The sequence below is a fragment of the Phyllopteryx taeniolatus genome, chromosome 6 (genome assembly GCF_024500385.1).
Source record: "Phyllopteryx taeniolatus isolate TA_2022b chromosome 6, UOR_Ptae_1.2, whole genome shotgun sequence".
In the NCBI taxonomy this organism is placed as follows: Eukaryota; Metazoa; Chordata; class Actinopteri; order Syngnathiformes; family Syngnathidae; genus Phyllopteryx; species Phyllopteryx taeniolatus.
In genome coordinates this window covers 27371877-27660234 of record NC_084507.1, presented here as the reverse complement: position 1 = coordinate 27660234, position 288358 = coordinate 27371877, and the positions used below count along the sequence as shown (strand labels likewise).

At 41.5% G+C, this 288358-nt stretch overlaps 12 protein-coding genes and 2 long non-coding RNA genes across 36 annotated transcripts in view; 5 read left to right on the top strand and 9 right to left on the bottom strand.

The window, feature by feature from the left end:
• Positions 1–26658: 26658 nt before the first annotated feature.
• On the bottom strand, positions 26659–30157 carry LOC133479811 (uncharacterized). The gene is made up of 4 exons (XR_009789077.1): positions 29525–30157; positions 29162–29289; positions 27719–27787; positions 26659–27052 (listed from the first exon to the last, which is right to left on the bottom strand). It is a non-coding gene; the product is annotated as an uncharacterized LOC133479811 (long non-coding RNA).
• A 9343-nt stretch (positions 30158–39500) lies between these two features.
• paqr7b (progestin and adipoQ receptor family member VII, b) lies at positions 39501–46498 on the bottom strand. The gene is made up of 2 exons (XM_061777248.1): positions 46166–46498; positions 39501–43188 (listed from the first exon to the last, which is right to left on the bottom strand). The coding sequence occupies exon 2, from the start codon at positions 43180–43182 to the stop codon at positions 42124–42126; it is 1059 nt and encodes a 352-aa protein (XP_061633232.1). The 5' UTR covers positions 43183–43188; positions 46166–46498; the 3' UTR covers positions 39501–42123.
• Positions 46499–49606: 3108 nt separating this feature from the next.
• LOC133480006 (stathmin-like) lies at positions 49607–54499 on the bottom strand. The gene is made up of 7 exons (XM_061777626.1): positions 54361–54499; positions 53540–53585; positions 52693–52865; positions 50894–51046; positions 50627–50779; positions 50357–50548; positions 49607–50271 (listed from the first exon to the last, which is right to left on the bottom strand). Exons 2-7 carry the CDS (start codon positions 53553–53555, stop codon positions 50233–50235), a joined length of 726 nt encoding a protein of 241 aa, XP_061633610.1. The 5' UTR covers positions 53556–53585; positions 54361–54499; the 3' UTR covers positions 49607–50232.
• Positions 54500–57455: 2956 nt separating this feature from the next.
• On the top strand, positions 57456–65647 carry serinc2l (serine incorporator 2, like). The gene is given in 11 exon segments (XM_061777075.1): positions 57456–57612; positions 58345–58506; positions 58626–58813; positions 58983–59062; positions 59179–59316; positions 59413–59582; positions 60107–60197; positions 62005–62062; positions 62064–62156; positions 62242–62451; positions 63797–65647. Coding segments are annotated over 11 exon segments (1368 nt in total). The 5' UTR covers positions 57456–57573; the 3' UTR covers positions 63936–65647.
• Positions 65648–72862: 7215 nt separating this feature from the next.
• LOC133480146 (transcription factor HIVEP3) lies at positions 72863–126462 on the top strand. Of its 4 annotated transcripts, XM_061777839.1 has the most exons (11): positions 72863–73140; positions 81559–81629; positions 104414–104459; positions 109902–112227; positions 112934–113223; positions 113309–115201; positions 115621–115763; positions 120795–120970; positions 121165–121266; positions 122608–123248; positions 125062–126462. In XM_061777839.1, the coding sequence occupies exons 4-11, from the start codon at positions 110250–110252 to the stop codon at positions 125689–125691; spliced, it is 5853 nt and encodes a 1950-aa protein (XP_061633823.1). In that variant the 5' UTR covers positions 72863–73140; positions 81559–81629; positions 104414–104459; positions 109902–110249; the 3' UTR covers positions 125692–126462. The 4 variants fall into 4 exon arrangements, with proteins under 4 accessions (XP_061633823.1, XP_061633825.1, XP_061633822.1 ...); XM_061777841.1 differs by lacking the exon at positions 81559–81629 and having other exon boundaries at positions 122611–123248; XM_061777838.1 differs by lacking the exon at positions 81559–81629.
• A 4520-nt stretch (positions 126463–130982) lies between these two features.
• On the top strand, positions 130983–134343 carry LOC133480147 (endothelin-2). Its single transcript, XM_061777842.1, has 4 exons — positions 130983–131107; positions 131852–132070; positions 132219–132332; positions 133129–134343. Exons 2-4 carry the CDS (start codon positions 131931–131933, stop codon positions 133172–133174), a joined length of 300 nt encoding a protein of 99 aa, XP_061633826.1. The 5' UTR covers positions 130983–131107; positions 131852–131930; the 3' UTR covers positions 133175–134343.
• Positions 134344–138008: 3665 nt separating this feature from the next.
• Positions 138009–164753, top strand: phactr4b (phosphatase and actin regulator 4b). 8 transcript variants are annotated; one of them, XM_061775872.1, is made up of 16 exons: positions 138010–138272; positions 139214–139322; positions 145121–145231; positions 145334–145378; positions 152524–152691; positions 153223–153303; positions 154651–155154; positions 156285–156629; positions 158848–159370; positions 159589–159890; positions 160260–160434; positions 160619–160674; positions 161085–161146; positions 161237–161374; positions 161490–161566; positions 163241–164753. In XM_061775872.1, the coding sequence occupies exons 4-16, from the start codon at positions 145366–145368 to the stop codon at positions 163254–163256; spliced, it is 2460 nt and encodes an 819-aa protein (XP_061631856.1). In that variant the 5' UTR covers positions 138010–138272; positions 139214–139322; positions 145121–145231; positions 145334–145365; the 3' UTR covers positions 163257–164753. The 8 variants fall into 8 exon arrangements, with proteins under 8 accessions (XP_061631858.1, XP_061631856.1, XP_061631857.1 ...); XM_061775871.1 differs by lacking the exon at positions 138010–138272 and adding an exon at positions 138283–138424; XM_061775874.1 differs by lacking the exon at positions 145121–145231 and having other exon boundaries at positions 138009–138272.
• LOC133479225 (uncharacterized) lies at positions 145846–147544 on the bottom strand. The gene is made up of 3 exons (XR_009788875.1): positions 147423–147544; positions 147226–147344; positions 145846–146020 (listed from the first exon to the last, which is right to left on the bottom strand). It is a non-coding gene; the product is annotated as an uncharacterized LOC133479225 (long non-coding RNA).
• Positions 164754–164983: 230 nt separating the features above from the next.
• rcc1 (regulator of chromosome condensation 1) lies at positions 164984–173394 on the top strand. 3 transcript variants are annotated; one of them, XM_061775879.1, is made up of 10 exons: positions 164984–165120; positions 166756–166849; positions 167899–168086; positions 168243–168422; positions 171018–171114; positions 171210–171332; positions 171420–171560; positions 172227–172346; positions 172434–172586; positions 172700–173394. In XM_061775879.1, the coding sequence occupies exons 2-10, from the start codon at positions 166774–166776 to the stop codon at positions 172873–172875; spliced, it is 1254 nt and encodes a 417-aa protein (XP_061631863.1). In that variant the 5' UTR covers positions 164984–165120; positions 166756–166773; the 3' UTR covers positions 172876–173394. The 3 variants fall into 3 exon arrangements, with proteins under 3 accessions (XP_061631863.1, XP_061631862.1, XP_061631861.1); XM_061775878.1 differs by lacking the exon at positions 164984–165120 and adding an exon at positions 165691–165807; XM_061775877.1 differs by lacking the exon at positions 164984–165120 and adding an exon at positions 165822–166603.
• Positions 173395–190932: 17538 nt separating this feature from the next.
• On the bottom strand, positions 190933–200018 carry oprd1b (opioid receptor, delta 1b). Its single transcript, XM_061777701.1, has 3 exons — positions 199626–200018; positions 197347–197702; positions 190933–195628 (listed from the first exon to the last, which is right to left on the bottom strand). The coding sequence occupies exons 1-3, from the start codon at positions 199898–199900 to the stop codon at positions 195099–195101; spliced, it is 1161 nt and encodes a 386-aa protein (XP_061633685.1). The 5' UTR covers positions 199901–200018; the 3' UTR covers positions 190933–195098.
• Positions 200019–222587: 22569 nt separating this feature from the next.
• tcea3 (transcription elongation factor A (SII), 3) lies at positions 222588–233273 on the bottom strand. 2 transcript variants are annotated; one of them, XM_061777392.1, is made up of 20 exons: positions 232650–233273; positions 231064–231126; positions 229253–229358; positions 229076–229166; positions 227939–228337; positions 226836–226952; positions 226552–226647; positions 226391–226459; positions 226227–226328; positions 226085–226147; positions 225741–225800; positions 225412–225480; positions 225282–225341; positions 225101–225175; positions 224369–224529; positions 224219–224274; positions 223972–224127; positions 223530–223676; positions 222920–222991; positions 222588–222839 (listed from the first exon to the last, which is right to left on the bottom strand). In XM_061777392.1, the coding sequence occupies exons 1-20, from the start codon at positions 232896–232898 to the stop codon at positions 222831–222833; spliced, it is 2220 nt and encodes a 739-aa protein (XP_061633376.1). In that variant the 5' UTR covers positions 232899–233273; the 3' UTR covers positions 222588–222830. The 2 variants fall into 2 exon arrangements, with proteins under 2 accessions (XP_061633376.1, XP_061633377.1); XM_061777393.1 differs by lacking the exons at positions 226391–226459; positions 226552–226647 and having other exon boundaries at positions 232650–233269.
• A 24289-nt stretch (positions 233274–257562) lies between these two features.
• Positions 257563–261429, bottom strand: tent5ba (terminal nucleotidyltransferase 5ba). The gene is made up of 2 exons (XM_061776165.1): positions 261124–261429; positions 257563–259160 (listed from the first exon to the last, which is right to left on the bottom strand). The coding sequence occupies exons 1-2, from the start codon at positions 261289–261291 to the stop codon at positions 258132–258134; spliced, it is 1197 nt and encodes a 398-aa protein (XP_061632149.1). The 5' UTR covers positions 261292–261429; the 3' UTR covers positions 257563–258131.
• A 10-nt stretch (positions 261430–261439) lies between these two features.
• zdhhc18a (zinc finger DHHC-type palmitoyltransferase 18a) lies at positions 261440–284857 on the bottom strand. Of its 10 annotated transcripts, XR_009788919.1 has the most exons (13): positions 284209–284857; positions 283965–284125; positions 283658–283807; positions 283363–283500; positions 283230–283281; positions 282557–282659; positions 282342–282454; positions 281749–281854; positions 279974–280125; positions 279100–279200; positions 277812–277967; positions 268855–268984; positions 266598–268762 (listed from the first exon to the last, which is right to left on the bottom strand). XR_009788919.1 is itself a non-coding variant. In XM_061776161.1 (11 exons), the coding sequence occupies exons 1-10, from the start codon at positions 284442–284444 to the stop codon at positions 279113–279115; spliced, it is 1299 nt and encodes a 432-aa protein (XP_061632145.1). In that variant the 5' UTR covers positions 284445–284857; the 3' UTR covers positions 277005–277967; positions 279100–279112. The 10 variants fall into 10 exon arrangements, 5 of the variants coding, with proteins under 5 accessions (XP_061632145.1, XP_061632146.1, XP_061632144.1 ...); XR_009788920.1 differs by lacking the exons at positions 266598–268762; positions 268855–268984; positions 279100–279200 and adding an exon at positions 261440–261578 and having other exon boundaries at positions 284209–284856; XR_009788921.1 differs by lacking the exons at positions 268855–268984; positions 279100–279200 and having other exon boundaries at positions 266600–268762; positions 284209–284856.
• Positions 284858–285263: 406 nt separating this feature from the next.
• The window catches only part of pigv (phosphatidylinositol glycan anchor biosynthesis, class V), a 5255-nt gene continuing 2160 nt past the window's right edge, over positions 285264–288358 (bottom strand). The window contains exons 2-3 of the mRNA XM_061776158.1: positions 287098–288264; positions 285264–286325 (exon numbers count right to left, since the gene is read on the bottom strand). Of these exons, the coding sequence (XP_061632142.1) occupies positions 286038–286325; positions 287098–288264 (1455 nt within the window). The 3' untranslated portion in view covers positions 285264–286037. The remainder of the gene's footprint in view (positions 286326–287097; positions 288265–288358) is intronic.

Genomic DNA, 288358 nt, shown 5'->3' with positions numbered 1-288358 from the left:
GTTACCAATTTACACAATAACAGTGAAAGTATTATAAAAACCATAACTATAATAATGAAAACGTGAATAAAATCACTTGAACTAATCTAAAAACAATGCCTACCTTAAAGTAAGTTTAAAGTGAAAAGAGAAATGTCTTACAAATTTGACACACCACAGAGAAGAGAGTTGTTAACAAGCCTGCCAAATATAAAAGACAAAAACAGTCAAGTGTATGAAATCAGGCTTCAAAATTATGAAAAATCGTGACGTTCTCTCAGCTGTCAGACATTGCGGGCGTGTCCCCTGAATGTGCCGAAAACACGGCCCACTAAACTTTCAGCTCTACGTTCATAAGTCTAGCATATGCCTTCATATCCCTTCATGTTTGAGCTGCAAAAAATATAGATAGATAGATAGATAGATAGATAGATAGATAGATAGATAGATAGATAGATAGATAGATAGATAGATAGATAGATAGATAGATAGATAGATAGATAGATAGATAGATAGATAGATAGATAGATAGATAGATAGATAGATAGAGATCATTTTTAAAATTATTTTGTTTAATGATTAAACAGTAATCTTTATGCCACCGTGATTTTGTACTGGTTGACATTTATCCACTCCTTCCTCGTAGGCCAACTTCACAGAGAACACACTATTTGGCAGAGTTAGGAAAATTATTTCATTTAGAAAATCTAATTTGATCATAAACGTGTGGAACAGCGCAAACGCTAATTAAATGAGAGAGACAGGCAGTCCATAAATGGCTGAAGTTCTGCATTTTCTTTCACTTTGACATACTGTATGCCAAAGCAAAGAAATTCCCAAGGAATATACTGTATCACTGCTGTCGGGCTGAATCCTCACATCACATCTCCAAAACCATCGCTTTACAGGAAACGTTTGTTGAGGCATTAGCGTTGTATCGTCAAAGAGGGCAAGCCCTTTTCAACACTTTAGATTTTACTTTTTGATTTGTTTTAGACCTCCTCCTGCAAACTGGACCGTATCCCATGGATCCTCATCTAAGACTGTCTTCCAGCACTCACCCCACTCATCCTCAACATCATCAACTCCCCCCTCGGCTCTGGTTCAGAAAATACCTGGACTCAACCCCAACACCCTGAGCAACTTCCGGCCCATTTCCAATTTCCCCTTCCTGTCCAAAATACTCGAACGTGCAGTTGCCCACCAGCTCAAATCCCACTTGTACTCCAATAACCTATTTGAGAAATTTCAATCTGACATCTGACCTCAACACAGCACGGAAACAGCCCTCCTCAAAATCTCCAATGACCGCCTCCTCTCCTCAGACTCTGGACACCATAGCATCCTCATCCTCCTTAACCTCACTGCAGCCTTTGAAACCATAAACCCTCACTATCCTCCTGTCCCGTCTCAAAACCTCTCTAAGCATCACTGGTGCCAGCCTCTTCTGGCTCATATCATATGTCTCCGACCATCAACGATTTATCAATATTAACAACTGCACCTCATCTCCTGCCCTTCTGTCACAAGGCGTCCCCCAGGGCTCGGTGCATACTCCTCTTCTCTTCATCTTTTAGGTACTCCACCTCAGAAGTAGTAGTCTCATCACTCTGCACAATTTGCATTCCTGTCGTTGATCAATATTGGCCACTCATGTTCTTGAGAACTATCTGCACCATTTGCACAATTGTCACTGTTCAGGATTATCGCACTACGAGCCACTTTAAACTGCTTAAATTTCCTGAGGACTCCTGAGGATTCCTAAGGATGTGTGAGACAGAGACCCTGTGGTGTCTTTTGAAGGATGAGCCATCTTCAGCTCATCTCATTTAACAGTAATCATTTCTGTCTGACCAAGCACATTTGCCTGGGTAATACGTATTGTGCATTTAAAATACAGTATCTGTTTCCGTCTGCGGTGGTGTCGCAAAATGTCCTTCATCCTTTTCTTGCCAACCCACCTCAGTGTCCTGTCCCCAGCAGTCACGCAGCTTTACAGTCAAGTAGGTTTAGCAGTTTTCCACCATGTGATTTTTCTTTCTTTCCTTCCTTCTGTTTGTTTCCACGAATATACAAGCCACTAAAAGAAGCATTGAACATGCTATCTTACATTTACCTTTGTGGAAAGGAGTTTTGCGAAAATCGTTCCCTGTACAGTTATTAAAGGTCACAATATATGATGGCAAGAGGTTGAGTCTGAAGCTACATAAAGTAAATAATTGCCTTTCTTCAATTGTCTATTCTAGTTAACCCAACAGGCATGTTTCTAGAGGAGACAGCAACTCCCGACAGAGTTCTTCCAACTGGGATTGAAACCGGGATATCTTTAACTGGGAGGCAGACGTGCTTAACACTTTAACACCGTGCGACCAATATGGAAAAAAAAATTTGACTTTAGAACAACCGGTGGAGCCTAGATTGTATGCGATTTGTCTGAGATCAAGATCAAGATAATGGCGGTAATTAAGACAATATAAAACTTGATGCGCTCACTTGTACTTGCATCCCAAATGTAATTGCGGTACTATTGATATTTGTGCTGCAAATGTGCTTGCACTCTACAAAATATTCAGCCACCAACAAATGGCGACCAAAATATAACCTCGTCTTCGATTTATGCATGATGGACGAAACAGTGTTTTTTTTTTTTCAGTCTTATGGGGTGCTTAATAGCATTTCAACATTTGAAGTATTCGTAGAAAACTACCTAAAGTAGAAAGTTGTGATTAGAAATTCAACTTCCGCAGGCCGGAAGGAAATTAACTGCGCCTTGGAGCTGGATTATTTATGAACGTAAATACTGCTTCCTCTGCATGTCAGTCATTTAAAAGTGCACTTCAATAAGCGGGGCTAATTAGTATTTATCATGTTTATGTTTTTACTACCCCCTCTCTCTCGTTCACTCTTAAAGTGTTCTGGCCTTGAGTTTGCTGGCAGTTAAAATGCATGCAGATGAGAATTCTGCCTGTGCCATTACTCCCTTTTTAATTAATGATGTGCTCTGATTTAATATTTAAATGAGCCTTCTTTGAAGTATGGGAGAGCCGTTATGCTTATCTTATTCTGCTCTTGAAGCAACAAGGGGCCAATCTACTGTTGATACAAAAGTTTTATTGGAGAACTTGTCAGATTTAATTTTATGCAGGACAACACCCTGATAAGAAACCTTAACCTCAGAAATTGCTCCATCTTAACTCACCCGTATGGAGTTTGCATGTTCTCCCCGTGCCTGCGTGGGTTTTCTCCAGGTACTCCGGTTTCCTCCCACATCCCAAAAACATGTGTGGTAGGTTGATTGAAGACTTTAAATCGCTAGTCGGTGTGAATGTTAGTGGGAATGGTTCTTTGTTTCTATGTGCCTTGCGATTGGCTGGCGACCGGTTTAGGGTGTACCCCGCCATGGAAAAAGGATGGATGGATGGTTGGATGTTTGACAACCCAGTTGCAATGTTTGCTAATTCTACACTTCTATTGTCTTTAAGCAGTTATGTAGAGATATTTTGGTTTGTTTTGTTTTTACATCACTAATCAGTGTAATATACTGTATAACCCCATTAAAGTAGGATTTTGGCACACATTGTTTAATTGTCACTTGAAGTGAATTTCCCACCATTTGTTAAAAATGTGCAATACTTAATTTATAGGGATTAGTTTGAAATATCTTGTTCGTGTTTGTTTGGCTGTGTTCCTGAATGCTGCTATCTGCTTTCTAATAGGCAGCCCTGTTTATTTATGAAACAACAAATACATCAGGCGAATGCAGAGTTTTGCTACACTGCCTTGTCTCTACGAATATTCATGGTTCCAGAACATAATTCTGTGTGTTGCTTCTGAACTGCTTAACATAGCAGGCATACACAAACTGAAAACACAGAAGAAAGGCTTGTTTTAGTGGAAGAAAAGTTTGTACATTTGTGTAATTTGCCTTGTTTATTTCACCCATATGTCAACACAAGATAGTTTAGCAAAACACTATCATGTGAGCCTGAAACCCTTAAATATTTCTCTAAAGCAGCATTTCTCAATGTTTATTGAGCCAAAGTACATATTTTACATGAGAGAAATCTGAGAGCACACCAAACAAAGTTCTTGCAAAAAGTATATACTGTATATTATACTGTCCTGAAATAATACTGTCTCCAATTACTCCCAAATTTACTTAATCGGTGTGAAATCTTACAATGTTTCGGTTGGATGGTCCGTTACCGCATCCTCTCAAGCAGTCCAAGTCAAGACTTGATGCAGCTGACGTTATTTTTTGCCCACATTCTTAAGCTAATCGGTGACTTGAACCAGGGTCCCCACGGCGGCCATATGAAAGGAGGTGTGTATATTTAATTTGCAGAGTGATTTACAGTATGCTTCCCTATATTTTCTGCTAGTACTGTTCTACTTGCTATGTTCTACAGATCAATCTGCGGGATCTGCTTTGTCGTTCCACCAGATGGCCCCAATGACAAAAGTTTAAATAATTTGAACATTATTTTCTGTATCCACATCTTTATTTGGATGAAATGGTTTTTTGTTTACCGTTCCTTTATAAAGTTTTCACGGAAATTAGATCCTACTAAAAAAAACAAAGGAACCCATGTGTGAAATGCCACTATACGAACAATTTCCCAGCTGAGCTAGCAATGTGAAGATTAAGCTAACCCTGCATTGTTCTGATCCTCTTCTAGTACTCATGCAATCATTCATCAAAGCTGAAACCCTGATTCTGGCCTTTGTACAATAATTATTTGCTCTGGCTGATTGAGATTTTGCATATCGCACCGCCAACACCAAACAAAAATTGGTCAGCCTCATATCGGCGCTGCTAATGTCTCTCTAAAAGGGCAAATCAGAGAGATAAAATCAGACCCCTGCTGAGTGGACATGATGTGATCAGCATGGTGGTTTCCGTGGTCGGTCTTTTTACAGGCAACGTGGTGGGTAAACACAACCTGCTGGGTCACTGTAGTCCAAATGCCAGCTTCTGGTTTAAAACCTGTCAGTAATTCACTTTTAGGTCTTTTCTTTCTAACCTGAGATTTGCCGAGGTTGTGTGGGGTGGGTTGGTTTGTTTGCATCTTGCTGGGATAAATTTATCACAGGCCCAAAAATAAAGAAATTGCCGCATCCCCCGTTGCCTTGAGCTTGGAGAAATAAACAGTCAATATTTGCTCCCGGGGACCTGCATACGGAGGCCACATAAATCACCCAGCGTGCACCTGTCCAAAGAATCAGACGCAGAGTCCCGTGTCATCGCGTTTAAGATCACGCTGAGGCTGAGGCTCTCCTTCATATCCGAATCAATATGCTAGGGCGCACTTAGAGTGATATGTGTAGGGACACAAGATGAAAATTTACGTTTTCCTCATTTCCCATCGGGCTTCCAACAGCTTGGGTACCAACTGTTGTGAGGAAGTTGGCAAACTGCTGGCCTCATGCTGATACCATCAGTGCATAGGTCTTCCTCTCGTTGGACTCTAATTAAAGTTTATTTAATTATACTCACTTGTCCATTTAGCAGCCAAGATAAAACCAATGTTGTGTGATATAACCATGCTGCAATTACTTTCATTTTTCATTTTTCATACCTGTCGGAAATGTTTCTGATGTTTTGAAAGGACTTTCTTCAGCTTTCACTTCAGCTTTTTCTTCATTCTTTTATAGCAACACAAAACTCAGTGATGCTCAAACAACATATGTCATACTCAGATTCAATGCTGTATCGTGCTGTTCTTCTTTCACAACATTACAGTGTTTATGTCAGGGTCATAAAACAGCTCATGATAGCAAATAAGGCCCAATGTGTTAATGATTCATTCTTTTTTTTTTTTGCGTGCATGTCATTTTCATTAGGAGAATGGACATCGAAGAGGAAAAATGAGCATGGATGTATCATTGGTTGGGCAGTTTGTGATGCCCTTTTCAAGACAAATAGGAGCTGTCCAGAAATGCAACAGAAGTCTTGTATCACATCCTCTGTCATCTGGTGTGAAAGAGCCTGAAACTGCAGCCATTAGGAGGCTTCGGACCTTTGTGTCCAGCCCCGGAAGATTAAATTCCATTGAATTTGTCAAATTAACATAAGCTTTAGGTGCCACTGGTTGAGTTTGTATTCATGGGTGCAAGCATCAATGTTAAACAGTTTTAATTTTAGTGTTAACATACCATCGTGTTTTGTGGTAAAGTTTCCCAACACCCAGGCCGTGGCCGAGTAATGGTTCTCAAAACACAGGGAAATTAAAGCAAAGCAAAGCAAAGCAAATTTATAAATATAGCGCATTTCATACACAAAGTAACTCAATGTGCTTTACATAATTAAAAACATTTATAACAAAGAGAAAAAATAAAAATACAATTAAAACAGCGTACAGTGTAAGAAATATCATTTAAAAGTGGAAATGCTCTAAAAAGCATGGGGAAATAGTTTTTAACCTGGACTTAAAAACATGCACACTTGGGGCTGATGTCACTTCTGTTGGCAACTTATTCCATTTGTGTGCAGCATAATAGCTAGATATAACTGTGTGTCATCTGCATAGCTATGATAGTCAAAATTAAAGTTCTGAAGAATTTGACCCTAGGGTAGCATATACAGGTTGAACAGGAGGGGTCCAAGAAGTGACCCTTGAGGGACCCCATAGGTCATTGCCATTCAATGAGATTGAACACTTCCAATGGTTACAAAATAGCTCATTTCCTCCAAGTAGGACCTGAACCATTTACGGACTGTTCCATTTAGTCCTACCCACGTTTCCAACCTGTTGAGCAGTGTATTATGATCTACTGTATCAAAAGCCACGCTGAGGTCCAACAAGAGTCAGCATTCAACCTTATATCATTTAGCACTTTGATAAGAGCAGACTCTGTCCTGTGATGTGTTCGGAAACCTGATTGAAATTTGTCCATTTAAGTTCAAGAAATTGCTGACTTGAATAAAAATAACTTTCTCAACAATCTTGGCTATGAAAGGGAGATTTGAGATGGGTCTATAGCTTGCTAACATGGAAGCTATTTTTTGGCAGAGGCTTAATGGCAGCTACTTTTAGAGATTTAGGAAACTCACCTGACTGAAGTGAGCAATTGATTATTTGCTGCAAATCAGCTAGTACAGACTTTGCAATAGCCTTGAAAAAGTCAGATGGTATAAAGTGACAAATGGTAACCAGTTAGCAGGCCAAAATAGCCCATCAAGTCACTTGGTTTATAATATTCTTAACATTATCTATATGTACTGTCATCTGTGTTGTGGAAATTACTTTCTAAAGAGGCAATTTGCTTCCCTAAAGAGTATTTGAATTGGATACTGATTTACTACTTCATAAATCTAATTAGTTACCTGGGAAAGTAATTATCGCATTACTTTTTAAAAAATTAAAAAACCTTCAAATATGCAGCACATGTCGATGAAGCTCAATCGCTTCGTGTGCGGCGAAGAGTCGCCAAATGTAATTTTTTTTTGCGATGCTCCACTTTAGTTGATTTCGCTCAGTGTGCAGCGGGCCTTAGAGACAAAAAACTTACAACGAATAGATCATAAGGCACATTTTCTTCACTGCAATGAGCAATTTTACTTACATTACAAACTAATTGTTGTTGTATGCATACTAGTAACGCCAAAGTATACTTTGGCAACTGTAGGAAGCAAACAAAATCATTATTTCCTATTGGTGCGTTAAGTACATAATGAAAGATTTGGCTATTAGAACGAGTGAAACTGCATATAAATGCTAGTGCCAAACATGAGTCATGTCTTTGAATACACTGTTTTGTCCCTTTATGTAATTGTTTTCTGAGTAGGAAATTCATCAGTGTGGAAGATAGAAAGGAGGCTGTCAGGAGGAAAATGGAGATTCATAGTGGATAATGAATTTCTTGTTCATTTCTTTTTCTGTCTGTCTCTCTTACACACACCAAACACACGCACGCACACACACACACACCTCTCTGATGTCACAAACGCGTTCCTCATTATCTGCTGCACCATTTCTTTTGCAGGTCTTTATACGACTCTCTTAGCTCTAATTATCAGTGACAGATGACTTTGGCCGTTTAAACAAACGACAGGACGTAAAAAAAAAAACTTTCCTCCTTCACCTCGGAAAGAGCTGGAGTTTAATGTGTAAGCTGTTTATAGTTTGTCAGTTAAGAGGAGAAAGAAATCATTGCTGGCCTTGAAGTGATAAACAGGTAGGAAGGAGGTTGATGATGAGATGAATGCGTCTTAATGTTTCGTGACACTATTTTAATTCGAGAAAAATCACAGAATGTCCACAAGTCAAGCGGCTGAAGAACGATGGTAACAGAAAAACTGCTTTTTGTAATATTTCGTTTTTTATAATGTTGAATCTTTCATGTCCCAATTTTTATTGAATCTATTTGTTAAAAATGTCATTGGCTATAATCCAGAAATATATGGCTTTAAGAAATGAAATAAAAAATCCTGCAACACTATATTTTTTTTTTTAACATTTACATTGACTGCCAACCAATCCAGTAAATTGATGGATAGGGTAATACAATTAAACAAAATATTCATTGCAGTAAATAAAATTAAATACAATTACAAATGCCATTGGTTGGTGACCACAGAGGAATATAATAAATAACATAATACAGTATATAAAACATGTAGCAATAAATTACGTTTTTATATCATTGACTGATGATGAATCAATACATTTTGAATAGGATAATATAATATAGTGCATGTATACATGTATAATACAGTAAAATAGAATAGAATAAAATATCCAGTAGCAGTAAATTGCATTAGATTTAAGAAATGCTAAGGAGCTCTGAGATCTGCAGACTCAGATCAGATAGTGGAGCCCAGAGTTGAAAGCAAACATGCTGAAGCAGCATTTAGGTGTTATGCTGCAAATTGCCAACAGATATGAAGCCAGACCCGTTTGGGAATGTTTTTAAGTCCATGTTAAAAACTATTCTTTTTTTTTGTAAATGCTTACGATTGAGCTCTTTTAAAGTATTTTAAAAATCAGTTTTAAATGTTTTACTTGCCCTGCACCTTCTTTTAAAAAAATTTTAGTCAGCTGTCTTTTATTTCTGTACTTTGTTTTTTTTTTGTTTTTTCACTATTTAATCATACAAAGCACATTGAGTTCCCTTGTGTATGAAATGTGCTATATAAATAAAGCTGCCTTGCCTTAGATGGTTAGTAAATAGAACATCCATCCATCCATTTTCCGTGCCGCTTATCCTCACGAGAGTCGCAAAGACTAACAAATGATTGTGCGAATTGAAGTTTGAATCAACTCAAATAACCTGTAGAAATGAAAGAAAATAAATTGTGTAAAGACAAGAATAAAATGCCATTAATGGTGTCTGATAATGGTAGTCCATCTCCCAACATTTGGGGTAGGGGTGTTTACATTTAGACATCTTTGATTGGGCAAGTTTAAGGCAATAGTTAGTCTGCATCAGTAAAATATGACGATTCCTTATTGCATTCTTAGTTGTTTCTTTATTGTAGAATGACTCCCAGGACAAGAGGCGTATTTGAATGTCTGCTTTTACATCTGCCATTTAAAAGAACCAAACAAGGAGAATAATAGACATCTTTGGAAAGCCTAAATCTACTTTGAAGTACACAACAGAGCGAAACCAAGATGGGACAACGAGTGATCGAAGTCTATTTCACAAAGCTCCGCTCTTCAGTTTCTCTTCCTCTGTGCTGCTTTGCGATACCAATTCTAATTTATTCACGCGCCGCCGCTTTTGAAGCATGGCAGAATTAGGAAGACGGGTAGTTGTGAGTCACATTTATCAGCTGTAGGAGTTAACAACATACCGGGCGGGACGATAAGAGAGGCTTGCTTCAGCCGTAGAAGTGGGAATATGAAGTTAATCTAAACGCAGCGGTGAGTGCGCATCTGAGCGCATGATAGTGTAAGGGAGGCACAATATTCCATTCAAAGCATTGTGATTTTTCTGCATGGATCTAAATGAAATCCTGGTGTGAACTTTGTCGCCTCTGATGGTCCCATTGGGCTTTGCTGCCTTTCCTTTGACAACACATGCAAGATCTCTAGTTAGATGCATTTGAACTTCAAGATGCTGGTGTACACTAATACAGTCACCCTGGCAAAATCGGCTATTACAATTCCATATTGAACACTGAGCACCCTATCAATGATATATATATTTTTTCTATTGTCTTCCCTCGGAGTGTGATCGCAAGCTATCTCCAAATTATGCATTTTTGGTGTTTGAATAAGAGAGACATATTTCCTATACTCTGCAGTCAGCAGTGTGATCTGCGCTTGGGACTGAGGAAGCCCAATGCTAGGTAGAAATTCTGTTCAATTTACATAAAAGCTCATGCTTTTTATTATGTTTGATGAATGTTAAAGTTATCAACTAACAGGGACTTTTGCACATTTTAGCTTATTCCCTTCCTTACCATTTATTTACATTCATTATCCCTCATGGAAATTTGCCAACTTTTGCATCCTTATGTGTGACACTAGATTTTGTGTAGTCATGGTAATTAACAAATTAAGAAAAAATGATCACTATACTTTATGACCTCCTGCCTTGGTAGAGGTAACAAATTTTATAACAAATGGCATTAGCTCAATAGGATAGACAGAAAGGTTATGGTAATGTTATGTGGATGTGGTGTGCACATGGCTTAACAGATTTAACATTGTCGAGCATATGGAGTGTGAAAGCAGACACTAAGTGGCGTGAAGATGAGTGTTGCTTTTGCTTTTGTTACTGACACTCTTGATTGGTGCTGGGCTGCACAACTGTCAACACAATGAAAAGTACGATCGCACCAGAACTAATTGAGGTGCAGTTCAGAATCTAAATATTAAATGTTACACCTACATTTTAAATCTAAAGTTAATTCATCTAAATGGATGGATGCTTGTGTTTTGGTGCTAGACAAGCTGATGTCTGTTGTTAAGTCCATCAAAGTTATGAACAGAATCCGTGACGAAGGGCAGCCTTGGCAGAGTCCAACCCTCAGAGTCTGACTTACTGCCGGCAACGCGTACCGGTCATAACGGTGATACCGGTTGTACAGTGACCGAACAGCCCGTATCAGGGGGTTCAGTACCCCATACTCCTGAAGCACCCCCCACAGCACTCCATGAGGGACACGGTCGAACGCCTTCTCCAAGTCCACAAAACACATGCACCCTCGAGGACCCTGCCGAGGATGAAGAGCTCGTACACTGTTCCACGGCCAGGACCGAAACCACACCGCTCCTCCTGAATCTGAGATTCGACTTCCCGACTGACCCTCCTCTCCAGCACCCCTGAATAGACCTTACCAAGGAGGCTGAAGAGTGTGATCCCCCTGTAGTTGGAAGGCGCCCTCTGGTCCCGCTTCTTCAATAGACCTCTACCCCAGAGATAGGAGAGCCCGCCTCAGAGAACCCAGACTCTGCTTCCTCATAGGAATGCGTGTCGATTGACAGCGCCGCCCCTCTCTTCACCCGAGTGTCCAAGACATGCGGCCGCAAGTCCGATGACACGACCACAAAGTCAATCATCAAACGGCAACCTAGGGTGTCCTGGTGCCCATTGCACGTGTGGACACCCTTATGCTTGAACATGGTGTTCGTGATGGACAATCTATGGTGAGCACAGAAGTCTAATAACTGAACACCACTCGGGTTCTGATCGGGGGAGCCGTTCTCCTCCCAATAACCTCCTTCCAAGTCTCACTGTCATTGACCACATGAGCATTGAAGTCCCCCAGCAGAACGGTGGAGTCCCCAGCGGGAGCGCTCTCCAGCACCCCCTCTAAGGAATCCAAAAAGGGTGGGTACTCTGAACTGCTGTTTGGTGCATAGGCACAAATAACAGTCAGAACCCGTCCCCCCACCTGAAGGGAGGCTACCCTCTCGTCCACAGGGGTGAATATGCGGGGGTCCACTGCTTTTTTTTTTTATACAAAACAAAAGTTACATCCATCCATTATCTATAAACTTGGTCCCCATCAGGGTCGAGGGGTCAAATTCTTCAGAACTTTAATTTTGACTATCATAGCTATGCAGTAGACACTCAGTTATATCTAGCAGTGTCTCCAGATGACTACAGTTCAATTGAGGTGTTGTGTCACTGTCTAAACCAGATAAATAACTGGATGAGCCAAAATGTTGTTCATTTAAACCACAACAAAATAGATAATTGTTTTTGGCAATAAAGAAAAGAGGATTGCTCTTTACCAAAGATCAAGTCCGAAACCTTGGTGTTCTGATATATTCCGACCTGACTTTCAATAGTCATATCAAATCAATTACTAAAACTGCCTTCTACCATTTGAAGAACATATCCATAATGAAGGCTTGCATGTGTCAAGCAGACCAGGAGAAGCTCATCCATGCTTTTATCTCAGGTAGACTTGACTATTGTAATTGTCTTCTGACTGGACTCCTCAAAAAAGAGCAAAAACAGCTCCAGCTCATTCAGAATGCTGCAGCTTGGGTTCTGACCAGAACAAAGAGGTCAGAGCATATTACTTCAATTCTAAAGTCTTTACACTGGCTTCCAGCCAGATTTAGAATAGATTTTAAAAGTTCTGCCACTGGTCTATAAGTCACTAAATGGTTTAGGTCCTGAATACATGAAAGAAATGCTCATGCAATATAAGCTGTGTTTTTTTTTCTTTGTTTTTAAATGCTTTTAATCGTGTGAAGCACATTGAGTTACCTTGTGGATGTAATGCACTATATAAATAAATTTGCGTTGCTTTGCTTTGCTTTGCTGGTGAACTGGAGCCTGTCCTATCTGACTTTGGGCGAGAGTTTGGGTACCCTGTGGACTGTCAATCTCACGTAGACAAACAGCTATTACACCTACGGACAATTTAGAGTCTTCAATTAACCTAACATGCATGTTTTTAGAATGTTGAAATAAGTTGGAATACACGTGTTGCCACCTTTATTAACTGTACAGGGCCTAAGGTTATTCCTGTTCCATCTCACAAATCTTTTGTTTGGTCATAAAAAAAGTGTAAAAAAGGAAAAAAATCTATAGTCTATAGTAAAACATAAAACGTAAAACTTGGACGCATATGGTGACAGAATTTGCAGCTCCAACGACGGCATAGAGAAGACTAAGAGTTACAAAATCAAGGAAACACATTGTTTTTCAGTTTGGACTGAATTCTTATTTGCATTATCCTGTCAAACAGCATGCAATTCCATTCATGCTATCAGTGTAATATTATGCTCACAGTTGGAAGGAAATTTCAATTGGTGACTTGGGGCATCTTTCCGATTGCTTTTGCAGCCTTCCCCATGTCATCCTTTATCTTTGTTCTCCAAAAAACATGCCCCTTCCATGTTAAAGGCAGTTCATTTTCTGACAGAATAAACACCAAATAAAACAAAAAAACAAAAAAAAAAGTGCTTTTATATGATTAAGTTCAACAATGTGTCGGACTGTTTTCCCAATGTCAGTCACTGTTTGTTGGTCATGTAGAGTAGCTATGACATATTTATATCATAATTGGAATTAATTGGAGCCTAACTGTTGTGGAAAGTAGTACAATGTCATGGAGTCATGCAACATATGGTGGATTTCGCAAAAGACGCTTTCGACTGCGCTCTGAGAGTGCGTTGTTCAGAGAGGCAGCGCGCGCTCCATTTTCTACGAATGTACGAACAAGCGTGTGGCAGAGATATGTCAGATATATTCGCACAGGCTATTTTTTTTTTCTAAAAAAAAAAAAATAATTTTTAATGAACTTGTGGTCTATTAAAATAATTTGATGACTTAAGAAAAGCTACATTTATGAGAGGAGAACGATCACCACATCTGTAGCTATAATAGATTGTTTAGTTGTGTGAATAACACAGTGCTGTCACTGCAAAGTACATTCTCCAAAGATGTTTTAAATTGTTCATTTATACCCCAATAGGGCAATTACATAATTTTAAAATGTAGTTTTTCTTTTACAGGCTCCACTCAACTGAAGTCGCTTTGAAGTGGTTGACCTACTTTTGTCATTATTATTTTTGCTTAGCTACCTAAGTTTCTCTGGTGGGTAGCTTTCATGTAGTTAAGCTACATTTAATGTACAATAGATTTTATCTTAGCTCACTATGTCTTCCAAGTAGCTTGCTCAACGCCGCTGAAATGCGTGCAGATGTTTCACACGTTAACTGTCGCTATTGTTCTGGCAAGACACACTGGAAATCACTCTTCCGTAATCTAATAAACCCAAATGTTAGGATTCATTATTGATTGCCCAGGAACACACTGAAATAAGTTATACTTTAACAAATAGAACATTTTCCATTTCATAATGTTATGTGATTTAATACACTGAGATATGTTATTAATATAAATGATATTTTCAACACCCAAGGTGAAGATGTGACCACACTATTACTCCCCTTGCTCCCTGTGAACGCGATCGCAATCTTTCCACTGACTCAAGAATTTACATTTCATTGTACAAAATGCATAACTCATTATTCAGTGTTCTATTGGATTTAATCTCCATTGTGACATTTTCTGTGTTACTTTATTTCAGAATGTAGTAATTATATTCTGTGGCTACAGAAGTGATGGCAAGCTGTTTAAAAATGTGTCAATGAAAATGAAATTGAAAGGGTATTTTTGTTAGGTTGATGCATCTCTTTGGCAAAGAATAGATGGATAACACTGGGCAGGAAATTCTTTCTAGCCTTGGCCAGGCTTCTGTGCCAGTCTAGTTTAGATTAGTCACAGTTGAATAAAATGTATAATTGTAATAAATGTGAAATTAACATTGATAGTATTTAACTGTGAGAAGCTAGCAACTGATGTGCTATGTATGTTTTTTTTTCATGTAATTTCAGAAAAATACTATTTTGGCATACATATTGTTATCGGGATATAAAATTTTGTCCATTTAGCACAATATTACTCATAGGTGTTGATTGATGATGTAAGTTCTGACAGAAGTCAAAGATGAATTGCGAGGTGTCTGGACTCAGTTGCTGCACAACTGAGAGGATGGTGTTTCACACTGCAGACTGATAATTAGCAAACATACTGCAAAAGGCAAGTCCGACATTCAATGTCATTTACAATGCATACCAGGTATTTATTAATTGTTTAAATCATTGCTGATACCCCTGTGTACTGTCAACACTGCATATCTTTATTTCAATTTTTAAAAAAGTTTATTTCTTTGCTTCACATAAAAGAAAAAAAAATGCTAATTGGGCATATCATTTCATCAGACTATACTGCATCTTTATGGAAATATTATCAGTCAAATGTTACATTTTTGTATGCATGTGCAAGAATATTTCCTTTTTCAGTAACAAACTGTAGATTTTGAGATGAATACCAAATGGTTTTCAATCCAATATATTGAGGAGTGATTAATATGCCATCTAGTGTACATTACTCTTGGTACGCGTTCCTTGAGGAGGACGGACTTTGATGCCCAAGACGTCAGACAAAGGACAGGAAAAGGAAAAGCACTATAAAGACTAAGACATGTATACATATTTGAATTACTTATGAGTCACCGATGGTGTAGTGGTAGACTCACCTGGCTTCAGTGCCCAATGATATTACTGGTGACCAGTCCGGGGTGTTACTTCGCCTTTCACCTGAAGTCAGGTGGGATAGGCTCCAAAGACCTTGAATGTAAGGATAAGCGGAAAAGAAAAGTAATAACTCGATGGATGAATTACTACTCTGTATTATATATTAAATAAATGTTAGGACAAATGTGTTGTTGTTGTTTTTTCCAAACACAAAACCATATGCGAGAGCTGGTGGGGCACTACCACAATTGCCCTTAATGCAGGATTGAGATTAAATTTAGATGAATTGTTATGCTGATTTGCCGCTTAATTAATCAAGTCTGTTTCAAAGTATTGCAGTACATTTTAAAGCACTGCCGTCAATTTGATAAACAGTTCTGAGAGGGAAATTTTTTTTAAAGACTTGCCACCCACAGAACATTACCACCAATGCAATAAGCAGACACCTGTGCAGACTTGTGAGTGGGTTTACGTCTGTAAGAAAGAAAGAAAGTGTATGAGACTCTAAAATTGCTAATGCGTCATCTATGGAAGCTCCAATTTCCTTGTCCCCTCCGTCCTTTTACTCTCTCTGCCGAGCTGGATTGATGCAGCGCAAAACAATTCCTCCATAATCCTATGCATTTTTAAAGAAGTAGTGCAACGTACGCTTGGAACTCATTTCCAGTGGCTCTAAACACATTGAAATGGGGCAGATAGTGCTGACGGTGACGCTTTGCGTTAAATCATGGCGGCACACCGCTGTGGTTCATTACAAATCCCAGTAAAGCAAAATAAAGAACACTATTAACGTTTTCTCCCCACATGCCCTTTAAGGATTTGTGTTCTTGTTGCTAGTTTTCCACTTCTTGAAAAATCAATTTTGGAATAAGCAAATGGGAAAATAATAGCATTTCATGCAAATACATAATATGTGAGCATGGCATATGCCTTTGTCACCAGTTGGTGCATTTTTGAGAGCACAGTAACCCAAGGAGAAGAGCGTTTGCGGGCTATGCTGAATATTTTAGCACGCCCTGCATATTGTTCTCGCGCCAAATTTGTTGTTCATCTTAAAACGCCTGTAGCAGCTTCATCTTTCAAATTGCTCTCCCCGTCGTGAGGACCAGCTTCACTTGGAATCATTTACATATGGCAATCGCTGCATTATTAAAGCCACGCCAGACGCGAAGCCACAATAACACGCGTTTCCCTTTGCGCTCGCTAATGTTAGAAGACACGAGGCTTAGGTGGAGCGACTCAGCTTACTCGCTTGCCGGAGAAAGCACTCAAACCGTCATGCCGCACAACACTACAGGCTGAAAACACGACAATGTCTGCAGTGTAGTGGTGGCCCTTTGACAACAGTTCCTTGAGCAAATATGGCACGGGTGTCAATCTCGAGGCACGCGGGCCAATTCCGGCCCACCACATTTTACGTGGCCCGCTAAAGCAAATCATACGTCTAGTTTATGTTTTTTGCTAAAATCGCTACCACAATTGCACCTTTTTTTTTTTTTTTTTTTTTTACCAAACGCCTTTTTGAAATAAACTGTAGTACAAACTTTTACGTACTTTCTTTCACTTTGGGTATTGGACAATCACGACAAAAAAAAAAAGTCGGCAAGAGACCCTCGCACCTCCCAACACCGAAACAAATCACCGCAGCAAAAAAATCTGACAACTGGCATTCGTATCGGTAAATAACTTTTTGAAATGCCACCTATTTATTGAATCACACACAAAATTGTGCAAATGTCAAGAAAAAAAGCAAGTAACCCTGGCCTCTGTCGGTATGTTTCTTCATCCACAGAGAATGTGAACAGGAAAGGGTGTGAAGAGACATTTTTATGCTGATAAATGTTTTTTTTGGGTTTTTTTTTATCTTGTCACCAGGTTGCAAGATGGTGATCCTGCATCCTTTGCAAATCTCTCCAGAATGCATCATCCCAAGATACTAGAGAGACCACTTGCAATTATAACCCCATTCATTCAGCTTAAATGAGATCAACCGTGCCTCTCCTTTACGGCTGTCACTTTCTAATCTTTTTAGAATCGATTCTCCTATTGATTAATTAATTTAATAGTAATCCCCCACCCAATCTTACTTAAAAATATCTATATTTACCACAAACAAGCATTTTATTCTCATTTACTAGCGATGGACTTCAATCCATGAGACAGCAAAATGCTAAACGGTTAGCGATAGCGTCTAGCATTAGGGCGCTAGTGATTATCATTTTAGCTAAAAAGACGCAAAGTACCATTCAGCGCACTCATACTTATCATGTTACATTACACATCTAACAGTCTATTAAAAATCTCTTACAGATGCTCATTTGTTGTTTTTGGCAAAGTTTATTATGGCCCAACATGGTGTCCATGTGCAATGAATGTCCATGTGAAACACGGGTTCCGGCAACGCAAACACGGTTCCGGGCGGAGTTATTTTGAAGTCGACTTAGCCGAGTTATTACATTTTTTTTTAACCCAGCCCTACTCTCCTTATTTTATCTAAGTATTGCCCTACATTTTGCTTCAAGAAATAATTCTTGAACAGTCAATTTCACATTGACTGAATTATTAACAATTGTCCATCCCTACTGCAGTGTCCTCCACTTCAAATGTTTCTCTTCAGTTTATCATCGTTTCAGGTCATTACTGATATAACACAGTAGCTTTTTCCCGCCTCTATTTTGTGACTTAATTAGCATGCCCAGCTTCTATTTTCCAATTATCTTGAATTATTGCAACATAATAAACTGCTAAAATGCCCTTTATGAGAATAAACCTGGCTCCTCATGTACCTGATTATAAAAGAAAAATGTGCCAATCTACCAACACAATGCAATGCATGGATTACTTCATACAAGAGGGGGAAAAAAAAAAAAAAAGTTCACACACAAGGCAAGAAACCAATTATTGAAGCTTTCCGAGGGTGCGTCTGTCTTCATTTGGCTGACAGGTGTGTCATGCGAGTTCAGATGAAAAGTGTATCAGAACAAATCGTCTAATGAGAACAGGGAGTAGATGTTACAGCTTTAATATGAGACACAGCAAAAAGCAGATGTGTTAGAAAATGCCTCACTATACTGCCATGACTGACAGTTGCAATTGATATGAATGTTTTTCTACAGCGGGCAAACAAACGGATGTTTTCCTTTCAAGAAAGAAAATTAGTGAGATACATTGTAGCACTGAATCATTGTCCTGTCAGTGTCGTGCATACTACGTGCTATCTTGGCTGGTTAACCAAGCCAGTGTGTCGCTGCCTGCAGGACATGCTTGATAATTGCATGGAAGGAATGTTTGACTGCTTTACAAACCAACAAACGAAAAACACCCCCTTCCGGCAGTGTCCTTACATACAATACTCTGTCCCGCCTGTTTTTTTTGTGTTTCCTCCATCCCTCATCCTTTTCTTCCTCTCTTGTCCTCCCTGCATTTTTACACAAGGAAACAGGCAATTTCATCTCATGTGTAGGTGTTTGCTTATGTCTGCATCACTGACGGACGCATGAAAGCGCCTCAGAGTCAAATCCCGATGTGTTTTAATAGCGCAAAGGCGCACAATGGCCGGGCTTGAGTTTTTACATCATAAAATGACGGGTTAAAACTCATTAGTGCACAGTTATCATGGACGGACACTTGATTTACTCTTATTACATTTAGATTTTACCTCTTTTCTGCATTTACCACACAGCATTGATGGCACTTAGGATATCTCAAGCAATGTTCTCAAGCTCTGACAAATACAAGAAGAGTAGGAGCTATTTTAGAGGACAAAATGAGACACTTTTTGCACAAAATGTCACACTAATCTTGAGATAAAGCTGCAAAGTATCTGGCGGTGTGGATAAAAGGTTTCGCTTTTACAGAAGATGACAATGGTTGTTTTTAATTTGCACTATCAGACATGAATTATGCTTATTTTTATAGTAGTAGTTGGCTGTGAGAACTGTATCATATCGATAGCTGTTTCTAGCTATTTTGTTACTTCACTAAGCTCGCAATAGTCAATATCATGCCAATTCACAACAGGAGTTATGTCAAGGGACTTTACACATCGAGCATGTCTACAGCCACACTTCTCATACGTTATACTGAATATATACAGTATGTATATAAGAAAACCAACTTAACCTTACATGAGCAAGCACTTTGTGACAGAGCCGAGGAAAAACCTCCCCTAAGGAACAAAACCCAGGAGGTAGTAAGACAAAACAGGATAGAAGGGTTGCGCGACTAAAAGTGGAGCGAGAGAACAATGGGCATAACAACAAACATATTAATAATTGTACAGTACTCCTTCATTTAGCACGGGGGTTACGTTCCAGACTACCCCCGCAATAGACAAAATATGCAAAGTAGCCACCAATTATTTATTCCTCCAGGTTACTAAAGCATTAACTAATTTTTCGGGATCAGCAAGCTGTGAAAAAGTGTGTGGAGTGAAAAAACACTGTTCTTGACTTCTTTTATTTTTAAGGCTTGACTTTTGAAAGAATGTCTTGCCGATGTTGCCCCAATGTGCTGCCGAGCAGACCGAGACGCTTGTTATTACCTTGCGTTGTTAATAAAAGCTTGCATTGTGGAATGCACCTTGTTGTACGTTGAACGCTTTTATACAATACGACAGAAAGTTCAGAGTGCTGGCCATTTGAGAAAGAAGGCCAGAAACGCTATGAATGGCTCCCCTCGCTCCCTTTCTCGCCATCAAGAGTCTTCAATAATGGTAAAAGTGATAAAAGTTAAATATTCATTCATGAACTTCATTAGTTATTTGCATTTATTTCACAGTGTTTTGGAGTAAATGTACAGTTATTCTGAATAAAACTGAACATTTGTAAATAGTTTTATTATGGGAAGCATTGCTTTGGATTTCATCCAGTTTTGTTTGAGTCTTACTTTCTAGAAGGGATTAATCAGGAAAACCATGATTCCACTGTATATCATTATCATTAGCTACAAGAGCAGTTAAAAAAATTCCTATGTCAATATAAAATTATACCTCTCTGACAGTGACGATCAAAACTTGCGTCCTATAATGACACAAATTGTTTTTGTGTCTTAAAATGACAAGCTCCAGTATTTTGTGTACGACGACGCCCTACCGGGCAGCGGACAACAAGCAGGAAAAAAGGTACTTATCGTGACAACACTAGATTAGCATTGGGGCTACCATTGGGGAACAGTGGGGAACCACTTGTCAATAGAAAGGTTGTGCACAGCAATCTGCAATATTGCTACTAATCCAAACACCTCTGTGGGATAAAATATTTAGTTATACCTACTGTCATGGTCAAATATATTTAGCCAAAATAAGCAGCAGCCTTTGATAATAATTTTTTTTTTTTTTTGCCTTCTATATTGACTGATTCAGAAAGTAATTATGAGCAGATATGGACAGGGTCATGAATGTACCGAGGCTAGAAATTGGTGAACCTATAAAATTCCAATATTTTCACGGAAAAGCACTCCATCCATATTAAATAGGGCAGTGTGGCGACCCCTCACAAAAACCTGACAGTAACACTGAGCCATAATGGAAGCATGGCTAAACATGTGAGTGAAACAATGGTGTCTACGGGAGGATTATGTGCCATCATCCAGCCTCCATTCCTGTTCTCATGGATAAGAAATGTTGACTCACTCGTTCCTTTTGTTCTGTTTGCAGTTGAATTACAGCCCTGGATTGCTGGAGAATTTCCCAGAGTAAATATTCTCATCTTTTTTCAAAAGGGTACGTTATGCATATAAGTCCTTTTTAAATGAGAAGTTTCATTCCTCGTTATGTTCATCTCACATTATGTTCTCCTCAGTAAAGAAGTTTGTCTCAAGTTATGAGCATGAGTTCGATGCATATTTAGATTTTATGTGCACACTTGTGTTGCTCTTACAAAGTAAAATGTATGGGAGTCAATCACGAAGTATCCCATAAAACCTCATATCGAGGCACAGCGGGAAGGAAAAGAGAACATATCCCTTTTCCTTCGTTAATATGCTGTCTGTCTTCTCCTTCCTGGCCAGCTGAAAGACGAGAAAAGTGAAGACAATTTAGTGTGAAGTTAAGTGAAGCTGAAGCTGAGATAACAATCAGGGCCGAACATGCCTGCAGAGGCATCCCAGCTTTGGCATTAAAGATCAGCCATTAGCCCCCTTTTAATGATGTGCTCCTCATTATGATACCTTTTCACAGTCATGACAAGAAAGGCGCAAACTGCCTGGCTCATAAAGCTGCTCGTCTCAGGTGTGTCTGCCTGTGTGTTTGTGTGTGCGCGTGGAGGCATGACAATGCTTAAGATCCAGACACAACCCAAACCCAAATTGCATTCTAAATCAGCATTTGGATACAATTATACAGCTCCTTTTCACGGCTAGAAAACTTGCTTTCGCATCCCGAAAAAAGTATTCTACGATAAAGGCAAAATGTAATTTACTCTATAGCTTACAAGCGCATTCTTTAGCTCACAAGTTTCGTCTTGACATACGAGTTGAATTTGTTCTGTGACCACGTGCGTAACCCAAAACAACAAAATGAAAGTAAATGCAAATAATCCATTCCCGTCTACCCCAAAAAAGAAAAACAGCACGATTATAACGTACTTTATAAATACATAAAGTAATGACATCATTGATTAGAATGTAAAGAAATTAAACAGTTTTGCCCCATTGTTTGCTTCAGTTCTATGGACATTGTGCTGCTTCTTCTGGTGTCAGGGGCTTGGCCACCTGGGGGCAGCATAATACAGTTATACGGTGCACGAAAGAGATAGTCACAATTGTTCATTAAGTCGCAATAATATTAGTCGTTCCTCACAGAGGATATAGAAAATATGTCACTGTTTTTGTTCAAGTATCCGTTGAATTATAACACAGCGACACCTATGCTAATCGCTAGCATTTTAGCCAGTGAGAATGCCCAATTTTTACACTTCTTGGACCCGATGAACTCTCGTGCTGTTTTCGCAATGTGTTTTATGGGTAATTAGCTCGCTGCATGGTAAAGGATCTCCCAAAGAAGAGTTTGGTTGCATTTTTTTTTAACTTTGCAGGCAAAATGTGTCTGTAGACTTGCTGCTGCCATCATGTGTCGCTTCAATGAAGTTTAACGAGCTCATCCCGGAAGAATCCATGCAAGCCCCTGCCAGACATTGTCACATACTAGTTTCTTTTCCTTTGCATCACTTTGCTAAAGGTTCATTTTTGTCTCAGCGGTACCTACATTATTCCCCAGGCTTTTTTTTTCCCCTTTTTTTTGGCTCGTCTTTTCAGCCACTTGCAGCGTATTTTTCATGCTAATGAGTGCCATTCAACATCTGGTGTCGCCGCTATACCACCGGTGTCAAACCCAAGGCCCGGGGGCCAGATCCGGCCCACCACAACACTTTATGAGGCCCCCGAAAGCAAATCATCTGCGTTGATAATGTTGAGATATGGCAACCATATTATGTTACCAATCCTTCTATTACAAGAAATTGAACAGTAGTTGAACAATCAATTTGTTAGCCTCTGGTTTCAAAACTAGTTATCCATCCATTTGTTGTGAATTTGTTACAATATGAGACAATTATGTATATATTTATATGGTTTCACAGTCATAACGGCCCTCTGATGGAAATCATAACTCCGATGTGGCCCGTGATGAAAATGAGGTTGACACCCCCGCTGTATACTTTTGTTCATGAAGTCTGCAAACAATATATTGTGATACCTTCACTCCTGCCCTCTGGAGGTTATTGCTGATGTTACAAACAGTTATTTCTTTGCATATCTGAAAATGTTTCTGTGAATTGCTTTTGTTTTACTCAGTCTACCTGCTTGACATCTATTACTTAGTTGTAGTACACAGTTTTCTTTCTTCTTGGTCATGGTTGGACTGGCTTTGGCCAATGTTTGGGCAAAGTCTATGATTGATTTGCTTGTTTTTTGTTTGTTTGTTTGTTTGTTTTTTACAGCCAAAACCCAAATCTGAAACCGAAACTTGTTTAAATAATCAATGTAATAGCATAAAGCATACTAACCCTCTGCAGTGTTGATCTCTGTATAAGTTACGGCATTTTCTCTATTGTCTATTCGAACCTTTTCATACAGTGATACGTCACTTGGGATCAGTTAAGATAAGATGAGCCTCTTTGTTACACATATTAAGATGCTGATCTTGTGGAACAATAATATGTACATAACATGCAAAAGCCCTTCTGTTGGCTGTTTCTTCAAAGTCAACACATTATACGCGACACATCATTCATATAATCATTGAACTTCTCAAGGAGATATCTTGAGAGAGAGAAAAGGAATGGTGAACACAGAAGCCTGAAGGTGAAAGAGTTCAGAAAGCACCAACCCTAACCCTAACCCTAAGCAAATCAGATGTTGTTCCATTCGGTATTAAATGATTTAGCATGAACTTTTAACAATAGTGGACGCACACCTATTCCTGGTTCAGTTTGGGGACATTCAGTATTAGCGGTAGAGGAATATTTTTCCTCCTACCAAACGGTGGCCCACTTCAGACTGCACTCGGAAACGGACTTGGCGGCTATCAGAAAAAAATAATTCACAGGCTTGTGACAGCAACTGCATAACAGACGTTCAGTCGGTGTTGTGATTTCAGTATTCACTCTTTGTCTCATCCTCTGTGTGTGTTTTCAGAGAGGGGAGACGGGTTGGAGACCAGCACATTTGCGGATGATAACCTCAGCTTCTCCTCTCTGTGGGGACAACCAAGTGCCTTCCTTTCTGGCCTACTAGCGCCCCCTGCTGCCTGAGAGTGAATAGAGTCGCGTCAAGACAGCTGTCAGACACTCACAGCAGGTGTAATTACTCTGCCATGATTTGGCAGATTTGGGGAGGAGAAATAATTCATCTACTGACATGTAATACTGTATTTATCAGAACACTCCGGTCCTGAGTCCTTAAAGTACAATTCAAGTAATAATTGTGTTTCATGTCTGTCTTTTCATGTCTTTTATTCATGCACAAGTGACATTTTTGATATCTGTCCACGTTGGCAGGCAAGGCTACTACACAAATACACAAGGACCATTTATATTTAAGGAATGGCTGTTTTTAAAGCAATGCCATATGAACTCATAGAGATTAAAAATTGATAAGACGGGCATCTGAAATATGTTCAATTCTGAATCTATGTGACCTTGGCGAGACAAGAAGCCTGATGGATGTATTAGCAATTCTCTGCTGACTGACTGAGGCATATTAAATGAGAAGCAGTCCAGAGCCTTGGGTAGGATGCGACTCCCTCAGCAGCAGCAGTGCTGTGTGCCAAGTAACACAAGAAGGTCCTCACTAAGACAATAGAAGACCATAATTAACGTTTTTGTATGCAAGAAGTCGTCCACGCTGAGTTTTTGGCAAGTGGCTTTTGAGTCCTGTGTTGTGCTTGCTGAGCACCCGCCGGTGGCAATTCACATGTTATGAAATATGTAAATTCCATAAGAGCCGCCCACTACGGCTGCTTGTACTCCACCCACCCACTGGCCTTGTATGTAGCATATGTGACTATACAGCAGCGTGTGACATTTCTGGATGTGTGGGCGCTCATTTTGGCAGTGTTTGAAAGTACTTTACCCCTTTTCATTTTGTTTGCTTCATGTTTGTGTCGTCGAAGGTAAAGCTGCTCCCAAAAAAAAGAGGAGGGTAAGTGTGACTAAGAAAAGTGTAATGTTATGCATGGTAGTGATAATGGCATCTAAATGGAAATGTGGCTATGGAGCCAATTTTTAATGTTGCTGAATGGGGTGGGGGAAAGTATTATTGAGAGGTTGAGAGATTTGAAGAAACATTCTTCATCTAACCAAGACATTTTGTACAATTCTATATTCCCAATTGTGCGGTAATGTTTTTCAGAAGGCCCTTTACTTTCCCAACTCGACTCCATAAAGACATTCATGGGCCGACCAGGTATTCCAATCTCTTTGCCAACATAGTGAACCTATAAGGCCCTTGGTTCTTTCAGGGCTGAGCAGATTTGGAGGCCATAATGAAATGTGCTGTTCATTAGGCCCTTAATTCAATTGGGGGACTTGTGGGGGGGAAACAATATATTGCTCTGGCTTCCATGGCAACAGTGCCTGGGAGTCTGAGTCCAGTGTTTGGAAGGATTTTGAAACAGATTTGTTGAGCTTAAGGGGAGAAATGTCATTGTGGGGTTTCAGGTAGTTCCCTTTGCTTGTTGAAAATCTAACATTTATTTAGGCTTCTAACTTCTTGCAGGGGAAATATATATGATAAATTGTCGCTGTTGGTCGGAATCCTCGCATCTCCAAAATCAATACTTTTCAGGATACCAAAAAAAAAAAAAAAAAAAAAAACTCACTTGAGTTACCAAACACCATTGTTCAAGTTGGTATTATATATTGTTATCATATATTGTTGCGCACCAACAACAGCACAACACCACGCCAAAATCATTTATTTCGCTTTCAATAATTTAAATGGTATTGAGACACCAGCCGTGCCCGTAAAATTCTGCGCTCATGCTCGCCCCTTAACCAGACTAAGCCTGTAATACTTAACAAAAGCAAACAACCGTGGTAACATCATCTTCCTAAGTTTGTTGTTTCTTTTTCGAAGGCGAGCCATTAGTGATGCAATAAATTAAACAAGAAGCTGACTAAGCAGTGCAACAAGCAGAAATGAATATACACGCAAACTTACCTTCGTGGCTGACTCGCTACCCTTTGCACTGTAGCATTTACAGCTATTCATTTTAACAAAGCAGACATACTCGAATGTATCTAGCTCAACTATTTTCACTAAGTCTAAAAAAAACAACAAAAAAAACACTAACTTTCAATCTTGAGGCGACATAATGCCGCACGGCTCCTGCGAAGCAAAGAAGAGGCAGTTTTACGACACTTCTCAGACGGTTCAAGTGTACAAAAGAATTAAAAGATTTGTTCTCAAACTATTTTCAAAACTTTAGGTTGGTTAATAATATGTAAAAATAACAGTGTGAGGACAGACCAATCATATCAATTTGTGAAAAAGTGTGAAATTGACCATATTTGGACTTACTGGGTTTCCGATCAACAGTGACATTACGCTACTTGTTCCTAAGGCAGAATTCATAGGGCTCAATCATAACTGCCCCATAGATGAAATAACATAATATTAATGACAAAGGAATGTTTGATGAATTTCCTAATAAGCAATTGCCCTTTATTAATATTAGTAAGAATAAAAAATAGTAACATCTGTTGGAAGACTGTTGCCCCTGCCCCTAACACAGACTGGCCATAATGTGTATATATTCATTTGGAATTGCAGTGATTAACGTTTAGTATTTTGTTCTTGTTCGGGGAGCCCACAATAACACAGTTAAAAGCAGCACTGATGTTTACACAGTATTTCCTCTAGTCCTCGCCAGGCGATTGAGCGCCCCGCCACAGTCATAGTTCAGTCATATTGTGGCCCTGTAACCGCCTCATCACAGACAAAATGAATGCTGTCACCCACAAGTGTGACAGGTGAAAGATGAATCCTCGTGCGGGCATGTGCAGCTTTATTAGACGCTATCACGACGTGATGATCACAGCCGCTGCCTGGAACGCTCTCTGACACAAAGAGTGAGAACAACACAAAATTCAGATAAGAGATCCTGCAGAAACCCCATCCTGTCAACATTATCACACGTGTGCAAAGCGCAGATATTTTCCCATTATGTTTCAGGGTCAAGCTCTCAGCATCATGAAACTTTTATAAACTGAAAAGGCAATTGTTTTAGTAACATGTTCACATTCTTAAATGTCTTAAGTGTAAAAAGAAGTAATAATATAGTTGAAATCAGATGTTTACATAGACTATATTAAAAGACATGCGCTTTTTAGCTCACTGTCTGACATGAAATTAGACTACACTCTTCCCGTTTTAGGTCAATTAGGATTATTTATTTTAAAATTATTATTTCTATTTGCTAAATGCCAGAATTATGCGCAAATTATTTTTGGGGAGGCAATTTTTTTATTATTACATTCTTTAAAGTCAGACGTTTATATACAGTAAGATTACTATGCCTTTAAACAACTTGGGAAGACCCAGATGACGATGTCATTTCTTTGGAAGCTTCTGATAGCGTTCGTCACAACATTTGAGTAAATTAGAGACACACCTGTGGATGTATTTGAACGAGGCACACCAGAAACACACAGCTTCTTTCTGAAACATCATGGGAAAGTCAAAAGGAATCAGCCAAGATACCAGGAAGAGAATTGTGGACTTACATAAGTCTGGTTCATCCTCGGGTGCAATTTCCAGATGCCTGAAGGTCCCACATTCATCTGTTCATTTCACTGTCAAGTCAGATAGTGAGGGGAAAAAAAGAATTTTTATATGTGTAAACATCTGGTTTCAACTGTATATACAATACATAGTGCACAGTAAATAGTGCAATTAGCTTTAGAAGAGTCGAAGCAGCGGGTGTGGGCATTGTTCCTTATACAACGATGTCCTTCCACTCAACTTGTACACGTTCAGGCTATGTTTCTCAAAAACCAGCTGAACCAAATTGGCCTTTTGGAGCATTGTGCGCCTGTGGTCTAACAAAAATAATAATGTAATAAAAAATCTCAGAGTAGAGAATTAATTTTTACACATTGCCTTGGAGGCGTCAAATTTTAGGCCAAGTTTGAAAGTGGTGTTAAGTAGCTCACTTAACATTGCCGTGGCCCTCAGATGCGTGTATGCAGTACTTTGACAGGATGCGGCGTGACCATATACAATTGATCAACAGAGTTTTCCTTTTTTTTATTTTGTTTCCATTATTTTGTATCTTCATCTCAATGTTATTTGCTTCAATAGATATAGATTAGATATATAAAGTTTGGCACAGTAACATATTTGCGGGGAATTGCCCACAATTGGTGCCCCACCATGACGCCGACACTTCATTGACGCCATGGCATCACCTTAACGAGGACACATTATGGAAGATTGTTTTTTTAATTGTTTGTGTAAAAATTGTTTGGCCTCTGTGGTGCCTGTGTTTCTGTTTCTCCGCCCATGACTGAAGATCCGCCATTTTCAGGCAGCAGTCGAAGTGCGCTCTTCGGGGATCCACTGCATGCGCCACATGTACTGATTGCTGAGTGCTAGACAGATTGAATAAGGACAGTTCGGTGGCTACGTGATGAAGTGCTGTGAAATTACAATCAAATCTTTACCGGCGCTAGCTTATGGGGGACTGTGTTTATAGTTAAATTAGCCAGTGGGGGCTGCATACAATGTGTAAAGTGGTTATGTCATCGGAATCCTTTTCACAGTACCTAGAACGCAGACTGCATGTGTACATTTGTATCTGGGGATTGATACGGTATGAGATAGCAGCATCCTCAATTAATTTCTTCAGCATTTCAACTCAGCACAAATAAATAGCCTTGATGGCAAGGTCCTGGATTTCTGTTTTAACTTTTGGTCACAATAAAAGGGGAAATCTGAGTGCAAGTGTGTGCATGTGTGAGCACACAGAGCAGATGATGTACCAACACCAGCGCAGACACAAAGTAAATATAAATTATGCATGCAGTGTGAATAAGCAGAACACTTGAATGTTGTTTTGACCCTTTTGTCTGCAAGCAGCTGTTAAAGAATTCAATATAGCGAGTTGCTGATCTGATAAACAACATACACTCCCCCATCTCTTACCTTTGCCCCTCCCCTCTACATACTTGTGCGTGTGCCTACTTGACTTCATGGCAGGAAATCAAGTGTCATCATCCGCTCATCTTGCTGTTGCCTGTTGCTGTCAAGAAGCTCTACAGCTCAGGTGCAAGCTCCGTTTTTGCCAGTTGTTATTCTGATGCAGAACAAGGCAGAAGGATGGAGCCGCATTAGCATTACCAAACGTTTTTTTCAATATGTGGCATTGACGTGGAGGGCCCAACAGTGATTTTTTTTTCTGTCCATATCAAGGGTTACCTTCCCAATTTCCAAAGACAGCAATTATGTCTCTTATATAACGAACATGAATGCTCAAACGATTCTGCCCAACATGAAAATAACCGAAAATTGGAAAATAAGTGGCAATTTACCTTCCTGAAATCCGAATGGAAGCAAATTATTTTGCCCATGAACTATGCAGACGGTGAAAATGTCCAATGGAGCTTGCAGTGATTCAGTTCTTATCTTCGGCATCACCTTTATTATGAGCGATAGAGTCCAGTAAACTTTTCCACACACAAAAGTTGTTTGCGCCTCTCATCCTGAAAGTAAGGTTTTGCTTTTGTCGCAGGGAATACATAAGTGTCTGTCAACAACTTTTCAACTTTTTTTCCTATTCTTTCTCTTCCTTGGTGCATGACCATCTCTCTGATCCCTCGTCATTTTTTTCACGAGCCTTCTTGTACTATTGAGCAAACACTCAAGTATTTACAGTGTGCGATAAGCAGTGCTTCAGTGATTTGAGTGATTGTGACCTTCCTCCTGTGTAGTATCAAACTGAAACAAAAAAGACTTTGCAGGAGCAGAGAGGCTTTTTTCCCTTGTAAACTGTTTTTAATCAGTGCCTTTTCAGATATACAACTTGTAATTGAGAGACGCACAACGAAATTCTGATGATTTCAAAATTCTTTTTCGGGTTGAGAATCTCTGGTCAATGTTTCACTGTAGATTCAAGATGAGCCGAGTCCCTGATGAGTTTGTGAGTCTCTTTTCTACTAACCACACTCGTCACAGAACGCAGATGACATTAGATACTCTAGTAGATCATGTATGTTGCACAGGTTTAATATGTTGTAATTTGAATGTGTAATTTCCTTTTCAGTGAGCCATTAATGATTAAAAGGCTGTTTTGCAGTTTGTCTGTATCCCTGATATTTCAATAATCATAGTTGTCGCTGGGCTAAATGTGTACTGTCAGAACAATAGTAATACAGAACGTTGGGAATCCTGAGCTTAGTTATTGTTACCTCAATTGGAAGAAACCGATAAGTTGGATGTGTATTTGATCGTTGCATGAGCCTGAATAACAAACAACAACAAAAACTAATCCTCAAAAGCTGATCTTGTGAAGTGAGAAAGAACATTAAAAGGATTAACTCCACAAGTCTTTTTTTATGGTTGATTTTGTGATTCCACCGCACTACAGCACCAATAATGGCAAAGAGGAACAATGTGACTGTAACGGAAATGTAGCGTGCGGAAGATTTAAACACGTGTCTTTGTTGCTTAGTACAATAAGTAACATCGACCATATGAGAGGTACAGAATGTGAACCGACTCAATTGCCCCCTGCCTGATTTGTCACCACGTCATCGGAGTTAGCTTCCTTTTACACTTTATACTTTGTATGACAGTTAATAAGAATGTTTTTTTAAAAAGTATGCTTGGCTTCGGCAAGCAACCTTTTCCAGTTCTTTAAACTCTGCGTGATACGGCATCAAAGAACAAGTCGTTTTATTTTATTTTAGTTTTATTGTACAGCAGTTAATTTTTTTCATGGCAGTTAAGAATGTTAAAAGTATTACTTAAAACAATCTCTGTACAGTTCTTGAAAAAGCAGTACATACGATTACTACAGAACGTACTGTATATGATGGTCAACCTCAAAGGTTCCGCTCTGTCTTCCCGTTTGTTTGTTGGGGTTGTGATGTGTTACACTTACTAAATGTTCTTTGTTATTATTTATTGTTTTCAGTCAGGTTGCTTGGATCCATTTTATAATTCACTTTAGCTTTGTTCATTCCTATTTTCAGGTAACGTTAATCATCTCTCACTGGAGTTAAAAAATAAATAAATAAATGAATAAAGGGATATATTTATTTTCACTGACCCATTGACCTGGAAAATGAGAATAAGGGGGGGGGTAAAGGTTTATGCATAAATGATGGTTGAATGTTGTTTTTGTGATTATTGACTAACTCACGCAATAAAAGCAGCTGCCAGTTGGTTTAAAAAATTAAATATATAACCCAAGCTGAAGCTTTCAATACAAGTTCATCTGACTTTTGTACGAGACTATGTTCATGTGATATAAAAAGCAGGACTGAATTCTGTACTTCTATTTGACTTGCTCCTGCTTTGTTGCGCTTCAACATTTGACTCCCTTTTCACAGTCTGGATTCTGAAATCAGTGAGATGTTGGACTGAATCATACAGCAATATATATATTTATATGTATATATATATATATAAACAGTTTACAAGGGGAGCAAGATGATGCAGATGTGTTTTTATTTGAGGGCAAAAAAATAGAGATATCAAAGAAAGTCCGATAATGCCCCAATGAGTTAGATGGCCTTTCCTCAAACTCTCGGGGGAGTTGAATGTGGATAAGAGGAAGGGGAGAAAAGAAAGGGCGAAACAAAGAGGTAAACCCAATTTAGTCCGCTGAAAATGAATTTTAAAACCGCTGACTCATTAAAGCTGGTTCAAACACAGCAAGTCTCATCGGTTGATTGGTTTGTGATTTTTATCTGCTTTATTTCCAGCTGTGCAGCATTTTGCAATGGTGCCAGTTTCTAAAGGCGAACGGGTGTGAATCTAGCCGCTACTATTTTTATGAACGTTGAAATGTATCGTTCCAAAAAACTGTCAATCACCAATGCTTTAATTCACAGTCACGTCTGATCTGATAGCCTCCGCCGTTCCCTTAACTCCCTCCGCCATCTGTCTCAAGAGGGCTCGAGGTGCCGAGATTCGAAAGCTCACGTTCTCAACAGCCTCTTAGCGAAACTAACACTGGACTGATACTAGAGGCGCATGGACCGGATTTTGGCTCTGATTCAAGAGTAAAGGCTCGAAAGAACCTCTAATCTGTACAAACAATCGTAAACTGGAAGCGGTTTAAGGATGTAATCGCAATGCCAACACCAAATCTGACACGTTTGACGAATTTCGACTAAAACCGTAATGTGTGACTCCATCGGAAATGTTTTTGTTTTTTTCCCCCCAAAATGACAATGGCCATCCGCTTCCACGTCATAGGTGCATTGGAAAACAATAACATCATAAACATATTGGTCATACAGACATCAGACACCAAATTCACAAGCAGAAAAGGAATGGGGGGGGGGGTCTACATGCGAAAATAGAAAAAGTGTAATAGTCAATAGAGCTATTGCACACATTGTACCGTATACGAATATATGAATATTACTATCATCCATCCATCCATCCATTTTCAGAGCCGTTTCTCCTCACTAGGGTCGCGGGCGTGCTGGAGCCTATCCCAGCTGTCATCGGGCAGGAGGCGGGGTACACCCTGAACTGGTTGCCAGCCAATCGCAGGGCACATAGAAACAAACAACCATTCGCACTCACAGTCATGCCTGCGGGCAATTTAGAGTCTCCAATTAATGCATTTTTTTGGGATGTGGGAGGAAACCGGAGTGCCCGGAGAAAACCCACGCAGGCACGGGGAGAACATGCAAACTCCACACAGGCGGGGCCGGGGATTGAACCCGGGTCCTCAGAACTGTGAGGCTGACGCTCTAACCAGTCGTCCACCGTGCCGCTATTACTATCATAATAAATTATAATAAAGGAACATGTCTCACAGAAGTGTTTCCAGGTTGAGATTTTGATGGGGGATTTACAGACTGTGGTTCACAGGTGAACAAGATAAAAAAATCAATCAATCAATCACGGCAGTCGAGCATCCTTATTGCATATTTACATTTACAAAATAAAAACATAAATTTGAGCATCTGTACCTCTAACTCAATACTGAACGATTCAATACAAAAGGCAGTTAGTTCATCTTCAGTACTGTACAGTAATCAACTCGCTATATGTGCCTATACATTCCTATATGCTTGAGGTACTGTATTTCTTTTTTTTTAATTATCACATTTTTATCTTTTCTGTATGATTATGCTGTTGTTGTTTTTTTAGGGCGTGTACATGAGAGACGGGGTCTCTTTCTGGATTTTTAAAGGGGTCCGTGGCTTCAAATGTTTATTTTACCAACTGTACTAAAGGATAATGGAGATCTAGTCACTACATAACAGAGTTTCTTTCGTGGTAAGTTACAAGATGTAAACATATCAAAATAAGACATTTTAACAATCAGGAGATTGCATACACCGGACATCACATAGGATGCTCAGTTGGGAGCATAAACCAAACTCAACGACAGTTTAAAAAAAAAAAAAAAAAAAGACTTCAAAGAAGGTCAATATACACAAAATACAACAGCTCAACATGTTTTTCTTGTAATATCTTTTTAAAACCCTGTATTGTCGGTAAATTCCCCATGTTTTAAGTAATTATTACACCAACAGCTCAATGGTGAGTAAACATTTGTGATTCCTCTCCTGCCTGCACGCAAAAGGCTTTGGCTTAGGTCTTTTATATTCTTTGAAATATTTCATTTCCAGATGTACAAACTCTACTGTTTGATTAAATATTCTGTCTGAATTCCACTGCGTTATCATAAATGGAGCCATATTCCTTATCACCAAATGCCAGTCTCCTGCATAAATATTTAGCACAGAGAGTTGCGCCCACAGAAGAATACCAATACTTTGTCAGCAGACCTTCATGCCAAAGGCGAGCAGTTTGTGGCCTGCCGCTGAGGAGAAGATTGGATTAATAGAAAGCAAATTAAATCAGCATCTGTAGACTTGGCTTGAAAAATGTATATATATACTTTCTTAAAGGTACATCATGAGTATTCCCCATCTGTGCTGATCCACATCATTTTTTTCCCCCCCTCTCAGGCAATAACTTCCAGTTTCCCCAAAATCCGACAAAAAAAAATCAGAAACTACTGTATTTGCCTGTCATCTTTAACAGAGTGCTGTGAAGTAGTAGTTTTTCAATATAACTATAATATACTTTACTGTATAATGATGGACTGGTTTTAGCGTCAGAGAATGTTAAAGTGGCCCTTCTATCCGTATATTTTTCACTGTATGGCTCTCGGAGAAAAAAGCTTGGACACTAAACGGTTAATTGGGGCACAGCATCTATTTGAGTACAGGCCACTATTAGAGGAAATATATTTTATTTTCACTGCCAAAATGTATTCTGTGACATATTTTTACAAGTTGGCAACATCTCCAGTGCTTATGTGAAAGCAAAAAATTAAAAAAAAATTTTTTTTTAAATGCTTTCCTAAATGTTGAATTTTTTAACCTTTTTTGATCTTTCAGGATGTGAGTAGGGAGTACTGTGAAAACATATCTTAACTTAAATATATGAAATCAAAAACGCTTTGGTCTGAAAGCAGTGTAGTAGGCGCTTGAGTAATTAAATAGTGCGTATCAAGGAAGAGAAATGAGCCAAGAAGGTGTCGAGAGACTTCAACAAAAGAATACAGAGCCATCTGGTGTCTTTTGAGAAAACTCTTAGTGAGGCACAAAGAGGAGGAAGACTCTTCACAGGTGACTAGTTTTTGGAATCGGAGCCTAAAAAAGGTTTCGTGTTAGACAGCTTGAACGAGGGGGATTCTACACTACATGGACAAATGTTGTGCGTCGTACTTAGAGCACATAAGGAATGAATTGATAAATTAATCAAAGGTGGGCAAGTCCCCTTTTGTTGCTCTTGGATTTTTAATAGTTATCTGAGAAAGACATTTTGGACAATTGTATCCTTTAATTTTCGTGGGAAGTGCCCCAAAATTTCAATTATTCCCAAAGACACATTCAAGAAGCTTATAGAAACTCTTACCAAAGTAGGCTACAGCATGTCCGCGACCCTCGTGAGGATAAGCGGTAATGAAAATGGATGGATGGATTAAAATTATTCTATACACACATATACATATATATATATATATATATATATATATATATATATATATATATATATATATATATATATATATACAATTCCAATGGCGTAGGGACGTTGTGTTAAACATAAATAAAAACAGAATACAATGATTTGCAAATCATGTTCGACCTATATTTAATTGAATACACTACAAAGACAAGATATGTAATGTTCAAACTGATAAACGTTATTGTTTTTAGCAAATAATCATTTTAAAATTTTATGGCTGCAACACGTTCCAAAAAAGCTGGGACAGGGTCATGTTTACCACTGTGTCATCACCTTTTCTTTTAACAACATTCAAAAAACGTTTGGGAACTGAGGACACTAGGTTTTGAAGCTTTGTAGGTGGAATTCTTTCCCATTCTTGCTTGATGTACAGCTTCAGCTGTTCAACAGTCAGGGGTCTCAGTTGTCGTATTTTAGCTTCATAATGCGACACACATTTTCAATGGGAGACAGGTCTGGACTGCAGGCAGGATAGTCTAGTACCCGCACTCTTTTACTACGAAGCCACGCTGTTGTAACACGTTCAGAATGTGGTTTGGCATTGTCTTGCTGAAATAAGCAGGGGCATCCATGAAAAAGACATTGCTTGGAAGGCAGCATATGGTTCTCCAAAACCTGTATGTACCTTTCAGCATTAATGGTGCCTTCACAGATGTGTAATTTACCCATGCCATTGGCATTTAATGTTGTTTTTTGGCCTTGCGGCTTATATGCAGTGATTTCTCCAGATTCTCTGAACCTTTTGATGATATTATGGACCGTAGATAATGAAATTCCTAAATTTCTTGCAATTGTACGTTGAGGAACATTGTCAAACTGTTCAACTATTTTCTCACGCACTTGTTCACAAAGAGGTGAACCTCGCCTATCTTTGCTTGTGAATGACTGAGCAATTCAGGGAAGCTCCTTTTCTACCCAATCATGGCACCATTGCATTGCATTCTTTTTTTCATTTATGTTTAACACAACATCCCAACTTCATTGGAATTGGGGTTGTATAATATATATATATCTTGCGCTGTACTTTCTTTTAGGAATTTTAGTAAACCTTTATCTTTCTGTACTTTGTTCATATAAATGTCTTTTGCTCTTTGTTTTTAAATGCTCGTAATCTTGTAAAGCACCTTGTGTTATCTTGTGTATGAAATGCGCTGTATAAATAAATTTGCCTTCCCTTGCCAATCTTTTCAGTGTCAACTTCATTTGCTGCAAGTGTCAGGTGGCCTTATAATCTTTCTGCGCTACATCAAATAATCATGTTTTCACTCAGCGTTCACTCAGATACCCAATTCTGGAAGTTTCTCTCTTTGTGGTTATCAAAGAATGTTGCGAGACTGACCCCTTTTCTCTGAGAAGAGGTTAAAGGACAGGAAAAGGGAATTCATTATCCTTGAGCAGGTCCAGGTTTTGGCAAGAGAGACACATTGAGATAGGGTCTACGTGCGCCCTCCTCACCTCCACCTTCCTCCAGTATCTCCTCTACGAGCTTGTGATAAATGGACTCGACTGGCGGGTGCGCTGATTGGTGAAGCTAGTAGCACAGGGGCAGAGATGAAAAAGGAGATATTCTTTTAGTAATTTCAGACTTTAAGAAAATATGCTATAGTACAGTATATAAAGTATATATATATATATATATATATATATATATATATATACTTTTTTAAAGGCTGTAAAGCGAGGGAGAGTCAGTCTTATAGTTAGACTGAACATCATCCATGCATCTTAACCAGTAACCGAAAACCCGTAGCATAAACCCGCATCTTAACCCTAAGAACGGAAACCCACCACAATCCAACCATAACCTAAACCACAGGTGTCAAAATCAAGGCCGGGGGGGCCACATCTGGCCAGCCGCATCATTTAATGTGACCCGCGAAAGCAAATCATGTGTGTCGACTTCATGTTTCTTGCTAAAATACTAAAACGGAAATTGTCTTCACTTTTAATAACATTACGATATTGCAAGCACTTTTTGTTACCAATCCCCCTTTTAAAATTAATTGATTACTATTAAAAAAAAAAGCAATGTTTTACTGGCTTCTGATTTCAAAATAAGTTTTCCATCAATTTGTATGTATGTGTAATAAATATGAGGTCATCATATATTTATATGGGTTCACAGTCCTCAACGGCCCTGCGAGGGAAACCATAAACTCAATGTGGCCCTCGACAAAAATGACTTTGACACCGCTGACCTAAACTCTTTTAAAATGACCAAATTCTCTACCTGCATTAAAAATTATTGATATATTTATTCATAGGCGGAAAAGAGCACCTGTGGTTAGCGAATCGGTCTCACGGTCAAAGTTCATGGTTTGAATTTTGGCTCAGGCAACGGAATTTGTATGTTTTTTGATACAGTACTCCAGATTACCTTTTGATTGGCTAGCATACAATGTATGTCGGCATACCTTGCATATCTTATGGTCACGACCGCATGTTTTGCACTACACGGAGATTGACAGTAGGTGGTCATCAGTCATGATGTGTATTACTATGTGGACTGTCCTTCAGCCCTATTCGATTTCTTTTGCAAGTATATGTAAAATTGGCTAAATCTCGCCTGAGGAGCCAACTTGCCTAAGGCCAGCTCTGGACAGTAGACCAGACCTACCAATATTACCCTGGAAATGTTGAAAAAAGGCATCCTGCAGAGCAAAAAGATAGCGGAACACAAGAGGAGCAACAGCTTTGCTCGCAGAAAGGAGAGAGAAGGTCTGCGGGGGAGGACTGAAGCTGAGTGGAGCTATAAGACGAGCGGACGTAAGAAAATTGATGCAGTCTGATGGAAGCAATTGAGAGAGGACAGGAAACAGGTTGTAAGGCAATTATCACTATCTCTGCCATTAGAGTTAGGCCTGTCTGAGTGTGGAATATTGTAAACGAATCACATTCAATGGGGATACATTAGGAGCCCATCTTCTAAGCCTTCAATTGCAGTGGCTCTTAATGGTGAGATTAGAGCTGTTCAAATCTGCATAGCATATGATTTGGCACCTACTGAGGGTCAGGGATGCCGTGTGGAGGTGGGCAACAGCCGACATTTCCAACCGGCTTACATTACAAAAATGATATCCCAATAAAGCTCCTTCCGTATAAAAATAAAGAGCAATGATGTATTGGAAGCCCACACTAACCTACACATCGGAACACAAAGATAAGAATGTAGCAGAATTCTGCGCGTGTTCCCTTTGCAGACATCTGCTCTAAACACATTCAATCTGATGTTCTTGATTTAAATATGTAATGCACAGTATGTCAGCATGAACAAGATGCTGGAGCCAGGAGTTCCCTTTGCAGATATCTGTTCTAAACACATTCAATCTGATGTTCTTGATTTATATATGTAATGCACAGTGTGTCAACATGAACAAGATGCTGGAGCCAGGAGTTAAGTGCGGTGCTAAATCAGTGTTGAATATAACTGTAGAGACGATAATCCGGTAGCTTGACAGCTCAACTTTAGTTTTCATTGCATCTGGGCAATTAATAAACATCTCTGTTCTTTTTATTTGCTATTGTTTGTCAAGGAAGATGATTAGCGTCCCTCAAATTTTGATCACGCTGCAAATGCTGCTGGTCATATATCATTTCAAGTGCTGATGGTTTATCTCCATTGGAATCAATGACAAAATTATCTTTGTTCAAAATGAATAATGACGACTACCAACAATTACCTGCAAGCACTAATTTGAAGATTTTTTTAAAAACATTACAGCTAGTTCATCATCATAACATAGTTGTACCACATTACAAGGCTGCCCTCTACTGGTCGTGAGGCAAATGACCACATAAGATTCACAAACTAATAGTCTTTATAAAACAATTTCACCAACTAATAAGTCTTTGTAAAACAATCTCGATTATAGCGCTTCTTTTAAACGTGCGTTTTTTAATTCAAAAATAACCCGGTAGGAGTGAAAAAGTCATAATGTATTGAGACATGAAAGCAATTAGTACATAGTTTGACAATTGATGTTCTTACCTGAAAAGTAATATTTATGATAGTTTGAATTTTAGTTTTTGTCTTTGAGAACCTAGTATAGTACAGTACTTATTTTCTTTCGTATTGACTTCCTATTTGTGCCATGTTTTTTCAGCCAATCAGCTTTCTGCTTTCACTAATGTGCTTCCCACCTGTACAATGTTTCCATATTTTTATTCAACCGTTATCTCGTTTTAATTTTCTTTATCTTCCGTCACCAAGATAGTCCCCGGTTTTTTATTTATTCTTATTTTAATTTTTGAAGCCAAAATCAGACAAGACTGGGAATATTTAAGTTAATGCAATGCACTTTACTTCTCTTAAACATTAGTACAGTCAATCACACAGTCAAGAGGAAGAAGACATTCTGGTCCCGCTCACCCTGCTTTCTATAATGAAGGCAAACCTGGGTGGCATCATTAGAGGCTTTGTTCACACATTCACTTTTACAGAGTACTGCCCATATTCCAGTTGTTATTTTCACAACATGCAATTTAGATAATAGGTGACAATGTGGCTGGCAACTGCAGCAAAAAATACTGCTCATTACTCAAAACACTAAAAAAAAATTTTTTTTTAAAATGAAAAAATGACCTGTGGTACTTTTTTATTTGGTCATTTGTGGATAGAATACCTTAACTTTAAATTAATAATTGTTTCAAACATATTTAATATTCCCATGTATGACAGATGGACCAAAAGAGAAATTTCTGGTAGTTTTTTTTTTCTTTTCTGAACCCTCCCACATTACTCTAAGGGCTCTATTTTCATAGACGACGCATCTGCGGCATAATTTTTGTGCAGGCTGAAGGCTCGCTACACGTTTGCCAATTTGGCGGACGGGTCTGCGACAAGCTGGATGTTGCGGCGCGACGAGGGTGTGTCCTTTGACATGCTCCCGGCGTTGTGACAATTTGGTTGCAGAAAGTCGGTCTAAATTTACGCCTGCTCTGACCAACGTCCAAGTCTGGCGCAGAAGGTAGACCGTTGGTCTATTGTGATTTTGGTGAGTTTGATCAGGATACACGCAAAAAGAAACATGAGCTCCGCGGGGGAGGCACACAAACGATTGGGCATAGGGATAGATATGAGGTCCGCAGACATATTTAGGTCGCCAATAGTTATCACCAGCCCATTCTGTATTTAATAAGGGTACCCGCTCACATTGTATGTTGCCACACATGTGACGATTACGCATTGTCCTCTTCCACACAGAGTTGTGTCCATGCAAGACTGTCATTGTGCCATATTTGAAGGGAATGAGATCCCTGAAATCAGTCGTGATCACGCCCAGAGCGAGGCAGACCTCCCTCTTTAAATAGGTCGGCTTGCATTCGTCTGCGGAATTACCAACAAATTACTAAATCGCCTCTGTGCAGATTTGCGCCGCACACCACGCCGAATTTACGCCTGTCACGAAAATAGAGCCGTATGTGTTAAAATGTCAACACAAATAACAGTATACCCACAATAACAGTATAAAAACATCATGCATGTAAACATAGCCAATGTGGTCAGCAACAGTATGTACAGTGTTGAATCGGGAAGTGCACTACAAGTCATCTGATTCTCAATTCAAGCCACCATGGGCGCTTCTGTCAAGAAATCCTTTAACTCCTCTCTGCAATTATCTTTCAGTAGTGCCATCAGTGTTGAGAAAAAAAACACATTCATTAAACACCATCAAGAACAGAGAGTGCTGCGATAAATGAAACTCATTCTTGGGAATTACATTTAACATTTTGAAAGCTAAAACATTATCAGTGAACCATATCTGCGGCAAGAGCCAAAATTAATGGATGCTTCGGAGCAACAGCACACCAATAGGAAAAAATAACGATCCCTCTATATGCTGGTTATCATGAAGACATTGAAACATGAAATGTTTGAACGCACGCAGCAAAATAGAAAAGCACTGACGTACTTCAGAAAAATATGCATTCATCATCTGAGTGCTATTAGGTGAACAGCAAAATGATAAATGGCAGATTTTCAGGAGTAATACTTGATGCTTACAGTGCTGTGGAAGCTGTCACACCGTAACATCGGCATTAAATAGACATGCTTAGAGGCACGTACAATTTCATCTTACAAAAACAAAATCATAACAAAATTAAGAGGTGGGATGTCAAAAGGCCAAAGCTGAACTTCCAGGCCATTGAGTGGAAATAACAGTACTGTTAGGATAAAACGAGGTTGGTAATCTCGCGACCCAAACAATCTCACTTAAAATGTAGCTTTTAAAGAGGAACAATAGTTTTTTTTTTATTTATTTTTTTTATGAGTTTTCAACTTTCTTGCGTTTGTTTGGCCTGATGTAATAGAAATGAAAAGAAGCCTACTTCAAGGACACACATCAAATAAGATAGTAATAAGAAAAAAAAAATATTGTCAATTTAATTGTGTAAATAAACTTAAAAGTATTAATTTAAAATACAGGGGGGTCAATTCATTTTTGGTTTTCAATAAACTGTTATGATAAAACTGATTGTTAGTTTTCTGTACAGGTTAAGAAAACATGCATTATTGGATGGAGAAGTAAAAAAAACATTCTTTTAACTGAAGACAAGGACAACCAACATTACCCTTACTCCATTTTGTTTATGATACATTATAGGGGCCTTGAGACTTCCTAAGCCAAACTATCATGTGCCTTTGATCTGTTTCTTGAATGACATTGAATCTCTGAGGGAAACAAATGTCATAAGCGCATGTTGAGATATCATTTCAAAAAGTGTTTTAAGCGCAAAAAAAGTGAACGTGACCTATGGGATTGAACTACACTCTTGCCGACAAATAGTTCACACTGTTAACTGTAGTTTGGCAGATTACACAAGGAAGAAGTCACTGTTCAAAAATGATCAAATTAAAATTACTGGTCACTGTAGAGCAACCTGAGATGTAACATTGCATTTAAGTGTGTTTTTCATGGAGCGAAGCTTGCACACGTTTGCGTACGTAAAAAGCAGTGAGGGCACTGCAGCAGGTCGTGAAGATAAAAAGCGCGACGGCGTCGTGAGCGAGATCGCCGTGCAGTCGCTCATAGAGCGGCCGCCGCTCGCTGAAGTCAATTCGCAGCGCTTCTATCTGCACCAGGGTGCTAACCATGACGAACACGTGGAAGATCTGGTGGCCCTGCCCGATGAAGTCACACTTCCCCGGGAACCAGCTCTCCGGGTGGGGGCAGGAAAAAAAGTAGGCGCCGATGAGGAAAAGGAGCACTTGGTAAAGGTGGTACACCACGACCAGGTCGGAGCAGCCTTCCTGGTAGCACGCGTAGATGCGGTGCACCACGGGACTGATGTCCAAACAGTAAGCCAAGGCTGAGGGCACCACTTGGAAAAGCTTGTGCGAAAGCTTGGGAAGCGTGGGACTGGCGTATTTGCCATAGCAGCAGCCAAAGCATGTGAGCCAGGCCAAGAAAGCAGCGGCGGGTAAAAAAAACCCTTGCACTCTGGCGTGCCAAGACTCCTCGATGGCGTAGTAGTAGTGAGTCAGCGCACTGCCGTACTGGTAGACGGCCACCCCCACGTAGTCGAAGAAGTAGAAGGTGTAGTGAGAGAGCTCGGATTTGGCAGACAAGAGATGAGCGAGGGCACTGAAAGAGAGGTAGGTGAAGGCGGCGAGGAGGACGATGAAGAGGGGCTGAGCGTGAGGGTCTCGCAAAAAATCGACAGTCTGTGAGATCTCCTGCCACTTCACCAAGATGATGAGGGCGGCCAGCAGATGGGTCCATACGTTAATGGTCTCGTTGTGCCGTTGGAAGAGGGTGAGGAAGTAGTAGCGCCAGCTATGGTCCGGCTGTCTGTAGCCGGTGAGGATGTGACGCTCTTGGAACACCCAGGGAACGTCGGACACCTTGACGGTGCAAGGCAGCGTGGGGAAGGCCGACTCCAGCAGCTGGGGGATTTGACGCAGCTGCTGGGCGTTGATAAACAGGCGGCCGATCTGCTCCATCACTACCGTCGCCATGGCAAACTACAAGCGGGGAGGGAAGGGGGCAGAGGAAGGGCACAGCGGTTAATGGGGTGTCAAACTCTTTCATCGAGGGCCACATCAAAGTTATGTTTTCCCTCAGAGGGCCGTTAGGACGGTGAAAATCAAATAGACATTCGCACATTTGTTTCTAGTTCATTTGTAGTTCACTCGCGAGTGTGGCAAAAAAAACACCGATGATAATCTCGGCGGAACGAGGCGTCTGTTGGCCGTGGCCGGAGAGCTGCACGGATACGGCGACTGCGGCGGAATGAATGGGAGAAAGTTGTGCAAGATTCGTTCAGCACATCTTGGCATATAATTGCTAGCAGCTAACTAGCAGCTAATGTTCTGAGCCAGCATGGATTTACGCATTTTACGGCACAGCGACCATGCAAAACAGACCACGACTGCGAACGGCAAGGGATCCTGGTTAAAGTAAGACATTTTAAACTAAAAAGAAGTGTTTTGGCCACGTCTTTTGGCGGTTGACAAAATGCGTCAGCTACCTTCTTTCTGGTGTTGTGACAAATTCTGCGACCCCCCAAAAAAGCTGCCAGGACGTAACTATGGGATTAGAGATCAGATTCATTTGTAGGACAATGACATGTCTTTATTTCGGAATACAGTACAGGGAGTAAAGATTCAATTGTGATCCGCTCGTCATTCATTACTGTCAATGCAAATAGCGATTCGTGATTTAGACGGCGAGTCCGACCTCTAATCTTTACCCAAAAGTATCTCCACACAACTACATGGCCCCTACCTCACCTGCCTGGATGTGATACGTCAGCCTGGTAGTACAATTACAAGTGCAGATGTACAGTATCAGCACTGATACAGGACCGGTGCATCCCTAAATAAAATGTAATGTTCAGTTTTGATTGACACTGTCAGAAAGGTATTAATTTAACAAAAGGTTTAACTGGTCACAATGCCCTTAAGGGATCCAGCACTTCTATCCAGCAGCGCCCGGATGGAATGCAGAACCCACGTGATCACAATAACAGTTTGCTAACATCATATCAAGGAGGAAAAGTGAATGTTGCTTGCTTAAAGTTGTTTATTGACACTCCAGTTCAAGTTCACTGTAAAACTAAACAGACATAACAAAATAATTGCACTTATTGAATGTTCAAATACATCACAGACTTAGTTTCTTCATTTTTATTTACAAAAAAATGGCTAGCTCAAAGCTAACACCCAATGAATGAGAAACTCCATTGACGAGCTAAGGAAAGTTGTGGCACATATCTCTCTCAAAATAATGAATAGTGGTACACAAACACCATGTAAACACATACAAACAGGCAATATATAACAGTTCTCTCTGGCATACATTCTTCCAACTCTGTGAAAACGAGTTATAGTAACAATATTCGATCGTGACTTCTACTTTCTTTGTTACTGCACGTGTGTATCTCATTGTGTGCACCACACTGCCCTTCAGAGGTCAAGACGTGCACAGCAGTTACTTTATGTAACCCATTTGTTAATAATAAATGAGTCAATTTTTCTCATACCTAGTCTTGCTGATTATTGTTCTCAGAGTTATATAAACTTGATCAAACCTTTTCTAACATTCCATACTGCAAAATAAGTAAATACATATGATTATGGCTGAAATTGGATCGGACCGATCTTGGTAACGGCCATAATTCAAGGCTGCAATATCGGTATCGGATCGCAAGTGAAAAAGTTGGATCGGGCTATCCTTACTGTTTATGGAAGTAAATATGGCCCCTCATACTGATGCATTTGTGGCAATTTCAAAGGTTTTGATTTTGAACTGACCGCCCCCCCCCCATATATTTAGCACTTCTAAAGCATCATCTTTTCACCACTGTTTTTCACTCCTTCGTCTGCCATTGTTTTTCACGCCTGTCCGTTTTATCGAGCATTTGACGGTTATTGTCACCATTTGATGACATATAGGTCGGATGAGCGCAACCTGAGTGTCCAGACTGCAGTCGCATCGGATACATATCCGACCTATATCCACATACGAGACAGGTCTGGGTAGGATTCGTAGAAAAAAATTCATAAATTGGAATTGACCTGCAGTGTGAATGTAGTCTAAGTTTGCTGCATGTTAGCCATTTAAAGCAGGGCAATCAATAAACCCAGAAAACATTATTTTGTCACTTTTTTCAGATATTTTTCTCAAGTTCTTGTATAGTGTGAGAGATGGAACTCATTCCGGTCGCCCAACCATGTCACTGGGCCGCCGTTTTTGTCAAGCGACAAAAATCAGGAACACAGAAATTGTGAAAAACAGTTTAATGCATATGTAGTATATGCATGTATAGCATATTTAGTACTAGAGTACTTTGCTCTCTCAGTCTTTTCACGTTTTTCAACAATTATCTTCAAACGTCTATAAATTTACTTTACAGGTTCTTTAACATAAACTCAATTCTTCTCTTCTTTTTTTCTGATAGAGCGATCTCATTAGATAAAGGGTGGTTTAATGCTAATTGAAGAGCTGTTAATCAGACACTGTCTCGGGAATTTCCCGTTTGCGTGTTTGTGTAGGAAGCGCGCACAGTAGTGAATGGGGAGATGATTACGTAACAAAGCATCCGACGTCCACACCCTTTTCCCCCGCAAGAAAGGTTGTGTACGTGCATGTATATGATTTATAATAAGGGAGGGGGGGGAAAAGGCTGGATAATAGTCAGGAATGATGCAAACATCAGTGTTGCACTGTACGACGAGGCGGCCCTGTTGCACTCATTCTCCTTCTATCCGGCAAATCGTGCACCTGATACACGCCTGTATAAATTCAAAATCCGTTCTTTAAAAAAAAAATAATAATAAATAAATCTATATTTTATCACAGCTGGGAGGTTTTATTCAAGGCAATGTGGGCGTTTAGCCTGGAATTACTGAGCTAACCCTTCACATGGCTTTAAGGCGGAAACCTCCCTTAATTGTACCTTCTGAACCCGTAAAAGGGAACCCACAAAGACTCACGTACCTGTAGATGGTGGTATCAGTCCACAGTCTTTGAATTTGCACACGACGAACGACAAACAGCCTTGTAAATTATTAAAAACATTGTGCGACGAGTTAGACGGATGGAGGCTGGGACAGTGGCTCCCTTGCTTGCTCGCTCGCTCGCTTGCTTGGCGGTAGGGCGCAGACTCCGAGAGGATGTCAAGGTCTTTTGACGGACGGCCCGTACAACCAATCAGAAGACATGCTTTGGCTTCTTTTTCGCGACATGCTTCATTTCAGCCAATGAGAGCTGTTGTCCGGCTAATAAGCCCGCCTGCACCACAGGGACTTCTGACCACACTCAAAATGATTTGTAGCACTTCGATGACACATTTCCATCATATGAGAATAGTCCCTAAAAGTCCCTGATTTGACATGTTGTACCAGGGGTCTCTAGGCTTTTGTAAATTATGAAGATTTCTTTTTCATTTTTTTTTACATTCTTAAAAAAAAATTAAAACATAAATAAGGGATGAGTATAATAAATTACATTTTGATCAGTAAGTAGAAAGATAGCAAGCTTCTTTGTAGGAAGTTAATTGTTTGATGAGGACTTACCAATAGGTGAAAATAACATAATACTGGAAAAAAATCTTAATTATAATTAAAAGTAACTTACTTTAAATTAGCTAAGGACTTATCCCTGTGGAATTCAACTTGAGCTTTAATTTTAGCGTCAAAAGTTCCTAGGCCTCTTAAAAGTACTACCTGCCAGCAGGGTCTTTTTTTAGTGCCCAAAAATTTACCAGCAACTTTACTTTCAGAACTTCCTGCCAAAGTTCCTAGTTCTGGAGTTAAGTTAATGTGGTGAGAAAGGGCCTAAATATAAATACATGCAAATTCCCCAAAGGTTTTCCAAATGAGGTTTCAATATGACCTGTCATAAAATTGTAATTATTGAAAATAAATGCAAACCTAAAAGCTGGGGATCGTAATGTTCTGTACTCGACAAGATATGAAACAAGCATGTAGAGCAGTTTGCTCTCTTGGTGACGTTGGGCACCAACAAGATCTCATTTTGTTATCAAATGAATCTGTCATTCAGTAACAACGTCTCTATTGTTTGTGGCAGTCAGAGATCTTCATTGTGTCCTCGCTCAAGTCAGGGAAACTGTTTTTCTGTTGACAGTGTGGATTTCTAAGTGACTTCACCAAGAAAATAACGCACGCAGTATGAGTCGTATGCAACATGGCAAGTGGAGTGGAGGCTGCTGATGCTTCCAGTGATGGACACGAGCAAGAGTCCAGTGCAGACTAAAATGAGGCCTTCGAAGCTGAGCCAGTCTGGCCCCGTGTGCTAAAGGACAGCATGATGGGAATCAAGTAGCTCCATGCAAAGGCAACACAGGGACTGTCAAACAGTGAAGTGGAACCAGCTTTGCAAAAGAAAAGTTGATTACATGAATATGGGTTAATATCATTATAAGGTGCCTTTGGTGTTATCATCAGAATCACTTAGTTATCATGCAAATATAGCAGAATTATTAAAGTGAGGTCACATTGTAAGTGGCCAAATATTTGCACACACACTAGTACAACAACTCTCTCAAAATGTTTCCTTCATGTTATACCATATTTTTATAATTGGATGTACATTATATTGGTTTGTCTCACAGTTTTCTGCTTACTAAAGTGCATGTGGTTAAATGATACTAAATTATTTTCTTTCCATGTTTTTTTCTGTCCACAACAACTTAATTGACAAGTCATTTTTATCATGTTTCCATGATTCCATTTTCATAATCATATTGGACATTTTGCATGTCCCTAAAATTGCTGTCCATCCATTCACTATGGGTTAACTACCCCTTTAAATATAAATCTCATTCACTGCCAGCCTTCCCAGTTAACATATATTTGACTTCTAAAGCCGTCAATGGCAGTGAATGTGTTTTAAGAAACCCTCTGATTATTTCAGTGACATTACAACCAGCATCGTCTTTTTTCAGTGGAGCCTGAAAAAGAGTGCATAGTTTGATGCTGTCAAGCTTAACATGTCCACTCTATCATAATGAAATATTAATTGATATAAAACAAAACTTTCAGAAAACCGAAATATATTTATGAAACTAGTCAGCTTGCTATCTGAATCATGATGCTAAGGTTCCCATGTGCTAATTTAATGCTAACTTTCACCAAAAATGTCCACCCTGTCAGCAAGCTCATATATTTTGCTTGCATGTACATTGTGTGCTTGCTTAATATATATATATAGCATGACCAATATACATTCTAACAATTGTTAATAACACCATAACATATACTTAGAACACCATAACATCTACTTAATACAATGAATATGAAGTTCAATGGAATTTTTTATTTTTTTGGAATGGAATGGAAAAATATTAGACACCTAATGGAAATTTTTATTCATACTGTACACTGTGCTCATAGTCTTAAGTAGAGACATGCATTCTTATTTTTAGCTCTGAGTGAGATAATTTAACTGACAGTTACAGTTGCCCTGAGACAATTAGTTAACAAGTCTACATTCCTTCAACTTGCAAGGACTTGTCAAGATGTAACTACTGAACAGTGTTTCGGTTGACAGGCTAAGTGTCAACCGTTTTGGTCGCTGTCAGATTTCTCAATGAGCACATGGCAAACAGATGGATTGGTCATGCTGGACAAGGTGATCAGGTATTCTACAACTTGCCCACAACGTCACTAGAACTAACCATTTCTGACTTCTTCCTTTCAGGCTACATTAAGAGCAAAGTTAAGGTGCCCCCACTTCCTACAATCCGAAAAGAGGTGAAACATTGTACCAAATTGAACCACTAAACCAGTACGCACGATCAGATCTGGACAGACCTAGACGATCGCGTCAATGTTTGCCGAGTAACTAGATAGGAGGACACCGAGCATCTGTTTTGCTACCCTGGGGGTGCTGGTCGGGACCTCGAATAGCAAAAACCCACAGAAAATTGTCCATTATAATTGCATTGGGGAAAAAATAATAATAAATCAATCTGCAAATGCGTATACTTGCATGACATCATATTACCTACTGTGAAAGAATATTTCAACGAGTTACACATGATTTGTTTGAAATCAGGGAATTGTGGACACTGTGGTGTAGCTAGGAACAGTTGCCCATAAAATACCAGCCAGGTATCATTTTACAGAGAGTGCTAATTTATTTATCATTTTTGCATGATATCTTATGTGTGCACACATTTGGACATTTTCTTCGCAACATAATCGGAATGAGTGCCCCAATCACTCTTAGCCTGCACTAATTTTCCTTCCTCCATCATTACAGAAAAAAATCTAATGATTTTATTATTCATTCATTCATCTTCCATTCCGCTTATCCTCACTAGGGTCGCGGGTGTCCTGGAGCCTATCCCAGCCATCATCCGGCAAGAGGTGGGGTACACCCTGAACTGGTCGCCAGCCAATCACAGGGCACATATAAACAAACATGATTTTATTATGTAATACATATTTGCCATAGTCTTAGGTAAACATATAATCATGGTAAATGCCAAATAAAAAAGTACTGAAAATATGGGTCACAAAAAAATATATATCCAATGCATTATTTTTCTTTAAATTCACTGCCATTGACAGCTTTAGAAGTCAAATATCCATGTTAACTGGGAAGACTGGCAGTGAATGAGTAAAAAGGGAAGTAAAGCCAGACCCTTGCCAGATTGATTCTGCCACTAGGTGTCAACAGGAAAAATAGCCAGGAGCTCAAATAAATGTGCCACAATAATATCCATTTATCCACCTCAAGTTTACTTGTCATACTGCATGAATACAAACAGGGTCACTAAAGGCAGAGAAGGATCAGGAAAAGAACAGTACCTGCAACTTTAAACAAACATGTCAGAAGTGCTGACTATTTGGACCATTATACCAATTGGAATGCCCTCCGATAGAAAAACAGTTACCACCACAAACACTACAGTGTAATCAGCTGCCAACGGGAATCTCTCAGAAAGAGGCACTAAATCTTATGCTGGAACTAGCACAGTAAATGTAATGCAACGATTATCTTGGAGCTGCATGAATACATTGTTTCTCTTTCCATCTTCAGGCCCTTGTCTTCTTCAATTCTTCAATCTTCTTATCCTGTTTGAAAGGAAAAGGATTACAAAGTTGTGTTTTTGTAACAGTTTGTTTCCAACTTTCAAGACTGACGTCACCAGCACTGTACCTTATCCTTAAGTTTCTTATCGAGAGCAGCCAATCGCGCTTCGCGGTTGTCTCTCTTTGCTTCCATCTTCTGATTAAGCTTCTCCTGAGTGGTCTTCATGAAGTTGCAACATTCGTCAAAGACCCTCTGGAGCACTTCTCTCTCGTGCTCTCGTTTCTCAGCCAACTGCTTCAGCACTTCAGCCTCATGGCTCTGACAAGACAAAAGTCAGTGTTTCACCTTGGTAAAGAGTTTTGTTATTTTATCAGTTTGTGTTGTTTCTGAACTTACCTTGTATCGCTCTTCCGCAGCCAGCAGCTTCTGAGTGAGCTTCTCCTGAGTGGACTTGCTGAAGTTGCAGCCTTCGTCAATGGCCCTCTGGAGCACTTCCTTATCACGCTCTCTTTTCTCCTTCAGATTTTTCAGCACTTCAGCTTCATGGATCTCACAAAAAGACAACATTGTATTTTTGTTTAACTTGTCCAGTATTTGACTAATGTAGCAATGTGTGTTTGTGGCTTGCATTACTCCATCAATTCATGTTGTTTCTGAACTTACCTTGTGTCTCTCTTCTGCAGCCAGCATTTTCTGAGTAAGCTTCTCCTGTGTATTCTTGGTAAAGTTGCAGCATTCGTCTATGGCTCTCTGGATCACGTCCTTCTCGTGCTCTCGTTTCTCCGCTAGGTTTTTCAGTAATTCAGCCTCATGGTTCTTAAAGAAAACAACAACAACAAGGTGCTGTTGATTGTTAAGTACAAGACAGGCGATTGCGCTTTTGCCTACATTTATGCATTTGGATTTCTACAATTCTACAGGCATTGTGGATGAGTGTGATAGGGTAAGAAACTCTTACATTGAACCAATCAGATTTTGTATTTATGTACAGCGGACCCCCGTGGATTCACCTATCTGCTAACCGCCCCCCAATTAAAAAAAATAATAATAAAATAATTTTTCCTTTTTGTTTTAATTTTTTGGGGCGAAACCAACTCAAAAAACAGTTGTCTATTCTTGCTTATTCAAGAATTTTTTGGGCTACATTTTTTTTTCCTTCTCTCGACGCAATTACAAAGGGCGTCAATTACCTGCAGATTTCCGCAAACAGTAGGGGTCCAGCGTACTGGAGTAGGCTTTTTCTTTTTGTTAACCGCTTTGTTAAGTGCATTACCACCACCTACAGGACTGGAGTGAAACACTTAACTGTGCGACTTTTTTTTAAGTTAGTACTAATCTCTCTTATTGACCAAAGAACAACTTGATCAACACTATTCCTCTCATGTACAGCATTACATTATTGCAGCTAAGATAGCTAAGCTCGTGCTCTCGTTTCTCAGCCCTCCTAGCTTAGTCTGGCATGGTTGTTTTTTAACCTTGGCAGGAATCTGCGGTCTATCGAGAGCTCTGGCTTAAGATGTTAGTTCCAAGGATGGACATAACATTTGAAGGAGTTGATTTCTTTTTGTTTTGTTTTTTTTGCAATTATATGCATTTTGTAGCAATTGAAGCAAAATAGAGTGCACTATTTGTCTCAAATTAGTTGTGGCCTGAAGGAGAACGTTGTCAGCTAAGGCAGACATCCACGCAGACTGTCACTATAGTTGAACTCCAGGTACCACAATATGCTCAATATGACACTGTAATAGAAACAGTTGAGAACATTGTGAAATTAGATTGTTAAAGTACTCGACTGAGAAGCTAAACAGTGACAGAAAGAACATTTTATCCAGGTTCATCAAGTTAGCGCACAGCTAGCAAAGTTAGCATCTCTGCATTACTGTACTTCATCTGTGCTTACAACTGCAGGACATCTCCTAAACAATCACTTTTCAGGAACCCCCAAAAACATTTGTTGCGCCATAAATATTGCATCGTCAAGGAGAGCAAGCTATTTTCAACATTTAAGGTTAGTCAGTATTTTTTTTTATTTATTTTAAACAGACCCATGTTGGGATTTGTGAAAAAATATGAAATTTGACCAAATATGCACATACACCCAACGCCAGCGATATCAAGACTTGTTGAACCTCAGTTTTTTTTTGCACTTATTTAATTCATGTCTTTTAAAAAAGGAAAAACTATTTATTTTGGCAAAATCAGCGTGAATAAACATTTTGGAGCATGTTCTGTTCTCGAAAATTAACAGAAATACCGCTTATCCTCACTAGAGTTGTGGGTGTGCTGGAGCCTATCCCATCTGATTTTAGGTGAGAGACGATGTACACTCTGAACTGGTATTTAGGGCAACTAACAAGCTGTAAATAATTAACCTATTCATGATCCTTTTACCCAGAGTTGATCAGGGAAATGTCGTCAAATGTCCATCCCTTAGCTCTTTAAACAACTCATTTTGTAGATACCTTGCGTCTCTCATCAGCAGCCTCCAGCTTCTTCATAATCTCATCCAGCGATGTTGCCTTCTTTTTGACAGGGGACTGTGGAAATGGCACTTTTGCGTCAGGAGAGGTGGGTCTCAGGATGAGCTCAAACGCGTGACCCGACGCACGTTTGTTCAGCTCCTTGACTTGGATATCTGCAAAACGACACATGTAGGAGCTGACTACTTAAGCTACGTTAAGATCAATACAAGGGTGACTCCTTGTGATATTTCATTCCGTGTAATCAGACGCCTTGACATTTACTTGATAAACAACTGGCTGAATTCAATTTAAGCCTCTCTCTCGATTGACCAGTTAAATTAACCACCCTGCTTCTATATTGCTGGAGAAGACAAGAGCGACCATGGAATCTGACTGACCAACTTGCTGCAATCAGGGGGTTAACCTGGCTTTCGGCTATCATTCAGGGTCACTGCTTTGTCAGAGGTCAAAAGAAAACAATTTACTAAGCTGGGCCAAGACAACTTGGTTTTCTTGTCCCAAGAAAATTGCAAAGCCCTAATTTCTACCAAGGAGTAAAGTTTGTTTTGTATTGTAATTTTTTTTACATGTCCAAACCATAACAGATCCACAAGTGACTCAGTGCTGCAGTATATCACCCCAAACACATTAAAAGGACTTCAGGGTACCGTTTATTTTATAAATTAAATACATCAAATTAACTTTGCATTACTTATTTAGGGGGAAAGCGTTCAAATAAGTAATTCAAACCTGCTGTAGTTTTTTGCCACTAAATATTTGTTAAGTCTAACTCTTCTTCAAACATTCTCACATGGCAGCACAGTACAAACCATTGCGTTGCACTCACCTGTAATGTTTGCCATTTCAGCTGAGAGGTTGCCCGTATGAAATCACTAGTGGAAAGAACAAACAAACACTGTAAATTAAAACAAGTAATATATAATTTTCTATTCAAACCACAAGCGGTCTGTGGTTCTCCATTGCCTTTCTGCAGAAGCAGCAAATGTGCTCAAACTAACAGCAAAGATCTCGTGTTTTGACAGACCATCGGTCAAGCATGCGAGTATACCTTCAAACGGATTCTCAAAGTGCGGTACTAGTACCAATCGAATTATACACAAAAAAAACTCCAAGTACAGTTGCGTAGTATTCAACAATTAAGTTAAAAACATTTGCATTTAATCTAAAACAACTGTTTGCTTTTTAAACCTTTAGGTGCAATATATTTGAATTGAATCACGACTTAAAGTCAAAACATAGTGCTCAGGTTCACCGACGTCTTCGCAGGTTTGAGACAAACAATGGCTGCTTGCAATTTTTTTATTATTTTTTTTTGTGGGGGGGATTACAAACATGGCGGGGGGCAAGTGATAGAATTACAAAAAAGGCCAAATTTTCACAAACGCATGTGAAGAATATCCGATTAAAGAGTGAAAACCAAAGTTAGACCGATATATTTGTATAGTACGACGGTGAAATGAAAAGTCGCGCCTCGCTCCAGGTGTAACGTTCCATTGTCGTGTCGAGCACAGCACAGCGACCATGTCAACGTTCCATTTACCTCAAATTGACTTTTTGAGATGTTTCAAAAGCCTCCGAGGCTTATCTACACAATGCGTGAGCCGTCTGAATGCCTATTTAAACGGTCGCGCAAAGCATTGTTCTCACCCAGCAGTGTTTGAAGAACTCAAATGGTGGTTGTGCTCTCAAGTCTCAAGTTGTTTTCTTGCACTCAAACCGCCAAGTGAGCAGTCTCGCGCACAAAATCGGACCCGTGACGTCGTGTCAGCTCTTGGCGCTCATTGGTCCGACTCCACCAATCCGGGGGTGACGCTGCGATAAACAACCATGTTGGTCAACAGACGTCACAACAGAAACCTCACCTCTAAACTTTTAACTGACATCACCTGTTAAACAAAACCGTGTTAAAAAGGTGATGCTAAATATCTTACTAGTGTGCACAGTACTGTGTTGATATTCACGAGCAGATATTACTACAGGTGACAATGCAAAATCTCTTACATTTACAACCTAAATTCAAACATTTGTTTCATGAAATTATACCCATTTCGTCTATTCGCTGCACTTCGGAGCGTTTGTTTTTGCTGAACTGCTTCCACTCAATGTATGTTAGATTGTTTTGGGTGCAAAAAGATTTGTCATGAATTGCCATGACAATCTAACCTTTTTAATCATCCATCCATCCGTTTTCTGAGCAGCTTCTCCTCACTAGGCTCGCGGGCGTGCTGGAGCCTATCCCAGCTGTCATCGGGCAGGAGGCGGGGTACACCCTGAACTGGTTGCCAGCCAATCGCAGGGCACATAGAAACAAACAACCATTCGCACTCACATTCACACCTACGGGCAATTTTGAGTCTCCAATTAATGCATGTTTTTGGGATTTGGGAGGAAACCGTAGTGCCCGGAGAAAACCCACGCAGGCACGGGGAGAACATGCAAACTCCACACAGGCGGGACCGGGGATTGAACCCGGGTCCTCAGAACTGTGAGGCTGATGCTCTAACCAGTCGTCCACCATGTCCTTTTTCTCGACCCACTTTCATAGAAGTTAAAAACAATAAAAAAAAATTTTTTTCAAATATCGTCTGAAAACATGTACATTGTACAGTGTATTTTATATGTTTCAAATGAGTGCTGTATCTCCAAAAGTGTATTGCTTGCCATGATGTCCACTAGCCAAAGACTGAGCTGTACTGTATTTGTTTACAGAGTAAACTCGAGGCTAGAGAACTAGTAACATTTCTTGTCACTTTCCTACAATGTAACGCGTGGGAACTTAGTACATCTCTGTACTGTGGCGGAAAAATCAGGATAGGAATAGATGTATTTTTTTTATTTTACTAGCTTTCTGCGACACACCCAAAATGGGTCTGTATCCCACTTTTGGGTCCTGACGCACCAGTTGAGAAGCACTGACTTAACGTATATTAGCCATGGGACTGTTTCTTTAATCAATACGATTTCAAATTCAGGGCCAGAGCACTGACCCTCGATGACTTCAGAATTTTTCATTCCTCTGATAGGTTGATCAGAGAAAGCCAAGTTCAACGAGAAAAACAGGTCTGTAGCAATCTGTACGCATGAATACATTTAATAACCAGCATCTCTGGTGAGTATTATATTTTATTATATTTGTAGTGTTTTCTTTTTTGTCATCTTATACTTATCTGAGATGATATTTGTGGAACAGTTGTGTGCTGTTATATTGCGTTTTAAGACAGTATTGTAGTGTCCCGTATATACTTCGAGGCCGACACAGTTACCGATGCACTTCAGTCGCTTTATTATACGCGTGGTAACAGAATGCACAATTCTTACAAAAAGCTGCTATTGGGTACAATTCACAGCGAGGCATTCCACACTGACTGACATTCAAGCTGAAATGTCCCTTTGCTCTTTAATTTCTGCTGACGTCACAGAGAAGCGGTGTAGAAAATGGATGGTTTGTTTTTGAAATTTAGGAGGCATGTCATGTGAGACAACAGAAGGTAGCCATCTTGAGACAGACTGCAACCAAATCAGGGTACCCACGTATCCACAACCACTCCATCTTTGTGCATTTTGCCTCCCTTGCTATTAAAGTTAGCAAAGGCCCAATTCTCTGGTGTGTCTGAAAGATTACCCTCAGCGATTATTCTATGGTGTGGGTTGTATAAAGAGATTTTTGCTGCACGATCTGCTCAGAAAATGGTCGGATCAACAATTGTAAATATTTAACCTGTAAAATATTGTAACTTCAAGCAAGCGAATGACCAATTCGTATGCAGTACAGTCATTTGTTAACAAAAACACACTTGTGACCACCCCGAGGAGACACCCACCAAAACATAAATAGGGAGATTGCACTCCTAAAATTCGTAACTGAAGAAGCTTTTCGGATTCAAGGTGAAACGTCTTTAACAAACAAGAAAGGTCAAATTTCCTTAATTCAACTTTTGTGGATTACCACACCAGACCAAAATCCCGATTGTCGGGGGAGTTATCGTTATATCATTGAGTGTTTGGTGTGAGCGTTGGTCATCTCAAATACACAACACACTTATTTCTTTCCTCATGATGTGTGATAAATCATTTTTAGAATATTTTCACATGTATGAGTTAATTTGAATAAAATAGTTATACTAGGGCAGCATGGTGTCCTTGTGGTAAGCACGTCTATCTCACAGTTCCGGGGGGTTTGAATTTCAGTTCTGGCCTTCTGGTGTAAAGTTTGCATACTCTTCTTGTGCTTGGGCAGTTTTTTCCTGGGTACTCCTGCTTTCACCCAGGCTGCAAAAACATGCATATTGGGTAAATTCTAAATGATCTATGGGCGTGAATGTGATTGTGAAGGCTTGTTAGTCTATTTTTACCCTGCGATTGACTGATGACCAGACCAGGGCGTACCCCACATTTCACCCAGAGAGTCAGCTGGAATAGGCTCCAGCTCAACCACCACCCTAAATGGGAAGAAGCACAATAGAACATGGATGAACAGTTATATGGATACTCACTGTAGTTGAACAGAAAATTGCATTATATATGGGTGAGCAAACATGGTGACATCATTACAAAACTCAATGGGAACGGAAATAACTCGTAAAATTAGCACACAAGTGAGTATACTCCTATTGCAGTATTTTATACAGTATAGCGAGGTCAGTTTTAATGTGATGCATTCAAAGATTTTCATTGCTGGTGTACTACTAGTCATTCAACCTCCACGCCAGTAGGTGGGGAGGTTTAGCTCAAGACTAGCTGCCATCCTCCAGGAACAAAACAAATTAAAAAAAAGGAAATTTACCCTGTGTGTCATCTGACAGTTTCACACGGAAGAAGACGGCGAGAATATCCAGCTAATATCAACATTTTGATGTCATCATGGGGGCCTGTTTGGCACTGTGTTCTTTAGCCAGCTGTGTAAGTAGTTCGTGTCAATTTTGTAGACTTTCTTGAATGTTTTAGCCAAAACTCAGTGTAGGTGTCTGAACAACACCAGCAGGTAAGTCGCCGACGCCACCGAAGAATGACTACGTGAGCAGTGAGTTATGACACAATGTGTACGCGTCTAGCACGATAATAAACGTGGAATACTTGCCGGTATATTTGTATATATCTATAACAAACAAAAAAAAGACGCAAGTGTAATGTCATGTTTTCCAGGAAGTTAGTTTAGCAAGCTAACTGTCGTCGATGAATATGTAAAGCCTTATGGGTTCATTTTGAACCGCTTATAATATCTGTTTTAACCGGCAATATCATATAATATTTGAGCTAAAGTTCCCCGCCTCTCTCGTGTACGTTTTAAAAACTCCTTGCTTTGCGTAAACGGCGAAAATAATTGGGCAACCCTTAACTTGAAAAACGCCCTTCTGTCCAATGACCAACAGGTGGCGCTATCAGTTGTTGTGAAAGGAAGTCCTTGTTCAGTCATGGGTAAATTACTCATCACATTAATCTGTCAGTCAAATTAGCTCTAAGGGTACACCCTGGTTTTACAGAAACTACCAGCACCTTCTATCTCAATACTAATATAATTGTTTCTATGCAAGCCAAGCATTGCTATATTTTGATTCGCAATTGAACTGAAGTGTCAAATTAAAGCTAAAAGTGTTGTTGTCTGCCATTTGGTGTCTTTTTCAATCCCTTCAGGCTTCCTGTCTATGTGGCTCAGCACCATGTCTGCTGTGTGGATGCTGTCCCTCCTCAAATAACTCCACTGTCACACGACTGGTTTTCAGCTTCTTTTTGCTGCTGGGGACCCTTGTGTCGGTCATCATGATCCTTCCCGGCATGGAAGTGCAGCTTCGCAAAGTGAGAGCTCTTGTTCAAGCACAATTGTTCTTGGCTTTTAAGTAATAATTCTGACAAGGTCTGGGTGTTTTGCGCATTGAGGTTGAGTGTTGGCTGGATTTCTTTATTGGGTCTTTCAGATCCCAGGATTTTGCCAGGGTGGAAGTTCTATACCTGGCATCGAAAACCAGGTTGACTGTGATGTCATCGTGGGCTACAAATCTGTGTATCGCATGTGCTTTGCCATGACCTGCTTCTTCTTTGTCTTCTTCGTCATCATGATTCGTGTACGGAGCAGTAAAGACCCGCGTGCAGCTCTTCAAAATGGGTAAAAGTTAGAGCTGTGTTTCACTTGTATCACATGTTTTAGAAAATAATATTTGTACTGTATGAAATATTTACAGTAGATTAGTTGGGTGGTGAAACATGAGTTTGCATGGTTTGCTTTTGTCCATCTGCTTGTACTGAATGCTTGTTTTTAACGGTTTATTTTTCAGTTTCTGGTTCTTTAAATTTCTGATCCTAGTTGGGATTACAGTGGGAGCCTTTTTCATCTCTGATCCGTCATTCAATACTGGTATGAACAAAATGTATTTATAATTAACAGTCTACTTTTTGCAAGGCTTTTTTTTAAATTTTTTTAAGTTAAATCTTAAGTTAATCACCTGTGTCTGTTTCGTTTTTGCTTCACAGTGTGGTACTATTTTGGACTAGTGGGCTCCCTCTTCTTCATTATTATCCAACTCATTCTCCTCATTGACTTTGCTCACTCCTGGAACCAAGCATGGGTAGAAAATGCTGAAAATAATGACAACAAGTGCTGGTATGCAGGTACAGCAATTTAATATGCTTTCTTCGATAACTTGAGTCAAACTCTGTAAATGTGTCATTACTGTTTACTGACATGCAACGTCGTGTGATTCCCAGGCCTGCTGACTTTCACCTTCTTTAACTACGCCATGGCTTTCACCGCAGTCGTGCTGTTTTATGTTTACTACACACAACCGGATGACTGCACAGAGCACAAGGTTGTCATCAGCCTCAACCTTATCTTCTGTATCATCGTCTCTATTGTCTCCATCCTGCCAAAAGTTCAGGTAACTATCTTCTTAAAACATATCCTCATGTCTCGGTTGTATTCTGACCATATCTAGCTAAATCTTTCTCTCTAAAAGCACAACCTAAAATGCCTGTGCCCTTGTTAATCAGAACACATGAAAAAGGAAAAAGCTGTGTTCACAAAGTAAATCACCACCAGTCACTATTAATTCCAGGCTGTTTGATGAGCTAAGTCTTTTCTATGTCGTCCATCTATTGGCTGTTGGTGGGCTGTGTTTACTCCTCTTGGATGTGCTGCAGCTGTGTTGATCAACGTTGAGAACAGAGTGAATTGTTATTTAGGCCATTTAGGGTCACCACTACTTAGTTTTGCTGTTTTTGGTCCTGATGTGACATCACATTGTCTCACCTTAATCCCACTCTTTTCATTTGTGTAAAAGCAGGTTTATGGTTAATCTACTGAAGATGCTTTTCCATAGAGTAAAATGAATGTGGCTTTTAAAATGTTGTGCTGTATATCCTGAAGCACCTTTTTTATGTATATTTGTCATGTTGCTTGCAGAAAGCCCAACCTTACTCTGGCCTACTGCAAGCTTCTCTCATCTCCCTCTACACTATGTACGTCACTTGGTCCGCAATGACCAACAATCCAAGTGAGTCTTGCCGTGTCTGTTTCACAGTTGCAGCTTTCATAAGCAGAGTCATTTGTGATTAATATTACCCAAACAGTTCCTGTAGTGCTGACTTCAGTTCAGTGGATTCCTGGTCATGGCTGATATTCAAGTGCAGTCTTTTTTGGCCAATTGGTTTCGCTAATCTGAGCTCCATTTGAATTTCAAATGGCTAACAAATTTCACTATAAAATGCAAAACATCACTTTCACCTGTTGCCGCTCACTCTCATATGTAATGTTTTTATGTTTGTATACCTCTGGAAATTGTTCAGTAAAATGAGATTGAAAACCCAACAGCAGTGATTCTCAGTGGGTGGGCCTATTGTCATTAAGTTATGACACATAGTAAGTCAAACCAAGCGAATACATTTTACAAAAATATCATTGGAAAAGATGCGTTAAAAAAACACAAATACTTATATTTGGATTTGCAAAGTGCATTTCAAAGCTCATTTATAAAAGTGTATGAAATGAATTTCAAAACTGCCAAAATTCCTTAGTGTTTATCATACATTTGGGGTTTGTCTGTACCTTTTATCATGAATGTCTGAAAATCCACATTTTAAATACCCTAAGTCACCTTAAGTCTCATATTTTGGCTATTTAGACCTCCATAGTGTAAATTCTATTTAAAATAAAAAAAATTAAAAAACACCTTGGTTTTGTCATACGAGTGTCCAGAAAAGGCCCCTCTGACAGCTACTTCTGTTTGACCCAGTTTTGTATCCACTTTGTCCATATTTGGCTAAGACCGCCCCCTTTCCTCTGACTGGTTGCCTCCGTGTAGAAAACCCACTTGTGAGAGCACACGTGTTTGTTATGTTGACAGTGGTAGATGGAGAGCTTCGCTAGTGATGTAAGTAAGCTAGAGAAATTCAAATGACTGGACTTCAGGCAGAAAAAAGTCTGGAACTCAGGAATTCATTCAATTTGAATTCATATTTCACATAATGGCTGAGACACCATAGAGCCAATATTGCACCCCAAATATTAGAAAAAGTTGATTTGGTAAACCCTAACCTAAATAGGGTGAGAAGCTCGGTCATCCGGGAGGATCTCAGAGTAGAGCCGCTGCTCCTCCGCATTGAGAGGAGCCAGATGAGGTGGCTGGGGCATCTGATTCGGATGCCTCCCGGACGCCTCCCTGGTGAGGTGTTCCGGGCATGTCCCACCGGGAGGGGACCCCGGGGACGACCCAGGACACGCTGGAGAGACTACATCCTTCGGCTGGCCTGGGAACGCCTCGGGATCCCCCCGGAAGAGCTGGATGAAGTGGCTGGGGAGAGGGAAGTCTGGGCGTCCCTGCTGAAGCTACTGCCCCCGCGACCCGACCCGGATAAGCGGTAGAGAATGGATGGATGGATGGATGGATGATTTGGTAAAATACGGGACCTTAAATTCTTTGCCAACAACACAAAGTTGTTGTAATGTCAATCATATTTTCCGGTGTAAGGAATAGGACTCCTACACATTTCCAAAGCAAATCTTTTTGTTTTTATACGTCATGCTCAAGACCAGAAACACCAGAATTTGAGGCCCTGACTGATTTAATAATGTTGATAATCACTGCTTTGCTGATTTAAATCAGGTATGGCATTTCTAGCTTTGCAGACTTGTCCCTTCTTAGTTTAGTTAATATCCATACTTGATCTGGAGGTCATTATAAAGCCAAAAAAATGCAGCGCTGCAGTTTCAGAAGGTAGCACACAGCAGGTTTGTCACAATCCTCTAATCCATTGTTTGTACGTTTCTTTGTATGTGTGTTTGTTTGTGGGCTGCTGTCTTAGATCACAAGTGTAACCCTAGCCTGTTGAGTCTCGTGTCGAATGTCAGCACCCCTGTCACACTCTGGTGAACACACGCCAGGCCAGTTCCAGTGGTGGAATGCTCAGAGCGTCGTTGGCTTGCTCATCTTCTTCTTCTGCACCCTCTACGCCAGGTGAGCTTTGCGAGTCTGGCATCTCCACAAATTCTGTATTACATATTGTTATATTTGATCCTACTTATGCTTCCTTGTGTCCCAGTATTCGGTCATCCAGCAACACCCAGGTCAATAAGCTGCTGCAAACGGAGGAGGGCGGAAAAGAGAGTGGAGCAGCTGTGGTGGGAGAGGATGGCGTGCGCAGGGCCGTGGACAACGAGGAGGACGGGGTGACTTACAACTACTCGGCCTTCCACTTTCACCTGGCTCTGGCCTCGCTGTACATCATGATGACCCTCACCAACTGGTACCTGTAAGTATGACTCCCCAACAGTGGGCTATTTGTGGGGAAGACCTACTGAGAATTGTGGGGGAATATGTAATTGGGAGACTCCCAGGTTTATCATTGCCTGCATCAATAGGTTAAAGCGTAAATGTACCACAAACTGATCCGTGATTCATTTCAAATGCAGTGAAACACTCACGTGGTATGTTGATATTAGTGCTGTGCGATATGGACAAAATGTTACATCCCATTACAGGTAATTTTATATATAGTATTTTCCTAAAAAATAAATGGAATGGCAATTTTCTCTCATCTTTTCTCCTTTTTTTAACACAATAAAACGAATAAAACATTCATAAAAATAAAACGAACCTTCAGTGACCAAATACATATTGTTCAAAATATTTAGTAGTTCAACCAGTATTAAACAAATGCAATAACGTGCAAAAATAAAATACATACAACAGCATAAAGTGCTTTAAGTAAAATTAAAATGTGCTAACCATTTAACCTTAAAAGTGCTAATAAATGAGCTTTCAAACTTTCTCAAAACACTATAAGCACCGTGTAAAAGGAGAACGTAGACAAGCTATTGAGCTATCAAAATCATAAATTATGTTATTATTAATAATGAATAATATTCATTTACACTACCAGTCAAAAGATTAGACTGTTTCACTTTGGAGAGATACTGCCACACAACTTCTCAAAATAGCTTCATTTTCAGAGGATAACTCCCAAGTCCTCAGCTAGGCGTTTAGCTCCATGTTCGGTCAATATGTTTACCTCTTACTATTACTTTCTGTTTACTTCTACAACTTGCAAATTAAAGTGCAGCAGGAAAAAGTGGACTAATTGGCTTTTATGCACATTTCCGCCAGGTTTCATCGAGTAAATATCTGAAATTTATCGCGATCATATAATTGCCCAGCCGTAATCTTAACTAAACGGATTAAAAGAAACTGTAGTATTCCCTCAGTCACGATATAACAAGGTTATAGTCTATGGTTATATCACACTATGATATATATTGTTATATCACACAGCTCTATGTTGGTATTATTATTACAGAAATGTCAAATAATAAATGACACATACGCCACAAAAATCAAAAATTTAGACCAATTTTGCAAGGCTGCAGAAAACTGCAAATAGGGCAAATTGCTTTCGGCGGGGATTACTTAATGTACCTAAGTTGCTGTTAAAGTCTAGGTGAAGCACTTACGTTTGTCCACCAGAGGGTATACGAAAAGCTTGTTTTTTTTTTTTTTTTTTTTAAACCCCCCCCTAAATCTGACACTATGCCTATAGATGTGCTTATGCATGAATTTTTGAACTTGTTTCACTTAAAGGTGCTTTTGCCTTCTCACAGACCCGACACCAGCACCCAAGCTATGCAGAGAAGCAAGCCGGCTGTGTGGGTGAAGGTGTGCTCCAGCTGGCTGGGTCTCAGCTTGTATCTGTGGACTCTCGTCGCCCCTCTCATCTTACCCGACAGAGATTTCAACTGAGCAGCAGGTCTTTTATTTTCAGTTGGTTTTGTTTTCACGGCTGGCTTTAGTGATTTAATGGCCCGCGTACCACAAATGGGTTGGAAATGATACAGGACATGCATTGGAATGTTGTTTTTGCCTTTGCCATTGTGCTTACTGTTTGAAGACTCAGTGTGATAATTAACTGCAGATATTAATTGGCCAAGTTAATGGCAGCTTGAGCCACAAGAAGTTATTGTATTTACCCGTGATTCACCTTGATGGGCTTCTTCCTGCCACCTGATATGACGTGACTGTGTGAGCTATTATCTTTATGCTGAACTTTAGTTACCAGACGATCACACAGGCTCAGCGACTAGGCACTTTCGCAACACCACAAATGTTTTGTTTTTATACGTCATGCTCAAGACCAGAAACACCAGACTTCCTATTAGCCACTTCTGGATTCCCCCCCTTTGATATTTCGAGGACCATTTTAGTGCTGGGGGCAATGTGGTGAAACCTCCTTTCAAGCCCCTGCAAGAGAGGAGTGCAAGAGTGAGATAAGAATAAAATGGCACACCCCACAGATAGTGACGAGGGTTCCCATTTGCAACTAGACTGTACACACAAGCACATTATTGCGCAGTCAGTGTGCTAAGATACCAACTGGTTAATCTCAGAGCTTTCCGGTCTGGTCAAGGTCATATATACCTGATGCAACACCTTCTCCATGTGTGACTGTGTTTGGCCTTGTTCAGCCGTGCTCAACCATCTGTACCTGTATAGCAGCAGGCAGGGAAACATATTGATCTTTGGCAACATGCCTTCCTCACATGATCTGCACGGGGCTCCCCGTGTTCACGCATATGTCATCATTTCCACAGAATTCAGAATTCAAGCTGCAATGTGCAAAACAATCAAATGAGTTGGAAAACCTGTCATTGGTGTTATGTGTGTTGCTGGTGTTTTTTAAGTAATTGGTGTCATTATCTTGTGGTTAAGTACATTTCAGTATGATTGAAATAGGTGTTTTCCTCTAAACCTGAACATGCAGTCTAGTGCAGTGTTTCCCAACCTTTATCGAGCCAAGGCACATATTTTACATTAGAAAAATCTCACAGCACACCTCCAAACTAAAATGTCAATTCAGTTGGGTTAATTTTATGTTCTGCCAAATGGAAGAGCATTTCACTTTTTTTGAGTACCAGACATCGCTAGCATGAATGAAAAAATTATCCATTATTTGTGTAAATACATAAATTCCCTACCACAGTTTGCATAATTTCCCACAGCGCACCTGATGATCTCTCATGGCACTAATGTGCTGCAACACGGTGGTTGAGAATCGCTGGTCTAGTGTATTTGAAATTAGTTTATTCCATCAGTTATTTCAACGCCCACTCAAAGGAATCAAGTGTCTTGTTTTAAGAAATAAAGTGCTGCGCATAACCCTTTTTGTATCACTTTTGTTTTATATTAAGCATTTTCAAAGTTTTGTACAGTTTTAAAATCATCACTTGACTTAGGTGAAGCCTTAAGCCGAATTGCCAGTTTTATTTTGGGATGGAACATTTTAAAAACGCTATCAAGTGTCGTCTTGTTCTCATTTCATTAAAGAATTGTGAATGCTGATGCGTGCTTGTCGTGCTCTACGCATGGTGAGTCCAGCTATTAGATATAACACAAAACCTTATGCATTGTGTATGTACGTTGGTTTTAATACAAATTAAACACTCTGACTCACTCTCTGATGTGGTGGTGTAACATTCATTATAGAAGAACACTGGGTGTAGCTTGTGTTTACATCCAGTTCTGGTCTGCCAGTGATTCACCACTGGCTGCTAACTGATTGTACTTAAGCTTCCTTATCTGGGCTGTCAAGGTGATACAAATGTGTTTGCTTTTAGATCTACATTATGGTCAGGCGGTACAAAGTTTGGGACACGTGGCAGTTACATGTGACTTGCATGTTCTGGCTGATACTCAGGCAGATTGTATGGTGCTATGGTTTTAGACCTATAAATTGTCTTACATTGCAATTCCTCAGTTTATTGTTGAAATGCCACTTTTCTAGCAGAATACTGCTTATGTTCAGTGTATACACCTTAAATGTGTATTAACTGGACTACTATATTTGTATTTACTTTTTGACGACGTTTCCCTGTAATCTTAACTATAAATGGGCATTACTCTTTCTTTGCTTTGTTAATTACTGTCCCCTAAAGCAGTACTGTCTGCTTCCATTGCGTTATTTCCTTTTTGCTTGGCTGGGATGAAGTTTCCTGTTGTTTCTGGCTGCCATGCTAGTGGCCCACTGCACTTGGCAATGTCTGGAGCTGCACATGACACACTCCCCTCTGCAGGCTGACTTCCCAGCAATTCTCAGCAGCACCACCCTCCGCCGCTCAACCTAATCCACATACTGTATCTACTGAATAGCGATACTGTCACACGCCTAACTAATTTTCCTCATAGGTGACGAAGACAACTGAGGGATGGCAGCGTACAGTTGGGTTAAATAACATAGCCACACCAAATAACTAGTTTTATCATAAAGATAATGCTCACTTTTGACTGACACTGTCAAAGAGGTTTTAATTCATTATTATTGTAGGTGTTGTTTGCAGTGGTGTAGAACTTAACTGTACCGTGCTGTGAAGTATTTCAAAATATTTTGGTAACTTCCCAGGTAACATGTCTATTTGACTACTAAAGCCGTCAATGGCAGTAAATGTGTTAACTTCGTGATAGTCAAAATATTTGATACAATTGAATTGGTCCTAAAGGACCTAAATTGTCAAAACTCATTTCAACCATTGATTTATTAAAAAAATAGTACATCATGCTGCAACTTTCAGGATGAATAGTTGTACGTCTGCTGATTGTGGTTGAACTCTTCATCCCCTCCATGTCCTTGCATTGCCTGGCTCTGAAGCATGAACAATCAGTGTTTTTCAGACTGGAAATCCTTTGAACAGTGCGCTTCATTCAAATTGGCATGACACGCGGCTCCGGGACCGTGGGTCAGACACTGTCGACTCTTGTGCAGTCATAGCGGAAAAACGCGCAGGCATTCCGAATGAGTTTTTAGAGCTTCAGTAATTCTTTGCACATTCCTAAATGTAAGAACTTCTGCACACAACCAACGGCATCCAGAACAAATTAGCTCAACGTCGTAAATTAGACTTTTATTTCCACTGTTATCGCCACATCTACAAATGTGAGCTCAGTCTTTCGCCGAGGAAAGATTGAAGTCATTTGCTTTGGCTGATGACTCTGCTGTCATAAATCCCACCTTCATTTTCTCTATCATCTGATGCAATTTGTCGCTGTAATATGAGATCAGAAGCTGCAATGTGCTGATTATGGACCACTTAGTGCAGCACTGCAGTCATGCTTGGTTAGGTATCCTGGGATTTTTACTCATACAACCACTTTATGCTTGGGTTTACCCTGACCTCAATATTCGCTTGTTATACCACGACGAAAATGTCAGGCACTGTTGTTTCTGCTTGTGCTTTTAGAATTGTCCTACTAAAAAAAGATTGTTGGGTATCCCTGCCCTGATGTACTGTATGTCCGTACAAGTGCATATGAGGTGTAACTGGTTAAAAGTTAAAATTTTATGCCGCATGCAGGCGTGGTAACTGATTTGGGGCCTGACTGTCTCCCTTGCAGGCTTAAGGACAAACTGGACTACTACCCTGAGAGATCTTGTCTCACCTTGGAAGCGAAGTAGATTCGGGCCATGTTTGGACTTTGGTTGGAAATCCCCCGATAGAAAATCCCCTTGACTGCACAAAATAGGCGGTATAGAAAAAAGACGGATGGAAAGACAATGACTGAAAGATTGCTCCACAGAACGGTTGATGGATAAATGGATATGGATGACACTGGAAGTTTTTGTTTTTTTTAACCAAACATCCCTTAATGCTTAAATTTAAGCACAAGTAGTATTCCTGTGTTGAGTTGTTTTCCCTGTGCTTGTATTGTTTTTTCCTCCCATATTCCAAAAACTTCCATGTTAGGTTCTTTCAAGACAAATATCCATGGTTGGGAATATGAGCGTGAATGGTTATTTGTCTCTATGTGCCATGCAATTGGCTGGCAACCAGTCTAAGCTTCTTGCCCACAGTCAACTGGGATCAGCTCCAGCTCACCCGTGACGCAATTGAGAACGAGCGGGACGGAAAATGAAAGTATGAACCTTCAAGTTGAAGCTGAAGAAAATGTAAAAACCTGATTGAATTGAATTCTGACCTACAGGTGATTCAGCAATGGGTCCAACTGATTGTACTCAATGTCTTATCATTTGTGGTCATATGATCATTCAAAATTTGGGGCTTCTGACAATACAAATTGCCGGACTCTCAGCAAGTGTCTTGGAAGGTTTTACCGAACATTAAGCTAAAATCTAACAATGGTAAACTTACTGTTTACTGTGAATCAGTTAATCCTTAAAATGACGCACTGGCTAATATCATGGACAATCCAATGGACAAAAACGTGGACGGGTGTATAGATGGCGCCCTGCATGTGCTCTGGAAGCTTTTACCAAACGTTACTCCACAATCTAACAATTGCTGATGGGAGATGAACCCTTACTGACCAGTTTTCCTCAGTTATTTTGGTTCAATTTGGCAATCCCTGATTGCAGTGGAAGCACTCAGTGTGTGCTTGCAGGACTCTCCAGTATGCATGCTTGCCCCCGACCCCACCCCAACCCCCTACGCAGCTCAGAGGCGCAGCTGATGCAGTTATATAAGTCAGTGCAGCCGGCGTCTGCTGAGAGCCAAATGCCAGGCCAGTCTGCTTACATAAGCCTGTCAGAGTCATATTGTAGCATGCAGTAGGGAACGCTCACGTCGCTGCTTCTTCCTGCACACCTCCCGTTGCCTCCTCTTGTCTCTCACTCACTCCCACACATCTCTCCTCTTTGCTCACTTGTTTTTCTTTAAAAAAAAAAAAACAAACAAAAAGACAGCAGTCCCCAGCCATCGCACTTTTTCTTTCCCTTCTTGCCATGGTGCTCTTCTCTACACCGTCGTTGGCAATATGAGAAGTGTGGCTGTTTTAATATTTACAGTACATGCTGTACTGTAAGCTCGTGACATGGTGGTTAACCCATTATTGGACAAGGTGCTATATTTGGTAATTTATGTGGTTGTGAAAAAAAAGGGCCCTCAGTGTGAAGCAGTCGAACTGTGAGACTTGCCCTCAGCCAATCACCAAATAAAAACAATGGATGTCATTAGAATAATCTTTTGGAGTGCAATGATATAGGCTATATTTTCAATGGAATTGCATCACATTTTGAAAAGAAACACCAAAATTCTAGCATATCCTCAAGTAATGGAGGTTTGAATTTTCAAGCATTTCAGGGGTCGTCTGAGGTAAACAAAATCTAGATGCAGTTCTCCAAAATGTGACAGGGGGGCTCCACACGGGCACAAAAGATGTTTACAAAGCACATAATGATAACTTGGATTTTTTTATATCAACAGGAAACAATGCAGCTAGGACAGGTAATGTTTGTTGGTTTCAGTTTTTCATCACATGAATAGCTCCTGGGAGACCCTAACGTGTGTCACCATTCTCCCGCTTGCTGCAGTATTCAATGCACAAAAGGTTTGAGACACATCTTTTAATAAATTATTTCCAGTAGGTTTAATGGCCTGAGGTCCATACTGTATAACTACCCGCAACGCTACCTATTTAATAGTACATTACCGACCTTGCATTAGGATGGAGGCACTGTTCTGTCAGTGCAGCTCGGGCTACGTACGTCTGTGATTCATGATAAGGAAAAGGTATGGAAAGTATTTCACTCTGTTATATTGCAGCCATTTGCTAAAATAATTTAAGTAATATTTTCCCCTCGTTAATGTACACACAGCCCCCCATATAGACAGAAAAAAAAGGAATTGTTGAAATTTTTGCAGATTTATTAAAAAGAAAAACTGAAATATCAGAGAGTCATAAGTATTCAGACCCTTTGCTCAGTATTTAGTAGAAAAACCCTTTTGAGCTATTAAACCAATGAATCTTTTTGGAAATGATACAACAGGTTTTTCACACCTGGATTTGGGGATCATCTGCCATTCCTCCTTGCAGATCCTCTCCAGTTCATTCAGCTCTGATAGTGAATGTTGGGGGACAGGCATTTTCAGGTCTCTCCAGAGATGCTCAATTGGGTTTAAGTCAGGGCTCTGCCTGGGCCATTCAAGAACAGTCACAGAGTTGTTCTGAAGCCACTCCTTTGTTATTTTAGCTCTGTGCTTAGGGTGATTGATTTGTTGGAAGGTGAACCTTCGGACAAGTCTGAGGTGCCGAGTACTCTGGAGGAGGTTTTCGTCCAGGATACCCCTGTACTTGGCCACTTTCATCTTTCCTTTGATTGCAACCAGTCGTCCTGTCCCTACAGCTGAAAAACACCCCCAAAGCATGATGCTGCCACCAACATGCTTCACAGTCGGGACTGTATTGGACAGGTGATGAGCAGTGCCTGGTTTTCTCCACACATCCCGCTTAGAATTAAGGCCTAAAAATTCTATCTTGGTCGCATCAGACCAGAAAATCTTATTTCTCACCATCTTGGAGTCCGTCAAGTGTTTTTTTAGCAAACTACATGCGGGCTTTCATGTGTCTTGCACTGAGGAGAGGCTTCCGTCGGGCCACTCTGCCATAAAGTCCCGACTGTTGGAGGGCTGCAGTGATGGTTGACTTTCTAGAAGTTTCTCCCATCTCCCGACTGCATCTCTGGAGCTCAGCCACCGCTATCTTTGGGTTCTTCTTTAGCTCTCTCACCGAGGCTCTTCTCCACCGATTGCTCAGTTTGGCCGGACGGCCAGTTCTAGGAAGGGTTCTGTTCGCCCCAAACGTCTTCCATTTAAGGATTATGGAGGCCATTGCGCTCTTAGGAACCTTAAGTGCAGCAGAATTTTTTTTTGTAACCTTGGCCAGATCTGTGCCTTGCCACAATTCTGTCTCTGAGCTCTTCAGGCAGTTCCTTTGACCTCATGATTCTCATTTGCGCTGACATGCACTGTGAGGTGTAAGGTCTTATATAGACAGGTGTGTGGCTTTCCTAATCAAGTCCAATCAAACACAGATGGACTCCAATGAAGGTGTAGAACCATCTCAAGGATGATCAGAAGAAATGGACAGCACCCAAGTAAAATATATGAGTGTCACAGCAAAGGGTCTGAATACTTATGGCTGTGTGATATTTCAGTTTTTCTTTTTTTTAATAAATCTGCAAAATTTTCAACAATTCTGCTTTTTTTTCTGTCACTATGGGGTGCTGTGTGTACATTAATGAGAAAAAAATAACTTAAATGGTTTTAGCAAATGGCTGCAATATAAAAAAGAGTGAAAAATCTTAGGGGGTCTGAATACTTTCCGTACCCACTGTATGCACATGCAGTCAAAATGGCGGCCGACGTACACAAAGAAAGTTATGCAGCTTTGTAGCTTGGCATTTCTTGTCAGAATATAGTGCATAGTATGTTATTCTTTGATTCTTTTTTATGCTAATCTGAAAATTCTGATACCGGATTTGTTTTTTTCCAGCTCATTCGCGGGTCTAATTTGACTTACCGCCAACTCGATCGTAGCTCTAATACATAGGTGTCAAACTCAAGGCCCTGGGAGCCACATCATTTTATGTGGCCCCCGAAAGAAAATCATGTGCGTCGACTTAAATGATTCTTGCTAAAATCACATATTGTCATATGTACAGTAATAAATAATAATGTTGTAATTTTGTCAGTATTTGTTGCTACAACCCCCCCTATTACAGTAATTTCAACAATAAACTATTATCCCCGACTTCTGGTTCCAAAACTAGTTAGCCATCAATTTGTTGTATATATGTAATAATGTGTTGAGGTGATTAAACCTTTATGGTTTCACAGTCATAACCGGCCTCTTTCCGGCTCGATAAATTGTCATTGCTGTGATGAGCCAGCGTGCAGATCACACAGTGAAAGCTAACGGCGAATTGGACAGTGTCATTAGCCGCTAGTGGGCTCGTGGAACGCCGGCGGATGGGTGTTGGCTGCGTCCAATCCTCCAAAGCCTTGCTCCATGTGCAGCGCGTAGCACACAACAGAGCCACTTAATAGAAAGTTTAATGTTTATTACGTCCGCTAGCATGTAAGGTAATGAGCTAGCCCGCAGGCTAGCGAACTAAGATTGCTCGACAGCGGTGGGGCCGTTTAATACATCAGCGCCTCGCTTGGAGTTGTATGTGGTTCTTCACACATAAGAGAAAGATTGGAAGTTAACTGTTTTATTACGTTTGCTAGCCCGGAAACTAACAAGCTAGCAAGCTAAGGAGCTAAACAGCTCACTCCTCCGCGGTGACGTCATTTAATACACCAGTGCCTCGCTCCGAGTTGTTGTGTGTGTTAGTCCCCAATTAACAAACACACGAGAAAAGTTAAGTTTAGCAAGCATAACCTCAGCGACACGTTATTCAGCCTGTAGTCGACTACAACAAATATGTTTGATTGACAGGTGAGGGGCTCGTTTGTAGCATCTTCAACCACACGGTACTTAAACTCGAGGGCGCGCCTTCGTTTTCATGATTTCAGAAGCATAAAAAAAACAAAAACAATATTATTAAATTTATCGTGATAGTTTATAAAATATATCGTCCTAAAAAATTTTTTTATCCTGACTGGCCTACCCACGACAAAAATTTGATGATAGATAGATGGATGGATGGGTGGGTGGGTGGGAAGTCATGTGATACACGCTTCACATCAACCTTGCTGTGCTCCATCTGCTTGATAATTGGAATTAACAGTGCAATACAGTCGAGTATTCTCGGGCAAAGTGCTCCTCCCGACTGCCGGCGGCTGCTGTGTCCCGCTCATGACTATTCATAAGGTGGGCGGGACCGGGCCAGCCCACTGGAGGAGGCTGCGAGGGGGGTGGCGCCCACCGAACCTGCCGTGCGGGTTGGTGCGGAGCCGCGGAGTGCGTTCTGCCGTAATGTTGTTTTGTTGTGGCCTCAGCTGAATGCGGAGCCGCCGTCCTCTCTGACACCGCGCCGGGAAGCCCCCTGACCCCCCCCCCCCCACCCCCGCCCCCCCTCGACCCTCCCTCCCTCCCCAGGACCCGCGGGGGCTCGGAGAGAGCGGCTCCATCCGACGCATCGCAATCCAGGAAATGCGGACCTCTGGCCCGTTCCCCACCGGATAAATGGCCGCAGCGCTCGTACAGTAGCAAGCAGGTAAACATCAACCCCGCTAACACGGCTCGTGTGTGGCTTTTGTTGTGATTATGGCAGCGGGTTGTCACGCTGGGTGTGAAGTTGCTGGCAGAATGGCGTTGACGCTTCCACATGTGGGCACTGACGTGAAGTTGGCTCGGTCGTTGTCTTGTACATGAAACGCCGTGTAAAAGAATAATAATAATAATAATGAATGATTATATCGTTTTTGACGAGGGGAACCGGCAAAATGGGCACCGCAGAGCAGTCAATTGAGGATTTTGACGAGGCGGTCCAAACTGCTTCCACCCTTATGTTTGCGCCATAGTGGAGCCCTCGTGCAATATTGAATAATCCCGAATTGACCAGAGAGCATCAGAGCATGCAGGATTGCTATCAAATGTAGACCTGTGAACTTGTTTGTTGTGAACTACACCTACCTACACATGGCACATTTTTACTGGATGACATCATACTTTGCTGCCCAGCTGATTCTGTGCCAGCCTTTGCTGAGTGCTCGCAGGATTATGTTAATAGACTTAAATGAGATGTGTGCCATGTGAGGGGCTTGCCTTAAAACATGAGCTCATATTTGTGAGGAACATCTGTCCAGATAACAGGTGGATTACTGATGGGGTCGCCTCAGGGCAAGCCGACTTTTTTTTAATTTTTTTGTTGTTGCTGCAACTACTCAAGCAACAATATGTATTAATTGTGTATCGTTAAATGACAGCATAGTTCAAATGCCACACTGGTTTGTTTATTTTCATCACCACCTAAAGCATCAATGTGTACTATATATATATATATATTTTTACATTGCAAAAATGTCACAAAAAGTATATAAACAGTAATAACTATATGTGGTGTTAGTAGAAGAACATTTCATTGTTCTGCCTGTCACTATATGTTGTTGGCATAGTTAGATGAAAAAATATATATATTTTTTTGCAGTGAATACATTTTTAAAATTAGTGGTTGGGAATCACTACTCCAAAACAGATGTCACAATTTGTATTTTTTAAAGAAAACACAGCGCACGAGGATGAACAGCCTATCAGAGACAGAAGTCAAGACCGATGTGGAGTCAATCATTTGCTGTGCACTTGCGGGCACACTCGTAGCCGGTCTTTGCTGAAACTATTTAGGATTATCAACCACTGGAAAAGCAAACAAAAAAAACACCCGCTTGTCTGCTTACAAGTTGGGCATAAAACTAGCAAACACAAGCAGAGCAAAGGGACTTCAAAGCAGCTGTGAGGATTCAGAAGCAATGCGGAAGTAGAAACTTTTCTGCACAAAAGGTACGTTTATCACCTCTTTTTGATTTTTCAATTGATTGTACATTCCAAAAATTAATACTTCAAACCAATACTATTTAGTGCGATAGTAACACTGCATTACGAATAACTCATTCTACCAACGTAACAGGTGTGGCTAATATAGGCTTGTCTTCAGTACTAATGCTAGCTTAGTATTGCTAGCGCTGCTATTTTATTGAAGCCGAACATCGTTCTCTATGACTATTTATCACAACGTTGCACATTTAGAATTGCATGCCTTTTTGTATGACTGTGGTGGGGTAGAGAGGGTGGGGTGGAGGGACAATTAGTGAAGTGAGACTACATTGAAATCTTGGTAGCGGTTTTAAAACTGCAAGCTTCCCCTTTAATTACCGGCTCCACTAAAATATGTAAATACCTACCCTCAAACACTTTATTTTTAATAGGAACCAACAATAAAATGACACACAAAAAGTATTGCTAATAAACCATTCCATTCCCGTTTTAAAAATACTTAACGTCCATCATAGTAAATATTTGGTACTCTCTGCAGTTTAGTATATAAACACTCCCTGCCACTGTTTCTCTCATTTGCAATGGCAACCAAATTTAGTGGTCTATAATATCGGTGGCCTAGCTGTTGCAGTGAGTGAATGATGAAATACCTGCTAATTTATAGCAATAAATAAGGCTGGGGGGCGTCCAAATGCCAGAAAAGTATTTAAACATCTATTTAAACCAACTGGCCATATGGCATCTTATCATGAGCTGTTTAGAATTCAAATCTGAGGCCATCGTCCTCAGTCGGAAAAATGTGGAGTGCCTTCTCCAGGTCAAGGAGGAGATCCTTCCTCAAGATGAGGAAGTCCATTATGACAGAGTCTTTTTCATGAGTGAGGGAAGAATGGAGCAGGAGATCAACAGGCGGAACCCTGAATCAGTCTGTCGTGGTGAAGAATGAGCTGGGCCCAAAGGCAAAGCTCTCGATTTACCGGTCGATCTACGTTCCAAACCTCATCTATAGGTCACAGGCTGTTGGCCATGACCAAAAGAAAAAGATCGCCGACACAAGCGGCTGAAATTTGTTTCCTCCGCAGGGTGTCCGGACTCTCCCTTCGAGATAGGGTGAGAAGCTCGCTCATCTGGGAGGGCCTCAGAGTCGAGCCGCTGCTCCTCCGCATTGAGAGTAGCCAGATGAGTTGGCTCGAGCATCTGGTGAGGTGTTCCGGGCACGTCCCACCGGGAAGAGACCCCGGGGACGATCCAGGACACGCCGGAGAGACGATGTCTCCCGGCTGGCCTGGGAACTCCTCAGGATCCTCCCAAAAGAGCTGGACAAGGGAAGTCTGGGCTTACCTGCTTAAGCTGCTGCCCCTGCGACCCGACCCTGGATAATTGAAAGAAAATGGATGGATAGATGTTTAGAATCAAATAAAATACATATTTACCACTGTATTTGTATATGCACATATGTATGCTAGTGTCTTAGAAATCCACGCTGGTGGCTTACAAATAAATTATACTAACAAATCTACAGTGTCTCCCTAACAATTGTAGGACTAGTTCAAGAACTGAAAAAACATTTTTTCCCAACTTAAATTATTTAAATGTATTTCCTTGCTTAAGTACTTCATTGCTTGAATTGCTTTCATTGTAATGGTTTTAATTGGGCTATTATTTTGTTGATGCCTACATTTAAGAAATGAGGGATTTTAACATAAAAAAATAACCCTCCTTGAGCCGTCACCTTATCGTGGTGGAGGTCTTTGTGTGTCCCGATGATCCTCGGAGCTCTGTTGTCTGGGGCTTTATGCCCTTGGCAGGGTCACCCATGGCAAACAGGTCCTAGGTGAGGGACCAGACAAAGCACGGGCCAAAGACCCCTTATGATGACGACAAAAAATGGACTCAGGTTTCCCTTGCCCGGATGCGGGTCACCAGGGTCCCCTTCTGAAGCCAGGCCTGCAGGTGGGGCTCGAAGGAGAGTGCCTGGTGGCCAGGCCTGCACCCATGGGGCCCGGCCAGGCACAGCCCAAATGGGTAACGTGGGTCCCCCTTCCCATGGGCTCACCACCTGTGGGAGGGGCCAGAGGGGTCGGGTGCAGTGCGAGCTGGGCGGTGGCCAAAGACGGGGACCTTGGCCATCCGACCCCCGGCTACAGAAGCTGGCTCTAGGGACGTGGAATGTCACCTCTCTGGCAGGAAGGAGCCCGAGCTGGTGTGTGAGGTCGAGAAGTTCCGACTAGATATAGTCGGACTCGCCTCCACACACAGCTTGGGCTCTGGTACCAGTCCTCTTGAGAGGCGTTGGACTTCCACTCTGGAGTTGCCCACGGTGAGAGGTGCCGAGCAGGTGTGGGTATATTTATTGCTCGCCGGCTCGGCGCCTGTACGTTGGGGTTCCCCCCGGTGGACGAGATGGTAGCCTTCCTCCGCCGAGTGTGGGGACGGGTCCTGACCGTTGTTCTGGAGAGCGCTCCCGCTGGGAACTCCATCATTCTGCTGGGGGACTTCAATGTTCACGTGGTCAATGACAGTGAGACCTGGAGGGGCGTGATTGGAAGGAACGGCCCCCCCGATCAGAACCCGAGCGGTGTCCTGTTATTGGACTTCTGTGCTCATCACGGAGTGTCCATAACGAACACCATGTTCAAGCATGCACTTGGCACCAGGACACCCTAGGTCGCAGTTTGATGATCGACTTTGTGGTCGTGTCATCGGACTTGCGGCCGGATGTCTTGGACACTCGGGTGTCAACTGATCACCACCTGGTAGTGACTTGGCTCCGATGGTGGGGGAAGATGCCGGTCCGACATGGCAGGCCCAAATGTATTGTGAGGGTCTGGGAATGTCTGGACATCGGGAACAGTGCCTCTGGATTGGCAGACTGGGGTGGTGGTCCCCCTTTTTAAGAAGGGGGACCGGAGGGTGTGCTCCAACTACAGGGGGATCACACTCCTCAGCCCCCCTGGTAAGGTCTATTCAGGGGTGCTGGAGAGGAGTGTCCGTTGGGAAGTTAAATCTCAGATTCAGGAGGAGCAGTTTGGTTTTCGTCCTGGCCGTGGAACATTGGACCAGCTCTACACCCTTGGCAGGGTCCTCGAGGGTGCATGGGAGTTCGCCCAACCAGTCTACATGTGTTTTGTCGACTTGAAGAAGGCGTTCGACCATGTCCCTCGGGGGGTACTGTAGGGGATGCTTCGGGATTATGGGGTACCGAACACCCTGATACGGGCTGTTCGGTCCCTGTACGACCGGAGTCAGAGTTTGGTCCGCATATCCGGCAGTAAGTCGGACTCGTTTTCGGTGAGGGTTGGACTCCGCCAAGGCTGCCCTTTGTCACCGATTCTGTTCATAACTTTTATGGACAGAATTTCTAGGTCGATCTACGTTCCTACCCTCACCTATGGTCACGAGCTGTGGGTCGTGACCGAAAGAACAAGATCCCGGATACAAGCGGCCGAAATAAGTTTCCTCCGCAGGGTGTCCGGGCTCTCCCTTAGAGATAGGGTGAGAAGCTCGGTCATCCGGGAGAATCTCAGAGTAGACCCGCTGCTCCTCCACATCGAGAGGAGCCAGATGAGGTGGCTGGGACATCTGATTAGGATGCCTCCCGGACGTCTCCCCGGTGAGGTGTTCCGGGCACGTCCCACCGGGAGGAGACCCCGGGGACGATCCAGGACATGCTGGAGAGGCTACATCCTTCGGCTGGCCTGGGAATGCCTCGGGATCCCCCCTGGAAGAACTGGATGAAGTGGCTGGGGAGAGGGAAGTCTGGGCGTCCCTGCTAAAGCTACTGCCCCCGCGACCCGACCTCGGATAAGCGGTAGAAGATGGATGGATGGATGGATGGATTTTAAAATAGGTTTCCAAGTCCAACATGAGATGTTTAAGTTGTCCAATACCTAAAGTTTACTCTCCTCTAGGAGGAAAATAAATCACCAAAATACATTTGATTAAGGTCGACAAACTATTTGAATCCATCTAATTGATCAATTATCTAATTGTCATTATTTAAAAAGGTCAGAATTAATTACGTCATTTTTGCAGTTGGTAGTTAAGTCACCAAGCTAAACTACTTGTGAGAAATAGGGCTTCTGACTATTTGGGTATGTAATCTGCAAAAAAAATAAATAAAAAAAGCCAGATACAACCACCATGTGTTCTGTTTGTTTTATGTATGTTGAACGCAGACCATCTGCCTTCAAATCACAGTAATGTCAACTAAGTTAGACTAACTAAGTTAGTCAAGAGAATATTGTGAAGATTTTACAAAACGCAATGACATGAGTAGGAAAAGTTTGCTCCTCAGAAAAGTACCATAAATAACTAGAAACTGATGAAACAAGAATTTGCCTAAATGCATATTGACAAGCCACATAGCTTCAGAGGGAATGTTCTTTGGACAGATACTTTGTCATGACTGACACATTTTGGCAAGTCACATCAGCTCAATGCTTGCAGACACAAAAACGAAACATGGCAAGATAAGAACACTGTCTCTCCTGTGAAACGCGGTGGCGGTCCCGTTCTGTTCTTGGGCTGCTTTGCTACATCTGGCACAGTGTCTTGAATCTTTATTCTTGATTATATCAAGGCATTTTGGAATGTTAAAGAAAACATGCCGGACTATTGAAGAAGAAGAATTTTTTTATTTACCATTACTTTTGTCAGGTTCAGGTTATTTCAGTGACCATTGCAGGTTATCCTTTTGTTTAATGGAAGCATACCAATAATTTTGTCCATGTGTGTATGAGCAGATACACATGCAGTCCCACGCATTTTTGGGTTAAAGTCAGTCATCGGGGCACTCCTGCGGCATACCTCCTCAGCTCTGTTCTGTAAATGACTGCATAGAAATACAGTACAGTATCAGGCCACAGTGGTGAAGGGGGATGAGTGGAGACAGGCCAATATGCAATTATTTCTTATTGAATCAGCACAAAGCGGCAGGCTCATGGTGCGCCGCTCTTGTCTGGATGGAGACCACTTGTAGTGCTGGCTAAAGAAAGGCGCTAACTCAGCAGGCGCCCAAGGAGTGCGCCGCTCTGTGTCCTTTTTTTTTTTTTTTGGGACAAAAATTTGGATCATAATGCAGTAGATCCTTGAAACATCCAGGAGGTACTGTAGCCATTATTGCCACATATGGTTTCAACATTGTCCACAATAACATGGGTAGTTTCAAAAACAGATTTGGCCTTTTGCCCACACAGAATTTGGTGGCTGAAGTAGTTAAGTGAAACCGTATGGACTGACAAGCTCAACAGAGTCCCTTCCACAAGCTCAACACTCCCTTCCAGGATGTTGGTCGACATCATTTGTTCATATTTGGAAACACTAATTATTTTATATTTGGGGAGCAATAATGGAAAAGGGATTGTTTTTCAAAGTAACATTCCTAACAGTCATACAAACATAAAAATATGTGAACCACTGTAATAATGAAAAAGTAAATTCGTTGTTGTCCTGCAAGTGTAAAAATAAGTTTGGCACTCTTGAATGCGAGCGCTTTCCCTCCCATACTGTATGCATTGTGCATATTTGTCTTTGTCTTTTTATGTTCATCTCTTAACACTTTTTAAAAACTGTTCGTTCTTTTGAAAGATTTTGTAAAAAGGGCAAAGAAAACAAAAGGGCAAAGTTGAATCTGTGATGCTTGCGGCACTGAGTTCACGTGAGGTAACCTGAAGTATTACACAATAGGTTGATGTCTGTGACACGTTTGACTTAAGGAGATTGCAAATGGTTGCTAGTCTCCTGAGCACTGTCTAGGTGCACTTCTGTGTGGCATCAATTCCCCCAAATCACTTTAGGGGCTGGACAAGTTTGAGTCTCCCTTGTGTAAATACACAGAGGTGATAAAAGTACTCGCACTATCTACTTAAGTAGAAGTACGGTAAAAGTAGAAATCCTCATTCAATTCCTGTACTGATGGGAAAAGTAAAAAAAAAAAGTACACACTTTGAAATGTAGCTAAGTACAAAAGTAAAAAAAAACTAAAAAAAAACATGTTCCTATAGGTTTGATAATGTTGTGAGCTAATGATAACTGCAAAAAATACAGCCTACTTGTGTGTTTTTTTTTTTTTTTTTTAAATCAGATGAAAAGTTTTGAATGCAAGAAACTCTGGTTTTTAGGCAGGCACAAGATGCAACACATTCGCCACGAGTCATTAATGTAGCTGACCACATCAAATATTTATTTTAAGGGAATGCATGGGGAATATCTTCGCTTCTCTGAATCTGTTGCCATTGTCGTTAACATGCCTCCGTGTTGCTGCTGTTTCTGTTTATTCCACCCCATAAGACCCCGAGATCTCAATCAATCAAGATCTCATCTCCGTTTAACTTGAACTGTCTCTATTTGTTTTTTTGTTTTGTTTGTTTTTTTACGTCATCATCTGCAGAGATTGAAAAATGCAACAAGCCTGTTGTGACAAAGGACTAGAAAGTACAGCTGTCTGTTTTCAACAGTAAAAGTAAAAAGTTGTCAGAAAAATAAATAAGTAGCGGAAGTACAAATACAAGTACAAAATCTATTTAAGTAGGTCTATTTGTTACTTGCCACCACTGATAATACAGTACATTGCATTTTAGCTTGCTGAAAGTTAACTTTTTGAGACACTGTCACAGTGTGTCCTGTTATCTTTCCCCTTTTTATTATTTACCTACAAAAGCTTACATCAGGTGATTTGTCTGTAGCGATAAAATGTTTTCACCAGTTTGAGAGTTTTTATCATGTGTCTGCATATATGCCCATCTACTCTACCACTTTGTTGTGAGAGACTAAAATAGCACTTGGCAGCCTATAAATGTGTTTACATGTGGTCCAGACATTTGTTTGGTGTGGAAAGAGTTTTTTTCTTTTTTTTAAACCCTGGAATGGGCAAAATATACATTCTTTTAAATACTCCTATACAAGTGGACTTATAAATAAAAGCTGTGGGTCAGACATACGTTTCATATTTTTACACCAGAAATATACATAAATGTGTTTTTTTTAGGAATGGATGGATAGGTTTTAAAGCTGGATCTGACTTATTGGTGTGGGACCTGTTTGCTAGTGCTCTACTTTGCCCGTTTATGACAAAGTTTTTGAATTAAGTATTTGGTAGACTTGTGCAATAAAAGTGAAATGCACCTCCTTCTGATTACAGGAGACTTGTGTGAGTGTGTGCGGCCGGCCTGCGTGTGTTCTTCCATGCCTCCCACTGGCGCAACACTTACAGTAAGATGGAAAAGGGCACTTTTTCTGCCAATTAACACAGCAACACTTTGTGCGCTCTATTCCTTCTTTCACCTGGCATCTGCTCGCTACTCCACCGCGCTGACTCAGCCTTGCAGGTGGCAACGTGTTGATATAAGTGCACCCGATGCCAACGGTAGAGTGGTCGTGTGGAGTTGCTGCCGCCTCAGACCTCCCCTTCTCGTACAGATAATCCGCTGTGATAACCACTGATGGAAAGATCAGGAGCTAATGTGCAGGTTTTGTTTTCTTTTAGACATGGAGACGGTTTGGTTTTAATGTCTTTTTTTTTTTTTTTTACGGGGTGTTGAACAGATGGCGTCGTGTTTGTGGTACGGAAGAAAAATTGAGCACGTGTGTTCGGTGAAGGTCTAGCCCGCTTGACTGATTACTCGAAGCACTGAATGTGCTTGCGTGTGTGAGCATGCTAGACATTTTTGTTTTCTTTCAGACAACATGCAGCAACTATGTCACTTGTCTGCTACAAGAAAAATAAAAGTCAGGCAATAAAATACTGGTGACTGGACTCTTTTTAATGTATCTACAAGGTACTACGAGTGGTTAGCATGTCTGTCGTATAGTTCTGAGGTTCGGGATTAGAATCTCAGCCGATTTATGGAGTTTGCATGTTCTCCCGGTTCTTGCATTGCTTTTGTCGGGCAGTCCGGCTTTCTCCCACATAGCCATGTTCCCCGTTAGCCAGAGGCTGAGCTGCACTGTTTTTGTTTACGCAGTCGAAGAGAGCACTAGTGAGTAATATTTCCCATCACTTACCTAATATGTCCCATATGGGAATTTTGTACGCCTGTGTACTGTAACGGAAAAAAATCAGAACACGATTAGGACCAATATAATTTTCTACGAGTTGTCCACGACCCACCCAAAATGGGTCAGTGACCCATTTTTGGGTCCCGACCCACCAGTTTAGAATCACTGGTCTAGGGTGTACCCCGCCTCTCGCTCACTTGCGACCCAAAAAGAAAATGGATGGATATACATTTTATATAATATGAGCATATTAACATGAACACAGTCTACAGTCTAAAGACTTGGCTTACCACTTTATTCTCTTTCTGCATCATTGCGTAGGGTTGCAATGGAGGAATTTGGACATCCGATTCTTAATGTTCTGAACGCCTGTTTCCATGCCAGCGTTGTGTTGAGAAGATTACGGCTGCCTGCCTGGAGGAATTGTGCCATCTTGAAAGTCTACATTGGATGCAGATCCTAAATGTTGCCATGTTCTTCTTCTTTAGGACACAAACTAGTTCAGCCTGAATTGACAGCTGCCAAGTAAGGCCTTCCATTTTGCCTCCAAAATTCCACAAAATTGTCAGTTTTATGTTTTTTTTTGTGTGTGTGCGTGTATAATGTTACTATTAATGAAATAGTGAGAGTATTGTTAAGATCGTATTTTTGTCTTTTAATGCGATGTGTGTGCGAAGTTTATTTTAGTGATTAGATCCCTCTTGTATACAGTAATGATTTAGTTGCAGCCATTGGCATTTATACTCACGTACATTTTGAACACATTCTGTTAATTCTTTTTGACCCACATATACATTAGTCCTACATATGCATGATTGGGGTCAGTGTATTTTTGACCTGACCTCATGGCAACCTCTCACAATTGAAACCCGGGACAAGAATATAAAGTATGTGTGTGGCTGCCCGGCCCTTTCCTCGTATGTGTTATGTAATGTGTGGACAAGCAGACCGGCAGCAGTGACTCATTGAAAACGTCGCTTTAGGAGGGTTAATCATTACTTGCATCTACCTGTACTGTTGCAAATTTGAAGGTTTACTTTTGTCCACTGCTCCATTTCATTTGATCAGACAGTGTTATGTTTTAGTGACTCTGAGTCTTGTCTGAGTCTCACAATGTGTCTGGCTTCTCCTCTTTACACTTTGTTATAATCATCATTGTGTATCAGCAGTGGGCATATTTTGTGCGTGTGTTGATTTTCCATGGTAGCGAGTGTTGTGTAATAGTGTGATTATAAGATTTTGTGCTTGTACACCGCAGGTATGTAAGAGTAGGGCTTGGTCCGAATGTCATTGTTGATAGTGGGGAGGCTATGATCATGTAAGACAGTAAAAAAGTGTTGTCACATGGCCAATACATACACATGTGGAAGTGAAAACGGAAGGAAATATGCTTGTTTCATCTCGTCTCATCGTCTGAACATGGTAAATCCACTTAACATTTTTTTTCTTCAGCAGGTCTAGACCAACCCTTGATTAGCCGCAGCATTTAAGTACATGTTTTGTATCTTTACAGTGTTGAAATTTTGACATGAACAGAGGAGTAAAACACCCTTTCCCATGGAGGGTCTGTGATGAAAAATGTGTGTTTTTATTTTTGTGTGTATTGATCAGTGATGCAGCGGCGGGATTGTATTTCATCGCCAGCTTACCCGCACTTTTCTCTGCTTTGTTACATCGGGTTTGCAGTCACAGTTTTACTAATTGCAGCTGCGCGCAGCATGTCCATGTGCGTAGTTGCATGGAAATTGTACGGCAGCCTATGACCATGCACACGGAGGAGTGAGCGTGGGCGACTCGGCACCCGCCCTCACCTCTTTCTTTGTCCTCGCGTATACTGTCAGGCGTCCCTGCAGTAACAAGACGTGAAGATTGCAAGGGGATTTCTCCTGTGCGGGAGTCTAAGAGGGGGCTTTTGGGAAAGTCCTTTCAGGCGTGCTGTGCTTCTGATGAGCACATCTTGCTCATATCCCCAAATATTCCCCTCTCGGCTTGTGACTGAAGCACACGATGTTTAAACAAACCCTTCTTAGCTTGGGGAGATCACAACAGGATTTGGTAGAACCAAGAGTTATTTTGTCTTGCCTGATTCATTAGAGATGGGTATTTCTTTGTACAACTATGGTGATTTTATTTTTCTAGCATGTGACAGTCTCTCTGAATGTACTGAACTTCTGTTTCCAGGCCAGTGTCACATTGAGGAGAATAATGCTTCCTGAAAGAGGCCAACATGGATGTAGCTCAACTTTCCAAAGCTGACATCGTGTTGTCCTTCTTTAGACAGCAATTTAGTTGAGACCGTATCAACAGCACCTATGCTTGTTGCAGCCTCATTTGCTGCAAGACACAATTAACTAACAATCAATTCCACAAAAAAAAAAAAAAAAAAAAAAAATCTGAATTCTTCACCAATACCTTCCTTTTGTCTACGGTCCTCTGTGACCGTGCAGTTAATTAAAATGTTATGGCTTTAGTGTCTTGGTCATACTGTACATTTTGTGTTATGTAAACAAAAATAATCCAAATATAAAATGTGTGAAAGGCATTATGAAACCCATAAGGAGGCCGGCGTGTGAGTGTGGGTGGCGCACACGTATTGTGTTTGTTACTTACCGCAGTGTCTCTGTTGGCAAGCTGCACCTTACTTTGTCAGGTAAGGTCATTTGAAGAACGCCTCACTTTAGAAGCTTTTAATTATGCACAAGCATGGTTGACCGTCGTCACTTGGGAAGGTTGTTTGCTCTTCACCGTACTAAAGGTCAAAACCCAACAGATTTCTGTCAGATTTATCCTTTTTCTTGTGGTCTTGGGGATTCTTGTGACACTGGAGTGATTTTCATGGCTATACAGTTAAGAGATATAGTGTTCTTTTCACTTCACACCATGAGGTGTATTTACTTGTGTTTATGTACACTGCAGAGGTATGCCCCTACATGTTTATATACATTAAATGCATATGATATTTTTGCTGATGCGTCCATATTGCTGCCCCAAAGCGAGGGCGGGTGTTTCAAGTAATTAAAGGTCAATATTTGCCCGAGTGTTCCCTCAAACAACTTTCCTGGCTTGGTCCAGATAGAACACAAGTTCTCTCTGTGTTTCAGTAAAATCAGAGGGCCTGTCATATTCTTGGTCTCGCGGTGCCAGACCTATCTGACTTCCCTAAGTTTACACCATGAAAAAGCAGTGGTTATTCCGAGAGATATGGAAACTCCCTTTTTTTTGGGTCAGATTCACCACAAAGGATTAAAGTTTGCAAATCCCCTCGCATCCGTCCCGGAACCTGTGTATGTGGCTAATTAAATTCAGCCGGCGTAGAGGTTTTCCTTTAGCATTAGGATTTTATTCATTAGTTGGTAGAGGAAAGATGCAGAAGCGGTAGTCGAGAAAAAGGGGCCTTATTTCAGTAATAGTTGTCTGTTGAACTTTGTAATTTTGAGCATGTGCTGGTGTCCATCCAAATGTACTGTTCATTCTGTCACAACAGATAAAAAAGACAAATGGCTAGTGAAAGTCCTAATAGTTGTTTTTTAGCCAATTTTTTTGGTGGGTTTATACCCTCATGATCACAGTCAACAAAATAATTGTTTGTTGACTTTTGTTCAGTTTAATTGTTTTTTTTGTTTGTTTGGGTTTTTTTGCTATGGATTTTAGGCTTACATTGATTATACTAATCAATTTTGTAAATTATTGGCTGCCCTATCGGCTTGACCACAATTCTAAATATACAGGAGTAGCACGACTTAGTAATGACCCGACTGAACAGCCTTTCGAGATATGAACCCTTGCTCGGACGATTTTTGTGTCCTCCATTGGGAGCAAACATTTTAAATTACGGGCGCTAGATGGTGACAGCTAATTTCACAACAAGCAACAGTTTGAACAATTCTTGAAAAAAGTGGTCAAGTGCTTGCTTCAAACTTTTTATATCCACACCCAATTGAAGTTTACAGGAAAACTAAACATTAAACAAAAGAAATTTACACGTTTTGTATTTAACTAAACACAACATAAATTTGTCCGATGAAAGTCCGCTAGCTTACTGTTCACACACAACGCCAGATGAGCTAACAAAATTAGCATTGAAGTTGTGGTGTTATAACCCTTCAAGCAATGAATACTTGAACACAAATAGTGCACCAACACAGACTAATAACTAATATTTCTACAGCTCACCGAGTAGTTGTGACCACCACCCGAGTCTGCCAATCCAGAGGCACTGTCCCCGATGTCCATGTGATTTTGCAGAGGCGTATCAACCAGGACAGCCCCACAACATCCAGAGACTTGAGGAACTCCGGGCGAATCTCATCCACCCCCGGGGCCTTGCCATCGAGGAGCTTTTTAACCACCTCGGTGACCTCAACCCCAGAGATAGGAGAGCCCGCATCAGAGAACCCAGACTCTGCTTCCTCATGGGAAGGCGTGTCGGTGGAATTGACAAGGTCTTCGAAGTATTCTCCCCACCTACTCACAAGGCCTCGTGTTGAGGTCAGCAGCGCCCCATCCCCACTATACACAGTGTTGATGGTGCACTGCTTCCCCCTCAAAGCCGTCCGGAGGTCTTTCTCCATGGCCTCACCAAACTCCTCCCATACTCGAGTTTTTGCTTCAGCGACCACCAAAGCTGCATTCTGCTTGGCCAGCCGGTACGCATCAGGTGCCTCAGGGGTTCCGTAGGCCAAAATGGCCCGACAGGACTCCTTCTTCAGTTTGACGGCATCCCTCACTGTTGGTGTCCACCAACGGGTTCGGGGATTGCCGCCACGACAGGCACCGACCACCTTACTCCCACAGCTCCGGTGGGCTGCCTCAGCAACTCTAACTCTATATCTCAACAATTGTGTACTTAATTGTTCTCAGTCTTGGCACGTTTCCAGCATTTCCATTCAAATAGATTTAATGTATTTAGACAAAATAACTTTACTGGGTCTTTATGAATTAAGAAATGTAGACATTTTTATCAAGACACAGCTTCAGTACTATTATTTCCTCTTTGGTTCAGATAAAACTGTAATCCATACTAAATAATTTTTGGGGGCCACCTCTGTAAAACGTTTTCAGTTTTGCTTTCAATATTGCATCATATTACCGACTCCACCTAACTGCCGCCTCTAAGGATCCCAGTAGTATTTTTTGTGTCTGTGTTTTACGCTGTTTCAAAATAGATTTGTGAGATTTCATACCCATTGTCTTGCAATGCCTGGAAATTGTTAGTTCAACAGCCGAACAAAGGGCCACTCATATTAACGCATGTGTAACTGTCACAAGTTTGTTCTCATAATCAGAGTTAGACAGCAGCATGCAGCAGTGAATCACTACAACATCAGTGAATAATCCTCTGTCACATTGGTCACAATCTCCTGGTGGAATAACCTCTGAAGATGAATCAGGTGCAGTTCCTTCCGAGCATGAGTCTCTGTGAATAGTCAACTTGTCGCCCATATATTGCCCCATCGACCAAGATGATTACAGAGGCGTCTCTCAGTGGCATGGAGACACAATATTGCCCCTCCACCCCGTCCTCCTCGTCCTCTTCCTCCTCCCTTTTTCCAGAGCAAAACCCCAGAGTTGCTGACACAGACTCACCCATTGTGTAATTGAGAAAATAAACAGATGATGGGGGGAAGAAAAGCATGTGGTGCCCGTCATAGGACTATGTGTTTATCCTTGGCTGTGGGACATCGAAGTCAGTTTTCATCACTGTTTGGAGAGCGAGAATGGATGAGGTGGGAGAGATTCTAGGTGAGTGGGTGTCTAGAGAGTCAATGTGGGCAAACAGTTGAGGCTGACTCCAACATATCCATAAGCCTGTGTACATCTTCTGCACTGACTTTATTTAAACATGCGTTAGGTGTTATAAATTAACTTGGTTGATCACGTGGAATTTGATTGGTCAAAGATTTTGTAGAGATGATGTTATGTTGTTTAATTGCTAGCCTATGTCTTGAACAAATTGGGAAATAATCGATTTCACTGTTTGGAAGCAGCCAAGAAAGGGTGCAACTAATTAAAATGTTCTACCTAATTGGGCAAATTTGGTACCTTTGGAGCTCGTGTTCAGCTGCTCGCCTAACATTGTTCACTGGGCTGTGCCTGTATTGATTGTTATATTGTTGTACTTTTGTCCAGCGCAAGTCATTCTTTTCATTCACAAAGAGGGAACTTTTCGTCTTTGCCTCTAAAATCAATATTGAAGTGGGGTACTTTGGAAACGTGACTATCAGGTCTGCCTCACAGTTGACTGTTCTGGGCTCGAATCTCAGCTCTGGCCTTCTGGTTTCTTCCCACATTCCTAAAGCATGCACCTTAGGTTAATTGAAGATTCCAAATTGCCCGTATGTCTGAATGTGAGTGTGAATGTTTGTCTGTATATTTCTACGAACATTGTGTACCTTGTCATCTCTGTGCTCCTGCTTCAAAACCAATTTCCCTTTAAGGGACAAATAAAGAATATTCTGATTCTGATTCTGAATGGCTGGCAACCAATCTAGCGTGTACAATTCTTCTTGCCCAAAGTCAGTTGGGATAGGATCCAGCTCACCTGTGATCCTGGACAGGATAAGCGGTGAAAGATTGATGAATCCATCTGTCTTGGGATCTCCTTTATACGTATGATCCTTGTGTAACAAAGTTAACGACATTAAACAATAATAAAAAATTTAACTTAATCTTTCAAAAGTAGGGCTTCATGTAAAAACATTGAATTACATTGTGAAAGTGGGCTTTGTCCTTTTCTGGGAAAAGGACAAAGAATGCTAAAGGAAACTGTACTTCGATCTAAGGTGTTTTCAATTATATACAACAACCAGCAGTCAGCAGCCCTGTTTTTTGCATCCAGGTTGTCCCAGAGTTTTGCACCGTCAGCAACAACGAGGAGCGACCCCAGCTAGGTCACTGCAGAGTTTGAATATTCATCATTTGTGCTGGTGCCATGTTTGTACTCTGAGGAAACGTTTGCCCTGGCCGTTCGCCATAGATGAGAAGTAAAGACGTTCTGGTTTATCTTTGGATGAATTTGACTGGGACTAAAGTATCCTCAGACAAATTAGGAGCTGCTTGAGTGTTAGCAGGTGGCCAGCAGTGGAGGGTTCAGCTCCCTTGACTCCTCTCCGCCTTGTGCTCTCGGGTTCGGTTTCTGCCAAACAGATTCCTAACTAGGTGCTATCTGTGTAGCTAATGGGCATTCTTGAAGAATACACCAGCTGAAGCAGCAGGGCTGGTTTGCCGCTCACGGCCACTGAGTAGGTGTCCATTACTGCAGGAGTGCCTAAATTACACAGAAGAGGGTGAAGAAGAGAAATACCAGTGAAAGCTTGTGTGTTAAAAGAGATGGGTTGTGGCAGTGTTTCTCAACCAGGGGTCTGTAGAGAGCCACCGGGTTGGGGTGTCCGAATCAATCTTCATTGGAAGAATGTGAGAAAGTTGCCCAGTTTTCCGTTAGAATTTTAAAGTGTTTCTAGCAGTCAGTACAGAGTGAGGAGAAATGTAAGGAGAGCTGTTGCGCCAGTGGTTGCAACTGTGCCTTACAGCAAGAGGGCCTCGGGTTGGAGTCTTTGTCACCTCAAGTCATTCTATGTAGCGTTTGCGTGTTTTTTCCCACTCTGGTTGTGTGTTTGGTTTATACGGCTTCGCTAGTGCAACAACATTTATGGTAGGTTCATTGAATGAAATATTTGTCTGTTGCAACTCTATTTGTCTTGGTTAGAGGCAGTCGGTTTTTCACTTTCTCAGTAGCCACGGGGTACTGCGAAAACCATGCAACATTGAATGTATCAGTCGAAATGAAGACACGCTAACAAACAACAACACAAGATTCTCCTGTATTTTCTTCTTGGCATGTGACTGCTGGGAAGGAGACAAACTTAATCGAGAGGAGACGGACAGCTAGAAAAAGGACTAGAGGAGATTTTGGTGTATGCAGCAGCAATTGGCAACCAGCAGTTGCTTATGTCACCTATGCGGGATTGGATAGGCAGATCCAGTAAAACCCCGCTTTTGACAGAGGATAGAGACCAATCCCTACCGCGAAATGTTAATAATTACATAGTTTCAACCGTAAATATACCTCAAACTCTGATCACAAAACACTTTAATATGATTTGAATCTCCTTTTACAACATTAACCTTAAAAATAAATGGCTTACACATGATTTGATTTGGGACAAAATGCACTGGAAGTGTGTGCGTGTATTGAAAGAAGAAGAAGAAGAAAAAGAATGAATACCACCAAAATACCACTTGATGTTAGAACAGTCAAATTGTATCACTTCAACAGACTTCCTTGACTCTAATTGCTACTTTCCTATTAGGCAGAGTTTTAGCGCCATTTTATGGCATCATAGGGTGTAATAGAAAAAGCATCAAAAATGTGAATAGTTGAGGATAAGTTCCATGAACAAACAAACAAAACAAATCTAATAGGTGAATTTATGAAGAGTGAACTGCGAATAGGTGGGGGGTTCACTGTACTAAAAATAGTAAAAATGTACCTTGGTAGTACTAAAAGGCAGTAGAGCCGAGTAGATGTAATTCAGTGGCAAAGGGGGTAGGTCAACTGGTGCAGGCTTCCCGTAACCCTACAAAGAAGATGCTACTTTATATACTGTAGAAAATTGACAAATAGTTTGGTGGTGATTGAGTTTGGGGTTCTGTTTGATCCGGAAATTGCAGTTACATTGTCGCATTTTCTTCCTTAGACGTAGATGTGCCGATCTGGGTAGGAATTTATGAGACAAGCGAGAGGGCAGGTTCCTCCTGAAGTGCAGCCCTAGTTTTCAGAAACTGCACTTTTCTATGCTGAAAATATCTCTGGATAATGTTTCCTCCCGCCAACCTTTGTAATTCACACTTTATTGCTTTTCTGTGCAACAACAGTGTGATATGATTATCCTCAGAGTGTGTGTGTGTGTGTTTTTTTTCCCACAGTGTGCATTGTGTTGCATTGGTTTCAGCGCCGTCATCTCTACAGTCGAGATGGTGTTGTCAAACATGCCTTTATGACTATTCACCAATGTGCCTCTCCTCTGAAGCAACATTGGAATTCAAAGAGGAGGGCAGCTATTTATGCATCCAACACCAGTCATCTTTTAAGTATTCCCACTTTGACTGTCAGTCATTTTCAGCCGCGGCTGCTTCCAAATGACTTCAGTGTGTTTTGTTAGGTTTTCGGTGACGTACTGTAGGAAATATTTAATAATTATTCGATGAGGTTTTCCTTACAGAGGAAAAGAGATCGGCCGGTCACACATTAGTACTTCATACCATCAAGTGTGACTAAGCTTTGCATTCAAGTTAACACAAGTGACACAATTCCCTCATGTCTGAATGATCATTTGAGATTTACAGTAAATCCTTTTTCTCACAATAAACTATAGATAGTGACGCCATATCAATAATGGACTTCATCCATCCATCCATCCATCCATTTTCTTTACAGCTTATCCTGACTAGGGTCGCGGGCTGCTGGAGCCTATCCCAGCTATCTTTGGGCGGGAGGCGGGGTACATCCTGAACCGGTCGCCAGCCAATCGCAGGGCACAGAGAAACAAACAACCATTCGCACTCACATTCACACCTACGAGCAATTTAGAGTCTTCAATTAACCTGCCATGCATGTTTTTGGAATGTGGGAGGAAACCGGAGTGCTCGGAGAAAACCCACCCAGGCACGGGGAGAACATGCAAACTCCACACAGGCGTGCCCAGGATTTGAACCCCGGTCACCAGAACTGTGACAAAGATGTGCTAACCAGACGACCACCGTGCCGGCCAATAGTGGACTCTTGTATCATATTTCCGAGATGGGAAAGTTAACGATCAAAGAGTGACTCATTGGTAATTTCTAGTTTTATGTTGATATGGGATGGCTGGATCTAAAAGAAAGATGTTTTTTGATGATGATGAAAATTGTATTCTTGGTGTTTTCTAAAACATTTCCGTCTTTATGCCACTTATGTCAGTTTTTGAAATGAAAATGGATAAGAGCTGTTGTTCCACAACACCAGAGTTTGGAAAAGTACTGAAAATGCTTGTACGGGATGTTAAGTGTTTTGTGTTGGCGCATGTGAACCCAAAACAACAATGGTGGACCACAAGGCTCTCTGAGTTTGGAAAAAAGAAATCAAAACAAAACAAAATAAAACTCTACAGCTAAGTATATATTTACGGTGCAAATACTATGTGTCGCATCGATGCATTTTTAACATCATGAGATTCTCTTCTTGTACTGTTCAAACTTTGTATTGGATATAATTTTTTGAGCAGATGATTTACGATAAATGTATGTTTTGCTGAAGCAAGACTGATACAAGTACAGCGGACCCCTGCATACTCACAGTTTGGCACCCATAGATTCACTTATCTTATTGTTTTTCTTTTCTTTTGATTTTTTTTCAATTTTCTTTTTTTAACCCCTTCAACATGCTTACTGATGGTGTAGCCCCACTTACCCCCCTGCCAAAAAAAAAAAAATCTATATGTATATATATTTTTGTTTTTCAAATGCAATTACAATGGGCATTATTATTATTATTATTTTTTTAAATCTGTGGATAATTAATCGTAATAATAATAATTATTATTATTATTAATTACCCACAGATTTTCGCTATTCGTGGTTTGACCTGAGTTTAAATTTTTTTTTCAATGTGAAAATGCAATGCAAAGCTTGAAGACGTGTGCTTTGTGGAAGCATGTCGGATTACAGTATCTTTCTGCACTTCATTACAAGCTGAGAGAAGCATAAACAGATCGTAAATCAATGTTAACCATTTTATGTTCAGTTATAGCATGTACTCATTTGAACACAGACATTCCAGACAAGATCACTTTCACCTTTGAAAACGTTAAACATACACTTACAACACGCAATTATGGTTTTGTTACGTTTATTTTTATGAAATATTTTGCTGCATTTTTTGTTGTTGTTCCTGGTAAAAACAAAACAAAATATGAAATTGGACAGCAATGACATATACAAACGAAAGGTGTTCAATACACCAGCAGGGCAAACACTCGGTGCCCGCCAACCACTGGCCTGGCATGCACATTTCAGGTTCGTAAGAATGGGGACCATTTTGACAATGTTATCTCTGTACATGAATGTTTTCCGTTTTTACTAGGTCATGTAAACGTACTCGCACAGATCTTCCATTTGCGTGATCACATTTTAATGTACATAATGGCAATGGGCTTCCAGGAAATATTTTTGCTTGCACTGTTTGTTCTAGATTCCGGCTTTATTGACATGTACTCTTTCCATAAACAGCATGTGATTTAATGGCAAGATGTTAACATTTGCCAGACCACAATGAGCAAAGTTAAAACTGCTGGCAGGTAAAAGTGAGTTTATTTGCTTGTACTGTATATTGGACTATTTGTGTTTCTGCTTGGTATCAGTGTAAGTGTTCATATATTAATATATGTGTCAAACTTTAGGAGCTGTAACATCCAGATAGTGTTCTCTGTGAGTCTTGGCTCACTTCTCAAGTGCAAACATTTGCAAGCTTGCTTTTTACTGTACCTCAGTCACTTTGTTGGGGTTATTTCCACTGCATTTTCCCTTCCTATAGCAGCACATTATTTGCAGGATACTCAGAAATTAAGTTTTTTTTTAAAGTAGCAAAAAAAAAAAAAAAAAATGAATGAGTAGTATTTTCCTCATGGGGTTTTCCTACAGTTGGGAATGTACTTTGGTAAATGTGATTTTTGTAAAGCTAAAGAGGACACCCTAATGAAACTGTAGTGTGTTCTATATTGTAAGATTATGTCTCGAAATAATAATTATTAAATAATTGCTGTGTTTGCCATAGATAATGGGTCTCCTGGCTGGTTCACCATTATTATCGAACACTCAAACAGGTCAACTGTTGTTGTCATGGAAATGACAGAGATGCTATTGTTCTAATGACAAGTCAATGTACCATCGAAATAATTTGGAGGCATGTTGTTTTAATGTCGAATCATGACATAGTGATACTTTGTGATACTTTGAGATGTGCCCTGCGACTGAGATCTGGAGGAGGTCTGACAGGAACTGGAGGGGCAAGTGCATGGAGAGATCTGTAGGTGAGGAGCAGGATTTTGAATGCAATGCGGGACCTAACCGGGAGTCAGCGGTGATGGATGAGTGTAATTACCGTCCATTGCTATTGTGTTTGTGGCCATATATGTCCAAATTTAGGCGTGACTCAAAAACAGTTTGATTTACATAGTTGCATCACTTTATTATCTATAAAGGACCTTGCTGACTTGGCCTTAGATAGTTCATATAGCAGTACAGTGAGCCAAATTAATGTTTCCCAAACTTCACGTTGGATTTACCAGACAAATTCTGCTGACCAGAAAAAAAGTCTGCTGACTTAATTTCCCTCTAGCTCATGTGATTACATTAACAAGCTACATTTCAGCCACATTTGGATTCAATTGCTAATTATATTGTCAGGATAAACCTTGTCAAGGAAGTTAACACCAATTCTTTTGAAGTGAACTGAATTTGGCTTTTTACCTGGCAGAGATGAAGTGAGATTAACTCATTGAAAATGATCAGGTAGTGTTAAATGAGAAGGTATTTTTTGTTCTCTCTTGATCATTTGGTCTCTCTGCTGTATGGAGGTCAGTTTACCTCATCTTGGGATGTGTGAGGAGGAAGCAAATTGCTTCCCAGCGTGAACAATGCGACTGCTGGACTATCAAATAACCAATTGCTCAGATGCAATGATTGTATATGTGTGTGCGTGTGTCCTTACAGTAACGCTGGTGACGGTGCATTTCACAGACATAAAGCATCCATAGCCGGCCGGGCAAAGTGGAACAGGAAATCAATAACCCTCGCCACCTATACGACATCAATGCACTGTTTCACATTCTCTATTGTCCTCACTTGTCTTCCCACTGCATTCTTGCACTTTGCGTCTTTGAACGCCATCCCTATTTTAAGGAGATCTTTGCTTAGAAATGATCAGATGGAACTGGGAGGTGGGATGATGCTGCTGTTCAGAGGGGGTGTGCCCACAGGGAGCGTTGATAGCTGGACGAGTGGTGGGAGGGGAGTCGGGTATCTCCTCACCGTGTCTTTATGTTGTGACCACAGCTGCAGGAATGTACCGCTAATTCCCCTAACTGAGGTTATTCGGCCCTCGGGGCCTGCTGGCTCGATTACCGTCCCCGGAGGTTTTGACAATGTCTGATTATTGTGTCATTCATGTTTTTGCACAATGGGATTGTGGCTGCGTGTGTTTTCAAAACGGTGCTGTCGTCTCAAGCGGCGTGTCGTCTGCGGCTCCCACCAATGGGCACACCCAGCGGTTTATTTCTGCCTGTCTAGTAACCCAAAAGTGGGCCAGTTGGTTAGCACTAGAGTGGGTCATGTCCGAAATAAAATTAAAAGCCACGAATCTGTGCTGTTATTTTATATGTGACTATTTTAAGTCAGCTAAAAAAAACTTGCTGTTCGGTGGATTTTATTTTGTTTACCCCAGTTACCAAGCAGCAGATACCAATCATGATCGTAATCCAGCTGCACCTTGTTTTTACAGTGTGATTTGTTTGGTACTCTGTCGTTACTGTAAAGATTAGCAGGATGCTTTTACATGTTCGGTCTCATCCATCCTTCAGCGGATTGATCGTTAATCTGAGAGGGCGAGGTATTTTGGAACGCAGTCTCTCTAGTCAAACTCATTTTTGTCACAGACTACATTGTAGTTATAGTTTCTCTGAAAGGGCTGTTATGACATATAAATGCGTAATTGTCTCATCATATTATTATATATTCACAATAAATGAAGGAATAAGGATTTTGAAAACAGAAATCACGGAAAATTGGTGGTTCAGTTATTTTGTTCCAATTCAATCCAAATGTATTTATAGAGCACATTTAAAATTCACTGGAGTTAAGCGAATGTACCACAACACCATTAGTTATTCCCATTTATAATGTTCAATTTGAAAAAAAAAAAAAAAAAAAAGGTATCAAAATGCTTACAATAACATTAGAAGTGAAGACATAAATTGATACGAGGGGCCGGATCTGGCCCCCAGGCCTTGAGTTTGATACCTAGTCGAACACCCCTGAGGTCATATAATTCATAGATGTGGCATGTGGTCATATTGCATGAGAACACACTTCAGTGAGCATCAGGGAATTAATTCTGTGATTGATTTATTTTTTCTTAGGCTTTATGTGGCATTTTTGTGACACTTATTCAGAGACGCTTGTTCAGAGAAGAAAGACCGGCCGGATACCCCGCAAATTAGAGGAATTCAAAACTGTAAAACTGCAGCCTCTCCATATGACATCAAACCATATGTTATCAAAGTTAAAAATGTCATTCACACATGACATGGGTCAATATTGAGGCATTTTATGGCTTCGCTCACATTTCACCCACCTATTGCACCTGTCATATTGTTTAATTTTGCAAACACCAATGGTTAACATCTCATTTGTTTAAAAATAAGAACCGTGTGGCCCCTCTGCGACACGAGTCACCTTCGCTTTTTAAAACTGAAGTTGCTATGTATTTTATTGACCATTAAAATATTACTATAGACCAAAAAAATATATGATCGCATCAGTGAATTGGAAATCAATTTATTGTAAAAAAAAATACGATTATTGCTTATTTAGGAGAAAATAATAATAAAAAAAAAAAAAACATTTTTGCCCAACCGTGAGCATGAGAAATACAGTTTGTTAGTACTGAAGACAGGAGAGCTGTCACTGTTTTCTGATCCCATGCAGTATTTTCACCCATCCTGTTATTTTCAAGCATGCTTTCCAAGTCTCAAATATTACCACGCACCTCCACATTAGGTTTTGCCCACAGTGTCGGTATATGTGCACAGAGCTTATGTGCGGTGTCCTGTCGAGCAGAAAGGCCAGTGGGGGCAAACGTAGGCGACGTGAGAGTAAACTGTAAACTGACATGTAGGCTGAATGGAGTGGTTTGTAACAGAGGGTAAGCCATTACTCGGGCGGACTTGGCCTTGAGGAAATCAGAAGGGGAGCCCCTCCTCCTCCTCCTCCGGCCAGGGCGGGGGTAGTGTTGATACATTCTGTGGCCTGGCCCACGTGTTTGAACGTAGCTCGGCCAAGCTTCCACCTGTTGACGCTTTCCTGCGTCTGTGTTTGTGTGGGCGCCGCTAAAAGCACCGGCAACCCTGACTTGACAGGACTAATTAACGTGGTCGCGGGTTAGATAAGGCAATGCGGCGGGGTCATCCAAAGTGCTGCGGCAGTGCACGTGTTTCCTCCTGTACCTTTGCACAGCTGCACAAAAGAGGAAGTCGCGCTGAGGAAAAAGTCATGTATTTCAAATCACTTGTTTTCATTGTTGAACTTGAATAGTACGGAGTAGAACGCAGACCTCTGCCAAGACCAAACTGTAATGCCAGATCGTCACAGAATCCCTCCTCTAACAGAAGCAGCTAGTGTAATTCAATAATAACTAAATACGAAAAAAACAACATTATTTTTAACGGGATGGGAGAATCTTTCGTTGAATCTTCTGTCGTCTTGCTTCCATTCTAGCATTTCTTTGAGCAGAATAGTCTGCCCGGAGGAGTTTCCGTAGGGGAAACCTACATGGATGTAACTCAACTTTTAATAGCTAAAGTCATGTTCCTCCATATCTTTAGACAGCAAAGTAGTTGAGAATGACTCGACAGCGCCTCTGTCATGTAGTGCACTCCATTTTGCCTGAATTTTCCACACAATCTACTGTAAACTTAACAAAAAATGTATTATGTCCAACTCTAATACTATTGTAAACAAGTGAAATAGAGCAGGAAACAACTGCAATCATAGCAGATGGCCAAGTTGTTTTGTAAAATTGTTCTGCAGTGACTCAGTAATGCACTTTACAAACTGTTTGCCAGCAGACTAATAAACAAGACTGGAAAGTATCTCATCTTATCTTCTTTGGAATTGGACTTTTCACAATCAAACAATTCCTGTTGCCCAATGTAATGTGTTCTTTTTACGCACACATAAACACTGACAGAAACAAACCAGTCAAGAACTTCCAACAGAGGTAATCTGCATGACCCCAACCACCTGAAACAATTGAGTGTCAGAAGGTATCTAGTTTCACCTAATAGGTGGCAAGAGTTTATTTTATCTTCTTTTTGTATTATATAAAGGCATACCTTCATTATCACCACCATGACTGAGAGAATGAATTTAAAACAGCCGACTGTCGGCCACAGTGAACTGTGTGGGAGACGTTGCTCTTTTAAGCTTCACATTCACTTCCATCAGTGAGACTTGTGGGCGCAGTCAGGACAGTTTATGACAAATCTCTTTTTAAATCGTCTCATTTAGGGTTTCGTCATCATTCCAAGATGACGTTGCTCGAATTGTTTTGATATAACAATCAAGGACTTTTCTATAGGAGAGCAGGATTTATTTCCATTATGTTTGCAAGTCAAGGAAGTACTGCTTTTCCTTCAGTGTATCAGTAAAGAGGCGCAGTTTGAAATCATCATGTACTGTAAATGGGTAGAAGCGACTGAAATAGTAAAACAGAGGGTAGTTACGCTCTCAATGTTTTGCAATATCAGGTATCACATCTGCTGAGGACACAAAAATCGATCTGCATTAACAAAAGAGGACTCGGCTCCGCTCCATTATCTGGCAGCTTGGTTGCATGTGTAAGGCTTCTTCTCTCAAGCCCCACCAAACACTACATCTCCAATCTGGTGCAGTATATCGTGTTTGGGTTTCCGTTCTCATAACACAGTCTGTTCTGGGACGTTGATCGACCTCTGTTTGGTTTGGATATGCTACTTGTACACTCATGCATGTATTTTAACCACTGATGATTTATTTTACTTAATTTTCAGGCAAAACTGAATGTTACGACTGATGTATGATATGCTTGTTCCACTGTACGACTTTTTCTTGGGGTACCAACCGCAGTTGTTAATACTTTTCTCTGAATGGGACCACCAAATGTGACTTTTCTAGCTATGTCATCACACCTTCAAGCAGCATTCCCTTGTTCATTAATGGCAACTTACTTTGTATGCTTGGCTATCATATGTGATTCTGATGGTGGAATAGAAAAGCTCAAATATTAAAACCTTGCACAAAGATTTAGGGGGATTTGGAGGTTTAGGTGGGTTTTCTGTCATGTCACAATTAAAACTGTAACATTTTTGAGTGTACCTGTACTATAATGAGTACCTCTTATTTGTGGCCACAATGTGTCCATAGCGCAACATACTTTCAAAAGTACTGCAAAGGTTGACACAGATTTTTAACAATTTTTTGACATTGTGAACGATTAGAGCTTTTATTCACCGTACTTCAACAGGAAAAGCTCTCTCATGATGGATGTAGGATAAATTCCACTTCGCATTTTTAACTGAAAGTTTTTTTTTTGTTTTTCGTATGACAACAACATTGTGGAGCCTGAAAATGAAAATTTTGAAAATAGGTATCAAAGCTGAAGTTCTTGAAAAGGGCAGCAGATATGATATGATATGGTAAGAACGTTTGTTTGTGAAAAAGCGAGGACATGTGCTATGTTTTTAGTTGAGGCATGCGCGGCGTACATCATATAATCTTACCAAAGTCTTCATTCAAATACTGTATAGCATGATGAAGGTTTTTCAAAAGATGGTTTTGTCCAAGAATAGGTGGCACACATGAGTGTAGTGTTTCTTTACAGTCTCACTGTCAGCTATTGGCCCGGCATGCAGATTACAGCGTTTTTCACTGTTTTTCAGGGAAACATGTTGACAGCTTTGTCATCAAACTTTTAAAAACGCCAAGACTTAAAACTTCAAGTAAAAGTAGCCTGACATTGATGAATGATGAAAAGCTGCTTGATATACAAATGTCTTCTTCTTCCTCTGATATTTACCAAATGCAAGCAGTTTGAGTAATAGTGCGCCACAGTGGCTTTTGTACACTGGGTGGGCTCCCTCTTTAAATAGGATAATCTTTAAATATGGACACAGCACGTCAATTTACTGGAATACCGCACATCTGAAATAATCTGCCCTCAGAACCGAACAGAGGCACCCCTCTATGAGCCCTCCCATATTTGCACATTATACTGCCTGTGTCTGCAATTTATGGCACAAACGTCCCAAAATATATCATTTGTGTGACTACCTGTAAATGAGTCAAACACATATACAGTAACGTGAGAATACCCACAAAGAGCTGCAGTAGGCAAAATCTCGTACCCAGACGCTTACACACAAACTAACCGGCCTAGTTGGCCCAACCCAACTCTAGCTCCTGAAGTCCCCCGCTAGGCCACGGCCCTTAAAGCTGCCGCACACCGATGTGGCCGAACCCGACTGAACTCTCAGACAGTGTGCAATTTTCACGGGTGGCCGAAATGGTGCATTGAAGTGAAGCGAGCCTCTTTTAAAATGTCCACACTCTAATTGATAGTCCCACCTCATCTCTCGTCAGCAACCTGCTTCTTCCTTAACTATTAGTCTAACTTTTTATGGTTTAATAAATGTGATAAAGTACAATATACTGTATGTGCCTATCCAGACTTGTTCTTCAGGGCATCCGTATAGCCATTCGCTCAATGTGCGCGGAAACTCTCTTTTTTTTGTAATGGTCCAGTCCAATCGGTTTCGACCGCATCGCGCAGAGTGTGGCGGATCTTAAAGGCACAGATCCAAAAACACAAAAACTATAGTAGGTACAATAATTACACATTATAAAACCAGTTTATTTTTTTTTACAGTCTCTGTAATTATGTGTTCTTAAAAAAAAAAAAAAAAAAAAAAATTCTATTTTCCTCTAATAAAAACATGTAACATAAAAATGATGTTTTTTTTTTTTTTTGGGGGGGGGGCGGCTGGAACGGATTAATGGGCTTTAGATTCATTCCCATTGGGAAAATTGATTTGATATATGATTAGTTTGAGTTGCCAGCTTAATTGGCGGAATGATTTAAACTTGTAAGTCAAGTGTATTTTGCATTTTGTTCCTTTGCCGTATCGAATGCCAACCGAACCGTAACCTTAACAACGAGATACGTACCGAACTGGGATTTCTACCCTTACACCCCGAGCTATTATTCTACAGTAATGTGGTTTCACCATTATAATGGGCCACCTGAGGGTAACCATGACGATGACGTGGTCCGCAATGAAAACAAGTTTGATACCCGTGTTCTCGGACAAAGGGACAGTACGACGACAGATGGGCGAAGGTCCCTCACTGGAGGCTACTGTATTGAAGGTGTGCTGCTGCAAAGGATGACAATGAGGACATTCACTCCGATACAATACGATGCCTCGTCCGGCCAAGTATCGCATCGGGGCAGCACGAGGGCCGAAACAACGCTCCTATTGACTCCGGCCGGACCAAATGAGAGGAAGCAAAAGCGTGAAACCAAAGAAAAGGGCGGACGATCAAGAGAAAATGTCACGTAGAGCAATACATATTTTGATGGAGCAAGCATGCAAAAGAACTGTCATGAAGCAGCTCAATATTGAAGCAGCTTGTGACTCATCCCGTCATCCCACCAGGCGATCATGTGTTGCTGGCCTGTGTAGTGCGCCTCTGCGTTCCCTCCCACTTCCATTCTGATAAGCCCCGTTCAATGTGGCGGCTCGTCGCTCTGTGTGTGTGTTTATTTTAGAGCGTGTGAGTCACACTTCCTGTACTCTGCCAGTGAGGCGACGCTCTACGGAACAGTAGGAGCTGCGTTCATTCTCAATTCTCGCTTTCTGTTCCCCCACCTCTCTCTCTCTCTCTCTCTCTCTCTCTCTCTCTCTCTCTCTCTCTCTCTCTCTCTCTCTCTCTCTCTCTCTCTCTCTCGCTTGCTGGCTTTCTCTCCCGTGTTGTGCAGTTGATAGGCCCAGCCTCGCTGCTGCGTAATGCGGGGGCTCGCTTGAATGGATGACACTTTGGAATACATTTACAGATGCAACTGGAAGATGTACGTAAATAAGACATGCAGGCATACGCGTAGTCCATCACTCACGCAGACCTTTTTTTAAATTGTATTATTATTATTTTTTTTTTTTTTACCATCGACTTATATGATAAGATGTAGCCCATTGTTGCCTTGTTTTTCACAACAGGAAACCTTGATCTGACTTTGTGTATGTGGGATGGTGATGGCTGCGTCAGCTATGTCAATCGTGTGACATCATCATGAACACAACTTGCCGCTTACAACATGCAGCGCTCCCCTCTGTAATCGAATGACGGCGTTCCCCTGCTATATCTACCAACCGTGGCCCGGCTACGTTGCAGATTTTTTGATGTGGAACACGTCTACTTGTCTATTGCGGCAAGCCCTACTATATGGCAGAAATCTGTAATTGCCCTCGCATGTGGAAAAGGAAAGCCACGTTCGCCGATCCGTTACAGTATAAAACTTAAACACTCATGCAGGAGCGGCTGTCGGCCACAGCTCACGCCAAGACACTCACGCAGACTCGCCGTAGTTTGAGCCAACCCTGCGTTCAAACTTCGTCTACGTCACATGCCACCACACCAGGCCCCACCTCATGAAGGCACATGTCTAACACACAGATACTACAATATGTATTATGTATTTAAAAAAAAAACATTTGCATGTACTGTATGTACGTACGTATGTATGTATGTAACGCGATGTAATGAAGACGTTTGTTGACTAGTGTTAATTTTGAATTTTTATTGGACTAAAGAAATGAACAAACATGTTGTTAAAACAAGCACATTTGATACATGACTATCCGGATTTACTCAGTCATATGTCCCAGTTTAAAACGGAAGATTCATGTATGTTCAGACACTTTATAAATGTGTTTTCCTTGTATCTAATTTTTTAAAAATATTGATGCTCTCCACACACACAAAAAAACTGGTCTTAAAAACAAGAAAAAAAGTAATACATTGGAATATATTACTTAATTTACGCAAAATGATCTGTCAAAGAACAGAAAAAAATGTCTTGTCCAAATTCTTAAAACACGTACCATAGCTAGCCTTCAAAAAAACCTGCCCATGTCTTGAACTACTTAACTAGTGTATTCCCATTGTTAATATGAATTATGTTATTTTATTTTAAGATAGATTTACCTGTAATAAAATCTCAATAACAAATTAGAAACTTAAGGTTTTTAAGGGAAAGCATGCTTGTAGCAAGAAAAAACAAAAGCAGCCTTTTAAGGAAAAAAATATCATGGCTGACAAAGAACAAGTGCATGTTGCCTTGATTTGATGTGTTTAATCTTGGTTGGATTTGAGTTTTTGCAGTGCACACATTTCGCCTTCTTCTCTTGTGCTTTAAATGTTGTTACGGTCAACCACGGAGACAGGAGCAGGCCCAGAACGTCGGTTCCAAACGTAATCTGGGTGTGTTCATCTCACTTTGAAGGAGTCAAACAATGTCAGGTGGAGTTGTTTACAGTCCTTTTAAAAGTCTGGATTCAATCAAATCAAGTTTGGTTTTCTTAAGTGCGTATAAACGTAACGCTCACTTGCTCAAGATCACTTGTCCACTCGTGTAGCCAATCGTATGTCAGCAAACCAGATTGCATATTTCGGATCCATTTACAGTGGAAATGGGAGCAGATGCGTCCTGTACGGAACACAACAGAACCGTATTGTTTGTTAGAAACTCTGCTTTTTGTCATCAGGCGACTGAATGTTTGTGCAAGTTTGAGAAAGAACGACAGACATTCATGTCGTCAACGTGGTGTGCTTTTTGGTTCACTTTCCTGGTATGCCACCCAAAAAAAAAAAAAAAAAGTGTTTTGAAGCGATAATGACGATTATGAATATGTAAGAATATCAATCGCTCTCGATTTCCTACCACGCCTTTCCCCCTCCTCTCCTAACGTTTATACAGTACAGTGGAAACATTCATTTGGTGTGTGTCCCCCCCCCCCCCCCTCCCATCTCCCCCCCTCTCTCCATCACTCTGTTTTTACCTCACCCCCACCCTCTCTGCCTCTCTCGGCAGCACACCCACTCAAGCAGTCATATCCGCTCTCACTCTCTGGCTCTCCATGCTTGTCTCACAGAGCCTGTGAAGCGTCTCTGAGGGGGAAGACCAGACTGCTCTGTCAGGTAATCGCAACTCGGTCTGTCTGTCTGCCTGTCTGTCTGTCTGTCTGTTGCAGAGACACCCTCCCATTTCGCTCGGTCTTATTTCAATCCATCTTTGTCTTCCTTAGAGTGCTCAGACTCACATGACTTTTTCTTGTTTTTCTTCATCACTCCCTGTCAGATAAGTTAAATGACAAATTTTCCTAAGTGCATTGCAACTGTTGGAAACTGGTAACATTTCTTGGTAATTTCTTTTTTTTTTTTTTTTTTTTTTACCTCTGCTAAATGGAAAGTTTTTTATTTGTGTTTGTGTTTCTGTTTGTGTGTGTATGTGTGCGCGCCGGATTACACGACATCCATTTAACTGAATTTCATGAAATTTAGCAGAGGAGTGTGATGTTGACCGAGGTAGAGCCCATAAAATGTTGATGCACATGCTAAATTTTTCATTTCATTTATCATAGTGGACATTCACATCTTGCTTTAGTTTAGGAAACCAATATGGAAAGTACATTACTGCCACCAACAGGACCGGAGGGCAATAGCCTCAACCAAAACTGAACACTTGTCCATTTTCTCATCAGTTGTAGAAAAATATTCAGACTGTTTCCTGCTCACTTTCTTTTATCTACAATATTACACTAACCACAAGGCCAGTGACTCACAACCAGTGTTTGCGGCACTTTAGTGTTTCTTTAGAGATGAGGTGTTCTGCAAATGTAAATTGTTATTTATTTAAATTTTTTTTTTATCTTTGTTCATCTGTCTATGCCAGTGATGTATAGTGATAGGCGGAACAATGAAATGCTCTTCCATTAGACTAGATTAGGCAGAAGTTACATAATTAACCTGTGTATCCAATTTTTGTGACTTATGAGTGTGCCACTAGATTTCCTGATGTAAAACGTGCCTTGGCTCAATAAATGTTAGGAAACACTGTACTAAGAAATTAGAGAAAACTCCCAAAATTTGGTATTATTAGGGTGGAAGTTTGTGTTTTGACGTCCCCCCCCCCCCCCCCCCCCCATTCTTGTTATCAAATGTTTTATTTCGCACAGATGAGTCAGCTTCTTTGTGTAGGTTGAGGTTAATATTCTCTTGGGTGGAGGAAAACACTGAGTCATTTTCATTCAAAAAAGAAATATTATTGGTGTCTTTTACATCCATTGAGTGTCTACCGTTGATAGACTATAATGTTCTTATGTATAAATTAAAAAGGAAATACTAAAAAAAACAGGAACACTAAAAAATAAATCATATTTAATATTAAGAATTTATTTCAAATATGTAATAGTTTGACACTTAATAATGTCACCAAAGTAGCATTTTGTCAACCTTCAGTGTTTTTACAAAAACAATCATGCAAAGGTGACCAGTGTCATAAAGTTTAACTTTCTCTCTCATCAAAGCCTTGGGAAATCCTTCTCTAATGCTTCTGTGATCCCAAAGCATCCTGTGCCGAGCGTACAGAGACTGACTGAGGGCTCCGGTATGTTGTGTTTCCCCAGCTGGTGTCCGCCGAGACCTGGTGACTTAAGTGGCAACCCCGAGCGAGTGCGAGTCTTTACGCTCACATCTGACATCTGCTTTCGTCTTTTCAAATTTCTCTTCAACCCAAACATGCTTTTCTTGATTTACTGACAAGGATGTGGGGCTTGTCTCGGATTAAAAACTTCAAGGTTTGGCATTTGTCCAGACAGTACTATACGTACTGTTCTTCATTGGCATCAACCGGCTGTCACTCAAAGACAGCGTTGATGTCAAAGGTCATGCCAGCTTGTCAATTCAAGCAGAGGGCACACATTCCTCCCTCCTCCTACTTCCTGCTCCCAGTGTGTGTTTGTAGTCAGAGAGGATGCTGGGAGATAAATTTAGACCTCCAGCTCCCTCTCCATCTGCCATTGCTCAGAGTAGGTTTGTTTCCATGGGAACCAGCACCAGGCTAGCACCAGTGAGAGAGAACGGGGAGAAAGAGGCATGAGTGTGAGTGTGTGTGTGCGTGTGTGTGTGCGCGAGTTTCGGGAGGTGAAGGGGGTGACAAGAGCTTTTTAAAAAGCACTTAAGAGAGTTTTAGCTGTCCTCAGGGTGCAACCTTATTTATTGGTTAGCCCATATTGGTATCCATCATTACCAGCTGCGTGACTACATGTGGGTATTGATGAGGAAATATACGTGCACTGAGCTAAGTGTTTATTTTCTTGAACAGGCAGCTCTAGAAGTAGAAAGCCTGGACTTGACGTAGCGATGACTGCGTGCGTGTGCGTGTGTGTGTGTGCGTTCACATTTGCACACACACAAGAGCTCTTTCGTGTGCCAGGGCTCCCCAGAATACCTGAATCTCACATTCTGTAAATTGCTCACTCATTCGCTCTCCTACTCACAGAGGGACCAAATGTTCATCACAAGAGATGGGCATTTGCTTACATTTCCTTGATCAAGTCATGATTAATTAATCATTATTATTATTTATGGGATGAGCGCAAACTATGGCAATTCTGAATTATTGTTTCGATGCCACTGCTGTATTGAGAAGAATAATGCTTCCCAAAAGAGTTTTGGTGTCGCAGAGGCTTGCATGGCTGACGTCATGTTGCTCTTTAGATCACGAATTTGAAACGATTGAATCAACAGCGCCTCTGCTGGTTGCAGCCATGTGGTGCACTCCACTTTGACTTGACCCGATTGTTCAACAATCAATTGCACACAATCTACTACATTCTTAACAATCAATGAGTTGATTAACAAATAACAAATACTGTGATTTTTAAACAATTATTCAAAGCAGAGGCTGAAACATTTGTCACCTGCAAATCAGTGAGCGGAAGGCTATAATCTCGCTACAAACTTAATAGCTGAAGGGGGTAATATTTCATTCAGGCAACAAACTGTAATAGAATTTCACATAAGCATGACAAATTACCACGTGATCTGAGATTTCACAGACAATGTCATCGGTGTCTGAACATGTGTAAATGTGATTTCCTGTTTTTCTTATGTGTAGACTGCTTGAAATCAGTTACTCCTCAGGGGGCAATACAGTAGTTTGAATGGATTGAATATATGAATTAAAAGGGCTTTGGTGTGCGCAATCTGGATCAGATCAAGAGGTTTGGTATTTCAATTTCTGAGCCTAAAAGAATGAACAAAACATATGAACATTCCAAATTGGATTCGATTCGGCAGAAGGTATGATTCATGTATTTATTAAAATAATGCCGAGTGTACAAAACACATTTTTTGGGGGGGGTGTACATTTTTATAAAGTCGTGTTATTACATGTCAATGGGTGGATTCTCTCCAAATTCGAATAGGAACATCCTTAGAAGAATACCCAACCATATTAAGAGATCAAAAACGGAAAGAAGACAAGAGACACCACTGGACATAACATTTATTTTATTGTGCATCCAAACATATAGGGCATGATTTACTAAAGCTTTGGATGAGAAATAACGGCGCAAACAGATGTGGAAGCTGATCTACTAACCAGGTGCACCCCGGATAGTACCTGCCAAATGTACAATATTTTGCAAAATAGATGAATTTGGCATGATTGATCAAACCTGAAATGAATTGCAATGGCTGATTTTACATCTTTAAATACCTTGTCTGGATGGTAAGTGCAAACAACACACATAGCAGTGCCAGCGTAGCACAACCAAAATGAGGGGCGGCGAGGGGAATTATCCGACTCGTGTAAACAAAATGAAGATGGCATATCGCCTATTAAGCAGTGCAAGTTTGGAGCTTCTGAATTATTCAAGGGCTGACTTGGAGCTAGTCACAAGAAGGAGTCATGCCATATCACGTATGACAAAAAAATCCTTTAAACTCTGCATTTCCTTGCGTCTGCGTCACTTCAGCACAATTGGTGCTGATCAGATCAGTTTTTCAGGTGTGATGTTGCAACTATGTTACATAGATGGTCATAATACATCCAAGTCACATGCACCCTAAGCGAGGGAAATCAAACAAAACAAAATTAGCGGAGTGAAAGATATATTTTCTGTAATTCAGTAATATGTTTGTTTGCGTCTTCCACTAACACTTCCAGTTCGATTACTTAAAACTTCAATTTCCGCTCACTTGAATTTTCCAAGGTGAAAACTATCAGCGCTACATAAAGATAAATTTGCGGGTTTCAACCTCTTTTACACCTGTTACCAACAGCGCATGCAGTCTTTTAGAGAGACTGGGACATTTCTGTTATACAAATGTGATGACAAAGTACACCTCCCCTCATTAAACAGCAATTGGGGGTCACCTCAGGACACTGCAGCTGATTGGCTGTCACAATCAATTTAGGGGTTGCATTCTGGAAGTAGGAACTGGTCTTGTGAGGGTTTTACTGTTCACTGTATGTAGGCTGTTTGTGTGTGTGCAAATGTATGTTTTGGCATCATGGAGGCTCCACTCGGGCATTCCTTTCCCTCATCTCTTTGGCAAAACCCTCAGTGTCTTTCCCCCGCTCAGAGCCGGCAGACTAGACTTTCATGAATAATGGAAGCAACGCTCGCCCTAACCTTAAAAACCCTAACTGATCAGCCTGTTTAAACGGCTGCATCAACAGCTATATGAATGATGATTAATTTAAACTATGATCAACTACTCCCTTTTCTAATTTTATTACAGGAAAAAAAAGGTGGTCTCCCTCCTTCTCCCTCCTGTTATATATGCACATCCGTGACCTACACATCCAGTTAACTGTCTTAACCACCTTTTGGCCAACTACATCTTATTTAACTTCACTTTTGTGTTTTTTTGATCGAAGTATTAATCAAAGTGTGGTGCACTGAAGAGTTGAGAATGGATTTGTATTGGGTGAAATACCATAATATCTGTAAAACTTAAATGGTAGATGGTACGAGGTTAACATTACATATTTCTAAAAAAGAAAAAAAAAAGTCCTTGTACCCATATCTCTACATCAAGGCCTCACCTTGATTTGATTCCACATAAGCACTGGCTGCTCAACTACGTCTTGTATCCGTGTTATACAGGAAAGGTTTTGAAAAGTACACTTTGGCGGCTATCAATAGCAAGAGCTCAAGCATACTTGCTAAGTTCAGTGATCCAAAAGAAAACAACCCCCTCCACTTTTATATTTCAACAGTAGGGCCAAATCAGATAAGTGGAATCCGTAATTCCAACATTTATTTTGACTATGTGCCCTAAAACTGTGGTACCTCTATTTGATACCTTTGCTGTGGATGTTTCATGTGTAGATCCGGCTGTTCTGACTATGCCACTCATTGGTCACTTAATAAAGTTCCCAGATGGAATTATTTTCTTTTGAAATATGTAGCGATAAATAAGTGTGGATATACATAAATAGACACCGTTCTGTAAATGTAACTTTGGCTAGTTAATAATTGCTGCATCCCTTCACCCTTTATTTGCAACCGTTAAAGAGCCTTGTAGTGTATTTTGCAATCTCATGTCTATTTTTCTGTTTTGCTCTAGAACTGTTCAGCGGTTCACCCATCTATGCGATCAAGGACCAGCAACAGAGATGCAGAGAAGATATTGAACGGGCTGTTAGGATGGCTACAGCTGGGCAGAAGAAGAGCAGCTGTATACCAAGACATGATCTATGTTTACCTACGTCAGTGCTGCTTCAGGGCACGTTTTAACAATGCCTCACTTGGTCTTCTTGAATAACTTCAGGCCCACGCTGATAGAGGCACTTTGGTGTGATTTTCAATCACCGTCCAGAACCCCTTGTCTATGACCTCCCTGGTGCCATGTGGTTAGCCCCATGAGACTCCAAGAGCCCGTGCGTGTGTGTCTGTGAGGCTTCCTCCTCACTCTATGGAGGCTGGGCCCAGCCATCCGGCTGATGGGGATCGCTCTGGAAGACAAGAGCAGCAGCATGTGACAGCCGAATCCGCTTTTGGGTCTTGTCCACAGCCCCAGCAGCCTTCTAATCCTCGTCCAGTTCACAGAGCTTTGGGTCGACTGCAAAACCGCCAACCCAAACGTGCTGATCTTCTTCGGTTACAACAGCAAGCAGTAGCATGGCAGCATACGGAAACCCCAGGTCCTTCAGGAGGCAGCTTTTTCTCTCCAGGTGCCGCATCAACCTCATCTCATCAGTCTTCATCCTCCACCCAGGTTGACCATGGCCACAAGATTTCATCTCAGTCAAGCCAAGACACAAAAGAAGGGGTTAGCTCTCCAAGGAAAGGAGAGAAGAAACCCCAAAAACCAGGGAAATATGTGTGCACTTACTGCGGCCGTCCATGTGCCAAGCCAAGTGTTCTTCAGAAACACATTCGCTCCCATACAGGAGAAAGACCTTATCCTTGTGCCCCCTGTGGCTTTTCCTTCAAGACAAAGAGTAACCTGTACAAACACCGAAAGTCCCATGCCCACCGCATTAAGGCAGGCCTTGCATCCAGTCGTGATGAGCCCAGTTTGAGTGGGCCAGAGGGCAGTGGTATTGGCGAAGACGTTGAGGAGCATACTGAGGGAGAAAGCACAGAGTCCGAAGATGAGACAGGCCACCACAAAAAATCTAAGGAGATCTTGGCCCGACAGAAAAAAGGTGGTAAGGAGCTTCCAGGAGGATCAGAGGAGAGTCAGAGACCTGAAGATACTCAGGCTGTCAAGCAACGGCTTGCACTGAGGCTTAGTGAAAGAAAACGTGGCCCAATGGCTTCACCTAATGATCCTCCTTCGTCCCTCTCAACATCATCTTCTTCTCTTGGCCCTGGCAGTAAAGGCAGCACAGAGTCTGGTTACTTTTCTGGGTCAGGGAGCACTGACCTGTCCCAGGTTAGTCCTCCTAGTGCCAGTGCCAAAACCTACGCAGAAATCATTCTTGGGAAATATGGAAGGTTGGGAGGGCAGCAGCGTAGTCCACATCCGCAGCATTCTCAGCCTCCCATTTCCTCACTTTCTGGAACAGAGGATAAGAGTATTCCCTTTGTTGTACCCAAAACTCAAGTAATAGAACACATTACCAAGCTTATAACCATCAATGAAGCAGTAGTAGACACCAGTGAGATTGACAGCGTAAAGCCCAGGCGCTCTTCTCTGTCAAGGAAAAGTAGCCTTGAGTCAACCAAATCGACTACCACCAAAGACCCACACATGTTTGATACCAAGGCAGAAACCCCTGGTCCCAGTGGTTTAAGGCAACTTCAGAATCCAGAGACAGAATCACAAGTCACTCCAGCATTGTCAACAGTGCCCTTTCTCAGAAGCCGCTCAATGCCATCATCCACCAGCCAGTTAGAGTCCTCTTCATCTGGAATCAGGTCTAACAGAGGCTACCGTCTCTGCCAGTCGTTTGATGAGCAGCAGGCCATTACAACTGAGATTAATATTGGTCATGGCCACCGTATGCTGAGGCGACAGCCTGCCATAGAGGTTCCCTTGGGAGCTGAACTTATGTTGGAGGAGACTCCCCCCAACTCCTCCTCTTCAGCCACTGGCACTGAGACAGCCAGATATCCAGAACAACAAAGTACTTTAAAACCATTTGAATGCAAAGTATGTGGAGCATGCTTCCAGCATGGTGACAGCTACAGGGCCCACAAAGGTGTGTGCATAGGGCAGCAAACACTGGAACAGGAGAGTGGGGATGCACGTAAAACCTCCAGAGAGGATCGGCCTCAAATGATGCACTATAAGTTCAGAGCACTGGCTATGGCTGTGAGGAAGAGGAGGAAAGAGGAGAGCATAGAAGAGGATCTTCCAAGTCCTGGGTCTGGACCCATGTCAGGGAGTTCTGCAGTCATCATTCCGGCGGCAGGTCCACAAGAAGACAGCCAGGCACTCTCAGGTTCGCTTGCATATTGCTTTGGTAGCAGATTGAAGTAAAACATTATCCTGTAAGAGCCATATCACTTTCTTCCTCGTAACTAGTGTTCTCTATTGATACCATATAAACCAGAAAACGTGTTCTCTGAAGAAATTGTCAAATGTATGAAAAACTAAGTCCTATTTTGGACTGCATATTTTCAGTGTGCAATATAAAACACCCACAGTGGCAAAATACAGTTGGGTTTTGACTAACTATAGCTGAATTGTCATTATATATAGTATATGGTTGGCGTCAGGCGGAACCCAGGTAGCTCCAAAATCATCACTTTTCAGGAAACGCAAAAAAAAAACCTCACCTTTGTTGAGCCATTAAAATTGCACCATCAAAGCCAGCAAGCCATTTTCAACACTTGAGATTGATCAGTCGTTTGTAAAAATAGCATACCCACGTGGGGACCGACCAGTTGTATCGATTTGTGAAAAAATATGAAATTGACCAAATCTAGACATAGGAGGTTTCGGCCCAACGACAGCGATATAGAATACACTGTTGCTAAAGCAACATTGTCCTTGTTTTTTTCCTATACACTTGTCTAATCATGTTCATGTACACTACACTACATACAATGGAATTAAATACATAAACATCACATCCTTCAAAAGTAGTATATCATTGATCTAATTTAAAGATGTTTTTGTCATGTCTCTGATCGTGGTACATGTAGGTGGTCCTGGACAGACGGAGCTGGGACAGCCGCAACATCGAGATAGGAAGGGTGTGTCTGTAATCCAGCACACAAGCTCCTTCGAAAAGCAGGAGACGCTCTCCTTGGAAAGTGAGGGAACAGACGTCAAAAAGGTTCACCAAGCACAACAACCTCATCCAAAACCGTCACCTTCTACATCTCGCCTCATCCGCCAGCCTAACATCCAAGTGCCAGAGATTCTTGTCACAGTGGAGCCTGATGCTGACATGCCATCCGTGTCACCACCAGCGACTGCATCTTCATCTAAGGTATCGTGATGACATTTAACACGATTAAAAAGTTTTATATCTTGTGTAATTTGATCCCCTTACCTCAACTATTTATCAATCCTAGGAGACAGACAGAGTGGAGGAATTTCAGTGGCCTCAACGTAGCCAGACTCTTGCTCAGCTCCCTGCAGAGAAACTGCCCCCAAAGAAGAAAAGACTCCGCTTAGCTGAGGCAGCGCAATCCTCTGGGGAGTCTAGCTTTGAGTCTGTGTCCCTCCCTCGCAGCCCCAGTCAGGAGAGCAGCATGTCCCACACTTCAAGTCTTTCTGCTTCTTTTGAGGATGCAACAAGATCAGAGCCTGCCGTCCGGGGCACCAGTAGCCAAAGCACCCGAATGTTGACTGTGCCATCTACTTCCCAACAACACAACCAAAGCCACAAGGAGATGAGGCGTTCAGCTTCAGAGCAGGCCCCTCAGAAAGCAGAGCAGGTCTCAGATACCAGAAGTAAATCTTTTGACTTGGGATCCTTGTCCTCTCAGCAGTCAGCCTCCTCCTGGAAAGAACGGCGAAAATGTCTCCTTGTGAAGCACGCAACCTTAGGGGAACCCGAGCAAGAGGAGGGGGCCAGCGTGGGTCAGTTGTCCAGAGCAGAGAGTCCAAAGGCCGGCCCTTCCCACTCGAGCTATCCTCTTTTCTATTCCAGCTCCAAGTTCAACCCGGAGGACACAGGGAGTGTCTTGCAGTTGTTACAGCCACAGAGCCTCCCTCGAGATATGGTTCCTTCGCATGAAAGCGTCCAACAAACGTTACCTCCGGGACCTCTGTCGCAGCTACTCCCAGTCACCACGGTCTCCCAGTTCATGAACAGATCCTTTTTACATTCTCAAACTGTTCAACCTCTACACGTACACCCAATGCAGATCCACATGGCTGAACACATGGGTATACCACTCCACCAACTTCCTGCTTTAGTTCCTGTCCAGTTTCCCTTCAGTGTGAGTCAATCTCTGTACTTGCCTGCCACACCATTACATTCCACACACGTTATAGCCCCTCCTTCCACAGAGGGAAGCGCCTCTTACCCCTACCCACACCCCCTCATTGCCACATGTGTGACACAGCTTGCACCATCGGTGTCTCTTGTGGTGCCAGTCCGTCTCCAAACCCATATACCTACCTATACACGTGCCATGTACACCACCCTGTCCCAAATCCTGACCTCTGCTTGTCCACAGGACCCCATTTTTTGCACAACCATGGGCAAAGTGGAAAGGCGCAAGTTACAGAGGTCTTATTTGAAGGTCCCCTCACCGGACATTAAGATTCACATTCCTGGAGAACTGCAGTCACCTTCTGTCGAGGAATATGGTCCACTTGGAGCCGGAGGGAGTAAACGTATGCTCTCACCCGCAGCCAGTCTTGAGCTCAGTACTGAGGCCCAACGTCACCAGAAAAGGGTAAAAGAGGAAGCGGAAGGCGAGCCACACCAGCCTGAAGTAGAGGTGGAGGATGTAGACAACAAGGTACCCAAGGAGGGAGTAAGTAAACTTGGCGGGGAACAACTGGAAGAGGTCGAGAAGAAAAAAGAGATACTAAAGGTAACACCCGTAAAAGAGGAAGGACAGCTGGGTCTAAGGCAAAGGGAAAAACAGGTGGAAGAGTCCACTGTGAGAAGTCAAAAGGAGGAGGAGCCTCCAGTTAGGGAGAAGGGGATTGAGAGAGCAAACACCCGTTCACACCCGAGCCTGCACACGTCAACCTCTGTGAACTGGTGCTACCTGAACTATGTCAAACCCAACCCAACTGCACAGAGGGACCCTCACAACTCAGTTTATTCGACCTGGAATGTCAGCGGACACAACCCAAACTTGCCAGGTGTCAGCACGAAGGTGGCCTTGTCTCTGCTGTGCTCCAAACAGAAGTATAGCTCAGAGACATACACCATTGCCACGGCTCCGAACCCAGCCAAAATTGAAAATCCCCCTGCAAGTAGCAGCACCCCACGAATGTCAGAGGTAAAACCCAAAAACATTCTATGGAATATGGGAATGATAATAGTTTCTTCAACGTGTACATATTGTCACTGTCTATTGGCAACCCTGTTTGGGCTTACAAGAATGTTCGTGTATGAATGAGGACGCACTTTATGCATACTTGTGATAATGGCTTCCTATGACAGACACCAGTTTGTTCCTCTCAGCTCTGTAACAAGGTAAAACCACAGGTTTCCATAAAGCTTATCCAAGCCTTGCAATGATGGAATTTTAAAAACATGTTTTCATTGCTCGTTTAGCTACAGTTTGGTTTTAAGAATCGAGAGTACAGAGAATTAAGTGGACCTACCAGTTCACAGTCGGACAGTGAGGATGTGCTTGACATAAAAATGGCTACCAATGTACTTAATGTCTCTTTATCCACTGTGTTTTGAGTGTAGGTACATCTCATCACAGACTCTTCCTCCACTGATGTAACAGATCACCAGCATGAAAAGGAGGAGAATAAAGAGACGAGGGAAGAGGAGGGACCTTCCACCTCAAAACAGTGCGAAACATCTCGTGTTCGCATCTTTGAAGGCGGGTAAGAGCTATTGCTTCTCATTCAACCGTTGCAGTGATGCAGCCACTGTCACAAGCAAAGCAAATATAGAAGTCTGCTCCAAACGGAAGGATAGGGACTTGGAATAGATGCAATTGTAGCTGCAGCCAAGTTTTCCCCTTTTTCTGCTGGCACAAGCCTCTGAGCTTTAGAGGGGTTGTTAATAGCATGTTGGTGCAGGCACATGCTGCCTTCACTTTCACAATCTCACCTGAACTACCTGAACTCACCAGTTACATAATACGCACAATTGTCATGTTGGGGGTTAAATGTGTGTTTGTGTGTGCCTGTGTGTGCGTGCACGTGTTTTCCTTCCAACCTGCAAATGTTTGCTCGGCTCACGGTACTGTGTTCACATACTGTGAGTGTACTTTCCACAAATGCCCCAGTGATCTTTTTCCAGTTGAGCCAGTCTTCTTTCCCAGGCGGGAATGAAGTCTGGTTGTAGCTCGAAGGTTTGCACAGGAGCTGTAGATCTATTTACAACAAAGCAACTCTAGAAATAGACTAGATTCAAAAGGAAAAGAGGAAGAACAGATGAACAGTCATATGAGGAGTAGAATTTTTCCAAATGCCTTTTCTTCTTCAGTAGAACCTCTAACTTGATGGTTGATTAATAGCATCTTGAAGAAATTGAGGAACAACGGAACGCACTACTTCAGTGTTACCCAACCTTTTATCCGCCACAAACTGGTTCATGCAAGGACATAGCTTTTGCGGACCGGCAACCATTCGTAGAAATGTGTATATATATATATATATATATATCCATCCATCCATTTTCTGAGCTGCTTCTCCTCACTAGGGTCGCGGGCGTGCTGGAGCCTATCCCAGCTGTCATCGGGCAGGAGGCGGGGTACATCCTGAACTGGTTGCCAGCCAATCGCAGGGCACATAGAAACAAACAACCATTCGCACTCACAGTCATGCCTACGGGCAATTTAGAGTCTCCAATTGATGCATGTTTTTGGGATGTGGGAGGAAACCAGAGTGCCCGGAGAAAACCCACGCAGGCACGGGGAGAACATGCAAACTCCACACAGGCGGGGCCGGGGATTGAACCCGGGTCCTCAGAACTGTGAGGCTGACGCTCTAACCAGTTGTCCACCGTGCCGCCTATATATATATATATATATATGTATATATATATTTTTTTACACGGCTGGCACGGTGGGCGACTGTTTAGGACATCTGTTTCAAAGTTCTGGGGACTGTTTCAAAGTTCAAATCCCGGCCCCTCCTGTGTGGAGTTTGCATGTTCTTCCCATACCTGCGTGGGATTTCTACGGGCACTCCGGTTTCCTCCCACATCCCGAAAACATGCGTGGTAGGTTGATTGAAGACTCTAAATTGCCCGTAGGTGCGAATCTGAGTGCGAATGGTTGTTTCTTTCTCTGTGCCCTGCGATTGGCTTGCGACCGGTTCAGGGTGTACCCCGGCACCCGCCCGAAGATAGCTGGGATAGGCTCCAGCAGCCCGCGACCCTAGTGAGGAGAAGCGGTATTGAAAATGGATGGATGGATGCATGGATATTTTTACACACACACACAGGGAGTCTTCTATCACAACAAAAATAGAAATAGTAAATAGATTGTAAAACATAAAATTGTGTCCTCAAGTTAACTCCGATAATATTTTGTTCTCCGTCTTATCATTTTTGACGTATTGTTGTCTCTTTAGTCATATTGTACTGAGCAGCGAGAATGCTACCACTACATCATAAAATGTTTTTTTATTATCCCCCAACAAAATGTGGTTGAACTCTAAATTGTACAACCTCAGCAGCGTTCAAATGAAGGATCCACTGTATTCGGAAATGTCATTACAATTTTTACGACACGTTTTATGGCAGAGTTTAGTGTTGAACATCAAAAATGCATTTATGTTTCTCAGAACTATTCTGATTTGTGTCAACATTCGCATTTGAGAAGTGTTGAAGAACAAGTTTAGGCTTTGTTTGCTTGGCTCTTGGAATATACTTTAAACTTATGCCTTCAGTTAATGTTGTTTAATTGATAATGAAAATGCAGAAACAAATGCCCAGTATTTATCGTATCTGTTTTTGCTGTCCATGTTTCTACCACGCTGTCCTTTTGAGTATTTCAAAATCGTGAATGGGTGCCACATGAAAAAGCATATTTTTCCTCACTAAACCCAACGTTAGTTCTGATCTCTTTGAGAACAGAAATGGACGATTTTCATTTTGATTGTATTGTAACATGCAAATTGATTCCCATGGTCAAAGTTGTAAGCACTGCCAAATTGTATTCACTTCGACAATGTCTTTTTTATGTGGGATGTGCCACTGGGATTTGTCTTTTCACGTGTTCTTTGGGGCAAACAGTAATTAAAAAAAGCATTTTAGTGATGCCTTCCTATTTGCTGTACGGGTGTGACGCTCTCCACACAAAACTAGCACGGTGGTCGAGCAGCTTCTGCCTTGTTTTTCTGGAGATGTAGGTGGATATTTTTAGCCCTGGTTAGAAAATACATGCCAGTGAACAGTAACCCGCCCCTGAATCACTAAAACACAATGGCACTGTTGAGACTGTCCTGCTGTTTTTGTTTTGTTATAATTTGCTGTTGCTGCTTCTGGTATACAACGGGGAGCATTGACAGCGTGGCTTTTTGCAAATGTGGTTCATGCCCTTCAATTAAACACAGTTAGCACACATTGGGTATTTACACAATCAGAATGGATTGTGAGTGTTTGGGCGTTTTTAGGAGGACAATTCATTCAGATGACCGCAAATAACCCTTTGGTAAACATCTGGATTGTGTATACATAACTTTATATAGAGTAGACCCACATGTGTTGCTTGATTTGTGCTTAGTGTCTATTTTAGGTTGCGGGGCATAACTAGGCTTCCCTTCTCTCTCTTTAGCGGTCGGCAGGGCCACCTGAGCAGACGAATAGCTAATAATGTGCGCGTGTGTGTGTGTTTTAGTTTGTTTGTATGTGTTTGTGTGTGTGCGCTAAGGGTGGAGTGGAGCGAGCAGCATGAGACTGAGGGATTCGGTTGGCATCCCCAATCCACTTCTATAAAGACAGGCATGTCGTTTTGCCGAATGTTTGAGCAGCGTACCACATCCGCTTTCATCCACGCATCGTAGCCACGAGCACGTTTTTGTCGTCCCCTCATTAGCTTATAGTGTTTTCTGGGGGCAACAAACAGGACTGTGATCAGCTCCAGCAGCTGTTCCTGCAGCTGTCCCATAAACTAGTCTTATTTACTCTTTTAACCCTCAACCCGAGGTCTTGTTAATTGCTTTTTAAACCTGTGTTTTTTGTTTTTGTTTTTTACTTTTATGTTGTATTTTTTTTTTAACAGTGTATCGTGGAATAGACACACCCGGTGGCCACAACGTTAAGGACACTTGCACAATCGAATGAGATCCCAAAAGGTAGTGTTTAATATGTTGCCCCTGCCGTGTAGCCCAATAACGCAACCAAAATATTAGGAACAATTCTTATAATGTGCGCAATGCAGTACAAACTACAAACATGACTGACTGGTGAAGAACTGTGTTACGTCATACTGAGTGTGTTGAATACATATTTGGGCGCTTAACCAAACTATTAGAGGTGTTACATTTAATCGATTAATCAACAACTAATAGATTATCAAATTAATCGACAGCTATTTTGACAATCGATTAATCGTTTGGAGCCATTGTTCGATTTAAAATTGTCCAAATCCTGATTTCTGCCTCGCAAGATTAAATATTCTCTGATTTCACTATTCCTCCACAAAAGCAGAATGATTATAGTTTGTGTTTCACCAAAATAAGACATTTCCCAACGTCTGCTTTTACTTTGGAAAACAATGATCAACATGTTTGCCTGTTTTCTGACGTTTTATAGACGAAACCATCAACTGATCAATTTATGGGAAAAAAAATAATAGTCAGTTTAATCTATTACAGAAATCATTATTTGCAGCCGTAGTACAAATAACCTTTAATTGACGTGTACTGTAGCTGAACCTGAGGCAGCCTCAGAAGTGTATCTCAAACTTGTAGCCTTTCGTATTAATCAGTACCTAAGAAGTAGCAATTTCAGATTTCAAAAAGGTTGGTAGGTACAGCATCGCTCCGTCTCATGTGATATTGCTGAATTGTTCTTGATTTGGTTTTGTTTCATCCTTAAACGGTACCAAATAAACAACAACAATTGGTTAATAAACAGGCATCGGAAAACAGGAATTTGTAATAAACTTTCATGCAAAAAGCATATTTATCCGATTGTTCAATTAATCGATTGAATAATTTAATAGAATAATTGATTCTATTTGATAGTGACAGGCCTACAAAATATTCTAAACTTTTTATAATGTTTTACACCACTAATGTACAGTTATTTTTATCTTGAATTTTGTTTAAATAGATTTTCTATTATTTTCTCATCATAAATATCATGTTTACTATTATTATTATTATTTATATTATGATTTGTTGATGTAGTATTTTAAAGGTATGTTTAATATATGTTTACTGTTATCGTAATTGCAATTGAATTATTTTATGATTATTGTTATTTCTCTTATACAGTATGCATTGATACAGCATTTGTAATCTCAATCGATTGTGCAGGTGTGCCCAATGTTGTGTCTGCTGAATTGTGTACACCTTATGTTGATATTTTTGTCTTGATTTGTGCTTATTGATTTCTTGCTTTTCTTCTTGATGAACACAATTGATGCTCTCTGTCTGCTTGGTGTGTAATTAATCAACTTTGCTAATAGCATCAAATTTGTCTTGTATTAATTATTCATTTTAAGAATGTTTAAGAAGTCCCTTCAATTGTCACGATGACTGTTTTGTGGCTGAAATTCTGAATATATTTGTCATCCAGTGAGACCTCTACCAGGCAGCGAGATGAGCGATTTTTTTAAATTTATATATATATATATAGAAATATACATAAAAGTGACATTAATTTGTGATTTTGTGACTTTATGTTGGTTCTTTTTTCTGTATCAATAACGCATGCCCATCCCGTCTGTCTGTCAGGTATAAGTCTAACGAAGAGTATATTTACGTTCGAGGGCGTGGCAGAGGAAGGTACATATGTGGGGAGTGCGGCATCCGCTGTAAGAAGCCCAGCATGCTGAAGAAGCACATCCGAACACACACTGATGTCCGTCCGTACATTTGCAAACACTGCAACTTTGCCTTCAAAACCAAAGGTTAGGGGACGGTGAAAGAGATATTTCAGTTCTGTTTTGTTTGTCCACTATTCTGTCTGTTAAATGAAATCCATCAACTTTAAGTCTGCTGCTTGCATTTTATCTCTGTTGTTGAGAAAGAAAATAACTCCTAGTTTTCCTTGCCTGGTGGAAACTGGCGGAAGTTTTAATGTGCTTTTCATGTTCCTTCGCAGGGAACCTTACCAAACACATGAAGTCAAAAGCTCATGGGAAAAAGTGCCAGGCAATGGGAGTGTCTGAACCATCGGCGGACGAGCCAGAAAGCGAGGAAACAGGTGTGGTAGGAGAGAGATGTGAAGAAGTATAGCCGTTCAGCACTGACAGCTTATGCAACCACAATGTACTATTCCCCAACCTTTCGCCCTTGCATAAGGAACAAGCGCAAGATAAATAATGAAGAATGAACAGCCTTCCACGGTGCTCTTGTTTTTGCACAATGGCGTCTACTTTACCAGCAAAGCCTCGTTATCTTCCTCTGCTCTCCCTCCCGCTGTCACGGCTTCTTTGCTCACACTCTGCACTCGAAACTGTGATTTCATTCATTCAACTCCTGACATAGTTTGTGAAAAGAATAGAAGTGGGATGCTTTTCAACCATAGTCTATTTATAACATCGTTGTGATGGCGTGTGGATTATCAGCCAGATAAACCGTGTCGCTTTTGTGTTCCCGTCGCTAGTTCTTTCACGTCAATTGCATGTTGCTTATGTGTTTTCAAGTTGCCGACCTCTGCCAAAGGTTATATGATTTGTTTTTTAAAGGGAAAAATGAACAAAAATGTTGTCTTACATTTCGCAGCATTAAATTGTTTCAACGGTTAATCTATCCATTCCATCCATTTTCAACACCGCTTATCCTGGTTAGGGTCGCGGGGCCCCGGAGCCTATTCCAGCTCACTTCGGGCCAAAGGCGGACTACTCCCTGAACTGGTCGCCAGTCAGTCACTGGGCACATATAGACACGGACAACCATTTGTACTCACATTCACACCGTCACTGAGTGGGAACTGAACCCACGCTGCCCACACCAAAGTCAGCCGAGTGTACCCCTACACCATCAGTGACCGGTTAATCTATTAAAATGAAATAAAAAATTATAATAATGAATGTAATTTTGTTGCACCTCATACGTTTAAACTGTTCAAATTAAATCCGGTTAAACGAAAAGAGAAGTGAAATTTTTTTTTTATACTCTTACGAGCACCACGGATAATTCACAGTCATTTAGTCTTTTCTTATTACCGCAAATGATTTTTTAGATGCGAAACTTTCCTGACTCCACCAAGGTTAATTTTTCAAAAAAGGGAAAAATAAATAAAAATAAAAAGTACAAATTCTGTTTTGCTAAGATGTAAATGTAACATATTGCACAATTGTACCATCTAGGAGCAAAGCAAATGACCATGAAATGTCATTTAGATTCTGTCGAGAGTTGGTCCTAGCAGTGTTAATAGTGCTGCACAATAGTTTACCAGTCAGTTTGAATTGTGTAGTAATAGGCCTAAAGTGGCACTAGTAATGGAAAACAATGTTACTAGTAAGACATATATGGACATATAATAAAATAGGATGGATGTGAATTGGAACAGTGCAACTAAGAGTCGCTTTTTGTTTCTCAGCAGGAAGCGAAGAGCGGGGGTGTTACTCTGAGGAACAGGAAGAGCACCAGTTTTCCAACGCGGAGGATTCAGAGGACGATGATGATGATGAAGATGATGATGACGACGATGAGGAAGATTCTCACGATGACCCCCCTTCCTCCTGCTCGCCGGACACTGTCGCGTCGGCCAAATGCAGCGGGCGCTCTCGGCAGTGCACTCCGGAGCCCGAGGGCCTCAGTCCCAGTCCGGGCCAGGAGGCCTCCCAGAGGGGGGCTTGGCACGGTAGACGAGCCGCCTCGCCGGGCAGCAGGAGAGCTCTGTTCTCCCGACGGAGCTGGAAGGCATCACCGAGAGCCTTCTCCCCCAGCAGTGAGAGCTGTTCTCCCAGTCACAGCCTCTCCCCACGCCTGGAGCTGTCCTCCCCCATGCACAGTCTGTCGCCGAGAGCAGAGCTACCCTCACCCGGCCGTCAAGTGTCCCCCTCCCCTGAAAGAGGACAGTCTCCCATCAGACCCGTCTCTCCGCTTCGTCCCGTCTTGCCAGGCTGCTACAGGTCATCGCAAGCTAGGATGCCACCCTTGCCGGTCGGAGTGAAGCAGAGGAAGCTTGGGTACCTTCCTTGGGAACACCACGGCACAAAGGGCAGTCATACAAAAGTGGTAAGTCCTTTGAACGTACTCGAAGTAATTTCTCTCCGCTGCTAGTGACGTCCAGAGCCACATGCGGCCCTCTCATCCTTCTGCTGTGGCTCTTTGTGACTTTGAAAAATTTTAGTATATAGTTTTTCAAATGTAATTCTGAATTTGAAGATTATGGTGCTCTTGTAACATTAAGATAAAATGTTTTTTTTTTCTGTCACTCAAAATACGCATCACAGTTCCCGGTGTGCGTCTGCTATCGCCAAGATTTATTGAGCTATTCGATCCCCGTAAGTAAACCATGGATATAGCGTTTAATGCTACGTGCTACATGAACTATTTTAAAAACACCCCTCGCAGATGACAGCTTACATTCATGTGTGAAAATGAAGGTGACGTCCACAGCCCCCGATGTGCCGACATCGTACGCAAAGGTTCAGGAGCAAAAATCACATGAACCAGTTAAAATGACTATTTTAGTTGGCTATTATTTTGCTAGTATATATTTTAGTCCTTTTTAATTCAAGTTGACAGCTGACTCCACATACGATAAAATGATGACGGAACACAGAAGCAGTCGGCATTTTTGGTTTGCCGCAGGTGGACAATTGAAGTTTGCCTTAAGGAGGACTCAAATAGATATTGACTGTTTTATTTCAAAGAAAGCTTCAACCAAGTGCCTTTTCAGTTCAAAACGTTTTTCTTACATGCAGAAATAAAATGTTGACTTCTCTGTAACAGTCCATTGATTTCTCAATTCACTCCTAAATTTACTTGCTTGCCATATTCTGTTGTATGAATGGAAGCAGGTGGAAACACAGGCTAATTATGTACAGTACCTTCTGCCCTCTAGTGTGAGAGCATTTAATTATTCTGCCTGTCACTATGCATTGTTGATACATTATTTGTTGTAGATAAACAATTTTCTGACCAATTACCGTTATTTTTCGTGTATAAAATGCTCTTGACTTTAATACAGAGCCCCAAAATCGCACTTTTGCAGCTGAATTATACTTCTACCTATGTGTAATACGCACCCCATAATTTATGATATCCATGCTTAAAAATTGAAGTACGTAGTAATTTGTATTTTATTAGTTTCTTCAAAGACACTTTTAAGTTCTCTGCCTCTGCCCACGCCATCGCACGTCTCTCCAGAAAGAGACTGATTCGTCGCACTCGCGTGGCTGCCTCAAAATGCTCCTCGGTCGGCCGCGAGCTGGTCGACAACCCGAGGAAAAGACCGCTGCGTCCCACTCGCCTGCAGCCGCCTCAGAAAGCAATTCGACGTCGGCCCCAAGCGCGCAACGTCACATGAAATGTTACCGGTTTGATGTTGAATTTTCTTTTGGAATGTACAGTCAATTAAAAATATAAGAGAGGTGATCAACTTACCTGACGACTCGGTGAGAATGGTGATATGAAGTTTGCAGTGGTTTTCTATGCTCAACCATGCAGCTGTCCACATATAGGGCACGCACCACTGTTATACGTATATCTATACCCTTGTTTTGAAGTAGAGAGCTGTCCATTTCCTTCTTTTTAGTTTTGTTGCTAACCGGGAGGGAAAAAAATCCAGCCGAATAAAAAAAGTATGCGAGCCTGTTGGGTGTACATTGTAGACAGCTAGGCTCACGTGTGCCTGCATATGATTAACATCTCCTGTCACTACACTCTCGGATTGGCAATTCTAAAATAATATTCTACTGTCAGTTGATAGACAGTTTAAACATGACAAAAAAGTGTTTTTTTTTTTTTAATGGCAAATTGTCCCGTTAACAACACATTTTGAATTACATTAGTGTGAATGCTTGTTTTTATGTTCTCCCTGCAGGAAAAAGGTGGCACCACAGGGGATGGGTCTCCATTGTCAGACACGTTGTTCCCGTCGGCTTTTCGCCTTTCCACGTGCGAGGGTTATCCCAGCCACCGGGCAGCAGACAACATCTTCAGCCATCTTCCCATGCACTCCCAACAAGCCAAGGTCCCCTATCTGATGATTCCCATCGGAGGGATTCAAATGGTACAGGCAAGGCCAAGGTCCAATCCTTCCACCCCTTTGTCCCCGATTTCTCCTTCCACAGAGGGGCCGTCGCCGGCCAGGTTTGACTCATTCTGGGGCGGGACCCCAGGACCTCAAGGGAGGAGGACTCCTGGAAGTGACTGGTCAGCAGACTACCAGACGGCAGGAGGCAGCCAGTCAGGACAGTGCAGTGTTAGTGCGCAAGTCATGTGTTCCAAACTGGAGTTGGAGGCCACGGACTCAAAGCAATATGGCAGCTCACAAAGCTCCGCCCACACGTGCAGGCGTGCTACTGAGTCGAGCGTACGTCGCGTTGAAGACGGACCCTCGGAGGGATCCTTCAGTCTAGCAGCCCCTGTATCTTTGCGCCTGATTGGACAGCAGCCAGAGGGTGAAGGCAGAACTACAGCGGACGCAGCTAGAGAAGAACATAGCACCTAATTTGATGCATCTCCAACTTGCTTTATCACTTGCTACATTCGTCTTGTTTTACACTTGCTTTCTTTTTGATACAGTTTTCAATACTATTGTTAACTTAAATGTTTGTTCTTTGGCAATATTCAGGTTTGTCATAAAAAATGCACTTTTTTTTCTTTGTGAAAATAATGTTTCTGTAAATGTATATATAAGAATTATATATGATCATACCCTTCCTGTATCTCTATTGATACTGGTAATCCTACTGTCTTTTTGAATGTGTCAGAGTAATACGAACATGTGTAAATGACCAAAATCTTAAATCAAAAACAATTACATTTTTGTTTTTTGGTTTTTTTTTCCCCTCCCAGTATTACTCCAATTATAGTTACTTGTGCCTTTTCTGTCAAGGTTTGTTTTTGAGGTGTATAGTACAGATAGAAAATGGGAAGGCTGTGAAATTTTATATTGGACTTTTGTGTCGATAAGGAAGATTTATATTCGGTGTTCAGTTTTGTTCTTAATACTGTTGCTTTAATTCCAGGGTCACAGAGAGTCACATGGATGATATGTTGAAGGAGCAGCAGAAACCCGTCAAAGGAAATGCACTGAAGTTCTATTTTTTATTGTAAGAGACTTTGGATGAGATATCTCTTTACAGGGGAGAGCGCTCCTTATTTATTGCTATTTGATGACAATGATAGTTGTTTCAGAGTTGTTGTTGTTTTATTTTTTACTCTTTGTTAAACGGAAAAAAAAACTGTTTGTTTTCTTACTTTTTTCATGATGTTCATGCGATTTGAATTGGGGATAAAAATGAGGGATGGAGTTCGACTGGTACCGGCAGATCAAGTGCCCTGCAAATTTCACACACAACAAAATTTGCAGTCATTGGAAAAAATTAAAATAAAAAAATATATATATATTGCACCAAAGACCCTGTAGGTTTTGCTTTTTTCTGCACTGATCTTTTTTTGTTTAAGTATGAAAATCCAAGATTCCCTCCCCTTCCCCCTTAGATTGACGACAGTAAATTCTGTTCTCACTTCTGGGATTTATTTTTTTTGTTTTAAAGGTTCGTATTCAGGTTTGCTAATGTAACCCCCAGAAAACCTGTTAAAACCCCACTATTAACAGAAAGAAGTTAATGGAATTTTGGCAACGTAACATCAATCAGCCTTTCTTCACTTCTTCCCCCCCTCCCCTCCACACTTTATGTGACAAAACAAGTTTGACCACCAGAGGTCCTTGTTCAATCATAAACCTTTTTGAGCTAAATATTTCTGTCATCTTTGCAGCAATTCTCACAGGAACACAGAAAGTGGTTGTCATCATGGAACATTTCGAGCACGTTTCCAGGTAAATGTTTTTGTTAACTTATTCAAAAATTCTGCCACTTTATTAGCTTCATAGGCCAAAGGTGATTGATTATTATATCTGCACATTTATGTATAGATATGTGTCATTCCAGAATTGGAGAAAATGTTCTGTCCCTGAATGAAATTGTTTTTTTTTATTTTTTTTTTTTTTATTGTAGCTTTAGTAAAAGTGACTTCTAAATATTATTTAAAATACGAAATAGCTTTTCTCTCACTTATAATCTCCCTTTTGATGACCAACTTGCACTTTCATTGTAATTGCAATTTTTATCAGAGACATATTTGAAATAGTAATAATGATGCTCTGAAGTTGTTTCTACACGCCGCCCTGTTAGTAAAAGCTTTTTATCTAGAAAAAGACAAAGAAAAAAAAAAAGTGAGCTACATGATTCAGCATCATCAAGCTATCTACTCTGACCATGGCTAAGGTAAAGTCCTCTTTTCTATTTTTCCCATTTCCTCCCCCCCAATGTTTTCAGCCATGAGAGTGCGCCACTCCAACTAACGCAACCCTGTAACTCTTATCATAAGAAAAAGACATGATCAAAGTTTGTTTTTGACCAATTAGTAAAGAAGCTAACCCAGCTAGCATGTACTCTTGGGTCAAAATTTCTCACCTTTATATTTTATTTGTTAACCTATTACTACTGTGTACTGTATGATACAGAGTATGTCTACACATAAAAATATCACTGCAGAAGTGTTTTTTTGTTTTTTTTGTTTCACTGTTGCATGCTATTCGGAGGGCGCCCTTAATGTGATGGGATGCCTGTGGAGAGCAGCACATCTGCGTCACTGAGGGAACTGAACTTGTAACCTCTGGAGCTAGAATGTGTTGTCAAATCTGTGCAGTCATGATACTGTGTGGCCATGTCACACATTCCACACATGCTTAGGTGAAGAGCAACATGTTCTCCACTTACTACAGGATTTCTATACAGAATTCACTATTGGGGTTTTTATAGACTTAAAAAAAAAAAGCATTTGACACTATTGATAGTATGATATTAATAAATAAATTAGACATCTGGCATATGAGGTCTGGCATACAAGTGAATGACAAGTTACTTGAAGGACAGATTGCAATATGTGTAATTTAATAATGAAAATTCAAATAAATTAAAGATAACTTGTGGGGTTGCCCAATGGTCTGTGTTGAGTCCCAAATCATTCTAATATCTGCAATTTCTCCAACTCTGTTTTGTTTGCTGATGACACAACTCTCGACAGCACAGGGGAAAACCTAGAACATCTTTGGACTACTGTGGAAAATGAATTAAATACACTGAAAAACTGGTTCAATATTAATAAATGATCACTAAATTCAAACTAAACTAAATTCATCATTTTGGACAATGGACTAATAAAAAAACAGGCAAAAATTATGATCAAATCTAATAAAATAGTGTTTGAAAATAATACATACATAATACGTATACGTAACACTAACACTCACCCAATTTTTAAGTTATAAAAAAAAAAAAGCCATCAGAATTATTAATCGAGCTGGCTACATAGAACTAACCAAGGCACTGGTCATCAACTTGAATACACTCAAGCTTAACGACTTAGTGTGGTTGAATTCAAACCAGCACAGATAATGTACAAATTTATGTACACAATAATTTCCTTTGCCACAGTACTCAGAAGCTGTTACAAATTAGAGTTGTTACAGTTGGAGGGGAACATGTGTTTTTAAAACAATCCAAGACAAGAACGACTATAACACAGCTGTGTCTCCGTTAAAGGAGTTAACTTGTAGAATGACTCCAATAATGAACTCAACATATATATATATATATATATATATATATATATTAGGGATGTAACGATATCTACTGTATATCTCACGGTTCGATTTTATCACAGTATTAATCTCGCGGTATGATATTTATTGCGATATCGTGGGAAAACTTACGATATTGCAAGAAGACTCACAGTATTGCAGGCTGGTTCACTGTACAGGACAGTTGGGGCAAATAGGCGGATGCAGGAGAACCGAAAAACCTCTCTTTTTCTTGCTCTTTTTCTTCTCGACTCTTGCCGAATCCTTCTCAATAGGTTTTAGTAGTTTCTGTCCGTTTTCCCACAGGTTTTGGTGAAAAGAAAGTTTCAAGTCATATATTACGGTCATTATTATTATTCATAGCTGTACTCAGAATCAGAGGTAGGACCTGATAAGTTTTTCACTTCTTCCTACTCCTGGTTAAACATATAAATTTGTATCGAAGTACTACTGGGTCCTCCTACATTCCATAAACATGCATGTTGGGTTCATTGAAGAATGAAGACCCTAAATTGTCCAAAAGTATATAGTAGTCGTTGTTACCATGACGACAAGCGCTATAGAATATGGATGGATGGAGGTTATAGGTCAGATTATTTTGGAAGTTAAAAAAAGGATTAAACAGTCCCAGTGACACGATACAAATAGTAGACGTAAAGTTTTTTGTGCATTATGATTAACACGTTTTATATAGTGAGGGAACATCTCTGTTGTGCTCTGTCACATCCATAAAGCAGGGAAATGACTCAATTTCATGGTTCACAGTAAGAGTCTAGACCTTTAAAAGGTGAATCACAGTGTTACAGACAGTTCAGTATCAATCATTTCATACCTGCTGTCAGACTGCAGACATTGGTATTGTGCACACGTTCTTAGAAATGACATGCAGGTGAGCTGTATCATACTTTGTGTTATAGTGTCAATGCGATCACGAGGGATATTTGATACCACTTTTTTCAGACCGATATCAGTGCTAGTATTCACTCTTGGGTACTCACCGATCCCGGGTACCGATACCACTTTAATAAGTACAATTTCGACTAACACAATGACAGATAATCGTGAGCAAAGACCTTTCTTTCTTACTGACGCACATGATCATTTGCTGATTTTTCCAACCGCCGCAGTGTAGTGCCAACTACTGGCGAGGAGGACTTACTCCACAGATGTCAAATTCCATTTTTATTTTATGTGGCCTGCGAAAGCAAATCATGTGCATCAACTTCCATGATTCTTGCTCAAATCTGGACCAAAATTTCAAATTGTCTTATATGTAATAAATGATAACATTGAGATATTACAAGCATTTTTTGGTTACCAAACCCCTTTTTACAGTAACTTGAACAATAGTTGACCAAACTATTATCCTTGACTTCTAATTTCAACACTAGTTATCCATCTGTTTGTTGTGTATCTGTAATAACATGATGTTACAAAAGATAAGACAAGATCTTATTTGAAGATTTTGTATTTTATAACAAGTCTTTTTTTTGTCTTGCTGATTTTTTTTAAAGTCAAAACTGTCTTAAAATTAGTTCAGTAAGATGTTTTCAGTAGAATTAAGATAAATTCACGAGGTAAGATTTTTCATTTTTGCAATGTAGAAACTTCATCCATCCGTTTTCTGTATCGCTTTATCCTCACAAGGGAGCCAATCCCAGCTATCTTCGGGCGAGAGGCGGGGTACACCCTGGACTGGTCGCCAGCCAATTGCAGGGCACATATAAACAAAGAAACATTCGCGAACACATTCACACCTATGGGAAATTTAGATTCTTCAATTAACCTACCACGCATGTTTTTGGGATGCAGGAGGAAACCGGAGTACCCGTAGAAAACCCAAGCAGGAACGGGGAGAACATGCAAACTTTCACCAGTCGCGCCACCGTGCCGGCAATGTAGAAACGTTTTGGAGAAAATAATAAAAAATGCCCCAACTCAGTTCTACACCAGTGTGAACTGTAACCACAATAATGAACATAAAGTTGAATTGATACCTTAAGACAAAGCATCAAAGTCAAACATTTGGAATGAATCAGTGGTTTGAACACACACTGGGGGTCACCCATTGTGGCTCCATGGCACCTCCAGGCGACTGTGGGCGGAGTCGTTGTCATGACATCATTAAAGAGGGAACGCAGCGGTACATAAGACACAGATGGAACAGCAGCACAGTGACAACACCGCAATGACCACACAAGTGCAGATCGGTCCAATATGTCCTCTCATGTCAGAATTTTACTTCTCATCATGCTTTGGGCGTCTCTGCAGCATGGTGAGTGCACTTTTATCATCTTTATATGATTGCTAATAAATATCCTACAGTAAACTATCTCCTTCTAACCATTGAATGGTGTATATGACACAAAGGGCTTACCTGCATTGCATCAGCCTTGCAAGTGTCGCAGTTACGATGGCCAAAGTTCAGAATCGCATGTGTGTGTGTTTTTGCATGGAAGTCAGATTAGCAAGTGTATGTACAGAACATCGCACACATTTCACTCACACTGTCTGCATGTTTTGGCAGGCTGAAGTAGCACAGAAAGCATTTATCAAACAAGCCCACCCAGGACCACCTTAGAACAAGCCCTTTTCTTTTTTCAACTTTAACATTAACTGTGGATGGAATAATCTTATTGATGTGATGAATAATTCAAAGACCCCCGGTCACTTTTGGAACGTTAATAATGTTTATGTTGTGGGAGAACACGGTGGATTAGTTTTATGTTTCTTAAATGTATGTGCTCATTCAAACCTTATTGAATGTAAAGTTGCAACGTATTATTCATTACAATTATAATTAAAGAATATGTTAATATAGAGTAATATACTTTTCTATCATTTAATCACATTGTTATACTGCCTACTTATTTATCTATGGAAGAAAAAAAAACTGTGATCAAAAGCATATCACAACATGTGGCAAACATCTATTTACCTACTGGAAACATTAGTGCTAAAAAGAACAATTTCATTATTTTACATACAATATCTACTGTATGTTTTGACTCATGTCTAGAACAACAGTCATTTTTGCTTGACTGAATTTTAAACCAAAGACGGCTTTTTTGTCATGAACGGGCTCTGGGCGCCCACTGATGGAGGCCCAAGAAGTGCGTGCCGGTGACGATGTCCGAGCAGCGAGGTTAAGGAGCAAACGTTGCGCGTGTAGCAGTGTGCACGACTCCGAGTGCTACTACTTCTGCCACCTGGACATTATATGGGTCAATACGCCCAGGTGAGTATGAGGAAGTGACTGACTGATTTAAGCCTAGTGATTTAACGCTAAATCTACATTGTCAACATATGATTAAATAGGTTGGGTGTGCAAAGTATTAACGAGCAAAGTCTTACAGCATTTTATCATTGTCACTCTGTTTGTGCAGCAAGACAACACTTTATGGCCTCGGTGGCGGTACGGCACGACAACGAAGGTCTGCGGGCAGGTGCGCTTGTGCTAACCTCGACGACCTCACCTGTGCCAGTTTTTGTTATCATAGGTGAGTGTGTCAAGCAATAATTGAAAGCCTCGACAGTATCAGGTTTGGAAGCCTTATTGTGATGTTCTAAAAGGTGGTCAATATTATTTTGCCAGGTGGATGACTAGGAGTGGTGCAGTGTTATAAAAAATGCTTTGCCGCTGTTGTTAAAGCACTTTATGTACACACGTTTCAGGTCATGATCATCAAAATAAAAGTCAAACAGGGAAGGAATGTTTTGTAAAAGTTGACTCAGCAACTTTGTGACATGTAAAGCAAATGAGTCAATCGTATTTCGTGTTCTGCACAGAGGAAGTCTGCTTTGTAGTAAGGTTTTAGGGCTTCATTTTAAACATTTTACTGAGCATGTAAAGATAAGGTGTAGAAAGTGAATGTAAAACAAGGACAAGAAGAAAGACTATATGATGTGTGGTGTTGATACGGCTATCTTACGTAAATCCCGGACGTTGAATGATCTTTGACATGTTCGAATTTATAATCCATAATTGAAAGAGTCAAATGTTTCCATCATAAAACATTTTATATCTCTACATTTTCCAAGTAACCTTTTAACCTAAACTAAAATAAAAGTTCAGTACTCACCCTTCAAAGTCATGAAAAAAAACGTGTCAAAATGTAAAATCACAATAAATTCTATACTCACCACTAACTTTCCGATGTTGAATGTGTGTATTTCGACATACATTCCATTCTCATTTCTTTGTTATTGATGGAAATTTATTATAGTCATTTTGTGCTGAGGAGTCAGGACACCGATGTCGTGTCCCATTTAACATGTCATGTCTTTGTCCCACAGAGGTGTGACTAGCAAGTCCAAGAAAGTCCACAGTTCATCAGACTGAGAGGGAAACAATAGTCTCTGAGGCGAAACATCCGGCAGGCAGCACCAGAACGAACGCTGCCGCTGCTTAGCTGGCGACGCGGGAAAGGAGCTGCCAGGTGAGGCCAACAAGGAGAGGCGGAAACACCGCGAAGATGTCCGTCCTGGGAATGCGGTAAAAATGATAGATGTCTGCAAAAGATAAGAGCTGTCAGGTTCAGAGAGCACTTTGTCTCCAAATGTGAAAAGTGTTGCCTCAAATGTCAGGGAGCCGATCAGCACACATGGAAAGAATGGACTGGTCCAGATTTTTTATTTTTTTTTTATTATTTTTTTTTTTTTTTATAAACAATACTTTCCGACATTCACATAATTGTACTCATCATATTGTAAAATGAGTTCTCATGACTATTCAGGGGACTTGTGGTCTGTGATGAAAAAGATATATAATGTACAGTGCATGGTGGAAAAGTCTTGGGGTGCGCCTCTTCATCATTGTGAGTTCATGAGTTCCCCTTCAAAATTCTGTTCGTCTTCCTACCCAGCAAGGTTAATAAAGTTATGGTTGGATGAATTTGGTGCGGAAGAACCCTATCAAACATCTTTGGAATGAATCCAGAACTGATTCATTCAAATGTCTTCATAGTTTTATTTCATTATCAATTCAATTTAAGGCTGCAACTGATGATAACCTTTACGACTAATCATTAATTCGGATTTTAAAAAAAATACAAATTTCTTCTCCAATTTCCATCCCTTTATTCAAAAACAGTACATAATTTAAAATTGGCAATGCAGAAAATGCACAAACATAAATGGTTTGGTCTGTAACATGTCAGAAAATGGGCAAAAATGTTGATCATTGATTTCTAAAGTAAAAGCAGATGTTTACAAATTTATTATTCTGTTTGAACACAGAGATAATCAGTCTGCTTTCATGGAGGATTACAGAAATATAGAGAATATTTACTATCAAGAGGCTGAAATTCCGAGGATTTGGACAATTTTAATTTGAACAAGGTCTCTAAACGATGAATCAATTATCAAAATAAGTTGTCGTTAACGTGATCATCGGTTAGTTGTTTATTACAGTAATCGATTGTTACACCTCTAATTCAATTTGTGTATCAGTGTATCCTCAATCTACAGTATTTTGTTTATTAGAATAAACTGACACGCTAGTTAAACATATGTTTTGGTTGTTTGCTTTTTTTCCAACTTGGACCTTTTCTGTTTGCTTTGGGAAAATGCTTTGCGTCAATCAGAAAATTCACTCAAAGGGTTCCATGTGTAAAGAGCATTTTTGGGAGCGGGTGGGCAAACCCCACGAGTGTGCTTATGGGCACGAGCAAACACATCTGTGACTTCAAAAGGAGGCCCGGGGATGGATGAATGATCCAGGAATTCTCCACTGAATCAATAAAAAGTTTACTTGCTATTCGCCGGCGGTGCAGCTGCTGTTATCACAAGGATTCCAGCAAAGAATGCAGTGTTTTGCAACAATGCTGAAGGGGTTGAAAAGGAGGTACATAATGGCCTGTCGCCCTGCGTTTCGATCCCTGTGATTGCTTGTACTGCGCATACCGTGCGTGCACACGTCTGCGGTTCTGGGCCACAGCCACGGCAACGCGATCCGATAAGTCCTCTGCCACCTAATGAATAAGGAAAATGGAGCGCTAACCTGCTTTTGCTGTTTGACAATGTTCGCCATTGACTCATACGGTTGTTTACCTGCTTCGTTACACGCCTTTGACTGACCTGCCTTTGACTCTTAATTGCCTGACGCACGTGACGCAATGAACGTTGAGGGACCGTGGTGAAACAAAAATAGAAAAACAACAGCAGACAGCTAATACTTTCTGCTACTGTTGTTGTGAAAATTGACTTCATATCGCTTAGCAGTCGGGGTAGCAGCACTATTCACAATTGTGTGCAAAAGTCTTAGGAGACAATGAAGCCCCTTTTCACTAAACCCTCACACCTTTATCCAGAGGTGTGGACTCGAGTCACATGACGTGGACTCGAGTCACATGACTCGGACTCGAGTCAGACTCAAGTCATGAATTTGATGACTTTAGGCTCTACTTGACAATATGTTACAAGACTTGCAACTCGACTTGAACTTGAACAGCACTGACTCGTGACTTCACTTGGACTTTTTTTTTTTTTTTTTTTAAATCAGTTTATTTGAAAGGGGACAATGCAATTTCATAAAACACATGAAATACACATGGTTAAAACCTATTGAACCTATTGACTTGAAAAGACTTTGACCAAAGCACTGAACTACCAAAATTTGTAGCTTCTCTTTCTACTACGTTACTATTGTTATACTACAGTAAAATATGAAAAGTGACAACATAATGCTGCAAATCTTACTGATTATTCTTTACTGATTATAGGTCAAACTGTACCACATTATTATTACAATAGTTAGGTCTTATTCAGTTTAGTGTTCTCAAGAATCAGTGTTGTATTTCTTTTTGTATTCACTGTATTTACCAATCAATCAGCACAGAGCTACGGTTTATCCGACATGAAACTACATTATTGATTCGTCTTCGTGTCCATTTCTTCTTCGCCGCTTTTTGATGTAATATTGTTTTAAGTAGTGCCTCCTAGTGTTCAATTGAGACACCACAGTGGGATAAAATTGTGCCTTTATAACAAAACTTGTTTTCCTCCTTTTTAAATTCACTTGAGGTTTTGATACTCACAAGAAATGCCTATTTATATTTGTGTTTGAAATTTCCTCACTAGAAATGTTTGTAGACAAGAAAATGCAGCTTCCTGCTACTTGTATATGCACAATGTGAATTTAAAAAAAATACTGTTGATTATCTAAAAGAGGAAACCAATTGGTCGTTCATTATTAGGCGAAATGTCAAATTTTCTCCTGTGTCTTCATCATTGCTCTTTAACCAAGCAAAAAATATATTTTATCCTTATACTTTATTATTCCGATACAATTGTCAGTAGAAAACTCGATTACTAATTGCAGCACTACTGGGGTGCAAATTTTTACCACCAACATTGCTCTTATACAGTATATCCAATTTAACTACAACAACACGTAGTAGAGTGCAGACACCTTCCTAAGGTTGATTTCGACCTGCACCAAATTGAACAACTTCATACATCACTTCCTGCATATTCCTAAATTTAATCCATCATGCAGTAGTCAGTAAGACCATCAGATACAGTGTGGTCACAAATTTAATCATTCCAAGAAGAGGGCTTTAATTATTATTATTTTTGGGGGGTAAATTGTAATGACAATCTTATTAAAAACTCTGTCCATGGTGCTGGCGCAGGAAAGCCAAAAGGGGGTAAATCAGAGCCAAAAGAGGTGCACAGAGAAACTAAATACTGTGCATTAATTTCTATGACGTTTGTACATGAAACATTTATTGGGGGATGTGTCCCAAGTCCTCTCATAATTATAAAACTGTGATTATTGTTTCATTTTTGGATGCAACAAACATTTATTGTAATTTGGGCACAATCCAATCGATGCAACAAGGCAACCACTTGGTTATGAATAATATATATATATATATATATATATATATATTTCAATGATCTGAGTTCAAAACTTGCACTTTGTGTTGTTATATAAGTGCATGAAACATCATGTATCATATGGAATTGAGATATCATTATTTTCTCACATTTAATCAAAATGTAATAATATTTGAGTGACAATGGCTGCGCTGTAGGTGTGCGTACACTGTGTACTAGGTCGAGATATGCGTGTAGTAATGTCTGTATCGGTCATGTATTTGCTTACTTGAGAATGGTGGAAAATTTGCACATATCACTTGACAACAAACTGACTGTATATACTATGATCAGACGAAAGTGTGTTTGTATGAATGTTCTGTTACTGGAAAAAGGGAAGTACTGCACATACTTCTTTATTGAGATGACTGACTGGAAAATGTGGGCCCCAGTAAGTCAGTGCTCAAGGGAAGTGATATCGTTTCCCGAAATACACATTAAATCAATTTGATTTGATCATGTTTCATAATTAATTGTAACATTATCAATGCATGTTTAGAACATAATTACAGTGAATCTGATAAATGGCTCCAGCGCCAACAATGCTCCTGTAAGAAAACAGCATGAGCTGCCTTATCTGTTAAAATCCACGAAGTATCTTGCTCCTTTCCTGTCTCAAACAACAATTTTGACAAACCTTGAATTCAAAAGACACATCTTTGATACATATCATATTCTACTACTTGCATGGATGACAATATGAAAAGGGACCAGGCCTCTAAAATATCATACATGTTAAGGGGTAAAAACAAAGTGTTAACAAAGGGAACAATGACAAAACTATTAAATGACGATGTTAATTCCTAAATATTGCTCAGAATTTTCTTCACGCCAAGACAATAAAGTGGGTTCTAGGCCATAAACACAGAACAAATTAAATGCTCTTCCACGAGGTAGCAGATGAAGGTACAATGAAGCTATTGAGCCACTTGTTGCCATTATTACAACTGAATAATAGAAACCCTAACCTTAGACTATTTCTCACCGAGTTAGTACATTCGTGAGTAAAATGAGACCAGATCATTTTTTTCAGTATTACTTTGATACTTGTGATATTTTTGTTTTGTTGTGTGGCGTGAGATATTTATTTCCCTCTGCGGGGGAGCAGTAAATGAAAAGGTATGCTATGACCACAGTTGCGCGTTAGATGGCACCATCGAGCCAGAAGAGCTTTGACGTTTACATAATACGTAATTGGGGCGGGATTAACCGCGACTAAATAGCTTCGTTGTCTTTCCACACTTTGGAATAAAGCCTTTAAAAACATATACATGAAAATCCATGCGATCGCGTTGATATATATTAGGTTCAATTGGGGCTACGCCAATCCTATAATTACGAAAAGTGTAGTTCGAAGAAAACGCCTCGACACTACTCGAGGGACTCCCTAAGCTAGGAAGTTGGCTAACAATCTTCCACCCTTTTCCCAGTCCGCGATGCACCGTGGGTAATGTAGTGTTTAGGCCGCAGAGACGAGGTGTTTCACAGCACCCACGGAGGAGCCGCAGCCTCCGTCGAGGACTACCGGTACCACCATGCCCAGCTCGGGATGGCTTCCGGTAAGTGCAAAGTGTTTGGGGAGTATATGAAGTGGGCCAAAGTGTCGGTTGCTAAACTATCCTGCTCGATATTCTCACTTTGGCTGTAATTTTTATAAAACAAATTTTTTTTTTGGGGGGGGGGGAGGGAGAAAAGGAGGCGGAGAAAGAAGGTGAGTCACGAGCGAGGAATTTGAATGCTTTGTTGCTTTGGACGTTTGGAGAAGTTTGCCGATCGGCTACAACACAACCCCGTGTCACGATTAAACATTCACAGAACGACATTGTACGTGTACCTGTAGCTTGTCCCACCCCCAACCCCCTCCCGCCCCCCAACTGGGAACAGCCGTTAAACTAACGCAGTTATTAGTTTAAAATTGTATTTGCTGCTCCTCGACTTAGACTAGGATGCATTTTGCACTTCATGCCTGCACAACAAAGGGTACGCGGTGATCTGTGCTTATATAATGGAGATGATCTGGGGCGATGTATGTTTGGTTGGTAGTTACTACGAGATACACGTGAATTTGGAGGCTAATTGGAGTGATCGATATTGCTTTATTCGGACATGCTTTTAGCCGCAAGGCCTCGGGTCACGGCTACCTATTGTCTACCCGCAAGTATGCTACAACGTCACACGTGATCGTTTATTAATTTAGACAACACCGAACATGCTGCATTTTACGGGCGTTGGGCGCCAAATTGCAAAATACAAATAATGAATAAAGACACCAGCGTGCGTTCCCTACAGCGTAGAAGAATGTGTGCGGAAAGTGAATCCCTGTTGACATTCCGTTGAAATGCATCTGCTGGTACAGACATGTCGAGTCAAGTCATTGCTGTTCTAAACGCGTTCTTGGAATAATTAGCTTGGATGGGTTTTACGCTGAAAAGCCTAACCGGATGTTGTGGTATCCGCCCCTTCCGCGGACTTGACGGGTGATTCTCGTTCTCTTTAACAGCATCTCGAGCACACTTGGGTGCGAGGACGTCTCGGCGCAGGTCCGTACCGGAAGCCTTGACCCTCGGCGAACTTCCTTTTCGGCAGCCGGCGTTTGACGGCTCTTTCACGTGAGTCTCAGCTCGCTTTCAAATCTCGCCATCCAAGCAGGTTGTTTGTGTGCCTCGCGGAAATAAAGCGCGTAACTGCTAGACAACCAGCCACGTCGTTGTGTTTGTAAAGTAGCACGCCATTTAGAGCTAATCAGGTGTTAGGGCCTGCCTTTTAAAGTGTCCCGTGTCTTAACATTGTGGTCGTGTTTATCGGTTCCAGTGTTGTATTTTAAGGGCACGGGTAGACTTTTTTTATTAATTTTTTTTGGGGTGAACGTAACATACGTTATAAGTGGATAGTGTATGTGTTGTAGTACTGTCTCTGGTTCTTGAAGCTGTATATCATCCATTCTTATGGCAACATTTCCTCTGATTGAATGTGCCACTGGCCTAATAGCTCCTGAAGTCAATTTGCTCCTCAGAGAAACTGCAGCTCTTTCCACCACTTCCAATTGAACGTTCCTCTGTAATGGGCCATTAAGAGGCATCTATGATGGGTGAGCTGTCAGCCGGGCTTGATTGATTCGCACAAATAAGATTTAGCCAAGATCTCTAATTAAAAAAAAGCTAGAGTTCTCTTCGATCTCCTCTTGGTTCCGTAAAACTGGTTTAATTTCGCCTCGAATACCTCGGTCCTGGTGATTAAGCGGTTCCAAAAAGTCTGACAAAAACCAAATCGCACGAAAGTTGAATACTTCCCATAGGAAAAGAGCTGAACCCAATTCGTCCGTTCCACACCCACAATATTAACTCATTCATGCCAGCCTTCCCAGTTAACATGGATATTTGACTTCTAAAGCCGTCAATGGCAGTGTACGTGTTAACAAAAAAAATATTTTACAAAGAAAAACTATAGTTTAACATATAGAGAACACAGAAAAAATATAAATGAATGAACTGGATAAATGAAGATTAAATATCACATTTACCTTTTACTGAATACTTGATGCCGTATGAAAGATAGCAAAGAGGGTACAGGGAAAAGGTGAAGTCAATGTTTGGAAGTTGAATCCGCCATTTTCATTCTTTGCTAAGTTCTATGGTATGGTGTTGTCTATATTACAATCTACGTTGCAAAGTTCTTGAATTCTATGATGTTTCTCGTCTTCTTTATCTAACTTCCTTTGGTCCGATGGTGGCCTTTTAAACAATCACTCAATAAATGAGGACAAAAAACTTCAAAAAGGCTTCAGATGAACACACGAGTTGACGCTCTGTAGTCCTCGTGAGGTTCTGCACCTCAGATCTTAGCAACGTCTAAACATATATGAAGTTATCAGAAATACAGACAGCAAACACTGAGACAGCGGTCGTCTGAGACTCCGTAGTAAACAAAAGACCAGTAGCATAAAAAATGTCCGACAGGTCTGTGATGCAACACGGCGTAACGACATTTCCCCTACAATAAAATACACAAAGTTGCGCATGGGATGCTTTTTATGGGTGTTGAATTCTACAGTGACTGGATGAGGTTAGTACCGTCCATTTTCAACTCTACAAAAGCTGTGTGAATGTACTATGGCTGAAAGAAAAAAAACACAGCTAAGGCGACTTCAAAAATAGGTTGACACAAAATTTCTGCCTCGAAGCTCTGTCGGGACCCCCCCCCCCCAAAAAAAAAATGTTAAATAAAAAACTTCGCCTGGGACCATGTTTGTGCCGCTGGAACCAATGTTTCACACAGACCCAAGACAGAGTGTTGGCCAATGATAATTTTGCCAAAAACAGCAAAGGAGCGTCTGTAATTTATTTTAAAGACACTGTGAGATGTGTAATGTGCATATAACATGATGAGTGAGGTGAATGGTAGTTAGCGGTTTTTTATTTTACCTAAAATGGTCATCGCTAGGGTGCTAATGGTAATCGTGATTGCTAACAGTTTACCGTTTTGCTATAATTACACCATACACTCACAGTACCAACATATGCAGTTTAAGGATCAAAGTCCGTCCCTCATAAATGAAAATAAAATCCACTGTACCAGTAAAATAAAAATAAAAATGTAAATATATTTTAGTCAGGCGGCACGGTGGCCGACTGGTTAGAGCGTCAGCCTCGCAGTTCTGAGTACCGCCGGGTTCAATCCCCGGCCCCGCCTGTGTGGAGTTTGCATGTTCTCCCCGTGCCTGCGTGGGTTTTCTCCGGGCACTCCGGTTTCCTCCCACATCCCAAAAAACATGCATGAATTGGAGACTCTAAATTGCGCGTAGGTGTGAATGTGAGTGTGAATGGTTGGTTGTTTGTATGTGCCCTGCGATTGGCTGGCAACCAGTTCAGGGTGTACCCCACCTCCTGCCCGATGATAGCTGGGATAGGCTCCAGCACGCCCGCGACCCTAGTGAGGAGAAGCGGCTCAGAAAATGGATGGATATTCTAGTCATAGCGGGGGGCGATTATTATTCGATTATTCAATCCATAGGAGAATCGATTCTCAAAAGATTCGGTAGTGACAGCTCTAGAATATACGAAAACCAGGACAACAAAAATTGTCGACAATCTAATCATAGGAAAACGAAGGTTCCATCATATAAGGACGGTCACTTGGAAGTCAAAATGGAAGGAAACATGGTGCTGCAGTCAATCGTATAAGGTTTTAGAGTATCTATGGGAAATATGTAGGGGCTCTAAAGAACAGGAATAAGCCTCCCCTCAAGTGTGTAAAACACAGCATTTTCCCACTTTTTTTGTTCTGTACCGCAGTTCTGTGCTAACGGCACCAACATGCAAAATGATGGGGACGAGTTGACCCATCAATTTTCCGCCTTCGAAAATGGTACCGGCGCTTCAATAGATAGCAGGTCTATCTTAAACGCGTTATCACATGTTAATTCTTGTCCTGACGTTCTCACGCATAATTATATCATTAACTGACTGACAGTTGTGATATTCAGTAAAAGCTGGATAAATGTCAGGTCTGTAATGGCTCCTTTATGCTCTAACTCTCACTAACTGTCTGTTCCAATTCTTTTGAAAATGTTAGGCACATAGAAATGCTGACAAGTGACAACAGGTCAGAGTATATTGTGAATCATGGATCAGTGGCGCTAAATTTGTGAGGATTTGCATTGCTGGTGATGCTGCTGCTGAAGGGCCAGACTGTAATGCAGTTGGAGGAACACCGATGGAGAAAAGTTGAACAAAGCACAGAGGAGGTTTTTTTTTTTGCTCCCGATGAAAGTGGGCTGCTGGTCCCTGCGGTGTACGTTTCTTTTCTGGGACGGACTGGGCGATGACGCTCACCTGACCCTGATAGGAAACAACATCCTCATCCATTCTTTTCCGTGAGGGCTGCTGACTAGAGAGACTGCAGTGGATAGGTACTGCAATATGCCCAGCAAGTTCACATCTGTCCTACTTTTCTCTGGACCAAAATTAGCTGTTTATCACTTCTGTGAGTGTTATTTACATAGTGGTTAAACATCATTTAATAGAGGCCAAAGAGTGCACTTAATGATGTTCCTTCACTGGGTGTGTGGCCTTTGTGCCCAAATCCTGAATCTAGGAGTGTGAAGCAAACTGCTATTTAAGGATGGCATAGCCTAGCCAGCTGCTGCCATTTCCTGTCCCGTCGTAATTGAATTAGCGCAAGAATAGTGGTGAGGGTGTGCGCACTCCACAGATGGCTGGTTATCCAGTCACAGCTTTAGGGATTGGTTTGTCATGTATGCTTTTGCATGCCCAATTTGGCTTTTATCTTTCCTGCTGACTGTGTTTCTGGAGCAGAAGCTGAAAAGAAGAGAACATGCTTACTGGTCTCATCAATGACGTGTATGTGGGGAGCATTAAATGTGATTTACTGTATCACATTTAATTTCCCCCCCCCCCCATCCAATCTGGGGGGCAAGCTCCCAAGGGAATATCTAACCTCTGACAATAGGGTAAATTTAGTTTGTCAAACACATAGAAAAGGCTTTACACAAAAGGCACAACAGAAGTATTAATTTGAGGGAAAGAGAAATATATTCATGGACTGACAGTGAAGTGGTGTTACTCTGATCACATTTGAATATCAATGTCAACAAAATCATTAGTAGTGTCACTCATAGGGTGAGTGGGTATCATGCCAAAGCAGCCTACCAGGTCATTTGCTAGTTTGCTAGTTGACATGCACATTGTGTTGTCGTATGACATATTGACAAAATAATTACTGTTCTGGAAAGCGTTCACGTGCTCTAATATGTGAATATATCCATGATCCATTTCTATACAGCCTGTTCAGGTGAGCGGAGAGCTGGGGCATATCACAGCTGGCTTTAGGTGAGAGGTGAGGTACACCAGAGATTGGTTGCTAGTCAATCACAGGGCACATGTAGACTAACAACCGTTTATTCACTCTCTTATTCACACCAATTGACCCTTTAGAGTCTTCAATGTATGGTTTTGGAATGTGGGAGGAAGCCCACACAAGCACTAGGAGAATGTTGCAAACTTCAATATCACATTCTTCTGCTAATTAGTTTAATAAAGGGGAGGATTTTCATAGTATTATATAACAAAATTATACTGACAAGGGAAATAGGCCACCAACATCCCATTTTCATGAACACGGACTAAAGTTGGCTGTGCGTGCAACAGAAACAAAGTGAGGCAGTGTTGTGTTTGCACATGTAACATTTACACAAGCCTACACGATCTACACTGGCGTTGTCGTGCCATGCAAACATAACATAATGCATCTAAAGTTGCGGAAAATGACTGCCTTAGATTTGCTCTTATTTTTATTCACCAAGCTTGAATTAACGCTCGTTTCAGTACATGGTACTGCATTTGAGTCATTGTAACAGACTTACTGGGAAGTTCAACTATGACCATGTCAGTCAATATTTTATCTTTAGAGAACTGACAAAAAAGGTCACCTACAGAATACAACTCAAAGAGAGAATTTGAAGCTTTGTATTATGAGCAGGACTCCCGAAAGACTCTTTCTCATTTCTAAAATTGAACCAAAGCAATGTAGCTTTCCTTATTTGAGAGATGAGCCATCAAGCCATGTATTTCTCTGCCTTGGACTGGAGAGAAACATTGAATGTTTTCTTCTCTTTTTTCTGGTGTTTTTGTCCATAGGCGCTTATTTATTAACAGCTATTTTCTGACCTTGTATTGTATCCATGGCACGTGAATTTGTTTAAGTTTGAGAAAACATTGTTAAATTCAAGTTGTTAATTTTGATTTACTTGTTTAATGCACCAATGCTCTTTTGGAATTTGACATTTTGAAAGTTTTTGGAATGTCTTCTGCAACTCCGTAATACTGCGCCGCCCTCTTAATTTTTTAACGTACTATTCAAGCTGCTGTTGATTTACGAGAACATGTGCATGTATTTACGTGATTTGGAATGTTAGCTCCTCTTAATAAAGATTCGAACAACTTCTAGTGTACAGTGAGTGCCCCAAGAATAGTAGAGCCTTATCCACAAAAACATACAAAAAGCATCATGTTGTTCTCTTGGCATCAGCACTATAAATATATCATCAAGCTGTGTCCTTTGTCATTTTTCCTCCCCCGACTCTTTTGTTTAAACACAATTTCCAGCTTGTTTTGTAGCGAAATGAATTATTATATTGTTACTTACTGGCATTTCCTGACAATTAACATTGCCCTGTCTTGAGTAGATACTTTATAGACCGGAAATGTGAAAAAGTGGTCACCTGGCTTGTGTTTCCACATATTTTTTTCCGTTTGGGAAATTGGGATATTAAACTACAGATCTCGCATTTGTTTTTAATATGTTGGTACTCCCTGAAGCTGCTCTCCATTAATTTTTCATCCACACTGTCTGACATACTTTTGTCTTCCTTCTGTTTCTCTTTGTCAAGGGGGATGAAATGGGTGGAGCCACAATTTTCTCTATGCTGGCAACCTGAGGAAAAAAAATTAATATTGCTGCTAAGGAAATCTGCCACCCCCCACTCATGACTTTCTGCTGTGTATGTTTACACTTTTCTACAATCAATCAATCTTTCATTATTTGTGAATCCTACCTCAATCTTGACTTGTTTAACTTAAGGTGTGTCTATGTTGTTTTTCAGGAACATTTGATTGGTGTGCCTCAAAATCTGTGATGGAAAATCGTGGTGAGTACCAAGATGGATGTTGAGGATTTGTTAAGTGCTGTGTTAATGCTGGAGAAAGAGCGTTACAGCCACTAATTTTTCTGTCTATCCAAAGTATTTATGAGGTCTGTCTAGCTTGTGGACACTTTATGAGCCACTCAAGGAGTCAGCCACACATCTTCAGGACCTCAGTCTGTGGGTCCATTTGTTCTCTTGCTCTACATTAGTCTCAAGTGTGTGTGCTGCATAGCTGGAGGACTGTCTCGTTTGAAGTTCATTGGTATCTGTTGTCTTACGATAGAAACTCGTATGACTAAGGTTGGAGTCTGGAAACTCTAGGAATTTATCCTCACTCAAACTTTGTAAAGCAGGGCGTAATTATTATATAGTTATTATACAGGGTGATTAAAAAAGAATCCGCCAAAATCAGCAGGCAATATTTAAAAAACGGAAAAAAAAAATAGAAAACTCCAGCTTAGACACATATGTTGTACATACCTTAAAGTTTTTATTTCATGTTTTACAAGTGCTCAATGTGGCCACCACCGGCAGCACGGACAACATCAAGCCGATATGAGAATTCTTCCCAAACGCGCCTCAGGGTGTCGCGGTCCACCATGTTGATTGCAGCTGTTATTCGATCTTTCATGTCATCGATATTTGCTGGAAGTGGTGGAACATAAATTTGGTCTTTAACATACCCCCCACAAGGAGAAGTCTAAAAGCACACTGCACCGTGACAATGACATTTGTTTTCGCAAACTCAAGCACACAAATCGCTTTCTGCTGAGGAGTCGCCATTTTGAGTGTAAAAAAAAAAAAAAAAAAAACGTAATTTTTTGACAATTGAACGGCGTCAGAGGAGTACCTCACCACAGCGGTGACGTTCACACCCAATCAAACTTGGATAACTCCCTTATCAAATAACCATTGATTGAGTCCATTAGAATGCTTGGACTGAAATGTGGACGCCGGGCAGCTTTATTGCACGTTTGTAGCCTCGGCAGAATTGAATGAAGCATTGAGAGTCGGCGTCAACGCGGGGTGCTCACATACTGCCACTCGATAAATGTTTGATAATATAATCCATCTCTTGTACCATGAAATGCAAACATAACACTGCACTTTGCACGTGCGCTCTCTCGCTCACTCTCGTTCGTTCTCTTGTTCTCATTCTCTCTATCGTTCTCTCTCATTCGCTCTCTTTTCCTCTCTGTTACACACACAGTTCAACATTAAGCATTATAAACAGGTGAACCACATAACGTAAACACGCGACTTAGCTTTAGAAGAGTTGTAGGTGACGAGTGTGAGGTACCACGGAATACAATAATTGCCATCACACTTCGACGAGCCTCCAAGTTGTGTTATGCCCTGTTATGTACTGCCGGTTTTAGTTGCGTGCCCCCCATTTTACTACGGCCGAGGTTTCTCATCTGCACCATGACTGCTGTGGCAAATGTTTTGACAATTTACAGATCTTGTCACGGCCTGTTACGTTTCCCCGTCCCGCCCTCACCACCCCCTTGCGTTGTCTCACGGCTATCCTGTTTTGCCGACGGTGGCCTGAAACACAAAGTGTAAACGTAGCTCTAGCTTGACAGCATTTATTTCTAATGTTTGTAGTGTGCTGTATTTTAATGAGCCACTTTTGTTTCCCAGTGGTAACTGCTTTACAATCTGGTTAGTAAACATTGTTTGCTGGCTTCAGTTAAGTTTTCCCCAGTGACAATGATGAATAACTTCCTACTGCCACTTCACAGTAAAATCTATACAAAGCTTTATGTGTAAGGACATTTCCAACAAGTGACTCGCCGCTTCAAAGAATGCACACACGTGTGTGTGTATATGTACGCTACAGCACAAACCTGCTTCAGTATGCCGGTTTAGCGAAGTCTGGCCCAGTCTATTATCCAGGTCAGGCCGACAGGTTCTGGGCTCATGCGGATTGGCTCAGCTCTTTCTGGAATCTGGCCCAGTGTGGAGGCTGTATGTGGGGCACAGGAAGAGAAAAGGAACACTGTTGAACACACTCACACACACACACACACACACACTAGCTCACCATCTTTTAGAAGCAGCTGAGTTGCAGCCAAACACTAAGAAAACTCCATCTAGGCATAATGACACAGCTCTGTGCTTAGGGGTCCTGTGAGGCACACTTGGACAAGGTTTTCTGAAGACACTCAAACCTCAGAAGGAATCAAACTACATTCTTGGGGTCCACTGCACATCCACCCCGCCCCTTTGTGTAGCAGTGTCTTTGGTAAACATTTCAAGCAAAGGTAAGCTAATTCTGTCAAGAATTGACGAGAAACTTGGAGACGTATAATAAACTTAACTGTTTAGCTGTAATGAGAGGGCTGAGCATCATGGTAAATACACTCGGCTAGTTCTGAACAACACAAGTCAGATACAAGTTAAAAAGCATAAGTAAGCAACGATTTTGTCTTTTATCTTATTTCGCTGACACTTTGTAGCAGGTGTGATTGTGTATGAATTGTCCGCTGACAGTGCTCAGTTACACTGTCTATCCATGGCATGTGAATGAGATTACAAATTCACAGGCAAGTAAATGAGTACTTTTTTCCCCCAGCAGCATCTTATTTATTTCGCTCTGCATGGTTATCCTTGCCAATTGCACAAGACTAAAGTGACTGAAATGTGTTATATGGGAGGACTTATCTTTTGTGGTTTCATGTTTGTTGCATCCACTGCCCTCCATACCGTCACACATTTTCCCTGTTTAAAACATAATTCAGCTTTCCCAGGAATGGTTGGCATCTTTCACTGAATACTGACTGACCTGCGCCATGAGCCAATGAGGGAGGGTCAGTCATGGAGAGGGAGTCCAGCTCCTGCAGGGAGGGGAGGACTTAAGGAGATTGGAAGCGGGAGGGGGTGAGGGGAGTACTGAAAGGAATTGAGGAAGGGTAGACAACAGGAACACAGAGAAGAAGAAAGAACTTGAGCTTGGTGAGACTGGGGAACTTAAATCAAGGGTGAAGCAGGCAGGTACTGCCTCACGTTTGTCCAGGTTGCACACATTTGAACATCAGGATAGGTAGAGGCCCCGTAGGGGGCTCGATCATGGGACAGAGTCTCCGTGTTGAGACCCCAGCTCAGGAACCACCACAACACAACAATGGCGGTGAGTTTCTGCACTCATTCCTGGACTCTCAGTATATAGTCTCCATTTCAGAACACAATAACTTACTCGTAAGCGTTTTGGTGGAGTTGCTGCAAAAAGAAAAAGCACACGGTTAGTTATTAGTACTAGTGTACAGTCTCTCTCTCTCTCTCGCTCTCTTTCGCTCCTTCTCGGTTTCCCCTTCACGTTACCACCACAAGGAATGTTAAAACACTGGGATCACGTGGAGGAATGTCAGCTGTGTCTCCGTGCAGTTGTGCACATGTTGCACGCTTATTTTCATCTGTTAAAATGTTTAAAGACGGCATCTATCTACTGAAATGAGTTAATGATAAACATCTTTTAAAAGGGCTCATTCAAAATATTGTTCATTTTGTTTTGCAGTTCAAATACAACATTGCAGTTATTCCATTTGAAATTATTGAAAGTATTATAAATATTGGTTTATAGTCAGGTCATTAATTAATGCATTTGTGGGACGACTTAAATAGTTTCATTTTGGTAACAACCCATAGTTATATTTGTCTGGTCTGGGATCATATTGAGTTTAAGATTTGGACTGTCAATTAAGTGCCATAATCCCCTCTACCAATGGTTTGGTAATGCAGTTTGGTTGTTATGTAAGTGATCCGGAAGGGTTAGAAAACAGTTTGGCTCAAAGCGGAGGTCTTTCTCTTTTTTTTTTTTCAAGCAACAATCTGATGTGATCCCATGCTCACCTGACCAAGACTGTGATGACTCATGGAATCATGAGGTCAGAGGGAAATTTAACCTGCCTGACGCATGTTTATGGGACTGGTAGGTGTGGCCTCCTATCGTCGCACACCCCCATGTTTCCTGATTCCAGTGCCTTATCTCTGCTGCTTCTGATTACACAGCTTGACCGCCAGAACTCCCGCGTAGTTCTGCACGGACATGTTATACACGGGCAAGACATTATTAATGTGTTAACAGGCAGTGGTAATGAGCTTCTCTGAGTGAGTGAGTGTCACTGGATTGGACCTCGCAGAGCGGTGGGACTGAGCTGTACAGTGGACTGTGTTGTGGTTTTCAAGGGGAAGAGGTTGTCTTTGTTCTGTCACAGAATTAGGGTGGAGTGCCATTTCCTCCCTGTGTTTCCAGGCTGTCCCCTTCACGCCTCTACTTTTTTGTGCCCTTTTCCCCATGACACCCATTTCCAGTCTCACGCTCACACAAGCGAGGTCCGCTTTTTCTCACAAAAGAATACGTTGTGAAGACCAATCTGTGAAGAATAACTCTCAGCTGATCCACCGCTCTCTTCAATGGGAAATTGGATTTGGATGTTTTCTACTTTTGTGTGTGTGTGTGCGTAAGTTGAACAACGCCAATTTAATCACACTGAAGTACTCTTCTTCAAAGGATTTAGTCATCTTTGTCAAATGGATGCCTACTACACAGGCTGAGCAATCATCACCTCTGCAGTGCTGTGGTGTGTGTGTGCTGGCCTGGCACACTCTGCTTTTATCCTGCTTGACTGGCTTCAGCTGAGCCACTGTGACTCTGCAGTCGGCCGTGTGACAAATGTTTGGATCGCAGGGCAACTGCAGCGAGTTTTTGGGATATTATGGCAGCTGGTTTGAATCCACTGCGCTGTACATTGCAAATATAAGCTGGATTTCCTCGGTGCGGACACATCCCTTGAACCTCGACCAGCTCTGATTTAGATTCAACAATTTCCTTTGTCTAGCCTTCCTGCCGATTTGTTTTAATTTGAGATCTCATCTTTCCCATGGCATGCTGTTTTAAAGCTCGTCACCATGAAAGCTGGACACTTAAGAGCCACTTTCCAGGTAGAAGTATGGCTTACCATTTCAAGATCAATAAGAATGTTTTAAATCAAAACAGGTGCACAGATTTGTAAACATCGGTAAAGATTTGTGGAATGGTATTTGTTATGTATGTGTCCTTTTGCGAGCTCTCTTTTGCCCATTTTACACTCTATAGTACCTACTCGACTCTCCACGGCTCTACTCACCATTGGCGCAATTCAGTTTGGTTCAACCAAATACTTACATGTATGGCAAGGTACTATTTCTAATAGCATCCTTAAGTGGGCGGCGCTGAAATGGATGACATAAATCACTGCTGGTCATTCATTGGTTGAGCAGCTACGCCATGACTGCTAAATTCTAACATTTGAGGACACACTGGAAAAAAGAATAAAATACGTACACGCTAACATTAGATTACCCTGACTTTACCTTAGCTCTGAATGCTGCAATATTATACCATTGTCTTCACTTATCTGCAACTTAATGTGACCATTAGTCATATGCTGAGAAGAAAATATTGGAGTCCTTCATTTTCCTCCATTGTCATTGTTTGTAAGCGTGTCTCGTTCCAACTCACACGTTCAGTGCAGTGTGTTTTTTGTTCTATTTTGAATTGGAAAACTAAACCGAGGCCAGTAAGCAGAACTGAGCCGGTAGTGTGCAGTGGAAAATCGCCGTTTGACGACTGAGTACTGTAATCCACATCAGCATTTCAAGATTTACATTGTTGGAATCAGACTGTAAGGCATTAGTGCTGCTAAGGCATCCTGCACATGTGCATGGGAGTGGAGGTTTTAAATCAGACAATGTGCTGTTTGCAAAGGTACACATTATGCCTGCTGAATTCAGCAGCTGCTGCATGCAGCGCGCTAACATTTAACCTCTCAGCATCTTGTCATTTGACCTGCCCTCAGAATGCCTGTCATTCACGTACCTATTCAGTGTATGTAATCGTTATTGTTGACCAAGTTCATTTTCAACTGCTCCTTCCTTAAATTATGGGGCTTGCAACATTTATGCTGACATAATCCATGTGTGTACTTTATTTCTCTATTGGGGCAGTGAGAGTTGGAAAACTGATAAGGTACTGGTCTCCGCCACACCAAAGAATGTTTGTGAACTCTCACTGAACGTAAAAATCAGACCTCTCGTGTTAACTGTGGATATGTGAGCTCTCAGCATCACCCTGCCAAAGCACACTCAGTCCTCAAGGCTGCTGAGCTAAAGATAATAACTGTCTTTCGTAAGAATACTGTTAGTGCTCTTTGCACAGGCCACAGATGATGTTGGTTGAAATTGTCAGGTTATTGCAGCCTCTTCTGGAGCTGTATTGTCCTCCAGTTGTCCGTCTTGTGTATTCAAGCCTTGTGAACGTTTATTTATTAGGTATTAAACACCTTGATTGCCTTCAACCCGTGGCAAGTCTCCGTCAAACACCAATTAATCACAATGCATCCCACAAAAACGAGTGCACATGTTCAGTTCTCAATAATTTAACAGCTGCTTTCTGAACTTCAGTGCAGCCAGTTCAGTTTCTCACACAGTTCCAGTTCCTACTTTACTGAATCTTGTTCACTTGTCAAGAATCTTCTTTTCCTGTTTCATTCCCTATAAAATGCATGGCCATGCTGGACTCTTAAGTGTAAATTTAGTACATCCTCTTCTGACATTCTCACAATACCCCTTGTTGAGGCTGTTTTTTTTGGAATTACTGTATCGCAAAAAGCCCCCCCCCCCCCCCCCCCCCCCCCCCCACCCATAAAGCAAAACATTTGCATTTAGTCCCCTGGTCCCTGAACAGGACTCTCAGGAGGTACAATTAAGTCTTAGACAATATTCTGATGTCTTGTGTGATGTGCCAATGACAGCAGCCAGTCTTTTTCAACTGGTGTTGCAAAAGCGCCCCCAAAAAGTAAAACATGCACAGAATGAATCCTCTGGTTGCTGAGCTGCCGAGATTTGCTGAGCCCTTTTGCCGTAAATCTTGAAAACAACTCAGAAGTAAAACTTGGGCAAATAGTATGACAGTTGATCTTAGACCATTAAATGTTTAATGTACAGTCTTTCCAAGCAAGTTGGGTGTGTTTATCAGGTTGTCAGATTACACACAAATGACATGCAAAAGAAACTTTGTTTTGGTTTTCTTTACAGCAAAGTTGGCTGACTTGTTGAGTTGTGTCCTCTGACTGCTAATTTGTATCACATTACTGCTTTTATTTCAGATGATGGTGAGCAGCACCACAGCACCACGGTGGGAGAGGCGGGCAGCACGGGAGACAGCACCCCTCCCCCAAAACGCAAGGGCAAGTTCTCTACTCTCGGCAAGATCTTTAAGCCATGGAAGTGGCGGAAGAAGAAAAGCAGCGAGAAATTCAAGGAAGCGTCAGAAGGTTTGTGGCTTTGTGTGTTTGTGTGTTTTGTGTTTGTCTCTGTGTGTGTTTGTGTTTGGACAGACTGCCACTCCCCCACCTCGCCCTCACATGTAGCTTTTTAAACCCCCTCTATGCATGGTTTAACACTAAGAACTTACTCAAATCATGTTTAAAAAAAATTAAAATTAAGAAGACATTTTCAATTGTCAATGGAACTAGTATGAATTGACTTGGTAAGATTCTTAAAATAAGATCTTGTAAAACAATATCTTAAAACAAGTATTTTTAGCTTGCTGAAAAGAAATTCAAAACTCTTAAAATAAGTCCAGTCAAACGTTTTCACTAGAACTAAGATAAATTCACTCGGTAAAATTTTGCATTTTTGCAGTGAACTGACTGTGATTGCAGTCCAGGTCGAACAATGACAACAAGTTCTGGTGTCATACCATTTTAGCTTATTCCAAACTCGCATTGTTGAATATGCAAATGGTGAATGAGTACCATGACAATGTGTGTAATGTGCTGCCATATATCATGTCGATATGGCAGAACTGGAGAGAAGGATGTCGACGAGGCGTACCCGGCAAGAGCTTATAGAACAAGGAGTGCTGAAAGAAGTTCCAGACAACGGTACAAGTTCTCTGATTCATCTGATCTTTGCACAGCAGTGTCTGTCTCCACTGTATCTAGTGTAGCACTGCCGAGGCTGTCGCACCCACACAGTCTGCAAAGTGAAGTCATCAGTACGTAATTGCAGGACCGCTGTACTCCCATCCAGTAGGTGTCAGAGACATATTTAGCAAAGGTACTTTCACCTTTGCTTGCTGCCTTGTTTTTAAAACTAGTGTGATAATCAGTTTTAAAATGTCTCTCTAGAGCTGAGGAAAAGTGGAACAAATGGTGCCCTGCAGCAAAGTGGCTTTGAAAGGGGCATGTGCAATCATAATGCAGGCCACCCTGTTTTCAAGAAGCCCATTTATTAAACCCACCTATTAAACCTACAGCTGCTCCTTCATCACAGCAACCCACGCTAACACACACACACTCATGTCTACATGGCTTGGCTTTTATGACTGGGCGAAAGGATTGCAACCCATCCATCCATTTTCTGAGCCGCTTCTCCTCACCAGGGTCGCGGGCGTGCTGGAGCCTATCCCAGCTGTCATCGGGCAGGAGGCGGGGTACGCCCTGAACTGGTTGCCAGCCAATTGCAGGGCACATAGGAACAAACAACCATTCGCACTCACAGTCATGCCTACGGGCAATTTAGTCTCCAATTCATGCATGTTTTTGGGATGTGGGAGGAAACCGGAGTACCCGGAGAAAACCCACGCGGGCACGGGGAGAACATGCAAACTCCACACAGGCGGGGCCGGGGATTGAACCCGGGTCCTCAAAACTGTGAGGCTGACGCTCTAACCAGTCGTCCACCGTGCCACCAGGATTGCAACCATTGGTTATATATTTCATACTGAATAAGCAACTTATCATCCATTTTATGACAACTAAAGCGTGGTGATTTGTGAAAAATGTATTACTTTAACTCAGAGCCTTCAGGTATTTAAGCGAAGCCTCCAGATATTTAAGCGATTGTGTTTAAAAGTAAGTGAAGTGAATACCTGTGTGTGTGTGTGTGGTACCCTGAAACATGTTTTACTAAAGTTTCAATACATTTTCAAATCACCGCTCACTACCACCAAATAAGAACCAGACAATGACGTTTGTAATCTAGATTTCGTCTATGGATGGGGTTTTGACAAAATTGACTTTATGGACTATAACTTAACTTCCCATAGTTGATGATGATGTGCAACGGTCTGTGCTGGCTGCAGCCAAATAGTGTACTCCATTTTAATGACTTGAGCATCAAACAATTCCACACTAAGTTACTGTCAATTGATTGAATGAGTATTCCTAACAATTTCACTTTACCTGAAAGTCAAATGGAAGAACGATTAACATTTTGTCCCACTTTAGATGCGGATGGAGCGGCACAAAGCCTGAAGCAGCCCTACGTAAAGAATGGCCACACACTGCCCGTGAGTGGAGGAGGTGGGGTCAGTACTGCAAGGAGCAGCCAGGGCAGACTGTCCTCTGATTCAGACTTTAGGATAAACCCTACTTGGCTCGCCCATTCGGACGACCATAGGGGCCGACCTCCCTCGGATGGAGAACGCCGAAGAGTTCCGAGTTCAAGGGGTTCCGGAACCCCAGAAGAAGGGCAGAGAGGAAGCGGGGTGACGGCATCCCGTGGACATGGGGAGACTGAGTGGAAGCCTAACACGACGTGGCATGGGCAGATTCCCAATCAGATGGCTGAAGGTAGAAGTGGAGGCCAGTTTTACCCTGAAGATGGACAGAGGAGGCCTGGGCTCCAGAAAGCTCCCTCAGAAGATGGCAGGAGGAGTCGACCGGCTGACGTGGATTGGAAACCTACACTCCCCCGACATGCTTCTGCTGAAGAGGGAAGGGCCCGTAGAGGTGAGTCACTTCACGCACATGATTTGCTTTCGGGGGTCACATTAAAGGATGTGGTGGGCCAAATCTGGCCACCGGGCCTTGAGTTTGACACCTGTGTTTTAAATGGTTGTAATACACTTTGCTGGTGCTGTCCTCTCAGATATAGACAGGCTCCTGATGGCTCTCAAGAGTCCTGCTCCAGCTTCTTATTCAGGAATAGCTCATTCTCTCATCTCCTCTCCTAATTACTGTGGCACCATCACTACTATACTCTTCATTGCCCTTTAATGCTAGCGCTGTAAAGACGTTTAACGCTGTGATAATTGGTGAAAAGACATAGTTAATTGATTTTAAGCAACATTACACTTGGTGAAACAGTGGTGTTAAATGCTCTTTCAAAGACAGGTTGTCGCTCATCTGACCGAGGGGGAACTTAAAAATGTTATTGTATTTTTCTGCATTTTGTACACCCGAATTTCAATCGAGACGATCGAATTTGGATTATTATAATGAAAAGTTTTACTCAATTGGTAAAACACTGGATCCAAATACTGGAAGACTGAGGTAACGGGCAACTGGGGAACCAGCACCAGTTGACACTCACTTCCTTTTAATCTTCAATTAAAGATGCTTCAAATCACAACTGTAGAGGCTGGTCTGTAAATAAATCCTGTTATCGGAAATTTCACAGTTACTGTTTTGAAGTATGGCGTGGAGTTGCCAAAGAATGTGGGATGACTCTGATATGTTTGGGGCTGGCTGAGGGTTGTGTGTTGGTGTGTGGTAATTGCAACCACCTATGCTGTTTCTTGTCGCTGCTGATCCCGAGATAATGCAATTCTCAATCAAGTGCTATCACAGTGCATGCTTGGAGTGGTGAAACAGTAGAAAATGCCTCACTGCTGTGTCGCTCAACATTTCTGCCCAATGTTAAGATTTTGAAATGATTTCAAAGTGAGATGGAAAACATTGCTTCATTTACTGGAACAATATTGACTAAATCCTAACTGTGATGTATATACTGCCCATTGGCTTTACATCTAACATAGGAACATACTGTGGTAAAGTAGTATACATTTGGATTTGGAGGGCAATGTTGAAAAAATGAAGGATGAAGTTTTGATCCATCTTCAATGCTGTCTTGTTTTCAGAGTCAGACAGCCACTTTGTCCCTGACCCTGAAGCACTAAAGGACACCCTTCGTGAACCTTTGCCGCCTAAACAGTCCGTCATGCCTCCAAAATGGTTGATAAGCTCTACGCCTGAACCGGGCAGCGAGGGGCCAGCTCGCGCCCAATCGAACCACGCCTCGGCCCAGTACCCATCCCTCTCTGCCTCCTCGAGTACTGCACCGAAGCCTATGAGGAACGTCTCCTCTGTGGGTGCGACCACACATCAGTCTTCATCTGCAGCCTCGTCATCCGTCACTCAGGCCACCAAGCAGCCGCCTCTGCCTCCGCCCAAACCGGTGAACAGGGGCAACACCGGCATGCTGGGTAAGCTTTGCTGATCTGTGCTTTGACAAATACCTGAAGGCAATGACTTGATCAGGTTCATCAAAAAATACAAATGTGCCTGATGAATGCTCAAATGCTAAGTTTGTATTTCTTTTTACTGATGAACACATCAGTCAGTGCTCTGCTGATTTGACAATTTTTGAGCCAAGGCACATATTGTACGTTAGAAAAATCTCATGGCACACCAGCCAAAAATGTATATCATGAAATAATGAGCTCATCTCAAATCATGAACAAATTTGTATACTCTGAATGAAGAGTGTGCCAGTTTAGTTTAACAGAAAGCTATTTATTCTGTTGAATGAATGGCAACATGGATACACGGGTTAATTGGACCTTCTGCAATCTAGTGGAATAGCATGTTGTGCCTGTTGCTATACATCAGTGGCATGGCTGGATGAACAAAGATACATTTTGGAGGGACCAATTAAGGGAAATTGGTTAATTGCTTGTCACATCTGATGATCTCTCCTGTACCACACTGGTTAGGAATCACTGCCTTAATGAATCGAAACAGTATGTGGATTGTTTCACCAGCTGAATACTTACTGCACCAGGGCTGTTGTAGCTGCAACTGTTCTTCAGCATTTGACTCTTGCAACATAACAAGGACTCTTGTGAGTGTGAGCTTCAGCTCACGCGGCTGCACTTCAGTGGCTGTTGTGTGTCTCTTATGGGAATCCTGCCTAATTCCCATTTGAGTGAGACTGTCTCCTTTGATTCATTGTTATGAATGTTGATGATGATTCAACTTTACATGATTTGGTACTGTGTCTGCGTGGGCAACCTTTCTGGCAAAATGTGCGGTGAGATTATATTTAGGACATTACTGGATATACAGTACAGTACTTATTTTTTGCAGACTTGGACGAATAGAAAAGTCTCACTTTCCAACCATACTGAGAGAGTATTAAAAAAAAAATTTTTAGAACACGTATTCCAGGTACTGATAGTATTCCTGAGAGTTTGCTGACGTTTTAATGAAGTCGACAGTTTCTAAACATCCCTTTACACTCTGTACATAAACCCAACAGCCATGTACCCCCAGTCATTAAAACACTGAAGGCTGAAGGCCTCCATCTCCTCCCTGTTAGTCTCCGCCCTACAGGGTGGCGAGCACGCACACCTTCCGCTCTACTGGTCCTGCTGGAAGCGGGAGTGCGAGTATGATGTCTATCTGTCCCTGCCTGTCTACCTGTGCCGGCGGGCTGGAGGCCTGCGCTCAGGTAAAAGGATGCGCTCTGGTATCTGTAAGCAGGGTGCCCGTGTCTAAACTCACCCCTCCCCTTCAGAGTCTGCATTCTTCATCATATGGCGTTCTTTCTAGCTGTCCTTGTATTTTCCCCCTGTCTTTTTTTCCCTAATGGATCTTGTTTGCGTCACCTTCAATGTGATATGTGATACACAAGTTGCATGCCCATAATGAGAAGACAATGTGTGCGCTGCTTTCTTCGTGTATAAAAGAGGCAATTGCTGTAGCAGTTGAGTGTATTTAGTTTGGTAGTTTCCCTTGGCATGTGAATGAGAGTGAGCCTTTAGCGGGTCTGTGGCCTGCCCGCAATGCATCAATGGAATTTTAAGGACGTAATCCGCTCAACTCTGCTGCTCGAATGGGATGGATATGAATGAATGGACAATAAAGACTGTAACATAATGTTTGAGTCTAGATCTTATCTGGCTCTCGCATGCCTTTGGTCTGCCACCACTCATCACGGCTCTCGACTTTAGATAAACATGACGTCTTTAAGGCTTTTTACACGTTTTGAAAATAGTCTAGTAAAATTGTGCATGTCACTTATGAGTCTAAATTTGAGCTGCTTGTCCACAAGGTTTTTGGCACTGACAAGACACCAAGTCTGGCTGTGCTAAGCATGCAGGCTGTTTTTGTCTCCTCCGTCTCTGTGACCTGGGGCACATGTTGCACACTAGCGTGTTAGATCAACGTGTGCATCCATGTTGACACAGTCATATGATGTCATTCTCTGTATGCATTCATGCTCGGTCAGACGTAATTCTAGTTGTTAATTTGTATTCTGTCAAACTGGATGTCTCCAACGTTTACAGCTGAAGAAGCATGTGCTTTCATTCCACATTAGCAGTAGTATAAAACAACAGCTGGGACACTCACTTCATGGCCTAAAAGGTTTGACATTTTCCTTTTATAATTCAATGTTATTAACTGTGCTTCTGTCCTCAGGAGACTTCGCCCAAGCTGCCGGTGGTGCCAGTCTTGTCCCAGTGAAGCCCTCCCCGCCAATGCCTCCAAAGAGAACCACCCCAGTCACCAAACGCAACACCGAAGACTCCTCTTCAAGCCATCCCATCACGCCCTCGCCACTTTCTCTTGAGGACCACGGCTCTGTGAGCTTTCAGCTGCCTCCTCCTCCACCATCCCCTCCGCTTCCGTCACACATACCTCCTTCTCCACCTCGACAACAAATACACCCCCATCACCTTCACCATCAGCACTCTTACCCGCACCCACTGCCCCAAGCTATACCAATCTTGTTCGATCCCCCAAGCCCTGTCAGTGAGTTGCCCCAGCGACCGACCCCTGTCCCGCTGCACATCATGATCCAGCGAGCGCTGTCCAGTCCCGGCCCCATTCAGCCCAACCCGGATGGGTCACAACGTGCTCACACATTGCTCTTTGAAACGCCTCCAGACTACCAAGGAGATCGAGGTCGTCCCCTTCCTGTCAGCATCCAACCACTAAAACTGTGAGTTCTACGTCATGGTAGCAAGTTCTGAAAAGAGCTAAAGAGGGGCTTTCATCATCTTTATGTTTTACATTGTTTGTAAATGCTGCTTGTATGACAGTTTGTTAAAAGAACTAAACATTTTGAATGTAATGTAATAATAGGAATCCAATCCTAGTTAAATAGGTATGGAAACTTCATTATAAACAAAGTTCTGTGACACTTCTCTTTACTGCTAGATCTGAAGATGACTACTCCGAAGAGGAAGAAGAAGAAGAGGACGATGATGAGGAAGAGGAGGAGTATGATGGGGAGATACCCCAGCCAAAGCTAGAGCCACGGAGTCGCCGTGGTTTGGTTGTCGATGCAGGAATTTGCGTCATCCCTGGTGGAGAAAACAGTGAGGAGGAGGAGGAGGAGGAGGAGCATGATGACGAGGATGAAGAGCATGCCATGTGCAGAGAAGATAGCGACTCAGATGGTCCTGTGCCTTTTAAAGAGGAAGAATCAGATGAGGATGAGGAGGAAGAGCCCCCACTGAGTAAGCATCACCATATCATGACTAAAACAAGTATTTGCATGTTTGTTACTAGCATAAGTACATATCAAGGTCATCTAAAAAGCAGGTTCAAAGATTTTAACATTTTGTTTAGAAGACTCGTAGAACGGTGTTTCCCAAACTTTGAGCCAATTCACATATTTTACATTTGAAAAAGCTCACAGGACACCACCAAACAAAATGTCACAAAAGGTATATACGGAACCTTGATTTAACGGACTAATAAGATGGAGGGTTTGTCCGTTCACTTGAAGCACATTTTTCATGGCCTCAACACCTATATCAGAGATCTATAATGCGACCAATAATCAATCGCACATGCGCATCATGTCATACTTGCCTGTTATCCAGGTGCCCTGGCCAGCAAAGTGAAGAGGAAAGACACCTTAGCTCTGAAGCTGAGCAGCCGTCCCTCACAGGAGAGGAGCACGAGAGATGACCAGCCGCCGGGGCAGACCGGCCTCACCTGGCAGAGCAGGGAGCAGTGGGAGGCCATTCGCATGCAGATTGGCACCGCACTTACAAGGTTAAAAGTGACATCATAACACCTCACTGCTGTTAAGTGACAAAAAATGAAGTGACAAGTGCGAGTTTGCAACCCATGATAAAATATGTGGAGAAGTTGTAAAATCTTTTTTTGTACTTGCAGTTTAAATTACAAAGCAATGAAGTCGTTTAAAAATAGAGCTTCCCACTTTTCTTCCCATCAGACGTCTTAGCCAGAGACCCACTGCTGAGGAGCTTGAGCAAAGGAACATCCTTCAGCGTTAGTATTAACTCTTATTTTTCTGTTTTGTATCACCAATTTAAGATAATCCTGCTACAACTCATTGCTTCATGTTACAAATCAGTGATATGGTTCCGTTTTTGTTAAATTTTGTCACTCCTATTTGAATTTGTACAAACCAAACAACCAAAATCTCATCATACTCAGTCACATCTGTCAAGTTTTTGTTCATTTCATGTACTATATATTTTCATACTCCCAAGCATTTCTCAACGACCACATTTTTACATACAGTATCAGTGGGAGACGAGGAGGTTTAAAACCTCAATAACTGAACGCAATCTAATTTTGCAAGCTGCTTTTCATCTCTTTTTTCTGCACATCAAGCCACACTTGAAATACCATGTCTAAATTAAGCCCTTTTGTTGTTTTATTCCGTCTTGTTACAGCCAAAAATCAGGCTGACAGACAAGCAGAGGTTAGAGAGATTAAGCGAAGACTGACCAGAAAGGTGAGCGGCTGGTGTATTTTACTGACTTGTGTCCAATTGTATATTTGCTGGATATTGAAGTAAAACTCTCTTTAATCATACTTCTTGTAGCTGAGTCAAAGACCAACAGTTGCAGAACTGCAGGCCAGAAAAATTTTGCGATTCCACGAGTATGTGGAAGTCACAGACGCCCAAGACTACGACCGCAGGGCAGACAAGCCGTGGACCAAACTGACACCTGCTGATAAGGTATTGAGTCAGTGTATCAACTATAGAAAACTTAAAGGAGATTTGTGCATTCACTATCTTCTCTGAATACAGTCCAGTGTGATCAAGTATGTGTTTTCCTTATTATTTCTTCTAGGCGGCCATCCGGAAAGAGCTTAATGATTATAAAAGCACTGAAATGGAGGTTCACGAAGAGAGCAGAATCTACACAAGGTAAAGTCCCTGTGAAGTGAAAATATGTCTTCTAAATTTGGCATACCACACAGAAGAGTGCTAACAGCCTTGCCAAGTTTGAATGATTGGGGGGAAAAAAGTATGAAGAGAATCAGGCTTCAAATTGCGAAAAATCTAGCTTTTGTCGACTCTCTGAAACGCTGTGAACGTGTCTGTTGAATGCGTGAAACCACGTCCTTCTGAAAAATGGATACTACTTTGTTTAGCGTCTTTCTTATGCCTACACATCCCTACATGCTTGAGCAATGACAATATTGGTTGCTGGAGCATATCCCAATGCATTGCTGAGCTTTTTCATGCTGCAGCAATGAGTTGCAAAGTAACCAATCCAATGTCTTATGCCTGGATCAGACTAGAAGACAAATTTAGTCTTTCACAATATCACTATGTCAGACTGCTGACATAAAATCTTGCCATATCTCAGTGATACAGTGGCAGCACTACACGACATGTATTTCGATACCACCGCATCCCGTCTTTTACGATCACTGGGCTTTATCTTGTCAAATCAAACACTTGTCGGAGAGGCGAAACCAGAAAACGTGTCACCGGTCAACGCGACCAGATACACTCGGTACCGTGGCGACGAAAACAACAATGCGCTGCGCCAATGTATTATGTTGGGGGAAACAAAACGAACAAAATGAGGAAAAATGTGTGGTGGTCGTCGCCAGTGCTCAGGAGAGCATTTTCATTCAAGGATTATTTGAGGTATGTTCACGTACTTTTAATACGATATGGCTCGCAAGCAGGCAACAAAAGGTTATGTAGCCTAGCAAGCTACATGTTGACAACAGCAAGTACAGAAGGCGATGCACTAGTCACAGTACGCAATCCCATTGTGCGACCTCGGGGTGCGCTGTCGGAGAGTTGTCGTTGATAGGTCGCACTACACGGAAGATATCAAAAAAATCGAACATGCTAGACTTTTCCTTATGGCGTCGTAGGGCCAAAGCGTTAGTCGTGGATTATGTCACTACAAAAAGTTTTGTCGTTCCCGACAAAATATGTCAGGCCCTATCTGGGAAATAGGCTGCGATAGTTAATTGGGCCAATATGTAGTCTGATCTAGGCATAAAGCGTTTCTCTCTGTGATGAGCGCACACTCATGGCTGACAACGAGGCGTTCTAAAGCTGCCATGCCAATGCGAAGCCCTGGTCCACACGCTGGCTGTCACTTGGGACTTTTTCCCCTTAGCTCTTCCGCTGTGCTCTAAAGTGGCCATGCCAGCGACCTACCCAACGGGAAGCTGCATTTTCGGGGTGTAGGCATAGCGAGTTGGGTAACTGCATGTTGCAATTGTGCCAGATAACGACTGATGGGAACGAAGGCGCTCAAGTTCTTCGTGGCGGAGTGGTACTCATGCTCTGTTTTAGTCACCCCAAAAATCAGGAAAACTGAAATTCGCAGAGGTTGAATCAAGGCAACTGGAGTGTTTAATGCTATATATATCCACAATTCAGTACTACACAGTTCTGTCTTTGTACATTTTTAGCAGTTGTCTTCAAATATGTATAATGTGTTTAGACACAAATCTCTAAATTTACAGGGTCTTTAATAGATTTGCTGCTGTGTAAATAAAATGTTTGTGCTTATTTTTTTTAATTTATTTATTTTTTTTTAAACACCTGATAATGTTCGTTTCCTTTTAGGTATCACCGGCCTTAGCATCTACCCTCTTCAGCTGGTGACAAAAGCACTTGGTCTCTGTGGCAAGCAGCTGCTGACTATGCAGACAGATTGGCCCTTTCTCATTTCCTGAATGTACTGTACAATTTATCAGGGACAGCCTGGAACTGACTAGAGACAAGAATGCTTCTCGCTTCCCCTCCGTCACCCTGACAGAATTGTTTTCAGTGAACAGAGGTGATGGTGGTGGTGGTGGTGGTGGGAGAAGATGCAGTATTTATCCCAGACAACAGGGGGAACCACGTGCCAAACAAATTGAGACATTTGCAAAGGACTGACAGTGCAGGGCTTCTACCCCTCTGCTGTAATGTGGTGTCCTCAGGGACCTGGATCTAGTTAATATCTATAATGCGGCCTCATTCTATGTTGCCTTTTTCTTCTTTACTGTATATGGAAACGCTAACTCATTCATCTTGTTAATGTGAGAACATAAAAGTAATAATAGCTAACAAAAATGGTAATTTCTAGAACACCCAATGATAATAGAGACATGGCTATAGCTCGTGTGAACTGGAGAATGAAGACTGGGATATTCTGTTTTAGGATTGGACATCTCTGGGATATTGTGTTTTTATATTAACTGTACAGATTGCTATTATAATATCTTAGAATGAAACCCGTAAAGATCTAATTACAAAATGTGTAATGCACAAGATATTTTATAATTTTGATCACATGACTAGTGACAGCTTTTTCTTTTGGGGATTTCTTTGGCTTGCCTGTATTTATCGTTGTGTTGTGAGGTGGCCATTTAAGTGTGACTTTTTAGAAATAGAAGAGAAGGTGCAGGTCAGAATGTTGTAGTTGACTTTTTTTTTTTTTTTGTGCCAATGTACCCAATGCCTAGAAAAATATAGGATATTGGTATTCATATCAACAATTTCTGAAATCTACTGCATGAGCCAACAAGGATCCTTGTCATTGGACCTGGTAAATCTCTCATTTCTACTTTTCTATGAGTTTTGTACTTCCCTTTAATCACACATGCAATGCATTTCTGTAGCCATTTTGTACAAGGTCATGCTGGTGTTGTCGACCAAGAATACAATGCAAGTTGCTGTGCAAGATCAGGGGTTTATCCAAAAAACAAAAACAAAATCTCACAATGTCAACAGGGGATCATTTTGGCTGAAACTTTTTGTCTGCAACCGTTTTATTTTGTGGTATTGTCTGGCCAGTAGCTTACAGGGTTCTCAATGCTGTGCACAGGTGGATTATATATTAGGTTTCACTGATGCTTGTGTATATCTTGTCTTCCTTTCATTTGAAAAGAAATTTTAAATAAAGTATTATAGGTTGCTATCTTTAAGCACAGAATCTTAGTTTATGATTAAGTGCTACAAGAATGGGAATGACTATGTACCCTCTCTGTAAAGCTAAGTTCATTTTTAATTGAATGTGAAGATGTATGGACTGATACTTGTTTTAATTGTACATAGTGACATCTGGATCTAATTAAAAATCTTACTGCTTGAACCTTTTTGTGCAGTGAATTATTCAACACTTGGTCAGCAATTAAATCACTCTTTCTGTTGGTTTTCAAAGGGCAATTCGGTGTGTAATTCCCCCATCAAGCGGCAAGTGGGGATCCAGTGACACCTGGTCTCTGAGTCTACAATAGAAATCTGCATACCGGTGTGTAAGAAAGGAGGGGGGGGGGGGGGCGTACTATTCCGACCGTCTTAGAAACGTGAATTTATTTATTTGTCCGCATTTTCAGTTATGGTGACGTTGAAGGTTAGTGGAGAAAGGAGGTACAATGTTCCAGTATTCTGTCAACCAAATTGGTTTAACTACAAAAAGTACTGTAATGAAAGAATGGGAATGATGAACACCATATAAGGTAATGCATTCGGCTCAAGCCACGCAGTAAGTCTGCATCGCTCACGGCGTGTTTCTTTTTATAAGTAAATATTTTGCCATCAGAAGCCATTTCTTAGTCTTGTTTTTGTTATTTTAATTTAAGATGTCACACAATAAAAAAATATTAGAGTAAAATCCGCTGTTCTGCTTGTCATGTTTCACAAAGAATAATTTTCTTAAGTTTTTGGTGAAACCAAACTGTTCAACTACTGAATACTAAAAAACGGAAAAAGCTAGAAATTAACCTTTTTTTCTGGGGAAATAAGAGGTAGCCTCTTTTGGTAGGTTTGGATCGTACAGTATATTGTCATAGAACACAATATTATGTGCATAAAGATCCGTCAAAATGCTCTAAAACGGCTGGCAACATGGAAATTCTTGGAAAACGGTTAGCACTTGGCAGTGCATAAGTTAACTTCTATAAAAAATGGTTTGCCACTTAAATAGCCACAATGGAAAAAAATAGAATCCACTGACCAAAAGGACCAATAGTATCCGTCCATTTTAGCGCTCCTGTCGCTTTAAGGATGCAGAGCGTCCAAATCGCGAGCAATGTTATCGCGAGAATAGTCTCCCGGCTTATGCGTCCTGAGACCAGGAACAGGTTTGCTGTGTGTCGTGCGTGCTGTGCTAGCGTCTAGCTAGACCACACTTGCAGTAGTCCCAGGTTGGGTAACTTAACACATATAAGGGTCACATATAATTGTTTCGCAATAGAGTATATCGGCGAAGGTGTTTCTGGCGAGGTTTGGGCTCAAACATTCCTGAATGTCATGCTAAAGCCCCTAACTAATGCTAGCTGTGGTCGGAACGCTGCGTGTGTATCTGTGCTGAAAATACATTTTGGCGGCAGCACTTTTTTTTTTATTTTAATTTATTTATTTTTTGTTGTTGTTATGTACCATTTGATTTACAACACTCGGACTTTGTCACTTTTTGTTAGTTTTAGCTGCTTTTAAGGGTTGTTTAGACACTGAACGCTAACTCCGGGCTACATTAGCTTCGATAGGGCACGCGGACGTTGCGAGCTTTAATGCAATGCTGTTAACGTCAGACCATGCAGTCTGTTACAATAAGCATGTTGAAAGGAGTCTCTTGCAGTCATATTTTCTACATACATTAACGGTGAACTAAGTTCAGACTGTGTGTTAAAATCGCGTTTGAATTTGAGCATGACTTCCAAATGAGAAGGCATCTTGGATTTGAGTCGCGGGTGGGGCAAAAGGGGCTGCTGGGTTTGTGCCATGCAAGCAACTGTTCACGCCAGTGTAATACAATGCCTCTCTTTTGGTTCTCTGTTTTTACATCAAGTACCACCTAAAAAAAAAACCGCTGTCCAACTACCACCATCATGACCGACATGAAAATACTAGAGCATAATAGGCCTGTGTTCATCAGTTTTTATTTCTAGGCAGTACACTACCAGTCAAAAGTTAGGAGTCACTTCTTCGTTCAATACCATGGTAAAGTATTTCAAAACATTTGACTGGTAGTGTATATTTAATACTATTGTAAGCCACTGTAACATGCATCGTATAAACATTAATGCTGCACTTAAATATAGGAAAATAATTTTTAAAAATGCTTATTCAATTAAAATTTGTCTTCCCCTTAGGATTCAAGTGTTGCTGTCATGGCCACTAAAAAGTCGGCCACGAAGAGGAAGTCAGACTCTATCCCAGAGGTGAAAGACTCTAAGAAAGTGAAAGGTAAATGGGCCTTTCAAAGCAATCAGACTCACTTTATTTACATGATGTAGTAGTCAAATAGTAATGCTAATGTTCGGCGATCCGATCACAAGATGGAGCAATGTGTCTATTTACATGATTTGGCTTTTGGATTCATACGCGATGAAGACGCGGAGTTAAGTGTGTTGTGCGGAGCCGATCGATGACGTCATTGATTGGATCTGTGACTTATGACATGAAAGCCGATCAACATAAAATGCAAATTATCGTCCGATACTGATAACACCGATCAGATTGGCGTAAAGTCTAGTAAGAACGGAACTCCGTCGTAAACCGAGGACCCCTTTGTACAGTGAAATATTTTATGTACATCCAAGGTCAGACTTGTTTTTTTATTTTGAAAGGACATTATTTTGCTGGCATGAGTCAGAAACTTTATTACTGAGGGTGCAATGGTACATGTATTTCTTTGTAACATAAAGACTTCCCTCGCAGAACTTAGGGAAGGGACAGGAAGTGTGACTTCTTCATGCGTGACCCAGACGGCGGCTACGCCGTAAACAAACAGTGCTGCTCAGCCTCTGGCTAGCGGACATCATGGCAAGCAAGATGGTTTTATCATTCTGTCAAACTCACGTAAACGTAAATATTAGCGTGGTGCAAACGCAACTTGCTGTGCCATTTTAAAAAAAAAAAAAACATATTTATACATATAAAGTTATGATCATCCTCAGTTTTTTTAATGTGTTCTGAAATGCACTTTTAACATGTAAGCCTAGTGTAGTTATGTTTAAAATATGAAAAATACTTGTTTTTAAGAGGCTATTTATAAACCGTACATTTACTTTATGGTTTTTAACTTCTATAAAAGTGGGTCGTGAATTTACAACTAAGAAAACGGGTCCTCAGGGTGACAACAGTTAAGAACCACTGGATTAAGTAACTAGTCACCTAGTAGATTTTTAAAAAAAATGACTGCAGCAAAACCAAGAACATTTAAGTCCAAAACTGGTTTGTGTGGTGACTTGAAATTGTTGTTTTCAACTCATCTGTCTATGAATTTCTTACAGTTTACCACAGGAGTCATGGTAAGGAGCCGGGTCACATTCTTGTTCTGGGCCAGGGTGATGTTGGACAGCTGGGTTTAGGAGAGGACATCACTGAGAGGAAGAAGCCAGCTCTTTTGTCCCTACATGAGAAAATAGTGCAGGTGATAGCCGGGGGCATGCACACTGTGTGCCTCAGCGACACTGGTGTGGTAAGTAATATGAATAATAACTTCCACTGACAGTATGCAGTGCCTTTCAAGGCACCCAAGTTGACACTTAAGAGACCCAAGGATGCATTTGACTTGTTTAAAAAGAGATTGCATCTCAAGGAACACTTTAAATATGAGCAAATCATTTTTCCTTAGGTTTACACGTTTGGCTGCAATGACGAAGGGGCCCTTGGTCGAGACACAAAAGAAGAGGGGTCTGAGATGTCTCCCGGGAAGGTGGTGCTTGATGAGAAGGTGGTGCAGGTGTCTGCAGGAGACAGCCACACAGCCGCACTAACGGAGGAGGGAACCGTGTATGTGTGGGGCTCCTTCAGGGTCAGTCGTATTACTTTTTCCTCCTAAGTCTCCAAAATTGGTAAAATATGTAAACAAATAGTGTGAAAAGTGACATGCCAAGCAGAACAATGACTTTGACGCTAGTATGTTTTGCTCTTGTGACACCTCAAACTATAAAACAACCAATGGCAAAATAATTATTTACAGGTATACAATTACAAAATGCGATGTGAGGGTTGTTAATTACTGCATGGCTTGAGTTGAACGTAAATGCCTTTTTTACATGGTGTTCGACATTTACTAAATGAATGACGTTATCTTTTCTTAAAATTGCGACACTCTTTCTACTACCTACCGCGTAGGGCTGTATATTAAGAATCTCACAATTCGATTTGATTCTTCACGTCGTGATTTAATTAAATTTTGAGTCAATTCCATCTTGACTTAAATGCTTTTATATTGATTCAGTAGATTTATTTTCATGCTCGTGAACTGTGGAATATCGTCTCACATTTTTGAGGAATAAAACATCTGAAAATAAAATTTGCACAATAATAAGCCATTTGTCCATATGGTGTACAAAAGTAAAAATATACTTCTGTATAAACAGAAAAAAAGTGCGCATACACTTCATTAATATTTTGCTACTCCTGGAAATTGTGATGAAAATTTTTTTTTTGCCTGGGAAAGCTTACAAAAAATGCCCATTTCCTGCCACAGGCAAGGAGGTGAATCGATTCCAAGGATTTGCTGAATCGACATATTTTGTCAATACCTTAAACTCTTTACGAGTTTGAGGTGCATAAACATGTCTGACTTGCCTGTCCAGATTTTTCTCCCTCATAGTCGACGTGACAAGCCAAGATTCACCTCATAGTCATTATCTTCTACTTAAAAGCTGTGCTGATCACAAAGCGATGCAATGCTGCCATCTACAGGGATCTGTTAGTCATTGCAGTGGTTTACAAACCTGATTTTCACAGACAGGCTGGATAAGAAACTCTTCCACACCTATGTATACGTTGTTGGCAATAAACTCTTGGATTACAGTTGACTAATAAACGTCCGGCAGTGAATGAGTTTATGTAGATTTGTTAGGTTTGGGCCTGATCATTTGCTGTCAGTGCCATTAAGGCTTCTTTATACGAGCTGTCACTGAGCGCAACCCACGAGCGCAGTTTTGAAGATGTACTGCAGTTCACCTCCAAGTCGGGGGTGTTGCTACAGCTGGTATTGGCTGGGACACCACATGGTGGAGTTTCCTCTGCATTTTTGGGCCATTTCCGGTAGCCGTTTTTACTTTCCTTTCAGTAACAAGGAACAAAGCAGCAACAATGGTGACTGTGGAACATTGTCTGCTAGAACGAATGGACCTAGATGACCAGATGATATGTTTAATTATGCTTCAAAATCGATCGAGAAGGTGGCGGCGTAGATGGTATGTAGAACCAAGGGGCACGCTGAGTACGTCATCACACCATGTGACTAAAACGGACCAATCACGAGAGATGATCTCCGCCGTTCGAAGCGCAGCAACAATTTTTGTCGTGTGTGCGTCAAGCTACCTGCCGCGCGAGCCAATTCGTCTGTCGCGTGATGCAATGTGGCCGTTGTCGGACGCGGGAGTATAAAGAGGCCTTTAGAGTTGAAAGCCAAAAAATTGTCTGCAGTGCGTTGCTGTAATAATTGCCTGCAACTCACCAACATGCAACAACTAGTGATGCGATGACAGCGTTTCACTTTACAGGATTTTTTTTTCTTTTCTGCCGTTTGATTTCGTGAACATCTGGGTCGAGCTATTGTCATCGATTATTTTGATAAGGGAGTGCCCTTTTGATAAATTAATGTGGTGTTCCTGCATGTTGTTTGCAAGGAAGTTAATTTCGATGGAGGTTGTATTTATTTTAGCAATTTCTTTCCCGACCCTTCCACCTCAAGCTGTCACGAGGCAGGTTTTTTTGTTGTCTTGACTCTTGTTTTTAGCTTCTCTTTCGCCTGTTGTAACCACTTGGATGACTCTGCATTAATCTAATTTTCCCCACCAATTGAGAATCCCCCTCCTGCACCCAAATAACGTGCTGCAGTCTGTTATCCTCTCTGGGCTTATTTAACAGATGTACCTATTTAAGCATTTGAAATTCACCAAGTTAAAGTACAGTATTAACGCTAGGTTAATCATACTGGGTTGTTTTCATCCCTCAGGACCCAACATTTGTCCCAGTATTATTTATTTTATTTCTTTTTGTCATTGCATTTTCCTTAATACCATACTCAGTGGCACACTGGTAATTACATCTCTATTATCTCTGCCTACCTCCAGCATTTCAACTCCCTTTATTAAGACTAGAGCAGATTTCCCTGAAGAAACCTCACTCACTACTGCTTGAAGCCCACAGCATAGCAACTGTTTAATCAGCATTACTATGGCCAATATGATTGGTTGACTCAAATCACATGGATTGAATCTATGTTAACAAGTTTGTCTGGTTTGTCTGCTTAATTTATTGTTCTTGTATTGTTTTATGATGCATGTTTTTGTAATCCTAAAAGCCACTCCCATGCTGGCTTTCTAATACCTTAATGTGCGGAATGTGGGGTGATTTCAGCTCATTGATATTGATCCTTTCCCCACAGGATAACAATGGCGTTATAGGTCTCCTGGATCATTTGAAAACAACTGTCGTTCCTACAAAGGTTCCCTTGACAGAAACTGTTGTGAAAGTTACATCAGGTAGCAATGACTCATGTGACTTTCACATTCTTTCTTTTATCAGTAGTGGTGGGAAAAAGCTAGTCTTTTATTTAAATTGAATGATGTTTTAACAGGTAACGACCACCTTGTAATGTTGACCGTGGAGGGAAATCTTTACACGTCGGGCACTGCTGAACAGGGGCAGTTAGGAAGGGTGCCTGAACAATTCTCAAATCGGGGAGGCAGAAAAGGCCTTGGTGAGTAGCAAACCTCCACCGCTGTTGTAATATTTGGAATGTACGTTCCATGTACTACGTAGTTCGTTGCTGTTCCTGTGATTTCAGATCGTCTGTTGATTCCTCAGATGGTCAAACTCAAAGGGAAAGTTCACTTCATAGACTCCTTCTGTGGAGCGTACTTCACATTTGCTGTGTCCAAAGATGGACACGTGTATGGATTCGGCCTCTCCAACTATCACCAGTTGGGTAAGTGTCCCACCATTTTAATAGCCTGCACTACTAAGGTGGCATTGCTTCTCCAACAGATGCAAATGTTCACTTCCTGATTTTCACTTCCTGATCTAAACTGTAATAGATGTAATGAAATTGTGTGTCTCCATAAAAGGGATGCATAATACAAATACACAAATGCTTCATCAGAGGGCAGGATTATGATTGAATTTACCTATTTGGCATTCAACGCTTTTACAACCTTTTTTTTGCCTCTAAGAAAAACAAACAATGTACTGAAAGGCAGCTTGACGCCCTAAATTAAACGTCTTCACATTCAAATACACCAAGTGTAACAAAATACAATAACCACAACTGTTATATGAAAGCAGTCTGGCATGTGCTCTGAATGTATTAAATTATTGTGATATGCTTTGCTAGATGGGTGAAGCAAGCTCACATTTCAGAAATCTGTTTTGGATCATTTACAGTTCAAAATAATCCCGCTCCAAAATTCATTTATTCTGTTTGGTTGCGGTTTTCTGTATCAGCTTGTTCTGGCAACCAACTACTTAAATTATTTGCACCTTCCTGTGTTTGCTGCAAGTAGCGAAATCCAATGTCATCACCGATGCTACATGATGACCAAAACGAGGTCTTGGTGACCTGACTAATCGGCAAACTCTTATTTTATTCATCCAGGCACCAAGAGCACAAAGATGTGTTTTGCCCCTGTGAAACTGACGACCTTCAAAAATTCTACCACAACCTGGGTTGACTTCTCTGGAGGACAACACCACACGGTCTGCCTTGACTCTGAAGGTAAACTGAAGGATTATTCCCGTAGCTTTTTTTTGTGGTTTGTGTCCAGTGCTGAGCCTGAATCATACTGTTTTTTTCTTTCAACAGGACAGGTGTACAGCCTGGGCAGAGCAGAGTATGGGCGCCTTGGCCTTGGTGAAGAGGCTGAAGAGAAAAGCGAACCCACAGCCGTCAGTGGGGTTGAACCAGCCAGCAGAGTGACATGTGGGGCATCAGTCAGCTATGCTGTCACAAAAGAAGGTGAGAACGCTACCAGATAAGTGGCAGATGCAAGCCTACTCTTCAAATGCTATGTTGACAGCTGTCGTCTTTGTTTGATTTGAAATGCCCAATGCTGGCTATGCCTACTCTAGGATCTGTGTACGCTTGGGGAATGGGCACCAACCTCCAACTTGGCACGGGTCAGGAGGAGGATGAGTGGACTCCTGTGAAAATGACTGGCAAACAGCTGGAAAACTGCACAGTACTGATGGTGTCCAGTGGAGGGCAGCACACGGTCCTTTTGGTCAAAGACAAACAGGAAAGCTGATGAGCCTCTCAGGCATGTTATGATGCTTCAGCCATGTTCACTGTGCCTAAAATGAGGGGTGGTGGGGAATGATCATTGGTGTCTTATTGTGGCTCCATCATGGCTGAGTGTCAGAGCTGAGGTCAGGTAGTTGACGCTCTTGTTGATGTGGCTACATAATGGGGGACATTTTCAGTATGAATACAAGGCTATTTTTTTAAAAAACCCTATTCCTCAGATTCCCTTTGTCGCATTTTCAATAAAAAGTCATTCGTGTGACTGTGAGCTGATGTTTGGTATTTGACTGTTAGTGTACATAAGAGCATTTTTAATGAGTTGTCCCCAGACTGGACATTTTAAAAGAATGCTTTTTTCCCCCCCTTTAGATCAACAATTGCTTGGGTTTTGGTTCAGACAAGACATTTATACCAATTGAATTTGTCAAGCTGCTCTTCAGAAAACGAAATGTTTTCACTGTTTTCTGTTCACTGTTCTGTGTTTTGCTACTGTTCCTGTCTGGGAATAAATTTTAATGTTTTACATATGTTTTTCTAATCCTTTTACAGTTTCATTGCATTTATTGTTTTTGTCTTTGTTTTAACTCGCGCGTCTTGGATGTGAGGATTTTTGGATCTGTGATGCTAAGGTGACAAATCCTAGCAAAGCACTTTAACCCCTCTGAGGTTACTGGCCTGGCTCTGATTTGTCTTCCACCTGTTGAACTTGGTAAGAATGCCTCCTGATGTCCTAGCTGAGACCTTTGTATGCAAGTTAAATGTGTAAAGCGATCCCCATTGCGTGTATCATTTTTACTCAGGCTGCACTAATTCTGCGTGTTTGTCATACAGTACTTGCTCCCTGTCCAGGACTAGGGCTAGTTTCTCAAAACGGGCAACAGGAGATATATATATATATATATATATATATATATATATATATATATGGAATCGCCACTGATAAATGGACAAACTTCCATTTCACATTAATAGACTCAAAATTCGTGAGAATTGTGAATCTGAAAATGTGTTTCGAGATTACTGTTTGGATTTACTGGTTCCTTTTGGCAGACGTTCCTTCCCCTGTGCCAGATGGTCTGTTGACTTCTCACCAATGTACCACAGATAATTACTACAGACCTGATGATGTAACCTCAAAAGTCGGGCACTGATGTATGTGCCAACTTGCAGTGGTGCCAAGAGCCGTTATGCACTACCTTCTGCTCTGACACGGTCTTCATTGTGGCCAGTCTATTTGAGCTGTGTTCGTTGCCCATGGGGCTCCCCTAGCACTCCTCAGGGCACCAAAGAAAAATGCAGTGTGTTTATGACCATAGCGCCAAATCCGATAGTTTTATATGGTATTACATAGAAATACAATCCCAAACGTCATTTTAAAAACTAGAATGGCACTCTCTCTATTTGTGCAGATAAAACTGTTGTTTCCTGAAAAATGCACATTGCTGTTTTTGTGCTCAGGCCAAGCCCTGTACTATAAAAGTATTGCTTTGGTGCCATTTTATATGCCAGGGAACTATGCTGCTGAGAGGGGACGAGCCTTGTCTATATATATATATTTTTTAACCTAACCTGTTCACCTGCATGGCGATGCAGAATGGTAGATCTGTATGCCTTTTGCGCTGAAACAGTTTAACAGGGGCGTTTGAAAATATTCCGTTTAATTTGTTTTTTAATTATTCTGATGTGTGCTGAAAATGCAGCCAACCGTGTTCCCCCCTGCTTCCACAATTCTTTACCAATTCAAACCATTCCACTTCAATTTTCCACATCCCCCCTTTACCCACATTCTGTGCAACACTAAAATACCCGCATTTTACCCACAATAACACAAGTTCTACAATCTTTAGCTACAGTTTCCTTATTTCTCAACCAATTCCTACTTCTACGTGTTCAGCTCATTCAAGCCAAACTGTGAACCCCTTCCCGAAATTTCACTAAATTTCAAAATAAATGCCCGAAATTCTACATTTTTACAATTTTTGCTAGAATTTCCTTATTTCTCCACGGATTTGCACCGTTTCAACTTCTGTGTGTTCACCTCATTCAAGCACTTGATCATTCGCACGCCAGTTCACCAGGAATTGCCCATTCTAGTTGCAAAGTAGTTCTTTGACGCCATCTTCTGGTGTCTATAGGCAATTACAAAGCGTTTGCGTGGGTGTCAATTTAAGACGATTTGCCTCAATTATCCAACGATTCTTTTTTACGAACCCCAGAACGAACGAAAATATTGCTCATTGGGCGAACGTTTCATTCATCCATCCTGCGCCGGACACAGAATGGATGATCACCCCTTTTCATGTTTGATATACCTTTTTTATATTTTGTTCAAAGTGTGCAAACCTTTACTAAAATAGGGGCTTTTGTTGACGCTGGAACTAATTGCGCATGTTTCCATTATTTCAATCTCAACGTACAAACCCCATCCAAGAACCAATTAAGTTCGTAAATCGAAGTTCCACTCTCGCTGATTATCGCGGGGGAACATTCAGTGGCGGTTCCAGACCAATTTTACTGACGGGGGACTGGCTGGCGCTGAGAGTTTTGTCAGAGGGGCACATTCAACCCACTTCTAGCTAATGTTAGTTAACCTTACCACTACATAAAACCAACCAAGCCTGCAACTGTAGCCTATTATAATAAATGCTATTTATAACTGGATTGCTCAAATGTGTTTTCCTCGCCATTGCTTTTTTCTTTCTTTCTGTAGTTCAAAATGAAGAGTAAAAAAGGTACCCAGTCCTATATTTCTGCTCCATAAAGATAAATAACAATGAGGCAGGCATTTAGACAGATGCTGGATGATGGCATTGAAAGAGCTGAAGAAAAGTGGAAAGCGCCGAAGCGAGACAGCCAAAGCGAGAGCGCCAGAAGACTTGGGCCTCACTGGTTTTCGGAGAAAGGACACAGCAGGAAAGAGAAACAGCGTGAGATACAAACTGAGTGTGAGTTTGTGATGTTGGGGGAAAAAACATTTGCCTGCTTAACATGTTACTTTTCATTTTAATTACATTCACATTAAGTGCATGTTTATTTTGGAATTTAACATACATTGTCACTTTATATTAATTACATGAAAGCAGTCCATATTTGAACACACATTCATATGTGTATTTATTATATTTATTGAAATATGAAGTTTGAGCGTGGGCTGTTTGGGAAGGGCCTGCTGTTTGGAGGGTGCGGCGTCATCAAAAAGTAAAGGAACATATAAGTTGACAAAACAAGGGGACAGCAATCGTCTTCCAAAAAACAACAAAAAGCAATGGCTTGCACAAACATGACTGTACCCTAAACTTATTATTAATATGCAGAACCGTTTGAGGCAATCATTTTGTTCACTCTCAATGAGACTTTTAGTGTGTCTCAGGTAATTTGGCCCACTATCTGTGAGCAAAGTGCTCCAACCTTGTCAGCTTAGAAGGGTCCCGTCTCCAGACTAGTGTGTTTCAGCTTCTTTTACAGATGTGAAAGTATTGGGCCTCAGAGAGTAGTCCAATGTTTTGTTGTTGTTTTTTTCTTTTTATCCTTTTGGAAGATCTGTCTCCTGCATCTGCGACTAAACTTTCTGACACTGGGCAGCGCGTTTTGCACTAAAATACTTTGATAGTCTTGAGATTTTAGGGATTTTCAGGCACTCGCGCCGTTAACTACTGCTAATTCAGCCGTAGTTTTAACTCCACTAAATATTTGTATGAAAAACACATCAAGTCTACAATTCCAGTAGGAACCAATCAAATGAGAAACGGTGAAACGGCAGTAACTCAGCATATCTTGTCGAGGTGTGTCATGGCGTATTACGCTGCCGGGCAAACAAGGTCATTGGTCGCCATTCTTAACCTCGCAATGTAGTGTGTGCCGGTACGTTAGTTTAGCCTCTCTAACAAGAACCCCTTGGTTTACGACTAAGTTCCATTCCACCATGGCGACATAACCCACATTTTTATATTAGAACGTGGCATAGCCTAGCACTAATCTACGTTAACGCAGAAGTAAAAACATACTGGCAGTAAATATTTGTATGGAAAACAGTAAGTACGGCGGTAGCCTTCTTGTGCTGCGAGACAATGTATTCTTACACTGCTGTGCAAACTAGTTTCTTGCACGCCATTCGTAACCTTAAAACCACCTTCGGTATGGTCGTAAACCAAGGAACCTATCTGTAAAAATGCATTCATTTCCGCAAGCAGGGAGCAAAACTCCTCTCTCTTTATCTGTGTTCCTAATCAGCACACCGGAACAGAACATTGTTTATTTAGTTAGCTGGCTAAATGTGCACTACAGCTGGATGTTATTTCTGTGTGTGTCCTATTAAGCCATTAGTACGTGATACAATATATGCTGATTTTGAACAATTGTTTTACATCTGTCCATGCAAATGACCTATGCGCATGTAAATCGGAAACACTCAAGGATGCAAATGATGGCTTGAGAGCAAACATCAGAGCTGCATGGTTTTTCTTTTCCATTTGAGGTTTGCTCTCTTGCTCGTTTCATCGGCTCTAAAGGAGGAAATCTGAAGTATGAGGCTTGTGAAAATCTAATGAAGCAATAAGCTATATTAAAAAAGGATGAAAGGCACTTATTGTAATTGATAAGGGTAAACTGCTCCCTGAGCTTCCTTTTTTATTTTGTGCATGGTATTTTTGCGTTTTTGTGACATTTTTGAGATTGTGGCTTGTAGTATTTTTAGATATACAAATTATTTATTTTGTAGACTATTAATCGTATAGATTGGATTCATAGTTGTACATCCACTACCGAAATATTTTGTGCGCAGAACACCGGGCTGTTTTATTTGTATCACATTGACATTTGTCAGTGTACTTTTGACCATGTTACAATTTTTCGATACGGTGTCATTCAAAGGATGGTTAATATTTTCATTTGTGCTGACCTTATTAATGTAACCACATTCTTTTGTTGAAAAATCTATAAACTGTGGGGGACCCGGTTCAGTGCTGTGCTGTGATTGGTCAGTCTACGTTTTAGGGTGTGGCTTAGCAAAAATTAATTTTGAGGATGTCCTGTCACATGGATTAATTGTGTCACTCTGACCATGCATTCATAATTTTATGTAAAAGGTTATTAAAAAAATGGATTATGTTCACTCTAGATAGATGGATATTTTTATTATCATACAGGAAATTGAAAACATGGTACCTTCTGAATAGGATTTTTTAGATATTGATTTTCTTTCAGACAATTTGCTAAACATGAAAACTGTTTTCTGCATTGGTCTTCTCTTTCTCTCATAAGTCTTTCATAGCTGTGATAAATCAATATTTTTGTGCTTTTTCATGACAAAACATTTAGTACGCTGATGAACTGGCGTCTTTCCAAAGGTTTTCAAAGGCAGATAAAGCTAAACAACAACCCTGAACCCTTTTTATGTTCCCAGCAAAAAGAAGCACATTAAAGTTTTATAATGCAGATTCTAATATTCCTCTTTCAATTAATCACAGAGGCGTCTCATGTACCTGCACCAGCACATTGTCAATCGCATAATAATAAATCCAAGAAAAAGTAATTACGGCAACAAACTGGCTGCGTCACTCCAAGTTCAAGCAAAGACTTTCAAGTGCATTCAGTAGCACCATTTAGAATGGTGACTTTGCTTTACGCTGTGCATCTTTAATGAGCGTTTAAGGTTGCAAGTACACCTACTGATGTCTCTTCAAGTTAAGCCTCTCTAACAAGACAAGTTGCGGTGCGTCTTTAGCCGCCCTGCTGTGTTTTTAATGAACTTTTTTACATTTTTAATTACGTTGTGTGTCTTTAGGTTAGCACAACTCCATCAATCAGTTCAAAGTTCATTGACAATGGCTGTGCAAATGATTGACAATATATGAGATGTAGGCCTATTTATTTAACAATACATTTATTGTAGTATTTTGTAGTGGTATAGAACTGCACTTTGTCATATTTAGATGTATAGCGTTGAATGTAAGTGCAGTCACTGTCGCCAAAATGTGTGCGACGGATGAACTACAGAAAGGAAGCAGGGAACGAAGTACAAACAAGACATGAGTGGCTGGAGGGATCTGATTGGTTGACACAAGGAGCAGGGCTGACGAGAACAAGTGAACACGAAAACCAAACACGAACATGGGACCCAGCAAGGAAAACAAGACATAACATGACACAAAACTGAATCTCGCCAAGACAATGCAAAAGTCCACAAAAACAAAGATCACTGCACCCTATGCCGGACTTGGCAAAGCAGGCCCGCAGTTTACATAAGGCTGCTGTTTGTTTTACAGTACTGTGTCACAGTCACTACAGTCACTACAGCCTTTGTACGCATGGCACAGGCAAGATTTTTGTACCGTTTTTTTTTGTTATATCGTCACCGCGACTCTGCGGTTTTTCTTCTATTGTTCCAGTTGCTATGTGTTGGATTTATCTTACCCAACATTATAAAAAATAGACACAAAAGGAATGAAGACGCTGGTTTCTTTTTCTCATGAGGAGGGCGTATGGGAGATTGTTCAGATCACAGCCTCTCAACACGCTCTAAACAATCCCCCCCCTCGCTCCTGCATTTATTTGAAATAGGAGGGATTTACAAATCATAATGTTCTAAGCAATAAGACACAACACAAAATATTTGATAATAAGAGGGTTTTTCCCAGACATAGTATTCTAAACAATAAGACACGACACATAATATTTGATAATAAGAGGGTTTTTCCCAGACATAGTATTCTAAGCAATAAGACACGACACATAATATTGGACCAACACTTGTCCCGACCCGACCACATCCGATCACGTCCTTGGTCCAGGCACCCTTCCATCGGATGATGCTGAGTCATCTTTTCGAAGGCGAGACATCTAAAATCGTCCATAATACTAATGCAAGCTAAGCAAATAAATGATAACTTCTAGAATATATTTAACATTTCCCTCCTGTTTATCATGTATTTGCACAAATTCTCATATCATCTTACAGTCACTTCATTTCGATTTTTAATTGTAGAATCATTTTTATGAAATAAATACATTTACACTCAGAGTAAACTTGTCATACATGAATGTTGTAGTTTAAACATCGTAATCACCTGGATCAGGAAACAAATCAGGTAAAACAACATCATCATCATCATCGTCATTATTATCAACCTCCAATAAAGGATAAATCTGCTCCATACGGTTCCATGTGGGTTATGGCTGTGGTGATTAATTTACTGATTAATGCCCGAATGCATGGGATACAACAACATCCACACAATGTCAGAATGGCTGCAAAAACAGCAATTGATATTAATATTGGTGAAATTAGGGTTTTATATTTACCAAAAACGTCCATTCAGCTGTTTCACAAGGAGTGTTGATTGAGGGTCCGTAGACCATCGATGGCTCTGGTCAAGCTGCCATCTGAAGCAGTATTGTTTGTTCTCCAAACATACCGCAAACACCTCCCTCTCTTGCGAGGAGCATGTCGACAGCTATGCGGTCTTTGGAACGTCCTTGAGCTGCTCGTGCACAGCTTCCAACCCACTCTGAGTCCAATTTCCTAATCTCTGTACATTGAAGTGGATATAGTTTATCCCATCAACATTTTTATTAATCGTACACCAACAGCATATGAAGTATTCAAATCCTCCTGCAACTTGGTCAGCTAATTTGTATTGATTAGGAACCCCACAAGGAACACCATGTATGTTTTATGTTGGATAATTTTGCCTCTGCCAGGATAAATCTCTTTTTTGTCAAGTATGTCCAAAACACACAAGGAATTTGTCTCCGGTAGTTGGAGCCGCTCTAGTACAACAGACAGTCAATTTACAGAACACTTTGGAGACATAAAGACATTGACAAAAAATAATTGTGCAAAAAGATGCAGTCCTCTAGCAGCAGTTTGAATGACTAATATCGCAATAGTCCGGTGCAAAGATCATTGTGCAAAGGGCGCTGAGACTTCAAGGAGTGTATGCGGTTTAAAGTGACGAGTAGTGCGATAATCTGGGACAATGGTTGTGCAAATGTTGCAGATGCTCCTCAATCAGTGTGCAAATGGAATAATACAATCTTGTGATAATTATGCCGGAACTATGCGCAACAAAGGCCTGGGACCCATGCAAACAACACAATCTTTTCTCGCTACATTTGCTGCTTGTTCCATCAATAGTAACCAATTGTTATTTTGTCCTGAAACTCCTGTGACAACAAGGAACCAATCATCAGTAGTTATGTTGTTAACCATTCAAATTTGTCTACCTTTCTTTGAAGTTTTCAATGGCATTTTTGGTTTAACACGGTTCCTATAACACAATACTACTTGGAAGTGGGGATCTTTTCCACCAGAATAGGCCCACAAGCTCACTATCAAACACATTGGGTGACTTGTATTTCAATATTAAACTATGGGCCGTCAGGCTGTACCCCGCCTCCTGCCCGATGACAGCTGGGATAGGCTCCAGCACGCCCGCGACCCTAGTGAGGAGAAGCGGCTCAGAAAATGGATGGATGGATAAACTTCTTTCTTTGTTCTTTTGCTGTTCTTTTTGACCAACTGGACCAATCATAACCTGTTTCACCAATAAGGTGTTTCCATTCAAAACCTATAGTTGCATACCAGTCATATCTAAATCCCCAATTCTGCCCATTCTCTTGAGCATCATTGGTGAGAGCCGCATATGGAATTATGATTAAAGCAGCTTGATTTTGGGGGCACAAAATATTAAACCGTTTTGCCGCATTTGGAGGCCATGCCCACAATTTTGATCATCAGCTGTACTCCTTTTGATACGAGTTAATGATTCAAAAAAATTTTTTTTATTATTATTATTGGGTTTGTCATATTGGTCCAGTTGGTAGGTGATTTTCTATCTAAAAAATGGGTTTTATCATTGAGGGTGGGACGTCCCATGTACCACAAAAACAAAACCAACATCATAGTAGCCAAAGTTGCTACGTAACAACTTATCAAATCTCATAACCAACGTGGGTGTGCCTTTCTGCTGAGTTCTCACTAAAAGGGTTGGTGTCTTTTTTCTTCACTGACCAGCAAGCGTTTTCAGAATCTACACATCTGCTCCCGCTCTGTTATCAGACTTTTGCTCACCTTCCCAATTTGAGTACTCAGCTGAAATGACTCTTACAGTGTGTTAAATGAACCCACGTGTTTCTTTCTGCTATTTTTTAGGGCTGTAAAGTGTCAATCTATCTGTGCCACCATCCCTCCGGTTGAGACGTGACACAGCATGTCTCAATATAGCAGCCCATTTGAATAGTTTTTTTTTTTTTTTTTTTTTCCTGTGCTAATGTAAATTTCATTTTGTAGTTTTGCACTTTGTTTTTCCCAATAATTGCGTTCTTGTTGTGGAATACTCATATTGGCTATCAGTATAGATTGTACCATCTTTATTTATCATTAGTTTGCATGCCTCGATTAATGCTACTAATTCAGCAGCTTGTTCAGCCAATTCCTGTCAATCATGCTGCGTGCCTTCATCAAATAAGGGTATTAGTGTGGCTGGATTTAAGGTTGTGCATCGCTCAACAGTCAAATGTGGTTCTGATAGCAAGATGGCAATGCAAGATAAATGTCTTGCAGGTGATTTGCAATAGGAGAGCAGACACTGTATGTGGGACCTTTAGGGTGAACTGCTCTCTAGTTGAAAAATAAGCTATTGGTCTTATCACCGTATTGTTGTGTAAGTACGGAGGTCATGCAATAGCTTTTACAATCTACCATTTGAATGAATGTTTTATCATTAAATTTGGAAGGCCTAGCGCAGCACTGGAGACCAAATGTTGTTTAATGTCACAGAAGGCCTTTTCTGCCTCTGTACTCCATTAAACAGGTGATGTCATTTTAAGGTTGTTTTCATATATTAATTTTGACAATGGTGCAACAATTTCTGCATAGTTTGGAATCCATGCTGTACAATAATTTGTCAGACCTAAAAATGATTATTATGTTTCTTCGTCTGTGGTTTAGGATTTTTTAAGACTATAGCTCTCCTGTCTTCTAATATAGTCTTTCCTCCTATACTTAAATTATGGCCTAGATATTTAACTTGTCTTTTACATCATTGCAATTTATTTTTGTTAACTTTATGTCCCTCTTCTGTTAGATGATGCAGTAAGGTCAATGAATCTTTGCATGTGTCTTCATCTGTAGATGCCAGAAGACATGCGTGTTGTCATAACTTGTGAATAATTAGTTAGACTTTCACAGTAACCTTGCGGTAATCTAGTAAATGTATATATATATATTTTTTTTTTCTCAAATGTGAATGCAAACCAAAATTGACTGTTATTTTCTATTGGTACTGAAAAGAATGCATTAATGCATTAATGTCCACTACTGTAAACACAGTAGCGTCTGGTCTTAATGAATTTAACAATGTGCGTGGGTTTGGTACGCATGCTGCTCTCTGTATTACTGCAGCTCATCACATTCTTTTTTATCTTCTATTTTTGTGATAAGCTCCAAGGCTGCAGACAACAGCCTTTCCCACGTTTAACGGTGGCTTGTCTTTTATTTTTTATATAATTTGATTCCTGCAACGCGGCTATTTTTTGTGTATTTAACCAACCATTAAAGCCGTGTTCGGTTATCCCTGTCTCTAAATATAAAATTTTATCAGGATCCTGTTTCTTTTTTTCTTTTAAATTTAATTTAATGAACCTCCAACCTTTACACTGCAGTGTATTCCTGTTTTTTATTTTACTACTTCCTTTCCCCATTTGAAAGAATTTGGTTCAGTGTAATACTACCTAGGGTAGTCTAGAACACTGTTTCTTTTCAGTAGGACGGTGATTCAAATTGACTTTCTGTGGTAATTCTCACTTCAACTCTTTCGAGTGGAGAATTCTTGCCTTTGCATCCACAAAAGTCCACCGTTTACTTTCCCACTGTTTTGGTATGGAATGAAAAACCTAGTGGTTTCCCATTTCCCATTTACACTCTCATTCAAACAGTTTTCATTCACACTGGCTCGTCAGAGGACTCCGCCGTCCCATACGGAATTTAACTACGTCTGTCAACAGCTCATTAGAGGACTCCGCCATCCTATACGGAATTTAACTACGACGCCACGAAACTTTCCTAGTTTCTTTATTTTACCCGCCATTGACTAGTATTCACAGGGTTTATTAAACACGGAATTTAAGTACGTACAGGACTCCGCCGTCCTCGCGGAATTTCTGGACTCCGGCGTCCTTTTTCCTAAAAAAAAAATTTAAATTTAACTCACCAGTCGTCTTCAATCCTGTGGATTGTCGTCAACCTTCAGATCCCAGTTGAGGAGAACGAAGACCAGTCCCGTAAAGGGTCTTACTTGCCGTGGCCACGGTCTCTTAACTGGAAGTCGGCTCCACAACTGGAATCCTCGGGTGTGTTGACATCCGGCTCGAAGGACCAATTTAATGTTGGATTTATCTTACCCAACATTATAAAAAATAGACACAAAAGGAATGAAGACGCTGGTTTCTTTTTCTCATGAGGAGGGCGTATGGGAGATTGTTCAGATCACAGCCTCTCAACACGCTCTAAACAATCCCCCCCCTCGCTCCTGCATTTATTTGAAATAGGAGGGATTTACAAATCATAATGTTCTAAGCAATAAGACACAACACAAAATATTTGATAATAAGAGGGTTTTTCCCAGACATAGTATTCTAAACAATAAGACACGACACATAATATTTGATAATAAGAGGGTTTTTCCCAGACATAGTATTCTAAGCAATAAGACACGACACATAATATTGGACCAACACTTGTCCCGACCCGACCACATCCGATCACGTCCTTGGTCCAGGCACCCTTCCATCGGATGATGCTGAGTCATCTTTTCGAAGGCGAGACATCTAAAATCGTCCATAATACTAATGCAAGCTAAGCAAATAAATGATAACTTCTAGAATATATTTAACACTATGCAACTCATAACTCGGGTCGTAACGTTTTAAAATGAACTGTGGGCTGTCTCGGTCTTCAAATATATGCAGCTATATTTACAACCCCAATTCCAATGAAGTTGGGACGTTTATGTTAAACATAAATAAAAACAGAATACAATGATTTGCAAATCAAACCAACATTGAATGCCCGTGACCTTCGATCCCTCAGGCGGCACTGCATCAAAAACCGACATCAATGTGGAAAGGATATCACCACATGGGCTCAGGAACACTTCAGTAAACCAATGTCAGTAAACACAGTTCGGCCCTACATCCGTAAGTGCAACTTGAAACTCAACACCCAGAAACGCCGCCGGCTTCTCTGGGTCCGAGCACACCTAAGATGGACTGATGAAAAGTGTTCTGTGGTCTGACGAGTCCACATTTCAAATTGTTTTGGGAAAATGTGGACATCATGACCTGCGGGCCAAAGAGGAAAAGAACCATCCGGAATGTTATGGACGCAAAGTTCAAAAGCCAGCATCTGTGATGGTATGGGGCTGTGTTAGTGCCAATGGCATGGGGAACTTACACATCTGTGAAGGCACCATTAATGCTGACAGGTACGTGCAGGTTTTGGAGAAACATATGCTGCCATCCAGGCAACGTCTTTTTCATGGACGGCCCTGCTTATTTCACCAAGACAATGCTAAATCACATTCTGCACGTTTCACAACAGCGTGGCTTTGTAGTAAAAGAGTGCAGGTACTAGACTTAGCTTAATACCAATCCTTCATTCACATATCTAATTCATTTTAATATCTAATGAATTGTGATGCTAGCTTTTTTTCTTCTTCTCCCCACCACATCCCTGTGTAACATTAATTGCTCTTGGTTTAATTGCTGACCTTGACTATGTGTTTTCTTTAATGCACCTTTTTGTGATTCATGTTGTTTGTGCTGTTGCTTTGTGTCTTTTCTTTCAGCGTAATATGATGTTATAATCTACAGCTCCTCCTACCTTCCCTGGATTGATTGGCGAATTGATTGATTGATTGATTGTCCACATGCTATTAAAGACGTGTGTTTGTCCGCTAGAATTTTTTATTGTCCTGATGAAGACCAGTCGGTTGAATCGTCTAAAAACAACCATTATTTATAAAAGCCATTCTAATGTGTCCTCCTGTTTTATGCCTGAGTACCTGCATATACTGTTTCATCTTTATAATTGAACAGCTGAATACTCCAATATTTGGCAGCCACTATTTTCCTTTTTTCTTATATTTTTTTAAACTTCCTGTTCAGCTACATGACCTTGCAAAATGGTGGATCTGTATGCCTTTGTGCTGGAACAGTGTTGCCGTGCAACAGAGGAGTTTGAAATACTCCCTTTGCCTATTTTAAAATTTTTGAAATTATTCTGATGTTTATTGAAAATGTAGCCAGACAGAAAAGGGCTTTAGGGGACAGACAGAGGGACAGAGTGGGACTAGGGGTGAAAACCACAGCAGAACAATAGTGAGACAGTCTAGATATTTGAACATTACAACAGTTATTTGTAGATTGGGGGGGGGCATGCAATAACTAACTAACAGATACGAGAGGACAGAAAAGGGCAGGATAGGATGTGGGAAAATCAGCAAGGCAGTGCTACTGCCGCTATTTTCCGACATTTTGTTGCGCAAGGTCATCGCGATGTACGCAGTAGTAGATGGTGTACTGTAATGAATCAACAACAGTGAAACAACCGTTCAACTGAATCAACGGATCACTAGGAAAATTATTTGTATCAGAATCCATCCATTCATTCATTTTTCTACCGCTTATCTGAGGTCAGGTCGCGGGTGCAATATCTTTAGCAGGGACACCCAGACTTCCCTCTCCCCAGCCACTTCATCCAGCTCTTCCAGGGGGATCCCGAGACGTTCCCAGGCCAGCCGAAGGACGTACTCTCTCCAGCGTGTCCTGGGTCGTCCACAGGGTCTCCTCCCGGTGGGACGTGCCCGGAACAGCTCACCAGGGAGGCGTCCGGGAGGCATCCGAATCAGATGCCCCAGCCACCTCATCTGGCTCCTCTCGATGTGGAGGAGCAGCAGCTCTACTCTGAGATCCTCGCGGATGACCGAGCTCCTCACCCTATCTCTAAGGGAGAGCCCGGACACCCTGCGGAGGAAACTCATTTCGGCCGCTTGTATCCGGGATCTTGTTCTTTCGGTCACAACCCACAGCTTGTGACCAAAGGTGATGGTAGGAACGTTGATCGACCGGTAAATCGAGAGCTTCGCCTTTCGGCTTAGCTCCTTCTTTACCACAACGGATCGATACAAAGTCCGCATCACTGCAGATGCTGCACTGATCCGCCTGTCGATCTCCCGTTCCATTCTTCCCTCACTCGTGAACAAGACCCCAAGATACTTGAACTCCTCCACTTGGGGCAGGATCTCATCCCTGACCCCTCTCAGGGGACTGGTACCAGAGCCCAAGCTGTGCGGGGAGGCGAGTCCGACTATATCTAGTCGGAACTTCTCGACCTCACACACCAGCTCGGGCTCCTTCCCTGCCAGAGAGGGAAAAACACCATTCAAGCAACAAGTTTTTCCAGTAGGCTGCAGCTGGCTACTAGTGTGGACTGAATGGGTGGCAACAACGGGGAAATGAAATGCTAGTATTTTCAGGGTAATAGCCCATCAGCAACATACTGAAAAAAAAGAGCTATGAAATAGTTTGTTCTTGGTTCTAGTTCGCGTGGAAAATGAACTTTCCCAACACTGATCCTTATATTATTTTACATTGCAGTGTCATTTTCTTCCAATATTGTGCAGCCCTATTATAAGGGTGATTATATTTCACAGTTTTCACAATCATAATGGCCCTTTGAGGGAAACCATAATGAAGTGGCCCATCATGAAAATGAGGTTGACATCCCTGCGTATAGCGTCAACGTCGTAATACCCCTGTGAAAATCGGTGACTAATTAACGCTCCTGATTATTGCCATAAAAAAACATTCTCGAAATGTAAGCGAGGGATATGTTAAAAAAAAAATACCGCAAATAATCAGAATCATCTTTATTTGCCAAGTATGTCCAAAAAACACACAAGGAATGGTAATTGGAGCCGCTCTAGTACGACAACAGACAGTCAATCGACAGAGAACACTTTGGAGACATAAAGACATTGACAAAAAAAAAAAACAGTCACTGAACAATGAAGGGTTGCTAGTTATCTGGTAATGCCGGTACATTTTTTTGTTTGTTTTGTTTTTTAACCATTGTGCAAAAAGATGCAGAGTCCTCTAGCACTAAGAGCAGTTTGAATGACTAATATTGCAATAGTCCGGTGCAATGACCATTGTGCAAAGGGCGCCGAGACGTCAAGCGAGTCGTGCGATAATCTGGGACAAAGTTGGTTTTGCAAATGTCGCAGATACTCGTCAGTCAGTGTGCAAATGGAGCAGATGCTACTCTGGCATGAGTGGCCAGTATTGGTCAACCATACATATGCAAATAGTGCAGCGTGGCGAGACCACTACACTGAGTGCACGAGTATGTATAATTGGCCCCACAGAAATGTGACAACAAACTCAAGACAAAGAAATTGCCAGGATGTTGCAATGGAATTGTAGGTTAGCTGTTTAAGAAGTTGATTGCAAGAGGGAAGAAGCTGTTGGAATGTCTGCGAGTTCTAGCTTGCATTGATCCGTAGCGCCTACCTGAGAGAAGGAGCCGGAAGAGCTGGTGACCAGGATGTGGAGGGTCCGAGAGGCTTTTGCACGCTCTTGAGGGGTTTCTGTGAATAACTGCTGGTAGGTTCCCCCAAAACATCCATAAATAGTGTTACATTTTTACAGTGTAGGTGACACACTTTGTGCCCAATGTTTTGAGCGCTTGCCTGTTGCCATGGTGCTTGGAGTAGGCTAGATTGGAACTGTCAGCCAGCATGCTCTTGTGTAAGTGTGTGCACAGGAAACCAAATAGGACATTATTAATAAATGAATATGTGAGAAGTATCCACTTATTCGGGCCGCTTGCGCCCGATCGCCTGCGGACCATACTTGTAATTACTCCAGATTGCCTCGATAGATTGAGATCCTCATATAGTGGACCGAGGGGCTTGCCGTGAAGCACCCTCGACGGGTGACCGGCAGCTGCAGAGGCTTGAGAGAAGGACTCGTGCCCTCATCTGATGTTTACACATCTGCTGTGCGCTATTATAGTGTGTGTTTGTCTCAAAACTATGCACTTCTGTCACATAATTTTTCCTCTATGTCATATTGATTCCGTGATCACTTAGTCACATTCTGTTGTGACATGAAGAACCTGCAGCCAAGTTGTAAGCATCCAGTGCAGCCAAATCTAAAAGGCTGACTGGGTTGTGTCAGAAGCGAGTTTACCAACCAGGGCTCATGTGGCTCCCAGCTGTCAGATAGCACCCAGTTGGACGCTTTGAGCCAGCAGGGATTCCACTCCAGTGAAAGTGAAGCTATTTGCTTCTCTGGTTTAATATAGAGTATCAGGCAGATGCACAAAACAGCAGGCCTGATCCATTACCAGAAAAGGTCTGCCTTCTTACCAATTCAACTCGGTTTGAATTGGGGAATTTTTCCCTCCCTACTAACGCCCTGTAACGGGGCACGAGTTCTTCCTCGATCTAATCCTCAGCACAAAGATGTTTCATCAGGCTACAGCAGAAGCAGAGGTCTATTTTCACAAGGAGCTCATGTCTTCACTGATCTCTTCAGCTTTGCAGATAAACGAGCTGTAAATCACTTAACAAGAGTCTTGCAAGACACATCTGTTGGATTGAGTGAGCTTTTCATCCTGACAAAGGAAGACATTACCAGCAAACACAAAGATTTTGTGAATGCATCAGCAAGATTCCCGTCTCTTAATTAGCACCAGTGCACAAATGCCGTCAGGGTTCGACTCTAAACGCGTCCAATCATGTACGCGTCATTGATGTGCGGTAAGTATGCATGCGTCTGTGCCTTTATACTGTACGTTCAATAACCGATGAGAAAGAAAAGCTTCCGACGCAAGAGACCTTAAAGAAAGAAGCAAAGTGTTCATGGCCATTTTGCATCAGGGGCAAAGTGGGGCGGTAAATCATCCGAGCCAGAAATGTTATTTTGAAACAAACTGACCTAACCCAAAAATAAAACTTGTCTCTTAATTCCTATCCTTATATTATATTTTAAAAGTTGCCCGCATAAATGCGAATGTTGCATCAAGAAAAGCCATCCTGCGTAACAACTGAGCAAAAACAAATCACGCTAGTTGAAAAACCACAACTCACTTTGTTGTTATTGCAACTTTGCTGACTTTGTGGCTTATCTGCAGTCATTCTGGTTATTCCAATTATAAAAAGGACTACTGGGACCACACTGAATAGAAACAGGATACAGTACTTGTAGTTGTAATGCTTTGAATTTGTGAAACACTTTAGGTTGAAATGTTAAATATACCAAGTGTAAATAATATATTGTTAGAGCATTACTAGCTGATGACAAACATGTTATTGTCCTGTTTAGCCTCAATTAGAAACTCTTTACAAAGTCATGTTATTTAACTGTATTTTCATTTAATGGCAGTCGAAGAGTACACGTGAGTATTTCAGCCTGACGGAAAAACAATCTACCAGTACTGTATATTAATCACATACAGTAACATTACATTAATTAAACTCTTATCCCAAGGCACCACTGTACATTTGTGCGCATTTTCTTGCACACACGGAACTCATAGGCACAACCATGTATATTTCATAAGAGCCATGATTTATTGTCCCGACTGTGGCAGGTGAAAATAATCACAGCTTCTCCCCCGTCCTCATAATAACCTCCGGCCGACTGCTCAGCTCGCATGGATTCTTGTGACATTTTGCTGAGTGGCTTTCCTTTTGTGCGAAACTCCTCTATTCAACTCGTGGAGTGAAAAAAAATAATAATTGAAACATCCATAAGGGCACGAAAGCAATCTGGATGAGCGGCGCTTTCTAATTATTCCATCAGCAGAGCCATTATCAGTCTTCTAACAAATTGATATTTTAGTTCTCAAAATGTGTGGGCGAGTAAGATTCAAGTCCACTGGAGCATACAGTTCTTAAGCTTCCATAACTTTGGAATCCATATTTAATGAGCATTTGTGTGTGTGGGGGGGGGGAATTAAAAAAAAAATCCCAACAAAACTCACAGGACAATCACATATTCCGTGTTCCTTTATTAGCTATTACCATGAGAACCACAACCTACAAATGATAAAAAATCGCTTTCCCACACCTGTTTGAACAAAACAACATATCATTTCAAGGAAATAAATGTACAAACATGCATCTTGCAAGTTCAGGATCTATTTACAGCATTCAAAAATAGAACTCACCAGCTCTTATTGTCATTTTGTTTTGTGGCCAACATCTCAAATGGTATCCCGGACGAAGGATAATATTGTGCTTTCAGTTGGTTAGTGACATTTCCGCTCATTCTTTCGATGCGACACATCCACCGCTGCGACCACCAGAAGCTTCCCCAGCGGTTCGGTAATAATGTCGCCCTCGAAGGTCACAGACGCCCTCTCCCTCGTGCACAGGAATCCATACCTGATCGTGCTCGCTAATTACATGTGTCACTCTCATGACGCAAACCTGAATTTACATACAGCAGATTAACACGTGTCAGCAATATCTAATATGTGATTACTGCTGCCAAAATTCACTGACATTTACAAGACGACATATGCTGCCTCATATGACAATAAAGCCAAAGCTTGTCAAGGCAGTTTGTACAAAGGGATCACTATACTTTCTTATAGCACTCTCAAAGCGCCATTTTCAACAAAACGCTAATGCTGATTAAGGCATTACGGTTAACATTGTCATTTAGCTAAAAAGCATTGCAGACCTAAAAACACTGAAACGCTCCTTTTGATAGAGATGACTAAATACAAAGTCACGATGAGATAAGACCGCTTTTGACGTATGAAGGAGTATTAGAACCATACTGAAAAGGAAAAAAATAAAAACAGACAATAATTAGAAGAAATCATTTTACAAGAAAAATAAGTCAAGATTCTTTTGTTAAAAAAAAGTCCTAGAAAACAAATCTGTATTGTCAGAGAGTAAAAACGCAACAAAAGCTTTTTTTTATTTATTATTATTAATCTAATTTCTTTTTCTTTCCCCCAGTTTGGTCCCAATACTCATCCAGGACTGATGGTGCAACCTTTTAGTGAAACTCTATAGTCATAATCAAACAACATAAATATGCTGATCGAGTCCAGCAATACGACAGCTTGATAGCACATTGCAGCCAAATCATTTGCATCACTTTATGCTCTAACAGAACAAGGTTACTGTATTTACATTTGAAGTCAGATACAAGTATTGGCATCAGTCCATTTGAACATGAAATGTGCTAAGAAAAAAAAAAAATCTCGTTCAAATGTCCAGTCATCCTTAATGGATAATTCCTCCATCAGACGTAATGTGAATGGGAAGCCTCTCCTTGATTTGCTGATGAATTTCCTCCAAGCCCGTTTGAGGTCATTGAGTCAGCGTACTGTGCCGCCTCCGCCGTCAAAGCTTTCGTGTAGGCTGAAAGTCGTGCCGAGAAAAACGTTCAGACCGACCACGAGATGAGTGGAAACAATTAGTCAATGGCAGATACGCTGGGCGCAACGGTTGTTTCCACCAGATTTTTACGGTGTCTTTTACCATCTTTGAGCGGGCAGGCACAGAATTGAAGGTGCGGTGTGGTGACATTGACCATGACTGTGCCCCTCGTGTGGGATTACGTCTCCTTTTACCATCGCAAGAATAGATTTGCAGAAAATTGAAAGCAATTTCTTGCAACGCATTAGCACATTCATGTTATTGAATTCTCTCTTGAAGCAGTGAACGTTCATTGTCATGATGGTGGTTCTCACTCTGGCACACTGAATGTACATGATATGGACAAAGGTTTCATCCATCCGTTCAGTTCCTATAAGGCTTCTCCTCATTGGGTCGCGGGTGAGCGAGAGCCTATCCCATAGACAAACAGCTATTCACACTCACATTCACCACCTAAATGTGGACAATTTAGAGTTGTCAATGAATAGAAGATGACGGAAACGACGACTTTATTGATCCCACAGCGGGGAAATTCACTGACGCGTGTTTTTGGAATGCGGGAGCAAGTCGGCGTGCCCTGAGAAAACCCACGCAAGCACAGGGAGAACACGCAAACGCTGCACAATCTGGATTTGAACCTCCAACCTGTAAACTGTAAGGCGGATGTGCCAAACACAAATCAGCCGTGTCCAAAAGTTCCAAATGTAGTGAAGGACCTTTTCTTTTTGCGTGACTGTGTGCCAGTGCTCGCGACAATGTCCGTTAAAAAAAAGACATGGTTGGATGAGTTTGGTGTCTCCCAAAGATCTTCCCAGATGAATGGACGCTGCTAGGTCCAATGGTCATAAAGTGGTGAACAGCGGCCCAGGCAAAAAGGACCATGGTGGCAAATGTTTCAGAATGATTCAAACACAACCAAGTCAATAAATAATTTGTAAAAAAGGAATGGAAAGCAAGCACTGCTGACACCTTGGCCAATAGTGGGGCAATGTATTTATTTTTTAAATGCTACTTACGGGTCTTTGGATTGTGCAAAACTGCAGCTTCTATAGGAGTTTCCATTTGTGCCACTCATATGGACGTGTGTCAGTTGTCTCTCTGGGTCCCCTTTTCTACTCAGGGGCAATTGCCCGGGTTGCGTCGTCTCTGGTGGAGAAGGGAACTGTCGTCTTCGCTATTTACACATTAGCATGCACTGAAGAGAGAGGGGGATTCGAATACAACATCATAAAACATCTAAATGTTCTGGTGGTGATTTATCAAGGCCACACGCTGTTGTCTCTTTCACCCCTGCTCTCCATCATGTGGAATATTTAACGAGTCGTTCGTGACTCAATTGGATAAGAAGACCTCTGTGCCTTTTAGATGGATGTACTCCACTGCGAGAGAAGCCTATCACCCCGTTCTGTTTACACTGAGCGCCGCTTCTCTCCCAATATGGCGCGGACGTCTCCAAGCACTGTTAAAGCTGACGCTCAGTAATGTAACACCCTATAATGTGTTGAAGTGGAGACACAGCTGGAAGATCATTCAAAACGCTTTGTAGGCTAAACGTTGCCTGTAGTGTGTAGTGCATTTTGAATGTCTGACCACGGGAACATTGTACAGCTCGGTGACAAATAAAAGGAACAGGGCGATTCATCTCACAAGTGGAAAATGTCATGTTCTAGTGCCGTCATGGTGGTCACATTTAGACTCAACGGAGCACCTTAGCAGTGATATTTCATTTGGGACAACTCCGGGCAAGCTCAAGCAGGTTTTTTGGGGAAAAAAAGACAAGAGCATAGGGAACACGGTTAACTTTTTAAAAATTGCTCTCTACTGCACAAATCATTGCGATTGACTGTCTGCTCGGAAAGGCTCCAGCTCACCCGCAACCCTAACGAGGACAAGCGCTATAGAAAATGGACGGATGATGGCACAAAACATTTTGGCCCAAGAAAATCTGACCTAGCAATCAGTGACAGCTCAAATGTCATGTAAACAGGAACTTTTTTTTTTTTTTTCCAGCTTCTCAGTTTTATAATTAATCACCTACACGATTTTATTTGGAATTACCAAAACAAAATGAACCTCTGAGAGATTTTCGAGTCTTACCCCTCAGTAAGCAGGATCAAAACATCCAAACTTTTTTGATGAAAACTGTTTCTTACTCCAGTAAATTAGTTTGATTGCAGCTAATGCTGACTGAAATAAGGTCCTTAGCATGTTAACTATTTCAGCGTTAACTTTGTCCGCAATTTTGAAGCATGAAGAAAACATCGCTTTACTGCTTTATGCCTAATGAAGCCATTGAGGTGATGTCTTTTTTTTTTTTGTTACCTTTACTGTGAGAAGACACATTTGTATGTTCTTGTTTCTATACATTAAGCTAGATTTGGGTTGAATTAAATTGTATGTTCTCTGTGATCTTATTTGTATACTGTATATGGACAGTGTATGATTTCTGTGTTCAAGTTCAAGGTGTTCTTAAATGCCTGTTAAAGGGGTTCTCCTCTTTTTTGTGTTATTCATCGGTCTGTACATTTGACTCCACCAGTTTATGATCTACAGGCACACATTGGCATTTTTTCAGCATCCTGAAAAACAAACATTTAGACTCTACACGAGGGATCCATCACGTGAAGCCTCGTCCACAAGCTCGAGATAAAAACTGACAGCGGTGGAACAAATGCCAACATGTATGCGTTCACACTCCTGTGGTGGAGAACTGCGTGACTTCCGTCTGGAGGTCATCCTGGATCCCCGTACGGTCCACGCCTAGTCATGCGGGCGGTCTGCCTCCGGTGGAGGGGGCGCAAACGGACACGGGCTCTCTGGTGTTGTTGCGGCCACGGGAGAAGCTGTGCTGCGTCGTACGTGTGCGATAGGGCAGGCAGAAATCCCTGAAGCACCTCTTGAAGTTCTCATCCAGGAAGGCGTAAAGGACCGGGTTGAGGCTGCTGTTGGTGTAGCCCAGGGCAATGCACAGATGCCAGCTCGCCATCACCAGGAGGTTCTTGTGGTCGATTTTCACCATGGTCCTGACGATGATGAAGATGTGTATGGGAGTCCAGCAAATGATGAAAGCTGCCACCACTACGAGGACCATACGGGTGATCCGCCTCAAGTTCCTGTCCTTCTCTTTGGATCCGGAGAGGAGACGGACGCTCTTTAGCCGCAGGATCATCAGACCGTAGCAGACGGTGATGACAAGCACGGGCACCAGGAAGGCGAAGATGAACACACAGATTTTTGTCACGGTGTCCCAGTACCAGTCTGGTTGTGGAAAGATAATTCTGCAATCCACGTTGCCTGGGGAGAAAAACGACGGCAGTTGAACAGAGGCTCATGTGGCTAGGCTAATTTAAGTTTAATAACCCAGCTCAAATGTGTTCTCTTCTACGGCCTCATTACTCCCTCAATTCGACACAAGCACCTGCCACTGAAACAACTGAACAAAGAGGCGTTTTTGTACAACTGAGCTGATTGTATCTCAACGTGGCAAAAGTACTCACACTCTGTATTTGAGTACAAGTACAGATAGATACCTGTTTTAAAAAAAATAACAAAAAAACACTGATGCAAGTACTAATTAAACTTCTGTACATACTGTAAGTAAAAAATAAAAAAGTAAAGACTGAAATGCATTTACTCTGAGTCCAAAAGTAAAATTACTTTTAGTGTCAATTACTGTATTGTAATTTCTCATGTATAATGCACAGCCATGTATAATACGCACCCCCAATGCTGACCTCAAAATTCTGGAAAACCCTTCTACCTATGTATAATGCATTTTTACAATGCATGATTTTGCTTCTACCCATATGATCAAAACATGAAGTAATATCTGTATTTTGTTATTTTTTTCTCAAAAAATTATTCTGAAGTTAAGCACTTTATTTGAACACGTAATACTTTTTTTTAATTTACTTGCTCTTATTTTGAAATTCACAGCCCAACTTTTATTTAGTAAATGAGAAAACACACAGTTGTGCTCATATTTTTGATTACCCAGGCAGAATTTGTAAGATGGGTACAATTCTTTAAAGAAAACATGAAGGACCAGACGAAACACATTTCATTTTATTTTAATGGGATTCAAATTAAAGTGTCAAGCATTTCAGAAAAGCATTATCATTTAACAACACATAACCATAAAGAAATTAATGATGGTTGTTGTTCAGTCATATGGCCGTATTTAAATCAACAATATTTCACAAATTCTGCCGGGGTATGTAAACTTATGAGCACAACTGTACATATATGCAGTCATACGTACCCCTGTCATCTTGGAATGAAAGTGGAGGCTACACTTTTTCATAACCTCTAAGTGGCGCTGGCATCTTGGAATGAAAGTGTACGGCTTTTTCATAACCTCTAGATGGCGGCATACATTTATAAAATTTAAACGAACGGAGCCTGGTTGCACTAGTGAAAAACAGTTTGAGAGTCTTTGCTTGTCTTCATAACAAAGTTACTACATTTGGCTTGAAGCGGAAGCATGTGTTTGGAGAGGTATGAATTTAAATGAGTCCTAACGGTACCAACATAGTGTCGAACATTTTGAGGTTACAAACAAAGTAGTTTCAGCAGCGGAACAAGTACGCCAACACGCAGCACAACAGTGCATGCTCAGCTACCGCCCTACAGATGCCACGAGAAGGCGGCAACACACTACTTTCTTCTAAATGAAACTCCTCAACTCGCCTTAACATAGTTTAGAGACTAAAATCTTTGGATGTCAATGAGGGGCTAAGTTTAGCCCAGTTTGCTAGCGGAAGTTACAGAAACTATTCACCACGTGGATGTTTTTGCTCTGCTACACGTGCACTGGCGGTGCATTTTTCTGCGTCTATTAATATTGGCATGGGCGTCAATTACTTTTGGTCTTTTGCTATTCGCGACAGGGCTCGGTCCGTATTCTCCACAAATAGCGGGGCTTTGTTGTAATTGGAACAACAAATACAGCATTTCATAACAACTGGCGGATACATTTTCTCATCTACCACAATGCATCTGTGGCTCCTCACCTTTGTCTGTCACCTTGGTAACGGCCATGATCATCACAGGGACCGCGATGACCGACGATAGGATCCAGATGCAGATATTGATAATCTTGGCCTTGGCCGGAGTGCGGAAGTCCAGGGCCCTCACAGGGTGACACACGGCCACGTAGCGGTCCACGCTCATCATGGTGAGCGTGAAGATGCTGGTGAACATGTTGTAGTAGTCGATGGCGATGACCACTTTGCACAGCGGCTCCCCGAACGGCCACGTGCTCATCAGGTAATTGGCGCTCTGGAAGGGCAAGGTGCTGGTGGCCAGGGCGTCCGCCAGGGCCAGGTTGAAGATGTAGATGTTGGTGGCCGTCTTCATCTTGGTGTACCTGGCGAGGAGTCAAGCACTGTGAACGCGCTGAGAAGCAAAGGATTTGTTTATGTCTGCTGCGGTCCACTCCTGATTGCCATTAAAACGTAACGACGTTAGAAACCAAACTACTGTATTGATTTTAGCCTCATTTCCTCTTTCAAAGATACGCAGTTTTCCGCGGAATAATAAAAGCTTTTCAGATGCACAAAGCTGTGATAGTGTTACAACTGCATGAGAGCCTCTGTTCTGCCACAATGACCGTAACCTCTATTAAACCGCACTTGGATATAATGACTCCTGCGCAGAAACGCTTCAGTTCTCCTCTCTGATGTGCCATTTGGAAAGTGCTTATTTCTTTTTTTCGGGCCTGCATGTGTTAGGCGCTTCCTACATGACAGCGACGGTTTTCTCAAACTACTTCATGGGTATTAGCCGCAACGCCCGACCAAATGAATCAATACCATCCACAACCATCGGAGTGACTGATCACTGTGTGTTAGCCATGCAAATAAATGCATCGATTTGACAAAAACGTTGCTCATGAGGAAGATAATTTGGGCCTTGAGGAGGTTTTAGTGCAAAGCTCAGCTGTACATTGCACTCTCTCCTTCCCCTCTGGTGAGTATTAACTATATGTGGTAGTGTGGCACTAACACAAGCAAGAAAGAGAAAAACATCATTAGTACTTCTGTTATTGTCACGTTTATTATTTTTATTGTCTTTGAGTGTTGCGGAAAAACGCTATATAAATCTGATGTAGACGAGACGGTGGCCGACCGGTTAGCACATCTGCCTCACACTTCTGAGTGTGTGGAGTTTGCATTTTCTCCCCGTGCCTGCGAGGGTTTTCTCCGGCCACTCCGGTTTCCTCCCACATCCCAAACACATGCATGGTAGGTTGATTGAAGAATCTAAATTGCCCATAGGAGTGAATGTGTGTGCCAATGGTTGTTTGTTTATATGTGCCCTGCGATTGGCTGGGGATCAGTTCAGGGTGTACCCCGCCTCTCGCCCAGAGTCAGCTGGGATAGGCTCCAGCACGCCCGCGACCCACGGAAAAGGGATGGATGGATGGATGGAAATCTGATGTATCATTATTATTATAATAGTGATGGCAATAACTGAAGAAAAAAAGACTGTAATTGTAATAAATTGTGGGAAAAAAATAATTAGTTATTTATAAACATCAAAATTAAGACTTGGAATAGTGATTAGTAGTAGTGATTTTTTTTTATTAAAAAAAGTCATTATTTATACATAGTAGCGTTTTTGTCATCGTACTGGTTGTAGTTGTAATTCTAAAAAATAAAAAAAGTGCATCATCATTATATGTCAAGCCACAACATCATAGTTAATACAGCGATGATAAATAATAATAATTATTATAATAATCTAATAAAAATAATTAAAATGAGTACTGGTTAACATAATAGTACTGTTTTTTTATTATTATTATTGAAAACGTCATTGCAATACATTAGTATTTAAAAAACAAAACATTTTTTACAAAGTTTTAAAATATGTACTGTACCATCATTAGCCCAGCCACAGCGTCATAATTAGTACAAGTAACAGTGATAGCAATATCATTTTCTCTTTGAATGTTTTAATTTAGCATCTAAATTATTGCCACTATGAAAATGAGTGCTGATTGGTAATTAAAAACGTGATTTAAAACCTCATTAGCACTACTATAGTTGCTATTATATCATCATAATTAGTGATGATAGGAGTAGTACTTTAAAAAAAAAAAAGAAAAGTACTGGTAGATAAATGTGTTCTCATTAGTCAGGATACTTATTGATTGAGGGCTTCAAATAGTTAACATAGCATATACAGTAAATGCAGCTCTCCCCATGACACACGAGTTGAAGTGCTTTTTGTTGTTTGTTTCGTTTGTAGTTGATGATGCTTGATTGCAATATTCCCGAGTTCTTACCTGACCACGCCGTACATGACGAGGACGTTGCCCAGCAGCCCCACCACGCAGATGAGCGAGTACAGGGCGGTAATGCACACGGCGATGACCACCCTGGCCGTGTCGCGACCCACGGACGCGCCGGTGCCGTTCGTGCCGTTGGTGCCGTCGGTGCCGTCGGTCCAGTTGGCCCCGGCGCATTTCGGCGGTCCGGGCAGGAGCGAGTCGGGGATGCTGGCGTTCAGCGGACTTAACGACACGTACATGGCACTCGGAGGGAAAGTGGGGAACTCCATCACAAAAAAAAAAAAAAAAAAAAAAAAATAAGATGAGATTTCTTTAGACAAGGAGATATTTTGTTGTTGTTGTTTCTTTGTTTGTTTTTACGTGAGCTGCGGACTACCGAGACTGCGAGTATAATTGTCACAGCGCCTTTTACTCCCTCTCCCTCTCTCTCATGTGCTCTCTCGCTTTCATTCGCTCTTTCCCCTCCCTCCCTCCCTCCCTCCCTCACTAGTCTCTCTATAGTATTGATATTACTTACACTTCGCTGTATATAAAGTATGTGTTGTGAATTATGAAACGTCTATGTACTTCAAAATGATGGCAAGTCCAAGTAGCTCTTAGTGCTCGATAAGTGTTCGCAGTGCTTCGCTTTTTCCACATTTTGTAATGTTACCCAAAAAATTTTTTTCCACGCCCCTCAAAATTGTACACACGACACTATATAATAACATAACTAAGAAGTCACATGTACGAAGCGTGTCATAAAATTGCCAGGAGGACTTTATCACAAACTATGAGTTTTTCCCCTTCAATGTGGGCAAGATGATCAATCAATCAATCAATCAATCAGCGATACTGCGGCATTTGCAGCTTTGTTCAGTGCGCGAGAAGAGGTCGAGTTGTGGCAGGACAAGCGGCGGCTGCTTCGCCGTGACAACGCGCAAGCGGTGCAGCACTCTTTGCGCATCTCTTTCGCTCTGAATCCCTCCTTTGCATGCCTGTGTGATGATTATAGTTCTCAATGGGGGGGGGTTTCCTCCTCATTAAGTGGAATTTATTTTCAGTTTTTGGGACCACAATGCGGTCATCCCACATTTCCATAATTCCATTCAAAAAGTTAAACTTTCGTAGATTATAGATTCAGGGCCTACAATTTAAACAATTGCAAGTATTTATTTGTTTATTTTTACATAATTTGGGGTTCCAGCTCATAAAACCCACGAAATCAGGAATTCAAAAAAATTTGAATACTGTAAAGAAATTACCATTTACTTCTCACTTTTTGCAGAAAAAAAAGAAAGAAATTAGGGTCACATTAAATCAATCAAAATATGGTACTTTCAAAACAATATGTTAATCTTCAATCCTTGGTTGGGAATCCCTTTGCTTGAATCACTGCCTGGATGCGCCGTGGCATTGAGACAATCACCCTGTGGCATTGCCTGGGAGTTATGGAAGCCCAGATTCCCTTGATGCTTGCTGTCAGTTCTTCTTTGTTTTTGGGTCTGGTGCCCCTCGTTTTCCTCTTGATAATACCCCATAGATTCTCAATGGGGTTTAGATCCGGCAAGTTGGCTGGCCAGTCAAGCACTGTGATGAAATGGGCATCAAACCAGGTTTTAGTGCTTCTGGCAGTATGGGCATGGGCCAGGTCCTGTTGGAAGTCCGTCTTCTCCTTCTCTTCTCTGTTTGATCATCCACTGAAGCCCGCTATCATCTGTTTTGCTGGTGCATCTTCTCCTGTCACAAATGTTTCCTTCCATTAATATGCTTGGACACAGCACTCTGTGAACAGCAAGCCTCCTTAGCTATGACATTTTGTGGCTTACCCATCCTATGGAGGGTATCGATGATGGTCTTCAGGCCAGTTGTCAAGTCTGCAGTCTTCCCCATATTGCACCCAACTGACACATTTGAACCCAAACTGAATCAAGTTAATGACACCTCGGGAAACCTGTGCAGGTGCTTTGAGTTTAGTAGATGATTAGTGTGTAACACTCAGTTTAAAACATTTATGGCCTGCAAAATTTGGGCAGATTTCCTCACAGTATTACATTTTTTTAAATTCCTGATTTTGTGGGTTTTATGAGCTGGAAGCCCAAATTATGTAAAAATAAACAAATAAGATACTTGAAATTGTTTAAATTGTGGGCCTTGAATCTATAACCTATGAAAGTTTAATTTTTTGAATGGAATTATGTAAATAAACAAACTTTTCCACGATATTCACATTTTTTGGAAAGCGTCTGTATGTAGTCTCGCTTCTCTCTCCTTAATTGCCACGTAAACAGCATGTTTTGACTAAACAGGAAGAGACGGAGAATTTGAATTTATAAAGTGGAAATATAGAAAAGAAATTGAAAATACAAATCTTTGGAACATTCAAAACCATTCAAAGTACCCCACTCATGCTTGGAGCGGTTTCATCTTATTTCATTGGGTACTAGCTCGTCAGCTCTTTTCAGGAGCCCATTTTTTTTTTACATTAAAGGTCTCATAGTTATGCATGATGGCAAGCAAAATAACAACAAAAAGATGCCTTTGTGTCAGGCTAAAAACAAATTAACAGCATTGGATCGGCCCATCAGGCAAATGGCCGGCGTGCCCGATTGCCAGTCCAACCCTGTTATCGTGCCCTCCCATCATGCACCACACGTATCGATTTATTTTCATGAGTTGAGCTTTTTGTTGATGTTGTGTTTTTACTGACACGGTTGCGCTCGGAGTTAAGTGGCTATTAGCAGGACTGCGGTTCCCGTTTGTTTTTCAGGTGGTGAATAAGCACATACGCATACAATCGTCGACTGCTTCGTTCTTGTCAAAGCTCACGCTGCCGGTTGCAGATCCTGGCGTCTTGCGCTTGACTGCGTGACAGTTTTATATTGAGCATACGACCAATGGGCTACTGGTTAAATCTCTAAGGTCTCTCTAGCCATATCGTTCGTAATACAGTTGGTCAAACCTATTGGAATGGCGCATGTTGGCACAATAGCACTTACCTGAAGTTCCCGTTCATGCTTGTTTGCACCTGCCACCCATCTTCAAACATTTTGTGAGTCCGTTAGTATTAGTCCACTAATCTCTCAATGTGGTTACAGCTCAATTCCACACTTCTTTATTGAGCCATTCCTCTTTCGTGCCGCCTTTAAAAGCTGGGGCTGCCTGCGCACGGCCCATGGCCTGTGTTAGTGGAGCCATTAGTGCGTGCGGTGTCACTTGGCAGTCACCTCCATGAAATTACCTGACTGACACACAGGAGTAATGAAATTAGCTGCCACTAGCAAGCCTGATGAAATATTTAACAAGGTTTTCAAAGCCAATAATAGAGCAACAATCGTCACGGTGGATTGTGATTCGAAGCTTGTGAATGATTGTGTTGTTTCTTCCTGTGCTGTACCTGGTGTGCGAGTTATTGGCTTGGCATCCAATACTCACAGAAAACAGACACTCTGAATGGCCCATATGAGTCAATATTTAATCGATGCTGCAGCTGTTCAGACACATGAAACGTCGCTCAACTAATTCAACAGCAACATCTACAACATCGAAGTTCAAGATTACAGTCGTTGTGGTTTTAGATGCTCTGTAATAGTTTTCAGTCTACTGCAGTTGTAGTAATTGTTCATTTGAGTGGAAGGAAAATGAATTACCAAAGGTATAGTAGGTGTGTAGCTACTGTATGTGAGTAATACTGTCACTCTGCGATGTGACCGTGAGGCGACCACCGGCAAAAGCATGACGCAACCTCCAGAACAGAAAGCACAATTTCTCGACTCGTTATTGTTGTCCACCTTTGTGTCGTCATACAATGAAAAGCCACAACTGGGCGCAAATTGGGCTCTTCATAGGAGTTTAAAGCATCCAGCGGTCGATGTTCCCATTTTTTCGTTACCCGAACCGATACTTTCTTTGTACATAAAAAGACGTATTTCTTTCAAATGGTTTTCCACAAATCTGTACAAATCTTTGTTTCTGAGCCTTTCTCTGCCAAGATAATACATCCACCTCACAGGTCTGGCATGTCAAGATGGAGATTAGACAGCATGATTGCCACACTTAGGCTGCCCACAATAAAAGGCCGCTCTAAAATGTCTAGTTTTATCACGCAGCACAATGCCGCCTCAGAACCGCAGACCACGTGTAACCATGCCTTCGCACCCGGCACCTCCAAGATCACCTGACACCAGCTCACCCGGACAGCGGCTGCAGCAATCGGTTTGCGTAACCGAAGAATTTGAGCACACACTGTTAGGAACCGTCACAGGGAAGCTCATCTGCACGCTTGTCGTCCTCATCGGGGTCTCGACCTGAATGCAGTTCGTCATCGTTACCGACTTCGAGTGAGCAAATGCTCACATTCGAAGGCGTCTGGCACTTTGTCTCGAAAGTCACTTGTTCTCTTCTCCCAGTTTTCACTGTAAAGAGAAGAGCGTGTACGGCGTCGTATGGGTGAGCGGTTTGCTAATGTCAGGGTTGTGTAATATTATAGCGTACGTTATGGACAACATTGAATTGAATGAGTGTTTTAAATGCACAGTGACACTGTGAATAGATCCTGAAGCCAATGGTTGTGCCATTCATCCATCCATTAATACACAAGTAAATGTTGTACCTTCTCCTGTTTAATGGGAGAACATTTAAATATTCTGCCTGTCACTATATGTACCTAGCATTGATATATGAAACAATATATATTATTGGTAAAATAATATATGGGGGGAGGGGGGTATGTCCTTTATCCATGCAGTCCCTACATGCGGCAATAATTTGCATAATCATGGCACATTCACATTGTAACAAATAATGGCACAAGCTGTGAAGGTATCTGTCCCGTTTCTTTCTGGTCTGCAGATAATAATAATTACCAAATGTGTCGTCAGTATTTAGGACTTCAATTTGCCTCGTAGTTTATTTTGTAATTGCACTGTATCCCGCACTGCGATTGGCCGGCAACCAGTTCAGTGTGTACCCCACCTCCTGCCCGTTGATAGCTGGGATAGGCTCCAGCACTCCCGCGACCTTTGTGAGGATAAGCGGCTCAGAAAATGGATGGATGGATCCCGCATACCCGCCCCCCCCCCACTCCGCCCCCCTCCGCCCCCACCTGCCTTGTTCGTACTGCACCTGCAATAATTGGCTCTCCACCTTTGTCGTGCCCTGTGATTACTTCCTTTCCGTTTCTGTCTGCTGTGCTCAGTTCTGTTTAGTCATTCCCGGTGTATTCTGCCAGCTTTTCTTTTAGGCCATTTGATGTCACTAATTTAATGACCATAATGTCTTAGATCTGATTACTCGTGCAGGAAACAGCCAAAAATTGTCGATTAGAGATGCAAACGCAGCGATCGGAGACTAAGAAGCAACAGTGCCCGGTGACGTCTGGCCTTTTTATTGCATGCTCGATGAGGACGAAGGCAGCCAGTGGGGGTGGGTGGGTCAGTGGCGTCAGTTATCAAACCGATGCCTCCCTTCACGTGTCTCGTTGAATTCGGCCTCTAACATCTTGGCGCTGCAATGTAGGCCTGATAGTTGTTAAACCCACACGCTGACACAGGCCTGATCACAACACTCAATCTCAGCCACAATAGTCCAAATGGGACAGCTCACATGAAACGAGCTACGCTGCAGCTCGGAAATGAGCTACCTTTAATTTCCAACACCAGGGTGGGAGTACACGCTTCTTACTGGGGTTATATTTCTCTTTAGTTCTCAAATGAAGCGCTGGAGAGGATCAGCATCCCTGATAAGATCTCTCTGAGCCACTTCTTTCTCTGTTTCCCCTTTTCAACACACCTATTGCCTTTTTCAATACAGGACATGTGAGAAGATGTACAGTACGCTACGGATACAAAATGCTGTTTTTAGTTGTGTTATTTGTTAGTTGCTTTCTGCGCTCTGTCTCCCCTTGGGGAAAATCACTCTTGATTATTCCAAACAGGCAGTATGATTACACACATCGCTCACCAGCCCAAAGGAAAGCATTTACACCGCCTCGCTGAAAGGGAGGAAATAACACAAAGCAAACTGTTTAAAAAAGGACATGTTTTTTTTAACATTCAAAACTGTTCCAATGTGTCTTATTAAAAGGTCTATGACATTCGTCAGTCAAAATACACAAAGGATAACTAATTACAGCAGACTTAACATCCACGTGGAACAACGTAGTAGAAATCACCCAGTTTTGGGATCACGGGTTTCAGTATATCCCCTAGTCAAAGTGGTAACGAGCATGATTACATTTACTCTAGCTCGGGCGTGGACAAACCTTTCTGCTAAAAAGCCATATTTGAATTTTGAAAACAGATAGATGGGCAAGGTCAAAGGTCAACAGACATATCACAGTATAGCATAATGCTAGTGCCTCAAACATTGGTTACTTACTATAGCCTGAGTGTTGGTGTAGAAAACCCAAGAATGTATTTCCTAAGTTAAAACCCCTCACCCCACCCGCCCCCCAACTATGATTGGTATCACTCTTTGGATGCAAAATAACAGTCGTTAAGATGCGTTGAAGAGAGGCCTCTGCCTGCCAACAGCAGTCTTTTGGGAGGAAACGCCGTTTGTAAAGATTCCTTTCAGTGGTATAGGCAGCTGAAAGCCAAAAGTGGCTGTGTTGTTTGTTTGTTTGTTATTTGTTTGAGGCTAAATGAATTGAGTCTCTTTGGATGGGCTCAAAGGACGGCGTTGTATGTTGGAGATGCTTTAGAGATGGTTTTCAAACCTTAACGTAGATAGCCTCTCTCATTCGTCTTGGAAATCACCTGTCTTTGTTTTGCTTTTGTTTGTTTTTTGCCAGTCGTCAATGACGTGTCTAACAGTTATTATTTTGGGTTATAAATGTATGTGCATTCTTTGCTTAAAAATGGAGGGACAAGGTTAGAGTTACTAATATTGATACGAGTTATAGTGTATCACATTTAAGAATATTAAACCGTTCTAATGTTGTCTGTACAGTTAATGAAGAACCTATGATGGCAACAAATCAATTCACAGAAATTTGAACCAGTTGGAAGTCAACCAGCACCATGGAATGTTTTTGTTAATTGATCTTGAATAATGCAATAGTGTGCACTCCCTGGGCTCGAACGCTCGTCATATTTCATTTGCGAGTTTCTGCTATTACCGTTTCGAGGATGTGTTTTCCGTCTGCTATCAACAGCTCGCGCCTGCCATGAGCTTTTCTTAAATGGTCTGGTGTGTGCTTCATACGAAGCTTGGAAAAGGTCAAAGAAAAGCAACGCATATCTTGACATTTACTTCCTTGACCTGTCTCGTATCTGAAACTGGAAAAAAGAGCTTTTTTCTTACACTTCACGTGTATTTTGTTCGCCCTTTCTCAGGCGAGAAAAACGGTCTGTTTAACCTTTAGTTGTGATGTGTGTCGTCATTCTTTAACTCATAGACAGGCCATTATTTACACTTTGTACAGTAGACCATGACTGTGACTGTACCGTGGCATTTAACCTGAGTGATATATTGTGTCCTGATTGGCTTGTGAGTGTGATCCTTTACTAATTCTCCCCTGGCGGACACTAAGTTTACTAAAAGGGCCAGCTCACCCTGGGATGCCCTGCCAATGTTATCCACTTGGTTTATGCCAGATGAGCGGATCATAAGCCACTAATGGCTTCATACAGAGCCCATATGGATAGATTATCACCCATATGCAGTGTCTGAATGGTTAATTGGGGTTTAATGTTGTGCTTAGACTGCACTAAAGCAGCTGAAGTCCACTTTGGCATGCTGGTTGGTAGAAGAGATCAAAAGTGCATTGCTGTGACACCAAAACCGATATATTGGCAATTTGGCAGTGCACCGATCCCCTATGGCAGGGGTGTCAAAATCATTTTCTGTCAAGGGCCACATCATAGTTATGACTTCCCTCGGAGGGTCGCTGTAACTGTGAACCCATATAAATGAAAGATTACCATAAGCCTATAAAAACACGTTTTTCAACTATTACATTTCTTTTCAAAGGGGGATTGGTAACAAAAAAATGCTTGCAAATATCTCAATGGTATTACACCAGAACACAATGAGCAATTTTGATTTGCTTTCGCGGGCCACATAAAATGATCACCAGTTTGACACCTGTGACTACTAAATACTTGTATAATTTATTCATGTTCCTCATGAATGAAAGACGTGTTGTTATGCCTGATCAATATTTGCTGCTGGTAGACCGAATGGAAAAAAACCCAAAAAAACCGAAGTCGTCACATGCAAACAAAAACAACAAGCTCCTTTTCGTTTCCTGGGAGAGAATGTGCAGCTAGAAACCGAATTCATTTTGGGAGTCAACATTGTTAAACTGGACTGGCTTTGCTGCGTGCAGTGGTGTGTGGGCGGGTGGACGTGCGTGGGAGTGGGCAGTGTCAACAAGGCACAGCCATTAATTGCAATTGCGGTGCCAGGAGCTCACCGAGAAAAACACCAACATACACTTTCAAACACTCTTGTTCACTTTTCCCCTTTTTTAATGAAAAAAAACCCTTTTTTTTTCCCTTGTAGTACACAAAATAATACGCACTCAATGGCTCAATGTGGCTGTGGGACACAACAAAGTGGACCATGCTGTGTCTTGCACACAAGAACAGTGGGCAAAGGGAAGAACCTGAAAGAACAGAACTCACGTTAAAGATAATGAACTTTGCGCCGGTGTTTTTCATATATCCATCATCACGACACTACACAGCAGTGTCTAAACGGATGTGAACACATTTGCATCGTGTTTTTAACGATTTCAATCACACCAGCAGTGACAACTCATACACCCATGGTGCTGTTTCCCACCCCCCCCTTTTTTTTTTTTTTTTTAAAATATAAAGAATGTTTTATATTAATACGTGGGGATTCAGTTGCGGAATGTATACAAATAAACTTTTGTCATAATACTAGTATTGCAGTTTTGGGATAGGTTCTTTAGTATGTGTCTGTCTAATTTCTTGTTAGCTCTCTTCGGTACCGTTTACATGAGAAAACAGTAGTTTCTCATGTTATTTTTGTTTTTGTTTTTTGTGCTAGGGGCTGTGTGGGTGTGTCCTGAAATTTTGATTGGATTTAAGTAAGGTATTCATTTAAAAATATGGATATTTTTCTGCAGCAATAGAACTGCAGTGCATTATACTGAGTGGTTTTACGGATGATTGAACTCTTTCGTGGGTTCAACGAGGTAAACGGAACCATAGAAACAGCTCTCACCGCCTGAATTTTCATTGTGAGTGTTTAATGAGTGTGCCAAGTCATTGATCAATAGTGATCAGTGCGCTGACAACTCAGCAGCACTGGCCAATCACTTAGAGGAAATTAGAACCATGTAATTTGTGTGATGATGTTGTAGCACCTCTCTGCACTCCTTTTTTAAAAAAAAAATATTATTTACCCATAAACCGCAGCTCAATGTCCTTGATAAATCTTCTTACAAGTGTAAACACCTCAAGAAATCAATTAATTAGATCGCAATAAATAGAGCATTCGTTTGAGACAGTTGGATGGTTTTTGCAACAAAAAAAAAAACTCAATTAGTCACACGCATAGTTCATCACCCAAACAATGTGGCAGCACCTCTGATTGTAAAGTCACTGATGCTTGCCAAGGTAAAAAAAACAAAAAAAATAAACACATTGCAGTGCTCATACGTTTTAAACAGACGATGTCCCGCAGGCATCAATGCTGTGACTGACAGATTTTTATTTACTGTAGCGACAGAATGGCGGACTCACAGCGTCGCTCTCAAGATGTTGTTTGCATCTGCGAGTCCTTTTTTTGTTTGTTTCTTTCTCAGCAGTGTTCAGCATTAACGGGCACAGGTTCAGCAGCCTCAACTGACAATTAGTCACGCAAGCGTGATTTGTCTGGGCCCGGCACTTGATTAGCTTCTGTGATTTTACGCCCCGCTGGAGGAAGCTTGCAAAAATATCACAAGAGACGCCGTTAAGACAAAAAAGAAAAAAAAAAATATATATATATATATGTGCGAAGATCAAAGTCAGTCACAGAATAAGATTTATTTTAATGCTGAGTATTTGTTATTCATGGGTTGGAGTTGAGGTGCACAAGGTGAGTCAGAAAAGAAGTTTCTCAAAGTTTGTCTTTCACTTCCAAGTCTGCGATGTAAAAAAAAGTGTGGCGTGAGTCGCGTTATGACCCTTGACCCACTCAAAGACAATTCCTGTCATTGTGTTTATATCAGTGACTGTGGTGTTGTGCTGATGCAGAAACTCAAAATCAATCACTTGTCATTCATTTTATGCCATGGTAAAAATGGTACTGTCATTCAGTCTAACATGAAATATCCCTTGACGTCATATGTTTCAGAATCCAAATGAACTTTGAATGTAACATGAAAGGTTTAACTGTGTTTTTAGCTTTTTCTTTGGCTTTGTGTGGCTTTTTCTATGGCTTTGTGCAGCCTCAACGAGGGGTGTTAAGAGAATAGGAAAGTGGGAGAAAAATAAGAATGCTCTAAGTTTTCATAAATGTACGGTATACTTATATTCAAAGCATTTTACAATGGTTAACTTGATTTTACACTTCTACGAACAAAAGTGTTAGCTGTTGGAGGCGAACACAACTTAGTGTTTTATAGTTTTAGGTTTTACTGTAAACAGTGATGAACTTATTTTTACACTTTTACGGTAGTTAAGAATGTTATGTTACTGCCCGGATGGTTAATAAAGGTTTGAGGACAGTGTAAGTTTGAGCAATGAACAAATAATTTCCCTGATTTCTTATTAAAGAAAACAGTTTCCCAATTCCGAACAAATCAGTTGGACCTTAATGTAGTTGATACAAGAAAACAACAGAAGTGCGTGTGTGTTTTATTTTTATTGTATTTTTTTTTTAAATACATCGAATGTCACTTTTGCTCTCATGCAGCCACTGTCATGAATGTTCCTTGTCGCTTGTTTGTCAGGGTTACCTGGCACCTACGCTAATTCATAGTTACAGTGCAAAATGGGGCTCGCTGTCAGGACACATGTGAAATGAGTTGGACGTAACAAGGAGTGTAAATAGAGCTGTTACCTGAACAAACTCAAATGTTTCTCGCATGACGGGACAAGGTGGAGGGAGGCTACACACAGGAAAGTATCACGTCAATTATGCACACACTGTTGGAGACCATTCCCTGCAATGCAACAAAAAACAAATTTCATTGTGAAAATGGCTTTGATAGGGAAAAATCCCCCTGGTGCAAGTGGCATTTACATTGGGAAGATTTTAATATATATATATATATATATATATATATTTTTTTTTTTTTTTTTTACTTGTTCAGATTTTTAAGATAAATGCCAATGTAGGCGCTGACAAACAGAGTGAAAAAGAAAGATGGGTCAGACAGGTGAAAGAAGTCCATCGACTAAGCAGGACTGGTAAAGCCTCAGATAATAAAAAAAAAAGAACAAGACGCCACAGTGAGATGAAGAAAAGGATAAGTGCCTTGGAGAGGTTTCCAAACAACTGAGGCAAAGTTCAATTCAAACTGAGGATGAAGACGCGAGTTAGAGGAGCTCGGTGAAGCGCCGAAATCAAAGGATGGGAAAATGGGGTTGTCTTGGAAGCAGTTGCTATATCAGAATTCCATTTCTGTAACTGTGCTCTTCATCCTGTGGGAGGGCTTCACCTCGCACCGTGATACGTCGCGCTGTGAAATGTGCACATCAGCATTAAGTCAAACTCATTCCGTGGGATGAAACCAATCTGTCCGCTTCTAAATTGAAAGATGGAGTGCCTATTAACACTGAATGCCCACTTTATTTGATAGTACATGTTAACAATTCTATTGCCACCCCTTTCATGTTGGGACTAAAGATATCAATGCAAAATTGACATTTACATCACTGACGCAAGGCCGATACACATTGCGCTACTGCCAACCAAATGATACATTTAGGTTATATGGTATAACACAGGGCGGCACGGTGGGCGACTGGTTAGAGCGTCAGCCTCACAGTTCTGAGGTGCGGGGTTCAATCCCCGTCCCCGCCTGTGTGGAGTTTGCATGTTCTCCCCGTGCCTGCGTGGGTTTTCTCCGGGCACTCCGGTTTCCTCCCACATCCCAAAAACATGCATTAATTGGAGACTCTAAATTGCCCGTAGGCATGACTGTGAGTGCGAATGGTTGTTATTTTCTGTGTGCCCTGCGATTGGCTGGCAACCAGTTCAGGGTGTACCCCGCCTCCTGCCTGATGACAGCTGGGATAGGCTCCAGCACGCCCGCGACCCTAGTGAGGAGAAGCGGCTCAGAAAATGGATGGATGGTATAACACAGTTGCTGACTGAACAGAATCGGATATGATATAATCTGCATCTCTCGTGGGTATAATGCTTTTCATTTATTATTTTGATATTTGTGTCATGTTATTAGAAAGAAAAGGGATGTTTTTAAGAAGTGGATTGAGTCGGGTAAAGCGCCACTGATGGCCCAGGAAACCAATTGCACAGCCCACCACTGAATAAAATATTTAACATTTAATAAGTTTTATGTGCAGCTGTAGCGGGATCATTCCTTACATGGCTACGCTACATGGACAAAGGTACTGGGACAGCGCCCTTTCACCAAGGTAGTGAACGTGTCAGAAAAAAACACAGTTCCACTGCTTCTTCTTTATCGGAAAGACTTTACTTTTAATAAGAACTCACGTAATTATATGGGATTACAGTTCTGTATTGTAGACGAGTGACTGCCGGTCCTCATTAAAGGTGCCGGAGACTTAACCGAAGCCAGATCTCGCTGGATGGCATCAAACCGCCCACTTTCAATTCCCACGTGTCAAAAAAAAAAGAAGATAGAACTGTCAGTAGAGCCATCACTTATTGCTGTGAGAATGTGGAGAAGTGACAGAGAACGAAAGAGCAATTCAAACGGAGAAGGAAGAGGAGGCTGTGGAAGTCCATTTGGTTAGAATTGAATGTATTTACTGTTAACTCCCATCCAGGCATTCATGCAGTTGTCTTTATGGCCGTCCCTGGAAAACAGCGTGAAAAAAAGCCACTGACATTTCTGACTTTTTGTAGGGCTGGCACATCACCTGCTGAACAATAAATGTCTCCCTATTGAGAGTAAGCAGATAATATCACGCGTCCCTTGGCTCAGTGTCAAATAACTCAAGAGGCAATGCCTTGACAGGTATCGCTGCATACATTTCGTTTCTTAAGAGTTCAGAGCTTCGAGGCAACGGCGATGAAGTGTGAAGAGCAGGCCTGGTCACATGACTTTAAGTTCAACGATTATGAGGCTCCATAAAGTTCTGAGAATGTTACGTAACGAGCAATGACTTAGGAGACATGATATATTGTTTGAGCATCGTCATTGCGATGTACGTGTACCCGTGCAGTCATGTTGCAGGGTCTGCTGCGACGTTTGTGTACTGTAATATACAGTGAATCAACTGTAATATTAAAAGTGACCAGCAGAGGGACCTGTTTGGACATGCTAATAAGATTAGCATCCATGTTACGGTAAATTATAACACTTCAAACAACACACGGCGCCGCTCAGAGTGTTGTATAATTATCTCCTTGTATGATAACTAGGAAAGAGGATACAGGAAACAATGTACACCTCGCTGCATTTCCTATTTCGCTCTTCAGAATGAAACTACTCTCGGCGAGCACGCAGAAGCCTCATGAGTGCGCGAGGTGCGTTCAGAGACACTCCATATTCGATTTGATAGCGTAATAAGATGATGACAAAGATAACACAAGATGAGATAATGTGTCATAAGATAAAAGCGCGATGAGATGAGATAACATGATGAGAACAACGAGTTTGCATGAGATAAGATCACATGATGTAACGTACTATAACGTGAGATGAGACAATGGAACATAAAAACATGCGATAACACGACAACATAACATAAGCCCAAACAGCTGATGAAGCAAGAAACAACTCACAAAAGCAATCGTTTACTATTAATTTTTGAACTGTCAAGCAGTTATAAAATATTTATGCTACTGAGGACTTGTTGCGCTCTATATGACTGGAGGTTTATTATAGCTGATAAAAGCACCCACTGCCTTGTACAGAAGGCGATAGGGAATATCCAGTTGAATTAAACATGTCGTTGAATGAATGCCTGACATCTCAGCATTCTAACCTTTGTGAAGGCAGAATGGAATTTCTTGCGAAGTTGTTTATTTGATGTTATTTATTGTATTGATTTGGCATGCAGCTGTTTTTTCATTGAATTATTTTCACTCTCTGGAGCAAACAAAGTCGATGCCGGGAAAAAACCACTCCATAAATCATGTATAGGCGAAATGTACACAACAAAGCCATCAAACGTGCATTTTCTATGACATGCCCAGAAAACCTGCAGTGGTGCAAAGGCCAAGGGCAATCCAAGCTTTGCGTGTGTGTTAAAATTCTGTGAAAATCTTCATTAGATGGTCAATTACACAGTCGTGCACCAGAAAGGGCATGGCAATAACATCAAGGCGGCCCAGAAAATGGGAGTGAATGAACACTGTGGCCACCTCTTCTTGCTCGCTGCCAGTGGTTATTTATCCACATGCCACAAGGCTCTCAATAGCCTCCGAATCTACCAAAGCTTCATTGGATCCATACAAGCGGCATGCTCATCCGATTGCGCGGATGGAGTTGTAAACAAGACAGTAACATGGCTGTTGGCGGCGGTGTAGTCATTGTTGTAACCCCTGACCTGTGGACAATTAGTCATCCTTGAGGCCTCCACCCACAAGTGCAGCTGTTGCACCGTTTTTGATCAAATACTGGTCTATTGTCTGATTCCTTATTGAAATGTACAGTATTCAACGCCACATGAAATAAATACATGAGCATGTGCTCAACCTTGCAAGGACATTCGCAACATCTCAACATGTAACATTCTTTTTTCAGCACTCGTTACGACGTGCGTACAATGAACCACAAATTAGTTGGTACTTGACGTACATAAAAATAATTATCTGCAATATTTGCATTTTAGGTCACTTGTGAAGAGTCTCAGAATAAGATGCTCGACATTGTGGGGGATTGGCAATTCAACTAGACTTCAGTCGCTATACAATACTATAATAATACAAACTAAAACAAAAGCACACACAAAAATGCAAACGGATCTACTATAAAAACCGGTAGTTGATTTTTTTTTTCTTCTATTTTTTGAAACACCTCAAAATAGATATCAGCATAGTCTTGCAGGAAGTGCAAACTTGAAAACGTAGCTACGCTAGTTACGCCCTTGGTTGTGACGTAAAAACCCAAGGCAAAAATAATTAGATAGGCCTTCAACTGAACTCATTGATAACGAGAATAATAAAAACTTGACACTTAGAGAACTTTTCATTTATTATTGTTGTTGTGCGTTGACTAGCCATTTATTAGGAAATGCGTCAGACTTCTATTAATAAGCTATCCCACATCTTTTTCCAGGTGTCATACCTGGCTGCCTCTCAAGGCTGTAAAAGGCTCTCTGAATAATTACTTTGAAAAAAAAAAAAAAAAAAGCACTGCAGAGCATTTCCATGGCAATGGCAAAAGGCCTCGTTATACGTAATAAAGCGGAAGATGAGGACTATTTGAAATGAGCGTGACATTTTGAGCACCATTCAGCAGCTCTTACCGGTACATATTCACATGAAGTCTGCCTTTGCCTGTTTCAATAACATTTGAAAATCATCCATCCATTTTCTGTACCATCAAAGAGCCGAAACCTCGGAAAGATGGTTTCCTAGTTCCTACTTTTAAAGTAGAAATGTAACAATATAAAACTGGCCACAACTGGGCTAAGTAAGAAAAATTGGAACTCTGCTGCCACCCAGTCACTTTAATTCACAAGAAGCAATGCGAGTGAATAGATCCAAGTCCAAACCTTCAACTAATAAGAACAAAAAGCCTTAGGCTTTCAAGAGCCCCTTTCGCACATCAGATGGCTCGTCTCCGAACTCAGATGGGATAGGCTCCAACTCACCCTTCAAGTCATATAGAAAACGGATGGAGGGCTTTTTCGCTATCATGTACTGTGCCACCTGCCGTGCTCTTCATATAAATCTGCTGCGGCTTCTCTTTAATGTCGCTGGTGTCCGCGGGATCAATCAAAGCTCAATGTGGAATGTCTCACGAACGATCAGACAAAGGAACTTTAGCGCCGACATTCCTGCCCCTTTGGGATAAAATGTGGCGACTGCGGTGATTTAGTCAGCCGTGAAGTCAATTCCAGTCAACATTAACGCCATATTTCTGAAAGGAGTCTCAGGGTTGATCTTTGGAAGCTCTTGCAGTATGCAGACCACTGTGTTGTTGTCTAGTCCAAGTTATTTCACCCAGCATTAGTCAACCATGCATATTATATCTGCTTCTTACAAGGAGTAACCATTCGATTCTGATTGGGAAGTCATTTGTTACTGGCAATAGGAATGGCGTAAAAGAAGTACCATTTTGAAAACGTGTGGAAAACGTATGTTGTGTTTTGACTGATACTATACATATTGTGCATGTTCTACAATACGAACACAAAAGATAATATCTGATCCATACTCCTGCAGTTCATTTGGGTGAAGGAAAATGCCTCCTTGATTATTCACAGGTTTCTGAATCTGTAATGGTAATTTAAGATGATGCACTTGTTAATTGGGCTGCTGGCCTATAAGGCTTTGTGGCATTTGCAGAATAATATCATGAAGGCCAGTGTTTCCCAGAACCTCCCAGTCAGACTGGAACACGCAGGAGCTGTCAGGAGTGGAATATTATGATGATCCTTAGAGCTGTTTGGTGACAACTACAGCACTTAACCAGTGTTAAGTTGACAGTTATCTTACTTTATTTGAGATTATAAGCAAAAACCAGCCTTTTTTTTGTCCGGTTCACAGGCGCATCGGGGTCATTGGAGCGAAACAGTAATAAATCACCCAGTGTGCTTGAGCTCCACGTGTAGAGAAAGGAACAGTGTGAAGCGACATCAGGAGAGCAGTGAGGTTGGAAACAAGTAAACACTGGCGAGAGATGGAGGCTGCACTATGGCAACAAGCTTTTAGAAAGATAAACAGAGCCCTGATCAAAGCGGCAAAAAGCATCAATTTGACATGCAAATGGAAGCATTTCGAGGCAAATCTGTTTGGTTTATTTCATACAGTCAAATTAATTATTAAAAAAGTAGTTTAGATTGTTGATTTATTTTTTATTTTTTTAATATTTGGAGGATTGTTAGTGGATTGCAGCATGGTTTATTTGTGGTTAACAAGTCTGCCTCAAGCGGCACAGTAGCCGACTAGTTAGAGCGTCTGCCTCACAGTTCTGAAGACCGGGGTTCAATCCCCGGCCCCGCCTTTGTGGAGTTTGCATGTTCTCCCCGTGCCTGCGTGGGTTTTCTCCGGGCGCTCCCGTTTCCTCCCACATCCCAAAAAAACATGCATGGTAGGTTGATTGACAACTCTAGATTGCTCGTAGGTGTGAATGTGAGTGCGAATGGTTGTTTGTTTGTATGTGCCCCGCGATTGGCTGGCAACCAGTTAAGGGTGTACCGATGATAGCTGGGATAGGCTCCAGCACCCCCGCGACCCTAGCGAGGAGAAGCGGCTCAGAAAATGGATGGATGGAAGTCTGCCTAAGGTTCTGCGTTCGCATCTCGACTGTATGGAGTTTGCATGTTTCCCCCTCCCCGTTTGCGTGGGTTTTCTCTGTGTACTCTGCTATCACATTTCAAAAACATGCATGTTAGGTTAGTTGAAGACTAAATTGCCACCAGAGGTATGAATGACATAAACATAACACGTACAATTCCCACTCAAAATGCATGGTAGCTTTATTGAAGACCATAAATTGTCCGGATGTGCATGTAACTGTGAATGGATGTGTGTCTATATGTATGCACACTGCAATTCTAATTGGCTGGCAACCAGTCCAGGGTGTACACCGCCTCTTGCATCAGGTCAGCTGGGATAGGATCCAGCTCATCCACCATTCTAATGAGGGAAAGTGCATGAATGGATGGATGGTTTATAAAGTGGAAGGAAAGTTTGCCAAAGTCAAGTTGTTGTCCACACAGCAATTAGAGTTGTACTGCATTTATTGACAGAAGTTAGACATAAAGCCTATAGTACATTCAGTGATTATTATTTTTTAATGTTTAATTTTGCACTGTGTTGAATACAGTGGCTGACTGCTAGTTTTACTGCTGAGTTCTGGTTTCAGTGATGGATAGGTGAAGCATCTATATAGCGAACAAACCCCCACATCTGCACTGTCAAACTTCACGTGTGGATTTTACACGTGACATGATAGGTCACGTTCAGGATGCAAAAAAAAATAAAAAATAAAATGAATAAAAAGCTTGCGACAGAACATTGATGTTATTGTGACCACGTGAAAGGATAGGTCATGTGTAGACATTGATGGTGTAAGGATTTCCCAGAACTACTGTTGTTAAAAATGATTAAAGGTTAGCGTCAGGTTCATTTTGTCTTTGCCAGCAGACACACTGGAGCCTGTTTCTTCTTTTGAAAACTCAGGGACCATTGAGAGAGCGCAGACATCTAAGAAGGCTGGTTGTTCAAAATATGTTTTAAAAACAAATGTACTGTATACCTGGCTTTTCTCAAGGAACTGCACTGCATCATACTGAGAGCAGTCATTTAACTTAATAAGGTAAAATGTGACAAAAACAGGACACCGCGGTGAGGGAGTGGTTCGCACATCTGCCTCACAGTTCTGAGGTTTGGAGTTCACGGGGTTGTGTAATGTTTTTGTTTTTTTTTGTTTGTTTTTTTGTTTGGGCACTCCAGCTTCTTCCATTCCAAAAAAATACAGGCACTTTAGGTTTGTAGAAGACTCTAAGAGGGCTCTTTTCTTGTAGACGGTCAACATCTTTATTACGTAAAGTTCTAGGATTCTTGGAAGAAGACAGAGACACATCATCTAAATCAGTGATTCCCAAGCACATGAGTGCACTGAGAGAGATCATTTGGTGTGCAGTGGGAAATTATCCAATTTTACTTATCGTAATTTCTCGTGTATAATGCACGTTTTTTTTCTCCCCAAAATTTTCAAAGTCAATAAGGTGCATTATACATAGGTATAGGGGCAAATGGAAAAAAACATTTTCACATTTTATAAATGTATGCCGCCATCTCGTGGTTATGAAAAAGCTGTACACTTTCATTCCAAAATGCCACCGCCACCTAGTGGTTATAAAAAAGGTGGAACCTACACTTTCATTCCAATATGACAGGGGTACGTACGTATGACTGCATATATGTACATTTATGCTCATAAGTTTACATACCCTGGCAGAATTTGTGAAATATATATATATATTTTAAATATGATTGATGACTGAACAACAACCATCATTAATTTCTTTATAGTTATGTTTTGTTTAATGATAATGCTTTTCTGAAATGCTTGACCATTTAATTTGAAGCCCATTAAAATATAATTAAATGTGTTTCGCCTAGTCCTTCATGTTTTCTTTAAGGAATTGTACCCACCTTACAAATTCTGCCTGGGTAATCAAACATAGGAGCACAACTGTGTGTTTTCTAATTTACAAAATAGAAGTAGGGCTGTTAATTTCAAAATAAGAGCAAGTAAATTTAAAAAAGGATGAATTATAAATAGCCTTGTTTAGCACTGTGTGTGCACGTGTGTGCGTGGACTACATTTCAGTAGAATTAAATCACGAATGCCACAGTGTAAAGGCCACAGCGATGTGAGGCTGCTTAGATAAAGTGCCAAAGATGATAAATATGGTAAAGAAAGAGCTAAGCCGAAAGGCGAAGCTCTCAATTTACCGGTCGATCTTCGTTCCTACCCTCACCTATGGTCATGAGCTGTGGGTCGTGACCGAAAGAACAAGATCCCGGATACAAGGGGCCGAAATGAGTTTCCTCCGCAAGGTGTCCGGGCTCTCCCTTAGAGATAGGGTGAGAAGCTCGGTCATCCGGGAGGATCTCAGAGTTGAGCCGCTGCTCCTCCGCATTGAAAGGAGCCAGATGAGGTGGCTGGGGCATCTGATTCGGATGCCTCCCGGACGCCTCCCTGGTGAGGTGTTCCGGGCATGTCCCACCGGGAGGAGACCCCGGGGACGACCCAGGACACGCTGGAGAGACTACATCCTTCGGCTGGCCTGGGAACGCCTCGGGACCCCCCCGGAAGAGCTGGATGAAGTGGCTGGGGAGAGGGAAGTCTGGGCGTCCCTGCTGAAGCTACTGCCCCCGCGACCCGACCCGGATAAGCGGTAGAGAATGGATGGATGGATGGAAGATGATAAATAACAGATTATACCACATCATAAAGCCAGTTTATCGTATCAAATATCGACCAGCAGTTTATTAACTTGGGACAAGAAAGAACATGTGGGTGACATTACAGTACAGGGGCCAGAACTGTACTTTGTGTATGACACAAAGTAGTTGGAGTAATGCTTAATATAATAGTGGAACCAAATCCCAACTTGATACAAAACCAGCAGGAAGCTGGCTTTGCTGAGTTCACTGCTGAGTGTGTTCTGGTGGGATTGTTGACTATTGGAGAAAGATAAAAAGGTCTTCCTGGATTGGATCCATAGAATCAGTATGCTTTGAAATGACAGTAAAGCATAAAGGACTAGGAGTGTTGCGTAGATTGCAATTTGCTTTCCGCATAAACTTAAATAGTTAAAATGGGATACTACTTATAAGATGGCAGTGCTTGTGGTAAAATGAGTGGAGCATTCTGCAGTGAATGCGGACGGGGAACATTTTTTACATTATTTAAATGATTGTAGAATTTAAAAGGAGATGGGCCCTGCAAATATTCTGCTCTGGCGAGTGCTGTTCGTTGAAGCAATTGATCAATGCAGCTGGCATTCTGGCCAGATGCATCTACCTCCGATAATGTCCTCAAGGATTGCGCGACTCATAAACTAAGTACTACAGTTCTATCAATAAAGATGAGATACAATTTGAAAAAAAAGGGACGGACTGAATTTGATACATGGTACATTCCAATGCAAGATTGATTTAATGTTGTGCCGATTGTCTCTTTCTTTTCCCTGGAAGTTGTTTTCCCTTTTTTTCCCCCTACAGTAATCATATGACCTTTTCCCCTTTCCAAAGAAGCTCTCAAAGATTCCGCCGAACGCTGTCTTCATCCTCCTGCCCGAAACACTGCGGCCACCATGTAAACGTGGACGCGAACCAAGTTTATCTCACCTCGTATAAACACTGCAGAACGGTTTTATTACCAGAGCCATCACGTACGACTTCCACTCCCACAGCGCAAAAGCACCGAATGACATCAGCAGCAGCTGAGAGGGTGAGAAACCAGAATCTATAATGCAAGCACATTCAAGAGGACGTATCGCTGCTCATTTAACATCGTGTCTGCACACGTGGTTAACACTGATGGAACATGTAATCAGACCTACATTGATCCTGCTTCCCTGGTGGGTTTGTCCATACATTCACAGAGTTCTTTGATGGCAGCAGGGCAATCAGTACCATCTTCTCAGACAGACCAGCAATCTTCGTCAGGATGAACGAGGAGGCGCGCCAACCAATTAGCAAGCCAGGTGCAATCGCTTCAACATAGAATACAATTGAATATGCTAGTGCTAGTGGAGTGCTATTGAAGAGAAGAAAAGTGGAAGAAATAGCTCATAAAATTCCCCTCCTGAAGCAGATAAGGTATTCAAACTATATATAAGGATCATAAATGTATATAAGTGAGGGAGGCTGAGTTAATCACATTAACTCATTCACTGCTCGCCTTCCCAGTTAACATGGATATTTGACTTCTAAATCCGTCAATGGCAGTGAATGTGTTAATGGCCACAAGCATGCCAATTGCGTAGATGAAAAAATGTTTTCACCAATACTGGAGAGAGCTTCTCATGGACCATTTAAGTGACACAATACACAAGAATATAAAAATAGATTTATGGAAATATACACAAGCAAAGAGCATAGGGAATATACAATGTGTAAGATGACATGTTGTTTCGCTTCGAAATATTCCATCAATTAAATGCCCTGAGCTTGCAAATTAAAGGAAAATCTGCCATACTGAAATATGAAGAAACTAAAATAGCCTCTTACAAGGAGGAATGATAATTGACTCACTGGACTGGATATGCTAATCATCACTTCACTGGTCTTTAATCATAAGACACGAAGTGACATGCTGTAATCACCCCCTCACCCCAATTTTTATAATAGCCTTGTTCATGCAGTACTTCAAGATCATTTCATGGTTTTATTCGCATGCATCTTTATCCTGAGAGAGAAAGCATGATGCTTAAACCATGAATAAATTATAAAGGCAACACAGACATGCTTGGGGTCTGTTCTCGTTCCTTGTGTAAGAATGCCTTATCATTTCTCTGTCAGTCCAAAACAAAAAATGGATGCTTACTCTCTGCCTGCGCATATGGAGGAGATGTTTATTGGAAATCAACCGGAACGAGAAATGAAATGTAGCTTCCAGTCATTGGTATGTATCATTGGTATACGTTTGGCTCTGAATGCATTGTTCAATTGTACTTAATGTTGTGTCCAAGTAGTGTATGAATCAAAGTTTTTTTTATTTCTCTTTGCATTCCCTCTCCAGCAGCTTTTCCTTGTCGGCTTTATCGGCTTTTGGGCTCAGCCGTGAGCAAGCCAGCATCTTATTTGCACTTGCTATCCAAAGGAGAAATAAATGACAAAATGGGAACCGCTGCTGCCCATGCGCGGAAACATGATGCTTTGTTGCCATCTGCTGTAAGCCTGTGATTTGATCCATTACATACATAACCGTTGTTGCTAATAGAGGATGGCGACGATGAAAAAGAAAAAGAAAAAAAAAAAAAAAGACTAATATATTTTGAATAATGGCTTTAATAAACGTGACGGCATAAACAACCATCATCTTGATTAGTGAGACCTCTTATTGTAATTATGTACAAAGTTAGCTATAATGTGAATGATGATGAATGATTGTGTGTATTTCCTTCATGACAGCACTGCAGAACATAGAACAACATTTTGGGACAAATCCTAATTGTAGATAGATAATATTTTATTCACATTGTGTGCTCTCATAATACTTACTGACTGAGTCATCTTTGTTCATGCTCAGTCTTCACATAAACGTTCATTATTAGCATGCTTTAAAAAAAAAATTCAATGGACAATTGTAGAAATACAAAATGTTTAAAATCACCAACTACATTTATAAATCTCCCGTTATTGAAACAAATAATTATAATAATAATAATAGTTGGTTTCACCAGCAAGGCATCAGCAGAACTGAAAGTTGGAAAAAGAAGTCAGTTATTTTGAAGCATTCTTACAATATACACAGCTTAAGAAAAAAAGAACAAGCTAACCTTCCAGCGGTTTCCACACTCGTTGCACAGGACAAATGTGGTCATGGGCTCGTCAGCACTGCGTGTCTGCACCTATAAAGAACATACACAGTACAGTACACGCTAGTACTAAGGTGTCCAAGGATGACCAATTCATCATTGTTGTGTACAGCGGACCTCCTTCACTAACAGTGCGCATGCACAAATGTGTGCTTAAATCGTGCGTATGCGCATTTGACGCACCGATCTGTAATTAATATTGTCAATATGTTCGTACTTGAATTTCTTCCCGCCCGTCCAATCGAAAAAACACATTTTGTTTTATTTTTTTCCTAACTTAGGTGATGAATTTTAGGTCTAAAGAGCATGGCTGGATTTCACGTTCTCCCCATGCTCATGTGGGTTTTCTCCGAGTACTCCGGCTTCCTCCCACGTTCCAAAAACATGCACGTTAGGTTCATCGAAGACTCTTAATTGAGTGAATTGTTTGTTTGTCTATTTGTGAGAGCAGTCAGCTGCGACCCGAATGAGGATAAGCAGTGTAGAAAATGGATGGCTGAACAGTATGTCGCCCGTATCCGATTTTGTTTGTACGCAAGCACCGGTGTCACCTTTTTTGTTTGTGCCTTACCTGATTGTAGGTGCAGTTCTTCTTTTTGCACTTGCCGCACTGTAGCAGGTCGGTGGTGGTGCCCCCAGTTTTGGCCATCTGGTGCTCTCTGATGGCCTCCTGAGTGAGGACGTTCCTCAATTGTTTTAGCTCGTCGCTCGCCATTTCCTTTGTGGCGGAGTAGGGAGACAGAGCAAAAAAGTTAGTAGTCAGTCAAGGCCACTAAGAAATTAGCAATGGACGTGGTGATTCAATTGATCATGTTTTGAGGTGTGCAAAGTTTGGTGATCATGCAGAATTTGACGACTAAAAAAAATCACCACCTGACTGCAAATGGCACAGGGTAATCATTAGGGGACTGGTTTGTATAATCCCGTCAGGATTCATTTGAATGAGAAAAATCCCATTTTTCATCGAAAACTAATAAATGATTTAAAATGATTTGTCATTCCGTCTTAATTACCTCAGCGCTCATCGTGGCAATGCGGTTCAAATCGATGCTTCCTGCGAGAACGTTCCTGCGCAGGCCAGGGTTCTTTGGGTCCTTTAAGTTACTGATGCGGCTCCTCACTCTGTTCTTATATTTCATGTCGGTGGCCTTGGTCTCCTGGTAGATATGTGCGGCACCAAGTCAAGAAAAACAAAAGCTTTCATCTCGGTACATGACCGAAAGTGAGACATGAGTTCACGCAATTGAATTGAAGGATATGATCTTCAATCTCTGCTGCCATGCTGTCACAGTTAGTTCCAAAGTCTTTGTAGTCATCTGCGAGCGTAACAGAAGTACATACAAATATATATAATCTTCTTAAATAACCACTTAAATGTGACATTAAAATAATAATAATAATAATCCTCACTGTCTGTGCGCAGGGCAACAGTAAGCATCTCGATGCATTTGTCTCGGACGGAGTCTCCGGTAGTCAGGTGAGGCGGTAACGGACCTCCGGCGGGTGTGAAACCAGGTGACGTGGGGCTGGTGGGCGTGGTTGGAGTTTTAGGGGCTTCGGTTTTGCCCTTTCTGAACAAAAGAGCGGGTTTGTTATTATTTGAGCTTTGACAGCTGAAAATTGCCTTTCAGGATGTGTTAGCACTAGCATCTGTGCTAATGTCACAGTCAGAGTTACATGCAATTCTTGGACAAACTTTGTTTTGTGGTAATGTGAGAAAAAATGTTAACTGTAAATAATACAGAGGGATCCAGCTATCCATCTTATTTTATTTTTATTTTATTAACCACTTGTCCTGTTCAGGGTCATGGATAAGCTGAAGGCTATCCCAGCTGATTGATATTTTAAAACTATTATAAACTCTTGAAAAAATGCGCTGTCGTATTACCAAACGAACTTGTTCCTAATGAAGGCATACTGTAACTGACCGTCATATTGTTTAAAAAGGGAACTATAGCATGAGGATTGTTTTTAACCATGCAGTTGATATAAAAGGTCTACACAACCCCTGTTCAAAAGCCAGGTTTTTGCAATGTAAAAAAAAAAAAAAAAGAGACATATGACTAATGTCTTCTAATTTCTTAATTAACGTGATCTATAACCTGTACAACTCAATATATTTCTTGTGTGAAGTGTGAATACCTTCCATTGTGGTCAGTGGATGGCTTCCTTTGTGGAGGTCCAGGCTGAGAGGCCTTTGAGCCACGAGACTCTCGCCTGTCACACAAAGTCAACATCATCACCTCTTCACTTTTAGTTAAGGAGTCAAACGTAACGAACATTTCAAATTTCACTTTGTGAGTGCGACAAATGCGGCATGTACCTTTCAGATGTTAGCTTCTTTGCAGGAGGTGAACTGTTCTGCTTGGAGTCAGAGTCGCGCCTAAGTAACGACACACATGAGTAAACATGTTTCCATAGGAAACAAATACATCATGTTACCCGGTGCAGACCTGTCGGCTTTAGTGTCAGTTGAATGGTGTTTCACTGGCTGGCTCAATATAGAGTCAAGAGAGTTCTTCCTGAAAGACAGGAAAAAAAAAAAAAATATTAATTAATTGAAACACTCTTTGATTCAGTCTTTAGTCATGCTAAAAGGTTTCCACCTCACAAATTCTCATGTGTATGAATGTATTTTTTAAAAAATCATTTTGCAGCAAAAACATCACTAGGTGTAATAGTGTCCCATACATTGTTTTGCACCAGACTCGACTTGATTTAGCAATCAAGTCGAGCCTTGTACTGTATCAAGCAAGCACTTCCACACTTGTGCATCCCCAACCTTTCTTTCTTGGCCTCCACTGACTGTTTTTTAGCCACTTTGCTATCCAAACTGTCTTTCCTGCAAGAAAAGAGCACAGAAAAGCTTGTGGCTCGGCTGTTTTAACCCATTAAGCCAGGTTTGCAAATTAAAAAAAAAAAAGAATAGTCCATTTAATATTGTTTTATTATTGTAATTTTTCACCAAATAAATATAACATTAAAACAGGAACAAATAAATAAATAAACCACCAAACGTATATATATATATTTTTCAAGTGCTATCCCAAAGTGATCTTTCTGTTTTTATTTGAGGTCACACATAGCCATTTCACAAACTGCACACTTGTGTCTGATTTCCCTGACCTGTCTCTTTTCACATGGTCTAATTTCTTCTGGGAGGCTATTTTAGAGTCTGAGGAGTCCTTCCTGTGGTGAGAAAAATATCACAAAGCTTCAAAGTATTTTCCATCTCCAGAGCTGTGGTCTGCTGTGACACGAATCCCACCTCTCCTTTTTCCCATCCAGCGAGGGTCGCTTTGGAGCAGGTGGGGGGTGAAGATGAAGAGGCAGTGGCGGCAGAGGAGCATTTGGATCTGGGGGCTCATTTCTAAAAAGGACAAGACAGCTTGAGCGAGAATTCAGTCACAGCGAGCGCTGACATCTTCTGACCTTGGTGGCGGAGGATGAACGTGAAAAGGAATCGGAGCCCACGCGGCGTTTGGGTCTTTAGGAACTTTCCTAATGTGAACAAAACATGAGCTTCCCAAAAAGAAATTCATTCACTGCACAGTCATGCGTGTGAGCACATAATACTGTACATCCCGCCTGACCTCTCTTTCTTAGAGTCCAGTGAAGGGCGCTTAGCCTTGGGGGAGGTAAGGCCTGAAGCGCGAGAGCGTCCAAGCGCAGAGTCTTTACCATCCTTCCTGAACAAATTTCGCAGGTGAGTAGGCCGCTACGCCACCACTCGCATGTCGCAACATGAGCTTCGGGCAAACACGCTCCAGTTAGACACGCCTAAGTGAGCCTTGACAGCATGCAGCATGCACAGCAGCACGACCGCATGCACATTAGGAGAACGAGCCCATCGTGCACCTCCGCTCGGGATGCTGACCTCTCTCGTTTCACGTCCGCGGACGGGCGCTTGATGGGGAGAGGAGGACGACGCGCAGGTCGAGGAGGTGAGGGGAAGCGGGTGGGATATAGAACGCTGCTGTCCAGAACTCCTCTCCTGAAATCAAGAGGCTCCTTCTGATTGATCCACTGCCTTATGACATTTCATCGTGACGACATGTTCTTTCAGGTGGCAAAAGCTGAAGCATTCTCCAGTGGCACCACCAGTAAGCAAACCCTTCCATGTCCTTCGACCAAGGCAGGCCGATTAATAAAACAGGATAAATTCCGTGAACAAATGATTCGACTCTGTAGTTTGAATGCGTAAAAAAAATCCATAAGGTAAACTGACACAATGCCAGCCATAATTTATAGTTCAAGAGGTAAGTTGATTCATAAATGGAGACATTGTTAACATGGTCATTTGAGGGACTGGCTCATTCCTTAAGGAGATAGCAATACACCATAGGACCATCATTTGTAAATGAGCCTGGTCTACTCTTGAATTCTTCTTTTGGTGACTGATGCAGTTTGACTGTAGATATAGTAGATGGTCTGTTTCCCTGTTTTCTGACTAAGAACGGCCGCACACTGAGCAATGTAGCCGAACGCGACTGAACTTGACCATCGAGAAGAAAATTACCAGTTGGCAACTCTTCGCCGCAAGTTGAAACAACAAAACTTTGACCCTGTATCATGTTGTGAGGCTCCACATACCATATACTGTACTTTATGACTTTTATTGAACCACAAAAACATGGCGCAGTTGTCAAGGAAGAAGCCGATGGCCCCAAAGAAGAGGTAAAGGGCGAAAACAAGGCGAGATTGTGGATATTTTGAGCGGTTGTTGGCAATGATCGATCGCCCAATTAGACAGAGAATGTCAACTTATCTGCCTTAGCCGTAGCTTCCGCTGGATTAAAGTCAACATTTTCTTTCAAAGTTAATTTGAACAAAAATAAAGCTTTTGTGTTATATCCGGCTGTGCGATCCCAAACACGACAAGGATTTGCCATTGTATCACTTGCGTTCGGCCACCTGGAAGTATCCTGGTGCCTATTGTATAAAAACATTCTGAATTGGCCTGCAGGGGCCTCTTCTCACCTTTCAAAAAACGGCTTTTGGACACCTGCAGGCTTCTCCCTGTAGGTGTCCCTCACAGGTTCGTCTGGTACCGTGTTCATCAGCCACTCAGGTCTGCTCTCCTCTTTGGGTTTCAAGTCGTTGAACTTTTTGGGCACCTCGCACTCTCTTATCTCCTTTAGGTGATCTTGTACGTGCTTCTGTCTTTTCTCAAGCTGGTTGTTTTCTTCTTCTCTTGGCTTTTTACCTTCTTCTTTAACTATTTCTTTTAGATGTTTCTTATGCAGGTGCTTTTCATCCACACGCTCGCCTCTGGGCCCTTTTTTATTTTTGGGCTGAGCAGTATGTTTTTCTTTCCTGTCTTTAATGGACTGATTTGCATCAGGTACTGAATCATGTCTCTGTTTGACGTCCAATCTCCTGTGACCAACAGAATAACAAAACAATAGATGTTCTATTTCTCACGAGAGACATTAAACATGTAACAGTGTTTCTTTCTTTCTTTGTTTTATGACAATGTAGGAGAGACGTGTGTGACTCCATTGACAGGTCGAGGACACGCAAAGGTAAAATTGAAAAAGTTTAGTTTTCGAACATCAGCATAAAAATGGGAGAAATTGCAAGATGTTCGCAAATACTGAGGAATGTTGTATTTGAGCTGCAATGGACTAAGACCCTTAATGATACTCATAATCACTCTTACTCTCCAGATACCACGCAAATATGCCCCCAAGAAGCTAAGTGTACAGTACAAGAATGACATCAGAGCAATTTGAAAGGACGCTTAGTGTTGACATTATTTTTTATTTTCCACGATGTCACAGAAAAATCCAATATTTTAAAACTACTACTGCCAGTTTTAATGGCGTCCGGTTTTACATTTTTACCTTTTTTCAAATCTGCCTGACCAATGAGTGATCAACAATGCGTAGCCCATACGGTATGATAGAAATAGCACCCGGTAGTATCTGCTTTTGTTGGCCTCACATTTGATTCTTTTGAGCGACAGCTCCGCTCTTAACAAATACTATAGTAATACTACCAAAAAAAAAGCACAATATGTGTCACATCTGTTTTCTGAGGGAGAGAATCCCCATGTTCAACCACCATTTTACCTCCAAAGTGAAGCAGTGAGGCCCAAAATGGGATGTAACTGACCTGGGTGAGCTGTTTGGAGACACTGCTGCTTTGCTGGAGTCCAAACCGTTCTTCTCTTCTTCCGCTTTCTCCATGTGAGGGTGGCTCGAGTCTGTGCGTGTGTGTCGTCAGGGGAAATAATGTCTGTACATGATCTGCTTAACTGCTCAGGGAGTATGACATCGCCACACGACATACCCAAAAGTCTTTTCCATTCCTTAATGAGGACTTTTGCCAAAGCGATGACCTCTTCGTCTGTGCAGTGTTTCCTGATGCTATTCACAGACATGCCGATCCTTGTTTCCTAATACAAATACAATCATGCATTTGGAGCTTTGATGACGCATTTGCTGGATGGACAAAAGTATTAGGATACACCTAACTTAATTATTCCATTGTTCAGCTTAGAAAGATGATTTGGGGAAAATTCTGTGTCTCCAACATTGTGGGAACAGTTTCGGGAAGGATCTTTTGAGTTTGGTGTGGAAGTACTTGAGCTCCTGTCCAGTGTTGTACCTAAATGAGTTCATATTTTGGGCCAACGTGAACTGAACTTAGTTCATTTCTGCCTGATGAGTGTTATTGAGAATACATTCTTTCTGGCGTCTGTGAAGGGTGTTCAAACAAAAGTTCATTTTCATTCAAGAGTGCCAAGTTTTGCTGGGGACTTCCAGGACAACACACTTTATACGAGCCTTCGTATGTCGGGGGATAAACGGCGTATTTGGCAACGATTCAGTGGCCGCCATTCATGTTTACACGTGCGAGGTGTGTTCAAGGACACTCTGTAAATGTGAGAGAAAGTGTTCTTTGTTAGGACCATTATTTGTATCAGAATGCTTTAGTTAAAACACTGTAGGATCACACTGTCATGATATGGAATTTTTTGTTTTGTAACACAGTATATGAATAGACCAAATAAATATTTTGTTAATATAGTCAGACAGGTGGCGGCACGGTGGTCGACTAGTTAGAGCGTCTGCCTCACCGTTCTGAGGACCAGAGTTCAATCCCCGGCCTCGCCTGTGTGGAGTTTGCATGTTCTCCCCGTGCACTCCGGTTTCCTCCCACATCCCAAAAACATGCATGCTAGGTCAATTGAAGATTCTAAGTTGCACGAAGGTGTGAATGTGAGTGTGAATGGTTGTGTGTTTCTATGTGCCCTGCGATTGGCTGGCAACCAGTTCAGGGTGTCCCCCGCCTCCTGCCCGAAGATAGCTGGGGTAGGCTCCAGCACTCCCGCGACCATTGTGAGGAGAAGCGGCTCAGAAAATGGATGGATGGATAGTCAGCCAGAGCTGCTAGGAATGCAAAGTTATCAATGTCCTTTCACCATCGTTCCTGTCATACTGTGTTGCGTGTTTTTGTTTGCACATGAAGGACAGAAGTTCTGTTTTTGTTTTAATTCCTCATTTAAAAAAAAAAAAAAAGACTATTCAAGCAACTAGTTGTTCCTCTTGCTTTTGAGATTGTAGGGTGAAAGCTACAGCTAGCGACTAGTGTGGACTGAACGGGTGGGAGCAATGGGGAAATGAAATGCTAGTATGTTGAGGGTAATAGCCCGTCAGCAACAGTCAGAATTGGAAACAAAATTTAAAAAAGAATTATGAACTAGTTTATTTTTGGAAGAGTGAATTTAGTTCAAAATCTTGTATTATGAGCTATGAATTGAACTAGCTCATTTTTGGAACGGTGAACTGACCTTTGAACTAGTTTGCGTAGAAAATGAACATTCCCAACAGTGCTTGTGTCCACCAAACCACTTTGGAATGAACTAGAACGCTCTGGTCTTGGACAAAAATTCTCACAATCACACTCCAACATGTTTGAAAAAGTTGTCCCCAAAGAGAATAAGCTTTTAGAACTGCATGAGCAGAAGCAATTCCATATTTTCTTTCATTTTTAAGGGCAAGGTGTCCCAATACTTTTGTCCACATACAGGTACTCTGAGTTAATTTATCACAATTATGCAGGAGTTGCTCAAGCGTGCGTGTGCGCAAGTGTGTTACCTGGAGGAGTTGAAGGGTCATATTGAAACTTTTGAGCTCCTTCAGCAGGCCCATGGCGCCTTCCTGCACATGCAACGCCGTCAACAGCTTTTTATATATTTGCCATATCTCATTCCTTAATCAAAATACGACGTAACGGACACAAAGTAAGTTGTATGAAATGTATACTAGTGTGTAAGCGTCTATGTAAAGCATTATTACTAACTATACAATTGGTACCCATTCATAGTACCCGTTCCAATCTCAGTATAACACTATTTACTTAAACCTTGTGGGGACCACATTTTGTGTTTTCTCCAGATATATAAAAACCAACTCGCTGCCATTTTAAAATCATCTGGCGATTCCTTTCACTCAGTCCGGATGTATTACTCCTCAAGCTGTGACTTGAGTTTGTGTTCTGTTCTGTTTCCTTCCTGTAAAGTCGGACTATACACTGTACTTTCTAGTTGGCTTTTCAGTCACTGCTAATGCATCATTGGCGAAATACACGCCAATTATTAGAGCAGCACCACCGATTGGTCATGATGTCACTAAGCATGTGTTTGTGTTAATAGTATGTTTTGTTTTGTTTTTAAATAGATTTTTACTTTTGAATCAAAGGAATTCAAATTGTTTGGCTAAATACAGCTTGTGGAAGTTAGTCTTTCCAAAGTCTATCAGGAGGAATGTAAGACTTGTTTGTTTTTCTGTTTTAGCAACTCTTTTTTTATTTGTTGTTAGTTTTTTGTTTTCCTGTGGCAATAAAAAAAACGAATCATATTTGTTTTAGTGGAGAAAACTATCAATTCAATGGGATGTATTCCTATTACGATTAGTGTAATCTGTTGTTTTGGCATTGACGTCTTGTTGAAAATGAACAGTTAAATGTCACAATTTCACACTTTGTGTTCGTGAAAGTAATTTGAAAGTAATGCAGAAGTAGTGAAACAGCGATAATGTTGGAATATAAATAATTACCTTTGAATAAAAGTAACTAGTAATATCATGTATTACTGTACATTGCCCAACACTGTTTACATCACGACAGATGGGCTATTTTAAACAAACACAAAGTGTCCCCTAATAACGTTTTCTACATATATTATTTTGTGTACATTTTATTCATGTATTATTTATTTTGTTTTGATCATGCATCTAGGTATATTTATTTTTCAAGCTCTTAATGGCAAATCCAAGCACTTTTACAATCCTTGGAAAGACAAAGTGCAATTTAGAGCCGCCCAACTGTGCAAGAGTGCACTTGGCCAACTCCAGCTGCTGCACTTTGTTGATGTTGTCGTGTTCAACACACGCGCCACAGGACACACCACGCACGGCCAAGCGGTGGCAACACTCGAACCCTGCCCACCGCAGCTGCTCCCAGATCAGTTTTGTGCAAACACCTGTTGATCGTATGTTACAGGCTCCCTTGACAAGTGCGCGACACACACACACACACGCGCGCGCGCGCGCGCAAACACACACAAATGGACAAGTGTTGACAGTAGTTCGGGCAATTTCATCTAAAGTTGCAGTAACGCAACAAGGCCTCTTTACCCTCTTACGCACGCTGCACACAACGTAGGGTGTCCACAAGCACTCACCGTGTTATTTCGAGCCACCATCTTTTCCAGCTTCTTGGCCATGCGGATGAGGTCGTCCTCCCGCGTCATGGCTGCATATAAATCGCCGAAATGTGTGCGAGAGAACCCACTGGAAGTTGCGCTGGGCTGCAGGTCGGACTTTACGCGCGGCGCGCTCCATTCAGACAGAGGGCGTGCCCGTGCGCGTCCTCGCTCCAGTCGACCACCTCGACATATGACCGCTAAATATAGAACGTGTAGCGGACACATGGGTCAGCGAAGGCAGGAAACATGTCGCTCAATTGACCCTTGAAAGACTGTTAAGAACGTACAACACGAGCAGCAAGTTTCCCTCAAACTGCAAACAGTAAATCAAAATTGAACTACACAAGGACGACAAGGATCAAGAAAAGGATCGACAAAGTAGGAACGAATTCCCGTTCGCCATCATTGTAAATAAGCCTGTTAAACATATGAATTATAATTTGTCACTTTCTCACAAAACAAACAACTTGGCTGTCTGTCTTTGCCGAGCCCACTCGTAACTCGAACCACTCGAATCTCAAATCATCTTTCCTTACTGAGATGAATGGAAATGCCAGTAGTCGGTTGCAGTCTCCCAAAAAATAAACAACTAAACATTTTGTAATGTGTTTTTGAGAGAAAAATAAGCCTCTGTGATACTGTACTTTATTGTCCTCTACAAAACTTTAAATTAGGAATGCTAAAATATTAAGTAACACAGATTGTTTTGTTATTTATAATTATGTTAATTACAATTAGTCATTTGTTTACTAAAAGAAATAAAACATTGTCAAAGCTCCCCGTCCATCACTGTTGTTCTGTTTAATTTTGATAATCTTCAATGTCTTTTTATCGGATTTGCATGATAATTTTTGTTTGGACATTCCCCAAATTTCATTTTTCAAGCTATTCTAGTTGGTCTTTTTTGTTTTTCTACCAGATAGCGAGTTCCCGTCTCTTCGATGCCTAGTCTAGACTCACGTCCCTCACAAGAGTTTTTTTATGCACACTGAACGAGACTCGCCCGACACGAGTGCGCCGACGACCCGCTGAAGAGAACCGAGGTGGGAGAGGCATACCAATGTGGCGTAAATGAAGCAAAAAATAGAATTTTACTCTGCACAACTGATAATGCAAATACTCGGGGCACCTTATTAAACGGAGCGGGCCATTTGTGGCCTGCGGGCCATACTTTGTCCACCCCTCGCCTGTATATGTGCCCTGTGACACCCCCGTTCAGCGTGTAACCAAATCAGCTGGAAATTAAAGCCACTGTATACATCAAAGTTCATATTATGAAGACAAGCCCCATTGAAAACGGAGGAATGAATTATCAAGTCACTATTTCTAACCCGTATCGTCTCGTGCAGTGGGAGTTCAATAATTTGGCATATATTTTCTGGGTGTGGTTTTATGTCCAGTCAATATGCGATAGACGAAAGAGCAAAATAGTTTTAGGGCTCCCAGGCTCTCACAAACGGTGGACGTGATGTCAGCATATTAGTGCGCTAAATCCAAAGCGTCACCAGTGGATGCGCCTTTGTTGAAGGTTTTCACATTGGTTCTTGAACTCATCATTACTTGAGGGTGTCTGCAAGTACCATTAACAACTAATAGCACTGACACTCGTGTTAACACGGGAGGAGTGTTCTGGCAGGTCCACCATGATGGGCCCCTTAATTAGGTCTCTATGGTAACGACTGAAAACTGTTCTTCTTATTGCAAGCCCGCGTGCTGTCTGGAAGATTCTGAAGCTGCCACGCAAAGATAACAATTACTCATACATGCTATTATTTCGAATGTTGTGTAATGGAACATTGGTTCCTGAATAGAAACACACCAGTGTGTGTTTCGGATGTGTGTTCTCCGCACAAAGGAGGTCAGTGTCTAATGATTAATCTTTCCACAGTGCGGGCAGCAGGCCACAGTGCACTCACTACTCCACATGCTATTCAAACAACAGCAAACTTAAGCTGCTGTGCCAAAGACACTCTTTACTACGTTTAACAGCCATGAACTCCACACACACACACACACAAAAAAAAATTTTTGTTATATTTGCATGAACTTTCATCCAAACACCTAATTTTGTACTGTACATGTTTGGGATACTCCCACTAGGCCGCGCTGTTGTGTAACATAACAATAGTAAACAACCTTGCTCAAAGCTTTGCATGGTATTCTTCTGCATTTTACTTTCTGGCCATTGTTTGCCTCTGCTGGCCTCAACACTATCAGAACCTAAAACTCTAATATTTGCTCCATGAAATGGAATACATTTATTCCCAACATATCTATTCTCTTCATTCCGTAGCCTTTCTCTTGCTGCGCTGCTTCCAGCACTGTACGTGGCTGACCGATGTAACCCAAACTAAATTAGCAATGAGACTGTACCTTAAACCAGTCAAACTTCAAATGATGTCAGCGGTTTTTCCATCTTCTAAATGGGCGCTCAGAGCAAAACTTGTTCCAGCCAACTTCGACGAGTAAAACATGTCTGCAGCAAGCCGCTCACTTTAATACATTTAATAATCAATATCTCTGGTGAGCATTTTTGGGGGTTTTGTCATGTCATGAGATAAATATTGATTCTACACTGCTCCAGATGATGTACATTACGTGGCACGCTTGCGTAGTACTGATGGTTTCTGCAATTGTGACAGGATATTGGTGATATTAAGAGGTGTATTAATTTGGCTAAATCCCTACTGAAGGCCCAGGAACCAGGAAGCCAAGACCTTGTCAGTCAAATGATTTGTTCACTGTGTCACGAAGGCTCTATTTAATTTGATTGCCGAGTTTGTTTGTTGTATGGATTATTGAAGAAATAAAACACGTTCAAAAGCACACTATACAATACAGTTATGTACTTGTAAATGTGAAAGTCTTAACTTTTGAGATTGAAAAAAAAAACAATCATTTTTCCATACAACAGCGCGCCAACATAGAACAGTGATGGAATGAAGCAGTGCAAAGTATGTGAAAGGCAGCAGCAGGTGAAAGTGCAGACTAAGAGGCTGTCTTGAGTAAAGAGTATTATCTCTTTGCAGCGCTCTTCTTACGCAAGCGTACGAGCCGACCCGGCCTCGGCCTCAAGGGCAAGGCCGCCTGTCTGACAGGTAGTGAGTGACATTGTGGGCCAAGCGGAGAAGTGGGACACTTGGCTGTGACATAAGAGAGGACGCGGGCCGAGAGGAAGAGCCGGTGACCGAGATCGGTCCCGAACATCCTTTATCTCCGCGTACTAAAGCCTTTGGCTCAGGAACAAAGGGGAGCCACCGACCTAACTGTGAATTTTGACCTCTTTCTGTCCCATCCCCTCAAACTTAAGAACAGAACTCAGTTTACGCTACACAATTCACACAGCTATCAGTTTTAACATGTGGCCCCTTATATTTAAGACAAAACTTCAATGATTGATACATAGAAGATAAGGGACGTAATACGCTTCGAATTATGGGCTGTTCTTTTCGATGGATACATTAGACGCGGTGCATCTGCAAAGTATTCACAGCACTTCATTTTTCCACATTTTGTTACGATACAGCCTTATTCCAAAGTGGATTAAATTCCTCAAAATTCTACACACAACTTCCTATCGTGACAACATCCATCTGTTCTCCAGCTGACGTGTGGGGGGGTTGTGGGGTACACCCCGAAGTGGTTGCCAGTCAATCGTAGGGCACATAGAGATAAACAATCATTCGCACTCACATTCACACCTACGGGCAATTTAGAGTCTTCGCTTCACCTAGCACGCATGTTTTTGGAATGTGGAAGGAAACCGGAGTACCTGGGGAAAACCCACACAGGCACGGGGGGGGGGGGGGGGGGGGGACATGCAAATTCCACAAAGGCGAGGCCGGATTTGAACCTGGGTCCTCAGAACTGTGAGCCAGATGTGCTAACCAGTCATCCGCTGTGCCGCCTGATGACAATATAACAAAGATATCACATGTACGTAAGTATTATACACAGCCTAAACTGATTCCAGATAGATAGATACTCTGTTAAATTGGCTGCTTTGTGTTCATGGAATTTGGTTGGAACAACATGCGTTCAGTTAACTAGCGTCGTTAGTCCTGTTGCGATAGGTCGTCAAAGACTTGCATGTGTTGACAAGGGACAATTTTCGTGTCAGCCGCAGTGTTATTACAATCACTAAAAAACAATCACACAAAACAGTGACGCTAAGTAAATGTTCAGACAAAACTGGTGCGCAATCACATTTCTCCTTTTTATTATTTATGTGCACAAAAGACATGCAGAGTGAGAGCAGGGAATAATTGGGATTTGGCTCTGAATGGTACAGCCGAGGATACACAAAGGTAGGCTCAGGCATGTAAGCAAAGATGTTATTCCCTATGAAAGCTGAAGTGTGCTTTGCAGAAGAGGAGCAGATCGCTGTTAGATTTATCCCCCACCACCCCCCACCCCCCTGGAGAGAATAACTGCTCCGTGCAGTTGTGGTGGCTCTCGGGCTCGGTGCGGTTACATAAGTGCATGTGCGTGCATCCCCACACAACGCAGTGAAGCACCGCGAGCTTCTGCTGTTGCCTTTGAGAGTCTGTCATTACTTTCGTTGAGTCCGACCACATCAAGTTCAATCTTGTCTTCGCTTCGACTGCGGTTGAAATCTTTGTGGCGATTCCAAGAGGATGAAGGAAGAGAGGTCCAGCACCCCTTGCCATGGACCCCTCACACATTTAGGAGATGCTAACAGTTTGCTTTGCGTTCACCTCCTCGCTCAGCGCCCGTGTCTCTGACAGTCACAGACCAGAGACGCCAGGCCTGCGCAATTATGGCAATTTTTGGATGACATCAGACCAGAAAATGAATGATTTCATTTAGCTGTGATTTTTTTATCTTTTTTTCCTGGTTCTGCTGTGGGACACACAACCTGTAATAGAGGCTGTCTAAACAGAGAGGGAGAATTGTTAGGTCGGTCACATCTGCTCGTGGATGGAAGGTGAATCTGTGAGGTCGCTTTCTCTGCTGATAATAAACGCAGTTTGCTATTGGTACTTGGGGGGGGGGGGGGGGGGGGGGTCCACCCAGAGACTTAAAGAACAGCCTTTACCTTGGACTCTTTAGCACTATATGTGTGCTAAAGAGTCCTCATGACTGCCCAAAACTTCTTCATATAGGGACACACCTCCTATTTCATAAAGTAGTCAATCCACTGGCAGTTGATTTAATTAAGTTTCATATTCTTAAGACATTTCAGACAAGTCTATTTTGGAGCCCTTGTCTCTTCTTGTGTCCCCCCAGGGTCCATAAAGGTATGCTTTGATGAGTTTGGTGTGAAAGAACTTCAGGACCTCAAGCTCATCAAAGCTACAAAACAAAGCAGAGATCTTGGCGACTAGTTCTGTTGGATGAACGAATAGAATTTTGTAGAAAGTCTTCCCAGAAGAGAGGACGCAGACATATTTTCCTTGCATTTTCACTTCCTGTCGGTATAATGGCCCACCACATCAATACGTTCGTCCAGTGGATGAGAGACTACGTTTGGATTCGGCCATTCGGGCAGCACTTATGTAGATTACGTGTGCGTATTTCCAAAACACTGTAATACTGATTGTTTCAATTCAACTAAAATAACAAAATGATAACGCAAAGTAAATCTAAATGATGCACTGAGCAATGGGGGCCTAAGCAGGCCCCCTAACAAGCTTACCATTATTATATGTCACCATAACCATGGTGGGAATGATTCAGTCTATAGCTAAACTGTGACTGCTCCATAGATGCCTTTAAAGGGCACAAAAGGCTGGAAAGGGATACGTGAAATATGTACTATAACTTATCTGCAACCGTCAATTACACACAGACACAGAGGACAGAGACTGAATCGTTTGTATAGTGTGTCTGCAAAAAGATCCTGTGGTTCTTCCCAAGGCTGCGATTTCAGCTCGAGGCTCTCTTCGATGGCGCTTACACACAAACGAGTGCACAAGCCCTTTGGCTGGAACATCCTTTTCAAAATAAACACAAGAACACAAGCGAAATCGTCATTTCACACTCTTACTTTGTGCCTGGATTCGACTAATTGACAAAGCAGGGTTGCCCCTCTGAACAGGTGAAATTGTGTTAGTGTGCAAATCCCTGCTTACTCCCATTTCCTTCTCAACTAATCCAATTACAGCGCCGCGGTTCCAAATGCTAGACATGTTTGCTTCCTCCCTGGATCAGTAGCTCTGGCTTGCGCCTTCAGGTGAGACCAGAGGCCCTGCAAGAAACAGACTCAATGCTAAAATGATCCAGCTAAGTGAAAACATTGAAGAAAAGCATCCATCTACTGTACACCGATGCTCAGAGCAACAGCACGGTCAGAAACAATCACGCGCACAAGGCCAAATAGAAACCAGACTACAGACTTCAAGGTAGATTTACAGAGCATGAACATGCATGAAGAAAGTCATTCGTGTTCATTATGGGCAAAGACTCAGCGCAGCGGTCAAACCAAATGTTCTTGAGTATTGAAGCGTACGCCAAGATTCTCTCTAGGTCTGTTGGGGCTCTCTTGCCTCATCATCTTTCTCATGGAGTATGGAGTATGACGTTTGGAAGGCCTCCATCCACTTGTGTTCTTGGAAAGGCTTACCTCCACCAGATGAAATATTCACCTACGCTCACTTGACACTTTATTAGGTACACCTTTGCAATCAAGTAAGACAGAAAGATTGACTGACATGGGCTCCATCCATCCATTTTTCTACTGCTTATCCTGTTCAGTGTTAAAGGTGAGTTGGAGCCTACCACAGCTGACTTTGGGTGAGATGCATGATACACCCTGAATTGGCCAGCAGTCAATCACAGGGTACAAATAGAGTACATAGCGTCATTGTCGGGCGGAAACCTGCCATCCATTTTCTATACAGCTTCTCCTGTTTAGAGTTAGGATTACCTGAGACCTATCCCAGCTGACCTCGAGTGAAAGGCAGGTGGCCAGTCATTTGCAGGGCACATATAGAGACAGACAATCATTCACTCTCACATTCAGGTTGTCACTGAGTGGAAACTGAACCAATGCCGTTTGCATCAAAGTCAGGCGAATGTACAACTGCACCTGCAACTGCAGTGTTTTAGGAAATTAAGTGTTGACACACAATCGTATTGTTCCTAACCTATCCCATAAAAAATCCATAACCCTAATCTATCGCTGACCCTGGACGAATACTAACCCAAAACTCTAACCCAACCCTTAACTCAAACTTAAGCCTTGGGTTAACCCAAACATAACCCTATCTTAACTCAATCGCAGCCTTATACCCCTAACACAATCCTAACCCAAACTCTCACCCTAACACTAAACCTGGCCCCCTTAACCAAACTCTGACTTAGAACCTACCCCAACCATACCCGTGCCCTAATCATGAAACTCACCATGACCCTAACACAATCCTGAACCAAACCCTCGAACCCTACCTAACTATATTAAAGCCAAATCATGTGAGCGTTGATCTCCTTGTTTAGTACAGATAGTATAGCTACTTTTGAAGAAAAATGTGTAAAGTTCACTAATGGAAACAGTGAGCATTGGCCTTGAAGTTGGACATGTACCTTTCATCAAGAAGAAGACCCAGAAGAGAAAAGAGCATCATGTGATGAGGGAAAGTCGGCATGCGGGTCTGTCCAAACACCTTTCAGCCGTGCTGGGTTGAGCTTTATTACTACCACATGAGACACGAGCAGCCCAAAGGAAACGGGAATCCTGTCCAAGAGCTCCCATCCCGCAGAGGTCACTCCAAGGTCAACGCAAGCAGACCTGTCTATGCGTGGGTGACGTGACGACCTTGAGGTCTCCTGTGATGATGTCAGGCAAACGAATAATGTCAGCATTTGTGTGTGTTTCAATTCATTGACTACACACAGACACTCTTTGTCTATGTGGGATCCAGGAAGTAATTTAAGTCCCAGAGCCGAGCAAAGAGGAAAGGATGACTGACTTCATTTGCGCTTACTTCTAATGCAACAATTGCTACACTTGTCACATTAAGGTCATTGTGACAGATGCGCGGTTATTTTTTGCATGTGTGCTAATGTTGAAGCATTGTGGCTACAACGCTAATTCTGTCGACTTCTCAAATTGCAACCACGTGACAAACTAATGCAGGGAAAATACGGAAAAGGACCAATTCACCATCGAAGAGTACAAATACCGGTTCAAAGTATAGACAAACCTTCTCGTTGAATAGCAAGCTCTTTGGCCAACTCTTATTTTGATGTGTTGAAGGCAACAGGAAGAACCGCCAATAATGAACAGGAAGTACCCCAAAATGAACAGGAAGTGCCCTAAAAATGAACAAGAAGTGCCCAAAATTGTACCGGAGAAGCCTCAAATTGGACAGGAAATGCTGAAAAATTGAACAGCAAGTGCCCCAAAAATGAACAGGAAGTTCCCAAAGTTGAACAGGAAGTGCTCCAAGATGAACAGGAATTGCTGCAAATTGAACAGGAAATTCCCCAAATTAAACAGGAAGTGCCCCGAAAATAAACAGGAAGTGCCCTAAAAATGAACAAGAAGTGCCCAATATTGAACCAGAAGTGCCCCAAATTGTGCAGGAAATGTCCAAAATTGAAAAGCTAGTGTCCCAAAAATCAACAGGAAGTTCCCAAAATTGAACAGGAAGTGCTCCAAAATAAACAGGAAGTGCCACAAATTGAACAGGAAACTCCCAAATTGAACAGGAAGTGCTCCAAAAATGAACAATTTGCAAGTCACAGGGCCCACCAAAACTTTCCGTGGAATGTTACCCATTAATTTTTTTAAAGTTAGTTTTATAATTAAAGTGAAATATAGTAAAGCACTTTGTTGTTGTTTTTTAAAGAAGTCAAAAGTAATTTACATGCATTCCTTGACAGAAAATGTTGTTTTAGTGGTTCAATGTCATTCTTGATTCTTTTGTGACTTCTCATAGAAGCCCAGTCAAGTCCGTTTGAAAATCTTCATTCCTGTTTAAGATAGTAGAACTATGAGAGCTGACTGACAGTGAAACAGCCCGCATGAAACTGCTTCATGATGCTGGATGGTCTCTACTCATTTTTATGACAGATGGCTCTATATACAGATTTAACTAAAATAAACAAATAAACTGCTGCCGGCATAATTAGAATAAATAGAATATCCGGGTAGTCCGGCTTCCACCGACATTCCATAATCATGCATCTTATGTTGATTGGAGACTCGTAATGATCCATAGGTGATTGTAAATGTGTTGTTTTTTTTTTTTGTTTTTTTTTTGTTTTTGTGGCCTGCGATTGCCTGGCGACCAGTGCAGGGTGGAATGAAGAGAAATGCACTAGAAAATGGATTTGAAAGTCGCCTCTCAGGGTTGTGAAATGAATCCACTTTATCAATTTAAAAATCACTACAAACAACCTCTGTCCAGTCAAAAGGAATTTATTGTGACTAAAAGTGTCAAGTGGAACAGCCCGCAATTAAAACTCCTCACGGTTTATGTTACCTTTCAAGTGTTCTACTGTTTCTGGGCCAAAAAGTACAATTTCCACGAGCAACCTGGTGGAAACCATCGGAAAGTTACTGCTTCAAACCCCACCAAAATAGTCACTGTATGTAGCTGCAATTTCCATTTTAAACATTGTTTGTCTTTCTTGATGCTAAGCTAAACCAAACATTTTCCTTCTTTTATTTGAACACATAGCAAGGCAGTTAAAGAAAATGAATAGCATAAATATACCGTAAATTGACTGTGACTGACATGATGGAGGCCTTGTGTGTATATAAAATGTCTACATTTTCCAGATGTTCTCCTTTTTTTCTTTTTTTTTTCTTTTTGGGAGTCCTATGGAAAAGTAGAGGCTTGCATCCGACGTGAGTTGACACAAGAAGGATGAGGCAGGTTGTTCCAGCCCTTTGCGTTACGCTTCCACACTTCCCACTGGTCAGGATAATAACAGTGGCTGGAAAATCCACCGGCCAAAGCATACAGTGGACTAAGCAAAGCTAATACACCAAACTACAGAGCTAAACTGTATCCTGATTTAATAGAAAAGGCCATCTGGGTATTAGACGGGAATGTTAATACGGTTCATGAAATGGTTTTCTTTCAAAAAAACAAAAACATCCTGTCTAAATGGCAATTTATTGACAGACCAATTAAATTTGGGTTACATATATTACAATAATGACAGTCTGGTAGGACACAAAATAAATATAGAATTATTTTTGCCCTTTAAACAGATCAAACCAGGCCGCTATTCAAAAGGAATATTTTCAACTGGTCTATTTTGTTCGTTAAATATAACATGTTAAAATGTAATAGTACTTAACGAACAAAATAAAACAGGTTGACATATGAAGATAATCAGCGCTTTGTGGCTTTGAGTGTGGTTTATTTGCAGAGTGTTGAATTGTATAACCATCACAATTGTGTCTTGTTTCTAGGCGGCTCAATCTACCGTTCAGTTCAAAGTTATTTGTCACACACCCTGAGGAGGCGGGGCACACCCTGAACTGGTTGCCAGTCAATCGCAGGGCACATACAAACAAACAACCGTTCGCACTCACATTCACACCTACGGGCAATTTTAGAGTCTCCAATTAATGCATGTTTTTGGGACATGGGAGGAAACCGGAGTGCCCGGGGAAAACCCACGCAGGCACGAGGAGAACATGCAAACTCCACACAGGCGGGGCCGGGGATTGAACCCTGGTCCTCAGAACTGTGAGGCAGACGCTCTAGCCGGTCTTTCACCGTGCCGCTCAGTCAAAACAAATTTGTAAAAAAAAAAAAAAAAAAGATTTTAATAACGTGGTTTAAAGCAGACCTTTAATGGAGGAATAGTCACAGAGCGCTTTAGTGAAGGCGACTTTGATGCTTTTTGATGGTTGACTTTGACGCACACCGCAGCGGAACGAGGTTTGGCGCGAAAGTGGCAAAAACGCATGGCTGATTTATGTGTTACGATGAGGCCTCATTTTCCGTCCGATGGTGGTTCCAGGCTGAGAGACACTTTGACAGAGATGTTGGTTTTGAGAGGGGAAACTGCCATGTTTATTAATAGTTCTCAAATGACCCTGGAGTAGCATGAAGACATGGCGCAGTTAATGGTTTCACTCACACTGATATGGCCCAAAACTGCTGGTTTATTATAACCACAGCAAGCTGCTCGCCAATAAGCTCAGTTCCTCGCAGCAGGACGCGTCTGGTGGCCAGACTGAAGCAGAGGTGAAGAGCAGACGTGGCAAAAAGTGCCACCGATAAACAAAACTTCCTGGAAAGACCCGATGCATGAAGCTACTTGGAGATCCTCCGTTCAACAATCCATTTTTTGTAGTGCTTGTCCTCCCTTGGGTCATGGGTGAGAATCGGATACAGCCTAATCAAGTTTATTTGTATAGCCCTTAATCACAAAATAGGCGAGGCAAATACTGTACAAACGAGCTCCCATTCACAGTTTCACAAATGGACCATTTAGACTAGTCATTAATGAAGCATGATTTGGAATGTGGGAAGAAGTCGGACTATCCGGAGGCGGACACTGAGAATCCAAGCCCAAACTTCATGCCCACGGGAAAATTCATGAACCAAAATGTATCGTTTTGATTTTTGTTTGGCTGTGCATGCAGTGAAATACAGTATGACACTTGGCTTTTATCTGGAAGAGAATGTTTTAACTTTAACTAACTAAATAACTTTACGATATTTCTTTATGCACTTGCAGCATGGTGTAGCTAAGTTTAAAAATATGTGCCACCTGTTTTCAAAGCCTATTTTTTGACCAATACATTTTCTTTGTTGTTCTTAACTCAGTGGCAATGGGAACATTTGGATCCCGGGGTGACAACAGTTGAGAACCACTGATTTATATTGGGATGCATATCTACTGGAAACACAGAATGAAGTTTGAGAGAGGACAGACAGAGAAAACAGAACAAACAGATAAAAAAAAACAGGACAATACACAAAACAATAGCAGTATAAAACACTCTGTGAGTACTATAACATTACAATTAGGGGTTGGTTTCTATTTATAGCAGTGGTCACTCGCCTCTTGGAAATTGAGAGCTACTTCTTGAGTGCCGATTAATGTCAAGTGCTGCCACTTTGATGCACACTTGTACAACAACAAATTATTTTGGGGGAAATCATCTCCTTACTGTTTTTGTGACTACTAGCTTGTCTTCATGAACACAATCCTTTGGTCATTCGCTACAATGCGGACTTTTGAAGTGTATTTTTTATTTTTTATTTTTTTTAAATACTGTATTGTCATTTCCAAATTTACTCCAATGCAAGTGCAATTTAAAAAAGAATAGCACCCACTAAAAAAAAGTTAAATGCAGCTCACTTAAGTGCCGTTTTTTTGTTTTGTTTTGTTTTCTTTCAGAATGGCAACACGATAATAATTAGACACATTTCACCGGTGAGCTATATTAAGAACACGCCTATGCGCGCTATATTTGTTTGTGAACTAAGAAGGGTGTGCTACCTCCTGTGAGGAAGGGACACAAATACGAGAGGATGAAATAGAACAGGACAGAAATTCATCCTCTCAGATCAAATGGCATCATCGCCGAAATTTACATGAATTTTTAATTAGTTTTTATCTTTTGGACACGTGGGATTGGACGTGTTTCACTGGACGAAGAGAGGTAAATGTCTTCTGCTCTGGAGGGAGTGTTAGAGTCTCCAAAAGTCTCCAGTACCACGAAAATTAGCTATTTGTCACTCGTCACTATTTTGGAAGATTATCACTTAGATCGGTCGGAAAAGTCACAAAACATTGGCTACGCTGCTTTTCAAGCCATGTATGGAAATCCTAGTCAGGAAAAATTGGATTTTTACTTTCAAGAACCACACCTTACACATTAGGTACACCTAATAATAATTGGGTACCCATTTTCCGCAGTGCAGTACCATCTTACTGTTGATGCTTTTCGAGTGGCAACAACAGCTGCTATTTGGTGCTATTTCAGGTTCCTAGACAGCTGGGTTTAAAAGCAATACCATACGGTTAACATAAACTACTCCTGGTCTCTCATTGGTACAGTAGATTCATCCACCCGTCCATTTTCTGTCGAGTTAGAGTCAATGTGTCGCTGTACCGTGCGATGTACTGTACTGTATGCAGCGTGAGGACAAAATGTCACAAGAGTGCAACCCTGCTTGAACAACAACACTCAGCATTTTTCTCAAGAAAAAGTGCACCCACAAACCCCGGAAAATAAGCACTTTGAAATAAAAGAAAACAAACATCATGGCCATCGCCATTTGGTCGTGTTGCTCGCCAAGTGGAAGGTTGGAGTGATGGAGGGCGCACAGGGTCCGTTACCGCGGGTGAAGAGTTTGAAATTCATCTACTCCAATTCAGTCGTAGCTATAGTGCGACAAATCACAATTAAATTTACGTGGAATAACTTTTTTATCGAGAGCAGGTTTAGTACCAGCCCTTCAGATTGCCTAAAGTAGACTTCCTCAAGAAATCCATGCGAATAACGATAGCTCCACCAGTAAAGGTAATAGTAGTTTATAATGATGAGCAATAATGAAATTAGGAAGTACTGCTAGTTGTAAGGCAGCAACTGTGTTTTTGCTGCATTGTCACTGTCATTGTTCCCTTGCGAAGCCGCAGAACATTTGAAATTTGCAAAACAAATACGAAAAAATGTGTTCAATCATAAGGAGGCATTCATGCAAATCAATATAAATAAATCAATGCTGTGTGATATGAAACAAAGGGCAGAGGACATAGCTGTGATGGTGCCACACCTCTTCTGTGACTCGTTAGCAGACAACTGAAAAACAATTAAGAAAGACAAGGGTGTTGTTCACTTAAAACAAAGCATACGTGCAACCCTCAAATGTAACGACAGACAATTTCTAAAGACACAATAACAATTTTCTGCGGAAATTGTTATTGTGTCTTTTTATTCAATTTAAACTGTATTCATGAAGCTTAACTTTTTTTTCTGTACCTGTACAAATGGAAAACATTTGTATACGGTAGGATATTTATTAGCTACCTAATATAAAAACATTTGAAGATTTTTTAATATTTTTGTGTTAATTTTTCACTTGTCTTTCATTGAACAAAAAACATCTAATTTGAGCGGTTTAGTATTTTGAGGGGAGGGTTTGCTGGTTGAATCCAATACAGAAATGTTTGTAGATTTCTGTTCGTTCCCATGTGAAGTGTGAAGTGAAAACTGGTTGTTTTGCATTTTGTGGTTTGAAAGCTTTCAAAGGTTCCATAAAGGCTCTGCCTTAAGAACTTCACAAGCACCGTCGCTAAAAAAAAAATCTTGGCTCGATATAACACTCTCAATAACAAATACTAAAAATACATTCTGAAAAGTACATTTCATATTATTGTAACACACTGTAACATTATGTTCAGTTTGCACATTACGACTGCGCTTAAATAAAGGATTTCTTTACTAGTACTTGAATTGTCATTCATTTAAAACGTATTGAACAAAAACGTTCAATTGAAAATGCAACCATTGTAAAAGATTCAATGAAAATTTATTGAATTTGAACGTTAAACACAACTGAACTGTACTTAACGAATGTACTGTACTGGATTAGAAAAAAGGTTTAAACTACTTTAACATGCACAGTTTGAACATTTAATTCAGTGATTCTTTTGCATACCACTAGAGGGTGCCCGTGTACCATTAGTGGTAATCGTACCGCACTTTGAGAATCACTGCCCAAGGAGCTTCTTTTCATTCTCTGCTACGGCCTGTCTTCCATGGAAAACCCATAGGTTTGAAATAAAATAAAAATACGAGCAAATAGTCTTAGAACAGTTTGTGTGAAAAAAAAGTGGACAAATGTTATTTTGTGCTTTTCAAATGTTTTTAATCCGGACACGTTTGTATTTGGGGCTTACTCACCTAAATCGGGCAGAATATAAATATAAAAGTCAGTGGTATGTTATACAATAATGACACTAATGTAGACAGTTACACCTCAAACATTATAATGTTTGGACGGCGGGACTGAGCTGTGACCCCCCCCCTCAGCCCCCACCCCAGTGGCTAAACTGCACACACTGCAACCATTGAGCAGGCCCGGCGCTCTGGATGAAGTTGGGATTGTTTGTCAGCCGACTGTAATTCCAGGAATGCTCGGTGCTGCTCCCCCTGCGTGAGTGAGCATCTCTCACACTATATTTTGCATTTCGAGCTACACATCCACATGCCCCCTGACTTCTCGAGTGAAACAGTTTATTTTGGGACCACATGGTATGGATTCACACCACACGAGGTAAATGACACAAATCCATTTTACAAAATTGTATTTTTTTTTGTTTTTTTTGGGGGTTCCCAAGTGCCACAATTGGGTTGGGAGAAGATGAAATATACATATGAAATTGAATATCCTCAGATCAGAACAAGGCCTCTTTAAAAAAAAAAAAAAAAAAAGTATTAAAATGAGATATGAACATCTGCCATTGTGGCTGGTCCAAAAACAGACAGATCAGACATACCCTGTCACTGTGATTTGCTCAAAAGAAACACCTGCCTCTTCCCCAAAAAACACAACTCATTAAAAACCTCACCTTCTCTAACTCTAAACTACACTGAAAGCAAAGACCATTGAATATGATCTAAATATGCTACCTTATATAAACACAGTGGAGTAATGCTGAGGTTAGCCGCATTGTATCAACGGAGGGGGAACGTAAGGCCAAGGTAAGTAAACGGTATACAACATTTGATATATTTGTATCTATATATGTATCACTAATGTATTTTTGTTGTTGTTAGCATCTGGGCATGTCGGTTGTCTTTATGTGCTTAGTAAATGTAAACACTGTGATATCAGATATGTTTCACTGGAACTCTACATCTGAATAGACAGTCAAAGCATTGGATGTTGATAATAAATTTGAATAGGGCCTGCAGTTTAAATGTAGCATTGACATCATGTAAATATTTACCCTCACCTCCAACTTCCCCAGAAGTGACTGAACGTTTTGGCAGAGACCTCTTCCCTATTAATCCAGCTAATTGAACTGGCGGTGTCTTGCCTTTAACCACAACCTGCTGCATCATACAATAGAAAGTGCTATGCTTTGTACTTTGTGAGAACAGTTCAGGATGGCTCGCCCTTTTTTGTCGCTATGACTGTGACAATAAAACAGGGTGTAATCTTATGTAATGTAAAATAAATATATACATTTAGCAATGATATAAAAGAGACACTTTTGTTTTGCTTCCATTTTTCACAAAAGCTACGTATACATTACCAATTTGTCAGTTCACAATTCCACCTCAGGGTGGGCAAGTGCTTGGCACCCGCTGTGCCCCCCCCCCAACTCTGCAGTAGCGACAATCTCCGATCAACAGAATGTTCCGTCAGCAACCTCCCCCCTCCCTCCCCACACGATAGTCCATCCAACTCGGGCCACTCTTAAAAAACCATGGCCACAGCCCTGGCCAGCAGCATGAATATTGCACAGGATTGCCATTGGCTGCCCACAATAAAAAGCCACTTTGAAATGTTCAGTTATATCACACAGCATAGCCAGAGATGTCGCAAGTTTTCAGGGAAAGTGCATTTGGCATGCTGGCACCAGGATTGGCCGGCAGAACTGCTGCCCTGTAATTGAATGTTTCTCTATTTCACGACCATGAACTGTCTCCAAAGGCGTTTCAGAGAATTTGTCAGTATGTCCAACTGGCATTTCAACCGCAGACAACGTGTAACAACACCAGCCCACGACGTCCACATCCAGCGTCTTCACCTCCAAGATCGTCTGAGGCCAGCCACCCGGACAGCTACAGCAACAAAAGGTTTGCGTAACCAGACTTGAAAGACTACTTTAGGGGGCAAATGCTCACATTCGTTGGCATCTGGTACTTTGGAGGTGTTCTCATCACAGATATGTTTTCACTGTACAGGGCAGATGGTAGACAACATCGCTGGATTTAATGGTTTATGTCAAAGTTGTGGATCCAGTTGCCCATGGCAGCGGTAAAGTTATGGTGTGGGCAGGGGTATGTTATGGGCAGTGAACACGGGTGCATTTTATTGATGGGATTTTGAATACACAGAGATACCATGATGAGATCCTAAAGCCCACGATTGTGTCATTCATCCACGGCCACTACCTCATGTTTCTGCGTGATAGTGCACAGCCCCAAGTTTTAAGGATCTCTACAGTGAGGAGTGAAATGAGGACGCATATCAGAGCGGGGACAGGGCCGTGTATAATCGCGCTAGAAACCTGCTGACTAAAGAAATTAACATTGCAAAGAGTAACTATGCAGCAAAGTTGGAAAAACACTTTAGCGCTGACGACTCTAAATCAGTCTGGCATGGATTCCAATCGCTGACTAATTACAAGCGACGATCCCCCCAAGCTGAGAACAATAGCACACTAGCCAACGACTTGAATACCTTCTACTGCAGATTTGAAAAGGACACTTTCACACCGCATACCCATCCGAACGCACCCCCGACCACAATCACACCTCTAACTTCTGCGTTTACCATCCACAAACAGGATGTGAGACGCATCTTCAAACAACAAAAGATTAACAAAGCGGCAGGCCCAGACCATGTGTCCCCATCCTGCCTCAAAGTCTGCGCGGACCAGCTCGCGCCAGTCTTCACTCAGATCTTCAATAGATCTCTGGAACTGTGCGAAGTACCATCCAGTTTCAAACGCTGCACCAACATTCCAGTCCCCAAGAAACCTGCAAACTCGGGTATAAATGACTACAGGCCTGTCGCCTTGACATCTGTGGTCATGAAGTCCTTTGAACGTCTCGTGCTGGACCACCTCAAGAGCGTCACAGGTCCCCTTCTGGACACCCTGCAGTTTGCCTACCGAGCGAACAGGTCTGGGGATGATGCAGTCAACATGGGACTGCACTTCATCCTTGAACACCTCGACAGTGCAGCGACCTACGCAACGATCCTGTTCGTGGACTTCAGCTCAGCGTTCAACACCATCATCCCTGAACTCCTTTCATCCAAGCTTCTCCAGCTCAGCGTCTCACCTGCCATCTGCCAGTGGATTTACAGCTTCCTGACGGGCAGGACACAGCAGGTCAGGCTGGGGGAGGCCACCTCATCCACACGCAGCATCAGCACTGGGGCACCCCAAGGTTGTGTCCTCTTTCCGCTGCTCTTCTCTCTCTACACGAACGACTGCACCTCAGCGCACCCGGCTGTCAAACTCCTCAAGTTTGCAGATGACACCACTGTCATCGGCCTCATCAAGGACGGTGACGAGTCTGCATATCGACAGGAAGTGGAGCGGCTGGAGCTGTGGTGCGGCCACAGCTGAACCTGGAGCTGAACACGCTCAAGACTGTAGAGATGATCGTGGACTTCAGGAGGCATCCTTCGCCATAGCTGCCCCTCACGTTGTCCAGCTGCCTTGTGTCAACCGCCGAGACCTTCAAGTTCCTGGGAATTACAGTCTTTCAGGACCTGAAGTGGGCGATCAACATCAACTCCGTCCTCAAAAAGGCCCAGCAGAGGATGTACTTCCTGCGGCTTCTGAAAAAGCACGGCCTGCCACAGAAGTTGCTGAGGCAGTTCTACACAGCGGTCATCAAATCAGTCCTGTGTTCTTCCATCACAGTCTTGTTTGGTGCTGCTACAAAAAAGGACAAACTCCGACTTCAACGGACAATCAAAAACTGCTGAAAAGATTGAAAACCCCCTTGGATTAAAGGTGAAACGTCTTCAACAAACAAGAACAGTCCAGTTGTCTTGTGTGTGGAATCTCCCTGCCTCGGTGGGTGTGTTCCTTGGGGGTGGTCAACAAAATGTTGTTGGCCGGTGTGTTCAGTGAGACAGCCTGGATACGAATCCGTCCTTATTGCAAAACAGCTTCCACTTGAATGAGGCGACCTTTGTTTTACCCCATCACAACTATTGTCTTTGTGTCACATATCTTCTTTAATGATAGGTTATGTTGCATGATTAACTAAACAAAACAAAAAATAATCATCGGAATTGTGGTAATGCATGCTAACTATTCAGCATCCAGCCACTGAGTTTGGATGTACCAAAACACGCCATTGTGTTTCTTGTATGCCTCATTAACAGGTTGTGCTTGTTGTTCAGTGATAACATTTGCACAATCAACAGTTGCGCAATCGACATTGTCCCAGACTATCGCACTAGTAGTCAATTTAAACTGCATACACTCCTTGAAGTCTCGGCGCCCTTTGCACATTGGTCATTGCACCGGACTATTGCTATATTAGTCATTCAAACTGCTCTAATTGCGAGAGGACTCTGCATCTTTTTACACAATTGTCAAAAAAAATAATAATATTACCGGCATTATCAGATTACTAGCAACCTTTTATTGCTCAGTGATTGTTTTTCTCAATGTCTTTATGTCTCAAAAGTATTCTCCGTCAATTGGCTGTCTGCTGTCGTACTAGAGTGGCTCCAACTACCGGAGACAAATTCCTTGTGTGTTTTTTGGACATACTTGGCAAAATAAAGATGATTCCGATTCTGATAACATTGAGTCTGTTTGTTCAAAGCAGACTAATCTTCTATTTTTAAAACATAACTAAACATTGTTACATGTTCAAAGTGCCTTTCAAGGCGACATGTACAACCCCAATTCCAATGACGTTGGGACGTTGTGTTAAACATAAATAAAAACAGAATACAATGATTTGCAAATCATGTTCAACCTATATTTAATTGAATACACTACAAAGACAAGATATTTAATGTTCAAACTGATTAACTTTATTGTTTTTAGCAAATAATCATTAACTTGGAATTTTATGGCTGCAACATGTTCCAAAAAATCTGGGACAGGTGGCAAAAAAGACTGAGAAAGTTGATGAATGCTCATCAAACACCCGTTTGGAACATCCCACAGGTGAACAGGCTAATTGGGAGCAGGTGGGTGCCACGATTGGGTATAATAGGAGCTACCCTGAATTGCTCAGTCATTCACAAGCAAAGATGGGGCGAGGTTCACCTCTTTGTGAACAAGTGCGTGAGAAAATAGTCGAACAGTTTAAGGACAATGTTCCTCAACGTACAATTGCAAGGAATTTAGAGATTTTGTCATCTACGGTCCATAATATCATCAAAAGGTTCAGAGAATCTGGAGAAATTACTGCATATAAGCAGCAAGGCCGAAAACATTGAATGCCCATGACCTTCGATCCTTCAGGCGGCACTGCATCAAAAACCGACATCAATGTGTAAAGGATATCACCACATGGGCTCAGGAACACTTCAGAAAACCAATGTCAGTACATACAGTTTGGCGCTACATCCGTAAGTGCAACTTGAAACTCTATTATGCAAAGCTAAAGCCATTTATCAACAACACCCAGAAACGCCGCCAGGTTCTCTGGGCCCGAGCTCATCTAAGATGGACTGATGCAAAGTGGAAAAGTGTCCGACGAGTCCACATTTCAAATTGTTTTTGGAAATTGTGGACGTCGTGTGCTCCGGGCCAAAGAGGAAAAGAACCATCCGGACTGTTATGGACGCAAAGTTCAAAAGCCAGCATCTGTGATGGTATGGGGTTGTGTTAGTGCCAATGGCATGGGTAACTTACACATCTGTGAAGGCACCATTAATGCTGAAAGGTACGTACAGGTTTTGGAGAAACAAGCAACGTCTTTTTCATGGATGCCCCTGCTTATTTCAGCAAGACAATGCCAAACCACATTCTGCACGTGTTACAACAGCGTGGCTTCGTTGTAAAAGAGTGCGGGTACTAGTGCAGGGCCTGCCTGCAGTCCAGACCTGTCTCCCATTGATAATGTATGGCGCATTATGAAGCGCAAAATACGACAACGGAGACCCCGGACTGTTGAACAGCTGAAGCTGTACGTCAAGCAAGAATAGGAAAGAATTCCACCTACAAAGCTTCAACAATTAGTGTCCTCAGTTCCCAAACGTTTATGGAATGTTGTTCAAAGAAAAGTGGATGTAACACAGTGGTAAACATGACCCTGTCCCAGCTTTTTTCGAATGTGTGGCAGCCATAAAATTCTAAGTTAATGATTATTTGCTAAAACAATAAAGTATATCAGTTTGAACATTAAATATCTTGTTTTTGTAGTGTATTCAATTATATATAGGTTGAACATGATTTGCAAATCATTGTATTCTGTTTTTATTTCTGTGTAACGCAACATCCCAACTTCATTGGAATTGGGGTTGTACAAAAATGAATCGTAAAATTACCACATTTATCACAATGGGGACAATGTGAATATATAATCTACTCATATTCACATGACTGTGACTGGGCCCCTATGTGTCATATATGTGCCCTAAAATTGACCGGCGACCAGTCCAGGGTGACGTTCGCCTTTCGCCCGAAGTCCCCTGGGATGACCTCCAGCTCCCTGTGACCCTGAACAGGATAAACAGTATAAAAATGGACGGATAGTTTGCATTCACATCCACCATAGTGACACTGTTTATTAGTAACACACACACACAGTGAAGGTTAAGCTGCATGGTCAGCTTGGTCCAATCATGAGACATGTGTTTTCCCCTTTGAGACATGTGTTTCCCCTTTGACCCATGTAATGATGTCACACTCATGTGCTCCCCAAGGATAGCTTCACTTCCAAACATGTCCACATCCTTACTCAGGTCTGTGCAATCTGGACTGAGTCTTCACTATATGGCTTGCATTAGAAGAGACAACAAAAGTGTACAATTGATCCATCTGTCCATAGAAGCACTCCTTGTAATGTATAGAAGAGTCGTATTATTATTATTATTATGAATGAATGGGTGAACACTGAAATTCTGATGAACACCCTCACGTGGGTTGGTTTAGATACTTCCTTCTCCAAATATAAACAGCACACACACACACACATACACAAAAAGGGAACATCGATAAAACGGCTCCTCTCCCACATTGGGCCAAAATACCTGTAGACAGGGATAAGTGACACAATAATCATGACTAATTATTACTTGTTTTACTGCCAAGTCATTGCTCTAAGGCACTGGTGTCAAACTCAAGGCCCGGGGGCCAGATCCTGCCTGCCACCTCAATGTGGCGCGCAAAAGCAAATCATGTGCGACAACTTCCATGATTCTTGCACAAATCGGTACCAAATTTTTAAATAGGCCAACCATTTTTTTTCTTACCAAAACCATTTTTACAGTAACTTGAACAATAGTTGAACAAACTATTATCCTTGACTTCTGATTTTAAAACTAGTTATCTATCCATTTGTTGTGTCTATGTAATAATATGATGAGGTGATTTAACATTTGTGGTTTACAGGCATAACGGCCCTCTGAGGGAAACCGTAACTATAATGAATGTGGCCCACGACAAAAAATAGTGCGTGGAGGGGGGTGAAGCTTGGGGTGCAAACCTAGAAAGGTTGCACTTCTCCTCTGCAGCATGGGTGGCAAAACTGACGTCCCGAGGGAAGAATGATGAAAAGAGACCCCCGTCCCAATCTCATGTTGCTTATTCTCACACAAGCTGAAAGGTAGGAAAGCACACAATTGCAATTTAAGAGTGCCCTTTAAGCGCTCGATACAAGCTTTTTAATTGTACTCCAATGCAGTGAGTGAAATGTTCAAGAACAGTCCACGTTGAGTCATCCTTACATGCCGATCTGTGTTTGTGAAAATGGGAAGGTGATTTCCAAAATAGGCCTCTGTGCGAGCCAAGACGGGTCATCAATAAGGCCAAGCCGCCCGAGGCTCCAAAAGCACCACCGCTCTTTCACTCAGGAATCCCAAACTACTTCTTCTTTAGGTTTTATTGTACGAGCTTTGGGTTTATACGGTGTGAGCATTCCAAGGCAATTAACTAAATGCCCACAAAGTAGCACAAATTCAATTCCCCAGCACAGAAGCTCTGGTTGTATAGACTTGAAAGGAATGTGGAGATGAAACAGTTGATACTTGCGTGACAGAGAGCGAGCAGGTCGGGAGGGTCGCTGTAGGTTTAGAACATTTTTGCACATGCAGGGGCCCCTTGGATGGTTAATCCCAGCATGTGTGGAAGTGAGTAACATTAGAAACATTAATTAATGCTTGCACCAGCCAAGGAGGTGATATAAGATTATAGAGCTCATTTCCTACTATTTCTAACACTATTTTCTTTTGTCATGTTATGTTCTGGGGCCTCATTTTGTTCAAGAGAACGGCGCCACTGACTTCATATCTCTGATTTGCAAAAGTCTTATGTGTCATTACCTCAAAATCACAATGTCCACTTGAAATAAATATGAACCTCACCCCAAATAAACATCCTTCCTCCTTGGGGAAAAAAAAACCTTCGCAGCCATAATTTGCAGGCCACGATGGGCATTAAAGAGTTAACTGCTGAGCCCATTTGAACTCTGTTGCTTATCAATTGCTAACCTGTCGTAAGCACGTTTCCATTATTATGGCGGTCAGAGAGGGCAGCACGGTGAACTAGTGGTTAGTAGTTTGAATCTGAGCTCAGACTTTCCTGTGTGGAGTTACAGTAGGATGTTCCTTTGGTGGGTTTTCCTCCAGCTTCCTGCCACATTCCCCCCAAAAATGCATGATAGGTTCATTGAAGATTCTACAGAAGACTAAAATCTCCATCGGTGTGAATATGAATGGCTGTTTGTCTATACAGTATGTGCCCTGTGATTGGCTGGCAACCAGTCCGGGATGTACCATGCCTCTCGCCCAAAATCAGATCTAATGAGGACAAACACTATACAAAATGAATGGATGGCTAAAAAAATGACTCCTACTGATTATTAATCTCTTTAAGACGTATTACAGTCTTTCGACACTTCCATTTGTCAACGCCATCTTAAACATACCAATTGCCAGAGTATACATTATTTGTGATTTAACTGTGTATAACTTTTTTAAAAGCATTGTACTGTGTCCCTTTTGTGTCCAAATCACCTCATGGCGTTCCAAAGGGTAGGCAGTTGGTAGAAACCAATTAAGATAAAGACTACAAAGGGGAAAAGCATCCATCCATCCATTTTCTGTACCACTTTTCCTCACTAGGGTCACGGGCTTGCTGGAGCCTATCCCAGCTATCTTCGGGCGAGAGGCGGGCTACACCCTGAACTGGTCACCAGCCAATCGCAGGCCACATATAAACAAACAACCATTCGCACTCACATTCACACCTACGGGCAATTTAGAGTCTTCAATCAACCTACTACTCGTGTTTTTTGGGACGCGGGAGGAAACCGGAGCGCCCAGAGAAAACCCACGCAGGCACGGGGAGAACATGCAAACTCCACACAGGCGAGGCCAGCATTTGAACCCCGGTCCTCAGAACTGTGAGGCAGATGTGCCAACCAGTCCTCCACCGTGCCGCCAGGGGAAAGTCAATAAAACGAAAATACTAAAAACACAGTTGTAAATTCAGGTGGGCTGTTGTTATACAATGTGATATTTTTCCACCACAGTACAAATAGAAGCGTCCCTAATAATAAACGGCTTAAAGGATAAAATGTGAGGTCAGAACCAGGTGGTTTGCAGCTTCTCCATCCATGCTATCGCTGTATCGCCATCAAGATTTTAGACCACAACTGGGTTATGGTGTCAGTCAAGCAAACCGGGTTGGGTTTCCAGCAGTATCATGAGTGGGAGAACAGGCAAGCCTTTGTAAAAAAAAAAAAAAAAAAAAAAAAAAAAGCTTTAGTTTCGTATCAGAAGAGAGAGAAGCCATTGTGCTTGAGAAAAGCCTCCTTCTGGTTCATGTCCTCAGATCGTAACGAATCCTCAGCCCCCCCATTTAACAAATGCAGCCAAAAGTATACGTGCCTTGCTGGAAAGCAGTCTCCTAGATGAGATGGAAAAGACAGACGAGGATTTGAAGATCAATTTCACTAATTGCTTCTTGCAAAACTCAACATTTATATTATCCTTCTACCATTTACCATCACGGTCCACTCTCGGGCCCAGATGAAAACAAGAATAACCACAACACAAAAAAATGACTTTTCCTTTTTTTAATCTCACAAAAATGAATGCTTCTGCTCCTTAAAGACAGACGGAGTATTCTAGACACACGCCAAAAAAAAAAAAAAAACCCTGAATGCACAGTTCTCACGTTACAAACATTCTCGAGAATATTTCACAGGTCATTTTAGGCACTTGGAATTACAAATCAAACAAAAAATAATTCCCTTTCTGAGAAAATACATCTTTGGTCCAGTATTTTACAGAAATTCAAAGCCAAAGTGCGACAATATCATCAGCTTTAACAATTGTCACCTAAAGATTGTATTTCTATAAAAAGCTTCATAAAGACTTCTTTATTATTATGAATTTGTTTTTTTTTTTATTTTACTTTAAATAAGACATTATCGCTACAGCTTAAAAAATGACCAGCAATCTCATGGATGTTGTGTCGGCTCAATCGTACGTACAGCAGAACAGGATTGTTTTGTGTGTTCGTTTTAAATCGAATCACATTTGGCAAACGTGTTTTTTTTTTTGTCTGTGTTCAGTCCTCTTTCTGCGAAAAGATACAAAAAGCAATCCATCTTTGGGCGCATTGGCCTCAGCTACACGGCAGCCACGTCTGATAGGAAGCGGTGCACGGCGACATGTGCGGCGCCTGCACGTGTGCGATGTAGTAATTGCTGAAGTTAATGTCCTGGACGTAGGGCGCGGGCTGGTAGTAACACGTGACGTTGGTCACCGTGGGGATGGCGTTCTGCTCGGCCAGCACCTTCAGCGCCAGCATGGAGATGAGGCTGAGCGTCTGGCGCCGCTCGTGACCCATCAGACACACGGTGCTCTCGTTCACCACCTGGTACAGCGTCAGCAGGCACTCGTAGCGTTTGTGCTCCATGCCGGCGAAGTGGTTTTGGAGGTAAGCCTCCAGTTTTCGCTGCTGCTCGCCAATGTCGGAGAAGTCAATAAAGAAGCGCGAGCACATGTAGCGCTGCATCTGCTTCATGTCGGACTCGGAGGCTGCTCGGAAGCCCCGTACGAGCAAGTGGCAGTACTTCAACAAGCCGCCCCCTCGGATCTCTTCGGGGCTTCGCGTGGCTATGGTCCTCTGACGCAAATGATCCATGGCCTCCTGGAAGTCGCCGTACACGCTCTCGCCGACCACCGTGGGGTGAAAGCTCTCCGACATGGGCGTCTCGGAGCAGCGGTCGAACAGGAGCAGAGAGTCGAGGCAAATCTGGAAGGAGTCCACGCTGAACTCAAACTGCCGCCTCAAAGAGTCCACAAATTTTAGCTCCACGTTCTTGCCCGTGTTGTTGGACAGCGAGATGAGGCTCCAGCGGTCCGTGTCATTACAGACTTTCACCAGTTTCTGCACGTAGGCCTCCTTGAGGGTCAGCGCCGTGATGCGCTCCCTGGAGACTCCAGGGGGAAGGAAGTCAAAGAGGCAGTCCAACACCACATCCTTCACCAGTCGGAACGCCTGGTCATCCTTCAGCGCCACTCCGAAGATCAGGTCCAGGTCCTTGTAGCCCAGCCCGGTGTCCTGGTGGAGCACGTGGCTGGCGGCCGAGCCGTTCAGCCTCACGTCTTTAACGCGCACCCCCTTGTCCTCCAGCCGCGCCCGTACCACCTAGACGAGAGAAACACACGCAGCGGGGCGTTAAATTCGTGCATGGAAATACTGTACATTGAAATCAGCCGCTTTGTGAAGGCTAGAGCAATACTCCTGCTCTCAAAGTCCATTTTGTCAGCATCGGCGTCGGGTTAAATGAAAGCGGAGGAGGCCAAAGATAGCGCAGCAGTCTCAAACCGTCTCATCTCTCACACACACACACATGCTGTAACATGTATGCTGTATATTTGTGAGCTCCCTGCTCACTGGCAGGCAGTTGATGCGAAAACCTTTGCTTTGTGGCTTTCCTTCTTAGCGTATGGGTCGCTAAGTGTCAGCTGCGTTTCCTTTCCTCTCTTGGTGACCTGGATAACGGTTCAACGAAAGTGTTTTGCCACATACGAAGAGGGGGATTCGAAGCCGGGAACTAGACTGTCGTCAGTAACCTGAATAAAATGAGTTTCTGAAGAAAAAAACCAGCTACTTTGCTCATTTGTAGCACGTCTACGAAAAGGAACGGCTCGTGATCCAAAGCAAACCACATCATGTGTCATCTAACCATGGAAAGGAACAGGTCATGGTCTCGAGCCACATTATCTACCTCTCAAAAGGAGACGCTCAGGATTGAAAGCATATCACATCACGTGGGCCTATTTATATATACACTCAACTCTCTATGGCAGGCAAGAACTCATGATCCAAAGCATACCACATCGTGTGTCATCTCTCTGTGGAAAGGAATGGCTCATGATCCAATCACGATCCATCCATCTGTAAAAGTACACGGGACCTTCACGAGTCTTCACTGCAGACAAACAGAGACGTACACAATCCTAATTCCCCCACCCCCACGCCCCGCAGCACTGACCCATCAGATTAGAGTGTGTTAAGACCTATTTATATATCCAGGGTCAGGCTAGAGACAAACTTTTTTGCTCTAGGCAAGGCAAGCCCTCACACAATCTTCACAACATGATTTGTTCGTAATGACTCAGCCCGGGAGAACGTGAACTTTGCCTGCATTGATGTCAGATCCTGGAATGTGGACGCTCAGATTTACATTATGCAGCGCTTCTGCAGAAGCTGCAAGTGTGGAGGTGAAACCTTAGCGGGGACCAGGCGCATGTCTTTCCTTATATAGTAAGAGAGCACCGATAAAAGCGACAGGGGGGACTTCCGTAATAAAAAGCTGGCTCGCTATGAACTAAATAAAAAGGCAAACGTGGACATTATAAAACAATCTTCTCATCCTCTAACACTGCATGAACCAAAATCGTAGAATTTTCACTCATCGCATCGTTCTAGTTAGTCATGCCAGGAAATTAACTTGTAAATATTCTATACCATTCTATCCCAACAACATGAAAAGTTTGGCTTCGGGGTCTGCATACAAACCAAAAGAGAGCATGCGCCTCCACTTCAGGGGGCTCCAAGCTGCAATTTAAGTTTCCTGCAACACTCAATGGAGTATTCATCTTTCCATAACCACAAGCATGAGCTCAGGGCTTCACGCTCGCTGAGATCATCATCATCAACGTGGGAATAAAATAAGTGCGGCATGACTGTGAGGCTTGAGATAGACCATAAGTGGAATTTTGACTCACGAGAAGACGCTTTGCAGATAGCCAAGTGTCTGCCCAGACGCCACAAGGGAAGGAAAAAGTGTGTAAGCGAGCCACTGGAAATGTGGGGGGTTGGGGGAGGGCTGGGGGGGGTTGAAGTTGCAATTAAGGCCATTTCTGTGGCTCATGTGAGACAGGCTGACAACTCCTGAAGAGATATATAGTTTTTTTAAACATGTAAAAAAAATAAAAATAAAAAAATTGAGAGCGAAGTGCAGAATGTAAGACTTTATGGAAATATTGCTCAAGATGAGGAGTAGAGGGTTGATTAGAATGTTCTGTGCTTACAATTAAGTTTTAGCAACATGCAACGTCAAGTACTTTACCGCTCAAATATAAGCAGATTTCCATTTGTCTACCTGAACAATCTGTCGGGGTCTCATGGACAGCGTGGGGAAGTTTCCCCGGCCGTGGATGGGCACCGCCTCCCCCAGGATGGAATCCAAACGCTGCACCTGATCCCAGGACAACACGCAGAAACGCCGGCTGTGCTTCGAGGCATCCCCGCACTCCATGCCGATCGACATGCCCCGAGAGAAACGCACGGAAAGGGAAAGAAAAGGGATTCCTGTGGGATATTCCACTGAGTGCGTCCCTTTTTCTGTTGGACGGAGTTCGGTGGAGGAAGTGTTGGGTCAGCTGGTAGCCGAGAAGTCCGCCCTGCGAGCTCAAGCGCCGATTCATAAGGAAAGTCTCGTGGGCGCCGAGGCTCCGCCTTTATTAGCACACGGCGCGATGATTGGCTGCCGTCTTTGGTTCATCGCGGAAAAAGGACTGGTGGACGCACCCACCCCGTGACGTCACTGCTCTACCTCTTCATGGACAAAAGGAAAAAAAAAAGAAATAAAAAAATAAAAAACTCCCCAAAGCATTGATGTCAATTCAGCACCTTTGCAGAACTTGCCAGAACTTTCCTTTCAAAAGGGATATTAAGAAAATATATATATATATATATAAAAATCAAATATAGCTTTACTTTTAAAATGTATTTGAAAACTATTTAGCAACTTAAAGAAGTAAAAATAAAATCAAACTAAATCTAATGCCCTTCCCTTCTAAATGACTCAAAAATCACATTCACAATAACACGCAGCCTGTCTACTCAGCTGCAAAAGTACATTTTTAGCTGCTAAATTTACTTATGTTTAAATAGTTCAACAACCACAAGTTGAATCCCAAACGATTCACTGTAATTACAAGATGAATATGAATAAAGCAAACCTATAATGTGAAGTGTTTATATGACTTCTACAAAAAAAAAGTGATGATAAAGAAACTAAAAGGAATCCATCCATCAATTTTCGTCACAAGTGAGCTGGGACCTGTCCAAGGTATCTTTGGGTGTGAGTCAATTTGAGCAGTGCTGTGGTGTCAACTTCATAATGTTTTGTATAATCACCCAATGACATCATCACGGAATGGAAATGTAATTTATCAACAAATTACCATCCATTTTCTTTTACCGCCCTAGGGTTGTGGGCGTGCTGGAGCCTATCCCAGCTATCATCGGGCGGGAGGCGGGGTACACCCTAAACTGGTTGCCAGCCAATCGCAGGGCACATTTAAACAAACAACCATTCGCACTCACATTCACACCTACGGGCAATTTAGAGTCTTCAATCAACCTACCACGCATGTTTTTGGGATGCGGGAGGAAACCGGAGTGCCCGGAGAAAACCCACGCAGGCACGGGGAGAACATGCAAACTCCACACAGGCTGGGCCGGGGATTCAACCCTGATCCTCAGAACTGTGAGGCAGACGCTGTAAACAATGGTCCACCGTGCCGCCGCCTTTAGCAACATCCCCTGAAAATTCATTACCAACACCCAACTTCCATCCTACTGCCTGGCCCAAGGTTTTTGAAGAGATTTGACAGTCTTGCTACACATTTTTACACTCTCAGACGTTGTTACAAAACGACTTGCAACTTGAGCAAACTCAACGCTCAACCTTTGTTGACTCAAGGGATATTTGCAGAGCATGCCGGATGTTGTTGGTTTATTTTGTTTTTTTCTTTACGTCTGCAATGCCCTGCTGCAAGACCATATCTGCGGGCCTCACCGGCACCACATGTAAGAGAATTCTTCCGAGTATTTAGAGTGTTGCTCTGCGTGCCAAAACGCCTTCATTCCTCCACCCTCTTTATGTAAAAAATTAACACCTGCTGAGTTTGCGTTCTCATCGCTCCATCGCGACCAGTCAAACAAACAAACAAACAAACAAACACATAAAAACACACATTTATGTATTTGTTTGTTTGCCTAGGTACACCCTAGGCCGGTTGCCAGCGAATCACAGGGGACATATTAGTGACTGTTTTTTTGTCAATGTCTTTATGTCTAAAAAGTGTTCTCTGTCAATTGACTGTCTGTTGTCGTACTAGAGCAGCTCCAACTACCGGAGACAAAGAAGGTGTACTATTCAAATTCTGATCATTTTGGGTTGTTGTGAGCTGAAAAGATTTGGGAAGCAAATGTTTGAATACAGCCTCTCTGTTTGGTTAATCCTCTCAAATGTGTGCAGACAGGACTACATAACGTGAAAGATGAAACTGTGTATATATGTATATATATATATATACACTTCATTGAAATCCAGAAGCTGTCGGTGTTTGAACTATGATAGGGTGCAAATAAATCTATAAAATGTTGCTTGGCAGCCAATCATCCCCTTTATCGGTCATTGTCGCATTTTGTATTTAGTTAAGGTAGCAAAAACGATCACTCCTTCATTTATAATTGTGTAAGAGTTTATGATGAAAAGGTTCCATCGTGCTGACGTTTAAGCTTCTCTTTTTCCACAACACTCTCAGTCTCACATAACACATTGTACTTGTCCTCTCATAACTCCTGTACTTTATATTGCATTGATTCTTGTTGGAGGGAAGCCAAGATAAAATCCAGTAAATGCCGACGAGAGCCCTCAATGATAATCCCAACACAAAGGCAGACATTACTCCTTCACAGTTTTGTTTACCAATGAGCAATGCAGGGGACGAGTAAGAGTAATTTCCTCTTTTTAAAATGTCCCGCATATTGAACTACAGATAAAAAATAAAAAATAAAAACCTGCGCTCATATCAGTCCACACGGCACATAAGTGCACCTGTAAAATGTTTACGAGAGAGTGAAGTTCATTTTGGGATTGACCTGTGTTAGCTTTTAGTGACGCTGCAATAAAACAGACGCACAGAAACACTTGAGCACACACGTCATAATGTTTTCCTCAAACATGTGCGTACATCCAGGAGGACGGGACTTTTTGGTCCCCATGGAAGATTTTTCTCCTAATCCTCACAACCTAATCACATCACTATGGCAACAGCATCCATCCGTGTCATCTGGACAGATGTGTCGTAGGTCTGACGGTCGCGGCGCGAGGCGGCCACTGCGTCATAAAGACTATAAATAGCCCACCGAGCGGCAGCTGCGCATCCTGGGAAAGAAAAGCTGCATTTCACCTGAATGTGAAACACACGGTAAAAGCGCAAAGAGGGCAGATAAATATTAAGCCGCTTGACATTATCAGGTTTCTTCACTGTCCCATGACAGAGTGAGTCATGCATGCACACACCAACATGAGCGGTTTTATATTTACCATTTATTATAGGATAATAAATCTTATTTATAGACTGGGCTGAAGGTTACATTTGGAATTTGTTTTCATAATAATCTGAAAAGGTTTATAGTCACGCACAACACCAATCAAGAAAAAAAATTAAAAATAAAGGGTTGGATTTGGCTTCAGGCAACAAAATAAATAATAACTGCATCATGGCAGAAAGTACAACCCCAATTCCAATGAAGTTGGGACGTTGTGTTAAACATAAATAAAAACAGAATACAATGGTTTGCAAATCATGTTCATGTTGGGTGTCATGATTGGGTATAATAGGAGCTACCCTGAATTGCTCAGTCATTCACAAGCAAAGATGGGGGGAGATTCACCTCTTTGTGATCAAGTGCATGAGAAAACAGTCGAACAGTTTAAGGACAACGTTCTTCAACGTACAATTGCAAGGAATTTAGGGATTTCGTCATCTACGGTCCATAATATCATCAAAAGGTTCAGAGAATCTGGAGAAATCACTGCATGTAAGCGGCAAGGCCGAAAACCAACATTGAATGCCCGTGACTTTCGATCCCTCAGGCGGCACTGCATCAAAAACCGACATCAATGTGTAAAGGATATCACCACATGGGCTCAGGAACACTTCAGAAAACCAATGTCAGTACATATAGTTTGGCGCTACATCCGTAAGTGCAACTTGAAACTCTACTATGCAAAGCAAAAGCCATTTATCAAGAACACCCAGAAACGCCGCCGGCTTCTCTGGGCCCGAACTCATCAAAGATGGACTGATGCAAAGTGGAAAAGTGTTCTGTGGTCCGACGAGTCCACATTTCAAATTGTTTTTGGAAATTGTGGACGTCGTGTTCTCCGGGCCAAAGAGGAAAAGAACTATCAGTTCAAAAGCCAGCATCTGTGATGGTATGGGGCTGTGTTAGTGCCAATGGCATGGGTAACTTACACATCTGTGAAGGCACCATTAATGCTGAAAGGTACATACAGGTTTTGGAGAAACATATGCTGCCATCCAAGCAACGTCTTTTTCATGGATGCCCCTGCTTATTTCAGCAAGACAATGTCAAACCACATTCTGCACGTGTTACAACAGCGTGGCATCGTAGTAAAAGAGTGCCGGTACTAGACTGGCCTGCCTGCAATCCAGACCTGTCTCCCATTGAAAATGTGTGGCGCATTATGAAGCGTAAAATACGACGAGACCCCGGACTGTTGAACAGCTGAAGCTGTAGAATTCCACCTACAAAGCTTCAACAATTAGTGTCCTCGGTTCCCAAACTTTTATTGAATGTTGTTAAAAGAAAAGGTGATGTAACACAGTGGTAAACATGACCCTGTCCCAGCTTTTTTGGAATGTGTTGCAGCCATAAAATTCTAAGTTAATGATTATTTGCTAAAAACAGTAAAGTATCAGTTTGAACATGAAATATCTTGTCTGTGTAGTGTATTCAATTAAATATAGGTCGAACATGATTTGAAAATCATTGTATTCTGTTTTTATTTATGTGTAACACAACGTCCCAACTTCATTGGAATTGGGGTTGCATATACAGTATAATTTTTTTGCCTTTAGGCTTATTAGAAATGTACAGTTAATCATTACTTTAGAAGTCTATAAAGTAATGATTGTGGAAAGCAAATAACTACATTTACTCACCTTTGATGTATCATCAACATCAACATCAGAAGTTTCGTGTCTATCGTAAACTCCCCCCACCTTTATCTGTTCTGTGTAGTTCAACTGATTCTTTTATCCTTTTTATCGAAATTGTCTCTAATATGTATTTTCTGAATTTCCCTGATATAGTATCGCAATTCTTATTCACCAGTTAAAAAGAGACCCCTCTATTAAATAGCTATAACATGCATTTTTTCTTCATATTTCTTTTCATCTTTTTAGGAAATGAAGGCTGCAGTCAAGTTCACCAGCAGTTTGAACTGTGCAAATTATTATGCTATAAAAACACTCATGGCGTGTTTTTATTGCTTCAGTCAACATTTGAAGAAGAACTGATGAAGCCTGCTTGAATCAGAGGCGAAACGTCTTCGAAGACAAACGGAATAGTCCAGTTGCGATCGACGCAATTCCCTGAGAAAGATACGGTACAGTATTTTATTTCGTCGAAAAGAAAATGCTGCTGAATAAATCCTTTACAATTAAATGAAGTCACATTTTATTAAAATACTAATTCAATTGTACTGTTATTCTAATTAATTACAATAACAGGGTTGCAAGTAACAGGTTTGGAAATCAGTGCTAACGTTAGAGTTTATGCTCAAGCGGACCTGCTAGCTGTGTTAGCTGCATGCTAACTGGTCAAGAACAAACTTAGCTATATAATAACAAAAGAAAAATCTTGACATAATTTTTTTTTTGCAGATGAGTAACAGGGTTGAGTTGGTTTGAGTGACGTATTCAAGTATGGCTGAAAAAAAAGAAAAAAAATATGTAAAACAGAAGAAAGAATTTACCTTACGTCTGTTCATTGTCAGCGCAATTAGCTTGATGATGTCATGTCGCTCGCTCTTTTTTCCTTTTCCTCTAGCTGGCTAAAAAGGTTTTTAAAACAGGTTTGCTTTTATGTTGAGAGACACTATCTCAGCACACAGTTACTACTATTTAAATGATGTCTGTGACAAAACAAAATGTTTTAACAACTACAAGGAAGACATCAACAAAATCATTCCAAAACTTATTTGTTCTGTTACATTCGGTACGTACGTTGGTCATCAAGAGGGAGGGGCGGGAGGAAAAAAAAAATACATTTTAGGTGTGCTCAAGAAATATTAGGTATTTAAAATCATATTTACGTATCACTTTTACTACAGCTACAGTTTGTCTTAGTACAACTGGCATTTACATACAGTAAAAGTGCATGTTTCTATATGCAGTGCATAGATTTTTTTTTTCTGTCCACAGGTTGGACAGAAAATGTCCTTCAATTCCAGAATGACCCAATTATAATATTTATGACTGACAACTAGTTTTGAACAGAATTCACACACACACAAAATGATAAAAAGCTATTGCCTGCCACATTAAAGGATGTGAAGGGCCAGATCTAGCCCGCGGGCCTTTAGTATCGCACCACACACACACACACGAAAAAAATAAATAAATAAAATTATGGGAAAGTCATACAGTTGCCATATTAAAGTTGTACTATTAGGAGACAAATATTTTCATAATACAAGAAAATAAAGTCAGAATGTCATGAGAATAGTCATGAGGAAAAAGTCAACATAAGAGAATGAAGTTGTCATGTTTTGAGAAAACATGTCTTACAAGAATAACATTCAACGATTACACACACAAAAAGAAGAATTGTGTTATGAGAATACAATCAGATTATTACAGGATGATATTTTTGTTCAATTCAATTCAGAGAATAAATATCACATGACAAATTCATAAGACCACAACAATACACGTGTGATATCATTATTATCACTAGATTGTATTTATAGCATGAACAATTCCCTGTTTCACTTGACACCATGTCATCCACGAGGTGTCACGTTCGAAAAAATAAAATAAAAACAGCTCACCAGTAATGGGACATTGTGATTGTCCAGGTATGTTGTACAAGTGACCGTCTGAAAATGTAAACGCTGGCAGAGATTTATCGAAATAAAGAGCTCCATATTGAGGTCTGTTTCATATCTTGCTAAACATTTTTGATAATTATTGTAATAAATCATGAACGGGATCAGTGTCGTCTCATAGAAGAATATTATTAATTATTGATGACAACACATAAAGGTAATTTGAGTCCTTTCAGAACTGTGCACCAAACTGGTAACAGTTTGAAAAAAGGTCGTTGCCCCGTGCACTAAACGACTGGCACGAGAGTCACTGGATCCTCTATTTATCCCTGAGCTGACAAGCTACCTGATCCGAGACAGGTGACACTGTGAGTCTAGTAGGCGCGGTGAGGTTGCTCGGATTTAAACACACCCTAGACAAATTGAGCATTTAACAATTTCTGTCTCAACCCTGGGAAAGTATTTGAAAATGATCAAGAACGGTGCACGTGGCGGTGAAGAGACAGATTTTGCTTTTCTGTCAACTTGTGCTTGTCGTGGAGGAAGTAAAAAATGTGTTCCACCACAACCCGTTCTCAAACAACTCTCACTGACGTCAGTGGTGGAAGTATTTTATTAGCACACCACATACATGTTATACACGAAGAACAAGTCTTAGGCATAATTGGCATTTGTATCTTTTGACCTGCCAAGCTGAGAGGCAACTGCTATTGTTTACTTGTGACGTTCTGCCCAATGCGCACATTTGTTTTGAGAGATACTAATACAAGTTTGTTTAGTAGTCCCTTCGGCCACGGCACCTGTGCTCCAAACGCAGGTTGAGTTGACCGGTCCGCCTGGAACATCCGGACCTACGCCCGCTTTCCTATCACACACAGAGAAGGTGCGATAAGAGCGGCGTTTACTTTTAGGGGTGGCCCCAGAAGACAAATCTATGGGAGAGTGGAGAAAGCTTACGCAAGCGGGCCGCGCTGCTGACGTCAAGAGTGGCTGCTTGATTAATTACAGGAGTGTTCAGAAGTGTGTTCACAACAACGCATGACACCAGCCCTGGGTTTTACCCAAACCAGTGTGGTAAAAATAAAGCCTGTCATTAAAAAAAAAAAAAAAAAAAAAAAGACAAATGATTTTTTTGCGGGCCTTATTTTTCCACACATTTTATTGTGTGTGTGTGTGTGTGTGTGTGTGTGAGTTAATCCTATTTTTAATTTTATTCTTATACTTTTTTAATTTTTTAGTCATACTGGGTGTTCCAAAAAAATTCACATCATTTTGAAGCCTAATAACACCGCCAATTATCGCTCAATTTCAAATACTGAGTTTACAAAATGTGTAAAAACTATGTTTAATGTCAAACTTACATTTCTTGTTGTTTTACTTAGTTTATTTCTTTGCTCTGGAGGGCCACACAGTCTTGACTTGTTATTGCATAGTTGAAGTGCTCTAAAGTTCAACGGTCAAGTATAGCTTTGGACTATGTATTATGTAACACCGGTTAATTTTACTCGCTGAAAGGAGACGGGGGGGAAAAACAACCCTTTGAATATAAGCTGTGTGTTTTGAACCCTTACTTTTCGCCCTACGTGGCTCCGTATATGACCCTTCCGTACAGCTATCCGCAAAGTGAGGCCATTGTAGAAAGAAAGCAAACAGTGGTCTAGCGAGATAAGAAATTCCTTTAGAAGTTGCGATGAAATTCGCAATAAATCAACTCTGCAGCTTTTCTACGGCACATCAGAGGAGTGAAGAGATTCTGGCTGTGTGTCAGGCCCATATTTTATTCGTGTCAAATGTCGCTTTATTTCCCACTGAAAGCCAAAAAGCTCGCCAAGCACATATGTGGATTGTGGACGAATGAGTTATAGGTGAGGCTGTGTCAAAGAGAGGAATTTATTGCTTCGCTCTTAAAAGTCCTTCAGCTCGCTCTCTTTGGCTGGGATCTTACTTGGACAGATTCCTTAACAGGAGGGCAAACCATACTGTACAGCCGTCTCATAATGACCCTGTATAAGTGTTTTTAGAAAACAAACCCCATGTCGCTTTACTTTTCGCCCTACGTGGCTCCGTATATGACCCTTCCGTACAGCTATCCGCAAAGCACAGACACCGGGCCAAGAATATCATTAAAGTGTAAAAATAAAATATACTAGTTGTGCCGTTTTCCCAACACGTGACCCCGCTGCGAGACGTTGCATATGAAAAACTTCCAGAAGGGGAGTCCAGACTCCTTTCAACCTCTGCAGAGTTTACCAGAAGTGAGAGGGGAACCCCTATTTAGCAGGGAGCTCCGGTTTCATTCCCAGAACTCCCGCACCCCGCTGCCCTCCCGGCGCCGGGAGACCAACTCTGAGCCCGAGCAAAATACGGGAGCCACTCAAATCAGTGGGATCTTTCCAGATAAATTCCCCACAAGCCATATCTGTTAGGATCATCCCAGTCCAGGTTGGCTAAATGATTTTTAAGAGCAGAAGCACATTTTTCCAACCTCACAGTTTTAACAGCCAACCAAGTGAGCAAGCAGTAAAACAAATATATAAAAACATAAATAAATCTGTCGCAGCACATTTCTCAGCTCATTATCCTCATTTTGTATATATCACCTCCAGGGGGGCCCCCTGGGGATGCGTCAGCTACATCGTGAGGAACCATCTGGATGCCATTACGTGCTTCAAGCAGGGGTTCCCTAACTTTTGCAGCTCAAAACACACGGTCCACATCATAACGTCAACATATACTGTACATAACTATAGGTGCAACAATGAATCCATTCATCTATTATCAAATTAATCAACAACTTTAGATAATCGACTAATCACGTATAGACCTTGTTTAACTTAAGCTTGTCCAAATCCTCGGAATTTCAGCCTCTCACCAGTTAATATTCTCAGATTTCTGTAGTCTGATCAGCTTTGTGTTTAATGAAAAGAAGACATTTGCAAACATCTGCTTTCACTTTGGAAATCAGTTATCAACATTTTTTGCCTATTTTCCTATTTAACCAGTAGCTGAATCATAATCAATTCATGTTTGTGCATTTTCTTCACTGACAATTTGAAACAAAGTCCTGGGGTTTTTTTTATAATAAAGGGATGAAAATTCATAATTTCTTTTTTAATCCGATTTATAGATTAATCACAGGTGGGTAGAGTAGCCAAATATTGTACTCAAGTAAGAGTACTGTCATTTGAAAGTAATGTGACTCAAGTAAAAGTAAAAAGTCGTCCTCCCAAAAATTACTTGAGTAAGAAAGTACTCAGTGGAAAGTACTGCGTAAATTGTGGGTAACTTGATTTAGTTAGCATGAACCTTAAATAAAGTACAAAAACCTCAACGTGAATGCGCAGTGTGTGCGTGTGTGTGTGTGTGTGAGCGTGATTAGCACATACCCCAAAAGATGCATGTTTTACCATTACTTTTTATGACCATAAAATAGGGCTAATCTGGGCTAAAATGTACAGCCAAAATAACAACCAAAACATCCGCAATTTACCGCAATGGGTTTTCTCATCTTAAAGAAGTGGGCTGGAATATCCCCGTTTGGGCAGACAGTGCCAGACAAATACTAAAATGCATGGGAGCTCATCTGAAATGTAAACAGTCGCGCACCGTTGCCTTCTCTGGGAACAACAACCTTCCCAACATGACCGCCACGTAGGCACGTCGATTAGCCGGGCTGGCGTTTCTAGTGTTTATATCTACAGTATGCTCGCGGAGCCCAATAGTGTGCGGTCATGTGACTACTTTGTGTCGTTTGATATAGCCAAACGTCACTAGCGCTTACGTTGGATTGGAGGAAACGGTGCCCAACGCGGAAGTCGTAGTCTAACAGATGAAAAAAACAATTATAATTAAATAGAATGTAAAGAAATGAAACAGCTTTTGCCACAGTTTTTGCTTCAATTCAATGGGAATTGTGGTGCTCCTTCTGATGTGCGCGCCTTGGCCACCTGGGTTTAATATAATACAGACGTACGGCTATACTGTACATGGAACTGGTCACATCTCCTCAGTAACCCATCACAGAGGATAAAGAATGCATGGCTCTGAGCATTGTTATATTATTTGTCCAAGTGTTGCTCCAGCATTTGTGTCCAAATATTCGTTGTTTGAAGGGTTATAACACCACAACAGCAAGGCTATTATTCGTGAGCCCATCTTTGGTGTTTCCCAGTATGTGTTAGCATTAAGCTAGCGGATTTTAAGGCAAAGTTATGTGGTTGTTGTAAATACACAACGTGCAATTTAGTGTGACAGCAAACTTCCAAGTATTAAACAGGTTATTTTTACAGATTTGGTCACTATCTGCTCAACTTCTGCTTGTTGTGAAGTGAGTTAAGTTCACTGCAACCATACAGCGCTCATATCTCAACTTTTTTCCTCGCAAGTCAAAGCAAAAAATAATAATAATAATAATCGTCCGGATGACAGGTCGTCTCTCGAAAAACTCCCAAGTCGGGTCATTCGTATCTCAAGAGGAGCACAGTATTTATCCTCAGATAAGAAAGCAACGTCTGGGTGAGATGCGGTTTGTCATTAGTTCAGAAGATTCATGTTATGTGGGGCAGGTTTGACTTTCACAAGCAGCAGGGGGGAAAAAAGGCACACGAAGCACACATGGCCAAAAGCTGCTGTGCGTTATAAGCGGCAAGGCTTTGAATAGCAGCTGGAGCTCAGACATCCGACGTCATGTTTTAGAGTCAGGAAAAAAATAAACACACACACACGCACACAGATTTTTACTGTACATTTCCCTTTGTCAAATGCAGTGATTTTCTGCAATCAACTTCCTTTTCGGTAACAAAAGCTTTAGGGAACATTATCCCTTTCGTGGCAAACATAGGGAGCTATGTGTTATGTCTGGTCATGCCCTTATAGTGACTCAGCATCCATCAGCTTTCTCGCAGTCAACCCGGCCCATCTTTTCACCCAGTACTTTGCTCACTCAGTTGCAGAAAGCTTGCAAGCTTCCCTCTTTTTTCCTCCAAATGCAACGATGCTCATTATGGCCAAACAGTTCAATTTTAGTTTCGTCAGACCACATGACGCGTCTCCAAAAAATTCAAGTCTTTGCCCTTGTGTGATCTGTCTTTTTTTGGTTTCTTTTGGTGTAATAAGGGCTTTTTCCTTGCCGAGTGGCCTTTCAGCCCATGTCAGCAATGTCCTCGTTTCACTGTGGATAATGACACACACTTAACAGCTTCAGCCAGCATCTTAACAAGGTCTGTTGCTTTTCTTCTTAAATTGATATGGACATTTTGGACCAAAGCACGTTCATCTCTGGGACACAGAACCTGTCTTCTTCCTGAGCAGTATGATGGCTGGACATTCCCATGGTGTTTATACTTGCGTATAATTGTTCGAACAGATGAATGTGGCACCCTCAGGCATCTGGAAATTGCACCCAAGGATGAAACAGACTTGTGCAAGTCCACAATTCTTTTCCTGATATCTTGGCTGATTTCTTTGGATGTTCTTTTGCATTCCCTTGATGTCACTACACACGTGACAAAAACGCATATGCATACGAAAGCAAATTAGCAAGGCACACTTGGGCTCAGCGGGACACATTTCTAAACATATTGCATCTATTTTAACTCTAGCCAAACATAATGGAGGCCGAAAATAAAAAAAAAAAAAAAAAAAAAACATTGGTTGGAGACATTTTGTTGTTGCAGAAGAGCAGTATGTTATTTGGTTGTTCTGCAGTTCAGCTATGAGAAACGTTAGCCGCCAAGAGAAAATTAGCCACTGGATTCCGTAGCTTCTCGTTTCAGTTACAGGGGCAGACACCATTCCTTCCAGTCAGGCTGAACTACCTGCTGCCTCACCGCACAGTACAGTGACACTTGACACTTTCGATGTTAAAACAGCATGAAGTGACGAAAACTAACTTTGGGTGTGAGTCACTTTTTTTTTGGCAACTGCACACGCGACACTAGGGCAAATGTGGCTCGCTGAAGGGGAGTGAGCATCGCAACTTGTTTTGGTTTTTTTGAGGGATGGTGAGCTGTATTGGGTTACAGGGGGGGGGGGAAGCTTTACACACCAATCGTTAATTGAGCCTAATTTGACCATTTTTCCTCTTTTCAGATCAAAGTTAACCAAGGCTTGTTGGAGGTCTCTGAAATATTATCCCAAGCGATTATCCTCTGGTGTCGGATGCGTTAACCATGAGGTTTTTCCAGAGGACCGACAATCATAAATGTTAAACATTTTCAATATGATTCTTTTGTGTGAGGGCAACACCGAGTTGTGACGTGAAAACAGATCCAAGGAAGCTACCTGAAGCTCCAGCTGTTGCCGGACTACAAATTGAGGAGCAACTGATTGTGTTGAGTGTTTGTAAACACAAATCGTTTAACACAAGGAAGTGACAAGGAAAAGAGTTTGCAAGCACAATGCACTAAGCAGACATGTTAACACCTAACCTAGCTTCTTCTATCTTTTTTCTCTATATATTTATTTATATTACATGCAAGTCTGGATGGCCTGTGGCACCATGCTGCCTCTCACAGGTCAGGATTGGTACTACAACAGAAATCTGGTTTGGCCAAGGAGACTCAGGACTGTCGGTGGAGCTATCCCACCGCCCTCCACAAAAAAGGAGGTGCTTCATTTTGTTTGAAATGGAAAAAGATAGTCTGACCATGGCTGCTAATGCCACATCATTTGATAAAATCTGCAAATCTCTTTTTGTGTTAGGGGTAACGGCCCAAACTGTTGGATTAGGTCACATTAGTATCTATCTTGGTGTATGTATCTTAAAGTGTTGTTTTGTCTGATTGTTAAATATGTATTTAATTATTTTATTTATGTATTTTCTTATTTTTACTAGTCTGCTAGTAGGACGTCGAGAGGGCTCCTTACTGTATCTTGACTACTGTAACAATCTTTGAGTCATCATTTCCTACAGGAAGTCAATAAATGAACTGTTTGAAGAAAACAAAAAGAGAGTGATTGTTGTGCCCCGCTTTTTTACTATGGTGCTCATACACCAACACAAATTATTTAGCTCCAACAAAAAAGTGTCATGATCTCTTTTTGACTTTGTTTTGATTAGATTTAGTGTTTGTTCGATCTTATGTCATGTTTTCCCAATGTCCCTTTTTCTTGTCACGTCTACACATGAGGATTTCTTCCGGACCAATTCTTGTCAGTCCTGTTCCTTGTATCTACCAATCAGCTTCCTTCAGCCACTCATGTCTTATCCAGGTGTGCCTCGTTGTCTTGTCAGTTTGCTGTGACAGGATTAAGTTCCCCTTGTTTATTTCAGTCCATGTCGGTTCATTGTTGATGTCACAGTGTCACCTGCCCCGAGTCATGTCATGTTTTCCGTTGTGCGTGGTATTTTTGAGTTTGCCACGTGCCTTGTTTACCCCTTTTGCAAATAAATACCTTCTTTTTTTTTTTTTTTTTAGGTTACTCCTGCTCCCCTGTCTTGCCTCCCTGCTTCTGTGCGTTTGGGTCCACCTCTTATCTGTGCTCCACCACAACCAAACCTGACAATTGTGACAAAAAGCTGAATCCCCCCCCCAAAAAAATCTGCCTTTGCTAAAATGATAATTTTCCATTTTGATTAACACTGTCAGAGTTCCCTTCAGTTAAGTTGTACATTGAAACTTCGCAAAATGGAATTTCACCAAAACTTTCGAGGAACGTGTGCAACAAGGCCCCACAAAAGCTTGAAACTCGAACTTTGTGCGCGATTTTCATGCAACACTTCGGCATATCTCGTGAGTGCTCAAAAAGGATTGACTCCACAAATGTGTTTTGCATTTTCATTTTCTATGAGTAATAATGAAATAGGAGAATATAATAAAATGAACATTTTAAAAAGAAGGAGAATGTACAAGGGGTAGTGAACTACGTTAAATCTTCAAGGACCCTTGCTGCTTTGGACATAACTTTGTTTCCCCACAGCTGTGGGACGCACCACAATCAGTTTAATCCAACATGCAAATTAGCCTTACTATTAACAATGCTATCTTTTTTCCCCCACTTTTATGATCCATTTCTCCATTCCTTGTATGGATCGGGTCACGACAAATTGTGTCCCACAGTAGTTTACAGTCAACATGCTGTCGCTGAAAAAAAGGTCATCAAAAAATGGTGCAAAACTTAAGAACCTAACAGCAGCAATCAAAACCAGCTGTAAGTGCTCAGGGCCAGCAAAGCCTTGCTCAGCTGGCTTTAACAGTATCAGATGCATTAACCAACATTTACAGCCTAAATTTAAATATTTGGTTCATGAAATTATATTCATGTATTCCCAGAAGTCTATTCTTTTCATTTTGTAGTGAATTCTCTTGGCTGCACTGCTTCCAGTACATGTAGATGTGACTTTTTTTTTTATTTAATTTTTTTTGACCAATCAGATTTCAGCCTCAGTGTTGCCATGTCAAACAAATTTGCCAAGGGCCTTCAGAATCAGTACTGCTAGCTAAAGTAATTTATACAGGATTAGCAATGGGACTGTTTCTTTGACCACTCAGATTTCAAACTTGCCCTCAGAAGCCCAGCGAGCTGACCCTCGATATCATCAGCATTTTTTTTTTTTTTTATTATATTTTGGCTTGAAAAGGCAGATCTTGTATTGGATTTAAATTACAGTGCGCAGCTATAACCAACATTTTGAGTTCAGTCAGACAAAAAGTGTGAGAGACTGAAATCATCCCGCATGTCTCTTTAGAATTGTGGAACTGAACCAGCAAAGCTCAGCACTTATCCAACCACCAAGCCAAAGCGTCTGCCTGATCTAAGCTCTTCTTTTATAAAAAGTCATCCAATTTTAACTTCTAGCGCACCCTCTTATTCTAAAAGCTGGCCACTGGTCTGGCTGACTGGGTGGCCTTTCCTGCCTCTACTACGCCAGTTCGAGGCGTAAAGAGCACGACCCACTTCGGCAAACGAATAATCACCTGCGGCCACACCAAAACGGCCGATGACGAGCACGGCCATTGCGCCGAAAGGCCACCTTATGCCCATGCTGTCATGTTAAATCGAGCCATTGTCAATCTCCTTGCAAGCTATTTGTATTCCTCTTGGCAACCGAGGCCGCTGCTTCAAAATACAACGCAGCTGCTGAGTCTGTGAAGTTTTGGCATTTTCCCTCAGCAAGGGACCAAGCCAAAGTCTCTCCATCTGTTTTACGTTTGGCTGTGATAAACCGCTTGCCAAACGGGCAAGACTTTACCATGGAGTCTTTTGAAGTGCAGTGGTCGTATAACAGTGAGTGTTTACATAAATCCATAAAGGTTATCAAATTTCAGGTCCTTGTCCTCACAGTCCAGTAAGAGGCTTGATATAAAATGTGCTTTGAATGTTGTAACATGTAAATTCTTTTGACGTTGAGTCTAAACAATTTAACGCTTTACTTATGGAGCGGTTTATTCGGTTAAGGCCACAATTACAGAGTCCACTTAGAATTTCTTATTTGTCGAATGGCTAATGCACATCTACTAAAAGTACTTGTTTTGGGGAAGGTTCTTGACTTTTATCAGTTCATGGCAGTGCCCCTCACTTGCCACAAACTCATCAAACACTTACAACAGCTGACAAACTATTGACATTAGAAAACAAAACTATTGAAATGTGCCCTGACAGTTGAGTGCAGTCAAACCTTGACCTCAGACCGTCAGCCTCCCGACAGATTTTCCTCTGCTTCTCAAGCTGGCTAATTACAGGCAGGCGTAAGTGGGCAACGAATAAAGATTGGGACATGAGCGGTGCCAAGCAAAACCAGTTGTGCCATTGAAACGTGATGTTCAGCTTTGGATGGCACCTCCCAAAGAAAAGAAAATCTCATCCACAATGATCGGATCTCTTCTCGTGCTGGGGGATGACCATGAGATGTTGTACGATGCATACACTGTGTCTAAGCAACACGCACACACACACACACACACATTCCTCACCTGTCTTGCAGTTTACTTTGAGGGCGCCTGTTGTCCACATTGTGAAATCAAACTTCAAACGCACCCTTGAACACGTGTGCTCAACATGCGCCTCCTCACTGTTTCCATGAGGCCAACTATCGCTGATTTACTGTCACCGCAGTTGGGAAAATCATTCTGGGGATAGGAGAGGAACAACACAGGTCAAAGTGATTGTTTTATTAACAGCTTCAGTCAGACTTGACGCCAAATCTATGTGCAGCTTTAATGCACATATACATGAAGGCCTTTTGGCCTACTCGTGTGACTAAGAAGTGCTGCATAAGCAGACGGCACAATCCTGGCCCCTAGTGGCGAAAACTAAAGTTCATCATCACATGTGACAGGTCACGTTTCGAACTACACCAACAAGTCGATCCAGCCATCCATTTAGGGTCGCAAGAGCTGGAACCTATCCCAGCTGGCTTTGGGCGAGAGGCGGGGCTTGTCACTAGCCAATCGCAGGGCACATATAGACAAACAACCAATCACATCTATTGACAATTTAATCTTCAATTAACCTAATCGGCACGTTTTTTTTATGGAATGTGGGAAGTAGCAGGAGTACAGTACCTGCAGCAAAGCCACACAAGCCCAAGGAGAACATGCAAACTCCACACAGAAGGGGCCGAGTCAAGATTCAAATCCCAAACCTCAGAACTGTGATGCAGATGTGTTAACCATACAAACACAAAGTACAAAGACATTATAAATAATGGGTGATGCACCTCGTCCGCATTCCAAAGACAACATAACTCAGTTTTTATATGCTGTCAACTTGCAACAGAAAACTGAGGCTTGTTTTTAAACATTTCTCTCGAGGCCCAGCAGATGTATGGTTTGTTTAATTTATATTTAATACAAATTCAATGCAAATAAGTAGTTGGGGGGGGGGGGGGGGGAGACTGATATTTTCGAGTCAATGACTGCAATGATGGAAAGCTTTCAGATTTAAAAAATGCTTGCAGCACACCTTAAAAACCATGGGGGGGAAAGGAAAAAAAAAAAAAAAGAAAAAAAAACATCCTTTCACTTTAGCCATCATGGCAAATACTGCAAATGTAATTTGTCTGTCAGGTGCCATAATGCACAAAACATGTAGAACAGATGACAAAACCACAATATATATACACAAGTTAAAAATCTTGCCCTCTAATTCAGAAATTTTAGCTGTCCGCCTAAAGCAAGGGTTCCCAAACATCAGGTGGCAAACTGGTAAGTGGCCGCGACTGGGCCTTTGGAAATCACGGAAATATGAAAACAAACCTACGGACGGTGTTGTGTTATTCTGTCTTCGGCCTACTGCAACTCTTAAATTTCATCCATTTTCTTGACTGCTTATCCTCGGGGTCGCAGTTGAGCTGGTACAGCCTAGACCGGGGACATATAGACAAACAACCATTGACACACTCACATTCACACCTATGGTCAACTTAAAGAGTCTTCCATCAACCTAACATGGATGTTTTTGGAATGTGGAGAAACCAAGAGTAATTATTGTTTTTTTTAATTATGACCAAATGTTTTGAGTTTTTGAATTAGCTCCAAAACGTTTTTGTTTTGCACCTCCCGAATTTTAGGTCACACCATTGCAGGTGATCAGGTTGAAATCGGTTGGGAACCCCTGATCAAAAGCCTGTCAAAGTCAGATTTATAGGACTTCTCTCAAGGTTTATTCCTTAACTGAATCACAGTCGAGTCCAGTAAGAATTCGTTTCCAGAAACTCACATTTGTTCAAAGGTTTTAGGAGTGCTTTGCATAAGATGTGAGCAGGAAATTAAAGCTCTATGGCTGGAGGTTCTGTACTGTAAAAGGTGGGGTGGCATGTGCTGGGGTGTCTTAAAAGTGTTAAATGTCCACTTGTGCTTTTGTCAAGTTTGAAGTCAATACTGAAGTACCAAACAGGACCACACAGCAGAAGCACTTGTGGGAAAAAAAGCTCCCACGAGACCTCCAAGTTGGATACCGTCAAGGTAATGGGATAAAGCCGACGTCGGGCGCCTCGCCGAGAACCAGTGTGGCTCGACCGAGCGAGGGCGAAGGAGACGCCAAACGGAACGCCGGGTTGATGGAGCGCATCGAGTCGCTCGTGCTGCTCTTGGAGAAGGGCGAGCACGGAGTGGCGGCGGGCTGGTGCGAGCACCTCGCTGTGGGTGACGTCTCCGGTGCGCGGCCCGGGACACTGGTGACCTCCAGGCCCACAAGGGTCGTCTTTGGGGTGCCAGGAAGGCAGAGACCGTGAAAGGCGGAGGAGTAGAGCATCCTCTCGAGCACGTCTTTGGTGCTCTGTGTGCACTATGCGAAAAGGGAGAGAAAGCAAAAGTCAAGAGCAGACAAAGGAGTATTGTTCACATAAAGTTACTTGGGTTAGCTTGGATGCCATCCAGCATTATGTGGGCAGTAATCACACTGACGACAGCTTGATATAAAAAGTCTGTTGAGACGCATGAAGGAACGTTAAATGCAGACAGTGCGCACAGAAGGCGACCATGTGGAACAAGATGATGATGGATGTGAAGCTGCAACTCTTCCTGACGTAAGGCGTTTGCTTACGTCACCATGCGTGCACAGTAAGATGTGACATAGACGTGTGTGAACAAGACACCGTTTTATCCAAATCCAGAGAGGACAGGACACGGTAGCGCCAACGCATCAAATGTGCCCGCCATCCAGCTCCAACTCGGTTGAGTGGACACGAATTTCAAGGAGAACAAACGGCAGTGAAGCATGCACACTTAACGTGTTAGTGAAGACATCCAAACGTCAAGACAAAGCAATCACAAAATCGGACCAAACTTGATTTGCACAGAAACAAAGTCGGCAGCACGTCATGGAAGGAAGAAAGACAGCGGGTGGTGATGTGAATGACCCTCTCTGCTTACCATCCACCTGATATATGCTGCACTGTTTTTCAGGCTGTGCAGGACAAAGAAAAATCCTGACAGGTCTCCTCCTGGTGGGTGGAATGGATACAGCACAACAGTGAGCATTAAAAGGTGCATATGACAGATTGGACGGTTCACCTTCATGTACCTTGTTTTGTAATGTCTTGTTATTATGACAAGCCAAATCCTTTTTGAGTGGTTAACTCATTCACTAATATGTGTGGAATTTTGTACATATAGTGTGACAGGCATATAAAGAATTTAAAGGTGCAATGATGCATTTAAATCAGTCCAAATTGCCAAAATACAAAAATGTTTAAGAAAAACTTTTTTTTTTTTTTTTTAAAGCCTTTTTAAAAATGTTAAGCTGAAATGTTCACTGCGTTTAAGTGAATAATGCACAACGGTGAATGACAAATGAGCAAAAAAAAAAAAAAAAGTGCTAATATATTCAGTACATTGCATGCAACGCATTGGGGAAGAGGAGACCCATCAACATGTAAATTCCCTAAAAAGTCAAACAAGCACAACTTCAATCAAGTATCCAAAACTGAAACGAATGTTTTGCATCATAAAATACATACTTTGAGTGTGAGGCAGTCCAACAAGCTCAACTAGCAACTTGAACACATTTAGACAAGGTTTTGGCTGGTGAATGTGTTTCTGCTTTCTTTTTACATGCAAGTTCTGGAAACCGCTTCAACAGAAAGTCTGTGTAGTACAAAGCGTTTAACTGTTGTCACAGACGTTACTGTGTTCTTCAAATATGAAGCTTTTTTTTTTTTTTTATATTATTCACCGGCTTTAAATTCTTCTGCCAGATACCAAGCGTGCGCCTTACTTCGGTTAGAACCGGCATTATTCATCCAGCTTTCACATTTACATATTTCAAGTTCCATCTGTCTGCAACTACTAATGATGGACTTGAATGAGTGGAGCACGGAAAGGCATATGCAGGGGACATTCTTTTAATAAAAAATAAAAACCTCAGGGGATGGGGGAGGGGGGGGGGGCACTGTCTGGTTCACCCTACCACATTCGTGTCATTCTTGGCTGCGAAGGAAGGCAGCTCGATCTCTGAGGCAGAAGCAGCGGGGACGGACTCCTCAGGTGGCAGGAAGCCTCTCCTGTCAATCAGGCTGAGGAACACAAAAGACAGTCGTCTGGGTTTTGTGCTATCAAGTTCAACAAGTCTCTGAACTAAAAAACGCACCTGTGTGGCCAAAGGTTGCGAGTAGGAGTGAACATAATTATTAGTTTATTCGAGTGAAACATACTGTTTATTGTTTACAGTCAATTGATTGGCTGCAACCGGCAAAGGTGATTTGATTAAAAAAAGAAGCTTATTGTCAATTCGAGTTATGCATCAGACAAAAAAGAATTTGTTTGTATGTGCCCTGCGATTGGCTGGCAACCAGTTCAGGGTGTACCCCGCCTCCTGCCCGATGACAGCTGGGATAGGCTCCAGCACGCCCGCGACCCTAGTGAGGAGAAGCGGCTCAGAAAATGGATGGATGGATGGAATAATAATAATTCTCCCAGAAAATGATGTTAATGTTCCCATAGTTGATCAAGGAAATTTTTAAAAATGCATATCCCTATTTGTGAGCGGGTTCTTGGACACACCTTGGGGGCATGGGCCCACATAACGTCACACAGCAGTTGGCTAGGATGCTGTTGTAAGTGTACGGGTTCGCAGAGTCCTCTGCGCCCCTTTTACTTGACCAGGACCCCTTAATCTATCAAGTGAACACAGACAGAAGTTATTGGACTGTGTGAAAAGAGAAAATAAGAAGGGACAGAACTGAATTCTCTTGTAATATGGTGTTAAGTTTACTTACATCCTCATTGGTAGTAAGGTTGGAGGCTACTAGGTAGGTATGGAAGCCTGAGAGGCCCATAATAGACCAGATGGAGAAGAAACAAATGACCAGCTCCACCACAGTAGAAAAGCAAAGTCAAAGAAATGCTCATATGTCTGAAAATTAATACATATGTAAAGAAAAAGCTTATGATCCAGCATTTGTGTTGCATCATATTGGAGGATGCGGGTGTTCCTATTTTTGAGTGTTACAAAAAATTGCAGCAACACAATATTTACTTATTTCTGTCTGCCATTATCTCTGCTATCTTCATTGTGCTGTTCCATTGCATTATGGAAGATTTGTAGCATAAGTGAATAAAAGAAGCTATATGCAAAAAGCACAAACTATTGGTCTCTACCAAAACTACTAATTTGACTCTGCTAACCGCATACACAAAAATCCAAATATAAAACTAACAGGCGTACAGTATTTGATGACATCAACACAGTGACATGAGGCAGCGATCCTCCTGTTTGAAAGCCATCCGCGTCGACGTGTGCTAACACTGATCCTATTAAGCACTGGCTTAGACTGGAGAACGGCTTAACAGCCTGTGTTATGTCTTGCTCCAACTCCACCGAGATCGCACGCATTTCCAAAATAGTTGGATTAGCCCAAAAAAATAAAAGTTGGCACATAAAAAGGATATCTGGCAGGGCTCTCCTGGATGGCTTGGATGAGGCTTTTACCCGATTGAGAACCTGCACACAAAAAGACAGCATAGTATTGTGCTGGGATGATATTACAGTCATCTCAGTGGAGATGGAGCGTGATGAACTTACGCAAGCTAATGTGTGCTATGACGCAGCCAAATATGAAAGATGTCAGAAAAGACAGGGAGATGATGAAACTGTAGAAAAAGCGGTAATTCCGCCTGCCCACACAGTTGCCCACCCACGGGCAGTGATGATCAAACCTCTCTGCAAACAAAACACAAACACAGCGGACATTGAAACATTTTCACTTTATTACGAGCATTTTCAAACGGCACAAAGAAACTATGGAGTAGTCATGCACCCGAACGTCGCGTGAAGTTGGGATGGAACGCATTGCAAAATGTCCCGACCACATCCTTACCCACACAGTTGTCACAAAGGCTGCAGTGTGACGTCCGCGGAGGGCGAAACATTTTACACGTAAAGCAGTACTTGAGCTTGACCACCTGCTGGTTGATGAGGATCTCCTTGGTCCGTGGAGGGGGGCGATACGAGGAGGCTCCTGAGGTATCTTAAAAGACAACATGAGCAAAATGTGCAGCTGCTGCTGTGCTTTTCAAATAGTGATGCTAGCGTAAGCTGTTTAGGTTTGGGAGTGTAGTCCCTCACAGATGTCCCCATATGGTAAACCTCCCCCCCCCCATCCCCCGTCTGTCTGTGCACCTCACCTATCTGCTTCTCTATGTCTGCAGCTTCGTCTGAGGTGGCCCTGGGTAGGATGCCTGGGTCTGTAAAACTGGTTCTAAGCAAGGAGAGGACCACAAACACAAACAGCACCCCGCCGATCACTGGGATGAAGACTGTCAGATGTTCCACCAGGAATGGGCAACTGGATAATAAAGATAAAGAAATAAATCAAACATTTTTGCAGTGACACGTTTACCAAGAAAGAAACAAGGCTCGAGCTCTTACTCGAATGCAAAGAAAAGGCCACAGGTGACAACAATAAGCCCCAGTGTCAGCGGGAGGACGCCGCTCTGTCTGGCCACGATGACACGACCGTCGCAGAAAAATCGGTTCTTCCCCGGGAACACTTCCCATTTCCGCCGCAGCCGCTCCGCTTTCTTGTCGGTGGTCTGCGGAGCCGAAGAAGCGGGTGTCGCCGACAGCGCCAGCGGGTCGATCTGCCGGTACTCACAGTTTCTCATCCTGGAGTTCGCTGGGGAGATATAAAGGCACGACCGACGATATGTTCTCAGTGGGGCTTCCAGAAGAAAAACGAGCTCAGGGTTGAGTCATGGCAAAAAGTGACGGCTGCTTGTTGGGGTTAGCGTCCCCCGATGGTTCTCATCATCAATGCTAACAGTGGCTAGCAAACCTGCACAGACATTCTTCTTCTCAATTGACTTTTACGATATAAAATCCAGTCAGCCCGAGGCCCGTTACCATCTTCGTAAGTTAATCGACAAATGCGCGCTAATGGTCGTAAAAATCTCGTACAATTACAGAGAATATAAACCGAAAGGAAGCACAGACGAGATTCGCGTCCAGCTTGATGCGGCAGGGCAAAAATAGTTCCTTCTCGCTTTCCGTAGATCACGAAACGACGTCACGAAGTAGCGACGTCACCGCATACTTGTAAATTCATCTGGCGCTGAAACGGAGCAGACAGATGAATCTCTCTCTCTCTATCTATATATATATAATTAAAGTAAATATTTGTATGAATAACACTTCTAGGTCATAGAAAAATAGTCAAATGGTCAATTCTTCATGTATTCGTTAATCTTAAAACACTACAGTAATTTTGCTCAAAATGAATTCACATTCAGGCAGCACTGTAGATAGTTACGAGCACATCTGGCTCACAGCCAAGAGGTTCTGGGTTCGAGTCTTGTACCCCTTTGCGGAGTTTGCATGCTCTCCAGCTTCCTCCCACATTCTACAAACAGTTATTGCAGGTTCAGTGTTATGGAAGAAACAGTAGATGGATGGATGGATGAGTTCACATAAAATGCAATTCTTAATTTGGAGAATGCATGCAATTTAATGCCATATTTTCCATTCACATTCAAAAATAAAGATGAATATTCAAAATATGTACATACAGTCAAGTTTAACACAAATATGGAATACATTTTATCAGGGGCATCAATGACAAAATGCATTTTTTCCCAGAATACCACAAAAACAAGAATAAAGTAAACGTTCAAGTTTCATGTGCACGCTACTCAAGTTTGCATTAACGACTGTAACCATAAAGACGCAAAACTAAGATGAACAAACATGACAATCAATTAATGGATGATTGACAATTTGGTAGATTGTGTGCAACGTAGCAAGTCTAGAATTAATAGAGGCGACATTTAATGGATAATGGGCTACAACCAGCAAACTAGTTTCCTACAACAGTATGTCGTGAGTTATGAGACGATGAGCTACATACACATTATAGCTACTCCTCCAGTATGGAAACGGGAGTTCAGAACATTCACAGATTCTCCCATTCCACTAAAAAATATTTTAAAAATAGCAATCAATAAATTGATTGTTAATTTTCTCCACTGTCGATCAAGGAAAATGTCGTCAAATGCACGTCTCTACAGTTACGTAAACACGTCTCCTGAAAGTTCTTTCTCGAACCAAAATGAGGCACAACATTTGTCATGCTTTGTTTGGCTTTTGTTTCTTCAGAACAAAATCTCTTGTAATGTTCTCGGGTGAACTACGTTAACAGTGGATTATTTTTAAAAAATAGTCGTCTCGCCGACCAAAGTGGCATTCTTCAGCCACAGACTCGGTCAAGTCCACGGTAGAGAGTTACAATGCATTGCCAGGCCCAGCACCCAGTACGAAAGGAAGTATCCCAGGATGCTTTGTGTGGTGGGAGAGCACATCTTAATGTATGGTATTAACGCAACGATGGGATTTTGAGGCGGGTGCTTGCATCCATTTTTGGCGGGAGTCTCGAGCTGAATGTTGGGTGTTGACGTTTTCCTTCGGTGAAGAAGCGGCTCGTTGAGCAGGAGCAGATGGGCGCTGATCCAGAAGGGAACAGGAGACGACGAGGCCATGAATCTGGTCAGGACCTGGAAACATCGCACAAGCAGCATGACAGGAATTGTTCACGACATGTTGCAATGAAAGTGATAGTGAAGCCCTGTTATATTGCGGTTCATCTTTCGTAGATTATTAAGTGATTGTTTTTTTAACTGTATGTAGACAAGGCCAACTTGAGCGTTGCGCACCATCAGCGTACCACGTTGAGATCTACTAAAAGAGATGCTTTGGCATTACAGAGCAAGAAGAAGAGGTAAAAGAAGGTCCCCAAATATCCGTTCCAACAGTACACCTAAAAGCCTGTGACAATAGCTCTTGCTGCTCTGTGTGTATTAGAGTAGCAGTTGTTTGAAGGTTTACGATTCTGTAACAAACAAACAATGACTATGCTAATTCTTGTTAGCTCATCCATGGCATTTCACATTATATGTTTGGATTAAGCAAGCAGACTTTCATCAGATGAAATTATATGGTATGGTTGAAGATTTTTGTGTGTAAATATAATTCTCCCTTGTTTTAACAGCCAGTTTTACAGTAAACTTACATGGCACCCCACCAGGCCCCGCCTTTTAAAGGCACATGCATGTACACAGACACGCCACTGCATACAGTATTTTCTATACTTTTTATGCCTGCAATGTTTCTTGTGTTCAATTATGTTTACAATGTGTGTAAAAAGTATGTTTCAATAATATACAGGAAGGGTAAAGCTTTTTTTTTTTTTATTCTATATTGTAGATTTTTAGCTCTGGAATGTATCGCCCGTGATAAACTGGGGTTCACTTTACTTTCTATTCTTACCTGCACATGCATGCACAAGGTCCCAAACACCAGGAGAGCAGTAGAATGCACAACATATACAAATACTTTAGGGTTTAAAAATCCCGGTACTGGTTTGTCGAGGCCTTTCTTTAAATCTGCCTCCCAAAGTCCAAGTCTGAAACACAGCTCCGGGTTCGCTTGGAAATAAGCATAAGCTGCCATTACACCCAAAGTTGCCATGGGGAGAGCAAGAAGGAAGTTCGGTATTTGTCTCAGTTCAAAGAAACGAAGGAAGCCCACGTTCCAGTACACGTCCTGAATATGAGAATAAATTACGGGGAGAGGTCTCATGCACCACAGAGGGGGAGGACTATTTTCATCTGCAATACGGTAGCCCTTCTGTTCAGCCAGGGAGAAGAGAACCGGGGGGATGCGATCCAAGGAGGCTGATGGTGTACAAAACGTTCTATAGCCGTAGTACTGAAAAGCGCAGAAGGGAAGGGCAATGACTGCTGTTCCGAGCACAGAGGTGAGCAGGAGGCGGATGATGATCCAAATGTAGCGGAAGATCTTGCTGTGGCCTTTTGCAATCGATCGACAGAAACGGATCTGGGAGATGGCATATACCGATGGAAGATACAGAAGAAAGCCTATATTCAACAGGCCGTTGGATCGCGCCGCCGAGGCGATACTGAAAGCCAGGCAGGCTCTAAAGGTGAACCCTTTTTCCAAGAGGAACAGACCCCCGAAGGTGAGCGCGGCAAACAGACTCTCCGAGTAGCCCGCGGTCATGAAAACATTGGCAGGCGTGATGCAGTAGAGCAGGGTGGAAAGCAGGGCGAGGCGCCGGTCCTGCATAACCACCCGACTGAGCGCGTGCAGGGCCACCACGCTCAGCAGGAAGAGCGTACTGTTCCCGAGAGCGACCGCCACCAGCAAACGGCCTCGCACGCTCAACCAGCTGCCCAGGGGCCGCAGCAACGTGTCGGCCAGGCCCCGCAGGATGATGGGGAAAAGGGGGAAAAAAGCAAAGTTGTGCTCGTAGAGGTATCCTCTCTCAGCGATGAAGAGGAAATGCTCGGCGTCCCAGTGGCAGAGACCACCGAATAACCACTCCACCGCAGAGTCCAAGTACAAAGGCTCTTCTGTCCGTGGGGGCCTGAACGCGTCAGCATCGTGGTCAGGGATGGCAGCGTTCAAGACAGCCTGTTGGAAGAGGTTCAAGTGTTATAGAAATTAAGTGTTTACTACACAGTGAAACAAAACATACACATTTACAGTAAACCCCCACGACAGGGCT

What these genes read in the sequence shown, in the direction of transcription:
- tent5ba (XM_061776165.1), bottom strand. Translation starts at nt 261,291, where the DNA reads ATGTCGATCGGCATGGAGTGCGGGGATGCCTCGAAGCACAGCCGGCGT. An exon ending in GACCCCGACAGATTGTTCAG is followed by an intron (nt 259,161 to 261,123) that starts GTAGACAAATGG and finishes TCTCTCGTCTAG; the next exon opens with GTGGTACGGGCGCGGCTGGA.
- LOC133480147 (XM_061777842.1), top strand. Translation starts at nt 131,931, where the DNA reads ATGGAGGCCCAAGAAGTGCGTGCCGGTGACGATGTCCGAGCAGCGAGG. An exon ending in ATATGGGTCAATACGCCCAG is followed by an intron (nt 132,071 to 132,218) that starts GTGAGTATGAGG and finishes CTGTTTGTGCAG; the next exon opens with CAAGACAACACTTTATGGCC. An exon ending in GCCAGTTTTTGTTATCATAG is followed by an intron (nt 132,333 to 133,128) that starts GTGAGTGTGTCA and finishes TTTGTCCCACAG; the next exon opens with AGGTGTGACTAGCAAGTCCA.
- tcea3 (XM_061777392.1), bottom strand. Translation starts at nt 232,898, where the DNA reads ATGTGTCCGCTACACGTTCTATATTTAGCGGTCATATGTCGAGGTGGT. An exon ending in TGACCCTTCAACTCCTCCAG is followed by an intron (nt 229,359 to 231,063) that starts GTAACACACTTG and finishes TATTTGTATTAG; the next exon opens with GAAACAAGGATCGGCATGTC. An exon ending in TGGCAGCAGAGATTGAAGAT is followed by an intron (nt 224,128 to 224,218) that starts CATATCCTTCAA and finishes CTTGGTGCCGCA; the next exon opens with CATATCTACCAGGAGACCAA.
- phactr4b (XM_061775869.1), top strand. Translation starts at nt 148,448, where the DNA reads ATGGGACAGAGTCTCCGTGTTGAGACCCCAGCTCAGGAACCACCACAA. An exon ending in ACCACAACACAACAATGGCG is followed by an intron (nt 148,509 to 152,523) that starts GTGAGTTTCTGC and finishes CTTTTATTTCAG; the next exon opens with ATGATGGTGAGCAGCACCAC. An exon ending in GAAAGAAGTTCCAGACAACG is followed by an intron (nt 153,304 to 154,650) that starts GTACAAGTTCTC and finishes GTCCCACTTTAG; the next exon opens with ATGCGGATGGAGCGGCACAA.
- paqr7b (XM_061777248.1), bottom strand. Translation starts at nt 43,182, where the DNA reads ATGGCGACGGTAGTGATGGAGCAGATCGGCCGCCTGTTTATCAACGCC.
- oprd1b (XM_061777701.1), bottom strand. Translation starts at nt 199,900, where the DNA reads ATGGAGTTCCCCACTTTCCCTCCGAGTGCCATGTACGTGTCGTTAAGT. An exon ending in GTCATGTACGGCGTGGTCAG is followed by an intron (nt 197,703 to 199,625) that starts GTAAGAACTCGG and finishes ACTCCTCGCCAG; the next exon opens with GTACACCAAGATGAAGACGG. An exon ending in TACCAAGGTGACAGACAAAG is followed by an intron (nt 195,629 to 197,346) that starts GTGAGGAGCCAC and finishes TTTTCTCCCCAG; the next exon opens with GCAACGTGGATTGCAGAATT.
- LOC133480006 (XM_061777626.1), bottom strand. An exon ending in CTGCTGATGAGAGACGCAAG is followed by an intron (nt 51,047 to 52,692) that starts GTATCTACAAAA and finishes GTTTTCTTTAAG; the next exon opens with AACCATGAGGCTGAATTACT. An exon ending in ATAAGAAACTTAAGGATAAG is followed by an intron (nt 50,272 to 50,356) that starts GTACAGTGCTGG and finishes CCTTTCAAACAG; the next exon opens with GATAAGAAGATTGAAGAATT.
- rcc1 (XM_061775877.1), top strand. An exon ending in AGACTCTAAGAAAGTGAAAG is followed by an intron (nt 166,850 to 167,898) that starts GTAAATGGGCCT and finishes AATTTCTTACAG; the next exon opens with TTTACCACAGGAGTCATGGT. An exon ending in ATGTGTGGGGCTCCTTCAGG is followed by an intron (nt 168,423 to 171,017) that starts GTCAGTCGTATT and finishes CTTTCCCCACAG; the next exon opens with GATAACAATGGCGTTATAGG.
- LOC133480146 (XM_061777840.1), top strand. Translation starts at nt 110,250, where the DNA reads ATGGAGGCTGGGCCCAGCCATCCGGCTGATGGGGATCGCTCTGGAAGA. An exon ending in CTTTGCCTTCAAAACCAAAG is followed by an intron (nt 120,971 to 121,164) that starts GTTAGGGGACGG and finishes GTTCCTTCGCAG; the next exon opens with GGAACCTTACCAAACACATG. An exon ending in GCCAGAAAGCGAGGAAACAG is followed by an intron (nt 121,267 to 122,607) that starts GTGTGGTAGGAG and finishes TTTGTTTCTCAG; the next exon opens with CAGGAAGCGAAGAGCGGGGG.
- zdhhc18a (XM_061776159.1), bottom strand. Translation starts at nt 284,444, where the DNA reads ATGAGAAACTGTGAGTACCGGCAGATCGACCCGCTGGCGCTGTCGGCG. An exon ending in GGCCTTTTCTTTGCATTCGA is followed by an intron (nt 284,126 to 284,208) that starts GTAAGAGCTCGA and finishes TTTATTATCCAG; the next exon opens with TTGCCCATTCCTGGTGGAAC. An exon ending in AGACATAGAGAAGCAGATAG is followed by an intron (nt 283,808 to 283,964) that starts GTGAGGTGCACA and finishes TTGTCTTTTAAG; the next exon opens with ATACCTCAGGAGCCTCCTCG.